Below are 288,358 nucleotides of genomic sequence, written 5' to 3'. Positions count from 1 at the left end.
GTATTGAACCTCATTAGGTTCACATGGGACCAATCTTCAAGCCTGTGCAGTGCCACTGGATGGCTTCCCTTCCTTCTGTCATATCAACATAACGATATGTCAGATCTTGCTTAGAGCTCACCAGATTTGAGCACTTGCTTGTGATTTCTGGTGAGCTGGTATTTTGAGCAGACCCTTCAAAAATTGTTATTGCCGTGGTAAGCTATCTGATTACGAATGTATTTTGTTTTTCTTCTTTTGGTTTTAAGGTGCGGGTGGCTTTTTGCCTGCTATGAAACAGATTGGGAATGTAGCTGCATTGCCTGGAATCGTTCATGTGAGTCATTGTTCTGAAAAGTTGCTTTTTGTTCCTGCTTGTCACTGATCATGGGAATACTGGTGCGAGGTGTTTGGATCAGAGATCTCTAGGACAGTTGGTGTGTTGGGAAACTGGCTCTGAGCGTTTGCAAGGACAGGCTGTGAAATTGTCAGAAAGGGAAGTATCTACTTATTTCATTGACTGTCTTTTGACATGAAGCCTTGCTGGCTTTGCTTTATGCTATTCCAGTTGCTTTAGCCACTATTTTTCCACTGTCTATTGTTCTTTGTTTTTGAATCCTCTCTGCTGACCTGCAATGCATGGAGAAGAGAGAGCAAGCGGTGACGTTATTTGTGTTACTGTTGCTGCCCTAGTGTTGGTAGTGAGCCTTCCACTGAGCCATGCACTCAACAGAGCCATGCACTGTTTTCCCTGGCCCCGTGCATTTTGGAAATGAAGCATCGAATGCAGCGATGCAGGAAGAACATCACTTTTCAAGAAACATTAAGTACAATGTGGAAATGATCTTTTTATGTTCAGTGTTGCTTACATTAATAAGTACCAGAACTGTCTTTTTTTTTTCTTTTTTTTTTTTTTTTCCAATTGTTTCTCATGGTGACTCAGCAAAAGTTTTGAGTTTCTGGCTACGGTGAAAGGCTAACCATCAATTTGCTAAAATGCCTTAGTGACCAACTAAGAAGAAGGTGAGAGAAAATTGAAGCAACCTGTTAAAATAGGAATTATGGCTGATAGTTTGTAGGAGAGTTTGTTATTATTATCTTTCTATTCACATCTTAACTCGTTTTAATAAGATTTCTTGTTGACGGTAAGGGGAGGGAGAAGAAGCATATAAGCCTCTGAAAAACAGTTCTCCCTTTCACGTATAGCAACAGTTTAATACGTTCAGTGGGTTTCAGAAAACAGACAGAATGTTTTGAGTCCTATTTGCAGCGTGTCATAATCTAAATTTGCCATGCCTCAAACTTGTAGAGTTGTGTAGATGCACACTCTTTAATTGGCAGTAACGTGAAAGGTTCAATTAAAAGTAATTCTTTTATGAATTGACTCAGCTCCCAACTTATCTTGTCATGTCAAAAGAATGTCTTTTTCCACCCATAGCATGCAGTTTTAAGTCAATGTTCAGTGACGTAGCTAAGAAAGGAAAGTGCTGACTGTTGTGTAATCTTATTCCACTGCACTGACTTCCTTCTTTGTTAAATTTACTGCATTTAGGTATTGCTGTAGATGGCACCTGACAGCAACAAACTCGTCTTCAGTCTTCTGTCTCTGCTCTGTGCCATTCATAAGTTATTGCCTACAAAGATGCCAGTGCAAAGGCTCTTGAGTCCAGGGATAAACTAGATTTCAGTTTGAGATTACAGTTCTTACACTTGGATGTTTTGTTTTTTCTGTAAGTTTTCTTGGGACCGGGTCAATCTCAGGAGGGGCTGCTCAGCTGACTAGCCTCTACAGCTTGCTTCAGGGTGAGATGAACTGCTCTCTGCTTTCTTTGATGGTTTCTCCTGTAAACTGTAGGCGTTTACTGTCCTGAATTCAGATGTCTACCCCATCAGAACATCCTTTCTCTGTCTGGTGTATTGGTCTGTACATGTGATAACCACTATCACAAGTCAGAGCATAACCAAGATGACTCTTAGTGCAGTACAAAGTTTGCAGAACTTTGACATTTCCTTTGTTTTCCTTCAGAGATCCATAGGTCTCCCAGATGTCCACTCTGGCTATGGCTTTGCCATTGGCAACATGGCAGCCTTTGATATGAATGATCCTGAAGCAGTGGTGTCACCAGGTGAGATTACCTCAAGACTGACTTAATCTGCACTGAGGAAGGTCTGCGTTGGCTTAAAAATACGTGGCAAAATGGCAGATCTGTACAGTACTTTACATGCAGAACAAAGACAAAAGATGACTGAATTACACAGAGTTAAGAGACACTTAAATTTCTGTGCTCAGAATCTTTATTCTTCATATTGTGAATGGTTATTCTGTAAGCATTTAAACAGTACAGAAAAAATTACCATGTTTTTGACTTGGGCTTGTATCCCTCAGTCTTGAAGAGAGAGCACAAGACTTTGGACTTGGTTTCACCATGTTGATAAAGAATTGACTCTTCTCTTTGAGCAAGATTTGAAGCCCCTTTTTAAGAATATTTCTGTATTTTGTTAAAAACATGACCTTTTTATATTTCTGACTTTTTTATATATACCTTGGTCTTTAGTAACTGATGGTCTACAAGCGCTTTTGTGGTTGTTGTACCTGAGATTCATGTGTTAGGCCTTACTTTTTTCAAATTGTGTGTTTCCAATGGACTCAAAATGAAGATCTCCTTGTCTAGCATCCCCACTCGGACACTAGTAAAGGTGGCATGATTGGTCTCTCACACTCAGCCTCTCTCTGTGGTGGTAGTTTATATTAAATGCTGAGAATTAAGCAAAACTAAAATTTCATATTACTTTTAAATCTTCTCTGCTTATTATAATATTTATTCCAGTGAAGATTCAAAAACGATTTGCTTCCAAGGACTTGCTTTTGGGAACTGTGCTAAGATTTTTGTCTGTCACTTTCGTTGTGTCCTGAGGCAGCTGAATGTCCTCTTCAATTTCTGTTCATGTATTTAATTAAAGCGGTATACACTTGCTGGAGCAACTAGCAGATGCATAGAGCATGTGTTTGAGATGGAGAAGCTGTGTGGGGGTTTTTCTAAAGAGTGGTCAGGTTTGTCTTTGCGAAACTATTTGGCTCTCTTGAAATCTATGGCTTCTTGTAAATCCATTAAAATGTAACTTAATACAATTCCCAATATTGTCTTAGAAAGATGTAAGATCACATCATTTGATACGTTCTCCCTGTCAGTAAGGACTTTGATTTAAGATTAATATGAATCTCATCTTTAATATTTCAATGTTAGTGTTTAGCAAACAGCATTAGCACACTACTAACTGTATGGCTCTTCTTGCACTGTTAGGTGGTGTCGGATTCGACATCAACTGCGGTGTCCGCTTACTGCGTACAAATTTGGATGAAAGTGATGTGCAGCCTGTGAAGGAGCAGCTCGCCCAGGCTATGTTTGACCACATTCCTGTCGGTGTTGGTTCAAAGGGTGTCATCCCCATGAACGCCAAGTAAGAGAACAACTTTGTGTGCACGTCACTGCAGTGGTCATCTCTTGTTTTTATGAAAGATTCAAGGGTGGGAGATTTTATGAAAGAGAAAAAAATCAAAGCCTTTCTATACGTGTGCTTCTCCAGGAGGAGAACCATCAAGTTTCTCAGGACCATACCTCGTTAAGTTTTGAATATTTCCAAGAATAGAATGCACATATGTCTTTGCTAATTGCAGGGATTTGGAAGAGGCTCTAGAGATGGGTGTAGACTGGTCTCTCCGGGAAGGCTATGCCTGGGCAGAGGACAAGGAACACTGTGAGGAGTATGGAAGAATGCTGCAGGCTGATCCCAACAAAGTCTCTTCGAGAGCAAAGAAGAGGGGCCTGCCTCAGGTAAAGCTGTGTTTCAAAAGGGTTTTGTAGTGCCTCCAGGGTTCAAAGTGAAAGATAACGGGTGGTTTTCTGACTTTGTCTTTTCTTGAACCTTTGCCTGATGGTTCTTGGCAGGTGGAAAGGTGAGATGGTGGTGCTATTTCTGATTAATTCTTGGCAGAGTTTGAACACAGGGAAACATGATAAATGTTGGGCGTACCCAAAGTCCCTGGGGGCATCAGGTTTTCACCAATTAACACTGGGATTCATGTTTGCTGGCATTTCCCCATCCAGATGTAGTTTTGTTGAAAGACAGGCAAGCTGTTCTGTAACTTTTCTCCTTGTTTGCATAGCAACTTAATAGCAGGGCAAGGAAAGATACCACAATAAATGTGACTAACTCAGAACTTTGAATTACAGTTCAAGGGGTTTCTATGTGTAGTAAGTATATCACTGTGTCGTTGCTCTGGGTGGAATGCTTTTGAGGGACCAGTGATAATGCTTCAATTTCTGAAACTTTATTTTATATGATTTGAGTTTTATGAATTGTGCTGCAAAACATTACAGGATTTTAACCTAAAAATGATGTTAGGTCCTCAATTTTCTCATTTAACCTATCAAACAAGTAATCACCTATTACTAAGTCAGAAAAAAGTGGGTCTTAAAAATGGAATATCTTGCTTTAATCTGCTGAAAAGGCTTAATGACATAGTTAAAAGGATGTTTTAGCTTCCTCATGGGGTTAGAAACAAGTGTAAGGCAATGTCTGGCTTACACTTGTTTGTCTGGCTTGTCTCTATAAACAGGGTGGATTCTCAGTACTCTACTTTTCCTGTCTTTTGACTGGACCTGAGTTGCAAAAAGAGTGGCTGCACAGAGTGTAGATTCTTGTCCTTTTGTTTAATCCCGGTCTTGTTCAAACAGTAGAAGTTGTTATGAATCTGAACAAAGAGGGCTATGATAATGCTACTGTGTTGTGCTTCCTTTTAGTTTACGTTTGTTTGTTTTTCCTGGAAAAACTCCTGGAACTGAAACCTTTGTAGCAATTTGCCCTTTCGCCCATATTCCCATAGCTGCCTTACTAAGAGCTGTCTGATGTTTGTGTTGTGATTGGCAGCTGGGGACCCTGGGAGCAGGAAATCACTATGCTGAGATCCAGGTTGTGGATGACATTTACAATGAATATGCTGCCAGGAAGATGGGCATCGACCACAAAGGACAGGTTTGCGTCATGATCCATAGTGGCAGCAGAGGTTTGGGCCATCAGGTTGCCACAGGTATGGTCCGACTGGCATGGGTACCTGGAGTAAAGCAAACTCTTCAGCATGTTCTTGTAAACTCCAACACCAAAAAGCTTTTCTCACAATTGTCAGTCTATTCTGAGTTACCTTGGCAGGGGTTGTCTCCCTCTGTTTTCCCTTTCCTCAAATGCTGGAAAAGGATGTGTACAGAAGTTGTAGAACCAGCATTCTTGGAGATATTCAGAACTTGACTCAGTCCCTGAGCAGCCTTGTCCAGCTGGCGTTGCGCTGAGCAAGTGATCCCAGAAGTCCCTTCTAAACTCTGTTCTTGTATGATTGAGAGTGGAGGGAGATTTTCACTGAATCCTTTGTCTGGTTCAGAGGCTCTCTTCAAACATATTTGCTTAGGATTGTGAAGTCTTAATATTTGGTGTAACAAAGGCAGACACTCTTGTGGCAGAAAAAAGAAACAACTGAACTGTTGGGTCAAAAAAAGATTTACAGCTGCCTTTATTGTTTTGAATGTAATAAAGTGCTTAGATTATTAGTAGATATCAGCAGGCTGAACTACATTTGTCTGAGCGGAGAATTCTTTCTGGTACACCTCAGACCCTGAACTTTCCTTTCTAAAAATAGTCTTAGGGAATGCTGTTTGTAAACAACAATATTCTGCCACAGAATGACTCTACTGTTTGAGAGGAAGCTGTAGGTTTGACCACTGGACAGATGTGTTCAGTTTTTTGAGTATAACTTGTAGAGACTTGTGTTAATCTTCATTTTGTGAAACAAAATGAAGAAGTCTCTTAGAAATGTGCTTATTTCCTAGATGCATTGGTGGCTATGGAAAAAGCTATGAAACGGGACAAAATCATAGTGAACGATCGCCAGCTAGCGTGTGCCAGGATTGCCTCTGTGGAGGGACAGGATTACTTGAAGGGAATGGCAGCTGCTGGAAACTATGCGTGGGTCAACCGCTCTTCTATGACTTTCTTAACAAGACAGGTATGAGCAGAGTTGCCTGTGGTGTAAATGTTCTGGTGCACATCATGCTTTATCCAAGGCATATGGAATACACAGTAGCTGCATAACAGAATCATAGAATCACCAAGGCTGGAAAAGATTGCCAGGGTCATCCAGTCCAATGTCCATCTGTCACCAATATTTCCTGGAAGAGGAAGGTGCAAGAAGATTCTCCTTTTTAAACTACCAAACCATCTTTTTCAGAGTTGCCAGAATTTGTTTAGCTGATAACAGATTGAATTCTAATGTTAAAGCTGTTGATGGGCAGATAAGTCTAGACAGTCCATTTCTGTCACACTCTGCACTCAATTTCTTCATGCTGAAATTGACTGAGGGTTCTTACCTGCCATGCCAAGTGTTTAGGTCACTGGTTTATCACTGGCTTATCAGTAAGAGACATTTTCATGCAAATCTGTGCCTGGGTGTTTATACCAACTGGGCAAAGAACCCTTTGAGGGCAGCCCTGCAGAGAAGGACTTGAAGGCCCCGGTGGATGAGAAGCTGGACACGAGCCAGCAGTGTGTGCTTGCAGCCTGGAAGGCCAAGGCCAGGCTGGATGTGGCTCTGGGCAGCCTGGTCTGGTGGTTGGCGACCCTGTGCATAGCAGGGGGGTTGAAACTAGGTGATCTTTGAGGTCCTTCTCAACCCAGGCCATTCTGTGATTTTAATTTTTTGAAGTATTTTTTAGCTTCTGCGTGTACACTGCAGTTCTCCTCTTGTATTCCATGTCACGGTTTGTTCTCATTTTAGGCTTTTGCCAAAGTCTTCAACACAACCCCAGATGACCTCGATATGCACGTTATCTACGATGTGTCTCACAACATTGCCAAAGTGGAGCAACACGTAGTGGACGGGAAGGAAAGGACTCTACTGGTGCACAGAAAAGGATCAACCAGAGCCTTCCCTCCTCACCATCCTCTTATTGCTGTTGATTATCAAGTAAGTTTAGCTGTAGGAGAAGGAAAAACGGAATTTTTGGATGAATCAGATAATTTTAGAGTGTTTAACAGAGATCTAAACTCTGTGAGTTCCTTTCTTTGAGGTAATAGCACTGGAATGGCATAATTCTGCTTATGTGTGTATTATTTGATCTTTGGAATACTGAACTCAGTCTTGCACTCTGCAATTGCAGTGGCTGAAAAGTCATGAAGGTTTTATATCTATGGCAGGCTGCAGTCATTTGCTTTGTCTGTCTGTTGGAGCCAAGTCTTTTTGATACACTGGTGTACATCTTTCAGTGCATTTTGGTCTCCAGAATCCTTCATACCAGGCACCTAAGGCAAGTGGGGATGCTCTGAGGGAATGTAAATCTAACCGCTTCTTTTGGAGATGTAACTCCTCTCAGACGTTTATTAATGAGTTGCTTAGGCTTTTGCTTGGTGAATTAAGACTTGTTTGCATCCACAGCTGACTGGACAGCCTGTTCTGATTGGTGGGACTATGGGCACATGTAGCTACGTTCTTACTGGCACAGAGCAAGGCATGACTGAGACGTTCGGAACTACTTGCCACGGAGCTGTAAGTGAAAAAGCATTTCAGGAAGATGTTTGGATGGGAAAATCATCCAGTGAACAGGGTTGTTAAAGGGTCATTCAGTGTCTGATTCATTTGTTGGTGATACAGGGGTTCTTACCACTGTAGTCCAAGAAAATTTAGGGGATGCTCCTTTATATGAAGCAAAGGTTAATATGAGTATGTCAAGAATGATCTCCTTTTTCAAAATCCCGGTATCTGAGCTAACAAGAACAATTCATGATGCTGAGACTGTTTATATAAAATTCCTCAGTAGCTGGAAGAAGATATTTTCTCCTTTTTTAACATTGTGCAACAAGGATGACTGAGGAAAAGAAACAGTTTCTAGTAAAAATAAATTGTGAGCAGAGTCTGACGTGGTTTGAGCAAAAAGGCTAGAGTATTTAAATACAGAACTTTCCTAGCCATAGTACCTGATTATGCAGAAGCTTGTCATCTGAATTTCCCATTTTGTGGCTTACCTTGGTCTGTGTCATCAGCTATTCTGTTTGCTTATAATGTGTACTGATTAGAGATTATGTGCTAGATATAGCACCAGATGTCAAACTTCACCCAATACTATTCCAGGGGGTCTGTCTTAGATGTCTGCTTCCTCATCAGCAGTTACAACCACTTACATTTGTGGTAGTCCTGACAAAAGGTCTTTCATCTTGTTCAACGCAGCTGGAAATGCAGCTTAGTTTTCTTGAGCATATCTGTTGATTTCTTCTTTATGTAGTAAGAAAGAGTGGTGTTTTTCCAAACTACCACAAAAAAACCAGAACTAACTAATCTACTTTCTAGGGTCGTGCACTGTCTCGAGCCAAATCTCGACGTAACTTGGACTTCCAGGATGTACTGGACAAACTGGCTGACATGGGCATTGCCATCCGTGTTGCTTCTCCCAAACTGGTCATGGAAGAAGTGAGTTTAATACTTTGTTATCTGTGAGGGGAGAAGAGAATCTTGCTCCTTGACTGAATGACCCTCTGTCACTTAATTCTTGACAGTGCTGGTTAATCACTACTTGCCTATATGTACAGCTTCTGCAATTTCTGATAGACTTATCCAATTTTCTGGAAAGCAATATGAAGTTTTCCCTGTCCCCAGAGTCCTGCCAGAAGTAGATTATTTGGCAGTTTCAAGGGATATGTTTTTTCCCTCTTTTCCTGCCTGACAATAGAGATAGTAACCATCGACTCTGAAAAATCTTTGTGGGACCATCACAGAAGTTGTTACCTTTTGTGGGCTCTCTTCCTTCTAAATGATATTCTCCCAGTTTTGAATTTAGTGTATACTGTTGTTGTTATGTAAATTCATTGCAGTGCATGAATTTATGTATGCAGTCTGCCTTTTAAGACAAATTCCACTTTCTCCTCAGGAAGAGAACTTTAACTGGCTAGAAAAATTTGATTGTTATGACTTCAGTTATGATTTATTGTGATCACAGCTTCATTTATAATCAATCATTTATAACTGCTTTTATGGGTGTTAGTATTGTACAAACCTGTTTGTCCTGTTAAAATCTCTATTCAAGGGTGGCTTCCTAATAAAATACTGGAGGAAGAGCTCAAGAGTTCATCCCTGTTTCTTGTCACTGAGAGGCAGTGAAGATAAATCCTAAGGGCTGTCTGGAAGGAGGAAGTTGGAGTGACTTCCTGCCAAATGCTGAGTCCCAGCATTACTGCCTGCTAATGTATTGGATTATCTGAGAACATTAGGAGAACTGAACCAAAAGAGCTAGTATCTTATCTGGAATGTGGTAAAAGTTGAATTCTAAAACCAAATATATCTTAGATTTTGAATGTCTAATATGTCTAGATTTTCAGTATGTCCACCTTCTTTTACAACCTCAATGCATATAGTTCAGTTTTTAAGAAGAAAGGAAGAGATATCCAAAGCCTGTATCTAGCTTCCTGTGACTTTGGGCTGTTTACAGTGTTTTCTTTTTCTCTCTTCCCCCTCCAGGCACCTGAGTCTTACAAGAATGTGACAGATGTCGTTAATACCTGCCATGCAGCTGGCATCAGCAAGAAAGCCATTAAGTTGAGACCTATTGCTGTTATAAAAGGCTAGGAACTGACAAGGCAGCAGAAACCCACCAACATCTTTAGGCCTTCTGCAAAACGTCTGCAAAATCATCATCTTCCCATACATTTGGACTCAATAATCTACTCAGATATTACATCACTGTTATGGAAACACAGCAGTTGAGGATGCCCCTATTTTTAACCACATCTAGACATAAATAATGGCTCCAGCTCCTTGTTATGTGGTGTTCTTCTCTTATGGAAAGGGTAAAGAAATCAGTCTTGTTTTGTTTTGTATGCAATTTCTTCCCCCATTTGGATGGTTGTTCCGAAGGCAGAACTTCTGACTTTCCTGAGTTCCACTAATTACTGTGCTGCAAGACCACCACCATCAGCAAAGGTGACATATGAGCCAGACCTCCCATCTCTGCACCTGAGTGCCTGGAGCTCTTTCCATGTGCAGAAGTACCCTGATAGGCAGGGTATAGCACCTCTGGGCAGGGAGAGGTCTCTCTGTTTGCAGATATCTATACTGTTGCATGTTTTCTGGCAGTTGAATAAAAAAAACAGTTGGGAGTGGTCTCCCACTTGAGCTGAGAGGGACTAGCTAGGCTTGAGGCGCAGTCTTCTTCTCTCCCCCCACTCTCTACCATGTACCACAGCACGTGATGTGCTTGGTTGTGTCCAAGTGGGAGTCTGCAGTATTGTGTATATGCTGGTAGAAATGTTATTTTGAAAGGTCTTGTTTGCCCAATAAAATTGCAATTTCACAGCTTAGAGATCCAGTGTTTTGAAAAGTTCTAAGTGTGTGAAAGTTGGGTTGGATGGTGTTATTCACTGTGTCCAGCGACTGATTGAAATGAGTCCAGTTGCAGAGTCAGGCCCAGTAGGACGAGACTGCTTTCAGCTGATGTTTTTTCTTTAATTAAATAAAGCTGGAGTGGGAGCTGACCATCCCCACTAGATCATATTGGATATTATAAATAAAATGGGAAGATGGATACTGCGGTGTCTGTGACGTGTTTATTCTGTGGCTGTTGTCCACTTCTAAGTGCATATACCAGCATGGGACCCAGGACATCGTGTGACTTCATCTGATGGACCTTGCAAAGAAATGTGCAGGTGGCAGATTTTTTTTTTGCAGGATGCAGAGAAGGAAGCCTGTAAGTGTGTATGCAGACACAAGAGGGCAGCAGGAGGAGCATAAAACTAAAAGCAAGAAGGGAGCTATCCCTGCCAGAAATTCGTGTAAAGGAAGCAAATAGTGATGAGTGGACTTGACTGCCTTTTGAGGAAGCATCCCTTTAGGTTTAGGTTGATCTCAGGAGGCGTAACAGCATTTTGTTGCCTTAATCATTATGTTTACCAGTGTCTTAAGTTTCCGTATCATATACAAAGTTCTGCAAGTTCAGAAGCAGTACATGCCTTGATTCCTTTGATTCCATCTTTGGTTTAAAGAGGGTGTCTTGTTTCCAGCTTTCTGAAGTGGAATTGCTCCATCTCTGAGGTTTGAGATGGACTCACCGGGTTTCAAACAAAAATCATTTCACTTGACAATGTGAAATAGAGTTGTGGAGACACTGACTGAAAGACAAATTGTTGGTCACAGTCTTCTGCAGAAGTACATGTTCTGTTCTGCAGTTTCTGTCTAAATACTGCAGACTCTTTGATGTGGAATGCAGGGGAGCTCTTAAAACATTTGTATTTAAAAACAAGGAAGCGTTTCTCAAACACTTCTCCTTTCCTACCATTTTAGATTTACCTACCTTTGCAGCTGAAACAAATTTCAGTTTCTTACTAGCACAAATCCTCTGTATCATGTAGGTGCTCTCTCATATCTATGCCTTAAGCCTCTTCTGATCATCAACATTCATGCATTAGCCTTCAAGAAATCAAAAAGTGGGGGCAATTTTGGTTTCCTGTTGCAAAGCTACTGTTAGTTTTGGTTGTATATTGTGCTGTACAGGGGTGACTGTTGGTTTCCTAACCATCTGAAAAGTAAGTAAAAATGAAAGATGCCTCCCAGTTATGTCACTTGTATTTAAACTTGGATGTTCTGATTAAAGCTGTCTTAAAAAAGGTAAAATACCTTATTTTAAAATACCTACTGAAAAAGGTTGAAACATCTCTGCAACACCAAAGGGCCCACATGGTTATTCAACCAACTCTGCCTCAGTAAAAGGTAACAGGAAGCATCTGTTTATGTGTGATCATATGATATGCCTCCATTCCTTCCCCCAGAAGACTGACAAACCTTCGGTGAACAATTTTGGGCAGTTCTTTTTTTCTTTTTTTCTTCTTTTGTCGGGAAGCGGTAGGTAGGAGATCTGGGTCTGTCTTACACTGCTGGAATTGCCTAACATCAGTCATGCATCCAGTGCCAAACTGGTTGATTCAGTCATCTGTATGATGACCTGCAGCAGAAAAGTTTGCTGGTCCTTGGGGCTCATCTTACAAATGGACTTGCCAAAGCAGTGATACTTCTGCCTCTAGGAAGTGGTAGGTATCATTTCTGGTGACAGCACCTTCCTGCAGTGTGCTTGCAGGGTTCATTGCAGGGCTGTGCAGTATGGGCTGTACAGCTTCCTCCCTTGCCAGGAACTTGCTGCTCATGGTGCACTCAGAGGTCTGTGCAGGTGCTGTTCCTGCACCGTTAGTGCAGCATTAAGCAGCAAATAGAAAACTACTTTGGGTTTTTTCATGTCTGAAAGAGTCTCATACCAAGACCCAACAAGCTGCAGGCTTGTGGTGTGTTTGCTCTGCATCCCACACCAGCTGCTTGGGAACCTGGCATCTAACCAGTGTCACTTTTATCACCACCTTGAGTCTTTGGGGAGGTTTTTCTGCTATCTCCCTCCTCTCTCTGCTTTACACGCTGCTCCTCACACACACTGCTTCTTCCTCCGCCGGTGGTCCTGGGCTGGTGGCCTGGCCCAGGAGGAACAAGTGATCTCTGACACATCTCTGGCACAGGCCTCTCCTCCGCTCTCCTTTGTTCCTCCCAAACATAAACACTCTTAACTGGCCTCTTCTCCTCTCTCTCCCCCCCCCTCAGCCTTCAAAGCAGGCAGAGAAAGCGATATCCCTCCTGCAGCATGTGCCAGCACGCTCCCCTCTCACACAGAGGAGGCTTCAATTACATTCAGGCACTGCCCGGAGCTGGCGTTTGCTTTGCTCTCCTGAGCACTGTCCAAGCTGGAGTGGTTCTGAGTGCCACCGCCTCAGAGATTTTGGGGTTTTGTTGTTTGGTTGGTTGGGTTTTTTTTCATTTGTTTTGTGTTTTTCTTTTCTTTTGCCTGGAGAGGCAGCAGTGGAAGGTTTGGGGCAGATAAGGAGCAGGCTGTGATGCTGAAGGCACCTGCAGCAGGTGCTTTGTCCTCAGTGCTGCAGGAGGCGGTGGGAACCTCCTGGCATCCTCAAAACACTGACAAGTGCTCCTGGAGCTGCTGTTAGCTGAGGTGGTGCTGAGCACACATCCCCTCCCTGCCTGCTCCCTCCCAAAGCCCAGGAGTCTTCTTTGGTTCACGTTGGGTATAAAATTCAGAAACTAATATCATCACTCATCTTAATTGTGTAGACTAGGACCAGGAAAAGGAAATGAAATCTTCTGCCAGCACTTCATCTAGCATTTAGTAACTTAGCAAACAAAGCGTGGAAGTTGATGTGGAGAGACCTAGAGTGGATATCGATTTTATTTCAATATGGTTGTTAAGGCATTGGCACAGATTGCCCAGAGAGGTGGTGGATGCCCTGTCCCTGCAGACACGCAAGGTCAAGCTGGAGGAGCTCTGAGCACCCTAATAGAGCTGTGATATTCCTGTTCATTGCAGGAGAGTAGGACCAGATGGTCTTCAAGGACCTCTCCCAACTTAATTCTGTGATTCTATGTGCCCTTCCTTTCATACAGAGATATATGGGTAGCCTTGCACTGGTGCCTACTCCTAAAAGGAGATGCTGGTGCAGCTGGGGTTGCAGTGCCCCTCCTCCCCTGCTTTCTGCACAGCTTTGCCTGCACAGCTAAGCAGAAGCATTTTCTTCCTTCCTCTCCAGGGAAACTGAAGTCCTGATTCCTTTCTCACACTGCAAACTGTTTTGGGAGCTGATGTAGCAGCCTGGACTCTGCCTCAGCCCGTATATGGGCTGGGATGTCAGCCTGGGCCTCCTGCACTACTCTGGAAGTACAACCTGAGGAACCTGTTCACCTGCCCTGTGCCAGGAGGGGAGGAGGGAATGGACTGAAGGGAGGGCTGCAGCTCCTGCAGATGAGGATTTGGCTGTGGGTGCATGCACAGTATTGCCCAAGCCCTGATGCACAGATCAGCAGCTCATTACCTGAGTCAATGAAGCTGTAGGAAATTATCAAACCTGAGCATGCTCACAGGGAGAAAACCAGGCTGCCAGCAGTTGTGAAGGTACATGCTAGAAGACATGGGGTTTTTGTGATGTCTGAAAGGCAAAGGAGGGAGACTGAAAGCAAGAAAGTGCAGTGTTTGAAATAACCTCACTAAGTTTGCAGATGACACCACGCTGCAGGAAGTGTTAATCTGCCTGAGGATATGAAAGCTCTACAGAGGGATCTGGACAGGCTAGATCAGTGGGCTGAGGCCAGTTGTATGGGCTTCATTAAGACCCAGTGCTGGGTCCTGCAGTGTAATCACAACTACATGCAGCACTGCAGGTTTGGGACAGAGCAGCTGGAAAGATACATGGAGGAAAAGGATCTGGAGTCTTAGCTGGCAGCTAGCTGAACATAAATCAGCAGCGTGTCCAGGTGGCCAAGGCCAGTGGCATCCTGGTTTGTATCAGAAATACTGCAGCCATCAGGAGCAGGGAGGTGTGCTTAGCACTGATGAGGTCATACCTCAAGTGTTCAGTTTTGGACCCCCCACTACTAGAAAGGCTTGGAGGCCCTGGAGTGTGTCCAGAGGAGTGCAGCGGAGCTGTGAGGGGTCTGGAACACAAGTATGATGGGGAGTGGCTGAGGGAATTGGGGTTGTTCAGTCTGGAGGAGTTCAGGGGAGACCTCATTGCTCTCGACAATGACATGAAAGGAGATTGTGACAAGGTAGGGGTTGACATCTTCCCTCAGATAACAGCGATAGGATGAGGGGGAATGGCATCAAGTTGTGCCAAGGGAGTTTCAGGTTGGATATCAGGAAAAAATGTAAGCTCAGAAAGAGTGGTGCTGGCGAGGCACAGGATGCCCAGGGAGGTGGTGCAGTCACCATCCCTGGAGGTATTCCAGAGCCGTGTGGGGCACTGAGGGATGTGGTCAGTGGGCATGGTGGGGATGGGCTGATTGTATGACTAGATGGTTTTAGAGGTCTTTTCCAATCTTAATGATTCTATGATTCTAAAACAGAGGATTCAGATCTCTGAAACCTTCCTTGCCTGGAGTAAATGAAGGATTGCATAAAGCCTGGCCTCAATTCTTCTGTGTTAACACTAGCCCCTGAGCATGCTTCTGTCCCCAGCTGTTGCTCTCTGCCTTTCTTAGTATGTGTATAGTTGCAGGCACAAGGCCATGGGTACCACATTCTGCTCAGAGCAAAGGCAGTGTCAGTGCTGGCTCTTGGCCCAAGGAGCTGCCCTAAATGGGGACTGAGAGCTGTCCCCAGGCAGTGATACAACACAGATCAGAACAACAGAATGGCCCAGGTTGGAAGAGACCTCAAGGATCATGAAGCTCCAACCCCCCCGCACACAGGCAGGGCCACCAACACCAGCCTCCAAAGCCTTTTTAATCTGCATCTTTTCTTCCAACACTCTGAACCAAAGCAGAGATCTCTGGAAACCTGTGGGCAGCTACATCCCTGCTGGGAAGCAATTGGGAGTGCTTTGGGATACAGCACTCAGGTCTTGGAGTACCAGTGCTGAGTACATTTCTCATTCAGTCCCCAGGCAGCAGGCACCATGCTGTACTGCCAGAAATAGTTACATCCCATAACTCTTTATTACCCTTTTTACAGTTTCAGACAGAAGGAAAGGTGGGTTTCCTGGCTGGAAGAACATCTTGCCAATAAATCACTCCATTACCCAGCTTTTAAGAACTGTAACCTGTTTGCACTTTAATCTTTAAAAAGAAAAAAGAAAGAAAGCTGGTTGTTTTAGTTTTGACTAATGCTTATTATTGTAGGGTTATAAATCTGTAGCATTCACAGACAAGTTATCAAGCTTTAAAATCACAGATATTCTGATCAGTTCCTTCACTGTTTTCCTGCCAAATCCTTATCCACTTCTTGGATGAGGAAGAAAAAACATCACTGTAAATTACTTCTTCCCCAGAGGGTATTTATATTGTAGCTGTTGCCAAAGGGATTTTCTACACCCACCTCTCATGGGAGTCTTTTTTTAATCAGGTAGATAGAAAAAGGGCTGGGTTGTGCACTTTCTTCCCCATTTTGAGCCTAGCCCATCAAGAATTTTGTCTGTCCCCTTCCCATCATATGCCTGTGCGTGTCCACTGTGGGACACTGAGCTCTGCAGAGGAGCGGATGCCTCTTTGTCCAGCCAGAGGCCAGGATGTGGGACTGTGCTGACAGAAGGGCACTTTGGGGTGTACTGGGCACCCCCATAGCACAGGAACACTTGGGACACCGGGGTTTGTCCTTCCTGTCCCTGCCTCAGACCAAGGGCCTCCAAAAGGCCTCCAAAATCAGCCTATTTCGGAGAACGCACAGACTTCTGGCCACTTCTCCTGCCAGACCCTGCAAACTCTTCCATTAATGGTCATTGGATGAAGCAAAAATTTTATCTTGATTGAGAAACATGAAGCTCTGTTTGTGAGGCAAATACTTATTTCCTTGTCTCCTGGGCAGGAATTCAGAATATTTGATGATTATCAATAGCAGGCAAGAGCATCATTGCTGTGTTCTTTCCTTTCTGTTCCTCTGGCTGAAAGTTAATCTTCCATCACAGACCAATTCCTGGAGAGGAAATTTTGGTGTAAGGCCGAGGCATTTGGGTACATTTCCAGAGAACAGCTTTTGGTGCTCTGAGCCACCGTGGACTTGTCTAACCCATGCCAAGTAATTTCAATTTCTCATGTCTTGGTGCTCTGTTCAACCAATGGTCTTTTATGGTTCTTTATCATTAAGGAAACAAGCTCTGATTCAGGGACCATTGCCATATACATCTACGGGCACCGCCTAATATGGCAGTACTTCTCTGCAGACCCCAGACCCAGCAGCCCTTGCTCAGCATCAGCATTGCAGTCGTGTGGTGGCCCCAAGAATCTGTTTTCTCCCTAGCTTCTGGCACTGCTGGAAGGACAGCACTGAGACCCCAGAGAGTGTCCAGAGAAGGGCAGTGGAGCTGTGAGGGGTCTGGAGTATAAGCGGCTGATGGAACTGAGGTTGTTCAGTCTTGAGAAGAGGATGCTCAGAGGAGACCTCATCACTCTCAACAATGACCTGAAAGGAGGTTGTGTCAAGGTGAGGGTCGGCCTGTTCTCTCAGGTAACAGCGATAGGATGGGAGGAAATGGCCTCAAGTTGTGGCAGGGGAGGTTCAGGTTGGACATGAGGAAAAAATGTATGCTCAGAAAGAGCAGTGCTGCAGCAGCACAGGCTGTCCAAGGATGTGGTGGAGTCACCGTCCCTGGAGGTGTTCCAGGACCATGTGGATGTGGCACTGAGGACACGGTCATTGGGCATGGTGGGGGTGGGCTGGTGGTCAGACTGGATGAACTTAGTGGTCTTTTCCAACCTTCTGATTCCGCAGTTCTATGAGTTAGCTCTAATACTAATGTCAACCACAGAGGCATGGAAATCTTGTACGAACCTCTTTCGCCACACTTCTATAAGCTTTCCTCAGCAGAGACCAGCATTGTTAAGGAGCAGGATATTTGGGAACTAGGATAATTCAGGAAGATTTTAGTCCTTCTCTCCCCAGATCCTGGACACATTTTGGGTGTAAAACAATATAACAAATGTGTAGGACATCAGTGATGTGCAGTCTGCCAGCAAAGGAACCTGGAGGACTTGTCCTGTATGTCTCTGTGCACAGAGTCTTAAGCAGGAAAGCTTGCATGGTGACCTGTCCCAGCTCTCTCTGGCTATGCCCCCAGCAATGGCCATTTTTCAGGCAAGTTGAGGTGGTGCTCTTGCAGCAGAGCTTTTGCTGATGAAGCCTATTTGACTCAGAATTCTCATCCAGAATCATCTCATCCATGAGGATGCTTTGTCTAGAATGTGAGAAAGGAGAGTGAGGTGGACAAAGGGACAGCACCTGGCTGACATTTTCAGCAGGAAGCTTTCAGCAATGCATTTCAGTGTACGGGGATTTGCTTCAGTTTGTTTCATAGAACTGTGGAATCACAGAATGGCTTAGGTAGGAAGGGACCTTACAGCCCACCCAGTTCCAACCCCGTGCCATGAGCAGGGCTGCCACCCACCAGCTCAGGCTGCCCAGGACCCCATCCAACCTGGCCTTGAACCTCCAGGGGTGGGGTATCACAGCTTCTCTGGGAAGAGAACCTTGTGGAATATTTCAAAAAACCCTGAGATCAATTCAAGACACTTCACATCGCAGGAAGACAGCGCAGGTGAGGCCTTTGATTTGAGAGGGGAAATAAAACACAAACATTTTGCTCAACCAAAAGTGATTTTTCTTCCTCAGCTTCTTGTGTCTGTCTGGATATTGGGCCATGAGGGGTGAAGATGCCACAGGGTGTCCCCCTATTGCACCTAATGGCTGCCCGAGTGCATCAGACATCCTCAGAGATGCTGCAGTGAGGCCCCTTGTGCTGATGCCTCTTTCACTCTGCCCTTGTTGCCCCTCACATAACCGCTTTCATCCCAGCGTGAGGAAGCTCCAGGCTCCAGACCAGGGGTTGAGGGGCTGGATTTGACTTTTTCATGTTCAGTTTGTGTTTCACAACACCAGCTTTTCAACAGACCCACCTCCCCCTCCCTGCCTGTGGTGACTCATCCCAGGAATTTTAATCTCCGTTCTCTGTCTGTAGTTGTAAAATATAATACCAGCAAAGTTGGGCTTATTTATCCCGAAGCCATGAAACTGTTGTCAGAAGAAATTGATATGCACTACTGAGGGGTGAAAAAGGGCTGCTGCTGCTGGGGAGGATTTGACTTGAACAAGGCTTTGAATTCTCAGCACTTCAAATGGAAATTTCCCTTTTTGAAGTGGATCCATTTTCATCTCTATTCCTTTCTTGTTTTTCGGACTACCTGAGCAGGACTTAGAGGGTTTGTTTGTGGGAGCATTACTTCCTGCCACAGCTCTTGTCTGCAAGAGGCTGCCACCACCATGCCATGTCTTATGTGGAGCAGCTGAGGGAACTGGGGTTGTTCAGTCTGGAGGAATTTCAGGGGAGACCCTATCACTCTCTGCAGTGATCTGAAAAGAGGCTGTAGCGAGGTGGGGATTGGCCTCTTCTCCCAGGTAACAGAGATAGGATGAGAGGGAATGGCCTTACGCTGTACCAGGGGAGGTTCTCATTGGATGTTAGGAACAATTTATTCTCAGAAAGAGCGGTGTTGCAGTAGCACATGCTGCCCAGGGAGGTGGTGGAGTCACTGTCCCTGGAGGTTTTCTATGGCATTGCAGAGACCCACCACAGGCCCACTACCGGAATTAACCAATGAGTTGCATCTGACCCTGGTGCACATCTGAGCTGCCCACTGTGCCGTGATTTCTTCTTTTGAGCGTGCTTGTGCACTTCCCCTTGACAGCTCAGCTTGGGATGCCTCTCAACTCCTGCCCTAAGTGAGAAGCCAGCATCTCACCAGCTACAAGTCCAGTGGAAAATGGGATGCAGTGTGTCACCTGAGGTAAGGAAAAACAAGGGTCCTTCCCAGAGTGGAGAGATACTCAATTTTACTTTCTCTCTGGGCTGAGGAAGCAGTTGACCCACTGAGCACATCAGCACTGGTCTTCCAGTTGCACTGCTGGGAAGTTTGCTCTAGGCGTTGCTGCAAGGCTCTGCTGAGAGAACTTTTCCTATAACTATGAGAAGAATTTGTACCTCATCCAGTGAGAAGCCATGTTGGAGTGAATGGCTGTTACCACCACCCTCACTATGCACAGCCTTCTAGAGACACCGCCCAACCATCTTAATGGCTTTTAAAGCCAGGCTGGCCCAGCAGCTGCTGGATTACCATCCTCTGGATGCGTTTCAGCAGCCAAGCTAAGTACATCCCTCTAGGCTCTCAGCACTCTGGACAAAGATTTGCCTATGTTACCATGAGCTCATTCTAGGTGCTCCAGATCAAACCATATCGTCTTCCCCTTCCTTCACAGATATCTAAGGCCTAATGTCTGAAAAAAGAAGCAGATCAAACATGTAGATTTGAACAGGGATTAATTATACACTTGCAACTGAATTAAAAAAAAAAAAAAAAAAAAAAGTTTAGGTTTGTCTGCATTAACTGTGCCCATGGGGATGTTCCTTTGTATGTGATGATGCTCCATGAGATATTAGGTCTAGTTCCACCAGATCTCCTGAAAAGCCTTGAAGGCTTGGGGAAACTCTGCAAATACGTTTCAGCAGGAGGTAGACAATGAGAAGGGAAGTGTCGGCATCTCTTCCTCAGAGCACGGGAGAAGCCTTTGTTGAGTGGCCTGAAGCTAGTTCTCAGCTCCTGGATTTCAAACAGATATAATTATCACTTGGATAAGGTTCAGGACTAGGAGGGAGCTGCCAAATCTTTCATGAAGGAGTGAGAATCTGGGATAAAAAACAAGAAAGAAAGGAGGAATGTGATTTAACAGCGTAGGTGTTGTCTTGCATATATGATGCACTAGGTAGGATATACTCCCAGTGGTGTCCTATAGCCTGTCTTATAAACCCTCTTTTTGTTTGCTTGTTTGTTTTTGCAGCATGTGTGATGTAATTTCATTTAACTGATTATTTATTTATTGCATTTATTCATGGCATTTAAAATCTAGCTGAAACCAAGTGGTACTGTAAATGTCTTTACAATACCTACTGTCCAAAGAGATCTAACCCAAGGAGTTTCAAAAAAAACAAATAGAATAGCTGTATTGATCTTCCAGGGATCCCACTGATTCTCCAAAGCTTTTGAGCTTTTTTACTCAGCCCTATAAACTGCCTTTCCTTAAAGCTTCCCAAGTAAATTCTAAGTCCAATGGATTTCCATTCACACTTTTCATGTTGTCTACATGCCTTAAACCTTCAGATCTGCCTAAGCTGCAAATCCCTTGTGTAATCATTGTGATGAAATCCCTACCAATATTTGAGTATAAGCTTACAGCCTTTGCTCACTGAATTAAAAATCAAGGCCAGCTGGAAGAAAGGAATGCTTTCAGAAAAAAATATAGTAAGATCAGAGAATCACAGAATGGCTTGTGTTGGAAGGGACATGAAAAACCATGTAGTTCCAACCCCCTGCCATTAGCAAGGACACCTTCTACTAGATCAGATTGCCCAGGGCCCCATTCAGCCTGGCCTTGAATGCCTCCAGGAATGGCACATCAAGAGCTTCTCTGCAAAACATACTCCAGTGTCTCAGCACCTTCACTGTAAAGAATTTCTTCCTAATGCCTAAGCTAAATCTGCCTTCTTTTAGTTTCAAGCCATTACCCCTTCTCCTATCATTACACTCCCTGACACAGAGTCTCTCCACAGCTGTCTTGTAGCCCCCTTTAAGTACTGACAAATCAAAGTTGCCTTTGTTTTCCCGACATAGTTTAATACAAATCCATTTCTTACAGTATTTCCTACTGTATTCTTGTATACTCTTTATACCTTCTAGGTATTAAAAACCAAAAAAAAAAAAAATCACCATCCTGATGGTTTCTGGATGTAGGTTGCTGCTGCCATTGTCTCACTCAAGTAGCACTTCATACTGGGTACTTCATCACTGTGCCTAACACTCCAAGCCCCAGTTCCCAGACTGTGGGAGCCTGCTGTAGTACATGCTTAATAGTATTTGCTGCATTCATGTCTGTGCTCATACTTTTATGTCAGGCAATCATTAAACTGCTACTTCATCTCTTGCAATTGAGAAAAAGTGACCTTCCTAGATGTGGTCTTCTTAACTCATGCATCAGCTATGGGAAGTCTGCCCAGAGACCATCCTTTAGGCTTCCTACTCAGGGAAGAAACTTAGAAATGGTGAGTGTGCTCTTAGAGCCCCTTACTGGTAGTCTAAACTCAAGCCCATACGGATGAAACCTTGTACTCCTTTCACAGTATTTTCAGGAGATGCCTTTAACTGTTTAAACTCTTCTAATCATTCTTTGTCCAGCTGCTGTCTGAAAATGCCTGCTCCACAAGATGCTGTGGTGGCTGAGTTGCTCTCTCCTAGGCCTTATTCTACACAACCACCTGCTGCCCAGATGAAATTTCTGATACCCTTCGTTCCACGTACACCATTAGTAGTTTTGTGGCATATATGAGGTGATGGAATGGACCTAAACTGTACCATTTTGCATAAAAGGTTCAAATACAAAACATGTTTTTTAAGACAGTGACCTCAAAACACAACTTTTAACAATCTCAAAGTCATCTCCGAAAATGTTGACTGTTCTTACCACAGAGTAATGCAGTCATTGCACAGGGATTGCTGCTGTTTTTCCTGTTCTTTCAACACGAGCTCCCACATCACGTACAGAGACAACTTGGCACTCTCACCAAACTCACTTAACTAAAAATTGAGCCAGCTGCTAACTGAATGATCTTCTCAGGCAGGGTACTATAAACAACATTTAATATCCTTATGCTTTATGGGCTTGTTAACGTAAATGGAGCTTTTGAAGCTTTGATAGCACTGAAAAATGCAAAGCAATAGAGCATGCAGCATATAAACAGAGGCAAATGCCTTGTGCCAACACACTGCGTGTCTCAGCTTTGATCCATCCAGCAAACCCATTGGGATGAGGAGCCTCTGCAGGGCATCAATGCTCCCATGACACGGGGAGCAGCCTGGGTGATGTTGAAGGCCAGATTTATCTATGCGTTCAGGGGACTCAGGGTGAAATGGCAGAAGGGGAGCCCAGTGATATTTTCTAGCGAGACACAGCATGGTCTGCTGGTGGTCCTAACACCAAGAGGAGGGCTGCACTGGTGCTGAAATGAAAAGGAAACCCAGGACTGAGGTCACCTGGGCTTATTGCTCAGTTTCTCCTGGTGGCAGGTGGGCTGAGCACAGCCTGCTCATGGTGGTTCAGCGCTGTGATAAGGAATGCATACACAGATGCTCAGCAGAGATGGGCAAGAAGAACGAGGAACAGTGGTGGGTAGATAGGGTGGTGTGTCTGAGTTTCAGGCAGACACACCATCATGCAAATGCTGTGGTCTCAGCTATTTTTGCACACATTGTAGTAGTGAAATTGTATTGCTGTTTCTTTGTAGATATTTTTATGTCATTTGGAGAAGCTTCCATTACAACCATCAGAGCCTGCCTAGTCTACAGCTCTGTGGTTCCTCTTTCCAAAGAGTGTATTGCTGTGCTCAGTTGGACATCCATGCTACAGGCATTGCATCTATTCCCTTACCCCCATTCACACAGCCAGCACTTACTTTTTTCCCCATGACATTCAGCTCAATGTCTCCAATTTTTCAGCAGCACTCCTGACTCCTGGCATGGGAAACATAGGTGAAGGAGGAAGAAGAGCAGTACTGTAGAGAAATTCCTCATTTAGGAGAAACACCTCATTTGCTTGGCCTCTGCCCATGCTCTGGGCTCTTTGTTATGGCTCTCATGATGGTGCTAAGTTCTTCATACTTACCCTTTCTCTTTTCCTCCTCCAGGATAATATAGTCCTGTCCCAGCACAACCCACCTCTCATTTCTGCACCCCAAAGGTGTCACATCTAATTTACTCTAATTTTCCCGGTTTTAGCCATGCAGTTAATTTGATATCAAACAGTGTGCCACACTTCAAAACCACTTTTTCTCCTCCCTCCCTCTACCGTCCTTCCTCTTCCTCTTGTGTGCAGACACCACAGCACGCATGCCCGTGTTTGTACATCTGCCTCATTTCATTTATACGTTGCATAGTTTATCATCCATCTTATTCATTAAGCACCAGTGAGCTTTAACACCACTGAGTGTGTGGAAGTACAGATCATCTCTGCATGAGCGTTGCTCTGGGATAAATGCTCTGTAGCTGAGTCTGGGACTTCTTCAGTGCTTCTTAAGTTTAAAGAGCTACATCTAGAAAGCAGCACAGTACAGTGTAACGTAAAGGAAATCCATTGAAAGGCCTGAAAATTGCATCTATCTGGAACTACTTGTTTTCTTTGTGATCTTGGTGCAGATGGAAGAGGTTGGTTAGAATTAAATGCCGGTGGTGAACAGCTCAGGAGCACAAAGATCTGATCCAGAATTGTACAGCATCAAGATTAAGCAAGATATTTTTCCTAATATCTAATACTAATACATCTTTTCATTTCTGACATCTACAAAATCATAATCAATACAAACTGAGGTCCGCACTAATATAGATTTAACTCTTGATGCTCCTCCAAATGCAGGCTCTAACCAAAATGATAAGGTAGGTCCCGTAACAGAGGCTTCAAAGCCAGATGAAAGCACAGTGAAAGGGGTGAGAGGAAATTTAGAGTGAAATATCTTGTGACTGGCAACCCTGCCTACAGCAGGGGGTTGGAACTAAATGACATTTAAGGTCCTTTCCTTTTACTAATCATTCTGTAATTCTATGATTCTATGACCTTGTTGGTTGCTACCTGCATCTGTAACCCACAGTTCTGGGAGTACCGACACTATCAGCCTATAGTATCTACAGACAGTGATGACAGTGAACCAGGATCTTCAACCACCCAGATTCACAGATGGATGTATTGACCTTGGCAAAGCTCCTTGTTTACATAAATACAGCAAGTTATGACTTGGAGGTGGCTAAAAGTAGGAGCGTCACCTGTCTTCTGTGTCTGTTCCAGGGGCTGGGCTATGGGTAGCCTAGGATTTCCAGCTTTTATGCATGAATCTTCTGAGCCTTTCAGGAAAATGGTTCTTTTGTAAGCTAAGACAAATAAAAGGAAACCAATTAAATTTAGCTTTTCTTGTGTTTTTCCTTTGAAGTGCATCCAGTAAACCCAGCCTGGGCACATACCTGTTCTGTTCCTGAACTGTATTTTTGTTGTTATTCACTTATTTTTCAACTCAATTTGCAAACTAAGGAAAGATTTTTCTTGTTTTTTTGGTTTTATTTTGTTTTTTGTTTTTTTCCTTTTTGAGGCTGTACCACATTGCCAAATGAGGCTCTGAGCCTTTACTCTCACCTCAGCACCAGCATGTAGAGGCAAGGATGCACCATTCATGTGCTCTGAGTAGATGTTGTGGTGTTGACTGTACCCTGCACACATGTTGCACAGTTAAGCTGTGAAAAGACAGTTCTGGCCACAAAAGTGATAGCCAAGCAGAGGTGGGCCACCAGCTAACTTTCCCACAGGGCTTTATCCAGCAAGAACAGCTCTTTTGAACTCAGTGAGAGATTTGCTTTGTAAAGCCCTTTGGGAAGTCCCCAGTGGAGCTGAGTACCTTGTTTCTTCTCCCAGCTTCCCAGCCTCTAGCACAGCACAACAGATGACCATGTTGTTCTCTGTTCACTTTCCAGGGTCTTGGCTCAGGGTAGCTGCCATGATTCACTGGAAGAAGTATGGTTGTTTTTGTGTTTTTTTTTCTGAGTTAAATGAATTTTAGTTATAACGTTTTCAGCCAGCTCTGGAGCATCTTCTGTGTGGTGTCACCTTGCCAAACTGCTGTAAATTGCAAACAAATGCTCTTGGATTATCTCTTTAATATCCTAGCCTGATTCCTCTCCATCTTTTATCCTCCACTGACTGTGGAGATCCACTGAGGTAATGGAGAGAGACATCCAACTTTAGAAATGCCTTCAGTCTGGTTTGTTTTTCCAGCATGGCTGGTTTGCCCAGCAAAGAGAAGCTATCCATCACTCTGCCAACAGATGTACTCACAGTGAGATAAAAAAAAATGTGAAAAAATCATGTGGGAAATACATGAGTGAGCATTTATAACTTTTGCCAGCAAGCACTCCTCTGGGTTGTCAGAGAATTCTGGTGGTGGAGTCATCATCCCTGGAGGTGTTGCAGAACTGTGTGGATGTGGCACTGAGGACATGGTTAGTGGGTATGGTGGGAATGGGCTGGCAGTTGGACTACATGATCCTAGTGGTCATTTCAAATTTTAATTATTCTATATGGCCAACTGCAGCAGAGCTCTCCTCTTGGTACCACTTCAAACATTTTGCATCCTTTTTTGCTTCCTTCTGAGTACACTGGCATTAAAGGTTTTCAAAAATTCTTTGCTTTTGTGTGGCTATTCCCTGTTCATTTATTCCAGTGAGATGAATTGGCCCTGATTGCTTTGCTGCCTGAACACAGTTTCTTCATAGTGCCTTCTGGTTTCCCTTGGCCGCTTTACTGACACTGGTAATATAACATGAAAGGAGAGTAGATGGGCTTTCACAAAGAAATCAGCTAAATAGCTATTAGAGGATTAAAAGCAATCCCATGGCCAGGATTACACATCTTTAAAATGCTGATAATATCAGGAACAAATGGATTTGTAATTTAATGGCAGAAGAAAGAAGACAACAGATGTGCACTTTTTCACATTTGATAGAAAGATTAAAGTCTGCATTTGGTGTGCAGGAGTTTGATAAAGCTGTAGCACGGTTGGTTAGGGATATTAGTGCTGACTTTCCTGTAAATGGTGATCGTGCCACACAGAGAGAATTCTTCCAATCACCATTTTTATTAAAACTTTAATTCTCAGGGTGACAAGTTGATCATTGTCTGCCTTCAAAGTCTGAGAATGATAAACTTTAGAAGCTTTGAAGAAAAACTTTGCACAGAAACAGATTAAGAAAGCTTTTGAAATGTAGCATTCACTTGAAACTTTTGCTGACACAAATAAGAAGCACTGACCTACCCTTGGGAGATCTTTAGCTGACTTCTACTTCCTTGTGCTAAAAGTGTGCGAGAGGTTCGCATGCCTGCAGGAACTGTGAGAGATAAAGCATCCAGCTTTCCTGGGAGCTCAATCCATCACATATTTTTTGCACAGAAATCATTTGGTTTTCATCCAGAAATTCACTTTCCTTTAAAATTAAATGGACTCTAGCTTTTGCACCTTCCGAACTGAGGTTGGATCAAGAGGTACTTTAAGGACATCTCCAGAGCTGTTAAAAGGAGTGAAACGTACACTCCAAAATATACATATGTGCATGTTTTTATTAATATGTAGCCTTTTTCATCCATCTCCTTGACTCGAGGTCCAGAGGTATTTCCAGAATGTTATTTCAGAAATACAGACATGGTTCTGAACAGAACAATAAGGACACACAAGAAATAAACCAGCCCCATCTAGATGTGCAGCTGATCAGCCTGCAACTCACATGGGAAGGGTCACCCTACAGCAGTGTGGATCAAGTGCAGGCCCAGGACCACAAAGGGGAGATGCTCTCCTGTGATGAGCCTCTTCTAGAGGCACATCCCAATTGAGATGAAGCTGGCAAGGGGCAGATCCATGGCTCAGTCTGTCCAGCTGATCACTTTACCCGCTCTCCAGCATTTGAAACCACAGGATTACAACTCTTGGACGTGCTGCTGCAGGACTCAAACCTCCGTGAGAAGCATCCGATACAAAAATGTATTAGGGGAGTTATCTGATGCCTCCCATCCAGACAGAAACAGGCATTCTGCTCATTTTGATTTCTAGTGGTTTGGATGCTTACTCTCATTAAATGTGTGTTAAGTGCTTTCTGTCTTCAAAGAGCTTTACAAAGCATCTCACAGAATTTGTCTCAGGTACACTGAATACATGTTTTTCATAGATAAGAGAGATTTGATCTCTGCTTTAAGGGAGAAATGCAACCCAGGCTTACTCACAGAGTTACCACCAGTGCAACTCCATTTCCAAAAACATCTGGAAGCACTGAAGCACAAAGAGTTTGAGTCTATTGTCAGAATCCATACTGATGCATCCAAAAATCAGTGCCTAAGCTCTAGATCCTTAGCAAGAACTTTTCAGGTAACTGTGATTAAACATTTGGGGTTTGGAAAACAGAAACAAACTAAATTAAAATTGTCAGAAAAGAGACCTGGCTACCACTTAAAGAATAAAGGACAAAGCATGTGACTGCCATTAACATCTTTGAATGAATGATCTGTCAGAAGCCACTTGGACAACATATTTAGGCTTTTTTTTTCATATCTGAGTTGAGTGCAATTTGCTTAAGTGTCTGCCTTTCAATATTATTGAGAAACACATATGTGACTTAAGAAGAAATAATTGGGTTTAGAGCTGTAGCAATAGCTCAACCCAAGTACTTCCACTGCAAGTACTTGAAAGCAGGCATTCAGTAGCTAAAAGTGTACAGAGGTCCATAGCAGTGTGCTAGAAATCAGCACAGTAACTTTATATCTAATAAATCTTGTTAGATACCAACACTATAAACCTACTAACCATCCAGATGTAAAAATCTAGGTTAAAAATTTATTTCATAGGTAGCATTTTGTGTGCATTTCCTACACATTTCCCATTTATTATCCACTGGAAAAAACTAAAACAAAACCCACAGCCTGGATGTATTGCATTTTTTATTCAAATGAAATTTATGGACACATCTGAGGTATTTAATCAGTATGCATTCTCATTTACACACAAGTATTTTTTCAGGTGTTCAGTCAGCACACTGCGAAGGAAAGACAAAATGATACAAAACCATTTCGCCAAAGTGAGGCCAAAAAAGCAGAAGTTTGGAAGGTCTTCGTGCCAGACTTATGAGTGAGAAGTTTACCTTGTATTCAGAATGGGATTCAAGCTCATAGCTAAATGTTAATTAAATCTGGCCGTGGAGAAAGGAAGATTTTTGAGCAATTTGAGGTAACATTCTCATTTTAAGCAGATATTGTCCAAAGGAAAGCTATTTCATATACTCTGAGATATCCATTTGAGAAGGTGTATTCTTTGACAAAGCAATGCAATATTCTGATCAAAAGGAGAAACACCTACACCTTCACACAGATGTAAGTTACCCCTTTTGTACATACCACTACATAACTGCTACAGGAACCTATTTCTAAGTTCTCACTGATCAAAAATACTCAGGATTACTTTGCATACAAACTCAGTTTTGAGTAAAGAAAGAAATAGGCCGGCAACATTTTTTTCAGCATCAGAAGTAAAGCTGTGCCTTTTTAGGTGCAGTTTTACAAATCTCTGCTTACCACTTTCTAGAACACTTTAGAGCGAAACTGTCACACTTACTTTTCCTGAAAATCATCCCTCCCATGATCACCAAACAGCCAGAATCCAATGCATGAGTTGCTACTTTTGCTTTAGAAGATGCCATTAAAAAAAAAATCAGCCACAAGTTTGTAAAAATACTGTCCTTTCAGAAACAGGAGCATTTCTGGGAGTGTTCGAACAATTTTAGGGAAGGATGTGTTATCTAAATCTTACCTTTCCCAGTCGAAATGTTTGTAACCCAGGATATTCCAAGTTAGCAAGCAGGAAAATAAAACTTAGAGGAAGTGGGAGAAAGGGAAGGAGGATTTCCTGAAATGGGTTTATCTGGTTTTGTTCTCTTCTTGAGTGAAAAGCAAATGAAAATAGAACAAAAGCTGAATGAGAAGTAGAATGCAAACAGTTGCTTCGGTTTTAACAATCCGAAGTTTAGTAACACATTTGGAACAACAGAAGCAAGGTCTGTGTGCTTACAGATCATCTTTAAGTTCTGTGCAGACAACACAGTTGTCCTTTGAAAGAATGAAAATACCTTTATCTTTTCTCGTAGCTGTTTTCCTTTTTCCTGGTATTCATCTTAATCTGCAGAAAAATCCCAGGGGATTTAGTTCTGGCTTTCAGAAGGTCTTGAAGGCTTCTTTCTCCGGGGGGCCAATTCCTAGCTACCCACCTCCTCGAATTCACTGTAGGGGGATGAGGCTGAGGAAGCTTTCGATTCTCCATCACTGTTGCACTCCCGCAGAGGACCGGGGCTGGGATCATCCAGGAGCTCCTTGGTGGCGAGCGTTTCCTTACTGCTAGACCCCAGGGGATAGCAGTCCAGCAAGCTCTGCAAGTGCTTGATGTAGCTTATGGCTGCTCTCAGGGTCTCCACTTTGCTGAGGCGCTTGTCAGCAAATTCCTTGGGCAGGTGCTCTCTCAGGCGTGTGTAGCCTTCGTTCACGCAGCGCACCCGCTGTCTTTCCCTCTCGTTCCTCTTCCGAATGAAGGCAGGCTCAAAGGAATAGTCATAGACACCCACGTAGCCAGGGAATGGGACGTAGGAGATGCGACCTGCATGCCCACCATAGGCTCGCTCCCAGTACGACGGGTCTAGGTGGATGGGAACCCCAAAGGGTTCTCTCAGGGGAACCCCGTGGGGACGGATGTGGCTGTTAGCCAGGGGCATTGCTCCTGAAAATGCAATCCTGTTCAACAGTCCATCATCATCTTTATTGCTGGCCATTCTTTGTCTCTTCTCACCAGTGCAAAATCAGCTCCCAAATTTGGCTTCCAAATCGTGTATCAATCCAGGCAAGAAGGAAACATTTGTACAGGTACTCTGCCCCAGGGGAGGCAATTTTCTCCTGCAGAATGTAGAAACTCAGATCGCAAAGCACTGCTGATGACTCAGGAGGTCCACTGGTGCCTGGAAATCAGCTCTAAGCTGATTTTATAGATGCAGGATGCCAGCTAATTTATAGACAGGTTTTGAGGACCATCACTCCACACTTTTAAACCTTCCTTTTTCTCTGATCTTCATATTTCAAAAGATAATAAGAGGGTTCCTGTGCATTCCTTTTCTCCCTTCTTGAAATTATGACCATAGGAGTTAACGCCAAACGTAAATAATCTTCCAGGCTCTAAACACTTCTCATGTATTGTAATCCACAATATCATTTGATATAATTGTCTCCAAAAGCGGCGTAATTTGCAAAGTTTACAGGGATCTTCAAAGTTTTGGCAGAACTCCTCCCTTTCAGGAACCGAGGATCTTCTGTCATCTGAAAACTACCCAAAGGCTTTCCACAATGAAATCCAAAAGACAACTGCAAGCTTTGTTGTTTCGGCTGCTCTGGTCTAACTGAAACAGCTCTCAAGCAGTTTGCAAACTTATATGGCACATCTCTACCTTTCTGGAGAAGCAGAGAAATCTTCAAAGGAAAGAGTGCTCTCTTGTGGTTGCAAGTCATGTCAGATCAAGAATGCATACGTGCGAACAATAAGAGGAAAACTGTTCTCTTCACCCAAAGAGAGGCTTTTTCAGGAAATATGAATTTCACAAATTGAACACAAACATCTTCAAGAAAACCTGCAACATTTTGCTCATTTCTACTCATTGCAGAGATGTTCTGGTCATCATTATAATCACCTTCCTCAGGAATGAAATACAGAGGTTATGCCCTGATTGCCCAAGTGTAGTTGTTACCAGATGCTTACATCAATGCTGGCTTTCTAGATGCATCCTCCAGAGTACTTTAACTGGGGAGCTGAAAATCTCTCTCAGCTGTCCCAGAGCTGTGCCACATCTACCAGATCGCCTGCAGCCTGCCAAGGAGAAGAGGTGGGCAGAAAGAAGACAAAGACTTTTGGCAGCACAAGGGCACCATGTGGTCATCCGTGTGCTTCCTCTAAGAAATCTGCTGTGCTAGGAGCATCTTTCCCCATTTTGTTGTTCAAAAGCCCCACAGATATAATTTTTTTTTTCCCCAGAAACACATCTGCACAGTTAACAGAATTGCCTTCTTTTTGCTACCATCTTTTCAGTGAGTTGAACATTTGGCCCAGGAGAGCAGTGAGAAAGGACAAACATGAAAAGGTACAAGCATGTGGGCTCTATTAAAACTGTTCTTTTGCTCAAAGTGAAAGTTTCCACCCTGTTTGGTCTTTCATGCCTAACAGTCTCAGAAGCGTGAGTAACTGAAACAACATCCTTTGCTCTAAGAAACACATCTGTGTCTCTGCTGAGTCAGAAACCAGCAGCAGTGATGCCAGTGCACACTTTCAAGTCAGTATCTGTGCTGGCTTACTCTGCTGCTTCAAAAAACAGTGATACAAGAGGAATCTAGATGGTAATCTTCAAAATATGATGAATGTACAGGGAGACCCTTCCAGACAGATGTAAATGAGAACAATCTTGGCCTCTGATTTATGCCAGCAGCTGGAAAAGCACCAAAATGGCTGAAACTCCAGTATCCATCCACTTTCACCTCCATCACCAGCGTTGCTGGTGATTCAAACTGAAGGTTTTCAGCATTGCCTAACAGTTAGCTGATGCCTTTCATGAGGAGTTGAGTCAAGTCACATCTAAATGCCTTTCTAAAACATCTGTTTCAGATCAAATAATCAAGAACCCTTTCTGTCTTTTTTAAAAGTGTGGAAACCGTAGAACAACATTGGCTTTTCAACATCACTTGCACTAGAAATTTTCCTGTCACAGAGTTCTCCAGTAGAAACTCCAGTAGAAATTTCCAGATCTGAATTCTGAAAATAGCACATTTGCTGTAGCACCAAGGTAGGCAAGGACTTGAAGCTTTCTTGAAGCAAGGAGGATGTTGGCCTCTGAGCAAATACCTGAAGCAGGAAAAGGACATTTGATGCTTGTCATTTTTCTATTTTTCTATTTTTCTTTGTCATAATGAGCACAAGCAAAGACCTTCCCCAGTCTCTACAACCTCTGTAGAAGCATACAAGGAAATGGCAACATACCTCCTGGGGCTCTCAGGTGCCAAAACTTTTCACAGCCCTCCATGACTTCTCCAGAAGTGCAGCTGAGTTCAAAAGGCATGGCTATGTTTCAGTTCTGTCATGCAAATACGCTGCTCTTTGCTGCCTGAGTTCTTGACCATGTTTACTATAAAAGCAAGTCACCTGCACTTCTCAAAGGGTCAGAACCACACCTGTGCTAACTAGTATAGAAAAAATAAAATAAAATTACAACCCACTGTTAGTTCCTTAAAGAAATACACGCGGGAAAAAAACCAATTCATGTAAATGTGCATTGTTAACCTGCGTAACTGAATTCATGTCAGAGTCTGCAGATTGTGTTTCTGAGCAAGAGAAGAAAACACACCACACACGCTTGCTGAATGTTGTATCTTATTGACAAATCTAATGTCATGCTCACAGGCAGGGCTTTGAACACGGGCAGGGAGCCAGCACAAGGCAATACACTCTCATGAGAGCACGAACAGGACAAGGGCACTGCATCGTGCTTGTACCAACCCACGCAGTTGAGCATAGGGACAGCAGCAGGACTGGGGCACCATAGTGTAATGAGTAGATTAAGACTCCGTGGACAATATCCTTCTAAGAAAATCCACTGTTCTTAATTCTGCTGCTGCTTCTCAAATTACTTCCCATGTCCTAAACACAAGACTCTCCAAGCTGAAAGGAAGCAGAGAGCCTGGTTTGCCTTTTGTTGGTAGAAGTCAGATATTATTCAGTGCTTTGTGGGAGAATCATCCTGCTTCAGAGCTGTTGCAAGAGGATGTTCAGGCTCTGAGTTTCTGAAAGCTGTGCTGTTTCTATTTGCAACTTAGTTGTGGTTTTAATTGCATATATCCTAATACTGTCTACAAGAATGTAATCTTTGTACAAAAGAACCCTCAGCCTGTTCACACTCCCACAAGAATCATGAATAACACTACAGAAATCCTTGCGTTACACCGTGATATCTTTGAATTACTCTGAATTACTCAAAGCAAGAGATTCTCCTTGACACCGAATCCCTCTGTGGCTGAAATGAAAGTCATCATTGGCAATACTGTAGAAACTCAAACACCAGCTGAACACGTGCATCTATTTCCCAACAGATGAGGTCTCAAGTATTTTATCTGTGAACATATTACTGAGGAGGAAGAAAACACAGTAGGAGTTGAAAAAGAAGTCCTCACCCCATTACGCATTTCTTACGTTTTATTGTACTGTAATTACACTGAACAAATGCAATTTATTGTATACTTTGTGGTTTGTCTGGGCTGTTGCAGTTTACTAGCGGATAATTTATTAAAAGATGTGAAATTAACAGTTTCTCATATTTGCTACATATCACAGAATTACAGTTATAACTGTAACTTAATAGTTCTGTTCACTGTTAATAGTTGTGTACTTTCACCTGGGTCATCTCTCTAGCTCTCTAGCTGGCAGTGAGTGCTGCATCTGACCTACCAAGGCTGCATACTGGGATTGTCACCAGGATACAGGTGGATCTGCAAAGCACTGGCAAGCCAATAAAGGCTGGAAGGATATCTGGATATTTAATATCAATCAGCCGGCCTGAGCCACTGTTGTCTGTGTGATCCCTGTACAGCGTAATTCTGCTCCCTCTGAGAAGCATCCAAGGGCATGTTAGTATCAGTAGGAGAGAACCAATGGCTATGACATGTGGCACGGTCCAGCGGGGATTTCCACTCCTGGAATTACTAAAGCACGCTAACAGTTTCTTTTTCCCTGTGATTCCATGAGCATCTCTTATTTTTCAGTATGTCTCCAGGGTATTAGTGCAGCTTGAAAAATAGCCATGTCATTTGCTCTCGTGCAGCAAGTACCATGCAAGTCAATAAACTAAGCTCTCAGGGGACATCATGCACCTGTCTTATGGAAACAACTCACATATGTTACAAATGCCATCTCTAAAAAAAATCTTCTTTTTCAGAAGAGACATTTCTGAAATGTATTTTGCTGTAATACTCTGGGCATGCAGAATACATCTCTGTAGACATAGATTAATTTCTCATCTAGTGACACTTCATAGTTTTCCTGGTTTCCTTTGATACTGGTGCATTAAGTTGGTAGTTAAACTATCACTTCTTCAAGGGTGTAAAGAGCCTACAAAAAAACCCTGGAATGTTGGAGGACCCATGCTTATCAGCAAGAGAAAACACTCTTATCTGCCTATGACTACATCCAGTCTGACTCATAGGCTCAAAGTATTACTTTCAGCTCAGATAGCGAGGATTTCAGCACCAGGATGGTCCTCCAGTAGGAATGCATTATCAAAATTGGCATCAAACTTGGGTCTTGGTGTTTCAGGGCAGAATTGAGACATATTGAGAGTAACGGTGAAGTTGTGAGGATGACAAGGGAAAATGTAAGATCTCCAGTCACAGTTTCCCTATGTTTTAGGGAGTTCAGTGTGATGAAAGAGTCTTTTGAGTTGGAGGGGTCATGCTGGAGAGGCTCTGAGCACCTGATCTAGCTGTAGGTATCCCTGTTCATTGGAGAGGAGGTGGACCAGATGGCCCTTAAGGCCATCAAACTCAAGTGATTCTGTGATTTTATGAAGTAGCGTATAAGAGGTGCCCAGCTCTCAAGACTGCTAGAGTCAAATGAGGAGCTGTTTCCACCCCAAAAAGAACTGATGGCTGCGCACAGAACTGGTATGATCTTTCCAGATTGTACATTCAGCCATTTTGGATCAAAAGGCAGCATGAAGACAAATACTTTGTGTTTCCTCCTGTGCGGACTCCCAGTCAAGGCATCTCTCATTGTGTGAGGCAACATTTACCCACGGAATGGAACACCTCCCCTATGAGGATAGGTTGGGACTGTTCAGCTTGGAGATGAGAAGGCTGTGAGGTGACCTGAGAGTGGCCTTTCAGTACGTAAAGGGGAGGTACAGGAAAGAAGGGGACAGAGTTTTCAGCAGGGTCTGTGGTGACAGAACAAGGGGAAATGGTTTCAAGATCAAAGAGGAGAGATTTAGGTTAGATATAAGGAAAAAAACTTTTACAGTGAGGGTGATGAGGCTAGGTTGCTTAGCAATGTGGTTGATGCCCCATCCCTGGAGACTTTCAAGGCAAGGCTGGATCAGGCCTTGGGCAGCCTGGTCTAGCTGTGGTGTCCCTGTTCTTTCCAGGGGAGTTGGGCTAGATGGCCTTCAGAGGTCCCTTCTAACTCTAAGGATTCTACGATTTAGGTGTCAGACACAATCCGATTGCAGAAGCACATCACAGCATTTCAGGAAACAGCTGTTCACCTCTATGCTAAGCAACTTGCTGCCTGATTTGAGCAGCAAATGTGATAAACATGCACGTGCCACAGGTGACTACACGCCAAGACATTCCTTTGTAACGCAGCCTTAGCCAAAACAGTACGTTATTTAGCCACAAATCACAACCAAACAAGGAACGGCAGCTCCGGGCCTGCTTTGTAACCGATTCAAACGCGGCCCGGCCGTTCCGAACGCGCTACCCAGCGCAGCGCCGATCCCCGTCCGCGCTCCTTGGCGGGGCCGCTTCCTGGCTGTGGCGCCCGGCGGCGGAAGCGGCCCCCGGCCCCCTCCCGCCGCCATCACCGCCGCCTCCTCCTCCGCGCTCCCCCGCCAGCGGCCGGCCCCGCGCCGCTCGGGGCCCCGCCCATGAGGCGGCGGCGGCGGCGGTTGCGGCCGGGGCAGGCGGCTGCCCGAGGGGCGGCGGCGGGTCGGGGCTGAGGGCCCCGATGCGGCTGCGGCCGCTCCGCCGCCGGGAGAGGCCCCGCCCCGCCGCCGGGCTCCATGTACCCCAGGTGAGCGGCGCTGGGGCTTAGAGGCCTGGGGAGATGCGCGGGCGGCTCGGGCCTGGCACGGGAGGGAGGAACGGGATGCCGGCCGCGCAGCGCCGCCCCGCCGGGGCCGTGGGGCAGTGGGGCCGTGGGGCCGTGGGACGGAGCGTCGCGCTGGAGCCGAGCTGAAGCGCGACGAACATTGGCAGCCCCGCGTGCGGGGTGGGAGCCGGGGCCTGCGTGAGCTGCGGCTGTTCTTCCCCGCTTCCAGGCCCGCGGTCCATCACGGTCGCGTAGCTGTGCTCGGGCGCGCTGTTCGCTGAGCCCGTGGGCGGGCGGCGGTACCGCGATGGGCAGAGCGAAGGCTCGCGGAGTTGCCCGCAGCTGGAGGCGACCACGGTGTCCCGTCGGTATCATTCGAGGACGGGTTCTGGCCACTCTTGCGGCATCACGCCCAGTGGTGTGCCCTGTGACGGCTGGCTTCTCCGCTGCCTGGGGATTTGGGTTGTTGTGCGGCCCCTGCCCTTTCTGCAGCTCTACAGCTGCATGAGTGGCTCGGGAGGTGCGGCCGCTCGGCCAGAGGTTGTGTCACCTGTGGTGCCAGTTTTCAATAAGGTGAGAACACGAACCAGTTCAGAACTAGGCTGATAAATCTCTGTAAAATGGCTATTCTGCAGACGTGGCTCTTGTCACTGTGGGCCAGGTTTGGAATTGGGGATTTTGTGTCCGTTACCGATTTTAAGCCATCTTCCCCCCTCCCCTCACCTGGTTTTAATCTTCAGATGTGAAGTACAGATGTAATGAAATACAAATTGGGTGATGTTGTCCAAGTAATTGTGACGTTCAGCTTGCAGATTGATCTGCCATTACAATACTTTATTTACAGTGGTTTCGACTGGAAGAAATGAGACTTTGTATTCTGGATCGAAGGCAAAGCGCTATGCTCTGATTTGTCTTTTTGATGTAGCTTTCTACTCTCGGTCACTGCTATCAAACGAGACTAATATATTAAGCTCTTTACAGAGAGAGTGGTGAGGTGCTGGAACAGGCTGCCCAGAGAAGCTGTGGATGCCCCATCCCAGGAGGTGTTCAAGGCCAGGTTGGATGGGGCCCTGGGCAGCCTGGTCTAGTATTGAATGGGGAGGTTGGTGGCTCTGCATGTTCCAGAAGGGTTGGAGATTCATGGTCCTTGAGGTCAATTCCAACCCCGGCCATTCTATGATTTTGTAATATGGCCATGGCATGATCACAGTGTGAGTGGCAGATGTATTTTATGCTTTGCTTTCTAAGACAGACTTTTTATGTGTCAGTACCTGGTTTGAGTTTGTGTTTATTCAGCCCTTCTTCCACACGGTGCAGTCAGTACTCGAGAATGCTCTTGTTTCTGGTTCTCTTTTTTTGACCTCATCTCTCTGTTCCCTGTCCTCTAGAATGAATGAAATGAACTTGAGTCCTGTAGGGATGGACCAGCTGACCTCGTCCTCTGTCGGCAATGCCCTGCCTGTCTCAGGGAGTCACCTGGGATTGGCAGCATCACCCACTCACAACGCCATACCAGCACCAGGTAATGGGAAATGCTCCTATTAAGGGTATTGCAGCTGATACTCTTCATTTTATTGTCTTGTGAAAGTTCATAACTGGGTAAGCAGTGTCATGTCTTTTGCAAGTAATAGAACTGTGAAAAGATAGACCATAACCCAATTGCTTATGTGGGAAGACAAGAGGGATGTGTACTTACTAGGCTTATACCTTAGTGAAGGTCTCATTTAGTTCCAGTGGGGTTTTTTATATTGTGGATGGGTGTGTGACTGCAGAGTCCTTTGAAATATGACCTGTCACTGTCACTGCAAATCTGCCTTCGTTTCAGTCCATCTTTACTCTGATGAAAATATTTTTTCATCCATCAAGCAAAACTATTTTCCTAGGTGTTCATTCAGGGGACTGCACAGACACAAGTCCATTACAATTGCAAAGTAGATTCAAATCTTACTTGGTGTGTTCAAAGGAATATCTAACCACGTGCAGACATATCCCTCAGTGCTGTGATAACTGTGATCCTTTCTTTGAAGCCCGTCACCTTATGCTGACAGCACCATGTTTTACTTCCACAGTGAGCTGAGGAATTAGTAACCCCTTTGTTAACTTGTTTGTCCATAAGCTCCTGTAGTTTCATTGAATTTAAATGGGCATTTTCTTTCACAGGTTTGCCGGTTGCAATTCCAAACTTGGGCCCCTCCTTGAGTTCCTTGCCCTCTGCTCTGTCTCTGATGCTCCCAATGGGTATTGGGGATCGAGGAGTGATGTGTGGTATACCAGAGAGAAACTACACCCTACCTCCACCGCCATACCCTCACCTGGAGAGCAGCTACTTCAGACACATTCTACCTGGTGAGTGGTCTGCTGCTGATGGGTGGAAACAAAGAGAAATTTTTTTTAAGAGCCCCTTGGTTTCTGTTCTGAAGCAACTGAAACATTTTGCAGAACTTAAGTTTTCTTGTGGTCTGATGTGTCGTTTACAGAGCTTCACTTTCAGATCTCTGTTGTTGTATGTGTATACATGTATATGAAGAGAATTGTAGGAGATAAGCTACTCAAACTTATTGATAGATGATATTAGATATAGATATTAGGAGGAAGTTTTTCATACAGAGGGTGGTGAGGCACTGGAACAGGTTGCTCAAGGAGGCTGTGGATGCCCCATCCCTGGAGGCATTCAAGGCCAGGCTGGATGTGGCTCTGGGCAGCCTGGTCTGCTGGTTGGCGACCCTGCACATAGCAGGGGGTTGAAACTAGATGATCATTGTGGTCCTTTTCAACCCAGGCCATTCTATGATTCTAAACTGAATCTCTTACTGCTCCTGCTTTAAGATCAGAATGCAAGGAATACCTTGTTTTGATGTCATATATCTTGGTAGAGTTTGAAAACTGCTGCTGTCTTGTTGTTGCTGTTTTTCTGTAGTCTTAAGTAGCACTTGATATGTGTGTAAAATGGTTACAGTACTTCAGTGCTCAAAAGGAGCAAGCCAGCAGTTAAGGAGTATAGTCTGTTTTCCCCCCCCTTTAGTCCACGGTGTAGTTTTTTCTTCATTTTTGTTCATAGTTGGTTGCCAAATATATTGATATCTATCTTGAATCCCTCTTAGCATGCATACTAGAGTAAAAATGTAGAATTTTATATGTTACTATATCAGGACGTGGAAAACTGAGCTGTAAAATGTAGACCTTGTTTTGTTTTGTAGCTAAGATTGACAGGGTGGCAGGGGTTAGATAAACTTCAAGGTCACCCTGTGGGTGTTGTTGGTTCAGCCTTGCATGAGGAAAAGAAATACAGCAGCCCAGATCTAGTCCAGCTACCTGACAGCTCATGTCTGGATTTGTCAGCTGCTTAGTAGTAACCTTCCCTGCTGCATTTACATGCCTGCCATTTTGTGGGCAAAGAGTAGAGGAGAAGGCAGTGGATCTGAGGGCAAGAGGTATTTGTCATCCTTCTGAGCTGGTAGAATTCATGCAGAAATGTGGGGTTTTTGTTTTTTTTTTTTGTTTTGTTTTTTTTTTCTTTAGCTTTTTTTTTTTTTTCCCCTAGCTTACTTGATGTTTAGTCTGATGTTTTATAGAGCTCTTCTGTCAGTCATCTTACTGCCTTCAAGAATCCTCCTTGTTTGGGCAACAGGGCAGCATCACTTGTAGAAGTGTTTGATGCAGCTGATCAAATTAGCCACCCATTTACCACTAATTTCTTCACTTAGCCATTTCTGGGGGGTTGTGTTGCAGAAAGAGTAACCATAATTTCATGCTTACAATACCGGATGTGTTGGAATGGAAAATTTTTACAGTACAAATGGCTCATAGGGTTCAAGGCCAAAAAGAAGCGTGCTAACTGTGATCTTGCAGAATCTGCAAAATCTTTTTCTGTCTACACTGGAGGCACTGTTTACTTGATTGTGCCAACGAATTTCCTCCAAAGATTTTTTCAGCTCTGACTAACTGAAGAAGTGGATGCTATGTAAATATAGTAATTTCTTCAGTGTTTCTTCGTATCTTAAATCTGGAGGTTATTTGCTGTTTAGGAGCTTTCCTGAACTACCAGAAAAGATGTCAGAGTTTCTAATTTAAATTTAACCAGTCTATCGTTTATAAGGAGAAACAGCATAGTTCCTTTCTAAGGAAAAAGAGAGGGTGATGCAAGATACTTTTGAGAGACATTAGTCTTTCAGAAATGCAGTTGATGAGCTCTGAGATGGAGGGAGGTGTAATTAGTGATAGAGCAAGGAAGTAGTTACTGTTACAGTTTATATACTTGAGCTGAAAAGGATGTATCTTGGGGAACTGTTTCTACTTCTAGCAAAGATGAACCAGGGTTTAATCAAATATTAGATTCCACTGGAAATCCTTCATTGCTTCTGGGCTGGTTCTTAAGAATGAAAAACTATGCCTAAAATGCAAAGAGCCTTTTCTGATTCGATCAGTATGCTGAGGAGTCTAGACTAAATGTTGGCAGAAACGTGGCTCTTTGAACAGCTAGGAGACAAATGACTAGAGTTTAACAGATAAGCAGAGACTTTGTTGAGTGGAAGTTCTGTCTTTTTTTGTTGTCAAAAGATACTCTGGCAAGAAGTGTCAGGCTGGCATACGTTTATGAGGCAGGTTTTTAACTGGGCATAATATAAAGAGTGTGTCTCCTTGTATTGGCAGGAGCTGAGCCAGAACACACTGGTAGGGATTTAGTTTTAATGTACTACACTGCAGTGATGGGGTATTTTTGCTTAAGATTTGAGAACTGATGACGTCTTACCTCTTCTCCCTTCTCTTTCTACCAGGTATCTTATCTTATTTGGCTGACAGACCTCCGCCTCAGTACATCCATCCCAACACTATAAATGTTGATAGCAATCCAGCATTGTCAGTGCCCAGCAATCCCTCAGCCCTGGACCCCTACCAGCCCAGTGGAACCGTGGGGCTGGAACCAGGGATCGTGCCCATGGACTCCCGCGCAGTCAATGCGCACGGTGCTCAAAACATGCATCCTAGCGACAGCCACGAGGTAGCTCTGGATAGTACAATCACTATGGAGAGTGTTTCGAGGGTAACCAGCCCCATCTCTACGGATGGGATGACAGAGGAGCTTACAATGGACGACGTAGCCAGGGATCATTCGCAGATCCCAAATGGCTCCCGGAGCCATGAACCTTTGGCCGTAGACACGGTGGGAAGCAACTTGACGCCAGACGCAGTGGGGCACGGCGGTGTCATCCCCATTCACAGCAGCACTTTGGAACTCCCTGTCCCTGTCGTCATGGAGCCCGACCACATCGCTGGGCGGGTGGCAGGGATGTCGGACAGCACACTAAATGACTCCATTCATACCGTGGCCATGAGCACCAACTCTGTGAGCGTGGCACTCTCTACCTCACACAACCTCGCTTCCCTGGACTCGGTAGCCTTGCACGAAGTGGGCCTCAGCCTCGAGCCAGTGGCGGTGTCTTCCATAAATCAGGAAGTAGCCATGGGGCCGGGTCACGTGGATGTGTCCGCAGACAATCTTGCCTTCGTACCGTCCTCTCTGCAAATGGAAGACTCCAATTCAAACAAGGAGAACATGGCAACCTTGTTTACCATATGTGAGTGTGCATTTGCTGCTTTCTTTGGGCGGGAGTTGTTTTGCAGTTGTCGGGAGGGATAACCTAACTCTTGTCGTCAGTCTTATGGATTTCTGATGCAAGAAATATAGCTGTTTAACAAGTCCTCAGAAATTGGAATATTGACGGGGTAGACTAACCTCCAAACAGTAGACACAGTAGAGTGTTATAGCATTGTTCTCTTTGTATCACTTTCCCCTGCTCCCTTGAGGTTGGAAGTTTAGCTCTTTACGATCATGCCTTTTGTGGGTACGCTGATGCTGTCCTTTGCAAATGATATCTTGTTTTACTCTTGTTTCTCAAAGTCACGTAACAAATGACTCATTTTTCTCTGCTTAAAGAAGAAAACCAACAATACGAGCTGTCCATTTCACCGACTGGTCTAGCTGTTGAGTTTGATGTTGTGTCATTTCATAAAATTATTATTGAACTTCAAACAGTCACTGTGGAATTGTTCTCAACAGGATCTATTGGAAAAAAAGAGCAGGAAGAGGGAGGGAAATTTTTAATATTTCTAATTATTCTCATCAAAGGACCGCAGTACACAAGTTAGTTGCTCTTGTAGGAAAAGAGAAGCAGCGGATGTTGCACTCTCTTACTCCTCTCATAGTTACAGGAGTTGTGTTTGAGAACTGTCAAGTTCTCATTCCTGGGGATGCAGAGTTGAACTTCTACTTGCAACCTACGTGGCTTCCTGCCCCTGAAGTGTAAGGCCAGTGGTGTTTATGTTCAGTTCTGTCAGCTGTGGTAGCATTGCTGACCACCACTTTTGCACATGAACTGGACTTGCAGCTGCTTGTCTTCTGACAAGATTTGCTTGCAGAAAATGTTTAAGGAATTGAAAGAAATAGTGTTTGATCAGCAATGGGAGAGGTGCAGTTTAATGTGTAGTCTCCCGAGTCTAGGCAGGTACTTGAATTAAAATTTTTGTTCTGTGTAATAAGCTCTGACTTAAAATCAGATGGCTCTAGGCCGTAACAAAGCTGCAACTCCTAGATGAGAAGTTCTGCCATTGATGCACTCAGGATTTCCTGCTAATGTCTGTTGCCTGTTGAAGACAAAATGATCAAAATACCGTCATACACAACGTGCTTTTGATGAAGTCACTTATTTACACTGATGAGAATCTTGTTATCACTCCTGAGACCTAAGCTGTTTCCCAGCTGATGTTCCTCATTGATAGGATGTTACAGTGGATACTGCATGCTATGTGATTTATATTTCAAATCACACGAATCTTTGGCTTGGGAAGGTTTGTGTTGTAACTTGTTCTTTTATAGCTTTTCCTAAATAAAACATGGCTTTGTGTCCAGGCAAGTGACAGTAAGGAAGAAGAATTGTATCAGAACCTCTTGATGGTTTTTCATCACTGAGAAGGCAGAAAAAAAAAGTTTTTCCGAAAACTTTTTACACTGTTCCAAAGCAGGAAGAAAAAGGTGTGCATTTGCTACAGTCCAAATTGGTTGTGAAATGAAGAACTTCTTTAAAATCAGAGGTGCTTGGTAGGCAAGGCTTAAGAGCTAGTATTAGAAATAGTATTTCTTGTTACTTGGGTCGGGTGTAGCCGCTGTACTCTTATATGTTGTCTGCATACATGAAGTAATTCTATATAAGCTCTGCTTGATGGTATTCTGAGTGCCTTACTGGCTGTAACTGTATAGTTGCTCAAACTGTACTTTGTACAGAATCAGATTCTGGTATGCTCACATCTCTCTCCAAAAACCTCTTCTGAAGACTTAATAATGGACCTGTTGTTTATGCGTACTGAAGACCACTTCTGTGATAAGGTGTTTTAAACAACTGCCCTTGAGCTGTCAAGGGACTGAAGAAGGTCTTTGTGGAGATCTGACTTTATCAGCTGAGGACCTTTATTTAGAAGATAAGTGATTTATCAGGAGTGTGTTTACTGAGGTTGCTCCATTTGTGGAGAATTAAAGTGACATCCTTTTTTGAGGTGAGAGCATTTTATGATGTGTTTTTGCCCAAAGTTACTGGACTAAGGACTTACAGCGCTTTGCTTTTTGGCACTGTGTGTGCCAGGTGATGGACTGGGAAGGGGGTGATGCTGACTCTTCTTGGACACTTGATTTGTTCCATTCAGTAGCATCTTGTAAAGGTGTACTCTGTGAGTGTATTGCAGTGGATCCTTCAAAAGAAACAGTGCACTGTCTGAATTTAAGCAGCAATAAGGGCGTTTGTGGGTTCAAAAACAGAAAAACAGAAAAAAGAGGAAGAAAACCTTACCGTCCCTGTATATGAATATCCTTGAGGTTCTCCATGCCATAAAATTCTTGTGCTCCTGGTAAATCCAAAAACCATGTTCAGTCAGAAAGCTTGCGGCTTGGCTTTTCCTACCTTCCATTAGAGGTTATGTCACTTGTGATCAGAGTGAATGTGGCTTTTCTCCCATGAGCCTTACTGCCAGCTCTGGGGAAAACACCCTCAGTTTTGCTGTAGTTCGGTGAAGAGGAAGGCAGGTGGGGATCAGCATGTTTGATCTGAATTTGATAGGAACAGTGATATGTATGTTGGTGCCCACCTGACCGTAATAAAATTGCACACACTATTCTGAACAAAAGCTCCCAAAGCTGCTGAGTTAAACAAGATAGAAGCAGCCTTTGGCAGAAGCTGATCTATAACATATTGACAGGGAGCTGGTTGCAGTTCAGTGGCTGTTGCATCCTTTTAATGCCTGCTGTCCTTTCCTCTCTCTGCAGGGTGCACGCTGTGTGACAAGGCGTATCCATCAGACTGCCCTGACCATGGACCTGTCACCTTTGTCCCAGACACCCCAATAGAGAGCCGAGCCAGGCTTTCTCTCCCTAAGCAGCTTGTCCTACGGCAGTCTCTCATGGGAGCTGAAGTGGGTAAGAATCAGATTACTGTGTACTTCTGTGCGGTAGTTTAAAATATGCTCACTGCCTGAAATGCAAAACTGTGGGGATTTGAATGTGGGGAAAAAAACACTGCAAGAGAGAAGTGGTTCCCTCTTCTATAATCACCCTGGCTTCTTTTGTTTTTGAATGTGCAAGAACTTCTTGTGCCTGGTTACTTTTTAGACTTCAGCTGGACTGTAGGGGTGCTGCCACACAGTATTACTGTAACATTTGATAAGGTCAAGTGCCAGCAAGGTATGATGTTTATTTTTATCATGTGCTAAATCTCCTGGGCACAGGGCTGATAAGAAAAAAAACACAGCAATTGCAGCTTGGGGGAAGATAACAGGTAGAAATAATGGAAGATATTTCTGCCTGCTTGTTTATCAGCTTTGTTTGCTACCTTTGGGTCTTCTGGATGCTCTCATTGGAGAATTGATCAAAAGTGCCTCTTCTTTTTTTCCCCCCCCCCGCCTTCCTCCCTTCATCTACATTGGGCACATAGACTGACCTTGTCATTGGATGTGGACCTTGTAACAGTATTACACACCATTGTCTCCTGGAAATCGAAGAATACAGTGTAATACTCTAAGGATCTGAAGGCTAAAGAAGAATGTGATTATTGGCTTGCTTAGTGTTACTGCTTGTTGAGAGTAGATTACATCTGTTGTGGTTTTTTTGTTGTTTTTTTTTTTTTTTAAGCTCCACTAGTTTCCAGTTTATTCCTGAAAGCTGTTCAGTGTATTCATGTAGATCTCTCTCTATATAAATGTTTAATAATAAATAATGTACATGCAGGAATCCCTCTGCCCATGACAGAAATACAGCTGCCTCTGGGGAGAAATGCAGAAGCTGCTTAACAATGCCCAGCAACAATTCTGGAAATTCCTGGGGATTAGGTAGGCGAAATGTAGTTACTGAAACTAGTATTTTCTGCTTCTGCAGAAAGTGCCACGAAAACTTTAATTGGTACAAGTGGCGAGGATCTTAGTTTTGTAGCTTACTAAAAAGTAACTGACTTGCTTTTGGCAAACACATGAAGATTTGCAATTGTAACAAAGCGGCTCCCAGTAGTGTCATGTGGTGGCGGTGGTTCTTGTCTCTGCATTAGGTGTGCTCTACATGTGAAATAGAAGCTTTGATGATCTTATGCCTAGATATTACCCTCGGAGCATTATCTCCTAAATCTCCCACTTTTCTGTTAAGCGTTCTTAGTTGTTTAAATCATTGATTTCTGCAGATGTTGGTCTTCTACTGATAGGTGTGTGGACACGAGAAACCATTCCTGTAAGAACTTGTTTTGGACCTCTGATTGGGCAGCAGAGCCATTCTCTGGAGGTGGCTGACTGGACAGACAAAGCAGCTAGTCACATCTGGAAGGTCAGTGGGTGCCCGACGTGCCTTTCTCTGATGAAAGACACCACATGACACAGCAGCTTGTGCATTATCATCCTTGCCAAAACCTGAAACTGATGCAGTTTGATTGCTTAACACTTAGTATCAGCATATCACAGCTCTGTGTCATGTAGTATTCTGACAACGGAGCTTCTTTTAATGCCTTTGTGGTTTCCCGTATTTATGTGAAGTGCCAACAGAGATTGTACGTTCCTAGGCAGCACTTGTTTGTTTTGTATTGTTGTTTATTGAAAGTTTACACTGGCAATAAATCATTTGTTGTAGGAAAGCTGCTTCAAAGGTTTCTTTCCCACATCATTTCATACTGAGAAAATAAAATTGATCTTTATAAATAAAGCAGGTATTGTTTGCCCAGACAGCATTACTTACAAGATTTGGCTTGTAAGAAAAATAACCAGATGCATTTCTGCTGGGAGCTGAAGGTGATGAGTGAGAAGGATGCTGATAAATAATTTTTCTAGTCTCCTGGATAGCAGAGATGCCAAGATTTCTGTGTGAAGGGGAAATAAGGAATAAAAACAGGGCTGTGGCCTTGACAGCGGCAATAGAGACCTCCTGGCATGCTCTAGGTAAACAATCCTCTCTGAGAGAAAGAAGCTCTTTCACTGTGTTGTTTGCTGTGTTTTATCCTAAGATTGCCTTTGTGTTTTTGTTTTTGTTTTCTGATAGATCTATCACAATGGTGTCCTAGAGTTCTGCATCATTACAACTGATGAAACTGAATGTAACTGGATGATGTTTGTACGCAAAGCCAGGTGAGAGCCATCTCTACCATGCTAAGTGTCTTTGGAATCTGGGCTTATAGGAGGCTGTGCTGGAGATGACTCAGCCTGTCGTGCTGGCTACCCAGATAGGTCATGAACTCAGGATCAGGGGACCCACAGGAAGCATCTGGGCATCTTGGAATGGGTGAAGAACAGTGAAACAAAGTACCCAATGGAGAGTGTTCTGGGGAAGCCAATACATATGCTGTAGTAAAACCTGGTTCTAATGCTTTAAACCAGATTCTTTTCTATATTAGTTTGCTGTGTATTAGCTTGTATTAGTCATCCCATTCCTTTTGGATATATTTGTGAAGGCAGTGATGATTTATTTATTTATTTTCATGGAATCATAGAATGGCTTGGGTTGGAAGGGACCTTAAAGCCCACCCAATTCCAGCCCCCTACCATGGGCAGAGTTGCTACCCACCAGCTCAGGCTGCTCATGGCTCCATCCAGCCTGGCCTGGAACACTTCCTTAGGAATGGCTCCTTGTTTAAGCAACCTGATCCAGTTCTTCACCACTCTCTGAATAAATAGTATCCTCCTAACATCTACTCTACAAATGACTGAAGTAACAGACATTTTGGTTTGTTTGTTTTTGTTTGTTTTGTTTGTTTTTTTAATGTGCTGGCAAGCACTGAGGTTCCCTTATTACTTATTTATAGGAGTTTCCTTTTTATGTATTTTTATTTTTTTTTTCTGAATATCCCTGGAGCACTTTTTTTTTCATAACTCTCCATGTTGCTGTAGGAACCGGGAAGAGCAGAATCTGGTGGCTTATCCTCACGATGGAAAAATTTACTTTTGCACCTCTCGGGACATCCCACCTGAGCACGAGCTTTTCTTTTATTACAGTCGGGATTACGCACGGCAGCTTGGTAAGAAAGAACTCGCCTTCATTGGCTTTGCAGGGACTACCCAGCATGAATTCCTTTTAGTGCCACCTCTGGGTACTGTGACTTGGGAGTGCTTAATGTTCCTTGTCAGCAGTGTGCATTACAGTTTCTATTTCATTACAAAGGGAGTACCATCGCTTAAAAGAAATGTTTAATTATCTAATTCCACTGGTCAGGAGCACAAGATTGGAGCTTTGTAGAAAAAGGGCTGATTTTCTTCTCTTTATCTATCCAATGTTAAGAGTATCTCGTTCACTGAAAGGTTTTCCTGCTCTCCCCCACCTTTAGTTGTGTTAATTTAGATTTAGTGGTGCTCCAACCCATCCAAAACTTGCCCTCTAAAGGAGTGCAAATGGCCTGTATAGAAAAAGCTGGAAAGCAAACATGGGAGCTGGAGTGAAAACCTCTTCAGCTGGTTTTACTACCATGAAGTGCTAATGTGGATCGTGTTCATTGTCCAATTAGGCCTGGCTGTGCCTCACTGAAAGCGATGTTTTTGTGCCCAAAGGTGTCCCTGAACATCCGGACGTGCACATCTGCCACTGTGGAAAGGAATGTGCTTCCTATGCGGACTTCAAGGCCCATTTGAGCAGCCATATTCACAGCCATCTCCCCAGTCAGGGCCACAGCAGCAGCCACGGGCCAGGCCACGGCAAGGAAAGGAAGTGGAAGTGCTCCATGTGCCCCCAGGCTTTTATCTCCCCTTCCAAGCTCCACGTCCACTTCATGGGGCACATGGGCATGAAGCCACACAAGTGCGATTTCTGTAGCAAAGCTTTCAGTGATCCCAGCAACTTACGCACGCACCTCAAGATACACACAGGTGAGGGCTGGAGACTTCAAGGGTATCCTCTGAAGGGGAAACACTGAGGCAAGACCTGTTCTCTGATCTCTGGGTCAGCTCGCAAAGTATGGCTCGTGTCCCTAAAGCCGAGCTCTTGCCCCCTTTCTGTAAGATCAGCAGCATCCTGAGTGTGGGTAGGAATGATCTTTGGTCTGTGCTGAGCCCAGCTAATGGCCAGGCATCACTGAAGAGTGCTGACTGGTGTGGGATAGGACTGAGATGGATTCAGTGCTTGTAGGACGGTATTTAGCCCTGTGTTCTGCCTGATTGTGCCGTGCTTAAAAGAGCATTTGATGAGCTGCAGTACATTACAGTTGGGAAGAACCGTGAGGCTTCGTTTGCAAGACAGAAACTCCTTGTTCCTTCACAGCAGCTCTGCTGTTGGCAGCTATGATAGAACAAGTGTTCCCTTCTGCTTATGAGGAAAAAAGCCAACTGGGTTTAAAAGCTTGTACTGTGGACAGTTGCCCACTTAAATGTGGGGCTGAGATGTTTCCCCTCATTGTTACTCATTTTTCATTGGAAGCAAATGGCACAAGACTGAAATTGGTGACGATGGGGTCAGACTGAAGTGGGTAAGATTCAGCTATTTCACTCATCAAAACTCACCAAGTCTGAACGTGCTGATGGCCTCTGTGTGCATTTGGATATCACTAGGGCCTTTGGATGTAAAGGAAGAATTGCTAGAAGATTAATGAATGAAAAAAGAGAAAAATAAAAAGGGAAATTTTTCAGCTCTGTAGGAAGATGACAGGGAGTAAGAAAGTGTGTTTAACTCAGGGTGAGGAGAGGGGAGAGGATGTAGATAAGTACAGTCCAGCAAGAGGTAGTATGGATATTTTTGCCTGTTTTTTCAGTATGGTTGAAATATCAACTCAAGAGAGAAGTAGAGAAGGGAATGCACTGATGTGCAGTAACTAGGTGGTTGCTATTAAAAAGGAGATACCATTATTTTTGCTCAAGAATTTATGTTGGATAACCCTCCTCTTCTTTGCTGGAAAATTTCCTAGCATATTCATTCAGGCTTTAATGGCTCATCCAGGGAGATGGGGTTGGTGTAGACAAGCAGTGGAAAGAGAGTTCTGCAGGAAAGACTGAATGGGTGCAAGCACTGCAAGAACAGGATTATGTTTAATAGAAGGGACCAAGTGCAGTGCCCCACTCCACATGAAGGGTTCATTGCTTGGAAACAGTAGCATGAAGTGCTGTTTTTGACTTGAGGTGGGAAGTGAAATACAACGGGAATGATGAAGTAAAGTCAGGTGCCTATTTTGCATAGCTAAATAGAGATTGTAACTGGTGAGGTCTGAAAGATGCACAGTCTGAAAGAACTGCAGGAGGGAAAATAAGCTTTGTTCATAAAGAATCTGCCTTTCTTCAGGGTAAAACTTTTGTTCTTCAGGAGTGGTTGGGATTGTTTGCTTACTTCCTCTCGGCACGCTGACTGTGGATATACGTGTGTAATTGTAGGTCAGAAGAATTATCGGTGTACCCTCTGTGACAAATCGTTCACCCAGAAGGCTCACTTGGAATCACACATGGTCATCCACACCGGGGAGAAGAATCTGAAGTGTGATTACTGCGAAAAGCTGTTCATGCGGAGGCAGGACCTCAAGCAGCACGTACTTACCCACACACAGTAAGTGAGCTCTGGGGATGTGCTGGGCTGCAGTCAGTAATGTAGCTTAACGGCCTGAGAATTCAATGTGCAAATATTTTGGCCTAGGGAGCACAGGTTCACCTTCTAAAATAAGGGAGAAGTAAGTCTGGACAAATGCCTTATTACTGGCCTGCTGCTGCTGCTGGACTATTCTGGTGTTTGTTTGCAATTTTTTAATGACAAAGGAAATTCCAGGCATGCATCCTGTCTTGTGAAATAGCATTCTGGAGCGCTCATCACTGCAGCTGATTTATGTTTAGTTCTCTGCTGAGAACTGTTTCCAAGTCACAACATGAGTCCTTACATTTTAGCTAATTCTCTTACTCAGTTTGTACCTGGGGAATGCATCTGTTGCCAGCTGTTTCTCTCCACCCATCATTTCCCCTCTCAACTCTCATTTATGCACTTGTCTCTTCTGTGCAGGGAGATGCCACCCCCAGGCTCTCCTCTGTTTCTCTGGAGGTCTCACCCAGTCTTTCAGCCCTGCCAAGCCGGATCTTTCTCTCTGCTCTGAGCATTTTCTCCATCCTGTTTGGAATTACTTCCAGTCTCGAGTCCCTCCCATAAAGGCTGCTTGCCTAAATCTAATCCCTCTGCTTGTTTCATTTTCAGCATCTGGTTCTTGTATGCACTTGGAATCAGACTGTTGCTGCTTTCCTGCTGCCTAGGAAACAGCATAGTGCAGCAAGCATGAGAGAGATGAAGAGATTTGCTTTTCTTGTTCTTACAGCCAGAGCAAGGAACACTACTGGTGGGAGGCATTTTGCACAGTCATGTGCAATTTGACTGTTGCAGTCTGGTAAGCCTCAGCTTAGTATTTACAGCTGAGGTTTGTTAACACTCAGCAGCTTTGTTCTTTTTATTATTATTTTTTTTCTTTCCTTCCCTTCCTGTTTGTGCAGGGTGAAAAGAAGGGGGGGCTCACCCTTCCACCATGGCAACACCTCTGTCCTGCCAAAACGTGGAGCTTAACCAGAGTTTGGTCTCACTTAAAAGGCAAACAAAAAAACTTAGAGAATTTTTTTTTTTGTCTGATTTATCATCGGGAAAGATAAATGGTTGGTTGCAGGCTAGGAGTTGGTCCTAAAAGTTTGACTTTTGCCAGGGGCACCGGGGGAGCAAAAATACTGCTTTTTGAGAGAAAACAGCATTTACATGTCAGTGTTGTAGTAATGCTGTTATTTCTGCTTCAGATGCATTGGACCCAAGATTTAGGAACAAGACTGACTCTGCCACTTGCACTGTCACCCACCTCCCTATAATTTAATACATCAGCTGCCTTGCTGCAGCAGCAAACTGACTTTTTTCTCTTGCAGAGAACGGCAGATCAAGTGCCCCAAGTGTGACAAGCTGTTTCTGAGGACAAATCATCTGAAGAAGCATCTCAACTCACATGAAGGAAAGAGGGACTATGTCTGTGAAAAATGCACCAAGGCTTATCTAACCAAATATCACCTCACTCGCCACTTAAAAATATGTAAAGGCCCCACATCCAGTCTGTCAGCCCCAGAGGAGGAAGAGGAGGATTCAGAGGAGGAACTGATAGACTCACTGAGGACTGAGGACTGTAGGATTAACAATGGAGTCTACTCAACTGGTGATGCCCTCACGGGACACAAATGAAGAAAAGGGAAATTCTCATGGATGTTAAAACAGGGGAAGGAAGAAACTACAGCTCTCTTCCTTATTTCCCCAGTCAACAGCATATGTCAAATGAGGAGTATTCCTTTCATTCTGGTCTCCCCACTACCACCACTGAATAAACTCCAGCCAAAACACTGAATGAGAATGGATCACGTGCTTCAGACTGAACAGTTGCTTGAAAGGAAATATGAGGAACAGATTTTTCCACACATGCTGTGCATACTCAGATAACCCACTCTGTGCTAGGATACATAACACGCCTTGCATTATCCTTGAGGGAAGAGCCACAACCCAGAGATGTAGTTGAGTAACAGCCATGACCTGTAAGCCATCTTTTCCTTAACTGCCACAGTCCTGATGGCAAGAAAAACAAACAAGACAAAAAAAAAAATGGTGGTAGCAGTTAGTTGTATTTATCTTTTTAATACCTGTTAACTGAAGGATGTGGTTTGGCACAGAGCAAAGAATGTCAATGCTCAGGGCTCCTTCTAAAGAAAATAATGCTTTGGTTTGGAGGCAGTGGAATCAACAGTTGTAGATAAAGCAATTATCCCAGTACAGCAGTGTTCAGAAAACCAAAAAGGGGCTATTTGTTATTACCTTCTCTCACTCTGATTCACGAGAGCATGTTGTGAAGAAGTAAGGACTGTACAGACCAGTAGGGAAGAAGCTTACAGGTGATCAGACAGCGTTTACAGTACATCCTTGTGTGCTGTAAACCTTTTACCACTTAAAACAGATGGGAGGGTTTGCTGCTAATACTATTTATGGAATGAAAATGGATTTCATTCACTTGTTTTCTTTTGGAAAAAAATTAAAAATGTGGCTCTTTTCTAATGTTCTTTTTAAATATTTAAGCATTCTGGAAAAAAAAAACCCAGCACTTTTTTCCCCATCATCTGCCTCTCTCAAGCATTCCTGGCACAAGGCAGGGGCAGCAATGCCTCCACAAAGAGAAGACTAACAACTCGTCTCTAAACCTTGAAGGTTGGTTTTGTGGCTTGTTTGTCTCTGCTGTAAGTGGGGGGACAGTGAGCTGAACTCTTCCCTGACAAGGTGCTTGGTTATCCCTGTTAGATTCTTGCCATAAACAGCCTCATTTCAGTTGTACCTCTCTCTCTGCTCTGTGTTGCCTGGTTTCTTTAAAGTCTGTGTGGTTTGAGCTTGGAAAGCAGCCGTAACAGCTTGTAAACTGTGTGCACTGACCCCACTGTGAGAGCAGTTGTTTTAATAACTAGGGGCTTTGCAGCATTAGTGCTTTAGTAGACACCTTTAATAACCACCTTCCAATAGGTGGCAAGGGAAGCACCTCACATGAGTTAAGAGATTTAACTTCTGGCCTACAGTAAGGCACCTGGTGCTCATTTTAAATGTGAGGAGCCTTAAAGAAGTTCCTGCTCTTATAAAACAACTGAGTGTCAACCTAACCACTGACTTAAAGGGAACCAGGGGAAAGAAACCCTTGGTTATGGTGGGACAGAGCAGAGATGTTTCTGGGTTGATTTTTGGTGATCTCAAGTGATACATTCCAGGATTCTATTCAGGGACTCAGATATACTACCCAAGAAATACTCTTAAAAGATTTAAAAAAAAAACTTAAGCTTTTTCATATTTAAAATCTGTATAAGAATTTTAGTCAATCCAGTCGCAAATTAAGGATAAGTTATCCAGCTATTTACAGCTGCCAATTCTCCCAGCCTCTGTCTGACATTTCAGCCAACAGTTGTGTAGCTTTGTTCCTTAACACCATCAGGAGATATTTACCTTCTTTGCAGTATTTGACAAACCTCTGACAGCAGCAGAATGCTTTTCTGGATACGATTTCGTCTTGTATATCAACTCTACACCCAGCTGCCCCTAATTCAGGGATTGTAAATTCAAGCATATGGAAGAAATTCAGTCTTTTGAAGCTGGTGAGAAAGGCAGAACTCACAACTGCAGATTTGGGAGCTGACCCATGTATCCATGTTTCTTTGAGACAAAGCAGCCTGCAGTTTGAACACGAGTCACTTTCACAAACGCTCTCCAAACAGGGGAATTGGTAGAATACACCTGAGCTGCAGTCCCTTCAGTTACTTTGATTTTGTGAGGTTTGGTCCGTCACGATTCCATCGCCGTCTCTGAACTGTTGCTGCTACTACCAGCCAAGGAGCTGCAAGGCACAGAGTTTGCACCAGCCAGAACAAGTCTCTCTCTGTTTCCAAAAACTTCATTCACTGCAACACAGGTAAGGCATTGCTTCCATGTTACTTTCTCAGAGAGCACTGCAGCAAGTACAGCGAGGCAAATACAGCAGAATGGAAATCCTCACCTGATGCAGTTTCAAAGCCTTCCCCATTACCCAGAGCAGGGAGTTGTAAGCTTACAAGTCAGAACAATCTGTTTCCTCATGTACGATAATTGAATTACAAGTCACGGTATTTCTCCCCCGGAAACTCCCTAGATGTTTCCCTGTGTGTAATTCCCTTACTGAAGCACTGTGAAATGGATGAGTTTTGTACAGCAAAACAGTTTAAATTATTTATTTCTGGTTTTACTCTCTCTGGGTGCCATCAGGCTCTTAAAAGCCTCAAAAAATTCACACCATTTAGCTACATGCAACTGAGACAACTGATCAAAACCAGTCTTCACTTCTGTGCAGTGCTTGTTTACACCAAGAACATTAAGAAAAAAAGGAAGACTGTGAGAAATGAGTATTCTGTTTCAGTTACAAGAAAATAAATTGTGGCAAATACAGCTCTCCAAAATGGAAAAAAAAAAAAGATATTTTTAAGCTGGTAGTGTGAAAACATTCAGTCTTTGGGTACTTCTTTAGAAGTGTCACACTCAGAGCCACGCTGCATTACTGAATATACAGATACACCCTGGGGCAGAGCCTCGAGATCCCAGAAAATGAGAATATTACCTGCAGAAATGCTGCTTATATCCCAGACACGCAGCCCTTCTCGCTCTCCTCCAAAGGCAAAAACAAATGGGAAGTCAGGGCAGCAAGCTGCGCAGAAGAGAACACCCTGGGAAGGAGGGAGAAAAGTTTTGGGTTTTTTTTTCCCTAAATATCATGTTAAAATGATTTCATCATCAGAAAATACTTTTGCTGGGCAAGGTATAACAAATGTAAGCTCTCTGTCTCTTGAAACTTGACTTTGTGTCCTTACAAAATCATTGTAAGAGCTGTTAATTACATTTAACAAATCATGTATTCATCTTGAACCTTAAAAGATGCATGATGGAAAACTGATAGTCCTACTGCAGAATGCTCTATCTGACATTCAGATCCAAGGCTTCAAAGCAGCCTGCCAATTACGTCTTCAACTGAATACTGTGTTATAATGAGGAATGGTTTACCCAGAGTACACGGATGTGGGGTTTTTGCTGTTATTTCTTTAAGGCATTACACAAAACAAGATTTAAATCAGAAAACAGATTCAGCAGTTATACATATGCCTTCTTAGAAGCAAGAAATGTAATCAAAGATTACCATTTTCATATCCCTGGAATGGATTAAACTTGGCTTGCCTCCCAGAATATCCCAAATTTTCACATATTTGTCAGCAGATGATGTCACAAGGCACCCTTTGACCTGACTACTTAGTTGTAGCCCTGGAAGATATGAATGCATCAGTGTAAGAGCATCAATCAATCACTGTTTCAGAGCTGAGGACACATTTAGAGTGAAAGCAGAACAAACCTAATATTCTTCACACACTAAACTCAGTTCCAGCAAAACAAAGCAAAAAGTTAATGACAGTTTTGTGCTCCCACTGCTCCCTACAGTAACAGAAGAACCTTTTGAGAGCAAACTTCATGTACACCTATTTTGTCTCTCAGTGTAATGACAGTAACAGTGCAGAGCTGCTGCTGCTGCTGTGCTTTTCACTTGACATAATCTGGCTTCCCCAGGCAGTTTTCTTCATTCAACTCCATCTCTTTATCTATCTGAGATGATGAGACATACTGACATCTCACCTAATCAGGTACTTCCTTCAAGTTGCTTTTTAGAAGTTTCTACACTGGTCAAATGATTTAAGGAGTCTAAAGCAGACTGTGTGGAAACCTTCCCATGTGCCACATCTAAGTCACCATCAGAGTGAAATGCCAATATAAAATATTATGGATAGAGAAGTTCTGGTTCATAGTGCTGGACCAGACTCCGTAGTTTCTATCTTTTCTCACCCCAAAAAGCAAAAAGAGCATATCCCAGATGAACAAATCTGTTTCAATATGCTTATTATTCATGATATCTACTGAGGCAAGTTCACTGTTGTTAAAATACTTTGCTTACAATGGTTTTAAACGAAAAGAGCAGAGATTTTGATATTAGGAAGTATTTCACTCAGAGGGCAGTGAGGCACTGGCACGGGATACCCAGAGAAGCTGTGGGTGCCCCATCCTTAGAGGCTCAAGGCCAGTTTGGATGGGGCCTTGGGCAGCCTGAGCTGGTGGGTGGCAGTCCTGCCCGTGGCAGGGGTAGCAGTGGGTGGGCTTTAAGGTCCCCTCCAACCCAAGCATTCTGGCATTCTGTGGTTCTCAGCACAGATGGCATCGTGGGCCAGCTACTCACTATTACTATACACTACTTCATTTTTTTGTTAAGCAAGGAATCACCACCATCTCAGTCACATCATCTGAAGACATCTTCCAGACAAGCCTCACCACTGGGGCAAACACAACACACACATAATTTACCTGATACTTCTTCGTCATGAGCCTTCAAAGTAAACAGCGGCTTATCAGAGCGAGCATCCAGGCAGTACACAAAGCCATCCTCTGTGCTTGCCTAAGGAAACCACAATACTTTGAAACAAACATCTGTAGTCATTTGTTTAAAAACATTCTATGCAATAACACCCACTCTCTATTAAACCCCTGTCATCTGAGACAAATTTACACTGCTTCTTAGCAAGACACGTTACCCTGTACACAGTTCTTCACCTCCAAAGTCAGACTTCATACATCTGGAGCTTGAACTATTCTCTGTATATAAACTACATTGCAGTGAATTCTGTGGAAATCTTAATCGTATGCAAATTTAACTGTATTTTGCATTGAATATGGCTGCACTACAGAGCTCAGAACTTATGCTCAGCACTGAAATACTGAGCTTTTTGTCTCTAAACTCAGTGCAAACTTTGGAGCCATCTAACAGCTGCCTCACAGACCTACACAAAGTTAAGCGTAATCATACTGAGAGAAAATACAAAAGCACAGCTTAAGTGAAGCAGCCAACAGGCCAAGAAGAGAGTGTATACTCACTAAGAAATTACAAGGTGAAAAATGATTCCAAGTTACTCTTTCAACCTGACCACTAAACCGCCAGATTCGATGGTTATCTTGTGGGCTTCTGCAATCGTACAGCACAGCTGACCTGTGGGAAAACAGGAAAGGAAAAAAGCAGAATCACAACAGAACTCTGTGAAATTCATTTTACTGCTGGCATCTACAGGTGGTTCTTGGATGCTTTACAGGATGAATCCACAAAGGCAGTCTGCTGGTCTACAGTGTACTGGCATGTAGGTGGCCAGGGGTTCAAAAGGAGAGCTAACAATGGATCAGGATGCTGGTCTGAATGCTTGGAGGTTTTTTCTTATTTTTACAAAAGGAATTTTGGGGAGGAAAATGGGTAGAATCCAGCTCCCAACAACATGGGGTTCTTCTCCAGCATAGCAAGTGCATAACACAAGCCAGACAACATAAAGCCCAACCTAGTCTTACTGTTTGGAAAAGCCCAGAGAAGTTTACAGGGGGATGAGCAGAGGTACATTTCTACTGCAGAAAAGACAAAGACAAATCAAGAAATAAGTTCAGTTTGGAGCAGATGCCTGGCACAGAAAATTTCAGTCCAGATGGTGAAAATATTTGGCAAAGCTGAGAAAGAGGGAAGGAAAGCTGTATTTTGGCCACGTACAAATCTGGCTACCTCACTGGAAAGAAATAAAAACCTTACTCAAATCTGGCACTCTTAAAAGCAAATTAAAAGAAAACCTGAGGCAAATTAATGGCATTAACATTGGGCTAAGTGTAACACTGACAAACGTTACTCTGACATACTTATCGTAAGATCCGGAAATAAGGGTCTGAGTTTCAAAGGGATGAAACTGCAATGTCTGGACCTAGGTGACAGAAGATTTTATGAAAGAATAAGCATTGAGATAGAATCATAGAATCACCAAGGCTGGGAAAGACCTCCAAGATCATCCAGTCCAACTGTCTACCTATCACTATTACCTCCCACTGCCTTTGTCAAAGGCAGCGACTTTGCTAACAGCAAAATAAAGTTATAGCTGAGAATAACTAACTCCCACGTTCTAATTACAAGATTAATTAACTTCCCAAATATCCATCACTATGGAATTTTGGTATCGCTTACTTTAAACCTTTCTTACCTAGAACAAACTATAGGCAACACTCATTGTTTCCTTAAGCAAAGCTCACAGTTGGATCTATGCTCAGAGACCTGTTTTTTGAAGCTTCATAGCAGCACTATTAGATTCCCAACCTCTTGGGCTTTTACACAGAAGGCATTAAAAAACAACAAACCACGAAATTGCTGCAAGCCTCCCACGATTTTCTAATGGATAAGTATTAATTAACACTTTTGAAACCAAATATAGTTGTTGCAAAACCAATTCAGAAATTTAAAGAATTCTGCACAGTTGATTGGAAAACCACAGAGCTGCTGTCGTATGTGTTCAGTACTGAGCAGCTACAAAAAACTGCAGTATTTTTTTCTGTGCTTTACACTGAAATAAACACATTAATTATTACGTACCTTGTCTGTGTGTAGTGTCAGGCTGGCTGCTGGTTTGCCCACAGACATATCCCACAAAATCACAGTACTGTCAGCAGAAGCACTTGCTAAAACATTCCTGATAATAAGCCAAAAGATAAGGTTTAAGAAAATCTTATAGACACAAAACCTAATAATGGTCACAAATCCTGAATACGTGGAGGATCTGATTTGGAGATCAAGTATCACAGAACCATGAAATGGCTGGGGCTGGAAAGGACCTCAAAGCCCACCCAGCCCCACCCCCTGCCATGGGCAGGGCTGCTCCCCATCAGATCAGGCTGCCCAGGGCCCCATCCAACCTGGCCTTGAGCCTCCAGGGATGGGGCACCCACAAGTACACTGGTCTACATAATTAGATCTTCTCCCCACAGCACTTGAAAAATGTAACTTACTGGATGACTTCATGAGCAAAACAAAGCGAGAAAGACTTGAAGCACTTCCCTCCATTTGACATAAAGATGGTATTTTTCAAGCATTAATGCAACTTCAGTCTGTAAGCATACGCTTGCAGCCAAGATCCAGACAAATCTATTTTTAACAAAAAAACTTAGCTCTCCAGTATCTGAGTGTTTATATAACTAACAAAGACCCAACACTGTACAACTTTTATTTCCTGAAAGCTCTATCAGTATCGTGGAGTTCATAACCCAGTGCGTTACTGCGCTGTACATTCCAGACACTTTAGCTCTTGGAGCTGCGATTTTGTGACTTATCTCTGTGCTATCACAAGACAACCAGCTCTAAGTAATATGAAAGTTACGTTTGAGTCAGACTGATGGAATGATACCACATTGTGCACGTGCATAATTTAAGATCAACAGACAACACAGTGGAAGAGCACAACTTCTCCACGTTTATTGAATATCTATGAGCGTGCTTCCTCCTTTGGTGCCCAGACAAGCTCTAAGTAAAGGCTGACACCTGCTGATCAGAGAATGTAGAACTGATTGTGTGCATCTTCAGAGAATTTATGACAGCAGGAAAAAAAAATTAAAAAAGAAAAAAAAAAAAAGATCTATCACAGGGACAGTTTCAAGACTCATCCTAAGAATACTTTAACAGTTGATTCATTACGAACTACCTAAGCAATAACAAGTGGCTTCTTTATTCCAGCCTGCACATCATCCTTAACCTCTCCCTACAGATGTGCCTGCTTTGTGTTCCTTCAACAGCATTACTTGACTGCTAACTCACTCAGGCAACAGGTAATTCCCACAGGTCAGAGTTGTGTCTATAGCGGTGCTATGAGGGCTTTTACAGTCTTTTCACAGCTCTAGGGAAAAGCCAGAGGAAAATAATACACAGCAAGGACTACCTTCTATAAAGATACCTGAAATGCTGTTTTAGGTCACTGGTGGACTGGCCCAGACCTTGTGCTATTCCAGTTAGTTCATCTGGCTTAAATGCAGCTGCTTTATTGAATGGCTTGGAACCACCTTAGCTCTGCCCTCATCTGGACAACTTGGAAATAAAAGCTACCTGCAACAGTATATAAGCATTTATTTTAAAAATAAAAAAGAAATCTGGTCCTAGTTTTGTTCCATTTTGTTTTTTAAAGGGGCAAATATTTTTGAGAACTGGTTCATTTCAAAACTGCTTTCAAGTTCAGCACTACACTTCATTAGGTTTTGAATTAGTGAAAAAAGCATGCCTGATTAACTGTGCCAATGTTGCAAGCATTGTTTTTCAAATGCTCCTTTACCTGCTTTGTTTATTCCACGAGAGATCGAGAACAGCATCAGCATGTCCTTCCATTGTCCCTTCCTGAGGTGAACCCTGCATAGGCAGATACAGCACAGGCAGACTTCAGAACATTACAGCTTCAATGGAAATCAAGCAGCACAACACACTACCATGAACTCCTTGATGCCTTCACAAGCAACTACACTTTTAAAATCATTCTCACTTGCTGCAACAAGGCACCTTCTCTTACCCCAGCTCTCAGACCGCTCCATTCACAGCAAGAGAGCTCACAGAACCAGTTACTCCCTTCAGGCTACAGTAGAAGAAATTTCATTTCCACCACCTAACGTGCAGCTTTTTCAGCTTCTTTCTAAACTCTCCTGGCATTTACTTATTTTCCCCATCAACTGCACTTTTGGTGCTTTAATTACCAGCTCCCATAAATTCTAATTTTAAATGGATGAGTTTTGAAGGATTTTTCTAGGAGAACAACTTGGAAGGTACCCGTAAGTTATCCCACTCTTTCTCTCCTCCTTCCTCCAGGCTTTAACTATCCCTGCACAGAGCAATGAGTGTCTCAAGCTGAAGTAGCATCTACAAATGGTTATCTTTAATAGCAATTCTGATAACTCAGTCACTCTCTGGGTGTGCTCCATGTACACACTCTATATTATCTCAATGACTACTTTAAACATGCTTCACTTTCAGATGAATAAAGCTGACAGAGATGAATCTAAACTAGCTGCATTTTATTAGAGTAAACCTTGTTCCTTATTGCTCAATGCCATTTCAACTCCCTGAGTCACAGGCAAATAGCAGTTTCAGCCCCCTGTATGCAGCCAGGACATAATCTTCTGTAACCTGTCTAGACATCATCCTTCAACACAACAGAGGGAATTAAACCAGACTACCTACAGTTTTATTTTTTCCATTACAGTAAAGTAGTAAGAACATTATCCTCGCTCTAAGTTTCCTCCGTTCAACCAACACTTACTTTCTTCCCTTTCTTTTTCTTCTTTTTCTCTTTCTTGCTCCCAAGAGAAAAGACAGGTTCTAGGCAGTCCACTATATCAAGGTCCCAAACATCAATAACTGGGGTCATGTTACCTACTGCAACATAATTTCCTGCATACACACACACACAAAAAAAACCAAACCAACAACAAATGCAATCACATTTACAGTTACAAAACAGCATATCTGGCAACCCAGCTTCTACATATTTCTTCAAGTAAAATTTCTATTTATGTGCCAGAATTTTCTATTTGAACATTTTTTATTATTATAAATGACGAGTTTAAAACTGCTGAAAGCAGACACTGCCTTCAGCAGTGTGATGTGTGATGTGGTCCTTTAGTACACTTCCCTTTCAGTACACATGGCTGTTCAAACAAGCCCTATTAAAGCACCACACGAAAAATGTTACTAAAAACATGCATACAGGTGAATGTTGCAACAGTGCTGTGCCATAATTCATTTGAAACCTTGCACTTGTAAACGTCAAAAAACAGTTTGCTTTGTTCTGCTAATTAACAATAACTTAACTATTTCTAATTAAGCCAATGTTTTAGTTGCAACACTTGTTATTCCAGCATCACTAAGGTAACTTATCACCAAATGAAAAAAAAAAAAAAAAAAGATTTTCAGTTTTCCCCTCTTAACATCTTGAGTTTATTTAAGTTTCAGTGAAGGAAACTACTTAGTAACAACATTACATTTACATACTTTTCAAGTACAAATACTTTTATTGGACAATTACAGTATCCTTTGTCATTTACCTGATGACTCCTCAGGATTGGGATCAAAATTCAACCACTCCAAACTAAGAGGATAAGCAGGCAAGATGATATCATGATGTACGTAAAATGAGTCTTCCTCGTGATTATAAACTGAAAAAGATGTATGTGACATCAGTGAAGAGGAAAAGCAAGCAGCCAAAATCAGCTTACCTCTGCAGAAAGAAGATATGGCAAACACTACATTACAATTCAAGTTTCCAATATGTTCAGAGCTCCCAAGTAGAAGTCATAGTCTCAAAGTAGTGCTACAGCTCACAGAATCCTACAAAACTAACACTGCCCTGCGTACTTTAGTGACAAAGTGAAAAGTTAGCAAAATTCAGACATCACACAATTTTCTACATGAGGACACACCAACAAAGGTTGAAACATTCATTTCATAGAAACAAGAAAAAGAAATAAAGTCCAGATTCAGTAACATGGGACATTAGGTAACAGATGAACAGTTTTCACTTCAGAGGAAGCTGAAGACTCCAGAAATCAGCCTCATCTACTACACATCCACACGGAAAAAAACCAACAGGTTTCTCTGTAAGGCACAAATCCTACATTACTTACCATGGACCTCCAAACTACAGTAGTCTTTATCGACTCTGCCACAAAGGACAAGATTGTCGTTGGGCTTAATCAAAAAGTCCTCCTGTTCATATTGATCCTGAGCAGTGAAAAGGAGAGGCCAACACATGTTAAGCAAAGAACAGACACACACACACACACACACACAACTGCACAAGTTCCAAAGGCTGAATCTGTAACAGTTTTTAAATGTTACAGAAAACAACCAACACCCTGCAGCCCACCCACCCAAAAGCATCGTATAGCAGGAGATGCAGAAAGGCAGAACCAGTTTCTGTCACGGGAAGGCTGAATGTATCTCTGAAAACTATAGAGATGGCATTAATGTGGATGTAGTTGGATTTAGAGAAATGTTTCATCACCACACATGAAACCATCTTTTGAGCCTACCAAGATGCAACCCATCACTGAAAAGAAAATCACCACCAGGATCCCACATTTGTAGCTTATTTTCCTTTGTCTCTCAGGCCTTGAGCATCTACATCATGTAACGGTCTGCACAATAAGGACACTGAGGCACTGCTCCTCACAAGCAGGCAGCAATTCCCAGAGCATTAAAACATTGTCCACATTCTGGAAAATAGTTCCAGAGAAGTACTGCCTGCAGCTACACTGGCATTCAGCTGCACCAGAACAGATGTAGCCTCCATCCAGTTCTCATTGTTACTAAGGAATGGAAGGCATTCAGGGAATTTTTGTTAGTGCAAAACTAGGAACTGCATATTAAAGACAGTAGCCTTACACAGAATGCCATCCTTCAAATAAACAATGCACAGGAGACCTTTTGGGCACCAACGTTGCAAGCTTTCAATAATTTCTTCTTCACTCACTCAAAGTATTTTTCAATATTTGCATTCTATCAAGTATTGCAATTTTCTGAATTGGTACAAATAATACTGCACAGTACCTAACTCTTCAATAGTGGTGGTAGCAAACACCACCAACAACAAAATGCATGCTGGAGCACCAGAAAGTATCCTTAATAAACACAGATGTATTTCTTCAAGTCACAATGCTGATTTGACATGATTACTTTGCATTTTATTTGTTTTCTAAACTAGCTTGAGTGCATCTGGCTGGAAGGAACATGCAGGAGTCTTGCAGGCTGGAAAGCTGTCTTATTAGGGTCATTAGTGACCTGAGATTTGTTATTTCTTCAAGCATTTTCTGAGTCCTATTAGCTAGCACACAAGGCCCCTCCACATACAGAAGTACATTTCTTAAATTGTGAGTCAATTCACCTCAACATCTAAATTAAACATAAAAAGCACACATAAAGGGGATTGCACAAAGCAATCTTAAAGAATTCTGTCTGAGCACAAATCTGGCAGACTTTCTAAAGGACCGCAAGCACCCTAAGGCAGCTTGGGAGGGAATAAAACCTAAATGAATTCTAAGTTTATGCCGTTTCAGATATTTAACATTTTTACAGTACTTACAGTGTTTTTCAGAGTGATGTAAGGATCCTGATCATTGCTTCCATAAACTGCCAGACCAGCCAAAGTCTCTCCAAGTTTGCTATCACCTACGTGGGAATTTCAAAATATTTCTCATTCGTGTCAATGACCACCCAGTCAGAAACTCCCACACCACTCCATGAACTGTAAAATATCAGGAGTGGGCTACATGAACTTCCAGTTTTCAAACACGAGAACCTCAGCCAGCTCCACCGTTCAGAGCTGCTCTGCTCCAACACAACAGCAGGGGGAGCAACAGCCCCTCCAACACCACCCAGTACTAACACGGCAAGGAGCGGACATGGAGTTATTTCACCCATTCAACCACTTTCTAAACTGAGACAAGCAAAGAATTCAAAACGTGAATTTCCAGCACTTTAAACTAAGCACTAAGTGGTTTTAATATACTTGTGTCCTAAGCATAAAAAGAAGCAAAGTTCTTAAGTTACAACACATATCTGACATTTCAGTTTCTCTCACCTCCGTCTTCCTCTTCATCATACTTGTCTAAATCATACTCGGCCAGTTCATCATCAGTCAGCTTTTCAGCACTTTCCTCCTGCTCTTCATTGTCAGGAGGCGACTCAGCCCTGTCCGCAATGGCAACATCCATGCCATCCGCTGGCTGGCCCTGATCTTCTTCATCGCTGCCATCAGAGCCCTCCCTGTTTAAAGACACATCCCCTGAGAAACTCAGACAGAATGCTTCTGGGAGACTGCTCAGCAGCCTGCTAGCAAGGTTTCAGCACACAGAGTCCTGGCTGTTCACACAGACTGCGTTACAACCTTTATGCCAATCATTTGGAAATCTATCCACTCCTTTCCTACCTCTCCCCAAAATACAAGTCACTGCTCTCTCAGGCTGCCTGAGAATTGCGATAAAATTTTTTTCTCGCATATTTTCCTGATAACTGTTAGCAAGCATGCAGAGGAGGGCTGACAAAGATGGTAAAGGGTCTGGACAGCAAGGTGTATGAGGAGCAGCTGAGGGCCCCGGGTTTGCTCAGCCCAGAGCGGAGGAGCTGAGGGGAGGCCTGATGGTGGCTGCAGCTCCTCACAGGGAGTGGAGGGCAGCGCTGAGCTCTGCTCTGTGTGACAGCGACAGGGCCCGAGGGAACGGCATGGAGCTGTCAGGGGAGGGCAGCTGGGGGTCAGGGACAGGTCTGCACCAGAGGGTGGTGGGCATGGAACAGAACGCCCAGGGCTGTGGGCACGGCCCCGAGATGTCAGAGTTCAAGGAGCTTCCCGGCAGTGCTCTCACACACAGGGTTTGGCTGTTGTGTGGAGCTGTGTGGAGCCAGGATCTGGACTCTGATGATCCTTGTGGTCCCTTCCAACTCAGGATATTCTGTTATGCTGTGACAATGCACGATTTCAAATGAGTTCTACCAAACAAAATTTAAGGGTGTCAAATGATTTATCTTGCCCTCTTTTGAATACAATTTTTCCAACTTCTATTCTGTATGTTTGCAGGTGTCTAATTCCTCCCTTCCCTTTTTTTTGCCCCCCTCCCATAGGCCTTGTCACAGGCAATAACATTTGTATTTCTTCAAGATTTTTAAGACTATGCTTCCTCATACTTCCCATACTTGTAATTAGAAGATAACAAAACATAAAGCTCACTGTGTAGGGGCACGTTGCAGGTCACTCCTTACAGAGCAAAGTTTGTAACATCTCAAGAGCTCTGAACTTTCATGGCAATGGTTCAGTCTGCAGATTAGACATTAGAAACGTGTCTCCTCCAAAAGAGCACGGTGCTGCAGTGGCACAGGGAGGTGGTGCAGTCACCATCTCTGGAGGTGTTCAGGAACCATGTGGATGCGGCACTGAGGGACCTGATCAGTGGGCACGGTGGGGATGGGCTGGCGGTGGAGTTAGGAGGTCTTTTCCAACCTTAACAACTCTGACTCAGAGAAATCAGCACAAGGGAAGCCTCTCCCAAACGCTTAAGATGATTTTGTAACGCTCACCTCCTCCTGCCCCCTCCCCAGCATCCCGGGCTGCCCGCCTCCCAGCCACCAGCCGCCCCCCGTCCAGAGGTCCCCGCTCACCGCAACCTGCCGCGGGCCTCCCCGACGAGTCGCCTCAGCTCTTCCCGGCTGAGCTGCACCTGCGGGCGGACACACAGCACCGTGAAGAGAAGGGGAGACCAAGGATCCCTCAGGGGGTCCCTCAACCCCACTCCACCCCCACCTTATCCGGCGTCTCCTTGGCAACGCCGCGGCGCACCCAGGCGGTGCACGTCACCGGGCAGCTCATGGCGGCGACACGTGCGCAGGGCTGAGGCGCACGACGAGTGACGTCAGAGGGAGGGGCTCCGCCTGCAGAGCCTGAGGGAAGCGGGAAGGGGCGGGGATTTGTTTTTGACGTCATGTCTAAGCGCCGGAAGTGACCGCAATGTCGGGGGAGGGAAGTAGGGAAATGGCAGTAGTGCGTTGGGGGCGGTCCTTTGGGGCCGGGCTTTGGTAGCGCCCCGCTGCCCACTCGGGGCTGTTACGTGTATTGTGCCTTGTGCGGTTTCCCGCTGCGTTTCCCCGTGGTGTTGTGCTTCGGCGCTCAAGTATTCTAGTGGTAATCCCTACCGATAAAGCACCAACACAACAGAAACCCCGAGCTGCAGTGGTTTAGCACAAGGATCTGTGTCTCAGCATCCATACGTGCCCTGAGCTCTGCGCAGCTCGCTGACTGCAAGCTTCCAGCTCGCTGAGTGTTAGGGGGAGTGTGTAGGTTGCTTTGAAAGTAATGCCTCCTGTTTATTTCCATGGGAATTGTAACAGCTACAAAGGGCACAATGACAGTAGTTGATAGAGCAAATTCCCATTTGTTTAGCACTTTTTTTGTAAGAACTGATAGCCAGTGGCATAGTCACCACCAGAGGCTATGCATTTTAGCCAGCAATGAACAAGAGCATGCATGCTGTGCATATAAACGTCTGTGTGGCTGGCTGGAACGTGGCTCATCTTTCATGTGGCTGTTGTCACATCCACTGTTTGGTCTCCATCAATATTCAGCAAGCATCAGTGAATATTAGTGGGTGCCATTTTTCCATATGGAATCAATCATAGAATGGTTAGGGCTGGAAGGGACCTTTAAGATGATGTAGGTCCAAACCCCCAGCCATAGGCAGGGACACCTCCCTCTAGACCAGGCAGCTCAAAGCCCCGTGCAGGCTGGCCTTGAATGCCTCAAGGCTTGAATTCAAGCCTTTGAATTCAAGGCTGTGGGCAATTCAAGCAATTCAAACTTTTGACATCTATCATTCTTCGTAGTTGAGACAGCTTTTTAGGTTCATCCCAAAATTCCTCCAGTGATTGTGTCAGGCTTTCAAGGCTGTGGGCATCCACAAGCTCTGGGCAGCCTGTTCCAGTGTCCAGGTACCCAGGGTTAGGGAATGAGCATTTCTTGTGGTAAGACTCAAGGACTTGGCATCTGCATTTCAACTTGGCAGGTAGAGTGGCCATGTCACCTAATCCATGTCCCTCGACAGCACCACTGTCACATTTTCTTCAGTTTGATTCTTCTGTGGTTCTGGCATGAGAAAAAAATAATCATCAAAATATTGCTGCATGCCTTGGTTCATTTCACCCATTTGCTTTATTTTGTCTTAATGTAGAAGCAAAACATGAAAAGGCAAAAGCTGTATCTGGCTATCAATTCCTTGTAGCATGTCCATCCTCGTCCAGCCTGGAGTCTGTGGTAGGGACTGACAGGTACTTACCAGCCTTGAGTTTTGGTATGCTTTCTTTTTTTTTCTTTTTGCTGTTATTATTTGTTTTGCTTGTCAAGTCTTAACAGTGTTCAAGAAATCTTTCTTGTCCTCCCACACATGGATTGGCTGCAGCTTCACTGTGTTCCTCCAGATTCTGAGGCAAGGTTCACACAAGCCAGTGCTATCCCCAAAGGACAGGCAGAGGGAAGTGCTAAGCAGCCAAAGAAGAAAAGTTACTTTCAGTGGATGTGGCTCCTGGATGTGTTTTTTGCAGATATGTTCATTTACACTGTGCATGGTTGCACAGCAAACCCTCAAGCCAGACCTGTTTTTACCAATGCAATACCCAGAGGGGGCACACATGCTCTGTCTTCCCTCTCAGCACAAACGTAATTACAAAACAGCAATATTCTGTGGTGACACTTAGCAACAGAAGTGTCAGAAAAGAGATCTAAAGATGGAAGTGGAAAGGAAAATAGGTAACAAGTCTGCATATGGATTACAGATATCAAATGTAGAGTTAATAGTAAATAATTTTTCTTATTTGAGAGCCAGTACATAAAAATTCAACGCTTCTGTCCATTATGTGATTACTGGACATGTAGAGCTGGTCCTCTGTCTTCTTAAGAATAAAAAGGCCACTGGGCTGATTTTTGCATGCATCATTGTTCCACAGTGCCCTGGCAATTACAGAGATGGAGTTGAAAGTGTGCTGCCCCAGGCAGGAAGCTCCCTGCAGTCACTTGAGATGGTGACTGAGCTCTAGTGAGATATGGCCCACACACCCCAAAGAAGCAGCCAGGATGTCTCAGGCTGTAAAAATGGTCTTCTTGTTATCTAGTGTCCAAAGATGGCTTGTCCACAGAGGTGTGAGGCTTAAGGGAGAATGCAGATGTTTATTTCTTAAGTTTGGATGGAATTCTGACACAATCTTTGGGGGGAATTTTGGGATGAACCTAAAAAGTTGTCTCAACTACAAAGAATGATAGAAGATGTCAGAAGTTTGCATTGCTGCTGGGTGCAGGAAATGGCCTTGAAGTCTGGTACATACAACAGGAGACAAGGGCTCCAATGGCTGTCCCAGGAAGCGTGCAAGGACCAAGTTCAGGTCCCATGTTAATGAGAACACTTTAACAAGAATGTTCACCAAACATTCCTATGCTACAGTGTGTTCTGGACTGGCCTTTCCTAAACCTGAGCTTCTAAAACTTAAAGGCTTCCCCCTGCATCAGTGATCAATCAGAAATGGCAGTATGTCTCCCCCAGAGCTGGTTTGTCCCTGAAATCTGTTTTAGACCCATTTGTTAACCTTGCATGAGCAGAGCTGAGTTTCATTTTCTCCCGAGGGATCTCTGCAAAGTAAGGTGAGATTTGATACCTATGAGTTTTACTGTCTCAGTTTAGTCACCTCTTCTGCTGTCAGCACCTCCTGCCTGTCTGAAGTGAAAAGCACTAAAGCTCAGTCCCTATTTCTGGATCTGCTTATGGAGAATTTGAGGCATTTGACCCACCCCAACCTTCTGCTTTTCATCTGAGGAGGAAAGTGCCAGATAGTTCTCATCAATAGGAAATGTGTGTGTGTCTTGTTCCAGGTGGCATCAAAAACATTCAGCAAAGTTCAACTGGGTGACAGAACCCAGCTGAGCAGAAGGACCTTTTGTTCTGGCATGGATTTATCAGATCAAGAAAAAAACAGTATCAGACAGGAAAATCAATGGGTTCTCTGAAGGAAAGGGTCAGCCTGTTTTTTGGGGGGACATGTCAAGGAGCCCAGAGAGCTACAGTATTACTCTTCACACTAAGTAAGGGAGGGGGAGAGAAGAGAGCTGGTTGGTGAAGAAGAGATGCAGAAATTACAGGCTTTCCAGGAGTGATTTGAAAAATGCAGAGAGGGTGCTCCAGTGTCCAAGGCTCTGCAAAGGGCTTGAAATACCTTGAGCTGTGAAACTGCTGGAGACACTGTAAGCAGGTCTAATAAGACAGCTGGAAGATGCAATGAAGCCATGAAATGATGCATACTGCAAATCATATAGGCTGAGAGCAAGAAAACAAAGGGAATTTTCTGTGTTTTGAGAAGTTGTGCTGTAGGATTATGGCTGGGGTTCACCTGACCTCTTCAGATGACAAGAGAGTAAAGGGACTTAAACACAAAGCATGCCACCTCACTCAGAAAAAAATCCCTTTTCTCAAATGAGCTGCAAAATACGTGTTGCAGTCCCAGGTATGCTGAACAGCTAAAAGCAAAGTCACAACATCAAAAAATACTCTAACTTAAGACAGACATAAAGAACTACTTACAAGTGGATTTGAAACACCAAGGGTAGCCACAAAAGTCCTCAAGGTTACCTTTTGATTCTCTATTTGCATTCCCTGGGTGTTTCCATGAGATAAAGAGCATGAATTTGGAGGAAACTAAAGGAGTTCAGTTCTCAAAAGGGCAACATCTTGTCAGGGGAGAGAAGTACACTGCTTGCACATAGCAGCATAGCCTGGAGGGAAAAACTCTTGAAGTGATAGCTAGGCATTAAGTTTTCAGGTTGTTGAAACAGAGCTGCTTTGTTGTTGTTGTTGTTGTTTTCATTCACCATCTCCTCAAAATGTTGTCTGGGAAATCACCAACCTCCTCACATTAGAAGATATTCTCCCAAATCTTAGATTTGCTTACTTTTATGAAATACACCAGATCTGTTCCTTATCAATTAACTATGTCTAGAAATAAGTATGATCTCAGCGTGAGCCAGATACACATCAAAGACATTAAATGCCTACTGGAGCAGTAAATATTCTATGTGAGAAGTATTGCTTATGGAGCATCTGCTTTCCCACATTGTGTGCTGAGAGTTTAGATGTAAGAATCCCATAATCCCAGCAATAACTGCTGTAAGATACTGCTGGAGTCAACATGAAGAGAGAAGTGCAGTCAGTGGTCCCTCAGCAAGCTGGAAGTAGGCATGCAGGCTGTGGAGAACAGTCATGTTTGCCATCCAATTGAAAAATGGCTTTAAATATATTGTTAGAAATCCAGTAGGGAGGAAAAGATGAGTGTGGGAGAGAAAGAACGTGAAGGTGGACACAGTGAAGGCATGCCATTCTTGGCCAACTCACAGAGAACGAAGAATGCTGGACGTAAGGATAGAATGATACAACATGCTAAGGATTCGTTAGTAAATGAAAATCAGCAAACATATGGGCATGGGAAAACCCAACTGGCAGTGTTCCAAGTGCTGAGGCTCTGCCAAGTTTTGCAAGTTGTACCCTATAATTGTTCTCACAGACAGTGGGGAGTGGAGCTTGCGTGCCTTTGTTTCAGTGTACATGGGAGCGAGCGCTTGGCAAGGAAGGGGCACGTGAGAGTGTGTCAGGGCAACATCGCATCTCCACAGGCAGATGCACTTGTGAACACACAAAAAGACTCCCACTTCTCCAGCTGTGCTGCACCATGGGAGCAATGGGAGATACAGGACCAGTGTTTGTCTCTGTGGTTGGACACACTACTTCAGCATCTATGCCATTACTGGTTGCTTCACGTACCCATGCTTTCAGGAAGATCCTAGCTCCTTACACAAACCTCTGAGCTTGTAGAGCAAATGGGCCAAGAAGCTCTAGAAGGCAGTGGGGCTGTGCTGTGTACGGCAGCTTCCTGAGCTCCAAAGGTGTGTGCTCATGGGCATCATTTGTCCTGTAGGCCTAGATCTTTGTAACAAAGCTCAGATAGCCAGCCCAAACTTGTATTCTGCAACATCTTCCTTGAAACATGCATTAGAAAAAAATGAAAGTCATTGCAAAAGCTTTCATTAAAGTATAAAGCTCTGTTGACATGAAAAATTTTGGCTGATACTGCCACACACCTGGAAATATGCCTGTACAAGCCACTGTGCAGACTTTTAAAACTGTGTTTTCTGAGTAGTTCAGATGTGACTGTCTGAATGATCTAGCTTAAACTACTTAAACTGAAACATATAATGAATTTTGTTTGTTTGTTTGTTTGTTTTTTTGAAGTTACACAGAGGTCTTTACTGCTGATGCCACTTGTAGGTCTCCATCAGTCTCTTCAGACAGCAGTCTCTTGTTTGGACTATACCTGAGGCTCCTGTCAAGTAACTCCCAGTATTAAGTTCTTTACAGAGAGAGTGGTGAGGTGCTGGCACAGGCTGCCCAGAGAGGTTATGGGTGCCCCATCCCTGGAGGTGTTCAAGACCAGGTTGGATGGGGCCCTGGGCAGCCTGGTCTAGTATTAAATGTGGAAGTTTGTGGCCCTGCATGTGGCAGGGGGTTGGAGAGTCGTGATCCTTGAGGTCCCTTCCAACCCTGGCCATTCTGTGAGTCTGTGATGTAGCAGACAACATGTGGTTTAAGACACTGCTGCCTACTTCTGCCTGGTAGAGGTGGAAACATGGCAGTAGGAAGACAGTCCTAAACCTCGATTCGTTCTGTGAGTGATTGCAAAAGGCCTCTGTCTCTACGCGCTATGATTGCCCACAAACTCTCCAAAAATGTGAACTGACCTTAACAAATACACAGATGAATTTGCAGAGAACCCAGAACAGTGTTATCAGTGGGTACGTCTGAACTTAGCTATTTTCTCAATGAGGAGGGAGTTCAGATGCTCAGAAATATTGAACTGCTCCAGTATCAGTACTCTCCTTAGAAAAGGAAACAGCTCAGTTTGTTCACGCTGAGTTTGTTATACGTATTTGCCACTTACTTGTCTGCTCTTGCAGCAATATTGTGTAACAAAGCCAGCTCCCAGATTTTTGGGTCTTCATGAACTACCATGGCTACCATACCCCTGCAGATGCTCAATTTTAAGTACCACAACACTCCATTATGCAAGCCTTACGTGCATGTTTTTTGACAGATTAGGTCTCAGGCAATTTTTGGCCTCTTTGTCACTTCTTCGCAAGCACTGCAGCCATACTGAGAGCAGTGAGTGGGAGCATCAAATCTTTCAGATGTGAAACACTGAACACAGGCAGTTTCTGGGAGATGTTTCCTTGGGAAAGCCCCCATTCTGCTGTCTGAAGCACACGGAGAAACACCTGAGCAGAAGGAATGACAAAAACACAGCAGCCATCGCCTAGGCTAGAAAACAATGGAATTTTTATTGAACAGAGATGGCTCATTATCACACTCCAGAGAATTCCAACTGCTATTCAGCAATATTTGTCGCCATCTGATAATAACCTATGGGGGTAGCTGTATAAAATAGGAATAAAATACCAAATTGCTATATTCATTAATAAGTTTGCCTTCCAAATACAGAACCATATGTAATTTAAAGTCTGAAAATAGACTACGGTTGTTAGCGTTTAAACCAAACCTTTATGATAACAAATATACAAAAAGGCAGTCAATATATTAAACATTTAATCAACAGCATACATTTCTCAGAGGTAAACATTGAGCAAACAAAGCCACCAATGATGTTCAGAAGGCAGGTAGAAGTTTTAAGGTCAAGCTCCAAATACTGTTGCTTTCCTAAAGCCGTAGTGGAATTACACTTTTATCTAGCCCCTACATTGCAAACTACACAGCATGGACATTTGAAATTATTATAACATTTGCTATCCAACAAGAAATTAGAAGTTTCTTCGGTCCTTATTGTACCTCACTGTATGTATATTAAAGCACCTGCAGAGACAGAGGGCAGTAGGAATTAAGCACTTTGCTTTGCTAGATTGGGGTCTTACTTCTGTTAAAGGTGAGGGCAACAGCATCCTTCTATCGACACAAACTCCAGCACTGACAGAAGAGAAGTACTGGCCTAACAGACAGATTTTATGAATAATCAGCTTTGCAACAGGCATGAAACAGCATGGGATTGCATACTTGCCTATTGACAGTAAGTCTGTGCTGTTTCTACTGCACAGAAAAGTCTCCTTCGGTAGTTGACCTAATGCCTGAGTTTGAAAGCTTGGGATGCGTACATACGCTCAAAAATAATGTGACAAATTTACTATCAATAAAAACATGTTTCAATGCCAACAACTAATAAAAGTTCATATTGCAATACTGCTCACAACATAAATGTACAATTTGCACAAAACATTGCTCTTCAACATGAATATTTTGCAAGCTACTATATATATATAATATGTATAACCTTTTCTTAAAGAATCATATGCTGGAGTGCATGCAAAGAATTTCAAAGCAGTAACACAACAGGAGCAATCACTTGTTTACAGGTTACTGAAACCATTCAATACAGAAACACCGGGATATTAGATAGACAGACAGACAGATAGGTAGATGTATGTACACACTGCTTCTTCGTGGACCTTCCTTTCCGTGTTACACGAGCAGTGTGGGTTCTGTATAAGCCCAGGTCCCTACAAAAGACTGATTCAAACAGGGCTCTGACTGTTCTCTACACCATCTGGAACCATAAATCGCTTCTGCTGGAGATGATGGTGAAGGAAGCACTTGTCCTTTAGCCAGGAGTGGAAGCAAGCAATCTTCTCCATAGCCAACGCCTGTTCCAATCCCAATCCTACGTTCACAAGCAGTGGTGAGCATCTATCCATCCTGTGTTTTGGCTGGTTCCAAGTAGTCTCCTGCAGCCTTTACAGTTGGAAACCCAAGAAGGGAGAACTTGGATCTCCTAAACAGCAGTGCACAGCACTGCCCCTGTTCTAGTCAGGTATGTACAAGGAATGATACGTCTCCTCTGGTTAAAAATTTACATAGAGTATATACAAATAAAGCTATTCTATCAAGGTGCAAGTTTATTATTCTCTGGTGTATTCCAGTGAAGATTTCTTACAAACCTTTATACAAACTCATCAGAAGAGTTTACACAAAGTTGACATTTTGTCACAGCTCACTATGTAGGCTTTGTTCTGCAAGCTTTGGAATGGAAACTCCCCCTACTTTCCCTTGGAGTTCTCCCTGTGCACAAGACCGGATTTGGTAGACTACAGTCACATCTAATATATATTTTTTGTCTTCAATACATTTCAGACGGGATGAATTGGCAACATGTGTTGTTGTTTTTTTTTTCTCTCCAGGAAGTCATCAATCTCTATGAAATGAAGCAGGATGGAAATGAAGAAACTGGACATCACAGGGGTTGCAGTTCATGTGCCCAGTTCAGCTCTCCTTGCTTTAGATGGGACTATTTGTGGCAAGTGAAGCGACCCAGTTTGGCCTTAAGGGTATATTTTTAAGTCCTTGGCACTATTTTACACCAAGCTGATGGCAGGTAATGCCCTCAAAGAAACATTAAAAAAAAAAAAAATCAAATGTAATTTACTGAATGCAAAACAGTAAACATCAGACTGATCCACTAAGCAGATGGATATGGAATGCAAATTGTCTAAAATTAGAATGGTTGATGTTTTCTCAGGCAGGTCTAAATCTGTAAAAATCTTTCCCACCCTACAAAGGCCTCATTCTGCACCATGTAAATATAAGATAAGCCATTGGAAATGCAAAGATTGTGATCAGTGAGCACAAGGAAAGCCTACCCTCTCCCATTTCTGTTCAGCAGAAACCTCAAAATTGTGCAGCTAACGAATGTAACTTAAGTACATGTCTGTGATTCCTGCTGAAGTAGGGCTGTTCTGTGGCAGCAGGATTTGGCCATCAGCCTTTATGGTGTACTAACCACAACTGTGTGGATAACTGGGTGGGAAATTCTATCCACCAGTGCATTAAAAAGCCTTGCAACCTTGCTGTATTCCCACTGACTTCATGAGAGTTGACCAAGTGTGTGTTCAGCACCACTGGAAGTAAGCTTTTCAAAGATCTTTTCCTAACACCATTTTCCTCCATTTTGTAGCTCAGTTTTAACAAGACATTCAAAGCAGAGGTTTTGCACACGTACTCTGAAGCTACAGGGAGCATTTTACACTAGAAGCAAAGATCTGATTAGATTTCCTCTTTTTTCAAAGTAATACAATAATAAAAAAGAGCTTGCTACTTTCATCTGCCTTCCTGCATTTGTACAGCATTAACAAAATGACATTCAGCAATGACAAATGAATCTTAATCTCATTGGAGATTTTAAAAGGATTAGCATCAGACAAAATGGGGTTTAAAAGAACATGAGGTGGACAAAGACACTCCTTCAGAGTCTTTCCAACATTTATGCTGAAGACCATATTACGTGATAGAACATGTAAAGCTTTCTGATCCAGCTGAATGAAGGCATTATACTCGAGGGAAAAACATGTTCATATTGGAATAAAATAAAATTAAAAAATCAAGATAAATAAAATAGCAAAAACAATTTAAACCAACGAGAAAGTTATGGATATGGTGGACAAATCTACCATTTCAAGTTATGGCTGAGCTACTCTGTTTTTATACGTTTCCTCCTGCCTCGTTTCCAAGTGCCCTGTGGTTTCAGTGGAACAGTTTGCTCAGGAGCATTAGTAGTGCCAAGCAGGGGATTTTCAGAATCATCCAGCAGACTTCAGAGACTGACATCTTTGAATGAGCTACAGATGTCTGTCTGTCTTTTTGTGGTGAAATGTTTGGTTCCAGGAACATTTTTCTTAGCTAAACTCTTGGTGTACTGACAAACATCTGCCATCTGACTTCTATCCTCTGACTCTGTGGTGTTTTGGAAGTCAAACATTCCAAGAAGGATACAAAAAGGGGAGGAAAGTTTCACCTGTGCCGTTAGTTGTAGATGACCTCAGGCACGTCTGTGAAGCTACAAGCCAGTGTTCAAGCTGCATTTGTGGGCTGGAGGACAATAGCTTTTTGTTGGCAGTTACTGTTGAGTTGTGTGATCTTTCATTTGTTTCTCAATAAAAAGTGAAGAGAAACCTTCCATAAAACCCCCAGTAATGGATGGAATGGATGGCAGCAAACAAAACTACTCTGCTAAGATTAAAAAGAAAAAAAGCTGCCACAAAACCCAGCAGCACTCATAACAATCGTAACAAATGCAAAACAATCATAACCCTTCCTGGTTTTTATATTACACAAATTAAGAGTCTTCCCAACAGCTGTATATAAAAATAATAATAAATAAATCAAGATTCACTTGACGGTTCTGCACCATTCCAGAAACCGTCTTATTTCTAGCACATCCGTTCCTCTGGCTTTCATCTTTCTCTTCTATCTTTAACATCAAAGACATCTCAGAGACAAGTGGGAGTGGATGTGCAGAGGGATGAAGGAAGCAAAGAGTTGTCACAGGGATGGTACTATTCAGGACTCTTGCACCGGGATTTTCCCACTCAGCTGTTGTTTTCAATGGTAAACATAAAGACACAAAACTAGTCCTCCAGAATTGGACGACAGAGCAGGGACCTCTTCCTCATTTAAGGATCTAATTACAGATATGTATTTGGCTTGGGAAGCATGAGATGCGAGAAGACTTCAAAGGTGACACAGTATGAAAGAGAAATAGAAAACAGACCTAATCCATAGACTAGAAAAAAATCAATGAAAAGGCTTCCAGCAATTTTAATGGGGCAAATTTATCAGACTTTAATGTTTGGTTTGTGAATGAGGTTATAGTAGAATCTTAACTTGTATTTTCCCTAGAACATTCATATATTCTTCATTTAACATGTAAATTACTTTCTGAACCTTGTATCAAATATTTATAAATGCTAAACAAGGTAAAATGTGAAACCCTTTTGGGAAGGTGGAGTGGAGGGAGGTTTAGTTGCACTAATGGATATTGCCATTAATGCTTAGCATCAAGGAAGCCTGACTGCCATTAACAAGAAATCTCATTACAAACATGATTTCACGCCTCATAACGTATCCTGTCGATCTATTTACTGTCCATCTCTCTCTCGAACATACAAACACACGAAGATAACTACGGATGAAAAGTCCAAAATATATTTCATATCCTTAACCTTTTTTTTCCCCACGTAGTCATAACCAAATTAAAATCAAAGCAGCAGAAAATCCACAGCTTGAACAATATAGAACGAATTCCTTTACAGTGCCACAACAAGCAAAGGACAGATGAGTGAACAGTGGGCTAGATTGAAAGCCGGCTGACTGGCAGAGCTGCGAAGGTTATTGTCAGTGGTGCACTATAGCTGGAGGCCTGTAGCTAGCAGTGCTCCCCTGCGGTTGATATGGAGTCCATTCTTGTTCAACTTCATCAGTGACCTGGATGAAGGGATACAGTTCACCCTCAGCAAGTTTGCTGATGAAACAAAGCTGGGAGGAGTGGCTGACACACCAGAAGGCTGTGCTCACAAAAGCCGGCTCCCCAGCTCCCAAAAGAGATCTTCTAGAGAGCCCAGCAAAGGGCCACAGAGATGATGAGGGACCTGGAGCACCTCTGTTATGAGGAAAGGCTAAGAGACACGGGACTGTTCAGCTTTGGATAGGAGAAAGCTGAGAGGGGATATTATCAATGTTTATAAATATCTAATGGAGGGGAGACAAGTGGATAGGGCCAGGCTTGTTTCAGCAGTGCCCAGTGACAGAACAAGGGGAAATGGGCACAAACTGGACCATAGGAAGATCCATACAAGCACGAGCACCTTCTACACTTTGAGGGTGACAGAGCACTGGAATAGGCTGCCTACAGAGGTTGTGGATATCTCCTTCTCTGGAGATATTCAAAACCCACCTAGATGTTTTCTTGTGTAATCTACTGTCTGTAAAGAAACAGCTTTAGCAGAGGGTTGGATTAGATGATCTTCAGAAGTCCTTCCAATCCCTATGATTCTGTCATTCTGTGTGATTCAATGGATAACCATGAATTCACATTTCAAAGAAGGCTGAGAGCTTTACCATGTCACCAAGAGGCTGATCAGTCACTAGTGCAGTAGCCAAAAGCCAAAGGTGATTTCTGAAGCTATTGAACTGACTGTCCCAAACTTGTTTATTGGTAGTTTACCCAGGTTTGATTGGGTGAAGCAAGGTGCCTGATCGGGTGAACACTGACATTAGGGAAGTAGCATGCATTGTGAGGAGACCTTGGGGGCTTCCCACTGCTCCTACCTCCTGCCACCTCAGCCCACAGATGTGCTGTGGGCTCTCCAAAAACCACAAAGCACAGTGAACTGGACTTCTGAAAGTCTCATTTGAAAGCAACTCACACAGAACACCACAAGGCAGTCAATTTGTCCACTGCTGGGAACAGGAAAGGGCAAGGCGGTTTGGCTTAAACCTGCACTTGAACAAGTCCAGATGTTTTGAATCTCAGTAATCCATCCCTGCCAAAATATCAGAGGTGTGAAGGCTGTGACCTTAATTAATTGAAATGACCTCCTAGCAGACTGGCTTTTCTAATATGTCTGTTTTTTTCTTTTTTTCTTTTTTCTTTTTTTTTTTCTTTTTCTTTTTTTTTTTTTTTGTCTGAGCATCTCCCTTTTCTGATGCAGCTTATTTTAAACCATGAATGATTTCTGATTGGGTATTTCAGGGAGTTTTTCTCCCTTTCTTTGTTTGCTTCAGAAAGGCAGTAAGAAAGAAGATTGCTTCTCACTGCGCTAGGCAAAGCCGGGTAATGGAAGTTTTAATGAAAACACAGCAGCAGAGATGATGGGAAGTGGGAAGACCAAAGTTAACCACATACGAAAGAGTTCAGGCAAATTCACTCTTGCAGCTGCAGCGGTGGAGATATTTATAAGGCCAAAAAAAAGCAGTACCAATTGCTAGAGCTCCACAGCCGCATCTGAGCAGTGTGACTGAGCGAACCCTGAGAACTGAAAAGACCAGAGCCAAAGCATTTGGCTGGGAATACTGGGTGAGGGGTGGGAGATGGGGCTGCTTTCCCCTCTCCTCCTGTCCTCTGCTCTCCTCTTTGGCAGCACAGAAATTCTGAGCTGGAAACCAAATGAAGCAGGATGGAGAGAACTCCATACCTTGAAAACTCAAGGCAGAGACCAGGGGTTAGGCATTTAAATTCTGGGATCCCATCCTTTTCCCTTACTAAAGATCTTTTCATTAGTGTGCCATCCAACCCACACAGAAACCTGTGCCTGCTCTAAGCGCACCTACTCACACAGCACCATCACCTCCATGGGACAAGAGGTAAAAAATACATCTATGAGCCCGAAGAAGGAAGAAAAATGCCTCCCAAAGGAAAAAACCCCACCAGAATTGCTGTTCCAGCACATCACGTACAATCAGGTGGATCGATGTAGACAACTAAACAGCACAGCCCGCAAAGCCACAAGATGTTCATAGAAATTAACCTATTGAGCCAATGCAACCCCTCCTGCAAGTTTTTGCCATGTTTCCCAGCTGTTTCAATACCAAGCAACCCTTGCAAAGTACAGAAGCCAATCAAGGCTACATCAACCTGAGAAAAACAAGAGCTGCCACATTTAGAACCTTCTGTGTGAAACAGTGCAAGATAAACCAGGCCATCCATGGCTGATCTATGCAAGAAGTCTCGAACCAAGCTAAAAGCATGACAATTTAAAGGCAACAACAACAAAAATCCAGTCCCCCCATCCAAAGCTTACTTCTCCAGTTTTTAAGCTCACAGAAGACAGCTGACAAATGCTTATTTTCTTCAACACATTTCCAGATTTTTTCCTTCAGCTTTGGGCGCTGTATTTGTAGTGCTTTCAGCAGTGGTCTCACAGCTCATCGCTCTCAGCTCAAGACTCAGATTCACTTTTTGCCCTTGGAGGGCAGTTAGACACTGTAGGTCAGGTGTGAGTCTACTGAAACATGGAAACTGGCTCAGAGCTGGCAGCCCATTTGCACCTACTGAAGACAACAAAACTTGCCTTATAATAAGATGTTAAAGAATAAGCACCATTAGAGATGTTCTCATCGATGGGGTTTCAGATATTATTTGACTGCTGTTTCAAAGCGAACTTTCTGAAAGCTGGTTTATTAAATATTAGGACAAATCCTAAGCAGCCTTTTTTATTATGATTATGTATCTCAACAGATCTGCATCTCTGGGCCAGGGGATGAAAGCAACGTCAGGCACTTCATTTCTGCAAAGCGCTTCCTTCCTCACATGAAAGACACTTTGTCAAACAAACTAACTTCAAGTCTTTGACTTCAGGTAACTGTCGTTCATCAAAAAAAAAGAAATCATCCACTGACTTCAGAGCAGCCCTAGTGAATGTGGGCTCCAGGATGTCACCTTTCTGGAATAGTTTTTAAAAACAGAGCCAGCTCCTGAGAGGCAGCAAATACCTACAGCTGATTTCTAAGAGCTTTGCAGGACCTTTGCTGCTTCTGGGGTCCAGCCCGTGGGCAACAGGATTAGGAACAGCCCTTTTGTTAAGATGGCCGAGTCTTGCCTCAAGCAGGTACGTGTGTGAACTCCAACACCTCTATTTCTTATGAACATTAAAAAACTGAAGCCCTTAAATAGCATCCTGCACACCTGAGTCCCTGTGGGCTTAGCGGCAATCTGCAATAGCAGAACCTTCCCCTGATGTGGGGCAGATCTGGGATGAAGAAGAGGTGCCCATTCTTTCTTCTCACCATACCAACTTACTGCAGTACAAAACAAGGGTTTTTTTTTTCCTTTTAACCTCCACAAGGCAGCACATCACGTCCCCCGAAGCCACCAGCAGACCACACTGCACCCAGAACACATACAAGCACTCGGTACAGAGCTGGAGGCCAGTGGCTATTCAGTACAGGAGGCTCAGTGTCAAAAGCAGCACGTGGACGTTCAGCAGGCAGCTCGCACTGTGCCAACAGCAGGCTGGCTACTAAGCTCCCACACCTCTTTAAGAATGTTTCCTCTGTCTTTTAACAGACGTTTGCACAAATCTACTCGGAAACTGAGTCCAGGCAAGCAAAGCTTTAGCTGGGAAAAAGTCTTTGCCGCTACAAAACTGGCCCTGCTCCAGGATGGAGAGCATCTGGCTGCCAGCTGTGCTAAGAGGACAGCAGGCTTAAGGAACAGAGCAGGGAAAAATTGAGAAAGGAGCAGACAGTGCTGAAATCTGTCCTGAAAAGAATACCAGCCTTTCTCTCTGATGTCCAAAACCTTTGCCCTCATGCATTCCCCATCCTTTTCCCAGCTCTGAAGCTTGCTCTTGGGAAATCGCCCATTCGGGAGAACGCAGCTAGCATCTCTGGGCTTGGGAAGGGGTCCAGTGGGGCTCCAGAGTTACAAATTGGGAAGTCTGGAAGCTGGCAGCACATGAGGCATAGTGGAAATGAGAGGAAGTTCTGGAAGCAAAGGGAGACAGAGGGAAAGATCTGTAGTGAGGCAAGGATAGGATGACTGCAAGCCTCAAAGAATACAGCATGGGGCTTGTATAAAAAAGGCACATGGAAAGAACAAAAGCAGCCCTTCACCCTCTGTAGTCTATGAAATTATTATTAAAAAAAGAAAAGGAAAAAAAAATCACACGTTTTTCTAAGGATTTTGTTGTGTTTTTTTTCCATTTTACCTACAGCAGCTGGAGAAGATTCGAGGCCGTATTTTCCCCTCAAAATTTGGAAATTATAGCAACTTGTGCAAAGACTAAAGAAGCAGAAGGCTGTTTATTTTCTAAAGTGGTGACACCATCTCTCTAAAAATTCCTAATAAAATGCTCTGATGGAAAGAGCCGTACCTGATAGGGATGGTGGTCACAGGCACCCACTGAAACTCACACTGCTTTTTAGATCACATTTGCAATAGAGCCCTTCCCCCAGCCCCAGATTAATGGAATGGGGAATCCATGCATGAAACCACATATCACAAAACCAGGAGATTATGAAACAGGCCGGGAGACGGGATTGGAATTGAAATTGATTTTGATGAACTGGGGAAATTGCCCCAATTAAACCAGAACAAATTTAATAAAGACAAGCTGAAAGTGTTAAAACTTGGGAAGGTGGAGTAAACAAACATGCACCTAAAAAAGGGAGCTCCTGGGACAGCAGCTGTAAGTCACTCAGGAATTGTAATGCAAGGTGGATGAAAATCAGCCACGGGATGTAGAAAATATTCTGGGATATATGCTCTATGTAAAACTCATGAGACAGTTTCTGAGCCTTGCTTGTTGCTGTATAAATCCCCCACAGGAGCAGAATATTCTGGGAAGCTGGGAAGACATGAGGGGAAAGACAGCAAAAATCAGAGGCTTAGAAAATATTACCTGAAAGGACTAAGGAAGACTTGAAGTGAGGGAGGTATGATAATTCCTTTCATACGCAGAATAATTTTGTAAAAAGGCCATGGATCATCTGTTCTTGCTCTTGATTGAGGCTGGAAGAAAAAGCGTTTTGATTTGCAGCAAAGAATTTCTGAACAGTCTGTATCAGAAACCTTTCTGATGATGGGTTTGGTGGAGATGGTGGATCGTGCAACAGCTCTGAATGACAGGTCATTGGGGTCCTTTGCTCCTACTGTGTGCTAAAGATCAGCAAAGCAGATCTGGTGGTGGCAGCGGGTGCCACGCTTTCTGTCAAACCCCAGACTCACAAGAATGCAGAGGAGCACAGGGACACAGCAACACGTGGACCAGCAGTGCTGCACACAGACACTGCAGTGTGAGCCTGGAGATGGGCACTCTGCTGCTACAGGAAAACCTCTTATTTTCCCCTGGAGGACCCAAACATGATGTCCATGAAGTTCATGTATAGGCACCAAAGAACATACTAAGTCCTTCATCTCTGCAATAAAAACCAGTGAATGTTACCACAGATAGTCTCAATTCAACTTATCAGGAGAACAGCTAGCACAGTTATCAGTATTTCCCTCCCACTAAGTCCAAGGCAGGTTCCTAGTCATGCTCAAAAACCATCACCTTCAAGGAGAAGGTATGCACACAGGACTCTATCCCCTTACCAAACACTATGAATATTTGAGAAGGAAACAGAGGCACAACACTTCTGGCTGCCATTATAACATCCAACACCAGACTGCCTATCAAAAGCTAAGGTACACCTATGTGCTTGTTTCCCAGAAAAAGGTACTCTGCCTACGGACGTATGTGTGTGCAACTCTTGATGACTTCATTGGACACTACACATGTACCCAAGGGAAAAAATTTAATATCATGCTTATTGTCTGAAAAACTTTCCTACTTTAAAGCATGAAGCTGCGGGATGAGGTCTGCTCCTGCCTTGCTATCATTAGCACAAGGGATGGCTTTCCTTGGATGAGGAGGCACAGTGAATGACAACAAGCACCCTGCATGTTGTTGCTCCATCAGCCACAGTCATGCTTCTCCACTATCACAACCTTCACAAAAAGCTGTCGTTACCTGAATGTTCTCAACAACATCCTGTGTGAACATTTGCTAGGCAGGAAAACAAAAGGTCTAACTGACTGATATGCCGTGTCTCTAAGACATTAGCATCAGTTCAGACATTTGTGTACTTTCTTGCAGAAACTGTACAGGCATTAAAAGACCAAGCACACGGGACGCTCAACACCTCAAGGCATAAAACAGCTTCCTACCATGTGGATAACTAAAGCTGAATCTGTGTTCTCTGAGCATGCCCAAAACCATCAACAAGGAAGAGCCCCCCACACAGATACTTCCACAGAAGAACAAGAGGCTACCACGCACCATCAAAATAAATTTTCTAGAGTCTATGAGCTGGGCACAGTTTCTGAACAGCATGCTAGAAAATAAATACATTAATGTCACTTTGCCACGGAAAAGGCAATATCTCTGCTTGCATCTTGCTGTGGTCTTCTCTGTGTTTTAAGTCAAAAGATTCGTGAAAAGCATTATTCAAAGACAGAGCATCAGGAATGTTGTGGCACAGAGCAGATCTGTCTTGCTAACAACAGGTTGCAAAACAAATGAAGTTTGGACATTAAATCGCACCCTCCATCCCACCTCACCCAAACCCTGCATTGTAGATAACCTATACATTCTCAGGATACAGTGAGAAATCATTCTATAGTACATATTTAATTATAATTTAAAAAAGTCTAAACTCAGACACAATCTCTGATCAGTAGCAAAGTATCGACACATCACTAGAAGAAAGATCTGTTATTATCCCTTCACTGTAACAAACAGAAATCAGCATCTCGAGAAGGTCTCTGGGGGTATCATATCACAACCAACTGCACTGAGTAAAATAATATGCTGATTTTACAAATGGAGTTTGACAAGAAGTAACATTGCATTTGTCTTGGCAAAACGAAGCACGAACAAAACATTTCACAGGTACAGTCACCATGCAAATGCATGTTGAGTTTGTCATTGCTTTTAACCCCAAATCACAAGAAGCATGCAGTTTTCCTGCCCCCCCCCCAACTACTGTATTAGAGATAGCCTGGGTAATGTACCTCTTTGGTGTAACCATAGCCTGTAGGCAAGATTATACCACTTTAGGAAAGAATACAAGCAAAACTCGATCATATGTGTGTTTACACAATGTACATTTTAACCATTTAAAAAACAAAACATGTTACATAGATTCTCAAACACAACTGTTGAAAATGAAATTTTAAGCTTAAGAAATAGTTTTTAAACTACAAGGCCACCCCATTATTTTTATGAACAATTTAAAAAGTTCCCACCCCTAAAAATCTGCCAGTATGTATATTTCCTCAGTTGTAACAGTCTTACCCACTCTCTTAACACAATCCATCTTTGCTCAACAGCAACAACAGTTCTTACATTTTTTAAGTGTATAATGGACTCCGGGATAGATAATAGTTCTTAAATGAGAAACGATGGAACATTTGCCTTAAATGTGTAATTGGTCAATTCAGGTGTTCCATGGCACCACCGCTCAGGCAGGGGCTGCTGCTGTTCACTGATGTGAGTTCTGGCTTTTGTTGGCATCTAGCTCCACGACTACACTTTTGTGTTCAGAATTTGGGCACAACACCGATGCACTGGACGCTCTGGTAGGCCTGTTGCTCAGATGCATACAGGAGCTATGTTTTCCACATTCCCTCATCCAAATGAGGCGGAAGCCTCAGCGCAGCACCTTTGGCCAACACGGAACTATTTGGATGTGAAGTAGAATCTATTTTGTGTGTATTCATTTAAGCAACTGCAACAGGAGACTTAACTTGCAGGGTCTTTATTAGAGCGTTACCGTCTTCCTCAGCTTTATACAATGGAGCCCTTTGAAGAAGATAAATGGATTGACTGAATCCTTGTGGCCAACGTCCTCTGTAAGTCCTGTAGTACATTCTGACCAGACGTTTCTCCGTTCTTGTCATACAACAGCTGCTTGAAAGCTTCGTTTTCAATGAGGACCATCATATTTTTTAGAAAGTAGCCTTCGCAATAGGAAGATAGTTCTGTGACTCCGAGAAACTACAAGAAGTGAAATTGGAGAAAGATAACCATTCTGATAAAACCTCATCAGCAAGAACAGTGCTAAGATCTGTACATAAACAAACGCACAAGCTGAGCCTTTCACACTGTAAGTTAACACTTACAGATAAGCATGTTGCAGGGGCACAAGTTAATCAAACAGTATTTTATACCAATGATTTTATACCAATGGTTACAAATTCAGTGCTCAGAAGATGAAGCTTTGGTCCCCTAGAAATAGCTATGAGTTTTACCACTGAGTTCACCAGACCCATGATTTCATGCCAGTAGCCACATCCTAAGCCCATAAGTTTAGGAAGAACTACAAGCGACCTTCGAGTTTCGAGAATTCCATCCTTAGCAAGAGTAGGATTCTTGGCTGCAGAAGCCTGTTGTGTAACAGCTTTGGGGGATCTCTGGAGGAGTAATGGAGGCTAAGTGTGAGCAACCCTTGGATGTGTGAGCTCAACTGTGTGAGCAAACCACAATGACCCATACTGGCCATTTGATGGGTGACTCATAGTGGTCATCACCCACTGGTTAGTTCCTGCAGTCACGCAAGCACTACAGCCATGATACATAGGAATTTAAGCTATGTGAGTGTACAGAGCACAGCTCAGCACATCCTCCTGCGCAGGTAAGCTCCTGCTGAGTCTGAGCTCTGAGAAAAGCATGAATCTTTGGCTCTGGGGTGCATCTGTGAGGCCAGGACTGCTGGGAAATTTCATAGCTTTGGGTCCAGACTGTAACAACTGCACAGCACTGTTATCCTACACCACCTTAACGTTACGTTTGGAGCTAAGAGTGGAAACTGTTAAAAATAAGAGAAAGAACATATATTGGGACAAGGTAGGTTCTATCTTCCAGAGGAAATTTCAATTTGAAACCATGCAGGTTTTCAATAAATTATGAGTGCATTACTTTGCACCTGGGTGTGACAACACATGTTTGAATCTCTATTCTTCTCTGAAATGCCATTTATCTCTATTCATTATTTTATTATATCCACAGTATTGAGTAAATGCTGTATTTTTCTTTTCTTTTTTTTTTTTTTGGTCAGGCTTGTTCTGAGGCTCAGCTTGCAAGCTGTGCAAGCACTGAGTGTTTTAGACAAATACTTGACACTCCAATTGATTTTTCTGAGACTTTAAGTAAAAAACAACTGGTTTCGGGTGGTAACTGATCAGTCACCATTATAAGTCCTATTTGCCTGGTGATTACATCTTTTTCTGGAGGTAATGTGTAAATGAAGCCCTGAAAGTGATGCTGATCAAAAAACTGCCTTCGTAGATGTTGCAATACTATGAACAGAAAATCACAGACAATTTAATATTTTCCATTCCATTTTTAAATTGCAAGTGAGACAAAATCCACATTCTCTCACACTTCTAGCAGTACTTCACCTCCTTAACCCAAGGCCCTAAACTCTCATTCCTACATCTCTTCACACTGATAAACACTCCTCTCCTATAACATATGCCCCTACCACAGACAGTGTTCCAAATCTGTTCTCTCTTCATCCTATGCTTCCACCAAATTAGGTCTTAATTGTGATGAGAAAGACTGTGTTCCCTGTGTCCAGGTCACCTTGCTTGCACATTTTCACCTGGAAAAGCAGATCTCAGCATCTCCTGACTTCCTGCAGGTGCATCTGATCTTGCAAAGTAACGAGGACTACAAACTGTACCTATGAAATGGAAAGGCAGACAGTGTGCTGGCAAGTGTGTCTGAACTGTCTGTGAGCTCCCCTGCTTCATGAGGACATCTGGTCTCTTCTGCCATGTGCCATTCACATAAACAAGTAATGAAGCTGCAGTGTGGTGGGAGCATTCTGAGCAGAATGAACTGGGCTCAGCTTAGTAAGCTGCACAACACACAGACCTGAAGCAAAAAGATGGAGTAGTCTACTCTTCAAACAGCACGGAGGAGAAGAATTTGAACTAGCTTTAAATGTGTTAGTTCATGTTCTGAAAACCTTCTAGGTATAGAAGTATGAAGCTTAGCCCTGGTTATTTACTGGAAGCAGGGTCAATTAGAGGAGCTCTGAAGTGATGTAGATTAACCAATTCCAGAAGTCAGGATTTCACTCACAGCTAGCTTAGCTATCTCTGTAATGTGCTACACGTCAATGCAAACATGACCCTGGCCTTAAAAACCTCTCAAGTAAACCATTTGCACTGACTCTACTGAGAGATAAAGGCACAGGAAACTTGCAGGCTGAAGCCCTTATTGGAAAACAGGAACCAGATTTAGCCACTGGAACACTGGATTTCTTCAGTGCCAGCATTGGCAGTGTAGAAGTCCCTCAGACAAGTCTAAAGCTTGGTATAAGAGCATTCTTCAATCAGGATACAACCATATTTCACAACCCAAAGAAAGCATTTTTAAAACAAAATTGTTCCATTTACTTTTGGTAATAGCAATATAAATTGAGAAGTTCCCTCATGACCTTGAAAATAAATGAAGAATTTTTTGAGAGTACTGCACTGGTGATTTTATTTCCTATTACAATAAGTGGTCCTGCAAATACACGTCATTTTTTATTCATTTTAAGTGGAACTTTATGCTATATCCAACACTGATTGCATGGTATCTGTACATCGAGATCTAATGTTACTACTCAACGTAGGAAATAGCTGACTGGAATGGAGGTCAGATTTGCAGAGGCTTGGAGCAATCTGCAGGATTACTCTGTTCAGTCAAACCTCAGTACCACACTACAAACATTTTCATGTAGTCCATGTGAGGAAAATCATTCAAGGATTGTTTTAAAATTATTTATTGCAACTATTTTTGTATCATTTCCATCCTCCAAAACTTACTACTTAGTAAATGAGGGGAAAAACTGAAACTCGTCCACGTGGCTATTCTAGGTCAAAACATGCCACGTTTTTATGCCTGATGGCCTCCACACAAGCTAAGTAAATGATTTAATTCCAGTCCCCTCTCCAAGACATAAAATTCTCACTACTGTGCTTGCATGGCTGTGATACACTACTACACTTTGACAATGTGGCGTTTTCATATATTGAAAAGCTGTCACCAGCACTGTGGGGTTTAGGCAGGAGGCAACAGGAACTTTAATAGGAAAATGCAGCCTGGAAGGTGAAAAAGAGATATCTTATTCAGTTAGGTGATTCCTGTTGAGTAACTTAGCAATTTGGATCGCTGTGGTAAGATACGGACCTGCCAGTAGAGTCTGAACCATTGGAGGATAGTAGGAGGGTGAGAAGTTGCCAAGACATTCTTAGACATGATTAGGGACTGTCACTCTCCCAGTACCTTTTTACAGTCCCAGTACATGAATGACAAATGCTAAATATGCAACAAACATAGTAAGCACATGACATATGCATTACTACTTATACTATGAGCATGAGGGCAGACCAAGTAACATGCATGTGTGGTCATTTTTACCTTGGCATGATTATAAATATCCACGCAGTTTTCTGTATTAATGCTTTTTGCACAAATGATCTCACAGTGTCGTTGTAAAGCTTCAAGCTGGAAAAATTTAGCAGCAGAGAGAAGCTAAAAAAATAGGAAAGAAAGAATAGTCAAAACTGCTGAGCAATACACATTCAGAGCTTGATTCTTTACCGCTTCATTATAGTTTTTCTCTGCCCCTGCTTCAGTCTGAGTTAAAGCACTGACCCCTGGCAGTCAGTCAGAATGAGAGGGTTGCTGTAGTCTCCTCTAGATCCTGCTGTGAGAAGGTGGACATAGAGGGACCACCACAGCCTGTTCAGGTCCATATGCTGGCCTTGGGACAGGGATTTGTGTGTGTGTCAAGAAGAGGCAGATTGGAGGGTCCTTGTCACTCTGCTAATGTGCAAATAGGGATCTGCAGCTACATTCCAGGAAATGAAGGTTTGGATTCAACTGTTCCTCAAGATCTGGCTGAAACTGAACACCTGGGTTTGATGTGAGGATGTCAGCAGAAGGGCCAGGACCGTGAGAATAGAAGAATTCAAACCAGATGACAATAACCACCCTAGGTAGTCTTAAAAACCTAGAGAGGCAATAAACTTCAAACTTCTCACCTCAGAAGGCTCAGGGAAACGGAGTCAGGTCTCCACATGCTCCTTGCTCTGTCTCATCAGCAGCAGTAAGGTTATGTCTAGGCCATGGGTTTGAAATGCTACCTGGCTCCAAATGACTGAGAACCAGCTTGATGTGAGGCCACCACTAACATGAGGGTTGTGCATCCGTAACACTACACTCTTGTGCCATCAGGACTCACACTGACCTTTCTCTTTGGTCCCATGCCCACCCAGGGTAGGCAGCCTGGACTGGCACTGCTCTGGAGATCTCTGCATGGCACAGTGAACATAACCTGAAGCCTGCAGCATGAAAACCTGGCTTAAATTGTGCCTTCTCCAGCTGATTTCCATTGGATTGCCCCTAATGCTCCTTTCCTGTCCTCTTACAGTTGGGGGAGTTAGCTTCATTTTCTGATTTTCTGCAGTCCTCATTGCTTCTGGCTCTCTGCTCTGGTTTAGAAAGCAGACTGAGTTTCTTCACTGCTTTACACCTTGCTCTAACCCAGGAAGGTCCTTTCAGGCTGAGCTGGTCACAGGTTCTGGTGTTTATAAGGGCTTTACCAACACAGACCTCAGGACAGTCTTCTCATGATTCCCAGAATGGCCCTTACACTTCTAGCTCGGAGCGCTGGGGAACAAAACCCTCAAACTACCATAACATTATTCTTACTTCCCCTATGCAGTCCATTCAAGTTCTGCTTTAGTCCCATAAATAAATCCAAGTGCTGGAAATCTGCAGTGCTGATGTGATAGCAGCCAGCTGGCCTCAATTATGAATTGCAGCAAAGATTTCTTTGGAGTATTTCTGGTGCTTCTTGTTATCATATTTGTAATAAGGCAAGTTGCTAAATGCAGTTTTGAAAGATAAAGCTAAATCCTATTCCAGCTGCCTCTGTGGCTCAAGCAGTCACGTGCTGGTTTGTAATTACTTTAAACTGTGAGGAACCGTAGCCAGATCTGTTATCAACAGATCAATCAATCAGCCATACATTCTGGAGTCACAGAAGTTTTGAGATGCAGAAAAGTAGAGCAAGCAGCCAGCTGAACTGCAGCACCAACTTTTTAACAACCTAGGTGATTATGTATGCATCACTACAAAGCCATTGCGCTTTTTAGTCTGAAACTCTCCTTATTTCAGAAAGGGCCAGGAATTTAAGGAGCTGTTTTCAAATTGTGAATGAGAGAATCAGTGACCTTTTCCTGTACAACTCAGAAAGTCAGTGTGGGTCCACCATCTGCAGTGCACAGGGATGATCTCAGTCCTGACCAGTTTCATCCTCTGGTTGCCAGCAAGATTCATATACGGATGTCCCTGCATCCATCATAACTGCTTCGTTTCGGCCACTTTGTACCCCAAAGAAAAACAGTTCCCAATTTACAGTTAGTGGTATTTTGGTAACAGTCAAACCCCACATCAGTGCTCTGGACAGCAGTGTCATAGAGAGCTCTGGGGCTCTTCAGCCTGGAGAAGAAAAGGCTCTGGGGAGACCTTATAGTGGCCATCTACTACCTAAAGGAGACCTACAGGAAAGTTGGGGAGAGACCTTTTGTAGGGCATATAGTGACTGGATGAGGGGAAATAGTTTTAAACTGGAAGAAGGCAGATTTAGACTAGGTATTAGGAAGAAATTCTTTACTGTGAGGGTGGTAAGATACTGGAACAAACTGCCCACCAAGGTTGTGGATACCCCCATCCTTAAGGCATTCAAGACCAGGCTGGATGGGGCTTTGAGCAGCCTGGTCTACTGGGAAGTTTCTCCGCCGACAGTGGGGGGGTTGAACTAGAAGATCTTAAAGGTCCCTTCCAACCCAAACTATTCTATCACTCTATGACAGGGACAGATTAACTCATGTAGGCAATAATAAAAGATCACAGGGGCAGTAGCTCTTATTTTAGCCCTTATTGTCCTGTATCCCTTTTGGCTACCATTAGTTAATTGTCAACAGGAAAGCTCCTGAGTGACTACCACAGATTTGCTCTAATCTATCTTAGTTTCTGTTGAATTGGAATTGTTAAGTGGATCAGAGATGGTAATGACAGCATACAGTATCCGGAAGAGAAGGATCTAACATCCATAGAGGTTATGGACATGTGATTATGCTGAAGTTTCAATCAGTTCCAGAGGGCTTGGTGTGGGTACTGCAAATGGGCACAATGGCAATGGACTTTAACACACAGTAAGAAAGTAGCAAATAATTATCTCAGGAAGAAAGATATGAACACATAAGCCTGGGCTAATAAGCCAAAAGTAAGAGTGTTGTAGAGAAGCTCACTGGCCCAACTCAACAGAGCACCTCACCTACAGGCTGAGAGACAGAAAAGACAGAGTATTATGCTGCTGGGAGCTGTTTCCAGATATGCTGCTGAGAATAGTTTCCAGATACTGGTAACACCTGCTTTGCATTTCCTTGAAAGAGCCTCACAAATCATCTCAGTAGATATTTTTATTTCAGACAAACTATTTTGTTTGGTGATCTTTATTTTTCTACCTGGGCACTCTGGGCACTCAGCGGGAGGCAGTGATGTCTCTCACAGGAGTGCTCATGTCTTGCCCAGTTGTCAGGTACCCTTGGGTAAACCGTAAACAGATCATTTAGCATTGTTCTCCCTGAAATTAACCTAAATGTATCTTACCTCCATAATTTCATTGTTTTTAATCAAGAGTGACTCTGCACCTCCATAATACAGATACTGCATAACCAACTGTAACAAAACAAAGGCAGTGTTTATAAAAAACAGTCAACGACAAAGGAAGAAAGGAATGATGTAGAGATTGCAGATAACACCAGAGGCTCTCCAACATCACTAAGGATACGTAAATAAAACTGGCCAAATCCTCCTAATTTCAACATACATTTGGTTATTCTCTCTCTCTCCCTGCACAGTTCAATAGTTCTTTCTCATGGGTATTCTTAACCCTTGCCAGCCAGGTTGTCCATGCTTTTTCTTGAAGCCTAAACATTGTGCAGAAAGCTGGTTAATTCATTCTGAGTTTTCAATGTCTTTTCCAATGTGTACAGTGCATCATTTATTCAGGATAATAAAGCATATATAACGATTATTCCTTTATTCCCCCCGTGGCAATGGGACCAACACCTCCACTCAGCTGTGTGAGGGCATGCATGGGTGACAATAAATAATTGTGGAGGCTTTGCACTGCAATACGAGACAACTAAGATCTCTCTGCAGTGAGCTTCCAGCAGGTTTAAAGTCACTGTAGTGAGCTGGGAAATATCTTCATCTGTAACAGCTGATACATGGAACTGCCTGGGCTCTGACTCAAGGGAAGTGAAGCATATACAAGTATATGCTACAGAAAATACTCTGTATTTTCGTGGCAAAAAAAAATTGATTGAACAACATTGCTAAAGAAGCAAATGAACTGTGCCTGGAAGCCTGTCCATTAAATACAGAAAAAGTCAGCAAGAGAAAAAAGAACCAAGTACTTCCCGATGACATGCTCTGCTTTATCTGCATACCCTGTGTAAGTGAAATGTATGCTATTGAATCTGGTTGGGCATGACATTTGCTATCAATAGCACTATGCAGCTTAGTGTATGCAAGGAGATGGATTCTGTGCTCATGAAACCACTACTCTGAGCTATATGCTTATCAAACATACTTGTATTAGTTCAGACAGGGGACGTACAATGTTTCTATGTTCCATTCAAATTCAATGTGAGAACTGACTTTACCTGAAAGATGGGGTACTTCACATAGTTGATCTCAATACAAGTACTATCAGTTGAAGGCTTGCTAGACAGCAATGCTTTAAACCTAAATAGAAAGGAGCAAGATTGAAATACCAGCCCAATTATCTATGTGGAAAACTATGGTAGAGTGGAAGGACAGCATCAGCTCTTGCAAAAACAGTACACTGAAATGAATGGATTTGTCACTGAAATGCATCAGGATTCAGACAGTTACACAAAATAAAGTTCAAATTGAAAGGAAGAAGCCTCTCTTTTAGGAGATTTCAATTTGAAATTTTGGAAAAATACTTCTGATACCACAATAGAAAAAATGCATACAGGAGATTCAGATACCGGAAAGATGCATATCACAAAATCAAACTTCTTGTTTTCTTTTCTTTTTTTTTTGCTTGAAGGAAACATGGTTGTTTAGGAAGTTGCAAATTTAAAACTGTGCACTTAGTTTATTTGAAGATCATTTTTAGCCTATTTATATTATGCTGCTGCAAAAATGTTTTGAACAAAACATTAAAACAACTACATTAAGATTACTGCTTCTACACGGGCTTGATACAATTGTATAAGAAGTGGTAAGAGAGAAAACTAGGTATGCTACTTTTTCTGATTATCAAAACCTGAAATTCAGACATAGGTTTCAAGATAAAAACACTCCTAAAGTTAATTATTGCTAGATATTCTCATTTGATTAGAAGGCGAGTGCACCATCAGAAACATCTGCCCTTGTACCCTCTCTTGTCAATAATTCATCTGACCTTCTAGAGGCAGTGCAAAGTTTAGTTTATCTATCAAGACCAGCATTTGCTGGATGATAACCTCTTCCATACTATCACTGCATTTTAATTAAAATATGGATAACAACTGATTTGATCTTATTAGTGACAAACTCTATTTTGAAGGCAATTTAATAAGCTTAGAGCTAAAGTTCGGATTGTGCTTGCACATCTTTAATTATAAAGTTGTGTACAAATACCGTTTGTGATCAATGTAAAAAAGGAATACTCTTGAAGGCTGAGATGAGTGACCCACATCCAGCCTTCTGAGCACGGGGAGGAAAACGTAAGTACTGCCTTTTGATACAGCATGACATGTTTTATATGCATCTAATTTTATTTAAAAAAATGTAAAATCCCCAGTGAATCAAGTGATAGTAACTTGTTTCTCCTAGAGATTGTGTACATGGATGCAAGACAAGATTTAGCTGCTCATGGAATAAATGACTATTAAGAAGCAAACTATTAAGACTGCTCTATGTTTAAGGGCTGAATAAAGTGATGAGCTCCATGCAAATGTGCCTTGGTAGAATGAAGTCAGCTGCATGGCAAGGAGCGTGGAGCATTTACAGGGTGGGAATCTAGTGATGGAAGCACTTGTTATTGCCCTGCAGATCAATCAGAAATAGGCTGCTGAGATTTGCTGCTTAAGAAAAACTTGAAGATTGAGCCATTAACCCTCAAAGAATCTTAACAACACTAACGAAAATACAAGAACAATACAAAATCAATTTCTATTTTTGCTAAGAAAAGGAAACGTCTCTACATCTTACCGTGGTGATGCAGTAAATAGCAGCACTCTATGTGCATAAAATGGTCTTCCTTCCACCAGAAATGTAACATCTGACATCTCTTTGTTGTTAAGAAAATGGGGATCTAGAATTACAGAAAGGAAAAAAAAAGAAACACACCACCAATAAATTTGGTTTGGAAGAGTTCATGAATGTACATAATATTTTCCTGTTTTGACAAAAGAAGACAATGGTGTAAAAGGATATTGTTTATAATGAGTAAAGCCCATCAAGCTATTTTGGACAGTCTGAGACAGGAGACCTACAGTCAGGCATATGGAGTTCAGACTGAGGAAATTCAAAGTTTTGAAATCTGTGTCGATCTTTGCTGAGATGATGGCTAGCCAGTCCTGCCACAGGGAGCTGGCACAGCTTCCCAGCTCTGTTCCCCAAAGCAAACTGCAGAGAAATACCCTCAGACCATATCCTCACCCTCTCCCAGGGCAGGCAAGACTTTGTGCCAAGGGGAAAAGCGTTCTGGAAATTGGCTCACTTCTTCTCTAGGTCACAGTAAACCAACTTGGCCTCTGCCAGCAGGGCTGGGAGTGCCATGCCGCCACAACGTCACCCACAGCCAACCGCAGGGTTTGAGATATGGACAGACATTTGGTTTCGGGCCCTAGGCTGTGATTTCAGCCTCATTAGCAACAGATCTTTGCAGGTTTACAGTCCCACTCCAGTATCTGATGGTCCTACAGATTTCAGTGGGAATTTAGGACAGGCTAAGCTCAGGGCCTCTCATTTTTCTAGTCCTGCCTTCTGAGTCCACATTTTCTCTGACTTGCACGCTCAGCCTGCAATGTGGATTTCCCACAGCTCTCCTTAGAGAACCAAAGAACCATCTTCAGGTCATGCTTACCTAAGCGAGAGGTCTGCTTGCGCTTAATTTCCACAAGCTTTGGAATGGGGTAGGGTCCGTAGCAATGAGTGAAAATGACGGATAGCTGCTGACTTATCACTTCGTTCTAAGCAAAAGGAAACAAACACAAGCAACACAAACTTAGTATTCAAAGGGAGACATTAGATTATTCTCAAGAGCTGTTTGTTTTGAAGCTGAAAAATATGATTGCTGCAACTTTATTAAAAACCAGAAGTTTGGTATTTATTATAAACCACTTGTTTGTTGCATCCCCTACAGGAAGCAGGTAAAATGGAACGTCCTTTCCTTGCACCTTATTTTCCCAACAAACTCAAACGCCACCATCCCTTCCAAATAAGCCATGTTCCTTTGCCATTTCATTTCATTTTCAAACCTACTTCAATGAAAAATACCTTAATGTTGCTCCTTGGAAAATGGTCATTGCTCATGTTTTAGAAACAGCCAGCATACATTTCCAAGCACGACGTCCTCATATACAGCCCCTCCTTTACAGAATGACAGAAGCATCACAGAATGCCAATGAAGCTCCTCATTTAATCCCAGACATGTCATTAATATGATCTTATACCCCTGGCATTGGTTCTCTGAGGAGACCACCAGAACCTCACAGAATCAGATCCCCGGCTCTACCCAGACTAAACTTCAATGACAGTGAAATGAATTTAGTGCTTAACCACCTGAGTCACATCTGATAGCAGGATTCAAAAGTTCTTGCAGATTTTACCCCAATCTCTGCTGGTACTGGAACTCATCAAATTTGATGGAGCCACACAGCTAATTCCTGAAAATGAAGCTACCATGTTGGTTGGCAATTCCCTTCCATACTGGGAAACCATGAAAAAATGAGATGCTTAGATGGTCCAAGACCAAGGAAGTAAGCAAGTAAGGAAGTAAAATTATAACAATATAAACAATAGAGGAGTTTAGATGTTATACTAAAAATATCTTCAGGCTTATTAAGCAGAAATTGAAGTCTTCCTTCTCTGAGCACATTTCAATTCAGTTCTAAAAGTAGAAATTCCTTAAATCCCACAAGGGATGAGGAGAAGTGGCAGAGATACTGTAATAACTCTTGCACCGTATCTAATTAAACAGGGTGGGAAAAGGAAACGAGCTGTGCCTTCATAGGCACACGCTGATGTCAAAGGAAATTACATGCACTCGCCTGCAGGCAGAAGTTGGCTCCCATTACTACATCAGACATAATATTGAAAGAAATATCGGGATAAGAGAGAGATACTAAGAAATACTGATACCAAGAGAGACCACTCAGCACGGCATGGGAGCAGCCACCAGTGAGGGCTCACTGTTGTGGCTCCAGGACAACGTGGATGCAGTGCCCCAGGAGCATCTCTGTTCAGCGTCAGCAAAGCTGGAGCTCTGCAAATCACTTCACAAAGGGAGTGAATCACAGGGAAAAAAGAAAAGGAAGATTTAAAGCCAGATTTACAGAAGGAAGTGACTCAGCCATTGGGAGGGATGCGGGGAAAGCTCTAGACAGACAGGGCAGAAAGAGCAATTGCTTCTCTGCTCGGAAGGGCTGTGCCGAAGCTGTGCTGGCTGAGTCAGCCAGGGAGGAGCATGTCCAGGGGGATGCCGATTACCAGGGTCTGAGCTGGAGGCAGCAGGCACTAAGATGTCAATAAATACAACACAGGATGAGGCTAATACCGTATTTTGGAGTGAAGGGAAGCTTCTGAAGAGGAGAGGTATAAGAGCAGTGCCTACTTACACATACATATACGTCAAAAATACAAAGCATCTCCTCCTCCCTTGGATGCCCGTGGGAACGCACTGATAATAGAACAGATATCAACCTCCCAGGGCCTCATTAGGAGCCAGAGGTCTCACCCACTGCAGACCAGGAAGTCCAGGTGCATTGAGACTGGGAAGGAATGAGCCTGCCACAGCCATGCACGGTTGGGAAGAGGATCCACACTTGTAACTTGAACTGGCATGATGGACGAGTCAAATGCAAACAAGCCTGGGGAACCTGTCAGTCTCCTCAGCACAAAATGGGTGATGAGCCCTGCCACAGCATGTGGACCCCAGCCCATTGTACAGCCATCTCGCCACTGACTGCCCACAACCCCATTGGGAACTGGTCTAGATTAAGCTCTAATTAACTCAGAATAGGATACAATCATATAAAAGAGGCTTTAGAACACTATGGTGCAGAACAAAGATGGAACAAAAGGAAAAATGACAAAGGAAAGGGAGACTAGGATCAATGAGTCAAAGGAAACAGGGCTATCAAGCAGGCAGAGACACTATGCATCATGGACCTTCAGAGCTCTCACACAGGACACTGCTTTCATTTGGCAGACAGGAGGCTGGAGACCTTTGGCTTCTGTTGATAGATTTAAGAAACACGCTCAGATAGAAAGACAAAGCATTTAAAGTCATCACTAACAAAATATAGCAAGTTTTCTTCCAAAAAGACATGGAAAGGAAGAAAGAACAACTGCTCCCCATGCAAATCTGCACACAGCCAAGCCTCCTAGGGCCTTGGCCCTGGCCCTGCTTCCTGCAGCCTACTGGCATCTCCAATAAAGCAGGCAGAAAGAAACAGCAAGGAGGAGAGATAAAAGGGATGCTTCGTGAAGGGTACAGTCTGCAACAGCATTGCTGGGGAAAAAAAAACCTTGCTTTTCCAGAAGCCCAATGTTTTTTTTCTTGGAGCAAGTTGTGGTCGGCTGCCCGTGAAGCAACTGGAAACAACTACAGGAGACAACAACCTGGTACATCAGAATTGCTCCAGCAAAGAAGATGACATTCCACCGTATGTGCACCAATGTCAAGAAGCTCCAAAGCTGTCTTGGTTACTACATCCAACCCACTTAAGATCTGAACATTATTCTTTCCTGCTTATTCATCACCCTACCAGCTGATTGTGTAAGAACAGCTGTAGGAGCTCTCTGCAGCAGTTGTGGGTGGTGATATCAACACCAGAGAAGCAAACCTGTTTGTTTTCTTGCCATGGTTTGAAGTTAGAAAATATTTTGCCTTGATGCTTGATGCTTGATGCTGAGATCCAGATCAAGGCCAGCTTCCTCTCAGATATGAGCATGCATTTGCAGTCAAAGGGAGCTCCATGTGCATCTGCTTTTATGGGAGGGGGAAGAAAGCTTGGCATAAGATACAATGAAAATATTTACCTAGCCACAGGGTAGTTTACAAATAGGCTAAAGGGAACAGGGAACAACAGTGAATCTTCTTAAGGAGACAATGCTTCCAGCAGAGAGTTGGTTGGTGAGCAAGCAACTTTGCTTTGTAGATACATGCGGCCTCCTGACTTAAAAGCATTCTTCAGAGGAGATCTAACGGAATTCCCCACACTTGAACTGTGAAAGGAATTCATAAATTCTTTTGAAGCAAAGCTGAAGTTTTTCAAATTGCCAGAGCAGAGACAACTGAATGATCTGAGAGGAGGTAAAGAACTGGGTGGGGTATCTTTTCCTGAACGCCCTTCTGATGATGAAGATCTGGCAGCACAACTCAAGAAAGGCTCCTCAAGACTTAGGCACAACCCATGGAAGAGTCTGCTTCATTTCTTCTGACTGGGTTCAAGCTGGCCTAGACATTCTGAAATGTCCTACAAGGTACTGGACATAGCTAGGACATACCAAGTAGTTTTCTCCAGTACCTGCAGAAGATAAGTGTCATCTTGGTGACTCGTGCTACAAAATCTCAAGAAGCAAAACCTAGGCTGGATTCAGAAGTCAGGCTAAGGATTTCCCTTTGCTTTTCCAGCAAGATCACACTTTCCTTTAGTTGCCTCTTCTTCATGGGTTTCCCCAGATTCTCCCTGGGTCGCTCAAATCCCAGGCTAGGAATCCTGACTGGTCTAAGATACCCTGCCACCTCCACCTCAGTGCCTTCTACAGTGGTAACAATTTAGGCTGCTCTTCTTTGCCAACTTAGCCCGAAAATACCAGGCCCTTGAATTCCTCTACCACAAAGCCACAAAAACAAACACGTTGTTAAGCTGAAAAATAACACTCTCATTCTGGGCTCAGTGTTTGTCATTTAATACATATCTGCCCTGTAAGCAGAGAAAGCATGCTGCTCAGGGCACAGGGGTGCTGGCAAAAGTAACTTTTCTCTTGCTGGTCCTGAGGATGCTGGGAGAACCCAGCTCTCTGCTAAACACAGAGAAGCAGAAGTGCTGCTTCCAGTCACCTGTTCTACATGTGGTCCCCAGACACTGTTCGAGCAGTGAAGTCTCAAGATGCCTCAGATCCACTGAGGGGTCATGCATGAACTTCCTTCCATAACAGGCTGGGATGCCTTTGAATTATTCCTCTACTTACCCTCCCTTCTTCCCATAAAGAGTCAATAAGTGCTAAGGCAATAGAAAGGGCTTTTCATAGACCTCCCAAGCTCAAGCACTCAAACTCTGCTACGAGACTTTGTTTGCCATCTCTCTGAATCTTTGTCATCCTTCCCTGGGTGCTTCCGCTACAGTCCTCAAGCATAATTCATTTTTTTACCAGCTGCATCCAAACTGATTAAATTCCGCTTTAGAGGGTCACTCCTAGATGATTAAACAGCACACACATAATTCATATTAGTCAACAGTTGCAAAGGTAGGGAAGCCCCAGAGGTTGAAGACACAGTTAGAGGCAGTGAACTGCATAACAAAATGGGTTTTGTTAGTGCCGGGCTCAAGTCATTCCACTGCAAATACAAACGGAAAGGAATTAATCACAGGTAAGGCACAAATGGACCCTTCAGCTAGCTCTGGGAAAGCTGCCAAGTCTTCCTTTCAAAAGACTCTTTATATCACAGCTGTGCATTGTATGTAAAAAGCTGAGATCCCTGGGCACAGTCTAATCCCTGGGTGAGAGCCCATAACAGGGCAGGTGTCACATCCATGGCAGTTATTTATTGTCAATGAAGAAACGGCTCCTGCCTCTGGCAGGGAAACATTTTAGAAGGCAGACGGAGAGTAGGAAAAAAATAAATCAAACCTGTGTTAGTATGAAACTGAATTTGTGTTATGAAAACACAATACAGGGTTAATAGTTGGTTATTAAAATGCCACTTGGTACCTGGCGTTCACATCTCACACGGAGAATGCATGATGTACACGTGTGGATAACTTGCGTCCTGGTTATTCTGAACTGTTTAGACACAGAAGTACTACAAATGACAATGGGCAACATTACAGACCACTGCAATTTTTCAGTGAAACTTGCTTCAAGAAATTAAGGTCTCAGCCAATAGATCAATCAGTGAGCTCAGGCTGAGCATTAGCTAACACACGGGAGGGTATCAGCCACTCCATGAAACCTGCAAGCGGGCGTTTTAGGATCATGGAGGTCTTCAGGGCTATTTCTATTACTGGTTTTGGTGCGTCTGTCTCCTACGTGTAAAGTCTACATTTTTCTTCACTTAAAATATTCCAACTGTTGACCAAAATATTCAATTTCCAGGTTTTTATTTTTTCAAGAAAAGTGAAATACTACCTGGAGAACAAACAGGGTACCTCTCCCCTATAACCTAAGCCCTTCCTGCAGAAGAGGACAGTCTGGCTTTGTATAGCAAAACCAATTTCATTAAGCCCACCTTTCTTAATAGTCATTTCAACCCACTGTGATGCAAGAATCATGAAGGAGAATTTTTTAACTCCTTCATTTTCCAATGCTATGTTACAGGTCACGTACAGCCTTTAGGGAAAGATGTTGTCTGCTGACCACTGTGCCTGGACTTTGTAGAACACAAAAGCAGAAACTGAGTTTGTTGGCATTACTCTGAGAAACTTTTTCTGATTTTTATTTTAGAGGAATTAAAACTAGAAAGACCACAGCAATAAACAGAACACCCACCCGAAGCTTCAGGCTCTAAACATTGCTGTAACAGAGCAGGCAGGTGTTGTAGGCTTTCCTACTGCTTTTTGTTGCTGGAGCCATCAACATTTTTTTCCAGTAGTTAATGCACTTGTGACAGAGTCTACATGTTACTATTTCTGAAAGGATATATTAAATACTTAACTTTCTAGGAGATTTTGTATTACGTACAACAAAGTCACTGGTTAGAGATTGCTTTGGCTTTTAAATTAAATAGGCCAAAGTTTCTCAAGATACCTACATGCCTGAATTCTTACAGAATTTTTAAAAACTGGCTACTGTTTTAAATTGTTCTTTATTCTAAATAACTGTCAACATGGTATTGATGGCTGTTTTTCAAACAGCTCAACTTTCCAAATAACTGTGCATTCCTGCGGGTTTCTTCAGCTGCCTACAGATGCATATGGAGTGTGTGTGAAGCTCAGCAGGAATTTTAAATTCTGAGGAAACACCTTTGCAAACAGTTTCCTGCATCTTTCATCAAGTCTTAATGCACAGTGTAATCAACACCTCACTAATGAGCTATTTTTTGAAAATAAACTACTAACAGAACCTGATGGGAAGGCTAAACGCTACAGAGAAAGGGCAGTGAAGGACCTACCACGATTTTTCAAGTCGTTTTTGCCCTGGGCGATACACTAGCAGCAATGCTTGTAGTACGAAGCCAAGGTTTCCTGGTATAAAGCTCTTCCAGAGCCAGGCGGGGCTTCATAGAACATTTCAGCATGTGCACTTTATGTACAGTTAACAAACTTTGCCAATACGTTCCCCCAGAGTATTCAAAGAAGTGGCAAATAGCAGCTCCATGCCCATAGCAGGGGTGGGAGGGAGAAGGCTGTGCAAGAGTTTACTTGAAATTGAAAGATTATTTTCTTTCTCCAAGAACTAGGCCATAGACAATCTGATCTAAGTTGCTGCATACAGAAAAAGCAGTGGACAAAACTGGCTCACCACCCAGTACTGCTGTTGACGGAGCTGGCCCATCTGCATGGATGAAGCTGGCTGATTTAATTACAATGTAAACTCACACTGAGCCTCAGAGTGGACATCTAGAACCAACCTATTCCAAATGCTGATGGTTAGACTAGATGATCTGAGAAGCCTTTTCCAATCTTAGCTATTCAGTGATTCTATATGCATGTGGACGTGCAGGACAGCCGCAGGTTTTCTTCCCTTTGGTTGCTGCCCACCATCTTACAAGAATGGCTGTTAGCTGTTATTACATGCAGTTAGCCTACTCTGTGCCCGAGGGTAAGGCCTGAGATCCCTGTGCCTGCCTGTGACTGACCTGCCAGCCGCACCTCAAGCACTACACGTCCATAAATCTGAGTGCTTCCTCCACCAGACTCTTCTTATATTCTCATTTGAGGGGCCCAAACTCAGTGCTGCCACCAGCCCACAATTACAGTCACTAGTCAAGCAGATATGGGGCACTATGACATGGGGCAGGATGTCAATTCAGCTCAGAGACAAGCTCAGGCAGTGCAAACATCAGCCTTGGCTACAGGCAAACAAGAGGGCCCTGTAAGAAGTTTGGAGGGATTCCTCAGGCCATGAAGAATGTGACACAGATACTGACAGGCAGCAAATCAATTGCACCTTCTTTTACAAGATCTCCAATGTCATCTTAGCTTTGAGGGACTTAATTCTGCCCTCTACAGCAGCCCAAGTTTAGCTCAGGGCTACTTGCTCCCAGAAAAGTCTCTCCAGCTTTTGTCACATGCAGCTCTGTCCAAACTAATTTAAGCAGACTGTCCATGAGCTCATCTCCCTCAGAGAGCCAGTCAGTCCCAAAATAAGAGAGCCTTTCCTCCTCATCCAGTGGCCCAAATCCCCTTAGTGAACTACACAGCTTCACTGGAAGTTTTAAATCAGAATTTTGCCTTCTCTTAGGGAAGTGCCCCAAACAGGGCTCTCCAAGTCCCTTCCATCACTGCTGCCTCCCCCGGAACACCTTGCCTGGTCTTTGGTTTGGCAAGGATCCGGGCTGATTGCAGGACAGCAGAGGGGGCAAAGCCATCTGCCTGTTCTTGTAGCTTTTCCTCAGCTGCATGGAAATACTTCATTCCTCCACTCTCAAATCAATTCTGAGCAGAGCAGCTGATAAAAACATTTAAAGGCATGAAAGGAAATGAAAGTGCTCAGTCCTACTGGCCGCCACCAGGAGGCTGGGTACCAAATCCTCATTTGTGCCTTTGGAAGTCTTTCCCCAGGGCTTCAGTGCAGTGGTGATTGACCAAAATGCAATTTATTAACTGTTCTTCCCCTCCTATTTCACAGCTTTAGGAGAGGCAGTAACTCTAGGAACTACAGCTCAGGCAGTTTTGCCTGACTTGCTAATTCTTGTTACCGCTCTGTGTTCCAGCACCAGAGCTTCAGAAAATATTATTTTTGTTTTTCTTTACATCATCCTGTCATATAAATGCCAACCTACTGGGCTCCAGGACATTCCCATCAGTGGTGGTGGCAGAGATCCCATCCAAGCTCTCACATTTGGACCCTAAGACCCTCTAGGTGTGGGTATTAAAAAAAAATAATCTGTAAGACAAAAGGCATTCCTTTTAGCTGGTCATGTCCTTGTAAATAGTACTTTTTCCTTAGTCTTTTCATTTTTACAATATCTGCCCTTTCTTCATATCCTGTGAACCAGTAAGAACATTCTGTCCTACACTGCAAGTGGAAGCTGGGATAGAAGACCCATTTCCTATTCAGAGATATTATCTACGTTTCTGTGCAATTTCTGGAGAGTCTCTCAAGCCAATTACTCAAATTATAAACTGATGTCTGGCTTAGCCAGGTTGTCACAGCTTCTGAGGCTGAGATTGCAACTCTGTAAGGCATTGAAAATCTGCCTGTTTAATTACCTTTGTTTCCTTGTTCAGAAAAGGAGGCTAAGATCTTCTTCCATATCTCAACTCATTAATATTTGTAAATTGTTCTGAGACTGCAGGATAGTTGGGACTACTTATAGGACTGTGAAATGCCATTTCAATTAGGTACGAGCTGTCATGCAATTAAAATATACTGAGCATCACAATGTGTAGCAAATGGGACATCTTGTTTTACATCAGCCAGAGAGCACTAAGTGGCTTTGTGCTTTCTAGTTGCCTATTACATACTTTTTGCCCTGAAAAGCTCATTAAGGAAATGTGTTGGGACATACTGTGATGTCTAGCAACAGTTGTAATCTCAAAGTTCCCGGCCCACAGGAAAAAGGATGCCCACATGGACAAATCAAAATCCTCTCCTGACAACTCCACACAATGCAAAACTTTATAATTCACTGCAGAAAGAGAGGGCCATGAACCACAGCTACAGCCCTTCTGTACCTCTTCAAGGAGATTTCTCTTCTGTGGGTATATACAAAGAACACTATCTGCTCTCAGCATTCCCAGAGGAGCGGATCCTTTGAATCTGTTTTCCTTGTCTGACTTACGTGGAGTGACCAGGGAGAACTTTTATTGTCTCCTTCTCCTGCAAATGAATTTATTTTGATTCCTTCTAGAGAGCTGCTCAGAGTCTGCCCTCATTTATGTCTCTAAGAGCTTTGTGGGAGATCGTTTAGGCAAGACTATGGCAAGAATTCAAGCCATTTGCAGACAATCTGTAAGCCCTTACAGCATCCCCGAATGATTCATTATTTTTCTAAGAATATGAAGCACTGTAAGCACATGTGGTTGTGAATATGCATGCTCACGAAGAGTGAAGATGGGCAGCTCCTTTAGGTCCAGAGGCAGGAACGAAGATCAGCACCGACTTTTTTTATCATACTTTTTCTGTGTGTGTGATGTATCCGTTGCTTTACTCCTCTTCATGTTAGCTTTTAAGTGAACCCAAAGCAGAAGGTAGCAGTCTCATTGGCTGCCATGTCTCCAGAGGACACTCCAGATGACCCAGACTAACCATCTCCAAAAGGTACAATCCTATGTAAATAACTTATTCTACTGACAATCATCTATAAACCAATTGGCTTTGGCTTCAGCCACACAGGAGAACTGCAGCTCAAGCCATCCCTCATCCTAGATTATAGGGCCCAAACTTAATCTCCATTAAGTTTTCCAATACAATTAGTTTTATATTAGCTTTCAAAACAAACAGCACCTTGCTGTCAGTTATTGGATGAACGTGTATCCGAGGATTTGGAATGATTTTCTGAAAGATATCTCTAAATATTCTCCATAAATACCCATGCAATACAAACCAACCTCAAACTATCCCCAAAGGAAAAATTCATGGGAGCAGAAATCAGAACAATTGGTGGGATAAATGTTCAGCACTTGCTCAGGACTGTACTCCAAGCCCGCATCTGCATCAGTATACAACAAATCCATGTAGGCTCTCACTAACTATACTGTGCCTGGAATCCTTTAACATTGAGAGTCTGTACCAGAGCTCTCTTCTTTTCACATTATTTAGGTTATTGCTGTAGGTGCTAAAAATACTTGCTCCTTGCTGTTGCGTGTGGATTTTGGATGAGAAATGTTACTTTCCAGTTTAACAAATAGGAAACTGTACCAACATGTACTCTACCACTAAGAAAAAAACCAACCTTCACTCTCCTTCCTGCTCAATGATCGTCTCTTCTTTGCTGTTTTACTCACATACCTAACAGTACCTTCCTCCCTCAAAAGGTTTTATTAGTCTGACGTATCATTCTGCATGTGTTCTCATGGAAACCCATCTCCTCATAAGTTTAGAAGCCATAATCTCACATGAAGAGAAGAGAAAATAATGTGAGAGGTTAAATAAATCCAAAGCAAAAGTGAGCATTAGCTTTGTTGCATGGTGCTGTAAAACAAGCTGGGTAAAGTTAGTCTCTGGGTTGGTTTGGCTATCAGCAGCTCTTGTGCTGCAGTAACCCTTGTGATTTTAATTTCACCACTATGCATTAGCTCCTGCTGTCTCCTCAGTTCATTGTTAGCATCAGTATTAAGCTGTTGTAGTGGGAGATGTAATTAGCTTGCGTGTTTTTAACCCATGATTCCACAGTAAAGATAAATGAGATACACAGTACAAAAATAATAATCCTATAGAGCTCTAAACAAGCTTTGGGACCACAGTGCAAAAACATTATTGCAGTTTCTGTTGTACAGGATCAGAATGAGGCTGATTTCTTTAGAATACATAATTTATCCTACCTTGCTGGCTTTTAGTATCTCAAACATCAGAGGCAACCCCTGTGTGATGAGCTCTTCTGTGTACTCTTCCTCTTGAATGGACTTGAATTCCTTCAGTAAGCACTGGATGAGGGGTCGTCTGTGCTGCTGGAATGATGTTCGCAAGGACTCCAGCCATGTGTGCAGTGTCCAGGGAACACCTATAGACAGAGGACAGAGCTTACTCCCAGCTCCAGAGTAAGATGTGCTCTTCTACTATTTCTATCTTCACTTGTGTTAATCTTCAGATTTTAAGCAAAAACTGCCAAATAACCCTAGAAATAAAATTCCTATTTACCACAGCTGAGAAGGCGGGTGGTTATCAAGATGTCCCAGACCTAATACACAGAGACTCTCCTCCAAGTGCTAAGGGAAGATTGTGGTCTCTTTGCTCATCTAGCCCTCAGCTTCTCTGCTGAGACTGCCAATTTGAGGTAATTGTTGTGGTGCTCTGCGACACAAAAACCTTTTGGAAACTAGATTTACATGAGCTCATTTCTTCAAATGTGGCCCTGGAGAGCCATTGACTGGAAAAAAAAGATTTTGGTCACTACCTACCTGTATTCAAACTGGTGGTCTTCAGATTACAATTTTCTGTAAGCCCTATCCCATGTCCTCTACTGCTCATTGCTATTTCCCCTAAACAGCACTGGGTGAGTTAAGGAGATTAGCCTTTTCAAGTAGCTGTTTGTCACAGCAGAACCACTCTCTAGGAACTTAAAGGGAAATGTTTCCCTGCACTGAATGAGAAAACACACAAAGTTAATATAGTACTCCAAACATTAGGCTGGATGTGACCTAGTTTCTGTTCTTGCAGAACAGAGTGGGAGGAAACACAAGCCCGGGGCTTGGCATCAGAACTACTTTCCTTCCATTTCAGCAAATGCCCGGCACTTTGAGAGCAGCTCTGGTTCTCTCCTCTCACTCAGCACCTAGAGCTTTGCCTGCCCAGTTTGCACCTGGCAAACCAAGAATGCACACCCTGACCCATGCACAGGGCTGGAGTGCTGCACTGCATGGAGGCACAGGAGGCATGCTGCCTTCTCTCTGGGGGAAGATTAATGGAGATCGGGCACAGAATAATGGACAAACACATTCCAGATTTATTTCCTCCCCTGTTCCTGACCACTCTTGTCATGAGAAGAAGCAGACTCCAAACAGGCTGCTATAATGCTCAAGCCCCATACTAGCACAGTTAGCACACAGAGAAGCCATTCACTGCTCTTCCCTTCAAAGGCTCATAAACCTTGGAAAAGAAAGATGTTTAAACTGTGGACTGCACTATGGCAGAGTGCAAAAGAGAAGCTGTTGGAAGCAGCAGACAAACACTGCCCTAGAGACTTAGCTAACGCTCTGCCAAGCAGGAGTGAAGATGGCTGCTGGTAAAAACTATGCTGCCCTGCAGCGCAGGATATGCTGTGGAGCCAAAATGGCCCCGGAACCTGCAGGATCCCCTATCACGTTCCAGATGAAGGATGGAAAATAAGGGACTGCTCTTACAGTGTGTTTAGCACACACGATTTGACATAAAAAGCAGCTGCCCTATTTTGCAGTTGCTTAGGCAGCAACAATCTTAACTGGCTTCAGAGAAGCTCTGAGAGCCTTGGCTTTAGGCCTGGGCTGGCTTGAACTTACCTTCCCCATCCTCACCCACAAACCTGCTGGGAAACCCCCTGCAAATTACCACCTCCACAGAAGTTCAGGAGGCGCAGCTGCGGTCAGTTTAAGCAGCAGCACATGAAAGACACATTTCTTACAGTGGTATCTCTGATGAGGCAGAGAAGCAAGGGCACCTGCACTGACCTATACTCCGTATGTCAATGGTCACATCCACATATCCATGCTCAGCACTGTGGTACATGGCCTCCTTCAGGGCTTTCAGTTTGGCCTTGCTGTTGCGGCTGGCACAAAGCGGAGCTGCTGCAGAGTCAGGTAAGTCTGTCCCCTCGGCCAGTATCTCCTCCAGCGACAGGATATCACTCTTCTCCTTCTCTGGCTGAGCAAGTAGCTTACGGAAGACATTCCTGGCAATTAAGCATGACAAAGAGAGGGAGACAGGGAAAGAGAGAGCAGGAGAGTAGTTAGTGGTGATGATACTTGGTGCGGGACACTTATCCAGCAGGCAGGTCAGAAATTACTCCAATTAACTGAATAGTTTACAGCAGTCCTAGAGCAAGCACCACTCCTGATAGCCCACCTGTTAACCCACCAGACCACGAGTGCAAGACGCTGCTGTAATGACAGCAACTATACAGATGTCAAACAAATGGCAGGAACTTTGTGGGAACACAAACCCATGAGCTAAACGTGACTCTCACGTGTCTCATGACTTCTGGAACCTGCCCCACCATCAGGTTAAGGTTGAACTGCCTTAGGACAAGCTCTCAAGGCTTTCACCAAGGAAGGAGAAGAAGGCCACTTGACAAGGGAGCTGTCTGGAGCTACTGAAAGCACCACCACTCAATTAACACTCAAAGCAGTTTGGGAAAGCTAGAGCAACTAGACATTTCAACAAGGCCAGCCAGGGCAGGTTCAAGCACATCAGGGACTGCTCTGGCTGGGTGATCAAATCCGGGCCATGACACACCAAAGACCAAATTCAGCCAAACACTTGGTACCTTCAGGTTCATAGCAGCATAAACTCATCAATCTCAAAGGAGTTGCTCTTGGTTTCCACAACTATAAGAAAAGCCAAGCTGGCCACCATCCCACCTCCATCATACTCCGACATCCTCCCCACAACTGCTTGGAACCTGGCATGGGGTGGTAGCAGGCCATGGGGCGTATCAAACAAATGCTGGTTTGGGGAGAGAGGGAAGGAGAAGGGAGCCAGTGTGGGTAGTGAAGAAGTTGGAGTTTAAGAGCCAGTTCTTAGAAATAAGTTGTGGGTCTGTGACGTGAACAGGCAGCAGCCAAGCCTTGGAGAGCCTCAAGTTCTCCTCAGGCACGTGGCTCCCACTCAGAGGAGCTGGCACCAAGGCCTGAGCAATAAATGTAAAAATTGTCCTGCCTGTCCTCCCAGATATCCCTTGCAGGCTCCAGATGGGCAGTGTTGTTTGAACCCACCCTGACATGCCATGAGCATGTTGTTACACTGGCAGCTCTTCTCTAAGCAAATAGACGGTAGGTACTGTCTCTAACCTGTATCTATGTTCCTCTGGATGGCTACAATCAGAAAAGCAGGAACGTGAAGATCATAATACTAATCCATTACACTGCAGTAAACTCCTGAACATTGCAAGATCATGCATGCCAGGTGCTCATTTCATTACTTCCTTTAAAAAAAATTGCAGCATACAGACAACATTAAAGCACACAGGACTTTACAGTAAACACAGATGCAGAAACTCTGTTCGATGACAACAAAGGCTGCAGCAGTACAATCACAATTCAACCCAAACCTCAGAAATATGTCAAGAAATTCAGAAGGAATGTCTTTGGCATTCCCACCATCACATCAGCTACTATTTAACAAACATCACATTGCAACACACCACAAGGAGTATCCTTCCTCTTTTTTCAATCAGATACAAAAGAGCAGGTTGTACCACCAACTGGTTAAATTCACATGCTAGCAAAAAGCCTTACATCTCTGCTCAGTTGGTGGCTTGTTTGATTGTTCATGCAGAACTTTCACCCATCTGCTCAAACCAGACTCCCAGGAAAAAAAACAACCATGTGAGGGATGCCACTAGACTTGTTCCCACTCTACCTGTGTCCATGCGCAGCAGCCTGACTGAAAGAGTTCATGTCACCTTGTGGAGTCATGGAAATGCCATTCCTGTACATTGTTCCTATCATAGGGTCAGCTCCTCGCTCCAACAGCAAACTGACCAGTTCAAAATTTCCTGCAATTCAAGAGAGGCACTTTTACTTCTTTTAAAACCCACTGCTTACTCATCTAAACCACAGATCTCAACTGAAGAATTTATAACAGAGGGAGGAGAAAGTCCTTACCGGCAGCTGCTGCTAACTGTAAAGGAGTTTCAGAGTAGTTTTCCTCTCCGTGCTCCAAGGAACCTTCTACTTTTGCTCCAGCATCCAACAACAACTAGAAAGAAAATTCACCATTTAGAGCAACTGGGGGAGCCACAGTGTTCAAGAGTTCATGAACAGTGACGAATGAGAGTCTAATGCTTCTCATTATCTGCAAACCAGATACAATGGAGACAAGTGACATGCAAGTTCTGCCCATTATTTTACAGAGGCAAATTGATTCCTTTTTTCGCTCATTTTACATTGCCAGACACCAGGAGCACTGGTGTCCAAGCTCAGAGCCAAAAAAGTGTAACCAAGTGTTTTTGAATGGGAAATGCAAATAAGGTCGGTGTTAGGAAGTAATGCACTGAAGATGGAAATACTGAATATCAGCCCAACAAGCATCCTTCCTTTGTGGTCTTCTAGAAGCCGAGGACCAACTTAAAATGGAACAGATTTCAATTGCCTCCATCTTTTTTATAAAGACATGGCCAAAGAAAGGCAATCATTAAGAACAAATCGCAGCAATGAATCCAAAAGCTGTGGTTTCCATCGGGTACACATCCACATGAATAGTGACAACGCTGAGAACAAAAGTGGCCAAGGAGAGCAGGATAGAGCCTGCCCTCTAGCCGCTCTTGGCCATTTATATCTTTAGGCTTTCAAAGTTTTAACAAAGCTTCGTTACATGTGCCACAGACACAGCTGTTTTGAAGAATAAACCTTCTTGACTTTAAGATGCCAAAGCAGAGAACTAGCATATCCCACGCAACGCCTTGCTCGGGTAAGGAGACTGAGAGCTTCTCCCCCTTTGGGACAGAGCGATGGCTGTGGCTGTCTGCCTCTCCCCACCAAGGCAGCTGTCTGGTATTTGTTAAGAGTATTAGAGAGTAAGAAAGTGTAATGAATGAATAGACAAACACACAAAACAAGTGGTCAGGAAGGAGCACAAGGAGTTGTCAGACTTTCTTTGGTGCAAGTTTGCTTTAAAATTGTCCTATTTAAACCTCATATTGGTTAAGGTTTGAACACCGTATTTGTTATATAATAGGTCTATTATATATCAGTACACTCTCGAAGAAGCAGAAGTAACCAATATGAGTATGACAAGAGGATACTGGTTTGAGATGGGTGTAATTGGAACTAAAGAGGAGAAAAAAAAGAATGAGATGCAGGTAGGGAAATACAATAATACCTGAACTACAGGAATATGTCCATGCAACACAGCAAATGTCAGAGCTGTCCAATGGCGGGTCTCAGGGTGGACGGATGGGTATTTATGAGCAGTACTGACAACCTACAAACAAATTAAAGTTATTTTTTAAAAAGTGTAATAAAATCAACCTGCCTGAAAGCCAGGCACGTGAGGGAGTAAGTGAAATAGAAAACCTGGGAAAGGTGCTTTAGAAAATGATTGTTTTCATTTTTTTTCCAGCAAAAAAATTTCTTAATACTAAAACTGTTCATGCTGGTTTGACAGCTTGAATAGCGTTATACCAAATGAAGTCTTTTTACCAACTACTGTAGCTCCATCTAAACCACTGGCCACCACTTTTGCACAAGGTCAAAACATCCACAGTTGTTTACAGCAGCACACGCTAGGGGAGCAGGGATGAATCAGGATGCTTATGGCTAAGGACCACTCCCACTGACTTCTGCAGACTGTGTATCCACAGCCCCAGCTCTTGGAATTGCTTCAGGCCCAAAGGAATTCTCTCCACATAAACTGGTATGACTTCTGTCATTGACATCAAGGAAGACAAATCACAGTCCCTGCCCTGGAGTTTTCCAGAAGTGCTTCCAGGCTCCTCCTCTTCCACTGGAGGGCAAATGACAGCTGAGAACTGATGGGGCAGTGACATTTCACAGATATTTTAAGAAAAGTCTTTTTTATTGCTTTCTCCTGTCTGAATTGAGTTAGAACAGAGCAGGGTGGCTTCAGATAAAAGAGATGCAAACTGTATTCTCAGAAAAAGTGGTATTTTTTTACATTGCTTCTTCCATTTTCTAAGGTTTTGTTCCTGCTTCCTCTAATGCAGTAATGTAGGAAAGATGAATAACCACTCTCTGCTTCAGTTTCCCTGTCTTAAAGATGGGGATATTAATATTGATGAGGTTCACAGAGATGGAAATATCTAATGAACATTTGCAATCTGAGCTTACACACTCAGATGGAGTATGATACTAAAATTCAAAATCTTGTTATTCATCTTAGAATGGGGACTAAAATCAAGAGTAAAAGATGCTTCACCTCTGTCTTATCAGCCAACTATGCTTTCACTAACTTGTCTGACATACTTTTATCCATGTAGGGGAGCAAAGCTAGTTATTAAATGCTTAGTTGCATGAGCAAATCACATTTCCAAGCACCACATGCAGCATTTTGTTAGAAGCATCAAACCAAGCCCTTGATCCTGAGAACAAGGGATGAGAACAAAATCTGGAGTCTGTACAGATCCCACAATTAAAGTGGATCTGCACCAAAGCCTGGTTGCATCACTCAGATTTGCCAAAGAGAGGGGGTAGAAGTGCCCTTCTCTCTTCTACAGTTCAGTAGAGACCAGCACATTGCAACCCTGGTGGAAGTGGAGAAGCCTGCTGGTGTCTGAGCAAAGGTGCAGGGATTCTTCAGGTCTGGGTTTGCTCAGGAGGAAGAGGATCAAGCATTTTGAGCCTAAGGATTTAGGCTGGGGGATAAGAGCAGCAGGGGAAGGTAAGTGTCCAGCATCTCCTCCTCCAGCATGAATTCCCACTGCTGTCTGGGCAGCCTGTGGCAAGCGGCAAAGAAAATGAAGTCATTTTAACTCCTTTGCTCCTTTTGATTGCAAGTCTCTTCAGTTGACATGATGTTTGCAAAAGACCTGTGGGTGGTAGAGCTTTTAAAACCTCAACTGAGATTTGCTGTGCATCTACAGGTCCCACTGACTCCAAAGTGGATTGCAGCTTCTCAGCACATCTGGAGATGAGTCCATTTTTGATAAACATGGGCAATCAAAAATGGAGGCACCCAGCATTTGAGGCTACTTTTGGAAATATATATATATATATAACTGATTTGCAAAGTGAAATAAGAAAAATGATGCAGGCACCTGATAGGGTATTTATTTTTGTTCATGGTTGATTTGCCTTTTTTTGCCGTAATTGCCCAATTTGCACAGTTGGTTGTGGTGTGCACAAATCATCTTCTAATTGCACACCATAATTACTCATAGTTCTTGTCCCAAAGTGTTTTCATTTGATTTGAGAGCAAACACTCTACAGAAATGAATCAGGGAGGTTCAAATTTCTCACTGGAGCTGTTCTTTCAGATGTCAGCAGTTTCAGGAAGACAAAACTGTTTAAATTTACATTTGGTTCAAGTCTGGAAGATTACTGGCCCAATTGGAAGGGCCAGGATTTCTGCTCCTAGTGATAACTAAATAATGCTCTGAGCTGTAGGATCAAAGCAGCAGGAGAGATCAGCCCATGCTCATCCATTCTTTGGTCTGTCTGTCTACAGTGCAAACAAGGGTTCAAATGCTCAGTTATCGCTGGATCCGAGGGCAGCTCACTTCAATTGTGGAAAGGAAGAGGTGAGAGTGGACTCCATGAGGAATCATCAGCTGATTTCACACAAGACACCAAAGAGCAATAAGATAGTAACAGCTATCAGTCACGTACAGGTGACATCTATTTCTGCTTTTAAATTCAATGTTTTAGAAGTGCAAAATGTCTGGCTGAAAGCAGCACCTACAATTTATCAGCTCATTCAAATCCAAACAGAACAGATGGAACACAGATAAGTGAAGCAGACAGCTTAATTTACTCATGACCTCCACAAATTGAAACTGGAACCATTAACAAATAATTCTCTTGTGGATTTTCAAACAGCTTTTTAAAAAATGTACATACCTGCATTGCATTGAGTCGGACCACAATCTGTTTGGTGGACAGATTGTAAGTTTTTGATGTGCATTCATCAAAGAGACATTAATATTCTGGAAGCTTCAAGCTCCTCAGTTTTCAGACCAAAGCATTTCATAAAACAAAGCAGGGGACACTGCACTTGTGTGCTGGGGATGCTTAGAAGGAACATCCCAAGACATACAAACGCACAAGCTGTACCAGGCTATCAGACAGACATTTCTATTACCCTCTTCATTTTTCCTCAGCTGAGATTCAGGGATGTCTTCCATTACTATCAGAGCTGTGCTCTGTGCTAATGCTAATGCCCATTTTCATTTGCAGTATGTAAATACAACTATCTAATTACCTGTGGGGTAAGTCCGATGACTTGACCCTTTCTGAAAAGTGAATCCAAATGTTAACCTAATGCAGTCTGATTTCACACATTTCAGATGGTGTTGTCTAGGAAAAGATAATTTTATCTCTATTTCTTGGGATTTTCCCTCTGCTACTGTTTCAGGGGGTAGTTTAAGATGTCAACAAACAACAGAACAAAGATACAACCAACAAAAAGTCCTCACCTCAGCATTCAGATCTGCTCCAGCATCTAGCAGCATCTGCACCATAGCCTCATCACCCCTGACACAAGCATACATCAGTGGAGTCATGCCCTAGTCATTTTTTGGAGTTAAAAAACAAAGGAATTGACAAATTTAACACAGAACTCTTCTGATTTTTTAAAAATAATTAGTTAAGTATGTATCATTAAAACTAACAGTATGTATTTAATGAAATCCATTACCTCTGTTACAGTCATGCCCCTCAGACTAACAAAAGCAAACCATTTTGTAAAATCTCCATTTTCATTGTCACTTTGGCTGCTTTGTTTCCCCGTTACCCTTGACATTCTCAATATAGCCACTGAAATAGCATCTGTAAGCCTCACCTCCATGTTTATGTACAAAACTCAGCATCTTTGCCTTTTCTGTGGGACCCCACGGAGAAATGTTCTTATCAAAACAACCATACACCCACTGATAGTTTTAAAAAATGATGATCTTGATCAGTTATCTATGATCACTGTTTCTTAAAATCTAACTTTTCAATTACTGACAGAGCCTTTAAAAACATACAAAGCTCCTCTTATGACAAAGTAAATTTGGGCAAGTTTTTTCCATATGGATACCATAAGAGGCTGGAGATGCAAATGCTTTGTATTGCACTCTCTGGTAAACAAAGACTTAACTTTAAATGAAATGCTAAACAGTTGCTGTCTCTAGGAAGGCATGTCCCTGTTTGGAGGAGAACTAGATTAACTGACCCCTCACAATAGAACACAATTTGTGTTAGTCTAAAATACCTGCAGCACCTGGTCACCGTCTCCCTTGAGATAAGTATTATTATGGTTGTGGTAATGCATCTAGATGAAACGATGAAAAAATCATTAAATCTACCATAAATTATAATAGAAAAGGCTGCTTATTAAATACAGTAGGTGATGCTGACCAACAGCCACCAGTTGTTTTGCACTACATTTACTGCAGCATGTGGCTACCTCTGATGTGTGTTTATAGCCTCCCTCAAGGTTCTCTGGTAAAATTCCAGTCAGCTGGCAGCAGGTTCACTGTTTAATCTGAGTGCTGCCACAAAGTGAAATTATTTTCAGAGGCACAGGAGGTGCCCAGCATGGCCAGACACAGAGCCATGCCACTGCTCTTCCTGTCCAGAGCCCAATACCATTGCTTTTGCTGAACTACCCATTTTTCCTGCTTGCACACTGGGTTGAAGGTAGCAGGCACTTGCATGTGGAAGGACTGTAGAGAAAATAAAACTTATGGTTTGTTTCTGCAAGGTAGACACAGTTCCCTTTAAATGCAAGGAGCAGAACGCTTTTGGAGATACAGCAAAAGGGAACAAGAAATTTGAGCCTCCTTCTGTTATTAAGAAACAACTTCATCCCAGGCAAGGACAGGTATGGGTGACTTGAAGTTATTTGCAAGGAGAATTTGAAACAACTTCAGCTACAATCAGTGGCAGAATACTTCTTTTGGTAGTTAATAAACAGTACCAGAGAACATGAGTCCACCAGAGCTACAAAAAAAACTGCTTGAGCCTTGAAACACAGTGACTGGTTGGTGGATTAAAATTAAGGTGACTTAAATTATTATTTCAAATTCTCTAAATGGTCTCAGTCAATGATCAAATCAAGCATTTAGCACACAACTTTGAAAACCTGCATGACCCAGCATTTGCACAGCCAGGAGCCCCATGGCAACTCCTGTGTGTCACATATGGCTTCTGGACCCACTGAAACTGATGAGACTTACCGTTGACAAAAAGGGGCCCTGAATGTCATGCTGTGGTATCAGGGTTTTACAGTGTTTCCAAACTCCACTCCTCTTGCACTGCTGTCCCTCCTGCCTATCTCCAGCCTTGATCTGCAGCTCAGCCTTTCAGCATCCCTCAAACCACTCTCTTTGCACATGGGAGGAATGGGATTTTAATGAGCCCACCATTACCACTCTGTGCACACAGGGACATGGTAACAACATGAAAAATCAACACTAGGGCACATTAGGGTTTTGGCAAAATAAAAATGACTCTTTTTCTTTCAGCCTTGTATAACTTCCGGCTCTGTCCTGCAAGATGTGGGATATCTGGTTCAGGGAGGGATATAAGAAAACTTTCACTCAAATGGGATGTAAGCATGTGTTCAGAGTTAAGCATGTGATTAAGAACTTTGATTCATCAAGGCAGAATGTTTCCAGCTTTCAGCCTGGAGGACAGAGGAAATATGCTGCAAAAAGTTTCCAGATTCAGACTAAGTTAAAATAATAATGATTTTTTTAAAGTATAATGTTTGAACATTAGAATGGGCTCTCTAACACAATATTTTTTGCAGAGAGCACTGCCCTCTTCTAAAGCTTCTCTCAAACAAATCCACAATACTGACCCAAACTGAAGCTCCTGAACTCTGGAGCAGCTTTCTTTTCAGAGGAACTAAACCAACTCACAACCCTACCATGACTTTCATCTGGGGGCATCAGAAGATTCACGGAAATTCCCTTCAAAAGGAAACCATAATATCTGTGTCCATTGTTGCCCTCACGGGAATGGGGAATGACCTCCCCAGCATCACAGTCCAACAGACTGCTGCCAGCAGGCAATTGCAGAGGCAGGTTTATCCCTCAACACAACCACTGGCCTCATGGAGAAGTAACTCCAGAGAAATCTAGGTTCTTCTGTAGGTGGATATTGGCCTAAGACTAATGGAGAGGTAACGTTGCAGAGAGGCTTTCACATCTAGAAGACCAGTTCAAACAGGGCTCAACTCAGAGTGCCAGCGATTAACCTTCTCCTGCTGGGGTGGTGTATGTGAAGTGTGTTGAAAATCCCAGGGCAGTTTCTCTTGGAAGATGTCCACCTCACAAAGCTCTGTCCCACATTAAAACCGCTTTAAGTATTCAGAGCAAGACTAAGCTCTCTTCTGATCTCCTGGCTTCAACTGATTCACTTTCCTGTTAAGAAGATTCCAGGAGACATTCACCCTCACTCTGAGTTACCTAAATTCTAAATAATCACTATGACCTGATATGACCAAACTTAGTTTAGTTGTTCACCTAGTGAGGCTTTAGCTCACTTTTGCAAAATAATTTTGCAAATTTAACTCACTATTTTGCAAAATAACGCAGGGAAAGCATTAAGGTCCTACCTACATTTAGTTGACATTTGGGTTCATTTGCTTTGATAAACAGAAAAAAACTCTCATGTTTCATTTCTTCTTTGCATTTCTGTCTTGTTACCTGTTCACTCATGCTGTTAATCCCATCCGGCCCTAGCAAGGCTATGGCCTGTTTCACCAGATCCGTTCGGCCACAGTTGAGCATCCGGAAGCCCAGGTCCTGCTTGAACTTCGCTTCAGTGGCAACTGCATCCAGTTTCCGAGATGCACAAAAACAGTCGTCGATCCTGTGAACGTGAGAAATAAAGTCCCTCAGAGGACAGTCAGAGGACAGACCTTGCTGCCCTTAGGAAAATAATACTCTGCCCTATCTTTGAAGGATGTAGGTCATGCACACCATTCATTCTCCTTTGACCTCTATGCCCAAGGAAAGTGCTGAATGGGAAATGCTAATGCATGCTAATGGAGACTGCCCTTGGTCTATCTTTCATGGGACAAATTACATATTTTCTTTTTTTTTTGTTGGGAAAAAAAAAGAGCGCTTTCACTTGATTTTTTTCCCCTCTGGAATTAACACACAGCACGTTCTCACTGCAAGTTCTCCCTCTGCATGGTGAGGTGATCCAGTCCCCTCAGTTACTGAAAAGTTTCAGTGGCTTCAGTTAGCTTTGAACTAACATCAAATGGATGTATCATCATTGACAATACAACAAAGAGAAAACAACATCATTCCAAACACCTTCAAGTGTCTTACAAGCACAGCCCCAGAAACAGAGGTGCCTCTGCAGAGCAGAAAACGCAAGTCCTGCAGACAAGTAGGGCACCGTGTGATCAGGAAAGAGAAAAGCATTTTTGCCAGGTAACTGTGGCAAAATATCATGCATCCCCACTGGCTGTGCATAACAAACGAGATATCACTCTTTTCAGATCTTATTCAAAAGATCCACAAGCTGTAAGCTGCTCAAGATCTCCATTTCAAATGGATGAAGGGCTAGGAGTTATTTAGCCAAGATGTGAATCTACAGCTCCAGAGAGAGCAGGCAATTCAAATCTGATGTTTACTTAACTCGGTTTCATCTTATTAAAAGACAGATTTGCTTTTCTTTCATGCTGAAGAGTGTCTGGGTACAGGGTGGAGTCCAAATCCACAGTGCTTTTGGTGTGAAGTTGGATAAAGAACTGGAAAAACAACACTTTGATTCTTCAGTGACACCAGGTCAGAAAACAAGGGGCTACTTATGAATGAAAAACAAAATCAAGATCAAAAGTGAAAACTGCAGATAGACAGCAAGCACTTGTTTTCTATTTCACATGAAAAAAAATGGAGAGAATAAAAAAGTATATAAACAGAACATCATTATCATTTAATTTTCTTCTTCAAAGTACTGTATCGGTGCTTTATAAAATATATAAGACTGCTTAATATTTAACAGCAATATGCAAATAATACTCTATATAGAAGCAGTGGTATGTATTAACAGGTACTGTTCTTCTTTCAGCAGAGGAAAGAAAATTAAACTGGAAATACAAAGTATTTTGATCAAAGCTTCTGCAGGGCTAAGAACTGAAGCTGGCATCTGGGCCTGAGCTTGCTCTTTGCCTTGCTGGGCTGTGACTGGATTGGAAGCCAGTGGATATTTTGGTGCTGTTCACTTTACACGCTCAGTTTTGGCTTTATCTGCTGAAAAGTCGATGTCCTACAAAAGCAAATGAAGCAAGCTTGGAGTACCATTATTTGGGGGGAAAAAACAGAATGACACTTCATCACAACAGCATGCCATACAACACACAACCACAATAATACCACTGTAACAACAGCAACCAGATCTGCAGAAGTAATATGCCTACAAAGGAGATGAACAAAGAAAACCATAACAGTGCTGTTTGTTGCACAGATGTTTTTTGAGCAATTTTTAAGGAAAAAGAAAAGCCAGTACAGATATGCAGGGCTGAGCTCGATAACACAGCGATCCACAGGAGCAATTGCTGCTTCTACATGTTCACGCTGTATGGCACATTTCTGGCACAAGAGCTACACAGCATTTGGTACTTGCTACCCCCATAGTACAGGATACTAGAGATATCTGTGCTCTCCTTTAACCTACAACTAAGACAAAGCATGCTCACAAGTAGGTGTTGGGATTTACAGTGCCCAGAGGGAATGCCTGAACCTCCCAGCTCCAGCTGGCCATTTCCGGATGACTGTGGGCTGAAAACAAGGTGGTTCCTCAGTGAAGCATGCCTCTGGAAAGATCTAAACATCCTCTGAGGACTGCAGAGATGTCTGCCACTATGAATCACTGATTGTGTCAAGCCACTGCTTCATCATTTGTACCAAGATATATAACATACACTGAATAAAATGGGTCAAAATCAGTGCTAGCAGAAACAGGCAGAGCTTCACTGACGTCAACCAGACTTGGTGCACGCAGAATGCCAGCTGATGATCTTCTCTTCCCCAGAAATATGACTTTGACCTGAGTTACACACCCACACAAGAAAGGAAGAAGGAACAAGGGCCTACCTTATTTATTTCGTATGGGCTGCCCAGAGTTCTGCTCTGGTATGAATTCAGGCAGCATCTACTGCTCTGTAAGTGACTCCTCTGAAAGCTGGAACTGATACCCTAGGAGCACACCAGTTCACCTGCTCAGAGCCTATAAAGGGGGATTTTTTAACACTCATACTGTGTATCAGCCAATTAGTACTCCTCAATCAGCTATGGGGAATAAGTTTTGGTTCAAGGCTATAGCTTTGTGAGCAGCTGTGTAAACACTGCAACAATCCGCATTCAGAGCAGTGTCTGAGTTGCAAGGCTGCTGGATAACACTGAAGACATGCCATCCAGACCATGTACTACAAAGCAAGAAGCCACAACTTAGTACCATTACCGGTTGTCAGTACCCCCAAAAGGGTCCATCACAAGTGGGTTATAGTTCTGATTTATGGAACAGTGGCAAGACTGGACCCAGATCATTGCTGCTCCCACCATTATCATATATTGACTAATAAAATGACTAAACTGGGGTGTTCAATAAAACAAGAACATGACATAAGGGAATGGAATGGAGAATGTTTCAGAACAGAAAGCATAGCAGCAACAAAAAATGCCAGAGAGATGAGTGAGTTAAGGAAAGGAGATTTAACATGTACAGATATAAAGCAGTGAAGAGACGGATCAAAAATGATCAGGAACTACAAGTACAGAATAGGAGAATACAGCATCATTTTTAACACTGGAAAAAGCCAACTGGGAAGATGGTACAGCAGACAGAGCAAGCAGCCACACTGCAGAATGAAAATGAAAGAAAGTGAAAAAAAAACCCAAAGCCATCAAAAATGAGCCCTAAGACAACCCAGCACTGCATTTGCTCCCAGGTCCTTTTTCTTACCAGAAACTGTGCAGTGCTAATTCCAACAGTGAAGTACGAGTGCGGGTCTCTGCTCCATATTACAGTAATGGATGTTCTCCCATCACAGACAACACAGAGACTCACAAACATTAAAGAATGCAAGATAAAAGAAGGAGGAGAGCAGGCACCAAAGCTTGATGCATTCAGACTTCCCATCTTTGTAATGTAATGAATATACTGACAAGCAATGAAGAGGGAGGGAAGGGATGGGAAAGAAGTTTGAAAGATCAGGTTGACTAAGGTCAGCTAAACATACAGAGTCACTCTTCAGAGTTGTGAAGCTGTGCCTACAAAGAAATGGAACTGGAAACGTCCCCAGCTGCACAGTCAGTTTGCAGCCCTTTTGCCAAGAAGTATTTGTGATCTTTCCAGTCGCACAGGATGCTGACACCGGCTTGACAGCTGGATGTCCCCTCCAAGGCCACCTCAGTTTGTTGCCAGATCTGCCGGCTGCCAGTGCTCACAGTTTGTCCTTTTTCAAGTCCTCACCTGGCTTCTTTATCATCTGGGACAGCTATGAGAGGAGCAGATCGCAGGGGCAGTGCTCTCCCCCTCTTCTTGCTGAAGACAGTTCTGGGATGGCAGGATCCATCCAGGGCTGCCAGCTTCAAGGGCTCTGGCAGATGATGTAGTCCCCATAATTCAGGGCTTCAGTAACACAGCCTACAAGCTCACTATCCTACATCAAGCAAATTACTCTTATATTCAGTAAAAGAAAAACTAGAAGGCAAAATTTTCTTGATTTTATTTTTATTGCTAAGCCTCAACCACGTTTTGGAATTTTTTTTTTTTAAAGAGGTTTGCTCCCAAATTTCTTTTAATTCCTCACCAATATTTCTTCTACAGCAGTTACCTTCAAGATCGCTACCGTGTTGCCACTGCATATACAATTAACTTCACTATGGCATCATATGGGCAATGCCATGGTAACGTTAATTATTTGTGACTGGCCACTGTCAAATTCTGCACGGTGCCCATGACATTCTATCCTAATCCAAAATACTCACACTTCTGACAGGAGCCAAAGGTAATCTTCCTCATTTATAATGGCTCCCAGCAGCAGAGCAAATTATTTTTGTCTTTTCCCAAACTCACATTAGGGCGATGGAATGCAGCATTTCTACGGCAGCTGTTACAAATGTAAAGTTTTGTCATTTTCATTTGGAGTGGCTAAGAAAGGGTCTGTGCTGATCTTTAATAAGTTACGGATTGAATACATTTGGGGAAACAGATGATTCAAAGTGTTTCCATCGTAACTGGTAGACACAGCAGTTCTCTTATTACATTGCTTTTTAATTATTTGTTCTCTTGGAGGGGATTATTGCCATAGTCAGTAGTGGACAATTAAAAAATGCAATGCTCTGTAAATGTCATAAAAAGGAGGAAAAAAAAAAGAAAGAAAAAAAAAAGAAGATCCTAATTATGTTCTAAGCTATACGTGCCAGCATCACGAGCTAATAGTTAATTTAAAAGAAAAGGAAAGCTGAATGTGATGAGCAGCAGCACAAATGCTTCCCTCTGGTAAAAGGAACAAATCATCATCGTGATATCCAAGCACCAAAACCTTGTTTGTCCACTTGGGACCAAATCACCAGCTCTTTCAATTAAAAGAATGATAATCTATTAATTAAGTCCATCTCTTCAGCTCTGTTGAGTTTATTCACTATGCCTCTGTCCTAAATATGAATGAGGTCTCATGTCAGAAATTACAGTTCAGCTGGTTGCAAGTCTGGAAGGTGTCATATTTTAGCTAGCAATATGCATGCATTTGCAATGCTTAATTTCTTGGGGTCAAGGATCACCGTTTTGATCTGGGTATGCACAGCCCATAGCACAAAAGGGTCCTGTTCCTTGCCTGGGGCTCTTCAGTGAGACTACAGACACAACAGCAGCAGGAGGAATGATAGACGGTTTGATTTAAATTTGTGAGCAGTTTTTTTTTTTTTTTCAAAGACAGGCCTTAGAAGGGAATACACAGCTGATATTAATAGGACTGCAATATAAATACTAAATTGAGACAATCATTTGCATTTGCAGTTTGGAGAAAGTGAAACATAAGCACGAACATGTTGATCAAAGTGATGAAGAACACTGCTTTTTAACATGGACAACAAGTATCTCTGTTTACTTTAATCAGGAACCAAATTAGACAAGAAAATAAAACTCCTCTGGATATTTATTAACCAATCTCTTGTTCTCGTCAAAGGCTTGAAAATAGATTTGTTACAGATACTGGAAAACAGACTTAAAAAGTGATGCAACTATAAAATCAAGATCAAAATCTATATTTCAAAGCACTTTTAGTATTACAGTCCCACGTACATAAGGCCAGAAGCCATACTCAAAATTGAATCTGACTTCAGATTTTGAATAAGGTCAATGGAGGAGAGGAAAGATTGGGTACAAATTAATCTTTCATACAAACAGACAACACAAGTCCTCCCTGGTTAGTGCAAGGCAATATGTTATCTGTATCCTGATGAATGTATTCAGGAACATAGATAGAAAAGAAGTATATGAAACACTGCTGAGCTTACTTGCAATGGAAAAAAACAAAACAAAACAAAAAACAACTCCTACAAAAAAGACTCTATTCTTAAGCCTATAAAAATACAAGTGTGTTCTACTGTGGAAGTGAAGGAGAACACAAGGAGAAGGTCCTCCTGATCAATACATATTTTTTTCATTACTGTCGCCTTCCAACAGCCGGTTGGCAGCACAGGTTGAGATTCACCTCAAGAAACCCATGCCCAATCTTTTAAGTAATAAAATCTCCTTCATCCACCGACACCATCTGCCCCAAGGGACTGCTGGATTTTGTCAAGCAGCTTGTTTGCAACCTCTTGCTCGTTTGGCATTTTTGCACCTAATTATGGCGATAGACATGGCTGGTGTTAAAGGATTAGTGAAAATTTGTGGGAGAACAAGGACATTCAAGGAGGTAGGCAAACACCAACCGTTCCTACTTAACCGTGGCTGTATCTAATTAAATAGTGGATTTTCTTAGCAATTTTCTACTCTCTCTCCACAGAACCTCAGCCCCTTACTCTGCATTTTAAGAGAGAGCAAAGAGTGGTAGAAATATATTTTTGTGCTTCCATATCTCTATTTATTAAGTCTATTTATATTTTCACGCTCTGGTACAAGTACAGGATTTCCATAAATAAATTATTAAATGCAACTCTTACTATTTCACCTCTAAGTAAGGAGAGCACATGCACAGTATAGTATTTAGATGACATGGCAAATGGCAGAGACTGCTCTGAAAGAAGAAAACAGCAGATCTTGCCTTTACATTGTGTCTTTCCCTTTCCATGGTACTCAGAAAACTCTCTACAGTGAGCTAAGGATGCCCTCACACTAAATGAGCTTCATTCCTGAGTTTGATAATCCTATTTTCCTAGAGAACCTTCATTAAGAAGGATGGTCCCAGACAGAAAAGCAGACTTTGTGTTCTTGGTTCAAGGCACACTGGAAATTAGGAATGATTTTCAATTAAAAACAGATTTTCAAAGGCATTCAGATACTAAAACAGCCCAGAGACCTTTCTGGATCAGAGCTGCAAAGGCAGAGCAGGGTGAGGCTGGGATGGGGTAGCCACTACAGAAGCATACAAGACTGAAGTGTTAATAATCCGTCTCTTTCTGCAGCGAGGCTTGAACCCATCTGCACTTTCAGCTTAAACTTGCTCACAACCTGCTAATATCCACACAGTTCAGTGTCCAGCATGTCCTTTAAACAGAGTGTTTACACACACCCTTCTGTGGTGTTTACTCCTGACATACTTGTAGAAGATAGCCACACGTTCCCTCAGCAGTCACCTTGCTCAGCTACATGAGACCCATTCTTCCAGCCTTTCTCTAAAACAACATTTTGACAGAACCCAAAACCCATTCTCTCTGCCAGGTCCAGTGTGAATATTATCTCCACACGGACATAGTATTTGCTATTCCATATCACTTCCTACCAGTTACACCCACAGAACCATCAGTGTTTTGCAGCCTGTACTGCCCTTTGTGCATCCTCAAATTGCACTGTTTTGTTTTTTGGATGTTTTTTTTTCCACAGCTAAGGAAAAAGTCACCTGCATGGTTCACGATCATTCTGTGATTGAATACTACAGTGTTCACTGACTCCATTCAAATACTCAGCTCTCAATACAGATTATACCACAGTGTATATGCAATGTATAAGTATACCATTGTATGTATTATTCTTTAACTAAGCTGTATGTGTTTGCCTCACAGTTGTGGAAAACTGCATTTCATCCCATTGCTGTTGTCCCAGCCCTGAAGGTCATCCACTTTTTCCTGGATGATTCCCCAAACTTCCTCTATTTGGACAATGCCTCTCAACACCACGGCATCAGCAAATTTTAACATCATGAGCACACTGCTAATATTTATGCCAAAGTCCTTTATGGGAATTAAAAAAGGAGCAGCTCTTACATCGGAGAGCTGAATAGCTCTGGCTGTAGCCTCACTGCAACCGATCCATCCCTTGTCACCTCTCTCTAAGCCAGCCTCTGCTCACCTCCTGGTTCCTTCACTAATCCTGAGCATCTATCTGCCTTAACTGAAAGCTCCCTGCATGGACTGCATCAAATAGCTCACTCGAGTCCAAAAAGATGAAATCTACCAAATTTCCTTGGGGCAGAAAATCACTTATGGAGAAGTTATTAGATTAGTCTGGCAAGCTCTATCTTTAGAAAATCTGTGTCACATTTTATCCCATTTTCCCCTCAACAACCTCTTTAATTAGTCTTTGCTTCTAAAACCATCCTAAAGCTTTGCATATTATTGACATTACACTAAGGGGCTGGAATTTTCCTTGGATCCCTTTTCATCCTTTTCAAATATTGGGCACTGCTATTATTAATCCTTAGAGTTATGGTACCACTCTGAGCTTTGTAAAAAGTATTTCCCTCTGACCTTCTGATTTCATGAGGCAGCTCTTTCTCATCTCTGGGATAGAGATGAGTGCATAATTTTGAGTGCATTAAGCTGCCTAGTTCACTCCCTTTTTGATGGCTGTTTTTCCATTTTCATAACCTTGTTGTTATTATTTAGTTTTCTTTCCCCATCAAGATTTTCTTCCTGAAAACAAAATATTGGGTCTTTGGTGATGGCATCTGTTAGCACTGCTGCACACCTTTCCCAGGTGCCTTCTCAAGGCTGGGACATAAATATACCAGTTTCCTCTCTGCGCTGCAGGAAAAGAGGAGAAAAATGCATATATCCGTGGTCAGCAGCAGAGACAGGACCCAGATTCTCAGCCAGCCAGAGCAGAAAGGAGTATTTACTGCCATCACTGGAAGCAAGCCCAGCAACCTGAGAGAACAGCATTGAGACTAGCAGCAGTGATGTTGTCACCTCCAATGACATTTGACTACACATATGGGGAGCTCCGTGCTCTGCACATCAAGATAGGATAGGGCATTAAGAAACTCTTTTGGAACTCACCCATGATGGCAAAAATGCCACTGCCCACCTTTGTCATCTGAATCAGAGAATCACAGAATATCCTGAATTGGAAGAGATCCAACCCCTGGCTCCACACAGCACTACCAAAAAATCAGACCATACGTCTGAGAGCATTATCCAGATGCCTCATGAACAATGGTAGCCTGGGGTCATGCCCTGAGATGGCTGTACCAAGCCCACCACCCTCTAATGAAGAACTTTTTCCTAACACTCAAACTGACCCTCCTCTGATGCAGCTCCATGCCATTTCCTCTGGTTCTATCATTTGCCACCAGGAAAGTATTGCTTGGTTGGTTAAAATCATCCAAATGGAGTTCAGTTCTGCTTAAAGAACCTTCCTGTGATCCTCTTGCCAAGACATGCCTACGCTGAAGCAGCTGTGACCTGTGCTAGACAGTCATAAATGTTGCAGAAAATGTTGCTTCTCTAGTGTTCAAGACAGGAGCCTTTTCATCTAGGGACAGGTAGAAACCATTCACCAAAGATACTGAACTCTGCTTCTCTCCTAGAGGCCAGCTCATAGCGTTGCAGCCTTCCAGTGACCTGGGCAAGGGGACAGGGCACTGACAAATGTGACAGGCCTTCTAGATACTGCCGCAGCCACAGAGAAACGCCTAGCCTGGCAAAGAATTGAATTCTTATTGCTTCTGGACATCAGAATGAACATACAAACCCTCATATGCACTTGCACCCCATCGCTTTCTTTTAACTTCTGACTGTCCAGAAAATAGAGCAATTCAGTCATATGCAAGACTGGCTGTGTAACAGTCTCTTGCATGACACTGCCACCTCTCTCCAGTCAATTTGTTCCAGCATCTTTGCGTCCTGCAGGATTGCCATAATATATTGCGAGCAGAAATAAAACTACTGATAAAAGAGACGGCAGCCTTTGTGCTGAACAATACTGGATGTTCCTCCTTCGCTGTTTCCCTGCCTTCAGCCTTCAGACCCCATATGCAGTCATCCATTAGGAATTCTCCCCATCACATCCAACACATTGGGTTTTTTGTCTTTTTTTTTTAATAACTGTCCTACAGAGTGGAGGAAGGAAAGAGATGTGTTTAGAGCTGCTTGTATTCAGGTTGAGCAAGGGGAAGCTACACTTTGCTGATGGAATGAAGAGGAGCAGCTAAAGGCAGGCATCTGTTCACAACCAGACAGACCTAGAGAAGTTTGAGAACAACTTGCAGTACAGGAGCAAGTCCAACACAAATGACACCACCACACTCTTTTGACAGCAAATTTCCTTCACCCCTGATGCCTTCACTAACCAAAAGCCTAGTGGTGGGGGCAGAGCACCCACCTTCACCAGATTTATGCCAGCAGAGAGCTGCTTGGCATGTGACTCTCTACTGGCTACATCCAGCTGCTTTGGGTGGCACAACATGGCCTGGGACCAGGTAGGATGTAATTTAGGTCTGGTCTCCCACTATGACAAAGAATGTCTTTGGCACAACTTATGTGCTTCAGTCTCAGCTAGCTGTTGTACATCCAGCAGTCAACCCATCTGGTAGGTAGGTGAAACATACCTCCTTGCAAGCGGTGGAGACAACTCTATTTAAAGCTCCCACTCCTGGGAGAAGGTTGAACATTTATATCCTTGTTCATCTCCCAAAGCTGGGAAAGGGTAAAAACTTTCTGGCATGTCTGGTGCTGTAAAATCAAGAGACTGGGAAGGAGACAGACAGCTTCTGCCTGATTCCGACCTCCCTCAGTCCTATGCACACAGCAAAAGCAGCTCCTCTTTCAGGAGATTAAGGGAAAGAAATTAAGGGGATGGATTTTTAAAGATCAGAAGAGGGAAGAAAGAGAGGAAGTACTGGAGTGAAAGGCAGGAAGAGAGCAGAGATGATTTACAAACACATATCAGGAACCTCACTGTTGGAGTATGTGATTGTGCTGGGAGGTGTCACATGGCTCCACTGGGATACCATGCTGTAGTCCAGATAAGACACTGAACATTTGTTTTTTATCTGAACTTCATAGCCTTTGAGATTCTGCCAGACCTCTCCCTCTCTCCGCAAGTGCATTTTTCCAGTGTGGAAGTTGATTTTGCCTTATGTGTTAGCAATGACAGGTTGTGAATCAACACTAGGGAATGATGCAGCTGCACACAGCACAGGACATGGGCCATGGGATGTAACACACGGTGAGTTTCTGTATTTAAGGGACGAAAGAAGAATGCTAAGAAAAGTCTAGAATTTGAATGGGCCTCAAGGTTCTACTTATTAAGACATCTTCATAAAAGTCACAAAAATATATCAAGCTCACTGCATTTAAAATCCTTCAGCTGCCATCCGTCACACAGCTTATTTATAAAGCAATCCCCTGCAAAGCTGCTGTGTCCTCTCCCAGTGTTACATTTATGGCATCAGTGCTTGCTGAGGAAAGGACATTTGGGAACACTCCCTCCCTCACAGGGAGGCACAGAAGGCTGGCACTTGGCTTGATGGCAATAAGAAGCAGAGAGGATCTGTACCAAATACAAATAAAAACCAGCAAGTGCAAGATTTCCAATCAATATCCCGATGCTTGGCATTATTGTTCAGAATAGCAGAGGCCTCCTCTGCATCTCACAATTACAAGCACGCAGGGCCTAAGCCCCCACTGCACAACCAACCTCCACCACGGATGGACCTTGACACAAACATGAGTGCCCCAAAACTCATCCGTAGACCTCTGCCTGTGCAGTGGGGAGAGATTCTCACTTTGAGACATCAGCGGTTGGATCAGGCCCCTAGAGTCAAACAAGGGCACACTGCAGTGTTTGGTCTCTGTGAACTCCAGAGCTTGTCCCCAGAATGATTTAATTTTTCATTCCCACCTGATTAATTCTGGGCTGCGCTCTTCAGGCTCATTCCTGCCTGTGAGACAGGCAGGACAACAGCTACTGCTTCCATTCATTAGGAAATGAATTCTGGATGGCAGCTTTAAACTAAACGCTGATTTGTTCCTCATCACCAATAAGTTTTCCTTGGGCACAATGCAACTCTCCTCAACTTCAAGTGATTTTGAAACTTCTGGAAAATCATCTAACAAGTTATTCAGGGAATCACAGAATGGTTGGGTTGGAAGGGACCTTAAAGCCTATCGAGTTTCAACCCCTTGCTGTAGGCAGGGCTACCACCCACCAGATCAGCTGCCCGTGGCTCCATCCAATCCAGCCTCTATATCTACACAAAAATACATACACACACACATTTGAAGAACAGAACACAGCATTTTTTTAAGTGCACAAATACTTAACTATGTCTACCTCCCTTTTTAAGACAGAATATTTATGGAGCAAACATTACTGCCTTATTTGCAATCCTACCTAAAAATCAAAGCAGGAATTGAATTTATGGTGCCTTTTAGAAACCAAGCACAAGGTCCTCAGAAAGTGCACTGTGCCTGTAAGTCTTGACACTTCAGTAGGGATGCAGAATGCTGCACTTCTGGAAATGAGGGTCAAGATTTTCACACTGAAGGGAAGCAATTACAGTCAGTATCTGAAATATGCAACGCTCCAGATCTAGCTTTTGAAATTCAACATATTTCTTCAATTAAATATTCAATGGCTTCAACTATAAAAATCTTGTGCAGATCACAAAGTAAAGTATTATGGTCTCTGGTGAAAGAGCATGTCAAGGCAAGGGTCAGCATAGCCCAGCTGCTCTGATGCAGGTTGTCACAGCTAATCATGTAGCTCGTTGCTCTGCTTTCTGCGTTGCAGGGAGGAATGCACCTAGTGCTATAGCAGAGGCAGACTGCTGAAAAATGTGGTTTTTTAAACATACAAATACATAAAGTAGTTATCAGTGAGTAATTTCTCCTTTGGCAGATTCATAATGCCTTTTCATACAAAAATCAAAACCAACTATGTTCTCAACTACAGCACAGCCCTACATCATGCCTTTATACATGTACATAACAATGAAGCAAAACAGACACTAAAAACGTTCTGGCAATAAATACTTTAGGACTTCATTAGAAAACCAAAAGGTCGCATCTGATACATGAAAAAGTCAAATTATCCAGGCTGACATTTACAACTAATTTGAACTGACATTAGCATGGAAAATACAATTTTACCATGAGAAGTAGTCTTACCTATAAGTTTAAATCTGCCCTTTAACCATTAATGCTGAAAACAAAGCACTGAAAATATCTGCAGCCTCGCCAGTTGTATCTCAGTATTCTAGGGCGAAGCAATGCAAAGCAGACAATTAGCAGAAAATTTCAGCCTCTCATTACCAAGCAGAACCTAACAGTAAGGGAAAAAAGCCAGGCGAGCAGATTACGGGCTCGGTCCAGCTGTGAGATATTCAGGCACCCATTACCGTGCAACCGGCTTATCCACGGATGTGAGCAAATCCCAGAGCTGATTTCGCAGCGCACGCAGCGACGAGCCCGAGCATCCGTGCACCTCTCGGGGAAATGAGAGAGCCCTCTGCCTGCCTGCTAATTCGCCGTCACTGAGAGAGAGAGAGAGACACGTTTTGCACAAAGCATCCGATCTTTCTGTGGACTTACTTGAGCTGTCGAGGTTCACAGTCAACTCCTGGCAGCAGAAGCCTGGCTGCCTGCCGTACGTCATCACTGTCCACCGAGAAGCTGCGACGGTGCCCCGCGTGAGCGACGGCGACCCGAATCCACTCCATCAGGGGCGGCAGCACGATGAACGGCCTGGGGAAGCACACAGACATCAGTGCCATGGTACAGACAGCAAAACAACGGCTGTAGGTTGATAGCTTGTGGAGGTGAGTGCATGGATGCGTTTGCAATGTACAGAAAGGATGTAGAATACAGGGAGGGAGAAGGAAAGACACAAAATGAAACTGTAGAAGAGCAAACTAGCTCAGCAATTTCTTGCAGGTCTAAATCAAGAGCCCTGTCTCTGGAGCAGGATTAGTCAAAATGTCAGATTTATAAGCCATGCTCATTTATGGGGCCCCTGTGAGATCGGTGCACCTGCACCCAAAGTCCTCCCCCACCTCTGCACCATGCGTCCCAAAAGAGGGCAGGAGACAGCATAGGATGGCATCCTGTTCTGGATGATGCACTGGGGCTGGCACACTCCTTGTTGCTCCACGAGGGTGGAGAGAGGGGATCCTGACCCTAAGTGCTCGGCACGCGGAGGCAACGTGCAAGGACATCTCCAGCATCTCCACTGATGCAATGTGCACCCTGCTGCAAAGCGGGACCTCAACAGCTGCTCCCACTGCATTGTTGAGCAGCATCAGCAATCAGACTGGATCATCTCACTTTTATACCTACTGTATCAAGTTGCTCTGCCTTTGGGTAGTGGCTGTTCTGCCACGTGAGCAAAACCACTGTCCCCAAAGGGCACAGTGGGACTTGGTCACAGCCCCACTCTGTCACTGCCAGCATGTGGCCACTGCCAGAGACACAGCCCTTCGCTCCACAGCACCTGGGCAGCCCCATGTTCTGGCAGGAGCAGCACATGCCTTACAAGAAGCACACAGTACACTGCTTGACCACATGTAAACTCAAGAACTGTAACTCCAAGTCCAAGTTTAGGGTTTAAAAAAACTAAAGAAGATCTGCAGCTGAACATCTTGGAACGTAACTGCCTGGGAGATCACAGTGAACAAAACCTAGAGAGCAATGCAAGTCACAGCAGTAGCCTTCCAACCCCCAAATGGTTTTTGTGGACATCCCAGCGCTGATGGCATCCTCCATGGTGCATAAGAAAGCAAAGTCTGAGTGGAGAAGGGCTGAGGTAGGGTAGAAGATTAGTATAAAATTCTAAAATCATGAAATAATAATTAAAAAAAAAAAATCTGCCCAAAAGCTACACGTCAACTATGCTGAAAGTTCTGTACTTAGATAGGACTGCTGAAAACTACGTAGACATAGCAAGACCATTCTGTCCAAACTGCAAAGAAAATACCATGGCTAAGGGATGCTAACAAGATTGTTTTAATATTATAATATAAACAAAAAAAAAAAAGAAAGGAAGAAAGAGAAAGAGAGATGAAGCTTGTAAATGACTGCTAAAGGAACATCTGCTATTAACATGCTTCTACCTTCTCCTCCTGAACCCTATACCTTTTATCATCATCTTTGCCCTGGAAAAAAGGCAATCATTTTTTCTTTCCTTAATGGCTCCCTTTCTCCTTCTTAGCCATACATTCTATGTTTATTAACTCAGTATCTCATTTTGTTAGTAGCATCATCCCCTACTTGTGCTTCCTTCCCTTCTCCTGCTCCTTTTTATCTCATATTGCTTTGCCTGACTTGTCTTGCCTTCCATAGTCCCTTCCAACAGAGAGGAAAAAAAAAAAAGACTGGATTAGGTACCCTGTAGGCAAAAACTTTGCATTTTAAATACCTAACTTTACCCAAAAATAATCTACCCTGAGAAAAATGATTTAATCAAATGTTGATTCTGGAATATCTTTTTCCTATTTATAGCTTTTTATGCCATTTATTTTTTTCTTTTTAAGAACCAACTTTACAGAGCTCTGATATTAATATCCTTAAGGAAGGATGAGATATTTCAAAAGTGCTGAAGGATGCAGAAGCCCTAAGGCCACTGACTTTCCCTAGGACACCAGGTTCCCAATTCGCACGGGAACGTAAACGAATAACCTCCTTCTGAAATATGACAACTTTTGCTGACTTGACACTTCCATTATTATTCCATTCCATTGCATTTCCATCACCTTGAGACCAGGCTGCATTTGTTTCCCAGCTTTCCCTTTCTCCAGACCTGCCACTGCCATGGAAAGAGAATGATAAAAAGAGAACAAACTCCCACAACCACTGTGATCAGATTTCCAGAGCCTAGCAGGATCACAGTGATGGCAGTGGTCGGAGGATGGAGAGGGTACACTATTTCACTCTAAGGGGAATAGGGGACAAAAGAACAGGGAATTCTGCTGCATGCTGCTCCAGAAGGCTGGTGGCAAAGGGCTTGGCAAGGCAGCTCCCTGCAGCCAGGACTGCTGGGAACAACTGATCGGTGGGAGTTGCTTTCATCACTCACCGAGCAAACAGGGAAGCAGTGCAAATCATGATGGAAGTGTAAAAATGTATATAATTACACACAGACCTTGGTGCACTGGAAACAGTTAACAGGAAGCTAAATTCTAGGCCATAGTTCACTCTCCTACAAAACAAGCAACTCGGGGGCTCATTTATTCTCCCCTCTTGTGCAGGGCAGAAGCTCACCCAGCAGATTTGCCCCACTGCAGTACTGAGCAGGGCAAATAAAATTATTTACAGGAACTGAATCAACTCTGCTGCAAGATGTCATGTTTTCTCTCCTGATCTTGCAAGCTTCAGCAGAGAAATAGAAATGAATTTATTTGGTGCAATAAATCCTGAAAGGGAAAAGAAGCAGTGTTATAGGGAAGCTGCAGGATTTTCTCAAAAGACCAGTTTTACTCTGCATGGGAGGATGTGGGATTCAATCAGAATACATTACATTCTTTTTTCCAGGGCAGAAAGCCCCGCCACTGCCTATCTGAGCATGTCAAGGAATTTGTGTTTTGAGAGGAGAACCAAATATGGTTGAGAGCAATAGGTTAAAAATACCCTTCAGGAGTCCATGCATCATGTGAAGTTGGTTGGGTTTTTTTGAATGCTATTTGTGTGCCAAAGGAGAAAGAGGATTACAAAGTTATAGGAAGGCGGCAATCCACACGATAGCATGACATCAGCAAGGTATGTATCACTTTCCAAATGACACTCTGCAAAAACAGATCAAGTGAATGCATCACATCATTATAGCACTCACAGCTGATTTATCTCTGCCGTACAAAGGCAGGCAGCAACCAGGAGATCCAGAGCAGAGAAGCAGAAAAGTCACTGACCTCCTCCTTCGGCCCCTCTGCACCTGCGCTTAGCAGTAAGGGCACACACCAGGCAACTTCCATGCACTGCTGGGAAGCTAAACATGATCTTAAGTCATATTCCGAAAATGAATGGATTTTGGCACAAGCTTTGACGTTTTCCTGAACTAAAGGAAGTACCGTCCCAGATGGGGATGCAAAGAGAGGTCTCTGTGCTGAGGCAGCCCTGGTGCCATGCAGAAGAGCTGCAGGGGGAGGAGGATGAAGAGCTCCCAAGAGGCCAGACTCTTCTCAGCACTGTCCCCAGCCCTTGGCAAGGGGACAACCAGATCATCCTCAAGCATGCCCTCACTGCTTAAACTGAAGAGAATTATCAGGGCTGTTCTCACCACATTAAGACACCTATTCCTACAGGAGCAGCATCTCAGGCCTCCTTCCTCTTCCACACCTATTTGAGGCTCATGGGATACACTGGGGAGGTGACAGCACATACTCAGCTACAGCTGTAAAGGCCAAACCCTGACCTCGCTGGCATTCCCTACTTCCCTGCTGCAGCCCCACACCCTGCACTTCTCTCACAGCTATTTTGGGACAGTTCAGGACTCATGAGCTCGTCTGCCTTGCAAACATCTGCAGGCATAACTGTCCTAACTGGATCTCAGATGTTTCTTGCTGTCCCCCTCTCAATTTCAGTAGATAGAAAGTGGGCACAGCTGTACAGACCTGACCTTGCTTTACCTTAACATACAGGTCATTGCTGGCATTTACAATTTTAAAAGCAACAGTGAGAGTGAGCAGTATTTCTGACAACAGTCACAGAACATTCCCGAGTTAGAAGAGAGCACAAGGATCACAGAGCCCAACCCCTGGCTCCACAAAGCACCACCCGGAAATCAGATTATCCATCTGACAGCAGTGTCCCCATGCACCTTGAACTCCAGTAGCTTGGGGCCGTGATCACTGTCTGCTGCAGACCCTGTCCCTAACCCCCAGCTGCCCTCCCCTGACAGCTCCATGCCGTTCCCTCAGGCCCTGTCGCTGTCACACAGAGCAGAGCTCAGCGCTGCCCTCCACTCCCTGTGCGGAGCTGCAGCCACCATCAGGCTTCCCCTCAGCTCCTCTGCTCTGCGCTGAGCAAACACTGGGCCCTCAGCTGCTCCTCATACAACTTGCCCTCCAGCAGAGAAGGGAAGGCCGTACCTTTACAAGAAAAGCACAGGTGGATTCAGACAAAGGTGGAGAGATGTTTCTGCTTGCAGATATGAGTCAGCAAATTTAAAATGATGCAAAGATCATTTCATTTGGTTGTCTTCTGTGTTTATATTTTCATGGGTGTTGTTGAAAGAAAATCCTAATATGCAGGTTGCAAAGTATTCTTGACTCTTACAATCTTCTTTTAGAAAACACAATAAAACCACATGTATAATGCTAGCCCATCGTTAGCACTACTGGAGACCAGAAAAGTACACTTTCTCCAGTCCTTAGCAGACATTTTGAATGGGTGCATTTTATATTTAAACCACAAACTCCTTGTCTTCCTTGAGAGCCAACGCTTCCCACTGCACTCCTGAGGTACTGCACCGGGAGCCGGCTGCTCAACCCCTCTGTGACTCCAGAAACCTTGCTAAGCATGGCCCAAGACTCTGACAAAGGCAGTTCTACATTTTAATCAGGCTGAAGGATCTGCCTAAGCAGAGAGACCGTTCACCCATATGCTCTATGCACCTAGCCTGCAACGCTCGGGTCTGCACCAGAGATCTGCAAGTCACGGGCCTTCAGCTCACAGCCAGGGGTTACGCACGCAGTCCCTGTTGCCTCTCCTGCATGAAAGCAGTTCTGGGCAAGACCTGAAACACAATCAAGTCAGAGCGATGACTTGTCCGGCAGCGACAGCAGGGAGATGTTTCCCAGGCTGTTCCGACATCAAATGTGACACACCTGGCTGCGACAGAAATCCCTGGAAAGCAGCCAGCCGCAGGAGCGCTGTCAGGAACGCGGCACAGAGCAGCCCTGGTGCTACGTTCCTCCCAACGCTGCACACGGTTTTCTCTATTTAACAAACCCTATAGAGATCACACGGACAGCTTAAGCCTCGCTTGATAAATTAGGTTTAGAATACAGCCCCAGCACTGCAAGGATACGGTGCCTGACAGCAGAGCTACAAATGCTGTCTGTGCTGCTTCGTGTGCCGTGCGCAATCCAGTGTGCAGGCAGCTGCCAATACCAATTCTGAAGCAATTTTTAACAAGTGGGAAGTTTGATACTTAGGATGCGAATGCAGAGGATGAGTGAGGATGAATTTGAGATTCCCTCTCAGTGGCTCCCAGAGAAATAAGCAATGGTGATAACTCCTGAGTTCAGCGAGGCCATGGTTTTACCATGGGTTTAATACAAGATTATGCCATACTAGCACACCAAACGTGTAATGTCTTCTGCAAACACGCTGCAGGATAAACCAGCTTCATAGCAGGACTTTCCCATTCTAATTTCTTCCAGAGGTGCAATGCTTGTGCTTTCTCCGCTCTCAGCAGCACTCTGAGGGGTCGCTCTGCTTTCTGCTGGCCTTTGCTGGAGTCTGCACCACAGAATGACTTAAAGCAGGGCCACATCTTCCTGGCGCATTCTTAGTGAAATGGTTTTATAACTATTTTATGCACACAGCCGTACCAAGTGCTGAAGGAACTGAGGAATTGATGGGGAAGGTGCTTTGCTGCCTTGTGAGCAGAATTAATGGGTGGCCCTGGACTGGCTGAATGCTGAGCCACTGCTTCTCAATGAGTTGTTAATGGGGAACATGGAGAGTTAGGAAGTCATGAGGACTTTGTCAATACAGCTGTGGGTAAAAGTGGGTAAGGAACCACTTAAGAAAAAGCATCAAACAAATCTGCAGCTACAGATTCTGTGCTTTCCGGTGCTTAAGAAATTACTTGCAATAATTTTGGAAGCCTAGAAGCAAAACACAACCACAGGACAGATCCTTTTATTAAACTAGAAGCAGCAAGCTAGAAAGAAATCTTGGCAACAGCCGTCTAATTGACAAATTCTTCCTTTTTCAATTCCCAGGAAAGCAGAAGAATGAACAAACCTAAATGATCTGCAGCCACCTGCACGTGAGGGCACCAGAGGAATGATGGTTTCACAGACAACATCTGGCACAAGACAAACGTCTCCATTGCATCCTGGCTGTCAGGAACAGTGGCCTCACAAACAGATCCAAATCCCCTCCTGCACTTTCACACCTGCCAAAATAGCCATCTACATGGTACCCAGGGCCATGAAATAATCTATCCCAGCAGGACTGGCTTGTGGTAGTGCCAACAACACAGCCAAAAGGCACAGGGTTTGTTCAAATCTGATCAGATTGAAAGAAGCGTATGAATGTGGAGGTTGGGTTTGCTGGAGCTTGAGAAGAAGGGAGTATTTTCCAGAATTTCTGAGAAATCCTCGCCACTTTCCTACTCTCCCAGCCTCATTATTGCATAATATTTTTTCCCTTTCATTTTATGTGAAGACAACCACTATTATAAATAGACTGCATTCTTATTTCTTTACCCCCGTGAAGAACACAGAGAAACACTCCCTAGAAAATACTCCCTAGAAGCAAAGTGTTGGATTTATTCAAAGGTAAACATCCGATTTTATGCATCCCATGAGACTTCACATGAGGTGTTGCTTTTTATGCTAGGAAGTGCTAACCCAGGCAGGACTGCAACTATACTGGTTGCAGGGATTAGGCTCCAGCTTCCCTTCCACACCCAGCTGCTGCAGAAGAACAAGCAGAGCCTTTGCGGTTTTGTAACTCAACCCAATTCAACTGTGGTTGAGAGCCCAAGCCCGAGTGGAATAGAGATGGTTGAGAAGGAGGAGAAGCTAACATTGGGCCATTGAGCCCTGTGAGAACTTGGGGAGTTCTCTGGCCACATCTCATAACCCACTCCCTATCCTGGGCATGCATGATCAGGAAAGAGGGCCAAAATAGTAGCCAGGTTGTCTTCAAATGAGCCAAGTACAACCCTTGTTCCAAGAAAATACTGTTTGTGGCCAGATCCACTCATTTTCTGGCTTCTCTGCACCAGCCGGGACCCAGAGAGGCCAGGGAAGGGGGAAATTGCCTGGATCTCCTTCCTTCTCTCTGTGTTTCTTCCAACATAAAAGTCATTGTCACAGCCGAAGGAAAAGAGAGGGAATAAGGAACAGAGATAAGGCATCAAGCCTGCAAATATTCTGCATATAAAAATGTCATGTTTAACAAACCCACTTCCTCATAATGCATAAAAACCCACCACGAAAACTGAAAACACCAGAAATAAGTCACGGACCATAAAGCATGCCTGCATAGAAAGAACAGCACTGATAAGTCTTTGACTGGAAATATGAAGGGAGGCTTCTCAGAGCACTAAACAGAAATCAGCTGAACTGGATTACTTGCTGGGCAGCCCAAGATACTTCCATCCAGCTGGTGCTGGTGAGGCATGCTACACAGCACATGCAGTGGAAATATCTGGGCACGTGCTTACCCCTGCATCACTTCCACTTGTGTTTTCCAGCACAAAGTACAAACGCATGTTTGATTAGGCAATAGAAGGAGTATCTGTTCCTTCCAAAATTGACCACAAACTCTTGGCAATAACACTGAGTACTTACTTTGGCCCTAACCACACACCACAGTTGTTAAACCGGTCTTCCAAAGGAAGACATTTTGCCAAACTGAATACTCGTAATATAGCAAAGAAGAGAAATTGCATCTGGCTTTATATAATCAGCATTTCAATTGCTCTAACAAAGAGAAGATATATTAAGACTACCTCAGGAAAAGGAAAACCTATTAAAGCAAATGCTAAATGAGATTCTACAAATATTCCTGCCCCTCTCACCTTCCACAGGAAAGTCTTTAGAAATTTTACAAACCCAGAGCCTCATTGTTACTAACCTTTATAGTTCCACTGGTCCCAAGGGCATTAACTCCCACAGATGGTGACTACAGATCAGGTGAGAATATCTTCTAATTTCAGTCACCGCTTTTAGCACAGTACTAACCACGAGAACTCTTGCTCATGAGGTAGGCCTTCTGCAAGAGCCAGGTTGGCTAACAATTCACAAAATAAAACTGATTTAGAAAGATATTAAAATTCCAGGTTCTTTTAACTAGCCTTTCTGTTTCTTTCACACATGGGAGTCAATAGAGCAAAAACCAAAGACCATGCTAACTGAGTGACCCAAACTTGGAAAAAAACAAAATGCCACCCAAAGAAAAATGGCAAAGTTCCCAGTAGAATCACTAATGCTAGAGTTTCGTCTTCTGATTTTCTACGAGTCAATTTAAAAATAATTCAATGAAAATATCATATTATATACCACTTAAGTTTACCTATATAATGACATTCTCAAACACTGCTTTTGAGATGCAAACTTCATACTAAAGCAGTAACCAAGCCCCATACATGCAAATGTCAGTGCATGTATCAGTTTGGCTCACACATACAGCATGATACAGCAGGACATGAATGTGGAGTTCAGCTGGCATTTGCACCATCATGATACACCATCTTAAACATGTATATGCATCTCTTTTCAAGCACTGGTCATTCCTCTCATCTCAGCGGCAACCCCTGGTTCAGGGAAGTGAAATAGCAAAACATACGTCAGACCACAAGTGGAGGCAGAGCTTGGCTCTTGTTACTAGAGAGGCTGCTGCATTTTTGACAAGATGGCTTTATCTACATCTCCTTTCTTTACAGAAGATTCTGAGCAGGACTGAGTCTTGAACTCGCTTCTTCTGCCCTGGTTGATACTAAAGGGTGGAGGAAGGCAACAGAGCTGGATGCAGCCACATCCCAAGCAGCACACCCCAGAGGCTGGGCAGGAGCTCACAGCCCCCAGGTTCCTCTTGTGCTGAGTACATAACCTACCCTGGTACCTCGCACAACTGGGGCACTGTGTCTTTAACAACCCCTCCTTGCTAAACACTACTCTACTCATTTTCCACTTCCCAAATCACAGCTGTCAAACCCTATTAATGTGTAGAAAGACACATTTAAACCTAGACCTGCTATGCCAGAAATAGAAGTTCTCATTTTCTTTTCCAAAACATAGAATAGCTGAGCAACAAAGAAAGAAAACGGAAATCTCTACCAAGTGCACATCTGGAACCAATTTGCTGAATGTAGCCACTGGGTGTCACTTTTGATATATATTGGGTCAGCCATGGAGCACTTCAGTAAGAGAAACGGGATTTCAGAAAGGTGATCCCAAGCCAAAACAGACTGCTCTGCAGCCTCCTATGCACAAGCTGTAATTAGCAATTAGCCAGCAACACTGATTTATCAGCAGAATGTCTTCACAAAGATATGAGACATACTCGAAGGTGGCTCTTACCTCTCAGTCTGCAGCGTGACTTTTGATGGCTCCACGTTCGGGTTTTCCCACTCCATCTGCGGGCAGTGCATGAAGTAGCAGAGGGTGTACAAAGCCTCCGGCTCCCAGTAGAGTGATCCCTGCTTCTGGTGCATTGGTGTGCCATTCCCGTGCTGCTTGGCATTCAGTGGCTGGAGGTGGTGCATGGCTCGGGATACGAGGTCACCTGGAAAGCAAGACCTGGGTGAAGGCTGCGCTTTTATCTCTCTCTCTTTTCCTTGTGCTACTATATTTCCCCCAAGTTCTGGAACCAAAGAATGCACCAGGTTGTCTTCCCTGGCCATTTAATTTTGGAGAACCTAAACAGTAAAATGTAGAATCTGTGCAATATTAATCACCAGGCTGGGCTGTGTGGTGACATATCTGGGCTGCAGACAAGCCCCTGAAGGGATGTGTGAATACAGTGTGCTCAGTGACCCTCAGCAGTGTCAGGCTGGCCCATCTCAGCACTGCCACAAGAGCCAGTCCACTGGGGCCAGGGTCACAGCCACCTACAGCCCTTGGAGAATGCCAGATTCCTAGTTCCAAAAGTTACAGAATTACAGAATGTCTGACACTCAAAGGGACCTCTGGATCCATCTGTTCCAATCCCAGCTCAAGTAGGGACACCCACAGGCCCTGGCATGCTCGGTCACTATCACACTATCACAGCGTTTCCTGATCTCCTGTGCTTCTTTGTGCCCGCCGCCTCTTCTGCCAACCCTGCAAAGCGTCCTCTTTGCATCCTCCCTTCAGGTATTTGCACACAGTGATGAGATCCCCCTGAACCTTCTCTTCTCCAGCCTGAACAACTCCTCCTCTCTCAGCCTCTCCTTATAGGAGAGGACTTAATGGGACTCTCTCCAAGTTTCGTATCTCTTCTGTACTAGATAGCCCACAACTGACCCCAACATTCCAGGTGTGAACTCTGCAGGGCTAAGGAGAGAGGAAGGATCACCTCCTCCACCCCCTGGCAATATTTTTCTTAATGCTGCCCAGGATACCATTAGCCTTCTCTAGCTAGCAAGGGCACATTGCTAGCTTCAACTTGGTGTCCACTGGTGACCCCCTTTTCGTACTAAGCTGCTTTCCAGCAGTGTGCTCTTGCTTTTTGAACTTCCACTTGTTGAACAACATGAGGTTCCTGTCAGCCCACCTCTCCAGCCTGTCTATGGATGGCAGCATGGCCTTTGGAACATCAGACACTCCTCCCAGTTTTCTTATAAACAAGTCTGCAAACTTGCTGTGGGTACACTGCCTGGAATCCAGATCATTAAGGAAGATGTTGAAAAGGACTGGACCTAGCACCAGGCCCCAGAGGACATCGCTTGTGAATGGCCTCCCTTTGGACATTGTGCCATCTTCAACACAGTCCCTTACCCCTCAGGGGTGGTTGCTGCCCAGAAAACAAGGAGGGCTTATATCTATGGACCTGTGTGCAGAGTCAACTCCACGGCTCTGGAAAACAAGGCTTAAGACAGTATCATCAGAAATGTGCAAGTGAATTAACTATTTCTAAGTCCAAGTAGGACTGGGAAACTTCATGTTTGTTGAACAGGAAATCTGAGAATTGGGCTCACCTGAGCTATTTAGGAGTCCAGAGAATGGAAAATGACTGATTAGAAAGATGCTCGTTGTCTCCCTCTATGATTATGCGATTCTGAAAGTTTCCTTGCATTACAGGTATGGGAAATAAGCCACGATATGCTAACCTATGATTATGTTAGCAGGCAAACATACAGGCAGGAGCATTGAATCCCTAAGCACTGTACTGATTGTAACTAATTAACTAAGGCATCTCCCTCTGAGGCAGTGGATTTTATGATATTAGCTATCTAGTGACCACTATGTAAAAGACAGCAAAACAATTTTGGTTGTAAACTGCCTGTTTTTACATCTTCAGATCATTCAGAAAGTTCTTTGGGGGGAAATAATGTTCTCTGATCAAATCAAATGGTTCGTTTTAAATGAAAATCTGAGCAAAAGCCCTTTGGGTCATCCTTGAGCTATGCAAAAGCAAGTGACGGGGAAAAGAGGGCATAATTTCTTGGTGCTAAGAGAAAGAAACACAGGTTTTCTCTTTTTTTGGTTTTCCTAAATGACCACAGAGAAGCTGGAAACGTGCACAGATGTAGGAACATAACACAAAATCTGAAAACAAACAAACAGCTGAATAATGAACTTGGGGGCAAACTTGAAGCACTATTTTGATTGTGTGCAAGGCAAATCACGAGGTTTTTTTTGTTTTCTTCTGTTTTCTTTTGCAAAGCCCCACCCCTGTTAGCACATCACAGTGCATTGCCTCTCCTCTGCCTGCCTTGCACAGGGAATGCTGCTGCTGAGATAATGCGCACCAGGAAGAATAGACATATCTCACCAAAAAACACTCAGCCCAATTCTCCAAAAACACAGTCTTAAAACCATAAAAAGAAGAAAACCGCTGGCATGAGAAAACTGCCGAGTCCATGATTTCAGGGTTTTGACACAAATTTTGCTGCACTCTGCAATATTCTTCTGATTCAAAGCTTTCATTTAAAAATAGTTTCTGCCTTTTCCCACTGCCAGGAAATAGTCATGATAGGACCAGTCTTGCAGCCCTGCATATACATAATTTCCAGGAGAAGCTGTGCATGTGGAATGCCTGCAGAATCAGGCCCACCAGTGTAACAGATGTGCCTGAAGTCAGGACTGAGGACTGTGTCAGTCCTGCTCAAAATTATCTGCAGACAAACAGTGGCAAACTTTGGGACACCCTTCACTCACCCCAGCCTCTCACAGCAGATGTGCACTGCCAAGCCTCACATGGGGACACTAGCAACATCTCTGAGAGCAGAGGCAAATTCTTCTTCTCCAAAAGGAAAAAATAAAAAGATGATGTAGATATACTAAGTGCAACATCCAGGTTTAGCAATGATAGCAGGAGCAGAAAAAAGAGTTGCACTAAATGCAGTCTTTTCAGACCCAAGCCACCAAGGCATTGCAGCATGTAGTTATGGCTAGACACATGAACAATCACAGTTAAATGGATTGAGACGGCATGCATCAGAGAACTCCTCTGGTTTCTGTACCAAAAGATAAATAAAAATCAGGATACTGTTTAGGCCAAGATTCAGTCAGCAACATTACTTCACCCACATTCCTCATCAAGTCCCAGGGCGATGTGACTTGTATGACACATCCAGCACTGGAGGGAATGGCACGCTGAGTAAGGAGAAGCAGCAGCAGAAGGAATGACGAGTGCAGGGCAGCCAGCTCAGCATCACTGCTGATGCAAGGCTGGAGAAACTCGAGCCTCATTGGGATTGATGGCAAAACTCCAATCAATTTCAACATGACCAGGAGTTCATCCTTTTATTCTGTATTTCGTCAATTGCTTCTTAAGAAACCTAAACCAATTCAAGCCATTAAAGCTGAATTAATGCTTCTTACGTATAAAGTATCATTTAATTACATTATACCAAGAATTGATTGGCTTAGATCTTGCTTTATCCTCTGCTATGTTATCTCTGGCTAAACTTGAAATAAATGCTGTACTAACAATTATTATAACATTCCTCTATCAGGCACAACTCAGGGCTTAAGTAATCAATACCTATAAAGCACTGAGCTTCACAGAGGGCAGTAAGCAAGCATAAAAAGCCACATTATAAGCTTGCTATCTAGTGGGTCAAACACTGGAGGCAGGACAAGAATCTCTGGTTTCAGTTTTATTCCGCTGTGTAACCTTGGAGCAGCCACCACACCCCCAGTGCCCTTCTCTATTCCAGCCACATTGAGTTACAGTGCCAAATCTTCAGGGCAGAGACAGTGTCTGAGCACATCAGGGCTGAGGAGGGAGCTGACAGCCGTGCACACTGTACAGCAGTACTTAATGCGTACTCTGTAAAATGTGGTGTAGTGTAACATCTGGTTTGGGATGCACGTGCACTCTTTCAGTCTCTGCCACATTTTGCTTTGTTCTTCCTCACTAAGATGCTGCTGCTTCTCTATTTGCTTCCAACAAAGAATGTATCGAGTTCAGTTGCTTTACTCACTGACCTTGAAACTCTTCTTGACTCTGGCCCACATAGCTTACGCACAGGCAGCTCCTTGATAGGACTCCCTGCTCTGGCCTTCAGCAGTCGCACAGCCTGCTCAAGACTCAATGCAGAGCCCAGACTCACCTCCATGCTGAAGTCAACTCTCCTTGCCAGCTGTAAGAGCCGCAGTCTACTTGAACATCACGGGCAATCTTGAATTTGAGGCTCTGCTCTTCAGAGCTACAGCAATGCTCTGCAAGGTGAACTCTCACCTGCTCACAGCATTGCTGGCTCTTGTGTGCTTGTGCAGTTTGCAGTTTTGCATGCTTTTCTTTCACTCCTGATGGGTACGTTTGAGAATCCCAGCTTCTGGCTCTCAAAATACATCTCAAACATACGAGCTGAGTGCATCCAAAAGACCAATAAATCCCTGAGTGCAACATCACCAAAAAAACTAAAATAAATCCCAGATTGGAGTTGCTCTTGTAAGCTGCTGATGCTGCTCCTGATGGTTGCAGTGTCATGATGCAGGGGACTGGGCAGAGATCCACACCCCAGATCCCCTGCACTCCCTCCTGCCCCTGTGCCACGGCCTGCAACCCATCTGCAGAGCAGACTGTGAAACTGAGCTGCCTTATGAAAAACCTCGCCAACATGACTTTGTTTTTAATTTAAACCAAATAAACACTTCCACAATTTATGCAACACGAGCCAAATGAGCCGCCACACCAACTGTTGTGCTGGCAGAACTGGGGAAAGGAAGACATCACATCGTGTGGGACAGACAAGAAACGAGCAGCGAGGCGGTGGGACGTGCAGGCGTGCTTGTGTTGTGAATCTAGGAAGCCAGAATTGGAGGGAAGGCTCCTGGAGCACAGCAAAGGCTGTGGCAGTCCCAGGATGAGCTTGGCAGCCTTGAGGAGAAGCCCAAGCTGGGCCTGTCTGCCAGCAAAGGGACGAAGAAAGCAGGGCTGCATCCACCAGCACTACAGCCTTCCCATGACTACAAGAAGAAGGGCACCTCAGCGCTTTTTATGAACTCAAGACCCACATGCATACGTTTAATTTAAAGATTCAGAACATTATGTAACATGCATACTGTAACACGGGCCTGGTTTAAGGCCATACTGAATATTTAAGGAATAGCTTCACTGACTGCAAGTCGGAGATGTGATGTGACAGGGAAGGTTAGGCTGCATGGGGGTGCTACGTTCAGCAACCCGCAGCACGCAACTGGAATGCTCCAGTCCTCTCAACAGTGACCAGCTAAACATTTTTTTGACAGTGAGTGCCTTCAGTAAAACCTGTTACCATCGCTGTTTTTATTTTAGACCCCAGTGCTTACAAAGTAATGTCTGTTTTGCATTGTTTAACAGGGAATGGGGAAAAAAGCAGAAAAACAACAAGAGGAAGAAGGAGGAAATGAAAGATGTCTAATATCCCTCTTCTGACAAGCGTCCTGCAGGATTTTATGGTCTGGCACAATGGACTTGATCTTCCAATTCCACCTGCTCAGGAGCAGGCTCGGGGATAAAGATGTGCAGCCTAAAATGTTCAGCTGTGTGCTTGCACAGCCATGCCTAAGTGGTGAATGATGCTGGGCTGATCCTTGCTGAGCCACTCCCAGTGACACCAGTCGCTAATTCTTCTTGTTCCAAGAACAACTTAGAAATAATATTTCTACACACAGTTGTTTGACCTATGTCATTCTTTCAAAGCTCAGGGGAGGGAGGAGAATCTCTGGTGCCAGTACAGATCTCTTCAGGTGTGACACTAGGGCTTTAAGCTGTAGGCCATATTTATGGAGAACATGTAAGAACATATTGCAAACAGAACACACTGGTTCAGTAACAGCGGTCCGACCACCCCTCCAGCTCTTCATGACTCCACTGTGTGTGTTGGCCTGCTCTGGAGAGTCATGCCCTGCAGTGGGGCTTATGGACAGTAAGCATTGCTGCTTCACAGTGTTCCCTGGGTGAACACATTCTCCTTAAAGAATGGGACAGAGCCACAAGCTGCAGTTCTGTCCATCCTTCAGACTGTCCACATGATCAGGAGAAGTTTGGGCTAGAGAGCTGCACTTCAGACACCAAATTCCATAGCACGGCCAGCAGTTTCCAAAGTTTGCCCCCTTACAGCACTGTATAATCAATGGATATCAAGATGTTACAATCACAAAATAAACAAGAGAGTTAGGTGAAGTAGACTATGACAACAAGAGAGAATAAATGGAAGGCTTACCCTTATGCTGGGCTCACCACAAAACACCAGAAAGAGGGATCTCCAGATGAGATCCTTTCCCACTGGTAGCCAGCTCTTAAATAGGTCCAGGAGGGGTGCAGCCAGGCTCCACTCCTTCTGGCAGCACAGGTGAATTGCCTTCAGCTGTGCTCCTCTGGCTGACTCATGGCTCACCTCAGGTGATCAATCAGAGGTTCAGGCCGTGACTCAGCAGTTCCCAAACACAGCACACAACTCAGGTTCAAATTCCTTTTCTTGATATGGATTCATCTCACAGCTCAGCGTTAAGGCTTTGCATCTACAGCTTTTGCTCAGGGCCAGCTCTAGAGAGACTGTGTTGAAAACATGAATTATAACCCTGATAAAAAAATCGAAACCTATCCAGTTAGATTGCTATCTGGTAGCCATGGCATCCTGCATCCTCCCTATACTATAAGCGAAGTCTCTCTCCCTTCCTGCCTGCCTGTTGCATCTGGTTTCTGCATCAAAGTGATGTATTGCTACAGCTCACCCAGGCGTATGCCTGTGAGCGCATGAATGCAGGTGAACACAAGCAGTTCAACAGTGCCTCTTGTATGACAGCAGAGTGCCCGCAGTCATCTGCTCAGTCATCTGCCCAAAGCATCCACACGTTTATGATTCCAGCTACACTGCTCCTACATGTTTGCTCTGCCTCTGGAAGTCCATCCATCTGTATGTCTCGAAAGTCAGCTAAGCAAGAACTGCTTAAGCAAAACTTTCCCTGAGATCATTTACTGGAGGTCTTTATTATTAACTTCCATCTGTACTAGGAAAGGAGTCAGCTAGGGTGGGGGCACAGAAGAAAGTCTATCACATACCCTACTGTGTGCATGCACATGTATATTCAGACATGGAGCTATGCTGTTCTTGGCACACAGCACACTCCAAACCCAAGAGCCAGCTGCCTGGGGCTATGGGTGCACTTGGGGTGTCATAACACCCAGTCACTGGAATACCCCGCCAGCTGCAGAATCATCATCAAGCTCACCCTGCAATAATCTCCCCATTTCTGTCTGCTTGTCTGCAGTGCCAGCATTGCGCCCCTGTGTGAAATTGCTCCCTGCTACCCCAGCCAATTTTTTGTTTTCCCAACAGTAACTTCTCTCTCCTACAGAAAAGCAGAGGAAGGAGCTGTGGTCCCAAGCTCTGAATTTGGTACCAAAAGAAGGACCAGTACACAAGCAGTGTCAGCTCCACTGTGCCTCCCAGCAGATCATTTAACCTTTTATCTTGTCTTATCCTCCTATCACAAGAAGGTTCTATTTATATGACAGAGTTCGTGTTTGTGTGCAATTTAGTGTTTGTAAAGCCTTTGAAGATAGAAAAAGGAATGAATATATCCCATTAAAATGCCACAATAATAATTAAGCCTTTTCAACTTCACATACCTATTATAATAATATTCTTATTTTCAAAATCTCCTATCCAATGAGGCAAGCATAATGTTTACATTTGACTCCCCTCATACAATGTCAGCTCCAAACAAAACAGCCTTTGACTCAGAAGTTCATCTCCTAACCTAAGGCAGAGCCCTTCATTCTGCCTTTTTGGACCACCATAATTGGATTTTTCTCTGGCCTGACATGAACCAGAATTAAGAGCCCCATGTGCCTGAGGAAGCCAGGCCAAGCATATTCACTCTGCCCCAGCTGACTGCCTCTGGTCTGCCTGTGGATGATAGCAAACCTGAGGAAAGGAAAATGCTGTTTTAACAGTCTGTACCTCAAAGCTGATTTATGCAGGGGAGTCCTGAGCTGATTTGTTGGGTTACTGGGGAGAGTGGTGGAGGGCTGGAGCTCCAGAAACCTCCATCCACCAAGGTGATGACTGTACTGTCAGCAGTGACAGCTGTATTGCCACATACAGGAAGTACCCACTGAAGCTGTCAGCTCTATGGTCAAACTCTGCACTGAAGGGAGCACTGCTATATGAATTGCAGGACTCAGCCAGTATCTCTGCTTAGCTGTGCACTGCACTGAGTGAAAAGAACTGCTAATCAAGAAAAGGCTCTGGTCTTTCTCTACAGTGCTGCTTAGTCTAAGGAAAATATTTGACAAACAGTGCTTTTCTTCTGGCAGTAAATAAGCACTGCACTTACAACAATTCTCCTTCAGATGCCACCCTTCCAGCAATCACCTTTATCCCAATATTTGCTTAAGCCTGGACTTTACTCTTATTTACAATATAGGAATCAATATGTATGGCTCCTGCAGCCCTCCTCCCTGTTAGTTGTACAGGATTGAGACTAGATGAAAAGGGCAGGGGAAGGGATGCTGACTTTCATCATCTCCTTGGCTGGGGCTGAGAGCAGAAATGAAAAACAGTGTTGGTATGTACAAGCACATTTCTACTAACACTTGAGCAGTAAAGCTTCCTTTCATCCCTAAAGTGTGCCAAGATCTAGTGGGAGTCTGTTATTTTGGAAATGCATACATTCAGCACTGTGGAGGCACGGAGAGGACGATGGGGAAGAGCAGCATTTTTCCAATGGTGAAAAGGAAAACCTCACTGAGATCCGAGTGGTGATGTGGAGGAAATACCAGCTTGAACATCAAAGTTGGAATCTGTTTAAGTTAAACATCATTCAAAGGCTATGAAGTGCTGAGATCAGCAGTGTTTAGTTACATATTTATCTTCAGACTACCCCATTTTAAAATCAAAACACCTACTCATCCCAGTTAACACTCAAGAGCAATACCTCCCCATTACCAGTCACCATGGTTTGCACAAGACTGGACAGCCAACTTCTCACCGAGGAAGGTCAGAGCAACCTGGCCATCCCTGGACAAAGCAGGCCTCAAGCAAAGATCTGCTTCTGTCTAAATAGGAAGGAGATTAAAGGGAAAAACTGGAAATCCAGAAGAATTCTCATAGTCTGGAAATATTTTCTCTAAGAACAAACAGTGAAATACTGTCAAACTGCTCTTTTAAATCCTATTATTTCAGCTGTGCTTCAGTTCTTCCCAATGTTCTCTATATAATAAGCGTTTCAAATGAAATGACATTATTTTAAAACACACTGTAGTAGGCAATTACAATTCCTGAATACTAAAATGGCAATATAACATAAGCAAAATTTACTGTTGTTCCTTAACTTTCTGCCATGTTCATTATATTTTAATGAATAAGGTTTCACATTAATTTTTCAAGCCTTTTCTTCAGAATCACATATTACCTCAGTAATTGTGTTACAGAATTAGGTCTCTATTTACATTCTCCTCTTGAATCCTAGAGACAAAACCTTGCTTTGATTTTCCATAGGTCAGCAGTATTACTTCTTATTTTCAGTAGAGCACCACAGAGCTAGCAGCACTGCTCTGCCATGCTAGGACATCCCAGAGACAATCAGTGCCCAGGCCATTGTGTACAACCTGCTGACTCTGTGAGAAGATAGCAAGAGGCAATGCCACACAGTAGTGGCAAGTGGGATCTGTGGGCACCAGAGCAGTGTCTGTAAGTCTGGATACACCTGAGGACACTTCACTGAAGGTCAGGCTTCTCCTCTACAGTTGACTGTGTTAGCGTTCCTCTACTGTTGTGCTCACCAGCTCACCATTTTCCACATTCTCTCTTACCTCTGTCACTCTTGAGGAGGCACAGTTCACCTAAACAGCCTTTTCTAATGTGCTAACAGCAAAAAAAAGAACAAATGCTAATATCACAGTCCAGATGACCACGAATTTCACCCACAGGTATCACCAATGAAGGATACTGAAGTTTCCAGGCAAGGACAGGAAGAAAAGGAAATTTTGGACACCTCCCACCCATCCTGCATCCCCCCTGGTGGATGACCATGCCCAGTGGGATGGGCACACTGCAGCACAGGGATCCTGTCAGCATGCTCTGCAGATCTGGGGCTGAAAGGCTGCTGGTTGATACCACCAGAAGATCCTGACAAATGGAACCAATCGAGGTGTGCCAGTTTCAGGAAACATGAAGCTGGCAGAGAGATAAAGAAGTTCAGTTGTCCCCAAAAATGTCCTCAAAAGCCCTTACCACAGTATTCTAAGAAGCAGTTCCTCATTGGCATGACAGTAGATACAGCACTCGTCTGCCACAGCAGACAATTTCTGCATTACTTAAAGGAATGACACAGCCAAACCAAGTAGCTTAAACTGCTGTAAGTGACACTAGTAATTCATTTCATGCTGCAGCCAAAAGGTGAACGTTTTCCCCCAGAAAATCTTCAGCCCTCCCCTGCATAACCAGCTGTCAACTCTTGACAGAAAAGAAAGAGGAAAGAAAAAGGGAGTAAGACGATAGGCAAGAGACAACATGAAGGTAGCAGACCAGAAGGTGCCACACATAGGAGAAGGTGGGGATGTCACACAATGCAGTGATTTTCACTTATGATAAGTAACTCTACTTTCCACCTGGGACAAAGACTGGGAAGAAACTGAGAAGTCCTGAGCAGAAATACAGATGCTGGCCAATAAGCAGGCCCTGCTTGCCATCTATCATAGATTTTATTTCCTGTTCTCCTTGTCTCCAGCAGCTGGTCACACTGCTACGTGTGAGCATGCTGGGCAGAACCAAGATTCAGGGATGTCTTTCCTCCAATGAAATGCACATGTGTTAAATCTAGTTATTCTATATGCTCTCAGTGCTTTAATTATTAATGTTGATTAACTACAGGAAATCTCATTCAATTAGAATCTTTTTTTTTTCCTCATCTCTGAGATAGAAGTATGTTTCTCTATTGAAAGATCACTCTGCCCTTGTTCCTTGTGCAGTTATGGAGAACACAAATTAAATCCTAACTCCTGGGACACTGCAAGCCATGAGATGTTACAGGCATATACTTGGGTTCTACTGTTCTGTTACTACAGCAGGTCAAGCTTTCATCCTTGCCATTCATCCCTGGTTTCATCCTATTCCTCTCTTCACAGCTACTATACTCTTAATTCCCTTCTGTTTCAAAGTTGTGCCCATTCACTTCATACATCCCCACAACAGCAGGGGCTTTTTCATAGGTAACGCTTCCCTCCCATCCCACTTTCTCCATGCCAGAACTTGCTATATTCCCTTCTCTCCACAGCACCAATTCTAAGGCTCTACAACGCCTACCCCACACCGTGACAATCAGATATCCTCCTCCACTTCCCCAGTTGATGCACTACGATGCCCAGATGTTCCCTATGGCTCTGCCCTGCTGCTGCTTCCCCAGTCTCCCTCCATAGCCATGGCTCGCTGTAACCTGCAGATCACAGCCAGCACTGATTCCAGAGGCAGACACATAAGTGCTGAACAGGCAGGCAGCAGTATCCCTTACATCCTCACACTTTCCTCTGTTTAATGATTTTCCCTTAAATCCACCACATTTTGCTCACTGACACCCAGCACCTCTCTCGATGCTTCAGCATTGAGTTTTGAACTCTGCACCAGCATCGCTCCACAACACAGATTTCTATCCGCTTGAACAGAAAGCCTTGCAAGCTTTGCCAGCTACCACTACTCCTACAATTTCTTCCATGGCATGCATCTGCTTGCAGAGGATGGGGAGGTGCCCTCATTGCTGTCCAGAGGGCTTTCTGGAGTGCTGTCAGCCTGCTGCGTGCCAAGCTCTCTCTGACAGCTGCATCTAACTCCCACTGAGGCGCTGTGTTCTTCAAGTTGGCCACCCTGAAGAGTGTTTTGCCTGTGTTTGGAGTCAACAGACACATACAGAGCAAACCCTATTCACTAGGGGTGAGGGGGTCCTAAAGATCCTGGGTGTTCTGTTGTGTATAGAGGTACAAAATAGCCCAAGATGGGAAAAAAAAACAATCTCTGAAATATCCACAGATCACATACTTACTAAAATATAACCACACGTACTTTGAGAGAGGGAGAAATATCATGAATAATTTACTTGGCACATGAAAAGCACTGTTGTGTATTTCATATGTGTGAAATAAATAAGCAGAAATTACTTAATTTGAATAACACTGAACACCTGATTCCAGAGACTGAGCAACACTTCACGCTAAGGCATGTAAGAGCTCTTGGCTTGTTGACATTTCACCAGAACAGAGGAAAATTAGCAAGTTGAAAACAAATTTCTATTGCTGCTTGCAGATAAATATTCACAGTGTATCCACTAGGCTCCTAAACAGCACCTAAACTGAGCCTTGACATTATGAAATGGCTGCATTTCATTGCTCATGTTGTTACAGAAAAGGCTGAGAAATTGCACCTGAGATGACAATGTTGTTGTTTAGTGTCAATCATGCAGAATCCAACATTGAGAACAGTAAGTTGAGCTGTGTGTGTTTCTACATTTGACTCTACAGTTTCTCCCCAGAATTTTGAAGTAGAGCTCAGGAAAACAAAAAAAAACTCTTTTTTTTTTGAGCATCTGTTTTCCCACCCATAACTTTGTCTGTCTATACAGTAAATGAGACTGGAAGGCTCCTTTACTTATAAAAAATCCCAGTGAGGCTCTTCTGCTAACTGTAAACTCCATGCTGTACGAGGATTTACATGGCATTTGCCTCCTGCCATCAGAGCAGCCAGGTAGTATTCAGAAAACCATAAATAATTTATCTGTGCTGTAATCGAAGCTTTCAGATATAATAATCAGGCACATTTCTCCAGAAATGTTTTGATGAATAACAAAGTATTTATCTTCCAGATGCTAATTGGTCTGATTTGGGTTTGAGCAGTGGTTTTTTTTCCTCTGCTAAAACTGGAAAAGCAAGGGACCTCTCCTGTAACATAGATGGATGTAGCTCTGCTTCAGTCTGTGACTATTATGTCACATCTACCTTTTCTTTAAACACTTCTAGGATCTCTCACCTTTAAAAACAGAAGCAGTGTGTGCAAAGAATCTGCAGTCATTGCTGAGACTTCTTTCCTCCTGTGGCTCCAGCTTCAAGTTTCAATGCCAGCCACATAAACACGGGAGCATAAACACGGCTAATGTCTGCTCCACTGTCTCCTTCAGTGTTGTATGTGTGCTCCTGTCTTCCCACTGCACAGCCAGGCAATGCAGGTGGCTTTGTTTCACTCTGAGGAAAGAAACCCAAGCGCTATGAACAAGCTCGTACTTACTGAGCTCGGCAATGCTCCCCACACGTGTAGCCAGTAAAGACTGCTCGATGGTCCTTAGCTCGGACTGGCTGAACATCTGCACTTCTCCAGGCTTGTTTGACCGTTGCTGGTCTTTGTGAAGGTTCAAGCTGTCCGGCAAGCAGAGAACACCTACAGTGAATAAAAAAAGAAAAAGAAGTTCCATGTAATTTCAGTCACTACTGCTGTCACCACCTCGTATTCATGGAACATTTTAAGGCTCATGTGAGTAGAGCCCAAAGACAATAAGTATTTGTAACTCAATGTCACAGATGACTCATGTTCTCAGAAGTGGCCCTCATTAACTATTCTGAATGTCCTCGAGTCACTCATGATGTCACCAAGGGATAATGTTTACAGAAAACCCCATGTATTTGCCCATGGTGGAGTCAAGAAGGTTCCAGAGAAGCCTTCTGGAATCTACTTCAAAACCATGATATCTCAGCAACAGAATCCTTCAGGATTGACTTTAATATTATACGTAAGAAGGTTGATACATTTACAGGATTTTCCTGTATGGGGAATTCCACTGACAGTTGCCAAAATAATAGGCAGCATCAAGATGCCTGCTGTGTCATTGATGAGTTTATTGGATTTCTTTTGTAAATACAGCTCCTGACAACTGAACTGCATAGATTTCAAAAGCCCATCATGCAGAAGCCCTAAAAGCAGCGAACTTTGATGGGGAGGCAAAAGCAAGGCTGCTGACATTAAAAAAAATTACAGTACACATCCATGAAGGCACAAAAGTCAATTTCTGCCATGATATCTAAACCCTCGGGGGCAGACAGGGGGCATGTGTTTGTTAGTCAAAATCACTGTCATGCTACAAAACATGTAGCAAATGCTTCATTGCCAACCTTGAGTAACAGATACATGGAAGCCCAGCCTGGACAGTAAGCTCTCCTCCAGTCCTGAGCTCTGGGAACAAGCAACTATGGCCATGCTTACCCACAGTACTGCCTTCCAAATCCTTCTGGGACCACACAAGTGGACACCCCTGGGAGGTAGTGGGGTTGTACCTCTTCATGGCAATTAAATTCTATCTTATCTCTGATTGTGGAATTTGCAACAATTTGCTTTGAAAATAAGACAAAGTAGGAAATGTTGGTTTTTTTTAATTAGCTTGTATTCTTTGTTCCATTTAAGCACAGGGGAGAAATCCCCCTCAAGGACCAAGAAAGCACTTTACAAAAGGCTTTAAGAAAAAGGTATGTATCTCATATCTTCAGAAAGGAGAACTCAGGAAGTAACCGGTGACTAAATCTATTAATCAGTAATTCTGTTAGTATCATAGAATCATAGAATGGCTTAGACTGGAAGGGACCTCAAAGGCCACCCAGTTCCAACCTCGTGCCACAGGCAGGGCTGCCACCCACCAGATGAAGCTGCCCAGGGCTCCATTTGGCCTGGCCTTGAATGGCTCCATGGCTGGGTCATCCACAACTTCTCAGGGTAACCAGTACGTACACATTTTAAGTCCCTTGCTGAATGGCTGCCTTAACCCCTTCTTTATTTTGGTAACAACCCACCAAACATCACTGCTTTGGAGCACTGCAAGGCCAGGCAATCAATGCTCCTGGAAAATGATGTTTCTCAGACACTTTTTTAGCTCTGCCAGCTTCACATACATTCCCCTCTCTGATTGCAAACAGTCTGGTCTAAGTTCTCTTGCAGCACGGACCTAAAAACACCCATCTTGAGAGAAGAGAGGTGGTGAAGGCTCAGTGAGCACGTCCTGCATGAAAAGCAGGGGGCACACATTGGAAAAAACAAGACCAAAGTCCTCACATCCCACAGCTGTAGATAGCAGACTGAACCTGACCCCATTCCCACACAACAGCAAGACCGGGTCAAACGTCTCAACAGCCTGTTTGAGCACTGGGGATAGAAGAGCAGTGGCAGCCATTAATTCCAGTCCTGATTGCAGGGCCAGGGTTGTGGCCACTGCATTCAAACAACATGAGTATTGAGGGGAGCTGTGGGCAGGGATACAAGGCATCTGACACAGCAACAGGGACTGAAGGATTCAAAGCACTGAGGTAAGGGGGCAAAAAGGGGCAGCAATGAAAAAATATTAAACAAGTAATCAAAAATTACCAAACAAGCTTTCCAAATTCACTTCTGATCACTCAGTGTTTGCCTTGAATCAACACTTAGCATGATATTTATATTCTGTAGATGTGCAGATCTTGAAATGTTCAACACCTGGATTTAGAATGCAGACTTGCCTGCATATTTTAATAAGTATTCTCTCTCGGAAATGTTTCTCATTTATTTAGATTACTCTTCATAATTTTAATGGATAGAAATTAAGACAAAATTGGAAGAGTCTTCCCTGAAGAAAACAGATGTGTAACATCAAATACTCTAAAAGACTTCTAAAAACAAGAAATAGTACAAACAACTTTATGTCATCTTCAAAAGAAAAAGAATACCCAACAAGAAACTAATTAGTGAAAATACATGTTGAAGTGGGGGGGGGGGGGGGAAACCAACACAACTGTTTTAAGGTACCTTTATGAACAGGATTGAAATGGTTTAAAATCCTAAGATGCACAGGAAAGCTGTCTCAGAGTGATGAGTGGTGGCACACAGATATTTTATTCTCAATTTAGTCTCTGCCTGTACCCACAGCCGCGCCTCCCCTTACAAACAGCCCTGATGATTAATTACTCTGTTCTGTAGCGAGGGGAGTGTATTCTTAGGTTTTCAGATGAAAAGTGCAAATGAAATGCAAAATGTACCATTGTTAAAAAACTTAGCAAATTATAGGATATGTCACGCCAAAGGGTTTTTTCACTTGAGTGTGACATGATTAAAGCCATGCAATAGCCAAACATCTGATGCTTACACGCCAGCTTCACAACTATAATTGACCACAGCGGGTGACCAGTGGTGTGCTGGAAGATTTTTTTATAACTCTCATCATTTTGCTGGAGAGCATTTCCTTTTTTTGCCAGAATGGAGAGAGGGAATTCTATGCTCGAGCACACAGCTCTGCCACTTTCCTAGCTTCAACTGTTTTCCCCAAAAACAATTAAAGAAAAGTTACCGAAATGCTTTTTGGCAGAAAAACTTGCTCTATTTTATCAGTGTTTCATGTACAGCTCAAACTTGCTGATGAATGACTATGGAAGGAAATTGCTCCCTAGCAAGAAGGGAGCATGCTGAATTGAAGATGAATGCAAAAAAAAAAGGTAAAATCTTTGTGATTATAAATGTCTTCTTCATATAAATAGAAACATTTAAATAGTCATCACCTGCTTTCACTGGCTTGGCTACAGTTCAACCTCCTCACGTTAATTCCCTGCTGACTGGCGTTATTCACTTGCTTTGTCAGCCACAACTTCAGCCTCACTGCGTTATACTTGATGCACAGGTAAGGATCTCGTGTTTCCAGCAGCCTGAAAGACGGGGCATTTTCCCTTGCTTTTTTTGCTCTTTTGACTGTTGCTGTCATTCCAAGCCAAAGATTTCTGTGCAGTATCTTCAGAAATAACTACGATATCTGTCTTTTCTCTCTCCTGGCATTGCTAAATGTCCTTCCTTTCTGCATGGTTACTCAGCCCTGTGCTCTTCTTTGCCCGTTACTTTATTCCTCATCTTCCTTCCAATTCACTAGAGTAGAAATCAAGCTGTCTGTTCTAGCAGGATGAATGTGGGGCCAAACGCGACATGCCCCTGGCTGCTCCATGTCCATGGTGATGTACGGCAGCCATACGTCGCATTTATGACTGCTATGAATCACTGGAGCAATGAGAAATAACCAAAGCATTCCTGTGTGTTTGGCTTTTGTCACATCTTGTCATGCTTGGCTGTAAGATTCTTGGGGCAGGTATCTGTCTAAAACATCCAGAATGGATCAAACCCAAACTTTGCTTTATAAGCTGCTGTTTTTTATTTGCCCTTGGCCTCAGCTTGCCTTGCAGTCTGTAGGTAAAAGACTGCAGAGAAACAATAAAAATACTTCAAAATCAGCAGCATGCCAAAAAAACTCCCAGTGACAAGCTCTTAGTGCTCTCCTCCCAAATCTTCAGGGAGAAAAATACGGCCATCATAGGGAAGATCCAATGAACAATTAATACACTCTGCATTTTTCCTGCCCTCTGGGCTCAGTGGAAACATAAGCCAGAGCTCCCCAAAGACCTAAAAATCTCAAACCAAAGAAGTATTGCACAGAATGACATTGAAGACGCCTGAACTTGAGGAAGCAACAAGTTTTTCAAAACCTCATGCAATGTCTTCTGAAGCCAGAGGTACCTGGTAGCTCCATTCTGGTTTCCCCATGCAAATTCCCACTTGTGCTGGGAAGGCAGATTCTGGCACAAATACATGGATATTCTTGCACGGAGCTGTGGGTACAGCCCTTGCAGCATGGCACAGGTGTGTGCATATCCCACTAACATCCCACATGCAGTGCTGCACAGCAGCCCTTGGCAGAAATTGTCCCAGCATCTCAAAGATCTGAGGTCCCAGAGCAGATCTAACACTGGACACAACAGCAGCTGGGAAACCTCCTCGGCTCTCAGGGCAGGAGAAGCATGGGCTTGGGTAGCCCAAATTTCACCTAAACACAGACAAGGCATCAAAAAAATATAAGCCTCCTCCACTGTTCCGCTATTTAGACAAGTATCTGCATTTATTTCTCTGCCAGCTGTTGCAACTGTTGCAAAACAGTTGATTCCTGGAGTGCTGGCACCTATAGCGCCCATATGCCAGAACTGGCAATAGGGTTTTACATCCACTGCAACATTGGAACCTGGAGGCTTCCCACGGTCTGCTGTTGTGACTACCCAGCTATTTTCACTGGGCAAAAGCAGATCAAAGGGCACAATGGTAAAAAATGGATATGTACAGTCTTCTGTACACACTCACTACATCACCACGAATGGCCACACAATGGGAGAAGTAATAAAATGGCAAGTCTGTTTATTTGGAATGGGAAGCAATGTTTTGGGCAAAGCCATGTTACATCCTTAAATGTTTTGTAGTTCGGTTCCAAACCTGCTTCCTCAGCTAAAGAAACAGTTCAAGCACTGAGTCCATCTCAGAATAATGAGAGACTGAGAGATTTAGATCAGATATAAAGATTTTTAATAAAGGTGGTGAGGCACTGAAACAGATCGCTCAGAGAGGTGGTGCTTTCAGTTCGGAAAGCAAATGGTATCCTGGGCTCCATCAGAGGAGGGGTGGCCAGCAGGGACAGGGAGGTGATTGTCCCCCTCTGCTCTGCTCTTGTGAGGCCCCACCTGCAGTACTGTGTCCAGGTCTGGAGCTCACAGTACAAGAGAGACAGGGAGCTGTTGGAGAGGGTCCAGAGGAGAGCCACCAAGATGATCAGGGGACTGCAGCACCTCCCCTATGAAGACAGGCTGAGGGAGCTGGGCTTGTTCAGCTTGGAGAAAAGAAGGCTGCGGGTTGACCTCATTACAGCCTTTCAGTACCTAAAGGGAGCCTACAAACAGGAGGGGAATTGACTCTTTGAAAGGGTAGATAACAGCAGGACAAGGGGAAATGGTTTCAAGCTTAAGGAGAGAAGATTTAGATTGAATGTTGAGGGAAGTTCTTTACAGAGAGAGTGGTGAGGTGCTGGAACAGGCTGCCCAGAGAGATTGTAGGTGCCCCGTCCCTGGAGGTGTTCAAGGCCAGGTTGGATGGGGCCCTGGGCAGCCTGATCTGATATTAAATGGGGAGGTTGGTGGCAGGGGGGTTGGAGATTCATGATCCTTGAGCTGTCTTCCAACCCTGGCCATTGTATGATTCTGTGAAGTCAGGCAGAAGCATTGCAGCTTGGTGGGTGAGGTAGTGATTGGAAAGTATAGCGGGGCTGTTAGCTCTGCGCTTCTCTGAAGGCATAGCATGCATGCATGCTTATAAGGTGAGACATCAGAGGCTGAACCCCGAGGATGAAAACTGAGCTGTAATCCTGTTTGCACTTGTTTGCTCTTGTTTGAGAATCCTCCTCCTTGAGGTCCCTTCCAGCCCAGGCCGTTCTGTGATTCTTTGGTGGGTGCCCTGTTCTTGGAGACATCCAAGATCAGGCTGGAGGGGCTCTGAACACCCTGGTCTAGCTGTGAGTGTCCCTGTTCATTGCAGAGGGGTTGGATTAGATGGCCTTTAAGGATCCCTTTCAATTGAAACCATTCTATGATTCTGTACAGAACCTAAACGTGCAGTTCTAGTTACTGCAAGCCTGAAGTTTCTGTTCAGTCCCTCCTATTCTTACCAGTCACCGCAAGCTCCTTTCTGAAGGTCACAGTTATATTTCACGAGTCCAGAGGCATTTGATCAAGCTATTACTTGAGCACACAGAAAATCAACTGTGTATGATCATAAGATCATGCAGGTACCACTGAATTCCATTTGCTATATATACATATACACAAAGAGGCAAACCAAAGGTTGCTTGCATTTCAAATTCTTTGTCTTCTCTCTCCTTCAAATCCTATGTTTAAAACAAAACAAACTTCCAATGACACTAAACTAATATAAGTGCTCACTAGACAATGTGATTCAAATGATCCATGCAGAGGCATCTAACAGGAACCCAACACATATTTGTTAGTTTTGACTAAAAATATAAGCATTGTAAAGACTGTAAAACGGTTTTTTGCACATTGTTATTCTTTTCCTTTGAGAATACTGCTATATGTGAATCTACAGTCGAGACAGAAGATGGAAGGTTTTGCTGCTGTTTTTTTCTTTAATTAAGGGCTCCCACTTTTAGCAGAAAATAATTCAAAGCACCTTTGATATCTCTATCTATCTCTTACATCTTAAGCAAACATACATATCTGGAAAACTTCTTATACTCCCACTTCATGGATTCTTCCATGAGTTTACAGAGATTAAGAGTGCTGGGATAGTATTGGGCAAATCACTCTGTAAAATGAGCCTGAAAATGGTAGTTAATCTGGAACTGTTCCCAAAACTGCTCACTGCTCCAGTGAATGCCAACCCTGCCCAGGAGGACTAAATTCAGGGGTTGGAATTCCATCAAATTACTTTAACCATTTGACTTTTTAGACCAGAAAGTTTTTAAGTTCTATCACCTGCTCTCATAAAATCTCATAAGAACTTCAAGAGTTCACAAAACATCCAATCCGAAAATCCCTTTTATTCCACAAGTACCAAAATATTTCCCAGCACCAGGGAGCAACCTTGTAATCTACAGCATAAAGGCCTACTGGAAAGTGAAAAAAGGACAAAAGCGCAGCCAACTACCTTTACAACAGCAATACACTTCAGCGAGTGTAAACCCCATATAGTTGATATTCTCACACACAAAATCTCTCTCCTGAGCCCACGCTTGGCTGTTGTGGCAGCCACAAGTACGTTAGGAAGATGCACTATGCCACAGATTTTGAAGCATGCCATGGAACATCGATGCAGAGAATACAGAACTGTAGAATATCTTCAGCTGGAAAGGACCCAATAAGGTTGCCCAGAGAGGATGTGGATGCCCCATCCCTGGAGGCATTCAAGGCAAGGTTGGACGTGGCTCTGGGTAGCCTGGTCTAGTGGCTGAAATTACATGATCCTTCAGGTCCTTTTCAACCCAGGCCGTTCTATGATTCTATAATTCAGTAAGGATCACCAAGTCCAACTCCATAAGATGGTGAATTCTAACTCATTCCAACTATGCCGAAGCTTCCTCCAACTTGGGTTGCCAACAGCAGGCAACCTGCACCACGACTCCTAAGCTCAGTCTGTCGAACTGACAGGCAAGACAGATGGAAAACATCTTGACTTCTCCTTACATAAATGAGACTGCGGGGAAAAACTTAGTGCTTGTTATCAACCAGTGCTTTCAGTTAACTGAAGGCCTGGAAAGTATTCAAGGCCAGGAGTGCAAAGTGTCTTCTTTCCACGCATTCCAGCCTGGTTAAATAACAGGGAGTGGCTTTGCGTGGAGAAAATGCAAAGCACTTGGGAAAGCTAGAAGGTGATAAAAAGTTTCCAGAATCAAAGTCACAGGGGAGGCAAAGCAGCCCAAATGAGGAAACGTGGGACAGGCGCAGCGATCAGATGCACGTCAAGAAGGTAACCTTGCTTTTGTGCGTCTTTACCACCTACTAACCAAAGCCATTAAGAAGCATTACCAGCTCTCCACTTAGCCTCCAGGCACTGGTGCTAAGCAGCTAAGACAATATGCGCGTCCAATTTATATGTGAAATGAAGGTAAAGCACTGCAGAGCTTAGCAGCTAATTCAAGGTGAAAGAAGAAATGTCAGAGAAAAACAGGAAGAGGGCATAAGGCCTCTAGTTATGCTGTTTAACCACAAGAGATCACCCTTTCTCTCCTGGAAAAATCAGTAGAAGAGCAAACGGAAAATTAAAAAAGAGAAGAACGGGGATCCTAATAAATCTGCCACAAAGTGATCAACAGCAGCGACCACAGATAAACGACCATCAGAAGTTGCGCAAACCGTAGGGGCTGGGATCCTACCACAACAACTGCAATCATCTGAGCTGTGCGAGTGCAGCTTCGTTATTTCATCCGGCCAAGTGTGGAGGTTTCGTCTGAGCAATTTTGTCTCTGGCTCCTTGCAATTGGAAATTTCAGCAACTGTTTGCATATCTGGAGAGCAGTTTCTTCCAAAGCTGTGTGATCGCTTTCAGGGCAGTACCCCAGCTGGGCTGGATCTGATTTCATCAGAAGCCAGAATGGATGATCGTTATCCCAAGCAGAATACCTCTGTGAGTTATTAGAACAGATGTTATAGGAAGATGAGATAATAGAATTATATTGCTACACACGGCTGTGACATCTTTTCTTGTAAGGAGTTTGTTAGCACAACACATTCTACTTAATTGGGACGTTCTCCTTATTAGGAGCCTTCTAAAGCAATTGCTTTAGCCTAATGATAATGAGTGGCAATCACCGCTGCTTTAAGTGGCATTGAAGTAACAACAATTCAACTAAATTAGGATATATTCTGCTGGTACCAAGCAGTTAAGTGGTGCACAACCAAGTGGAACACAGGATGGATTTGACCGTTTAGGTTATAAATTACAAAAGAAAGAAGAATCAAGAGATTAGATCCTGCTAAACATAGAAACGAAACTCCCAGATCAGCAGCAACAGCTTTACATTTATTTTTATTAAGAAATAAAGAAAGCAAAACCTTGGTCCCATCAAAACCAATTGCAAAACTTCTAAATCCTCAAAACGACCACTGAAAGAAAAGAAGTGGGAACACAAAGCAAGCCTATCCATAAACAAGAGAAGTAATGGAGATCCATCTCCTCATGCTTTTCCCCAGGTCTCTACCAGGTCTGAAGAATGGCCCTTGAGATCCTCTGTTGGGCATGAGACAGCCCTCATGGGCCTCTGTTGGGCATGAAGCAGCCAATGCTGCTGAGTTGTGTATCCATGGCTAAACAGCCAGCACCTGCTGATGGCACTGCGAGCAGCACCCAATGTGAAGCCACAATCCTTCCTTTTCTACAGCAAGGAGACTGATGTGTCTTTACCTACCCGTGATTTTCAACACCTCTCTCCCTGTTGACCATAAAGTGGCATTTCATGGACTTCACAACAGGAAACTGCTCAGCAGCACGCTGTGATCAGCCAGCCTATTCTATTGTCACAGTAATCATAAAAGTTCCAGTGCAAGCTGGGATTATTCTGGCATGGAGACGTTTGAGCTGACACAGTGCATTTATTTCACACAGAGCATCCATCGGCTTGAGATCACCCGGATCTGAGCTATGCTGCCCTGGAAATAGCAATGTGGAGGAGAAAGGCTTTCTATTACGCTCTTCGACAGGAGACACTGAGGTAAATAAATAATAATAATAAAAAATACCGCTGCCATCTTTCTTCTCTGCTACATGCAAATAAATACAGCATGTGCTGCCCTCAGTGTCTCAATACTAGCGAGAAGTTGGTAGATTGTGGGAAATTTGCAGGCAGAAAAGAGAACGATGAATGTGTTGGCAATACTGGCTGGGGTGGAAACTTAGTGATGAATCTGGATTTTGCAGCACGCAGCCTGACCACAAGATGCCTCTTCCAGATCCAGCCAGCACTCAAGGTGCCAGGCACACACAGGAGGGAAAGGATGCTTGGGAATGCACTGCAGTACTAACTCATGCAAGGATGCGTCTGTCTAAAAACAGGCAAAATCCCCCATTAGGCTGACAGTTCGTAGAAGGTCTAAGCTTTTGAGTCACTGAAAATGACCAAGAATGCATTAGCAGTTTTTTATTTCCCAGAAAAAGACCCATCACCTGATAGCAGCAGAACAAGAGGGTTCAGTGATTCATAGCGTAATACGCTTTCCTAGAGCCCGTAATTTCCACCACTCATTACCACCAGCCTCCCGAAATGCCCAGCCACGACGGACGACTTCCTGCTCAGCGACCAGAATGCACACACGGCACAGAAGCCCAGCTGTGTTGATAAGGCATCTTTCCTAGCCCAGCCGGGGCTCATCCATTATGTGATAAACAAAACACCAGCAACTCATTAGGTATTATCACATAAGTCTGTGTCCAAGTCTGTTTTTTTAGCAGCTTTACAAGTTACTCGTAACCATGCTGTGGCACAGTGGACCTCTTGAGAACAGAGGCTGACTATTTCAATTATGAATGAATAACTCCATGCAAGCACATAATCCCCCATTTTTGTGAGACCTACTATCCAAACAAACTCCTACACCAGGTTCTGCACTACAGAATGGCAATACAAAATGCTTGATGCAACAGAGCATTTTTTTTTCTATTACTTTCTCTGTGTACCTCCATTCATTTGGCATAGGCACCAAGCATCGGATCCCTTCAAGGCTTGGCCCCATCATTTCAAAAAGCCCGATGTGCTTCCAATTTCTGAGTAGTTCCACTGAGTACTATACAATACACTTGGCAAGAATATTTAGAATACCTTAAAAAAATACCTCCCCCATTTGCCTCAATATTTGTAAAGATCAGTATGCCTTTTACAGAAGGGACTGTTTGCCAGAATTCCTCCCTCTGCCTCAAAACATCATCAGCTTGTACAAAAGCCATGAATAATACATAATGGCAAAGACATTCAGTGCTCAGAATGAATACGGGGCATTCCCATACCAGCTACCAACCAAATCCTTTACACTTTCACAAGTGGGCATGGTGTCAGCAGCCAGTAACGGGACACAGGAGAGTGTGGTCTGCATGCAGTCACTGCTCTACAATTGCATTTACATCCTTATGGAATACATACATTCAAAGCATCTGCCCTTACCAGGCTGGGGTAGAGGGCTGACTGGAAGGTGACACACACTTCTGTGGAGCTGGGCCTTTCCTGGAGAACACTCAGGTATTAACAAGAAGTAGTGCAACGATGATCATACTTCAATCAGGGGGATAAATCATCAGCCCTCAGCATTTCCAGGAGGGTACAAGAACATGTGATTGAGTACAGTAATAAATGAGCAAAATCCACAGTCATTAGGGCACAGAGCTGCGCTTTGGGGGAAACTCAGGCAGCTCGGGCAAAACTCACTGACTTTGTCAAAGGTTGGGTTTTATCCCTGAGTAACGAGTTCTGGGTAAACTGGAGCGTGCGGAGCCCACAGCAAAGGCTGAGTAATTAGAATTTCCTTTCCACCGCTTTGTGCAGATGACTATCAGATCAGCTCCTCCACCCTCCCCAGGAAAGCCCACGCTTAATGAAAGCAGAGATGTTTAAGAAACACGCACAGCTATGTACTGGCTCTAGGGCAGAATCCCATCACTCTGAGCACTGACCACGCACCAGCCCAGCCAGCGAAGGGAGGCGCTGAGCAAACGGAATGAAAACCGCCTGCTCCTGAAGGCAGGGAGCACAGGACCGCAGCCATCTCATTAGCAGCCATAACTTCAGGGCAGGACGTGCCCTGCAACCCCCCTAACTGCCCCCAGCCCAGGTCGGCTGCGTGATTTGTGAGATTTCTAGCAATTGAGCTCCCTGAGCTCAACCAGGGATGGCTGTGAGCCGTGTGGGTCTGGGGTGCCCCCCCCAGCCTCACTAAAAGAATAAGACTCTGCCTTCGGTACATGCTTCAAGGGGTTTTCACCATGTATTTAAAGCCAAGAATTTGTCTAAAAACTTCACTGACTGGAAAGCCTGGATGCTGGCCAGGGGACAGTCCTTTCTAAAAGTAACCTTTACGTTCTTCAAAAATTCCACTTGGCTTACTGTGTAGACACGGCTTGTCATTAGCACATGTTTTGCCATCCAGACCTTTGATATAGATACCTACAGCAATAAATCAGTTCTGACCAGTAAAGGTTACCCTAGATGTATATATATATATGGTAAAATCATTACAGACGATGAATAAAATTTACGAGAAGAGACATTAGACTACGTCTCTGGCAGACTTTTAGGACTGGTTGCCCCACTGATTGGCTGGCTGACCCCATTTCAAATAATTCCAATTTTACAGAGCTGACAGACGCCTTCTTTCCCTACCCTCCCCACCCCATTACAATAAAGCTGTGTTCAGGTGCATGAACTCATTACAGGGCTACCAGATTAACTGAACAAAGACTTCTAATAATTATTTAACAGGAGTTTTTTTTTTATTATTTTTTTGTTTTGATCCCCACAGGCTATCAATTTGTACATTCTGAATTTTATGACATCAAGATATACAGTCTTACTCCTAAAATACCTATTTTGCTTTTTTGAAAATAATGCCCTCTATTACTTTTCCCAGACAGAGAAAGCTGTGCATTTATTCTCAGAGCAGTTAAAGGTCAAACTCTGCTCTCTCTTTATGCATAATCTTCAGATTTGAACCTCTGCATTATTCATTTTCTCCACTTCTTCACCCAGACGTTCACATACAAATTCACAAACACCAAAAATCCTATAGTAAAGGAATATGAGCGTTTCCCTGTCAGACTCTTCTGCAGTGCACTGATTAGCCAGTAGATAAGGAATAAACAGATATTTATATAAAATCCTTCCGGTTCAGTGCAGTCTGAGCACATCTCATTCATCCTCTCTTTGAGCAAAGCACAATGCCATTCCTAATAGGCTCACCTCTTCCCATTCTGCCCTCAGAGGGACAGAGCTGCAGCATCCATGGCAGTGCCTGGGCTGCTCCTTGGAGCTGCCTTCGAGGCCTTCTGTAGCACAACAGCACTACAGCTAAAAGAGAGAACAAACTGTGGGGCAGTGAGGGTCCTGCTCCTGCCCCCATTGCATCCGTCTTGGAAATGGCTGAGGTAACTGCTGAAATGGCTCCAAACAGATATATATTTAAATCAGTTGTGAGGGAGACATCTGCCCTATAAAATGGAAAAGGCAGTTGGAACATATTACAGCAACCTAAATCAGGGGCATGTAATGATAATCAGCAGGTAGCTGTAACAGCAGGCCATGCTAACTGCCTCACCTCTTACATCTCATCCCTTGGCTTTATTCAGCCTTTTCTCTTCTAAGCAGACTGAAAGAATCCAACTGATATTTTGAAACTTCCAGACTTGGCTGCAGTGGGCTGCATTACTTAACAGGCAGGCTGACTAAGGAGCAGCACGTGCTCTAAAGGACACTGGAACTGAGGATAAAGCCAGTCTAAATAAACTTACTCCAACCACATTCTTAAGAGCACTGATATGTTGCACTTTCAAGTGTTGCACTTATTCCAGTCTCAGAGGACAGCAGAGCACAACACTCCCTGGTTTGTATCTTCTAATGTTAACAGTGATATAAACCACGGGGAATTATGTAAGTTAGGGAATTATGAAGATCATAATAACCAAACTAGACATGGATTCAGAGAGAACTGTGATTTCGTAGTGCAGAAACACACCACAAAACATTAACTGCACTGCAAAACCTACAGGAATTACAAGCAAGTTTTAATTGCCTCAGCTGCACATCGTAGCAAAAATAGATTCCACATCTGGTTCCAAAATAATGTTATAATTAGTTATTTTAATTCCATTCTAGTGAAAAGGCTGAGCTCCCAGTTTAAATCATTTGTGTATTCATGGCCTACAGCCACGAGTGGACTACACACTGCCACTGACCTTAGCCACAGAGTATGCCAAGAGAGCTATGAGCTTCATTAAGGAATTACAGTTCATGTATATATATATATCTAAACATACAGGGACAAAAATACACCTTATTTCTATCTACAGACTATTTGTAGGCACAGTTAACTGTTCATTTAAATGGGGAAAGGTATCATTTCCCTTGCATCATTATATATACAGACACAGTACTTGAAATACATTGCATATGGGTCATCTTTTCTGACATGATGTTTGCCTAAAGAACACAGACAGTTCTTCTGGCCTGAACTCCTCATGTTAATCATGTCTGTAGGTGGCTAATGACGGGTTTAGAGGATGCTCAAAATGGTTGGTTGAGTAAAAACATTTCTCAAAGACCTGGAACCAATCTCCCTGCTCCCCACCTCCTACAGTGGAAGGGAATATTACCACTACAGTAATGGCAAACAGCAAAACAGGCATGTTAACCACAAACACAACTGCAGTAGGCAAAGCCTTCTGTATGAGAACTAAAAGATCACATCTAATGAAGGGGAATTTTGACAAAAAGAAACGAGTCATTTTGGCGATTTTTTTGTTGGGTTTTGGGTTTGGGTTGGTTTTTATTTTATTTTATTTTTTCTGCATGTGGAAATTATTATTCTTGATATTTCTAGAAAACAGCAAAATGTTGAAACTTTTTTATTTAATATAACTCTAAGTGCTCTCCTCAGGCAGTTTCATCTTTGTTCGGCACTCGAGTGGTATTCTTTGCACACTACCCAGAGCTAGGTAATTTGACACGTTTGCCCTGATCATGAAATGGAAGAATTGACTGGAAATGTTGAGACAGGCTTTTCTTATTTCACACGGAGTTTGGAAGAGGAACTGGAAACTGTCCTTCAGGTCGATAATGAACTGATCGTACGGCTGCCACTTGTAAAGTCCACCCAATGGAGTTTTTAAGCAAGAAGTGTTTCAGAAGCGATCTGATTCAGAAACAGCAAGTCCAGCAGCGTGGCTTTCCCCAGCATGCTCTGTGATAATGAAATGGATGCAGATGCAAACGCTCTACTGAAGCACCCAGAATTCGGCTTTTAGAATCCACAGCCTTCATCTTTTGAAAAATTCAACAAGGATTGTTCCTAGAAGCTAAAATATGTTTCAATGTCTGCAAATCCCGGGAGAACAAAGGAAAAATATGACTGCTAGACAGTACTTGTAACTCTAAGGAGAAAAGTTTTTGGGATTACTTCAGAATCATGGGAAATATGCAGGATGAAGCAATGGCTTTCATGTGCAAGTGGAACTGTGATTATAACATCCTTAGGTGCATAACTCAAGAGTCAGTAAAGAGGAGTGTGATGTAGAAAAGAGAGTGAAAGAGCTTGTGAACTGTGGTCTATCAGTATGACACACAAGATTAATGCAAGCACCTACAGAGAGGAAAAACAATAAAAACATAAATGATGGAAAGTAATCCTCACACTTGGCCACTGTGCATGCTTTTGAGCAAAGATATGACAGCTAAATGTGCAATAATATTTGTGCGCACTGCCACCCTCCTACTTGTTACAAGCTAATAGTAACAAGTCGCTATGCATAGCAGTAACATATGAGAACGGCTTTGTAGAAGCAAATGCCAGTTTGCACCTAATTTTAACTATATTGAAAACATTAATTTTAGTGCTTTAAAAACAGACTGATCAAGAAACGAATTTGAAGCAAACCAAGGAGAGACATTCAAAATATGTAATACTGATGCAGAGAAAGATCTTGGTGACAACAAGAATGCACCACTCTTCAGCAAGAGCAAACACTGTCCAAGGCAAGATCTTCTCAAAAGAAATGTATTATTACAGATGAATCTAGTCTAGGTGGAAGGAGATAGACTCCTGCTGTCTATCAGCTGGACAACAGCAGTTCCTGCTCGCAAAGCATTCATGCCCTGGCAAACCCTGGCTCATGACAGAGTGCTGCAGACACACAGGCTCCTGCAAGCTGCTAAGCCATCACTTCCTCAGACCTAAAGCTCCATGGCATTCCACTGCCCTGCAGTCCACACACAAGGCACGTTTACTGAGTTAGCATCCCATCTGGATATCAAATGGTGCAGGACACCCATGCACATTGCTTTCATTTTACTTGTTTCAGGTCAGAACAACCCCAGCAGCCAGAAAGCTGACGATTTAGCTTTAAAAAGCTGCAGGTGGGCCAGCGGAACAGGCTGGAAACGTGCTGCAGCACAGAGTGGGCACATTTGGATGTGAAAGGTGACTTCCATAGGCAAGTGAAATGCCTGCTGTGCTGGGGCTTGGCTAGTGGAAAATCCTAGTGAGCTGGCCGCCTGTGGAAATCCTGTTCCATCGCTGGCTCCCCGTTGGGATGTGTGTATGTTTGCCAACACCCGCTCTTACTTGATTCTCTCCGTTGGTTTATTTTGGCTACTAACCAAATGCTGTGAACTACAAATTGGAGTGTGAGTGCGGCAAAGAAGAGCCTGGTGGCCAACGGCACCACTATGGGGTAATGGGGCCAAACGGACCAAAAGCACAGGGAAACCAGTGCTGCCACCACTGTGCTAGGACAGCTCCCCCAAGCTCTGGCACAGCAACAGGGGACAACCCTGCAGCCATGCAGGCTCTGCAGAGCTCACGAGAAGGGACCAGCCTCTTGTGCAGAGCTGTGGGAGGCTGCGGGGATGTACGTGACATTTCAGGTGCTGTGGTTTGCAGGCTGTGGTCAGCAGCATATGCAGAAGGAGGCCCAAGCGCCTACCAGGGCTCGTGCTTTGCAGCGTGTGGGCAATGCCTGCTCCAGTGTGCTCACCAGAGAGCATCCGCTGGCTTTGTGTGGTCACGAGCGCACACCAAACCCTCACCAGCACTGCTCCGGAAGGCATGTTTATTAACGTCAGCTAAATGCTGTGCAGATGACTGTGATAACGTGAGACACATTGTTGTAATAAAGGAAACAATATTTACCAAGGTACTTAGAAGTTATTTTCGATATATATCTTCAAAGCAATTAACACATATTAGGGCATTAATTTTTTTGCATGCGAGTAAGGTTAGGGCTGCATTATTGGCACATTTAATACACAGTGCTTCTGCTGCCTTGAGTGTGAGCAGATATATCTGCACCCCTGACAAAATCAGGGTTGGGAAGTCTGAACCAACAGCCTGAGCCTCCTTTCTCTGTAGTAGATGAATGAATGGGAAGCAGGATGTGAATCCAGTACTTGAAGGGAGCCTACAAGCAGGATGGGGGTGGACTTTTTGTGCTATCTAGTAGCGACAGGACAGCAACAGGGAATGGCTTTGAACTAAAAGAGGGGAAACTTAGGTTAGATGTTGGGAGGAAATTCTTCACTCAGTGGGCAGTGAGGTGCTGGCACAGCTGCCCAGAGAAGTTGAGGGTGCCCATCTCTGGAGGCACTGGAGGCCAGGTTGGATGGGGCCCTGGGCACCCTGAGCAGGTGGGGGGCAGCCCTGCCCACGGCATGGGGTGGGACTAAGTGGGCTCTGAAGTCCCTTCCAATCCAAGCCATTTTGTGATTTTATGAGTCCATGAGCCAGGAATGGTTCATTAAAAACAACGACAACAACAACAAAAGACACTGCATCCTGACTTCACACAGTGCGGCCTCACCCCATTGTACATATGCAGGTACTGCTCCTTTCATACACTGCATACACAGCTCCAACTTCTAGCCTAAAACACTATTTACCACACAGAAACAGGGAAATCCAGAGGAGCACACTGCATAGGAACAGAGTGGAGGAAGAGGAGCATCTCTTCCAATGCATCCCCCCTATCCATGCCTCATCAGAGCCTACCACCCTGCCATGGCACTGCAGGGCCTCCAACCAGCCACACCATACTCCTTTTAGCCTGGTAATGGTTGGGCACCTTGCTTGGCTAAAAATGCCCTGTGGGATGTGCTGTGCTACACAGCTGGCTCCCCGGGAGGTTTCTTAATGAACTAATTTTCCAAAGGAGCAGTGAATATAGAAAATGGAACGTTGTGATGATGTATTTAAACAGCCGGAGAGGATGCGGCCCCGCAAACACAAATGGGTGAGCTTCAGTGCCAGCTCTGCTACGTGGAGGTGAAAACAAAGTACACTTATATAAAAATTTACATCCCTCATCCAACGCAGTGGACTTTAATAAATCCAGATGTCTAAGGTTTCAATTCTTAAAACTGTGCCTTGTAAAAAAAGAAGAAAAAAAAAAAGGTCAAAAGAAAAATGCAAGGAGGAGAGCACGAGAGCACATTTTATATCCATTAAATCCTGCACAGCCTACCTGGGAGAGTCGACAGAAAGGAAAAAAAAAATGCCAAGTACAGACGTTTCAAATCAAACAGAACAAATATTCAAGGGCAGTGAAATATTATGAAGTAGCTTAGCAGAACTGTTTAACAGTTACTTTTAAACATTTCATTATCAGGAAATCCAAATGTCAAAAAAGTCCTGAAACTGGCTTAAAAATAAATACATTTACATGAGCTGAACTGCTGTCTTTTCATTTGCTGCTTTATTTTCACAGCTTTCAGCATATGCTCAGCTCCAGTCATGTTGTCAAACTTATCTCTTCCAGTAAGAAAAATAGAAATTACATTTTTCTGCATGTCAGAAGAAAAATGCTCACAAAACCACAGTGTCCCAAGAACTGGGGCTTTAGGAAAGCCATCGAAAGCAGAGACTTGTACTGACCAGCTCATCCATGCTTCTTAACGGGATCCTCACTGGTATCTCAGTCCTTCAGTGAGAGATTTTAAGCAGCAATTTTCATTGATTTACAGGCAATAAATCTATCACAGCCTTCTATTTTTCTTTCATCTTTTGTGGAAAAAAATAAGGAAAAAAAAAAAGGATAAAAAAGAATATTAAAAAAAAAAAAAAAAAAACAATTTATGCAATTTGCCACAGAAAGAGGAGAAAGAGAAGACAGTAAAAATAATTCAGTGTATGAAAAAGAGCCCATATTGATAAAAACATAAAATAGTCCAAATACAACGCAACAGTCCCAGGACAGAAGATCACTTCTGTAAGCTGTCATTCTGACCTTATATTTCTTTCCTAAATCATCCCAGCAGTTTGAGCTCTGCTGAGACTAACACTGAGCTCAGCCTGACCTGTGGGTTTGAGGCCACAGCAACAGCACCAGGGCTGGACTGCAGAATGAAATGCCCCTATCTAGATCACTCTTTGAATGCAAATACGAGGAATGAACATCCGAGTGAAACATGGCCATTTCACAATTAAAACACGGCGTCCCAATGTGAACTTTGGGGCTTTGGTTGTCAGCATTTCTTTGGTTTCCATTTTTTTCTAAACATGACACCCTTTTACAGTAGAAGACCTGTCCTATCATTCTTAAGAGAAAGTTTAATGAAAATGAAAAGGGACAATGATAAATGACTTCAACTCAGCCAGGGATTTAGAATAATATTCTTAGCCAGACAAAGCCCATAAGAAACAGGTTTGAGACAAGGCAAAACTCACACTGATTTCATTGTGAGTGTGTGAAGATCAAAGATGGCACGACTATTTTATCTGCCTGCTCATCTGCTTTTTGTTTTTTAAACCCACCATGAATATAATGGACCCGATCAAGCTCTCCATCACTGCAGTGAAAAACAAGGAGCAATGACAACACAGTCACTGAGGCTGCCACCGAGCAAAATGCTCCAAAACAGAGATCAGTCCTCCCTCTCTTTCTGTTTTGGGTGGAAGTAGACCTCACCAGGAGGTTACTAACTGCCTACTTCCCAACCCAGAGGAAAATCACAGATGGTAACGGAGCCGGCTGGCAGGCGTGCAGCCCACAAAAACAGGACCTCTTGCTCTCCAGCAGAACACACTTATCTCTGCAAAGCCTTTGTTTAAAAATCCCAGCTGAAAACACATGTGGGTGACAAGCATTTACAAGTAATTTAACCTGAAATTCATCACAGAGTTTGTTAGTGTTTGCTGGAAGCAATGATTGGCACCCACCCTGAGCCCCTGCAGCCTTCAGCAATGGGCACTCCCAGTAACACCATGCAGAGCCTGGCAACAAGGTACACGGCATGCTTTAATGCATTTAGGACATCATTTCTCCTAAGGTGTTTTTCTCTCTCATTTTATGAGAAACTTGGGTTTACTGAACTCAAGGAAATAATGTCAGCACTAATTTAAAAAGAAAAAAAAAAAAAAAAAAGGAAAAATAGCCATGGCAATCAAGAAGAAAAACAGTGAACACTATGACCCAAAAGCTCATGTGTTGACCAGATTTTCACTCTAAGACTAATCACCACTGAAAGCACAGAATGGCAAAATTCACTCATCATAAACTTCAGAGATTTCAAGAAAGTACTTGACAGACTCCATCACTGCTCACGCTGGAACATCTTGAAGCATTAAGCTTGCCAACAAAAATAATTACATCATCAAGTCTTTATACCAAGCTGCAGATTGAATACCTAAAGCAAATGCAGATTTAATGCATGGTTCAACATAAAGGCTGGTGTCAGATCAGCGAAAATTTGCTCACTGCTGTAGCTGGGCACTGCAGTGATTCTACTGGGAAAACAACTGAAAATGGTAACAATCATAGAATCATAGAATGGCCCGGGTTGAAAAGGACTTCAAAGATCATCTAGTTTCAACCCCCTACCACAGGCAGTGTCACCAACCACCAGGCTTCCCAGAGCCACATATATATGTGTGGCACACAATATATGGTTTAACAGAAAGCATGGCATTCCCAAAGTCCCCAAGTCTTCCAGGTGTAACTTAGCCAACACACAGACCTGACAAAGGACAACTGACCCCAGAGGAAGAACTGTAATTAAAACACAATTTCCACCTCACAGGAAGAGATGCAGTTTGTAGAATAATTGGCTGTAACTCACAGCCAACTGGGATAATGTCACCAACTGAAAAGATGGCATTTATGCTTTGAATAGGATTCAGCCCTTAAAAAATTTATCTACAGCTCAAACTCTTACAAACTACAAGTCTTCAACTCAAAATGTTATTCTTGCTGTGATGTACAGACAAGAAAGCAGTACATCGTTAAAGGATACCTATAGGCAAATGCTGTTAGAAGCAAGTGTATAAGAAGAAAGCATAAAATGAACAGAAATGCAAGCTTTTACTCCAAGGCTGTCTCTTGTCTATAGGACAACTCAGAAAATGGGGTGGAAACATCTGGCAAGTATGGTAGGGATGCAACTAGAGCAGAAGATGGGGTAAAAAAAACTTGGGAAAGGTGGAAGTAAAACCAGATGTTTTGCAAGCCCAGGTGCATTTTTTGGAGTAGTTTCTGCTCACCTTCAGCTGATGCGAGTCTATAAAACACTGTGCCATTAAAACCTGGCTGAAGCAATACAGCTACTGAAAACAGTCATTTTGCTGGGTTCTGGGCTTTTGCTGGCAGGGCTGTGGCAGCCACAGCAGGAGACTCTGCCTACCCGATGCTAGCTGGGCTCAGCAGCAGGAACACAGCTGCAGCCGCAGCTCCTGCACAAGCAAATGCAGCCCAACCTTGCGCCATATGTACAGCAAAACTGCCATGAGCAAGCTCTTGGGGAATGGCCATAAATCTGTCCCTCTGTATAGCTCCAATCTTCATTGATGTAAATGTTTTATACGCTGTGCTAGAAAATGAGGCATTCAAAAGGACCACAAAAGCGATCCAATGGATGGAATACATTTCCTATGAGGACAGGCTGAGGGTTGGGGCTGTTCAGCCTGGAGAAAAGAAGGATCTGAGGGGACCTGAGAGTGGCCTGAGAGAGTATCTAAAGGGGGAGTTGGAAGAAGGGGACAGACTCTTTAGCAGGTCTGTCGGGATAGGACAAGGAGAAATGGTTTCAAACTACAAGAGTATTTAGATTGGATATAAGAAAGAAGTTCTTTACAGTAAGAGTGGTGAGGCACTGGAGGAGGTTGCCCAGAGAGGCGGTGTACGCTCCATCCAAGGACAGGCTGGAAGGGCTCTGAGCACCGTGATCGAGCTGGGTGTTCCTGTTCATTGCAGGAGAGTCGGATCAGATGGCCTTTATGAGTCACTTCCAACTCAACAATTCTATGATATTTAAAAGTCATTGCTTAAGAGAAGAGGACATTGGCAGCTGGAAATGAGATGTTACATGAAGGAATTCCTACATTCCATTCTTACATTTTTAATGTTTCTATAAATGTTTTACATACACACGATGCCTTTCTTCATTGTAAGTTTGTAAACTATGAAGGCTGATTTTAGAAAAGGGTGGCTGTGTAAAGCAATATCAACCCTCCCAATCCCCAGTTGGCAAATGCAATCGCTTCTCAACTAACATACATCCTATAACACACTGGATCTGCTAGCAATCCACTAACATTTTGGTGACCAGTGTGTGCATGACCTTGACTAAAATTAGACCTCAAGGCCTAATATTACAGTTGACAAAACCTACATGTATTTTAATGTAAGCACTAAATAAATACCTATGAACCATCAAAAGAAACATGCAGGAAAAGAACAACTAGATGCATGCAAAAATATGGTTGCACTCATCAATATACAGATATCAAAATATAGAGATAAATAAATACCTCTGAGTTGATGGTTTTTAAGTTAGAGTATATTCTTCACATGATGTAATCAGAAAATGTAATGTTTTTGAACAACTTGGTTGACTGTGTGCCCAAACCACACTAAAGGGAAGTTAAGGTCACAAAGTCAAGCATTCTAAAATTAGGAAATGCCAGATTAAATTTACTAGTGCAGTAATTTTATTCTCTTATGCATGTGCACTACCACACATGATTTTATCCCATGATTGCATATGATTTTTTTCAGAAAACTGACAGGAGACCAGCAAAAACTACAGCAGAGCTGGAAGGAAAGCAGAAATAACAGGAGATTACAGTGATTAGTCCATGATTCTAGGGAAAAATAGTAACAAAGAAAGAAAAAGATAACCCAAACTCCCACTGCGCGACCTTGCCCTTGTGTCACTGAGACGGAGGGCTGAAAATCTACATGCTAGGTTTCCCAACATAGCCAGCCACTTTCTCACTGCCTGAACATTTACAGAGTGGTAACTTCCATTGGGAGAAAAAAAAAAATACAGATTTCCCATCTGTAACAGGTAATATTCCAGGGAATATAGAAACATGGCACCGATCTGATTACGTGAAATACTACTCAGCAATGCCAGAGTTTCATTCATCTTAAATAGGACGGTCGAATACCCAGTAAAACTCAGAAAGGAAGCATCTGAAACTAGATCTCACCCTTTATTTGCTCGGCTTTAGAAACGATAACCTCTCATTAGAGGAACATCTCATTAAATGGCCCATCTGGGTCACCGTGCAGGATCTCCGCTTGAACAGGCAGCACAAAACCCCAGAGAATTGGGGGACTGTTGATGTCCAAGAGCCTTTTTTTTTTTTTTTGTCTGCACTGAGCAAAGATTTGCCTGGTGTCTCTAAGGACCCTGACGGCAAGGGTGGAAGCCTTCAGTTTGTTCTCTGTATCATTAAATCTCCAATGGTAAGCGCAGTCTTTCATTATTCCAATCATTATCACTCCCTGCCCACTATCAATTCGGGCCCTTCAATCACCTGTCTCAGCTGTACTGCTGAAATCCTTCTGACTTCTGCAAATTCCAGGTAAAAACGCTTGCATTATAATGAGTTATTTAACAGAAACTTCATGAAGCACAAAAAGCACACGTTTCAAGGGTGAGGTTCACTAACAGCATGGAGTGGTGAGCACTGTAGCACTGCTGCAGTCAGCTTTCAAACACCGAATGGACTGCATGCAGGTCCACATAGCCCAAATCTCATACCATTTATTTGATGTCACAAATGGGGAGTAATAAGAGTGCACCATTATTTGTATCCTCAGTGGCATCTATCCCTGCACAACGATCCTCTCTGAAATAACAGATGGATGAATCAAGAAAAAAACAGAGAATGTGCAGGACAAGAAACAAAGTCTTCCAAATGATTTTCTTGAATGCCACAAACACACAGTCTGTGCAGAGAACGGGGTCCCATTTTTGGTCCCAGAAGGCAACAGATACTAAACTGCACTTCTGATCATCATCCATGTGTCACACATATTTGCAAGCTCAGATAACACTGAAAATAAGCCAAGTGAAAAGTGATACAGGCTTCATAACCTTAGGACAGTAAATGCTTCAGGACCAAAACCAGGTGTGCTCATACTGCTCCCGGCACAACAGACCTTTATGGATGTTACCTGAGCTGGTGTATAGCAAACAAAACAGCCCAAGCACCTGAAAAAACTGTTGATATGAGGCAAGAAATACAAAGAGTGAGCAGTTTCTAGGAGGAACACCAGCAGGCTGCTGCTATCGTGCTGGCACACTTGATTTGGGATATCAAAAAGCCAGAGCTGACACCCAGAGCTTTGAAAGCAGGAACAAAGCAACACCTTGCTTAAGTAGGCAAGGAAGTGGAACTTAAATTCCAGCTTGAAACTCAAAGCATCTTAATAAGGCAGTGCCCACACACTAAAAAGCAGAATGTTTTAAGCCTTTATAGGAAGTGCCCCTTTGAAAACAGTGTTTTGCTTACAAGAAGATGCACTTTGACTCTCGTGTTTCATGCCACTTTACTTCCATTTGCTGTTTTCTCATTCATTCAAAGCAAACAGAAAGGAATTTAGGCAGCACAGATAGGGAGAAAACCACCACATCATTGGTATTTTAGCACATCCGAGGGAATGCAAGTCCTCTTGTAACTCCAGCTGTTTTCCCTAAAATCTCACCCACACCAACCTGCCCAGTGGAGTCACCCAGCCACCAAAACGGCTGCGCTCTGTTAACTGAACAGCCTGGGGATGAGACCAACAGCTCTGTAGGGCCTGTGGCACCCAGCAAGGTGCTGTGGCAGCACCAGGATCTCAGCCAAGGGCTTGACCCTGCTGGTGGATGACAGTCACACCTGGCTGCGCATGGACTCGGGCAGACCTTGTCTCCTGCATACATGCAGCAGAACGCTGGGCTGCAGTTGGCCTGCAGTAAGTGTGCCTCATTAACATCCAAAGCAAGAGCTATCCAGAAACACTAAGTGCTGCTGTCAGGCAAAATCCTCCAACCATTTTTCTCCTCTCACAGGAACGGAGGAGACCATTCATTAGCTGCAGTCCGCACCCATTAGCTTTGAAATCTGCAAAGGCGATATACTGCTGAATACTCACATTAGCAAGAAGTCTTAATGAGGGTAAATGCAAGGAGCATGCCTCTAGAAAACAAATGTCCTCGCTTAAGTTGGACAAGGTGAACTTTATGAGAAGGTACTTCAGCCATGCTTACTTTGCTGTCCGAACTGATGGCAGACAGAGGTTGCTGTTTCCATCCTTGGGCCCCTCTGCTAGCAGCAGCCGCTCCTGAGGTCTCACCCTTTCTGCTGCTCATCGGTCCTTTAAACAGTGGTTGGGAAAAAAAATGAGGGTATCCCAAGGCACACCCAGCGCTCTCCTAGGCAGATGTGCAAGCAGCTTACAGAAGTCAGCTCTCCCTAATGGTTAGGACAACTGCAATTCACTTAAGAGCAATTCTACTTCTTTCCTTTTCCTTCTCACCTCAAGCAAAACCTGATGATAGACATCATTTGCCTTTTTATCTGCACCTATGCATGGGGCTACTGCTGGGGTTTATCCAGCCACTACAAGACATGAAGGTGAAAGATATGGCAATTTTAGCATAAAATGCAGGCACTGCAAGCCAGAATGAAGTCACAGAATCATTAAGGTTGGAAAAGACCACTGAAATCATCAAGTCCAACTGCTAAGCCATCCCCACTGACCATGTTGCTCAGTGCCACATCCACACGGTTCTGGAACACCTCCAGGGAAGGTGACTCCATCACCTCCTTGGGCAGCCTGTGCCACTGCATATTATTTAAGGAATATGGTCCTGAATATCCAAGTCTCCCCATCACAAACTGTTCTACTGCCCTTCCTTTCTCCTTTATGTACTGAAACAACTTACACTTAGTATTCTGGCTATCAACAAGCATGGACTGTATTCTCGACCCGAATAAACCCCAAACTTGCAAAAAACGACCTCAGGAGGAACATACAGGCTTCAGTCCTGCAAATGTATGCATGTGTACATCTTTCCTTAATTGAACCGTTACTCATACATATAGATGTTTGCTGAGCAGGGGCCTCCACCTCTTTGTGTTTGAGCTGCTCGAAAAGTAAAATGCAAATCAGGCAATGTGCTGCAAATGCAAATTATGCATTATTGATAAAAAGTTGCAATTCAACACAGATGATTTAAAGAGAAATTTTTGAGGCCTATATTGAAGGAAAGGAGTAGAAAAATGGGAAACATACTAAAGAGAAAGCAGGTTGTTTCATTTTTCAAAGGAGTATGTTTTACATTTCCTATTTATTCTATTTATTTCTACCCGTTAAACACTTTTTTTTTTCTTTTGTATTTATTATCCCTCAAAGTGGGGCACCTTGCCTTGTCTGCCAACTTCAAACTGCATACAGATGCCGAGACAGACCCGGAGAAGAAACCGAGACACAATTCTGCCTATCAAGATGCAGGTTTCGCTGCTTTAAAGAATTCCCACAGCCGGCACCAAAACAGGGCGATAGCGAGGAGGTGAGAGGCAAGAGAGATGGCTGCACTGAAAAGCTCTGTTGTGTTCAGTCACATATTTTTCTCATTTGTTTAGTCTGAAATTCCTCCTTCACTGACTCTGGATTTGTTACCTTTTCGGAAGGCACCGGGAACATCTGGGCTCCATATGGCTCATGCCTCTTCTGTGCCAAATGAAGCTATGCTCTGTTTCTATACCTTTTATTTCTCCGAGCATCACCACTGACGAGGTTTTAAATATCTCCACACTGGACTAAAGCGTAACCTTAGAATCACTCAGTTTGTTGACACAAAGTTTATAGCAGTGCACTGATGTGGCTGGATTAGCCAGCGTTTTTTGCCTTGTCCTCTTCCTTTTTCTTCATTCTTTCTGTTTGTTTTTTTTAAGATTAGGGCAGTGCAAATAGAAAGGCGCATATGCTGAGAAAGCAGTCAGCAATCTCACCTGTGCTCTAGGAGGCCAGCCTTGCCCTCCCATCGGCAACATGCAAAAAGGAAACCAGTTATTCTGATGGTTCATGTCCAGAGAATTCCCCTTCTAGGTACTAACATTTTCCTTTGTTCTCCAAATTTCCTACCTCTTGGTATCTCCAAGGATCTACGCTGAGTTTTCCTCCAAGAGGGGAAGGATAGCTCAAATACTGGTGGGTAAATGGCATAACCTTGTTAAAAGTTTTCCCTCTCCCTTCACTACAGAAGAAATACTGCTCTTATCTGCTCCCCACCAGATGTTTCTGTGCTGTTCTGTGCTGGGTCTCTGCTGTTACAACCACTACTGTGCATCTCTCCTATGAAGAAAGGCTGAGTGATCTGGGTCTGTTCAGCCTTGAGAAAAGAAAACTGAGAGGGGACCTGATCCAGGTCTATAAATATCTAAGGTGTGGGGGGCAGAATGGCGAGGCCAGACTGTTTTCAGTGGTGAGTGGAGACAGGACAAGGGGAAATGGCCGGAAACTGCAGCATAGGAAGTTCCACACAAATGTGCGCAAGAACTTCTTTACAGTGAGGTGACGGAGCACTGGAACAGGCTGCCCAGGGAGGTGGTGGAGTCTCCTTCTCTGGAGATGTTCAAGACCTGCCTGGATGCCTACCTGTGCGACCTGCTGTAGGGAACCTGCTTTGGCAGGGGGGTTGGACTCGATGATCTCTGGAGGTCCCTTCCAACCCCTACAATTCTGTGATTCTGTGGTCTGCGCCCACCAGAGAGACCCACGGGCTGCACTGCGATTTCTGCCACCTGAACCCACTCTTGCAAAGATTTGTTCCACCAGAATCTCGACAGAGCACTGATTTGCTGTTTCTCTCTCTGCAGGAGGGAAGCAAAGACCCAGAAGCACTCCACTGATTATCTGGATGCCGCTACCAAACCCAAAGAGGATTTGAAATGTTGCCTCCATGCTAGGATAATTTACAAGCAGCAATCTGTGTATTTTTTCCTGCTGTACACCAGGTTGATTCGCAGGTATTAATCTTACCAGGGAACATGCTGGGGTTCTTTACACTCAATAAAATATCGAGCCATGGCTCCCAACAACCATTACTTTGCACCTGTCAGCATCGCAGACACCATGCTTTTTCCTGAGTCATTCTTTTTCACTTGGCCATTAATAATGGCAATCTCAGTGTTCAGCACTGCACTGAAACAAGGAAGACAAGGCTTCATTTCTGCAGACTCATAATGGGGCCCTAGATGAGGCACCTGTGTAAACCTCCCATCTCCAGCCTACTCCCTTTGCCCACAGGACACTGGGCTCACAGGGAGAGAAGCTACCTCATTCCCAATGCAAAATAAATGAATAAATGAATAAAAATGCATCTGTCACAATGCAGAGCTTCTGGATAACATTACAATAAATAACATTTGATGTCAGGGACTTTTTTCACTGAGAGGGTAGCGAGGCACTAGCAAAGACTGCCCAGAAGAGCTGTGGGTGTCCCATACCTGGAGGTTCAAGGGCAGGTTGGATGGGACCCTGGGCAGCCTGAGCTGGTGGGGAGCAGCCCTGCCCACAGCACAGGGATGGAACCAGGTGGACTTCGAGGTCTCTTCCAACCCAGGTCATTCTATAATTTGTGATTCTATGAAAAATCAGTGATAGGCCATGATAACACGTTGGTTCAGTCAGCTGTTTTTCAGTGTTATTCCCCAGGAACAGGTCAAAACCGTAACAGTTCATCTCAGCATCCCAAAGGTAGATGGTTCAACTGAGTGCTACTGTTGTGATTTGCTACAGTGTATCTTACTCTTTCCACACACAGTCCTGTCACCAAGGTTGTATCTAAATTCTGCAGTAACCTGCGCAGGAATCATAGAATGACTTAGGTTGGAAGGGACCTTAAAGATTATTAGTTCCAACCCCAACACTGACCAAGGCACAGAAGACGGCACCTCCCTTTTCTTTCAGGCCAAGCACCTGCAGTGCTATTAACCTCCCTGCCCATTAAAGACCTCTGCTGCAAGTGCTGAGTAATCAGGCTCTTTGCCAGGATAATGCTCAAGGCGCTTCCTTGGATTCTTTGCATCTGTTTGCATCTTTAAAGGCTTTGCCAGAGCAATGTGCAACTCTGAAACCAGATATCCTTCCATAGCATGGTCCCCACAAAAACAAGTAACGTGCCCTTGCCTCTTGCTCATGCATACACACCCCCTCCCATCCCCTCCAGAGCACACAGCAGAACGAAGATCTCCCCGCATGCAAACATCCCCAAGAGGAGGAACCACATGTGGCAGATGCTGCTGCATCACTTAATGCATCATTTAAAGCCTTTCGGGGACTGTACCGCGCTGATGAGTAATTTGGCTGGAATATTGTCCACAGACAACGCTGCGTGGATTAGGGCACTTTGAAGGTCACCAGCTGGGTCAGAAGCAAGAAAGCAGTGCTTAAAACAGAGCTTTCCATCAACATATGTCCTGAGAAGAGAAAAAGAGCAGAAAAAGGCCCTACAGAGCCAAAACATTTCTTGCTTTTACTGCTAAATCACCTTTTAACAGTTTCTATATGAAATAAGCAGCAGAACTGTCTGTCTGAAAGCAGAATATGGCAGCACATCACTTGTAGTGGTGCCTGAAATCAAGACCCAGCCCTAAACATCTAAGCCAGCGGTCTGTGTACTAATTGAGAGGCTACAACTGGACGATCCTTGAGGTGCTTTCCAACCCAACCCATTCTATGAGTCTTCAATTTCAATACACGAGCAAGCAGATACAGACACTTCGCCACCAGCCCCTTTTCAGTCCCTGTGGTAGTGGAATCATCAAATCTGACAATGAGATGAGACAGTCTTTCCTGTCTTGAACAAAGACTTTCAGGTCACCAGGGACTGCAACGGCCAAAGTGCTTTCTGGATTTACACAGCTGCAAACTCCGGCCACAGATGAAGCCACGCAGAAAGGCAAGTTCATGAATTATGAACAAATATTGTGTGCCAAAACACATCAATCATTATCTGTCATGAACAAGCCAAGCGCCATCAATTCATAACGTCGACATTTGCACAAAACTTACACAAAACAATCAATAGAATTGCATGGATCACTGAAAAAGGAGATGTTGTTTTTATATAATTTAACACTAGGCTTTTCACTGAATACAAAATGCTGAAAGGCCTCAAAATAAAACTGATGGAGAGCTAGTGGTCTAATGAAAAGGCAGATAAACAGCTTCTGCCCACTTCAGATGTCTCACTCATGCCTGAAAGAGAAAAGAGATGGATTTACCTGTTCATCTCTTCAGAAAGGAAAGTAAAGACAGCAGACAGCTAAACAAGTGAAAAGCTGTAAAGTCTTTTTACCCAGCAGAAAATGGACACTATTCTGCCTGGAGCGCAATATAAAAAGGCCAAGATTGCCAGACTTTTCAACAAGGTAAAGCATGCTTTAACATAACACAACAAAGTTATGATAGTTGGACTCCGTGATTCAGGATATTTTGTGGCTGTACAAACAAAACAAGGAATCAGAAGTGGCAAGCTGGCTAAAAAGTAGCAGGACTGACAGTACTTCAGGTTTTTCAGAAGTCTTTCAGAAAAGAACTTGCTTACTGGAGTGTCATCTTTAAATTACTATTGACAGCTACTCAACATTATTTAGCCTCTTAATTTCCTTTATTTTAGGACTGGATTATTCTAGTAGTGGCCTGTAAAATTACCCAGTGTCACAATTTTTGTATTGGAGTACATAAACGAAGAGCAAAGCATCATGGCTGTGCACTGCAGAGCTTCCAGCGCTCTTGTTTCCAAGGCAGGAACAAGTACTTCCTGCAAATATGCTCTGGGCAGAGTGCACTGAAAGAAGAGGAAACTTCTGTGGTTTTCTTTCTTAACTGCCACATGAAAAAGGACTTCCTTGTGTTTGAAACAAAAGGGAGCACATACCTTCCAGACATGAGACCAGCCCTTGCTATAAGCACAAGGTGAATGCAATTCTTGTTCTAGAGGCTGGACAGTGAGCGATAACAGTTTTTCTTGGAGGGTTTGTTGTTCGTTGGCTGGAATGCTTTTTCTTGCTCTTCCCTCACACCTGTCACTGCAGCACACATTGCCCTTTACGTCTCTTGCAGGACACAAAAGCTGAAAAAAGACACTTTGCTGCTGGTACACTCAGCCAGGCCTTCTACAGCAAGTGTACCCACACTGGTGCAGCTACATGGGTGTAAAGCCTTACCCTGATGAGACATGAGAGCATCTGCAGGATCTACCCTTCAGCTGGTACTCCCCTCCCCTTCCCACACATACTTCAGACACCAGGTGTCGATTCAGCCAAGCAAGAAGGCAAGCACTTATAATCAGTGTTTGCCACCTGAAATTTAAGTCACACTATAATTATGATTGCTGCTGTTAAGGGTATGCACAGGATTGACTGCAGCGCTTTGCTGAATCAATGTCTTGATCTTGTTTTACTTTTATCTAACTCTACATCTAAGCCAGGCCACAAGCTCTTGAGCACAGAGAGATAAAGCACCGTTCTACACCTCGAAAGGATGACAAGCATGACAGGCACATGACATAAGACTACTTATGTAACATGGGGTGCAATCTTGGGTTTCACTTCACACTTGAACAAGGTTCAGAGCAACTCCAAAGAAAAGAAAACAACTCTACAACTTAAAACCATCAGAAATTCTACCTCTGTCTGCAGGCATGGGGGTGAGGGACATCCATGCTGGCCGGAGCTGCACAGCGCTGTGGTTTATCAGAGATCAGGACAAGCCCCTGGCAGGCTCCCAATTTTCCAGCCCAATCTCACTCACTGCTGCCCAGCCCCAGCTCTTGGCTCCCCACGGGACCCTGCTGTCAGCGCTGCGCCTACATGCATCTTGGTTCAAGCATCCCGCTTTGTCTCTCAGCTGGCATTTTTGCACGACAAACAGAAGACACAAATTTCAGCTGACAGCGTGTCTGAGGCTTTCATTTTCCTCCAGGACACGGGACTTCTGTGTGTGAACATCTGTTAGAGCAGAGCCCATCCTTCCTCCATCATGGTGCAGAATACTGAATCACAGAATGGCCGGGGTTGAAAAGGACCACAATGATCACCTAGTTTCAACCCCCCTGCTATATGCAGGGTCACCAGCCACCAGACCGGGCTGCCCAGAGCCACATCCAGCCTGGCCTTGAATGCCTCCAGGGATGGGGCATCCACAGCCTCCTTGGGCAACCTGTTCCAGTGCGTCACCACTCTCTGAGTGAAAAACTTCCTCTTAGTATCTAACCTAAACCTCCCCTGCCTCAGTTTAAATCCATTCCCCTTTACTGAACAAACCGTTTCAGAATCAGCGTGGTTCAAAATGTTATCTGATGGGCAGGAAAGCAATGCTGCCTGTTCGAGCAGTGAAACCACAGGAGGAGAGCACTGGGCAGGGGGAAGGCTGCAGCAGCCCTGCCAAATATGGAGGGTGGCCCCTTGCTGCCCCGTGCACCAGGCTGTATGCTGCAAGTAATTAGTGCGTTTCAAGATCGATGCACCAAGATTGATTTTCTTCTCATTTATCAATGTAAACTGGGAATAATTCCATCACATTTGGTGTAAACATTAGAAAAAAATTGGTTTTACTGAGAAAAGCACTGGGTCGACCGTATTACTATATTGGAAGGCCAGGCTGAAAAGAACATTCTTTGCTTCTTTGTAACTATGTCTACATCAGTAAAGTTTTCATGATTACCTTTACTCATTCTAATGCTGCTGCTCATACAAAATGCTTTCAAGTCAAGTCCCAAGGCCGCCGAAATCCACAAGCACCTTTTTGCACCACCCCAAAGCAGGAGAAGAATTCACTAAAAAGATGAAATCTCCCTGCTGTATTCAATCAGGAGACAGCCACTTTTCCTGCCTGCTGCTGAGCAGAGCCAGAGCATCCCTGCTGCTCGCTGCCCTGTGTATCCCAAGCAGCATCCATGCCTCGGATGTGTCCTCCTAGGAATATACCCCAAGGTGCTGCTGTGAAAAGCTGTAGGTTGAGCCCACAGCTGCAATCATTAAGAGATTTGTTCTCCAAAGGCTTCTAAAGCTAGCTGTTATTTTATCTGAGATTATAGACATTAGATTATTATTAAGTAAATCTGTTCAATGCCAGTCCTGAAGAAATCAGAAAGCAACACTTGAGCTCTCTATCTGGGTCAAGTTTGTCTCGATTTAACAAAGTACATAAAAGCCTAACAATGCTATCAAATACAGATATGAAGCTTAGCAAACTTTGAGATTCTCAGATCAATTATTATCTCCCTGTAAGCTGACATCCATGGGATCACTTCTAGGCCTTTTAATTTACCATGTCTTCTAATTAAAAAAGATTAGGTATACTTCAAACAACTGTTCTTCCTTTCTCTGTCAGACTCAGACCTCTGCCTTCCTGCTAGTCCATGTAGGAGGGTGGGCTACCAGGAAAACACATCTGCTCCAGCCCTTCTCCCACCTAACGCCTGAACTCCTTGCTCCTTGTGAAGCTGGAGGTTGGAAATTCAATTCCTGCTTCCAAAGCTCTGGTCAGGTTCCTGAACTTAAATGGGATGCATTCTGGCACTGGTGCCTGAAACCACTCAGGCAGCTGGGCCTCAAGCCACAACCATCTACTAACCTCCACCCCACCGCCCCAAGCCCAGGGCCCTGCTCATGCTGGGAGCCTCTTCAGTGCCCCTGACCCCCAGCTCAGCTTCCACCAAGGTATTTCAGCCACCCAGCTCCCACTGTCGGCAGCAGCACCTACCTGTGTTCAGGGCCTGAACAACAGGTAAAAAGCCTGTCTGCTAAGAACTGGTCCTAATACCCATGAAACCAGCTGTGCTGGCAGGGGGTCTGCAGACCACACACACAAATAACCACTCAAGGGTAATCATGAGGTCCCTATGCTCAAAACAGAGATAGGAAAAGTATCCTTTAACCTTATCAATCTTGCTGAGGGAAGGAATATGGTATTAAGCAAGGCTCCGGTGCAGCAAGGAAGAGCCATCCCTCCTATGGCCCTGGCAGAAATGCCATTCCTACTAATTTACTCTGGCACTGGATTTCCACCCCTTCCCCAGCACACTGTCCCTCAAATAAAGCTTCTGGGGACAGCTGGAGCTAACAGCAACCACCCCAGAAAGGGTCTGCTGAAAGTCCCACCTGCAATCCCATTGGTATATGTAGCAGGAAAAGGATAAAACATTTTCTCCCCACAAAGAGTAAATATTTGAAACTTCCCTGATTGCCAGTGTATCTCTTATAGATGGAGTATACAGGGAGAGAAGACCTGCTGCACTTCAGGAACTATGCTTTCTTGTCAAACACAAAGATGAAAGATAACCCGTCTGTACATAGACATTGCACTGTGCATTTGCTGCACATGTTTTTATGTCATGCTTGGGAAAGGTTTACAGGATGCTATTCTACCTTCTGCCAGCACTCAGACTCATCTGCCATGTTTATGAGTATGTTTAAGGGAAATTCAGAGACTAGGCCAAGACTCCTTAAGACAAGAGCTCTCAATGCAGTAGCCTGAAGCCGAGCCCTGGACGCATCTGGTCTCTCCACTCTGCAGCCCTTTGCATATCAGCCTCCACACCTGGGCATGCTGTCTGCTTTGCTGCTCCTGATACTTGCTGCTTTTTCCCCCATGCTATCAAAGTGCTGTGAGCACATCTTGCTAGGTCCTGCCAGCACACATGCATCTTTCTGACAGGCTTCTGTCCCACTCAGCTCTTCTATGAGGCTGCTCCCCATTCATGGGGAGATTTACTTCCTCTTCAGGAAGCACAAAGAGCTGGGGAGGATGCAGCAAAGAAGAGTTTGGGAAATCTAATGAAACAAGGAGCTGGAGCTGTGAAGCAGCTGCGTGCCCTAACCAGATGTTCATACCCATATGTGGTGTGAATGCAGCAGCTAAACAAGCTGCTCTAAGCACTACGTTAGCAGGCTTGCTCCTAGCCCTGACATGCTGCATTGTAACCTACATGAAAATGTGCAAGTTGGCCTCAATTCACGGCAGTGCAAGGTCCCAGCAACGGCACCTGCTGGCACCACCACACTTTGGGGACACCAGGGCTCCCTTGGGCCCTAAGGGGCTCTAAGGGACAGGTGTAAACCAGTCACAGAATGTCCTGAGTAGGAAGGAGCCCAACTCTGCATGGCTTTCTGAAAACAATAATAAGCCAAAATCAAAGCATATTCATAATTCTTTGTTCATACATCTAACCACTGGAACAGTCCAGGAACAATAATTTTCCCAGTAGAAGGAACTTCAGCGTATCAGTCCACACTGTGTTGTGTCAGGTTTGGTAGACAAAACAATAGCTAACAGTGCTCAAAGAAACAGACCAAAGACTTATTCTCATTAAAACTCATCAAAATAAACAATGTGCCCATTTTGTGCATTCAAAAAAATTTGATACTGGACAATTTTTTAATTTCTCAGGCAAATAAACTCTCATCCACTCCCTCTCTTTCAAAATCAGAGAACAGCTTTATTACACACCTCTCCTGCAGATTGGTTTTGCAGAAAACAGAGAGGGTGCACATAAGATCTGCTACAGATATACTTGCTTGTTGTGGCTCTCCATTAAATGCTACCTTTTCCCTGTCATCCATCAGCTTTCTTCCTTCCCATTTAAAATTACAGTGTTTGCTACGGTGACATCATGTCATGACTACAAGGAGCAAATGTGGTGTGACATACATAACTCCTGGGCAATGCAAATCCTAAGTCATAGCAATAACAAAGGCGGGCAGTGAATCACCCCTGTCCTGTGTGAAACAAGGCTGCATTTCTCCCTTTTATTCTTCTCCACCCATCACTGTAAAAACAACAATCCCCAAGAGCGCATGCGAGGCTAAGCAGCTCTGGCGCTGGCATGGCCAGTCCTCAAACACGATTAAACTTTGCTCAAGATTATATCCTGCAAAAGAAAAGTTTCTTCACAAGACTCCAAAATTTGCCTTTCTGAGCAGTCTCACGGCAAAGTTGAAGCATGAGCCTTCTACACGTGGGAAAACAGCACTGCTTGCATGCAGATAGCTACTAACTATGGCATTTTAATTAAGGGCTGAGTCATGTTCCAGCTTGTGTAGTAACAGCGTGTGAAATAATCCCATTAAAGAACCGCTTGAGGAACTCACACCAGCGTAGCAATGTGATGGGGCCTGCTGCCATCATCCCATGCTGAGAACAGGCAGAAAGCCACTACGGTCCCACACCTACTGTCAGTGCTACCTTCCTCCTCTGCTGTGTCTCCATCACATGGACACATCTTTGGGCCAGCACATGGTCTTGAGCCCCAAGGACAGAGACCAAAAGATGGGGTGTTTGCACTGCTCAGAGACGTGGCTTGCAGGAAAAGAGAAACCTTATGATGAAATGGTGACTTGAGCTGGTCAACGCTACTCAGCTTCATGCCCCACAAAGGTTGATACAGCAGATAATCCTGAAGCACAGCTCCTTCACTTTCTTGGTGTTTCTCCTTGCAGTGCATGCTTTATCACAGCCTCCTCTGAGCAGCTGTAGAAAAGGGATGTATTTGACTGTGTGCATCTCCATAAAGACCAAAATCTGTGACTGCACTGACTTTCCGCTTCCTTCGGGGCTGAGAATCAAGGGCACAGCAGCTGCGCTTGTGGCCCAGGGCTTGTCATGAAGATGGCCATTAAGGCTGAAGCATAAAAGAAATGACAGCTCGGAGCGATGCATAGCTTAGTCAGAGGCCGGAGGGGAAGCTGGGGAGCACCGGGAAAGGCAGAGGGATGGGAAGAGATAGGAAAGAGAGAAGAAGGGCATCCAAGGACAAAGAAGGTAGGAGAATTACATGAAGAGCAACTGAAAGTCTATTTGCTCTGACTTGCTCTCTCCAGCACTCACCCCATATGGCATCACTGCATGGAGAGGAGGAACCTCTACCTATTCTTTTACTTTGACCACATCCTTCACTGTTGCACAGCCCTGCCTTGCTCTCTGTAGGAAGGGTGCAGCCAGGATGCTCCCACCTGCTGCTGGTGGCTTAAGCAGCATATGGGAGTGCCTGACAGCTTGGCATGCTATCTTTGTAACAGCACCCCACTCTTCAGGGACAGGGAAATCTCATTTAAAATACAGTGCTCTCATTGTGCAATGCCAGATGTGAAGATGACATTTAACATTGAGGAAATCTGAGATTGTTAAAAGTGAAAAGATACTATTCTACCTACAGGCACAGGTCTAGAAAGAGCAGGCAAGCCAGCTCTAGCCAAAGCAGAGTAAGTGTGACGACCAGCATCATCACCTGCAGTCACGCTGGCCAATCTTCAGCTCAGTCTCTTGGATATTTCTTAAAGGAGGGAAAAAAAGAAGACTTGTCTTACCTTGCAACTACATGCAGCAAGTGCCTGTGCTACAGAACTTGGGGCCCCTGTCACCCACGTGTTTAAAGTTGATGAATTCACATCTACAGGGCAATTTTCACCTTCCTACCAGAACTCTGCTGTGAGCAGAATGACTTCTCTACCCCTCAGCAACTCCTATTCTCCAAGGCCTGATGCAACCTGATCTTCTTTTATACAGGTTTTGGAAGCTTGGACTAAAAGAACAAAGGAAACAGCCGACAGAATTGAAAATAGAAACATGGAACCTTGTTAATCAATACCAAGAGTTCTCAAACATGAAGAAACCTTGACAAGAGAACTTTTAGAAACTCCAGTACACAGTCTCCAACACTATATACATATATACATACCTGTGTTGTGGCACTGACCAGGATAAGGCGCGGGGACCCCCCATCAACTACTGCATATTTCTCTTCACCGTCTCTTTTTTTCTACCTATTCTAACACATAGGCCCAGGGGAAAATGACAGATTATAAAGCTTTACAGTGGAAATCCATCCCTGAATCACAGTAATCTCTCAATGCTCTGCTTTACTTGTTCTTACTTGTTCCAAGACCAAAACACTGCCAAATAAAGATCTAAAATCCTAAAGCGGGACAAGGGCAAAGGCCCCAGCAAAGGCTTCTGCAAACCTCATCTAAACACAGCCTTTTGTTCTGCATTGCACATGGCCTTGTCATCCATCCAGCAGCTGAGAACGACGCCGCTGCTTTCCTCAGAAACTTGCCCCAGACTGTAAAATTGCAAAATCCTTTCTGTTCTGAATCTAACTGAATCCAGCTAAGTTCCACCATGAGGTTCAATCCATTAGCTGATTAAAAGCTATAGATCACGCTGCCTTCAACACGTTCAGGCCATTATGAATAAGTCCTGTCAAAAAAGCTTCCAGCACAACCAGCATCTTTGAAATTGCTATGGCTACAGTTAATAAAACTTCTCATTCAATCTTTCTTCAAGTCTGCAATACACCAACAGGCAAGAAAAAAAAAAATGGTATTCTTTGAAATTACATACTTAAAAGTGAGTTACAGGTACAGCATCATTAATTCCCAAACCAAAAAAAAAAAATCCCAAAAGAATAGCCAATGTTATTGCATGCCAGTGTTTGCTTATGAAAATTGCACAAAAAATAGCCCTGATGGCTTTCAGCTCCAGTTTGCAGATTAGCTTTCTACAGACTAAACAGACCTTTGAAGTTTCTCTATAGAGAACTTTCTTCATACCCATCTGTTTGCTCCCATTCCTTCTGAAAACCAGCAAACAAAGCACCCTCTGAGCAACACATCCAACTATTATCGATTACTATTGAAAGCCATCCAGTCCCCAACACTAGGATTCAAAATTTAAAAAAAAAAAAACAACACTGAGATATTTTTCAAGGCTTGTAACTGAGCTGAGCAATTAAATTATGAGAAATGTGATGGGATTATTGAACTTCCTCAGCTTTTCTTGAGTACCACCTCTAACACGAATTCTGCCTTGACAGGAAAAAGAACAACTCAGGTCTCCTCTGCCCTCTCATTTCTGTCAGCTGAAAACTCAGTCCTTATAAATGAGCCCTATAATGTTTCCTGGATGTGCCACTGCCTTTTTATTAGCGTCACTGCGAGACCCCTATTACAGGTGATTCATAATGCTTCACAGAGGCTCAGCAAACGTTCCCAGTCTTTAAAACTCTGTACAATAAATAAGTCAGGATTTTTCATTTAAATATCATTACAATCATATTTAAGCCCTTGCCTTTCAGAACAGTAGAAACTAAATCTTGTCAAATTGCTATTTGTGCATTATTTATCTAAATAATTTATCTTTATATGCTTCAAATGATCTTCAAGGAGGCTGTAAAAGCTTCCAGTGTGTTCAGCATTCACACCTATGAAACAAATAGCTTATGCAAATATGTTCAGCTCGCCGTTCATTTGGCAGCTAGTTACCATGTCCCCATCCCAAGCTCACTGAAGGCAAAGAAGAGACTCTGTAATTATCATTCACCTGCTATTCTGCAGGAACGGTTACCTGTGACTATTTGCAAATGTTCTATGACCCCATGAATTATTTGATTGTATGATTAAAGAAAGCAACCTTTCAAAGTGCCAGGGAGTCATTTACAGCCTACGTTAGTTTCACTAGCTGCTTACACATGGTCTTACTGAAATACATTTGTTCTTCTTGTCCTACAAAATATTCTTGGACTTCCTACTGCATTTAATGAACAGGCAACAATAATGGTGGCCAGATCTTAATCTTTCTGAGCATCAAGAACTTAAATATTCAGTTATTCTCCTTGACAGATGAAATCAAATATGGTTTTTCTGCTGAAGAATGAAGAAAGCACTCCTACAGGAAAGGGACTTAGAGCTGAGTGACAGAGTATGAATAGCATTTATTTGCTTTAGAAAAGGGAGGGTCTCTTGGGCAGCAGGAGGAGTGGTTTTAACCCTTTTTCACTGTGCAACTCCTAAAGCTTTCTAGTGAAACCACAGACGCACGTTTCAGTTGCGTGACAACCAGCTTGCTTTTCTCAGTTGTGTTTTTGCAGACAGCTCAAAGCTAATGCATTGTAAACTGCCAAACATATCTGAAAACTATGGAGCTAGGAAGTAAAACTGCCATAGAAACAAAACTTTCAGGGTAGGGGTCAAGTAGTTCCTTGCAAACACTACCACAAACATTAAAGTACGACCCAGATTTTACTGGTTTGTGCAATTTCTGACATTGAGATTTTTCCCCCATACCTGTGATTTTTATGTATTTCACTGTGTTATGTCCTTGCTGGTCACCTGCAGCCATCTGAAATTGGAAAGACAACATACCATTTATCTCAAAGGGAAACAAAAGAGAGCACTAGTACTCCTCGAGGTTTCACCCTTCGAAAATAAACACTAGATTTAGTGTAGCAAGACTGAAATAAGGACATAAGAAATTACCAGAATAGCAACTAGACTGATGGTACCAAGTCTACAAAGGAAAGTTTTCAAGGCTCATGAGCTCCCTTGGTCAACCAATCACGCTCCTTCACTGCACTTGTGTATCTATCTGCGCCATCCGTACTTGGAATAGAAAAACTGAGTGGCTGAAGGAAACGCTTTGAGTAGGATAAAAATAATCAAAAGACTGTACCTGCAAGAAGAGATTGAAGAGAACAGAATTGTTCAGAGATCTGCAAATTCATAAACGTTGGTGCAAATAGCAATGAACTGATTCGTTCTCCGCAATGACAGTGACCAGAACAAGAACTCACGGATTGAAAGTACAGCAAGGAAGATTTAATTCAGGCACTGGGGAGAGATTTTTCCAGAGGTAAAGATAACCTTGGAGAAGTTTGTTGGGGGATACTGTAAATTTCCCATAGTGAAGACACTTACCTAAGCCAATAGGCAAATTCTGCCAAAAAATGGCAAAGATATATCAGCAAGGGCAAGAGGATAGACTTCCAAAATAATTTCCAAAACTATTCTTATGAGTAAGTGATAGATGCCTGATTCTCCTGAGAGATAGTAAATGCCATTATTACAGGCACAAAATAAGAGCTCCTTACGCTTGTGGGCAAGGACAGAGCTGGCATTCCTGCTTTACGCAGAGAGCTGACTTGGTTTTTGCAGGCAGTCAGAATGGTGACAGAAGGTATGGACACACCAGGCAAAGCATTCACAATCCTCTCACCCTGAGACTTCCAGCTGATGTAAATCCATTGACTTCTCAATGACTATCTAAGGGCACTGCACATCTTCCCCAAATTGATATACAGCTGGGGGATTGATAAGTAACTCACTGGGAAAAAAAAAACAGGTATGAAAGCATCTGACAAAGACCCAAATTTCTATTGCTAATCCTAAAATTACAAGTGTGCTTCCAGCTGAAAGGAATGACAGTGCAGTTACCTTTGATGCAGCATCTGTTCCAAGCACTCACTCAAGTCTGCCATCCCTATAAGAAAGACGGTGCTGTTCCAGTGCAAACAGGGGTTTGAGAAAGGAGATATCAGCCCAAGCCATCATTCCTCATGCTCACTAAAGTGCCAGTACACATTTGATAAATGAACTATTGAGACTCCAACAGTGGTAAAAAGAGAAATTTATTCAGTGAGTTTCATTTCCAAGGTTATGAAATATGTTAGACTAAAATCACTTGTTGCACACCGGGAGCTTCAGAAGAAGACCTTTTGGGATCCAGTGCCCCAAACAGCCAGGGTCATTCACTGTCAGCTGTGGCTCTGCAAAGGCAGCAAGGCACAAGCCTCCTCAGCAGCAGCTTCATTTCAATGGTGCAGAGGAAACCGCACCAACATATTCAGTTTCTCAAAGTGACAGAGACTTAGCAGCACACAATGCAGAGCCTGTGCAGCAGTGCTCGGCTCCCGGCTGGCTGGAGGATATTACTTTGCTCACACAGGGCATCTGCCACGTGACATCAAGTGCTCAGCAGCCAGTCCCCCCAGGGCCCCATGCGTGGCCACATCCTGGCTTCTAGGGGCCACCTTCCTGAGCGCAGCCCATCAGCTGCAGGAGGAGGGTTCTCAAACAAGAGCAGATTACAGCTCAGTTTTCATCCTCGGGGTTCAGCCTCTGATGTCTCACCTTATAAGCATGCATGCATGCTATGCCTTCAGAGAAGCGCAGAGCTAACAGCCCCGCTATACTTTCCAATCACTACCTCACCCACCAAGCTGCAATGCTTCTGCCTGACTTCACAGAATCATAGAATGGCCAGGGTTGGAAGGCAGCTCAAGGATCATGAATCTCCAACCCCCCTGCCACCAACCTCCCCATTTAATATCAGACCAGGCTGCCCAGGGCCCCATCCAACCTGGCCTTGAACACCTCCAGGTACGGGGCATCCACAACCTCTCTGGGCAGCCTGTTCCAGCACCTCCCCACTCTCTCTGTAAGGAACTTCCCTCAACATCCAGTCTAAATCTTCCCTCCTTAAGCTTGAAACCATTTCCCCTTGTCCTGCTCTTTCAGCTGCTGGAGTAATCTTACAACATATTTTATCTACAACCTCCTCTGGGCTAGGAAGGGCTTCACTGCGAGCTGCGTTCAATACAGCCATGAAACATGGATTTCCCTTAGATGTTAACGTCAGATCTTCTGACCTAGAGGATCGCTCCTGCCATCATGGGAAAAGACATTCTCCTGTCAGCCTCTACATATGCAGACTTCAATGCTATCCTTCAGGACAGGCCCCCAGGAAAGCCCAAGAACAGAGCAGCTGCTCTATAGAGATGTTTTTTTTTTTTCCCCAGGATAAAACACTTTTTCTAGCTAAGAATTATATTTAATTTACCTTTCTGGAATTTCCTCTGTGTCTAATAAGCTGGAAGCTTTACAGACTCAATTAACAACAGAGAAACTCAGCAGGAACATGACAGCACGAACAGGTCAGATTTTCTATTTCCCTCCCCTTTCCCTTCCTTGCTCAACCCAATCCTACCCCTCTCCTACCACCTCCCTGGGAGTGATGGAGGCGGTGGTATATGTGAAGTTCAGCTTGGATCTCAGAATCTTCCAGCTAATAAGAAATCAAAACATCTCTACAAAATGGCTCAGTTTCAGCCAAACAGCATCGTTTATAATTCACAGGAAAAGTGCCAAAAATATCTCAATTAGATTCAGTCCTATTATCCTCTTGCAGCTGTCTTTGTTGGGGAACTTCCAGAGCTTTTTACCTTGCGTACCTGAGCTCTTACAACTTTTCTAAAGGAAAAGAAGTAATAAAAACTACCCGAGTGTCTGTCTGAAAACTGCTGCTTTGGGCCACTTTGCTTCACTTTGAGCCCATTGGCCTAATGCTTCCTTTCACCTCAGTGTATACTGAATCCAAGGCATTTCTGTACAAGTTTGTGTTTTCCATCATTCTTGCTCACCTTCCCAAGGATGCTACTGTTATATGTGATAATTTCGAGCATCAGTTCGATATTTAAAAACAGTATACTGATAAATAATTTTGTTCAAGTTTTCAAAATGCAAACTGATAAATGATGGATGGGACCAGGTCTCCAAGTCTGACTTACATTATGGGTTGTGGTGCACCTTAAACCTACTCCTACACCCACAAAAGCCACGTTATAATCATGACAACATTAATACCAAACCCACTGCTACCTATTGAAACCTAAGGGCACTACCAATGACGAAAGCATCTATGAACTATGAGACAATATATAATCATCTTTGGCATTTGCCTAAATAGTTAAACTACCTCTGTTGTAGAGAGCAATAAAGATTAGGTGAGAAACAGTTAAACTTTTTACGTATTTACAGATAATTAATCGTCATACTAAATGATAATAGATAAAATGATGGGCCGTGTGAATGCCTCTTTTCAACTGCCTTCATGGCACTGCACCTTGCCTTTTACTAACCTAATAAAACATCACTGAATGCACACGCAACCATTTGCTTATTCTGAATGCAATAAAAACTATGATGATATCTGACCATTCATGTTAAACATCCATTTGAAGATCCCTTCTACCACACCTCTAGATCTGAAGTAGGTCACGTGAAGTATGGACTAGAGCCACACTGCACCCATTTCTCAAGGGTTCAGCTCACCCATTCTCCTGACTATCCTCTCAAAACCAAAAAACAAACCAAACAAACAAACAAAAAAAACCCCACCCAACTGGACAAGAATATTTCAGTCTCTACCAAGTCGTAACTGCGCAAAATGTTTTACATCAAGTAGCTACAAATCCAGAAGCAGGCTAAAAAGGAATCATTTCTGTCTTGTACTAAATTGACAGCATAAGGTAGGTGAAGCACATCTGAGTTTTATGCCTGTGCTGCACCTGGTAGAACAACCAGCGTTCCTTTGACATTCGGAGAAACCCAACCAGCACTGTCACCAGCAAGAGACTGGTAATGCACCCCAGAGAACATCCTACAACATCCATGGTCTGAAAAATATTATCCGTCCTCAAAACATTTTACTAATGGGAAATATTGCCAGGCACCTCACTAGCAGCTACTTTCCTGGAAAGCACAGCTAACAGCACCATCCCATAAAGCTCTTCCTATAGGGCATCAGCTATTTATACACAGACATCAGTTCCGGAAAGAGAACTACAAGCTTCTATTTGCTGGTGGGGAAAAGGATGAGTAGAAAGCATACACATTTGAAACCCTGTATTTTCCTATCTTAGCAAGAGAAACCGGAGGAGGAAATTCATTTCTCTATTCAGCTCTCCTCGCCCCATATTCAGAACCTTCCTACCCATGTTCCCACTATCTAGCTGCTGTACCACTCTGCAGAGATGAGGTCAGCTGCTCCCAGCTGCCTTCCTCTCCTCTGGTCCCAGCCTATCAATTGCCCCTTGTGAGAAAATGCCTTTCCAAGCTCCTCCTGCTCAGAAGGGATGGGTTCTTTGGCTACAGACAACAGCAGCTCCCCTTTGTACCTCCACCCCACCATGTGCACTAGAAAAGCTGTCCCCACAGACTCATTAATAAGAACAAGCAATAACTCACTGAATTAAAGCACCCTTAGTCCTAGTGGCTGCATGTTTAGCACAGAACTGCAGAGCTTTTTGCTGAGCTTCAGCGTGCCCTTGATTTTCACCCAGCCTTGCAGACAAGCAGAGCTCCAAGGACAGAGGCATTGCCCCTGGACTCAGGTCTGTGCCACGGTGCTCAGCTGTTCTGTTCCTCCAGGCTAACACTGCCATTTCCTCATCACACCAGAATCCCCTCTGCGGCCACTTCCCCAGCAAATTTGATTAGAGTTACACATGTCCTCATATCCTCTAAATAAAGAGAGGCTTATTCATACCACAGTTGCTCTTCTATATATTCGTTTACTCAACTATTTACATTGGCAAGTGGTCACCCTTGTAACTATTACAGACTGTTTGCAAGACCGAAACAGCACACAGTCCTGAGAACGGTCTGCTGGTAGCCCTGCAATAACTGGCTTTTTGCACACTCTCATTTAGGCTGTCATTTCTTCTCCCCAGCAGTTTCATTAACCCAGCCATTAGCAAGCAAGCCCATCTCCCCTTGAGAAAAAGCCTGGCTCCTTGACTGCTTCTCTTCTTTGTCCAGCTCTGACCAGGCAAGCATTCAGCCTCCCTGAGGTCACACAAACCCTACCAGTGGTGTAGGCTCTGTGCTGACAGATCCCCACCAGCACAGGACAGCTGCAGGGTTGAATGGGGTGTACAGGACTGCAGGAGTGGGGTGTGAGGAGAGCTTTGGGCAACCCAATCCAAATCATCTGATGATACTATGATTCTAATGGTCCTGCCCCATCCAAGTGCTGCACTGTTCACAGCGTACAGAGATGAACAGAGGGCAGGTAAGTCAACACGAGAGAAGCCTTGGGGATGAACTCCAAAGAAAAACCCCGGAAGCGACACTGCTAGCCTTTACTGTCTTAGAAGAATGGGAATAGTATGTACATGTGTTTTTATATACTTATACACGTCAACCTCATCATCACCCCTGACTGTTCCTGTGCCTGAATTTCCTGGACTAAATCTAAGGGGCTTTAATGAGCACCCACTCTACTCCAGTAATGAAATTACTGAGGTGCTCTTCCTGAGAAACATTTTACCTGTCTTGCTTGAGCACTGCTCCAATCAGTTGAGAAATCAACAGAGACAGTTTTTGGATCAAAGAATTACTTAGGCAAACAGAAATGAAAAAAAAAGACCTGAGATTCAACCTTAATCGCTCTTCTCATTCTGTGATGATAAGGGGCTTATTATTTGTACCTTAGAAGGCTGAGCTCTTCCCATCCCTTTTCAGAAACAAAGCAGAAGCAGTGAAACAAAGAGTGTCAAAACCAGGTAGGAAATGTCACCACAAAAACATAAAACAGTTATGTGCAGATAAGCCAAAGGAAAATACAGCAATAACAGATGTGTGGTGGGGAGGGGACCACTTTGTTAGCACTGCCAAGAAAAGCAATTAAAACCATCCAATATCCCAACCACTTTCCAAGGGCTGTTCTGCCTGATTATTTTTTTGAAACCCTGACAGGCTGAAATGCATCCTGCCCATGTTCCAAACAAGTTTTTGCCACGCTCACAGCACTTTCCCAGTGGTGAGGGACAGCAGGTCGCTCTGTGTTGCATTCTCCTACCACCTAGAGATGAGGTGCAGCACACAGATTTCCCCTAGACAATCTGAGGCTTCTTGGGGAAGCCCATGCATTATTCACTGAAGATTTTAACACTCGTTAAATTATTGCTAAAGGTCAACATTTAATACTTCCCGTGAGAAGGGATTTGTTTTGTTGCCCTTTAGAATAAATGTTTACAGTAGTGTTTCTCTGAGCACCAGTTTCTCCCAAAGATGAACAAAGAGCAGGGGGAGTGAGGACCAGCCCCTTCTACTATTTATTATTTAATTGCAATGTTTTAACCCAGAGATCAGCATCTGTGGTTGTAAAGCAAGCCTTCAAAATGACAGCAGTAGCGTGACTCAATGGGCACTCTTGGTTTACTTTCCTCAGAAGAGAAGGTTGACACCTTTGAGATGTCAAAGAATGGTTGGAGACACAAGTTTTTATAGTCCATATTACCAAACAGAACAGTCACTCCCCAATTTCTGAACTGCCATCATAGGGTCTAGACCAGCAATGGCACTGATTTCACATACAATAAAGACAAGTGCACCTGGGTTGGTCTCTCCTGAAGGTATTTCACTGCTCCTCTTCTGGAAGCACCAGGAGGGAGGCCCCAGGGTGGCAGCAGGGTAAGGCACATTTGAAGGGTCACGTCAAAGCCTCCTAAGCACTCCTCCAGCCCAGCTCAGCCCCACCTCTGCAGCTCTCACTGGGCACCAAGACAGCAAGCAGGCAGTGGGGCAGGTACGCGCTGGGGGATGAGCCAGAATTTCTCCTTTTCCATTGCTTTTTTTTCCAAAATTTTTTCCCAAAGCTCTCTTGATATCTGCAATTTACACAGGGAGGAGGCAGCCTCCAGGCTGCGCTCATATATTTTTTAATGGGGACAGCTTGCATTTCCACATACAAATCCCTCCTACAGACCCCTGAGAAGCACTTGCCACCCCTGGGTGCTGATAACAGATGGATGGGTACCCTGGGCTGCTGGGCAAGGCCAGCTGTAGAGAGATGCCTGTGCCACATCTTCAGGCAACACCAAGCACATGAAGCTACAAGCAGCCTCTGTTTGAAGTCCCACCCCTGCATGCTGTATTATCCCTTACAGGCCAGGCTTGTGCAACTGCAGCCTTTTAGGTGAGGGCCTCAAGTTGTGCCAGGGGAGGTTCAAGTTAGATATTAGGAAAAAATTCACAGGAAGAGTGGTGCTGCAGTGGCACAGGCTGCCCAGGGAGGTGGTGGATTCACCATCCCTGGAGGTGTTCCAGAACTGTGTGGATGTGGCACTGAAGAACATGGTTTAGTGGCTTAGTGGTGATAGGCTGACAGTTGGATTTGATGATCTTTTTCAACCTCAATAATTCCCTGAAAACACCTGAGAGTGCAGTGAGCCCAGAAGGGATAGTTCTGCACAGAACTTCCCTCACTCCAATTTTCATTCTGAACTGGAGACTTCTCAGCTACATGGTTCATCTCAGGATCTGTTTTGTTGTTGTTGTTGTTTTTTCCCCACTCAGCGGAGGGCACTGCAGAGATTTAACATCCTTGCCCCAAGCACTCCTTCTGAAGGAGCGGCAGAAGAAATACCTGTGTCTCCCAGGGGAAGAAATTAAATTAGTCTCTCACTACCAGCACCCTTCAAGGTGATGCTGACAGCAGTGTCTGCTGTTATTGCGGCTGCGAGAGCTTATGTATCAGTGTGGGCCTCCAGTTGGAAACGTTCAGAAGCATCGATCCCATACGCCCCAACAGTGGCATCAAAATTGATGGCCAGGCTGCATCTCAGTCATCAGCATCCATACGTTGCCCACCTGAGACATGAGTATTTGCTGTCACTCCCTTCTCATTTATTCTTGTGCCTGCAAAAGCAGTTCATCAAGAGTCAGTGGGATCTATGCAGCAAATTTTCAGTATCTACTTCTCCCTGTTGGTAATGTCTATAAATTACTTGAAGAAACCAGCTGTAAAATTGCTAAATTGCTGATGACATGAAACTGAAGGGAGTAGTAAATACAAAGCAACCACAAGAGAGATCCATAGGGATTCAGATCACTTATGTAACTAGGCCAGTACACTGAAAATTAAATTTACTGTGGAGCAAAAGTAAACTATTGCTCAGTTATTGGAAAACTACACAATAAAAAAAAAACCACCCTAAAAGAGAAAAGGAGCATGAAATAGCAGCAGACACCTATCAAAAACTCTCTTGAAGGGAGAAAATTAATCCAGCAAAGCCACCGCAGTGATGGGACCAGCAGGAGCCAGGATTGGCAGGGCCTTGTGCAATTTGCTGATCAGACTCTGCTCTCTCTCTCAGTAACAGGACACAAGCCTCCATCAAAATAATTTTCCAAGACTTAAACTGTTCAGACACATTCTGTACAGCACTCAGCCTGTTTTCATCACTGCAAGATCTGTCAGCGCTACGCAGTGTTCTGATTTGCCTTACGCTACCTTCTTGCCCTCCTCTTCTTCCCCGTGCACCTTTTGTTTCAGCCCCTGTCCACCCTTCTCCCACCCTCCCCTCTCCTCGGGCACCATCTGTGCTCAGGTAGAAGTACTGGGAATAAGCAGCGATGCCAAGAACCAGTCTGTCCCCAATCTCAAATAAGGCTGCAGTCTGGAGGATTGCACATGTATCCTGAAAACCATGATTTAAAAAAAAGAACACAACAGAAAATATAGGGCAGGTGCTAGAGCAGACTCACAGGCACGCACAGGAAACGTTACAAGAGAAGGCTGCAAAAAGACACCGCAGTTTCTTAACAGGCATGGCTGTGGTTGCAAGCCCTGATGAGGGTGAGGGTTGCTTGCTGCTCAGGGCTGTGCCTGCAGTGGCTGGAAGGCACCCTGCACACCTGAGCTCATTAAAATCTGAACTGAGAAAGGACACTGAGATGTGACACTACATGAACAGGCTTTGGATATAAAGAACAGCTCTCCAGATTATCTAAATATGGACTAAATTGCCTCAAAAATGCATGCAAAATCCCCTGGGTGTTACTTTATTCACCTACTAAAACCCATGGCATGCAGAAGGCTGGAGCTGAGGGAGTAGGAGCGCAATGCAGAAGGCTGTTCATCCTATCTCAGCTCAGCTGTCACTGCATCACCCCACAGCTAACACCATGCACAGCATTATGCCAGCAAGGGCTCCTCCAACGGGGATGGCAACACCACAGCAAAGAAGATGCTTCATCCTTGGAGATATTCAAGGTCAGGCTGGAGGGGCTCTGAGCAACCCAATCTAGGTGCAGGTGTCCCTGTTCATTGCAGGAGGTGAACAAGAGGGCCTTTAAGGGTCTCGTCCAACTCAAACGATTCTGTGTTGATGCAGGGAGAAGGCAGCAGCCACCTGCTCTCTCCTGGGCGTGACATCTTCCACAATTCTGCACTTCTCCTAAATGTGCAGGTCCTCATGAGAACATGCCTGGCACAGTGCAGCTCCTCTGCTGGACCACAATCCTCCGCTCCCAGAATATCTCACGTAGGCCATACAGCGTATTTCCCCCTAATATCGCTTTCAGAAACATCTGAACTATTTTGGCAGAAACTCCCACCCACTCCAAAATTAGAATATACAAACACATTGCTTTTGTTGACCTTCTTGGGAAATCTCAGCCCAGTGATTTACAGTTTGGCATGGTTGTGAGCAGAAGTCCCAGAGTACAAGCCAGTCAAGCACCTTGATTTACAGAGCTGCTACCTGCATTGCCTCTTACTTTGGCTCTTAGAGAAGCAGAGATGGAGTCCCCTATTGCAAAATAGGGAAGGGCTGCATCAGATATGCAGAAGCATATGCGTCACTTGAATGCAAAGCTCAGCGGGTCAGGAAGTTTGATATTCTTGCCTCCAGCAGTGAGCAAGCCTTGGTGCTCCAGTAGAAGGTGAAAGCCTGAGGCTTCAATGCTGCAAGACCCTGACCAGTGTTGCCAGGTGCTGGGGCCCCCACCTGCAGAGCATGCTGGCCACCATGGGACCACAGTCTGGCAGCTGTGCAATGCGGCAAACCATCTCTCCAGATCTCCAGAGAAGCAGCTATAACCTGAAGCATGAAATTTGTTTAGCTCTATTTTCATATGCATAACTGAGTATTTGACATAAAATTATATAATCCCTAAAAAAATAAAAAAAATAAAATAAAATTATCTGTTTTGATATTTGACTCAACAGCACCTAACAGGCATGAGAGAAGAGAGGAAACGTAAAGAAAAGATTAATTTTTAAGAGGAAAACACAGAATGGCCTCAAAAAGTAAAACCATTATGATAACGAACAATACTGAAAAGGTAATTAAATAAGTTATTATACATAATTTCAGGAGAACAGAAAATGAAAAATAATCAGCATCAATAAGCCAAATCTCCCATTCTTAGATGTTCTTTCACACATGAAATTTCATCGTTTATAAATCTGTATTATGCTTTGCAATACAGGACAGAAAGCTCTGAAGTTGTTTTTTTTTGATTTTCCATTTTCTTGGCAGCAGACGTAATAGGATTATAGCTGGCTGTTAGCTCCATCACTGCCTTTCCATCCAAAGAGTAGCCTCGCAGACATCCTTGCCCTCCCCTCCAGGGCAGGGAGGCTCACTCAGCCTGCTGAGGCCTCTCCGGCTGCCTCTACACTCACTGGCTGCTCTCACATCTACCTGACAGAGGGAGCAAGGTTCCCAAAATGTGAAGTCTCTGTGCCACAAATGAAAACTGATAAGCAAGGTGGGCAGGCATAGCACAGTGAGGAGGATGGGAAAGGACTGGCAGGGGCCTAGAGATGTGGGGACAGATGGGGCACTGGAAGCTCGCATGGAGATTTGGGATTCTTGTGGCTGGGTGACACAAATCCACCAAGAAGGCTGCTTTTAATAGCTCCTTCTTAATAGTTATTTAATCACAAGTAACTCGCTTCACATCTGAGGCTGTGCTGTTTTTCTCCTTCCGTCTGATTTTAGCTCCCAGTTCCACAGTGCACTAAAGCTTCTGCTCTAGGACCCTGCTGAATCACATTTCTAAATAAGGCAGTCTCCCAAAACGCTTTTTGCCTTGCAGTGTCTGTTGCGGGATTTCTACCCACAGCACCAAGCGGAGATAAACAACCCAGCACACAAATAAAGAAACAAATGCGCTTTCTAAATGAGATTTCAAAACAGGCATCACTTCATGAATTAAAAAAAAAAAAAAAAAGGGTTGTTTTGGTTTTTTGTTTCTAAGATAATGAAGTATTGTGAATTTCTAGTGCCAAAGAAAATAGGTACAGAAGAAAAGGCATGAAAGCAGAGTGGATGCTAGAATGGAAATTTTCCTGAGCTCCATTGCCTCTAGGCTACAACTGCATCTCCTATGTGTTTGCAGAGGGAACGCCTGCGTCCCCCTGAGTGTCCATGTGCGTAACTAATTCATACCAAAGTCAGTGGGACAAAGTCACATGCTTAAGTGTTTTGCTAAATTTGAACACTTCAGACCCTTAAGGACTGTAACACAGTCTTAGGCCTCCTTTCAGAGCACCCAGATCCTCTTTATTTCACAGGGATGCTGCATATGAGCTGCAGACTGACAGGAGCTTGAAGGACAAGCCGGGCAGGAGTAGCTTGCTGCATGCCACATTCCTCACCCTATTCTCAGCCAATGGGTGGGAAAGGGGGACTCACAACTCCCCTGGACCCCAGGGATGATTTCAGCTCTGCAGAAAGCCGTTGGCTGATGGCACTGGGCACAAGCTCCCTCAGCTGGCCATACTCTCATCTGCCCTGGCTGGGTGTGTGCCCCTCTTCTAAATCCCACTGCTGAGCTCAGTGCAACAGAGGCTTCACGCCTACCCAAGTCCCATTCTGCCAAAGCTGGAGTGCATCAAAATTAAATCAAAGCACAATCATAAGACCATGAAATCTCCTACATAGATGCAGCAGCTGACTGGAATTTAAAGGATCTGCAGGGAAGGAACAAAAAGATGGCAGGAGAGGGTTAACACTTGTAGAAAGGCTTGAAATGTGACAACCAGAATAACTGCATTTGGATGAGAAATGCTAAAGATTACAGGCTCGGACTCCTACAAGGGTGTTTGCTTTGTGTGCAATGCATGTAATTGAGTCTCAGTTCCTTGTAGCCTACAACGAAATGAATAAAAGGTGATATAGACGGTAATTACCACAGGTAAAATGACTAGTGTGGCTGTGAATGTGGTGAGTCAACACTGATAAACACACTAACCTACATGGTTTCTGACATGATGCTCTCTACTCATGCGTTTGCTGAGGATGGATGACTACCACCTCTCAGACATTTGTGTGTTCTCCGCCTAGAAGCAGCAGCACAGAGGGATGCTTTCTGAACACTTCAGGTTTGTGCAAACATATGTGGCCAAGCATCCATGTTCAGAACACATGGGCACCTGAATGCAAGCTCTTCACTCTTGCAGAGCTCCAAATCCACTCCGTGGCACAGTAAACACAACTTCTCCAATAAACTTTGCTTTTCAAACCTGATGTCTGCTCAAACCGTCCTTACCAAAACCTGCCTGTACCAGCCCTGAATGCATACATCTTCAAGAGAAGCCAATGCCTGTCTCACTGAGTCTGATGCAACTCCAGTTTGGTAGCATTAAAGGCATCTGTGTTTTCCCAATGAAGAGGAAAGTGCCTTGTGGGAAGAGAGGTGGCCAGGTTTCTGAGGAAGCAACACCGATTTCTATAAGCAGACTGTGCTTCCAAAAAAATAACACCCAAAAAATTGTGCGTATTTGTGCTGAGCATGGCTCCTACCTATAAACATCTCTTTAAAATGATGGCATATCTGTGGGAGCCAGCTCACAGAAGCAAAAAGTCTCAAACGGTATAAATGGAACCATTAATTTTTTTCCATCACTAGCATTATGCTCACCACCAACCAAATCAACATCCTGTTAACTCTTCATTTACACTCTCAGCACACAAAGGATTCATTCCAGAGTAACGAGTAACTTTCACCCCATTGCAAACTATTCCTGTTCCTCCACTGACTAACATGTCAGTCCAGCTTGAGGGTCTGCAAAGACACCTCCTCAGGTGGAACTAACAGCCTGCATTATAGCTTTAGTAACCACTGAAAAATGCTTTCTTAAGTGCTCTGGACTACATTTAAAAAATCACAACCACTGGGGCCGTGACTCAGGAAAACACACCTAACATACTGCTGAAACCATCATGCCTCAAAGCAAGTGTATGCCCAAGCTCTTTCTCAATACTGAGGCCTGGGCTGAAAATAGTTTCCCATAGCTCTCTTTGTCCTCCTACAGCATCCACTCGTCTATATTCGGTCCCTACCAGCAGCAGGGTGCTCAGTAAAGCACCAGGTTTCATTGGGGTGGGTTTTGCCATTCCCTTCAGGGCTGCCGCAGCCACCTGCAGGGCAGTGGGCCCTCATGGGCCCAGCCACATGGATAGCACAGCTCCCAGGGCCTTTACTGAAGCGGTCTTCATCCTCTTCCCATCTATTCTGCCGTTTCTTCTCTCTGCTGCAGTCTAAATTCATCCCTATTTACGTCCCAGCTGCCTGCAGAGAATTGATCCCTGCCCGCTTTGAAACTGTTCTGTATGTATTTATAGATATTGGGCCTCTCCATCTCCTTTCTGCATGGGGCTAACCCTAAGCCTTTTCTGTTACAAGTCTTCTGCTTCCAAATCTCTTCTTGCTGTTGTTGATCCACTTTGACTACACAATTTAAACTGACAGTGGTACCCCAAACTAAATACAGCAGATAAAGCAGTAATGGCAGCAAGCAGTAAACTTCCCCAGTTGGCACCTGAAGTCTCTGCTGCTGGTGGCCAAAGGACTCAGTAACAAGTGACTTTGGGTACCAGTTCTGAGAGAAATTAGGGAAGACTTGGCTTTTGAAAGCACGACACATCTCCTCTTTGAAGTTCAAGGTGGTGCTTTTTTTTGTCAGAAGTACCCAGTATCAAGAATCGCTCTGAAAAAAAACAGCTGGATATTTTTAACAGACCTCACAGCTGTAGCAGCAGGTTCAAACCTCAGTCCAGCCTGTGCCCTGGCTGAGCACTGCCCCAGGGAAATGCCCACACAACGCCCTTGACTCTTTTCTGGGATGCTGGCTCCACACATAACGTGCCCTTATATTTGGTGTGTTTAAATATTCCTTCCTGCCTGAATCACACTGCACATGCGCTCAATCTCCTCCACAAGCTTTGAGCCATTTGTTCAATCATTCTGTACCAGATTTCATTTCAAACAAAAACAACGGCTGGCATGTCCACTGTCCACAAACAAGCAGTACACAACGTGCACATATGCTGTATGGATCCAATGTAACTTATGTGCTGTGCTGGCATGGTCTCAAGAACATCAAGAGATGGTCTTGATGGTCATCAAGAGATGTCTCCAAGCATCAGGATATGCCCAGGAGTGGAAGCTGCATTTCCACTTCTCATACTCTGAATGAATACAGAAAAAAAAAAAAAAAAAGGGCCACATTTGGGAAAATCTGAAATTAAAGTGGACTTTCTCTAACATTAATAAAAGAATGCCACAGCAAGATGGGAATCAAATAGCCTTCCAAAATGACAGAATGGATAAAACCTTTTCTCTGTAGCCATGAGTCAAAGAGAAAAATACATGCCTGTTAAGAAGCACCAGTGCACTCCCAGAATGGCAATACAGACTGAATATAGACTTCCAATGTAGAAGGCATCACATCAATGACAACGTTCTCTTAGAAAGCAGCAGATGCTCGATACAAGTATCACACAGACTTGCTACAGCAGGGAGGCTGTGGAGGACCTCAGCACAACACAAAACGCTGAAGGAACCAAGCCTAGGGTACCCTGCTCTAAGCCAATGACCTCTCTGTCCACCCAGACAAGATCCTATCAATGGGTACTATGCACAGTTATATCCAGAAAGCCACATTCACCCCATCCATCCCAAACCAGCATCACTGTATCTACTTCCAGTCAACTGATTCCAAGAAGTGGTCCTTCTTTCAATTTTCCATCTCTTCTAATCTTCCCCTTTTTAATGCTGTGTTTGAACTACACTTTTCTATAGAACCTTCATAGCTCAAACACATTTGATCTGTATCTTTCTATATTTTTAGTATTCATGACAGATAGAAATTGCTTACTTCTCTTGGCAGACTCATCTTGACATTTTTACCACCAAGAGCCCTGTTTGTTTTTAAGGACAAGCCCCAGGTAAAAGCACTTAATTATAGAGCTGAATGGGATTCTAGCACCTTGCACAATTCTTGTATTCACAGACTCAGTTCCTACAGTAGGTTGGTCCAGATAATAAATGCATTTTATACCTTCGATTACTAGGTACTACTGCTTCTTACTTCATAAGAACTAGCAGGAAAAAGTAGTCAATGACAAATGCACCCACTGACACCAAGAACATCAAGCTGTGTTTTGACATTTCCAATACAATTTAAGTAGTACATAAATCCTTCTGTCAGTTGTCTCAGCAAGCATGAATGTAGCAGTAGTGAATGTGGGAGGTGATGGGGAATCAAGTCTTCAGGTGTTGTGGACACAGAAAGCTTCTGCACAGTCCTGGACCCACTGAAGACAGACATATCTTGATGGCCTCTCCAACCTAAGATTAACCACCCAAAACCTGCTCAGCAGTCACTGCCAATTCCCTTAGTATATTTTCTCAACAATCTGCAAGACCCACTTGGGTAAACCAGATGATGTTCCAGTATGCCTTTGATCAGTTAATCCCTAAGAAAGCTTACGTTGTAGGGGCAAGAGTGGCAAAAGCATCAGGATGCTAAGGCTAATTATTTAAGTAGAAAAACATTTCAACTCTATTTATAGCAAACTGTAAAGTTCATGTTAATACATTATTTAACACCTTTTCAAACGTGCTGTACTTGCTTGTCTAGACAGAGTTCCTGTGACACAAATAAGCAGTACATGGGGTAAAGTGCTCAGACCAGTCAACCACAAATATTTGAAATTCATCTGTCTGCTGCCCTATTCCCCCCTAATGTGACTCTTTAAAAGCCCAACGTATATGTTTTCAAACCATAATTCTTTTTATTTGCTGTCAAGCTGCTGAGCCTCTGGAGTATATGTGCTGCATATTTTCAAGCCTCTTTGTGCAGCCACAGCATGAACAAACTGACTTGGTGTGGTGGGTGTGGATTTGGAGGGAAGGAAGAAGGCTAAATGAACGCAGCAATTCTTCTGAGGTCTTCTTGCAGTGGATGGGGCTTTAAAGAGAATAAGGAAACAGTCCCTGAAATACAAGTAGTAAAATCACAGAAGCTAACAGTAGCATTTAGATTAGATATCAGGAAGATGTTCTTTACTGTAAGAGTGGTGAGACACTGGAACAGGCTGCCCAGAGAGGTTGTGGATGCCCTCTCCCTGGAAGAATTCAAGGCCAGGCTGGATGGTGCTTTGAGCAACCTGGTCTAGAGGGAGGTGTTCCTGCCTATAGCAGGGGGGTTAGAACTACATGATCTTACAGGTCCCTTCCAACGCAAACCATTCTGTGATTGTATTCACGATGTACAACAGCATCAGCACCCAGACCTCAGTAGACTTCAGTTTACTTTTTGGCAAAGAAAAGCAAGTTTGAAACCCACAGTCAAATATGGACTTTGTGGTCACCTTTTAAATCACACTGCTTCTGTCGCAAACACCATCTGAGCTGATATGAACCAGAACACTGTTAATCTCTTCTATTTGTCATGCCATTGCTTCTTACTCCAAACTGCCAAACTCTCCCTGGAGAGGCCAGGAATACCCAGTTAATCAAAAACACCCTATGGTTTGGGAGAAAACAAAGCTAACAGCAAATTTTTTTATGCATCTAGAATTCCTATTTGCAGTCCACAATAACCGCAGCTCACTTACATGACAGTATCACCCTGCTCTGGGTGGATGAAAAATTCCTAATTTCCTTTTTACATTGACATTATCAGCTGATATTCCAGAAATAATAATAAAGTATTTAAATGCTCCCTACCCTATTACTTTAAAATACTGCTGTATTAAGTTGCAGTACTAATCAAGCAGTTCCCATGGCTTAACTAATAAATACTCTCCATTGAAAAATCGTGTTTTTGTTGTTTTGGAAGACAAACATTCAACTAACAGCTCTTTGGCTTAATGCTGTTTTTGAGAAAAGTTGTTTTGAGTAATCAGATTAATATGGTTGCAAATGTTTAACTTACAATTTTCATGAGAAAATAATTTGCATATATCCATTGTTGAAGACTGATGGCAGATATGAAACTATTTCTCTTTTAGAGCTGCTGAATATGCAGGAGTTGATTATGTGTCTATTTATATTTATGCAAAACTTAATATGAATGTATCTTTGCCTTAAAGGCAATAATCTATTCCCTACATACATACTTCTATTCTGTTACTATCTTCCATAAAGAATATCTGGCTTGCAATAATTAATTTTTGTAATAGCGTTCTGGAAAATTCTCAGGCCATTTTTAACCAGAGAAATTAGCCCTTACATACCATGTGCTGGCACATGCAAAAGTTGTGAAGTAAACTTCAACCGTTCAAATAACTGCAAAACACTTGGTAAAACATTTCATTGGCTAATGTCTTGCCTACCCCTCTCAGCAACATATTTCAGTACTTCCACAACTTTCACGCAAAGAAGAAAGCTGACAATTCATTCAGGAAGAAAAATGGGGAATTTTATACCCAGTTCTCCTTACCTTAAAGAGTCTCCACCCATTTAACTCCAGGAAAAGCTCATTACTGAAGATAATATGATTTCTCCTTTGATAAAGGACCTTTCTGAAAACATTGTAAGAAAATCCTGAAGGACTGTTTTTGAGGAAGAGCAAGAACAGAGTATTCAAAGTCAGTAGCTTCACACACAGAGCACACGTTGATTTCGTTAGGTTACAACCCAAGGAAAATTCCTGTGTTGGCAATGAACCCAATGAGACACAAGTGCTACTGGCAGCCAGATGTGCAATAGGTAATTTTTGGAAAAGAACAGATCCTCCAGAAGTAAAGGCATGGAAAATAAAGTGTGGGAAATCTGTTGACTCAGGAAAATAATAAAAATATAAATAAATAAGATGACAGCTGTAAACTCCAAACAAAACTTTTATAAGGGGTGGTTTTTTTTTAACATAAACAAAATACATAGTAAGAAAACACTGAGTACAAACCAGATTTTTTTAAGAAGGTAACAAAAGATGATTTTTATGATTTAAAAAAAAAAAAAAAAAAACTTAAACAAGAATTTCCCCGCGAGATACAAGAAGCCTCCCACTTATTTTCAAGATCCCTCATTTTACTGGCCTTTCTCCCTCCTCATCAGGCCATGGTTTTCCTTCTACCTACTTGCTTGAGATGCACCTTACAGAGATAACATGTAAGTAGCAGCTAAGACCCTTCCACATGGATTTATGCATAAATGAGCATGAACACATTTGCTCTTGAACTACGATTCCTTCTTCTATTTTTCTCTTTTCTTTAGTTTGCCTTCTTGCCTCCCTTCCCTGTGCTCCAATCTCCTTTGAGTTGCTCTCACCATATCGATAGCCACTCATTGAAATTCAGTCACAGCATTTGGACAGTTAACATCCAAACAGAACAAGCAGTTGCTCTGAGAAAGCAAACCTGCAGTCCTCTGCCCTCTCAGCGGTTAAGCGGAAAACGGGGATGAGCACAGCAGGCAATAACAGAGATGCATTAATTTCCAGCACTGCCCAGCTGTAGGTTTCCCAGGCAATACCCAAGGCTACTTAGTGCCCAGGTGCTGCATCTGTACAGCACATTATGAAGAGCTACCTACTTCAAAAGGTTGTTACACAGCTGAGACTAACACCTTTGGTGATGAAAGGCACCAAGTGTTTTATAAAGGTCAATAACACCACAGTGCCTGGGGTGAAATGAGCTGTTTGCATGGACTTTCTCCCGTGCACCATCCACATAGAGCTGGCTGGCTTTCTGGGGTACTGCGTGAGTGACAGGCGATTTAGGAAGTGTATGTTTAACTGTGCGGTTTCCTTTTCTGGGCTCACAAACAAGATGGACTGCCTGTTCTCCTGTGAAGTATATCTACTTCTGAAAGCAGAAAGCCATTACAGGCAGAGAAGTGAGTGATGTAGAAAGAGTTCTGCTGAGCGATCTCACATGAGGAGCACTGTCCTACGGGCTATAATTTAAAATGAATTAGCCTCCCTCTGGAAACCTGTTCTGGTCACAGACACCTAACTTCACTGGAAACTCTACTACATGTCTTGAAAAGCAAAAATTCCAGCTGAAAGGATGCACTTGCTTTTGAGCTGCATTTGCATCTGTGTCTGCAGTGCTGGCAGCAGGTGTGGAAACTGGGGCATACGCTTATTTTAAAGCAGCACAGGCTGCCCTGTACACACTACAACATTTTTAGGGGCTGTACTTTCAGCCAGGGATGTCTCAAGCCACCCTGAATGTCCTCCAAGTGAATCCCAACTGCCACATTGCAATGCCACCAGCATTCATGTCCATCTCCAAAGTGTTTTCCAAATGCTTACCCAGCTTCCTCCAAAAAGGAGATACCTGTGTTATCCCCAAATTACTGAAGCCAAAGAAGAGAGTTTGAATAATCAAGGATACCAGAAGGCATTGAGGGAGGCACTGAGCTGTCCTCAATTCTCTGGTCCCAAAAACCAGTGGCTCTGAAGTTTCTGAAGGGCCATCACGCAGCCGGAGCCAGCCAGCACGTAGCACCAGCATGCGCATGGGTGAAATAAAGCATCCAGTCAGCCCTCAACATGTAATTCCCACCACACTTTTGGCATTCCCCTAGGTTCCCTGGGAAATTGCAGCACTGGAGATGGCATTGTGAGGATACAAGGAAGGTAATGTCCAAAGCTCTGCACTGTCACATGTGAAAAATACCACAGAGCTGGCCTCCATGGGACAGGCATAGGGCAGGGATCAAACAGCCAGGCAAGCATCTTTACGAACTCATACCAATAAATATTCTCATAGGTTGCACTTCTCCAGGATTTTAACAAAAGCGAGACTGTGAAAGTAATTCCCATAGCATGAACAATTCGCACAGACTAACCAAAAGAAGTGGATTATAAATGTATTTGCTGAGCAGAAACACAGGTTCTTTTTCTTGTTATTTCTGCTTACCACCCTCAACTGGTCAGCCCTTGAGCGACGTGACCTAAATTTGAAGTTGGTTTTTCCTCGAGCCAGGTGTTAGACGAGCTGCTTTCCATCAGCCTGCTCCAAGCTCAACTCCACTGTGACTGTAATGCTACTGCATTGTGACACTTTTGCCACAGGTGAGGACTGAAACACTATGGATCATGCATCAGTTCGTAGCCCACTCTTCCCTTCACAATTCTTTCTGGTCATGCACTGCTGAGCCTAGTATTCCCCTTGCAGCTGCTGTAGGGAGCCGCTCATTCAGGTGACTGCAGTGAGGGGACTGCATCTGAAGTTAATCTAGGCATTCCAACGGCTCTCATAATTAAATTGCTGCTTGGTGACAAGCTACTAAAAGGATGTGTTTTACATGCTAACCAAAGCATATGTGCACGCAAACTGAAGGAGCTGGCATCATGTCAGAAAATGTGGACACACAAGCAGACCGACTGACAGCATACAGCCAGCAGGAAGGAAAAAGCAGCCAGTGCAGAGGAGGAAGGAAAATATGGGGGCAAAAGAGAGAAAAGAGAATGAAGCAAGACGCAGAGAAGAGAGGAACAAGCCAGATGCCAGCTGGTGCAGTCTGATCAGGCTCATCTCTATCTAACGAACTGTCCATGCTGGGGTTGAAACACAAACATTGGCGAGTAGAGAGAAACAGCTTGAGCAGTTGGTGTTTTGCCAGGACGTGGACACAGATGCTGACAAAGCTGTTTATGGAGTATCCAAGTAGCATCTTTTCCCATTATTGTTTGAAGTGCTTCTACAAATATTTAAACTCTCGCACCCAGCACTCAGAAGGCCTGGCAATGAGCACAATATATTACAAGTTTCTACAGCAAAGAAAGGAAAAACAAATGATATCAATGGTCCTCTTCACTCTAACCTCTTCCTCACACTGTGCTCAGTGCTGCTAGCATGTCCAAATTCAGCACACGTGGAAGATTTACAGCAACAAGTTTTCTCTTGTCCTGCGCTAGCTACTTCCAAGCAGCCTCTGAGCCTGGTGACAAATAAGAGTTCTAATACTCTCCTGTAACAGATAATGCCGTGGGAAGACACCAACACACTTAAATACAGACAGTGTGGAACAATTACTACTCTGTACAACATTATAAAAGAAGAACTACTCAAGTCTTTTGGTACAACTCCATAAAAGACGCTGCTCTTTCTGCCTTCATACACTAATTGCACTGAAATTGCATCCAATGAGTCCATAAATTTTTAATCAGGTCTGGGGCTCCTACACACACGGCTATTGCATGTGGTGGTATCAGCCAGAACCATCAATTATTCAGTTTGCCAACTAAACTTCTGCTAAACAATTTCGGGTTGGCGGCACACTGTTTGACTGAGGTGAAGCTTGCTTTGTGTATCCCTTTATCATTAATATTCTTCCCAGCTTTCCTGCAGCACCGAAGTGCCAGAAAGGGTCACAGCTCGGTTCGAGATGATGTCCCCAGGGAGGATGTGCTGCCTCAGACAGACTGTATTATATGCTACTGCTTAATTTTTTCCTTAGAAAATGCTTCCTCTTGGGTCATGTCTAATCTCATCGCTAATTATACCTTTTTGTTAAGGCCAAAGAACATATCTGGTAGTCATCTTTATTAGGCAAAGATTAATAAACAGACAGCATCTTGCTTTTCAGTCTTCCAAGTAATATGAAAAGCACAGCTAAGTGCTAAGGAAAAGCATAGGGAATAGAATGAGAAGCAAGTTCAGCCCTTCTGTCCACTAAATGAATCTGTGTTGCCACAGAGCTCCACTCATTAAACAAAACAAGCTGTGACAGACCCACTTTGCTCCAGGTACCTCTCACCATGCTATCAGCAGACCATCACCAGCAGTGCATATCACGCAGGAGCAGCAGAACCCAGTGCACACAGGCTGGGATATTGAGGCATCATGTGCCTGTCGTGGGGTCAGGCTTTAGATTACAAACTTTCCACATCTGTGGTCACCTCCTGATTTGCTCTGCTTTGCAGAGAGCATAACAAATCTCTGCTGATGCTTACAATAGATACGATAAAGCAAATACATTTAATAGGATACCTGACAAGCAGTCATGTGCAAGTAGGAGAGGTACTATCCACAAGTTACTGCACAAATGATGAGGACCAATCATGAAGCTCCCCCTTCCAGCTTCCTCACACTTTTCATTAGAGACCAGCGAAGTTAAGTGGTCAACTCCATGGATTGAACTCTTTCCGGCTGCTTCAGGATTTATTCCAGGCCAGTCTGCAACTACATGCATTCTGAGATTCTTGGAATAAACACATTGCAGAAATGCAAACTATCATTAATGATTACTAATGCCATTAATAATCACTTTATTATTATTCATTAGCATGAAATTCTCCCCATGCTAGGTGCAAAATATGCATCTTCAGCTGTCAGCCTGCACTGCACTTTATGGAGCTGAGCGTGGCAGGCATCTACTTCCCAGGGACTTTTCCTGCCAGTGAGGCACTATTACAGTGCGGCTCTCACACTTAGAATTACAGAGCAGTAGACCTTGGAGAGAAAAATGGAAATTATGAACCTAGGAGCATGGTATAGATTGTATGCAGACCAATGTTTGCTAAGATGCCATTTATAGAGTAAAGCTGTATACATGACAGCTGAATGTTGCTGTTACTCCCACATCCAGGCAATCCCACTGGCCTTGGTGGGACCCCGCACAGAAGCCCCACCAGCCCAACTCAGAATGCCAGAAGTCCCATGCATGGTGTCTCATGAGCCGCTGCCACACAAACACTCTCCACCCCAAGATCACAATGGAGGCTGACACTCGTTGAACTCCATCACTCGGGGTGCCCACAGCCCTGGGCGTTCTGTTCCATGCCCACCACCCTGTGCTGCAGACCCTGTCCCTGACCCCCAGCTGCCCTCCCCTGACAGCTCCATGCCGTTCCCTCAGGCCCTGTCGCTGTCACACAGAGCAGAGCTCAGCGCTGCCCTCGGCTCCCTGTGAGGAGCTGCAGCCACCACCAGGCCTCCCCTCAGCTCCTCTGCTCTGCGCTGAGCAAACCCAGGGGGTGGAAGAAGAGAAAGATCTGAAACAATCACAAGCAAGAAGCGTGAAAAGTGAGCTGGGGCAACTGAAGTACAATTGGTTTCATTTTCATATACAATCTCCCAGTCACGGAGTCTCCCACCTAGGGAATTTGGTGAAAAGTGACTCTGAATCTGTTCATGTGGTTTATGAGGTCACCAGAATCCCCAGCATAATTACATCCTTCTTTCAAAGCTACTCATTATTTTAACACACCACATTTGCCTTTCTTTTGGCTCATAACTATTTTAAAAGGTCCAGAACTATGCTGCTACTTTGACAGCTTTTGAGAAAGCAAAAAAAGAAAGGAAAAAAAAAAAAGGAGAGAAGGATGCTCATCCACCCAACAGACTTATCTCCACAATACACACTGCAACATAAGACCCAGTTTCTGTCCTGACACATGACGATATTCTCACACTGACTTCTCTGGAGCATCATGACATAAAAGAGGAGACGATTTACCTCACTTTGTTAAGCTCCATATGGGTGCTTTCCTCATTCCATTTTTTGAAGAGGAAGAACTGTTGCTTCTGTAGCCACAGTTCTGTATTCCACTATATCTGAAATAAAGGCATTGCACACATATATAACATTGGGTACTCTAGAGTGGCACCAAGAAGAGACCTTCATGGTCATATATAAGAGAGCAGTCAGAATCAAATTAAAAGCCTTCACAATGTAAACAAGAAAACTCTGTAGAGGTAAGAATGAAAACTTGGTTCAAAGCATGAGCACTGTTTTAAAGAGAAGGGCTGAACTCAAATACACAGTGAGCTCATCCTGCAAAAGCCTTACCCTGAGGATTTTGTTCAGGCAAATGCTTATGGATTTTATCTAAGTGCAAACTTCATGATCTGGCCAAAACACAGCTTATGAAGAGATTACAAGGTTTGATTTGAGAGTGTAACAGCAACAGCATGGCTCGAGCTTGCTTAATTTAGGAAAACAAGAACGAGTTTACCCCCACAAGACTGAAAGCCTGGAAAGGTTGAAACACAAAACCTACATAGGAAAATGTATTGCAACTGGAACAGACAGGAAGAAGATGGAGAAATCATTTATGGTTACTTCAGATACGTGCAACTATTTTCCACTATTGCCAAAGGGCTGTGAAACCACAGGAGGGGGAAGTTCAGCTGGATAGGTGGGGCAAAACCATGCTCCAAAGAGCATGCATGTGCACCGTGCAAGCTGCAGAACAACATGTCTCCTAAGCTGCTAAACACAGTACAGTAAAATCTGGGTTCCTCCAGAAGAGGAAGGGGTAGATTGGGAGGACGGGATGGAAGAACAGAGAGGTGGATTGTTTTATTACAGCTGAGAAAGGGGCAAAGGGAAGCTGTATTGGCAGTGACAACCAAATGCTGCACAAAAATAGACAAATAGCTACTTTAAAAAAAAAAAAAGTTGATGTGCTTTGCTCGTGGCCACAAAATCCACTGCACTCAGCATATTTATGGCCTGTGTGTTAGTTTTCCACATTAAGATGACTGTCAGTGCCTTCCAGGGCTCTGAAAACTTAGAATTCTTGCTGGAACCCAACTTCTGCTAATCTATGTTTGCATCATCTACCTCTGTGAACACACACTGGTATCAGTGACTGAACTGCTCTGCGAAAGCATGAGCAATATATGTAAATATTGGACTTGCTTACCAGAGCAGTAGAGCCAAAAAAAAGCCAGTCCTTCTTTCAAAGAGCTGGAACTAGAAATAGCATTATAAAAAAAAAAAAAAAAAAAAAAAAAAAGAAGCAGCTTTTCAGTTAAGATCACAATTTGCTAAATATGCATGTTCACAGGGATACAAATAAAATATGTATTTCCTGTATCTTTACATGAGAACATTAGGGATGCTTATATCTACATGTACTGCCTTCTTAGAACTCTTGCAACACCCCAGTCACCTCATGCAAAATCCAACTGGTGCCAAAAAGAGAAGGAAAAATAAGGCAAACTAAGTCACAATAGTGTTGTCTTTCAGTGTCCAAAAAAAACATGTTGATTTGCTTCAGATTTTACGCACACTTCTCTGTTTAATACAAGCCTGTGTAAAATCTGTTATTTGGAAGTCAATTACTATTTGCTCCTGCCTAGCCCCAGCCAATCTGTGCTCCCAAAACAACACCTCATGAACCCCAAGGAGCTGCTAGCAGTGCCACAGCACTCTACACACGGCTCAATCTCCCTCCTTGGGCCCTTCTCTCCTGACTTCTAACTGACTTTTCCAATGGGACATGGCTGAGATCATCTCCAGCATCATCACATTTCACATTGGATGGAGGGAAGCAGTTGGCCACGCGGTATCTTCTGCTCCTGCGCTATTTTGGTAGCCTTTCTGTCAAATGGGAAAGGCACTATATATGGCAGTATCTACCAATGCATTAAAGTCTTCCAGCCCATAAGAAGCAATCTGATCTCACCCCACGGCACCAGAAGACAGTAAATGCAACTCCTGTTACAACAGCTGACAGACTAAAGCAGAAATAACAGCACACCAGGCAACGGGATCCCCGGCAGGTGCTCTCCTCCGCCAGCTGTTGCAGGAAGGGTAGGAATGTTTCCCTGGCCCCAAGGCACTGCTGGTGAGAAAATACTTCCTGTCACCCTAAGGAATTAAAAGTGCAACATAGTTTGGGACATCAAGCTAAAATAATTTGTTTCAGCATGAAAATTACGTCCCATCTCTCCCCGCAGGCAAGCAACCCCCACAGAGTTTCAAAGTGCAGGTCCAAAGAAGTCTCCAGGAGCTTCTCCAGTGACACACTCAGGAGCTGGCCTTGACCATAAGAGACCAGGAACACTGTCCTGAAAGGCTGCAGGAGTAGGATGACCATTCAGTTTGTCAGCTGTGCACATCCAAGAACCAAGCATTAACTCAGTACACAGAGACAGCCTTCCACAAGCAGGCAAAACGTGCTCAGCGTATTCATTTTGACCACTACACTTTGGTTTCAGTTACTGCTAAGAGGCAGGTAAAATGTAATACAGCATATTAAGTAAAAATAAAACAATCTTTCCTTCAGATGCCCGCTTAGTAAAATTTTCCTGTAAAGTGGAAGGAAGCTAATTTTCCCACTTCATGTGGGAATTATAAAGACATGTAGATTAACCCTTCTACTCTGTTTTTTCACAAAAGCTGCCATTTCTCTAAAGCTGCATTAAACCCTGGGCTCTGAATTTTAGAAGACAGTGCTGCTTGCCACTGCGAAAACAGTAAGATGTGAGTATAGCCATGCAGCATCCACTGCCCTGCTGGAGCTAAGCAAATTATAACCTTCATTTCTTCCAGCGGAACGGTCCCAGCTGCAGAGAAAAGATTCTTTCAAATGACAATATAAAATGATACAGTCAAGCTGCCTGATCTTATTCCCTGAAAAGAGATTTTCTCTTGGGATGCAATCTGGTTCGAGTGGAGAGAGTTAATCTGAACACTACATCAGGAATATAGAGGATATAGATGTTAGCAGTGGGTTGAACCTCTTGCAGAGAGCATTCCTCAATATACGTAGAAACACACACACAGTAACTGAAAAGAAACCAAATCACCCTAAATGCTGTTCTGTGTCCAGATGGGCTCCCTGGGTTCACTCATTGAGTTTCTGCTGCTGTCACTGCAGTAAGCTCCATGGGCAGGACCTAGACTCAACACAACCCCACTTTCAGCAGACAGTATTTGAGCCCTGAGCAATTCAAGGTGATTGCTCCATCACCACAATGTCCTTGAAGGTGTGGTCCCCCAGCCCTGCCTCTATGGCTTAAACCACAGAAAGTGCTCTGCAAGTGAGTCAGGCCTTTGTTATCATAGGGAAGTACTCACATTTGGAAGACAGAAACATTTCCATACAGCTGGGATGCCACATCCTGGGCTTGCCTTGAATATGAGATCAAGGAACTCAGAAAAATGACAGCAGGTAAGAAGCATTCATGGCAACTAGAGAAAATGCTTGGGAAGCAAAGCAGTGCAGAAACTATGGGTGGAGGAGCACAGAGCCCAGCACAAGGCTAACCTGAACAAGTTTACAGGTGCTGGACAAAAGCTGCCTAGCAACAAAATCCATCTTGCAGTGAACAAATACATAAATCACGTTATTTGAAGAAGTTTTGCTGCTGCTGTTATTCTGATTTGCCCCAGCAGCACAGCCTCACCAGGCAGCCCAGCACACAGCAAGCAAGGGCAGATGTCAAGTGGATGCATTTGGTAGGCTGCTATGAGCACACCACAGCCTAGCTGGAGCACTTGGCTTAGGAGGCACACAGAAAGGGATACAGCACATCTGCCTCAGACAAGTGGAGCGTTATGCTGGATCAAGAGTACAACTGGGGAGAAAGCAATGCTATCCCCTTCCCCTATTAAATTCCAGAGTGTTACAGCCCACAGACTAACTAGTGCTCAGAGAGCAGTGCTGGTGGGACAGGCTGATCACAGAGAACTCAAGGCACATTGCTGAGCATGGCTCACCTGTCGCTATGCATGTATGCACACGCATTAGACAACAGCGTTGAGAATAAAGAAGCTCCTTCCAGTTTGCTCTCTCAAAAGCATAAGGATAATTGCAGAACAACAACACAGCAGTGTCACAGTCATTTACTAATACCTCTGCTGACATTCACATAAAACGTTTTGCAATATCAAAGGGGAAAGGGAAAAAAAGCAACAACACACAATCAGCCTTCATTCATGAGAGTCTCTGAGAAGCAAGGCTGACTTCCAGTTACCAACACAGGATCTGAACCAGAACTCCAGGGGACTGGGCTACAGCACAGCGTGACTGAAATGAGGGTAAACTTACCTGTTCAGCAAGCATGAGAAAATAAACACTACCAAATCAGAAGCCTACAGATTCTGTTAACCCATGGTTAGCTGTAACTATCCTGCTGGAAACGACAGACTAGGCAAACTCTTCTCTAAAAAGAACACATTCATCACGTCACCATCAATTCTCACCAGCTGAGAGCTCACAGAGATGGGGATATGAGCTTCATAGGATACAAGCAGAGAGGAATGACTAAAGAAGCACAGATAGACAGAAATTACCAGGAAATACACCTGCCATTGAAGGTAGTTTGAAAAGCAAACAGCACATCGTTGCTGGCATCCTGGCCACAACCCTCTAACACCACACCTTCAATTCTTAACAGTCTCTTAATGCTGTCCACCAGCAGATTAAAAGGCCTTTTGAGTTTTTTTGCCATGTGATCACAGCGATGAAACAGAAGTACAGCTACCCTCCTTGGCCAGCCAGGCAGTGCAAGCAGTGAGAATTAACCCATTACAGCTGTGCTAATGGGTTGAGAATGGCCCACTTAAGGTTGGGAGCATGCCCACCACCAAAGCAATGGATCAGTAGGCTGCTCCTTCAGCCGAGAGACAAGTGATCTCCAGTATTTCCTCCTGCACTTTCCCAGAACCTTTGAAAAATGGTATTAAATGAAGAAAAATACCACTGCCAAAGTGATTTCAGTTTTAAGCTGCCTGCATGACAGACAAATGTACAATGCATTTAAGCGTGACTTCCAGCCACGGCTAGTTCCTGCTGGCAGATCCCACCATCAAGAAAGAAATTGAGGGCCCTTCTTATTCCCCCCAGTACAAACCAGCTTATGCTACGCCAGCTCACAGGAATGCTAAGTAGGTACACTTAAGAATGCATTATTTGCTCTTGGACATACTCTCTTGTAGTCCTGGAAGGCGAATAACATTTGCTTTCTGCAACACATCAAACTGAATACTCACATGCGATTAGAGAGTTATGTGAGGTATCCTCAGGCCTCCCCTGCTCCTCTGCATTTTAATAATCTCCTTCCAATTTCTAGCTGATAGTATTTTCACCCCAAGTGTATTAGTGTTTCCACACACCTATGCTAATTCCAGTGCCACGAGCAGCTGCCCATTTGTCTTAGCCCTCTGCTGCTGCTGTGAAAAGCATGCCCAGCATGCTCTCTCCATGTAACTGGATATACTGGGTATTGCACAGCTTACCTCTGCTTCAGCCAGGCTGCTTGTAATGCACAGCAAACTTTGTGGAGACAGCATCTGTACTCGTTCACACCGCACAGCCTCGTTGCAAGACACTGTCCATAGCTTGAGCATAGATCTGCTCAAACCAATCCATTAGAGCCATATGAAAACTGATTTTTTTAATCTTTTTTTTCTTCAGAATGAAAATATCACGTTAAACTGGAAATAAAATCATGATTTGTAGTTTAATTTTTTAAGTCTGTGAGCATTTTTCCAGATTTTGCTTTAAGCCCCCGCTGGGGCCTGCAGCTCCTTGAAGCATTCTTATACATCACCGTATGAAAATAAACTGCATTTATCCCCCACAGAGTCAATCTGTGCTCCAATAATAAACACCCTGAGCCTGCCTCTTTTAATACATGAAACACTGACCCCAGATGTATACGTAAGGTTGCCACCAGCTTTAATGAAGACAGAAAAGTACATTTAAGGGCAAAACTTGGAAAACAGCCTGGTTTTCCTCAGTATTCCGTATAACCGCTCCATCAGATTCCTCAGGGCCTTTTTACCCAGGCCTCTGTAAAGTGCTTTTGTGAGCTACACCTCTCAGTCAGTAAACCCCTATTCCCCTTGACTTGAAATTTCAGAAACCTTAATTTAATTCGGAATATAAACAGAAACTCCAGAGAGCATTTCTAATCATATGTATTCTTCTGACACTGCTTCATAGTGCACCACTCTCACATAGAGCTGGCTCGTATGCTTGCTGCAGCATGCCGAAAACAACCCCAGTGGGGCAAGAGGCTCTCTGTGGAGTAGTCACATAGGAAAGGCAAAGGGTTTGAGATTTTAGAAGAAGACTTAGGAACCTTCAGCTCCTATGGAGAACAGGGCAGCTCGCCACCTCGCCAGGCCTGCTCACTGCATGGGGCTCACCTAATGGATAAGCATCACTCCTGAATTTTGCCACCAGCAAGCAGGTGTTGGTTGGTATAGTTCTTAATGTATGGAAATTAATTCACAGGTGCCAGATTTGGAAAGGAAATTAAAAAAAAAGCAAACAAACCAAAATATTTGGAGCGTTATTAAGTGGTGTCACTTTCCAAGAGGCTTCTCCGGAAGCAGCGCTGCTAGATTTACATTCTTTCATAAACCAAATCCACTTTAAACTTTACTGGGTCTAATTCCACCACTGTGCTGAATGATCCATTTAAAAACTAAGCCTGAGCACAAACCATAGATAACGAAAACAACGTGGAGTTTCCTCTCGAAGGCATTAGCTCAGGTTCAGCCCGTGCGCAGGGAGAGCAGAGTTCCTGGCTGTGGGGAGGCAGCCCCTCTTTGGGTCCCCTCTGCTTGTAATGCAGAGATAACTGCATTTCACCAGCTTGCAGGGCGATGGCAAGAAGGCCTTTCAGTCCACCCAGCAGTAGGGACTGATGAAAGCCCCCGGCCTCGTCCCACACACCGGGCACAGACAGCAACGTGCTGCTTCAGCTCCCAGGCTCAGGGGCAGCAGAGGGATTTCAGGTTTTGCACATGCCTGCTGCTGAGAAAGCATTTCTATTGTGCAGAGGGGTGGGACAATGAGTAAGAGCCCTTCATCACCCCAGCACAGCTTTGCACTGCCTCCCTGCTTTCTGGGTTGAAGGCTATCTAGATGCACACTAGGTTTCGTGACACTGTAAATTACAATAGTGAAGTCATGGGAAAATAAATGTTTTTTGTTTCTTCCAGCTCCCCACGCTTTCCATAAGGCACATAAAAATTCAGACAGAACGAGCATTTTCAATTCAAATGCTTCTGCTCTGCCCTCACCAGGACAATTCTCCCCGGGTATCTGTGACTGATAATGACAGAGCAAACACCACATCGCTAACCCCCCTTCAAGCGTTCAGCCAGATAGATGGTTACCTGAAAATAAAAAGCAAACAACATGCAAAATTCCACCATCTTTTCCCTAGACACTTGCAACCTCTGCATCTGACTTGGTATGCTTTGAAATATGGACATTCCCAGAATGGTTGCAAGTGTGCAGGTTATCTCTGGCGCCGGTTGCAGGGGTTAAAAATAGCAGCTGATAACATGATACAACACTTCTGCTCAGCAGCCAAAAACCAGAAGTGACAGACAAGGTGAGAGAAGATGAGGAAAGTGCACGAGGTACAACATGGGTTTTCACATCTTGTTAGGAAGACCAAGTCCAAACCTACATTCAAATATATACCACTCAAAGCTATATTCAAATATATGCAAGGGGAAACGATTTTAAGTTAAAGAAAGGAAGAGGTAGGTTAGATATCAGGAGGAAGTTCTTTACTATGAGTGAGAGTGGTGAAGAGCTGGAACACACTGCCTGGAGGGATTGTGGTTGCCCAGTCCCCGGAGATATTCAAGGCCAGATTGGATGGGGCCCTGGGCAGCCTGGTCTGGTATTAAATGGGAAGGTTGGTGGCCCTGCATGTGGCAGGGGGGTTGGAGATTCATGATCACTGAGGTCCCTTGCAACCCAAGCCATTGTATGATTCTATGATTCCATGATTCAAATCCTAGGAACCACCTGAAGGGTGAAGTGCCATCACAGCCCTGGGGGCACTGCCCACTGACTCCAATACTGACATGGCTTCTGTGAGAGCTGTGAGACTCCATCCTGAGCAGCTGCACTGTTCAGGTAGGAATATGTTCATGCCCAGCCCAGGCTGGTGATGTCTACATTGAGTCCATTATTAAGATGGCAGAAAAAGTCACTCAGGCTGATAAACAACTCACTGCTGAACTACTTCTCCATTTTTTCAGCATTTTCAGAAGCAGCCACAGTGATGATATTTGAACTTGAACCAACACCAGCCGCATGGGAACCAAGCACCCTGCCCTGAAACCTGGTGGAGGTCCAGGGTGCAGCTATAGAACAAACTTACTTGCTTTCATCACCAAAAATGTAGACTGAAAATAAACTTCCAGTGCCAAATATCTCTTCTTGCTTGAGGATGGTGACAAAGAAGGATGGGTTATAAAAATAGCAGTTTAACTCTCTCAAATGAGCACACCAATTCTCCCAAGGGGGACAACACAAAACCATACAAAATCTGCAAACCTGCTGGGTTTTAGGAGAGGTCTCACCTGGCATTTGGCAGCCTGCTGAACTGAACAGCAGCAGTGCCAGGATGACAGTGGGATCTTGAACCTCATCCACCTTTCAACAGTGACCTCTCATGCCAGCCTCTGCCTCATCGTTTAGACTGCTTTCCTGAGCTTTTCCATCTATAAAATGGGAATAATCACATTTAATTTCTTTGCAGAGCTGTTATTAGGGTTAATTAGCTAATGTTTGTACACTGCTTTGAAAAATGTAGGAGTGCTCTCCTTCTCTCTCTCACTCTCCCTGTATAAATATATGATGTCCTATTATCATAACCATCTGTGCCAGTGGGAAGTTTTAATTGCTGAGCCAGCTCTTGGGAAAGACCTGACATTCTATAATATATAGGTCAGAGGACCTTGTGAACTGTGAAGGTAATGATAACACGTTTCAACAGGGAATGCAATGAGACATGAGGTAATGCTAAATCTGGTGCTAACTGGGAGGCATTTACTAAAAACCTAGAAGAGAAATCTTGGTGCCCCTTCTGCATGAACTGAGTACTAAGAAAGGTATTTTCCATCTCTCTTCAGGGAAACAACCTTATCTTCAATTAAAAAGACTGAGAAAACAGCATTTCAAAATACACTGAATAGTACGTCCTAAAGGCTAACCTGGAGGAAATACATGGAAAATAATTCCAGTGCTAAAGAGAAACAAGTGGGTCAAAAAAAGTGGCTCCTCTGGCTCTTGGCATGAAGTGAGCTCATTTCTTAAGTGAGACCAAAAAAAATGAGAGAGGAAACAAAAAAGTTACAAAGTCTGAGTATGTGCTGGAGGTAAAATATTATAAGGTATAAAGTTAAGGAAACAAACAGTAAGGTTTTTGTTTTGCTTTTAGCTTGAAAGAGTAATGGGAAACAAGTATATGTTTTTATAAACATAACCAAAGAAAATACAGGGGAGAGAATGGGTCTATTGTTGAGCCAGGCAGGGGATCACATAACAAGAATCCAGACGGATAAAGCACTCAGTAGTTATTTCTCTATGTGTTCTGTACAAAGCACACAGAAATAATTAGGCAGGAGATAAAATTCATGATCTAGATAAGCCTCAAAAACAAAAACAAAAACAAACAAAAAAAAGAAATGTGGAAGGATAACCATTTAATCAATGCACCAAACTCTTTATACAGCAAACATCCACTGAAGTTAGCTGAATTAAACAAGGGATAAATTTAGCATACATTTTATAACTCAGTAAGACCAAATGAGATGCACAGAAGGGATCTAAAGAAACCATATATACACACAGACCATAAAATGCCGTTGAGCAGTCTTGAAGCTCATATGGAACTGGCAAGACACCAGCAGTGCGGAGAAAAACAGTTTGTAGAAAATAGGTACAACATCAGGATGGGGTAAGAGGTAACATTAGGAAATTCCAATCAATTGTTTTATTAGAGGAAGTAAAATACATGCCATAAAACAGCATGATGACAAAAAGAGGTTCAATAAAGAATGATTCTGCCCGGAGAAATCGCACTGCTTTCCAAACATACAACTCTTGATAGAATTCATTCTAGATTAATTAAGCAGTCTTTACTGTAGCATTACGAACATCCATGAAAGAGCATGATCGCCCCACAAAACCAGAGAAGAATGGGCATGTCCCAGGTCATAGTCTGAGCTCATCTCCCCTGGTAAGAATTTGGAGAACAGTCATTGACCGCCACAGATTGAGCTTAGCACAGCTGGAAGCCAAGCCTTGGACCCTATCCCTGCACAGTGCGAACTAACGCTCTTAGGAAAGGTGCTAACGTAGCATACAGGGATAATGACCTTCTCAGCTTGTCTTGGAAAGCAAAGCTGTACAGTGTGCCCTGCACACTAGTTCTCATGCTGGAGGAAGGCAGCTGGTCGGAGGAGCCAGTGGGAGGATTGATTTGGATGAACTCAGCACAGAATGCCGAGTGCCGACTCTCTCTGCTGGAGATCAGCATGACTAATGGGAACGTGCCCAGAGACATTCGCTCAGCTACACGAACCATCCAGCCCCATCTTCTGCTGGTGTGGCCACTGTGAGCTTAATGAACCCACTTATATCGACAACGGAAGTAAACTAGGCAATTGGCTCTCTTTAAAAAATGTATGTGTACACATACACAATTTTTTAATTTTTAATTGAAATTTTTTCCTGCAGAACCTCTGTATCTCCCACTGTTACAAATGCTACAAATGCTCATGTTACAAATGCTATATCACTGTTTTTACCAAAAGGTCTTGAAGACCAGAAGCAGCACGTAAATATCTTGATCACATTTACAAATGGCACCGACCAGTATTTGATCACAGGAAGAGGGCTGATATGCATCTGCTTCAGCCCTCTCCACTTAGGGCCTAATAAGAAAATGCATTTTGCTTTGATGAGTGCTGAGGATGTTACCAGGCAGATGAGCATGACCATGACCAGCACAGTGGAAGATTGAGAGCAACCACGTAGCAACCTTGCAGCCCAGTGGCAACACGCACACTCAGGAAGAAGCCTTCATTTGGACAAAATGTACAGCAATAGAGGTGAAACTCATACGCAGCAGAAACACAAAGCAGCCCTCCCTTAAGGATCCAAAACACAAAAGGGGCAATTGCAAGGGGCTTGCGGGGCTCTGCAGCTGCAAGACAGGGGCTCTGGCAGTAGCTCCCTACAGCTGCCTGCTGAGTGCTTGCTGTCGGAGTGGTCCTGCCTGCCTGAGGCATGGGGAGGTCACAGAGGCACCCGGGGGAGAGACACAGCTGGAGAGGCTGCCAAAATGATCTGCAGATCGAGGAGGCTTGAAGGCTTTGAGGAAATTAGTTCAGGGAAGGAAGAGGAAGTGGAGACAATTTACATGTAATTGAAAAATAGCCGTATGCGGCAGTGAGGATGGATAGAGTGCAAAAGATGGAAACTTGTGAGCAGCTCAGAAGAAAGGCTTGCGCAGGTGGCTGTAAGCCAGCAGCAGACCGCTCGGGCCATGGGGGCTTCTTGCCTCCTACCCAAACAGCTCTGCCCCAGCATTATGCTGCAGAACCACTGTTTATTGCACATCCCTTGTAATGTCCAGTACTCTGTACTTCTGCCCCTCACAAGGAAGGAGCAAGCAGCAGATCTGGCACTGAAACGATGTACCCACTCTGGGGAAAAACTCTGCTCCACAGCTAACATGTGTGGCCTGGAACGCATCCCAGCACCATCCTGATCCTATTCTATGAATGGGTGTGAGTGCCAGGCCTTACCATAGGACGTCACAGGGCGTTTAAACACCCAGCCAGGCCTGCTGCCACAGCTGTAGATCAAAAGGCCCACAGCACGGTGATTCCTGCTTCTTGGAACAGATGCTGGGAGTTTCTCTTGCGTGCTTTGTGTTTTTGGAGTCAGTTCACCTTGTCGAGACAGGAACAGAAGAACAAGTTTATTCAGGCTCACTCAGCCTGTCTGGAGTTCATGGCCCTCGTGAAAATACCATTTTTTTCTTTTGCTCTCACCACTCAGAGGTGACAGGCATTTCCAGACAGGATTTCCAGGATATCTGCATTTAACCTGACTTTCAATTTGTGTCTCTCCTGAAACTACGTATGGTGCAGGAACAGCACTGTCATGAAGGCTTATTGTGGTGCTGGCACAAGCTGACCAATGAAATGCAGGGTTTGTACATTTTTGAGAAACTCTCCCAGTGATCCGTTCTCAGTGACAGGTTTGTCACCAAAAAATAAACAGCATTTCAAGAGCTTTTATCATCCCTGTTTGGCCTGTGCCAGAATTGGCCACTTTTTGGCTGCCAACACAAATTTGCCCCCCATCTGCCAGGCCTCCCTGCAGCACCCGTGCCCCAGTGACTCCCCTCCAGCAGTACACAGCCAGAGCGACTTGGGAAGACCTGCAGAAAGGCAACTGATTTCCAACTGCTGTATCAGCAACTTGGAGGATAAGCCTGGTGCCAGGTGGCTTAGCCAGAGATTATCACAAGTTGTACAGCTTCCCACATCTCTCTTAAACTACCTTTCTCTTTCCTTGCTGAGCCTCCTTCTCCAGAAGCAGAGGTTGAGTGTCCTTTCCTGGAAAGCCAGGCTTGGACATTGATGCCAGACTTCTCACCAGAAGACGCTGGACACAGCACAGGCTTCTGCAGGACTTCACTGAACAACGCCACCAAAAGCCCAGTCCTTTAGTGGCAGTAAGGGTAAGCCTTGCCACTGGCCATGCCACCAGCAGTGCACCATAGGAGCCTTCACACCTCACCATGACTCAGTATTTTGTAGTTTCCCTGTGCACCAGGCTGCCGGTGGGTCTTGTACGTCACTGAACTGGGAAAGCAGAGTGCTGAGAGGAAGGGAAAGACTTTGGAAATACTGTTTTAAGAGCTTCAGGCCTGTATCAGTATCTTCTAGTGACAGTACATGGACTTAGTCAAGATGATTGCTGTAGATTTCCCTTAATATTCTCTTAGTCATCTGCATGGTTCGATTATGTTTGGAACTAATTTGGTAAACAATACATCTTTGGCAACCACAAAGCACAGAATTAAGTTGAGGAGACCAAAATGCAAATCCTGGGCTGTTTGCATCTTGCATCTCCTCCACTAGCAACACAGTGGTAATTTCCTTCATCTCTTAATCCCCTGTGCAAGTAGGATGTTAAGACATGTTAACAGTTTAAATCTAACTGACATAGCCAAGCTCAGCAGATCTAGCTCACTTGATTAAGTTTTGTAGTACCCATTAGGAAAGAAATTTGGTGGCTCCTCTGCTGATCCCAGCACAACATGAATTTCAGCCCAGCTGGAACTTGAGATAGAGCAGCTCCCAAGAGAAAACTGAGCCAACTTGGCCATCAGAAGCCGAATTGTGAAAGCGAAAAGCTGCAAAACGCTACAGACAAATTTCATGCCATCCTAAAGTGGCAGAACCGATAGCATTTAAGAAGCCAACTATTTCCAGCATCACTGATAGGAACACAGAAATTAAAATACCAGCTCCATCCACTTGGTTGGCTTACCCACATGGCCAAGGCAATTATCTACACTCATTTCACCTCTCTGCTCAACGGAAAAAGGACAGATTTGGAAGGAAAGATGGAAAATTCTGCTTACAAAAGAACAACACTTCTTCCACAATGTTTAAAAATGTTTATGTTATCCCAAGAGGGTATAAGAGAGTATGATCATAGGCCATACTAAACTGTTCCACCTCGTAATAGAAAATCACCACAGCACAGAACCAGTACAGGGTATATCAATCGCTCAGTGGGATACCGGAGACATCAGAGTGTTCTGAGGCATCATGGCACACTGGGGACAGGCTGCTGCAGCAATTTCAGAAAACTTCAGAGGTTTAAAAGAAAAAGTATGTGACTAAATGCTCCCTTTCCTATTGCTGTTTGCATATTGCTAAAGGGACAGTTCAATTTTTAAAGCACTTTGCAGGTCGCCTTTAGGAATTCATCATGTATTCCCACACTTGCTTCCTATTTCCTAGCTATCCTTTCAAGCTAAATAGGATTGTACTGCACGGCCTGGTGTTCCCAGCTTTTCTTTGCATTGGGTTATGAATGACAGCAAGATCATTTATCCCTAATTCTCCGTATCTCGCATTTTTAAAGCTGGGGAAGCTTGTAACATTGGGAAAAATAGTAAAGAAGAGATGGATGTTCACATCTAATTCAAAATAACCACCATCCTCTGGCAGATGCCTACCCTACAGACAATACAGATGGAGCACCAGAGCCCACCAGCAGCATGACTATTCCTAATTAGCAACAAACAGAAATGAGAATGCATGGAATGGGGCTGCCTGCGCCTGTACGCAGTAATTAGTAACATGCTACATCATATGTGGTATGTGACATTAAGGGAGGAGGGAGATTACGCCTCCTGACAAAACACAGAGATTAAGCCGTTAATTCCAAGGATGCCTCATAATGCTAATCGAAGAACGACAAAGCTGGATATCGTATCTGAGGCAAAAACCCCAAAGCAACCCCATTACTGCCAGCAGACTGTATTTTAAATGAAACCTCACAGTTCTGATTTAGAAGTAAAGCAGAACTCTCACAAAGAAGCCTCTCCCTAGGGGTGCTGCTTTGTACTTTTGTTATGAAGGTATCAAGCACAGATGCGGGCAGAAGGCCTTGTTGCAGCATGCCTTTGAGAAGCACCAGCAGAAGGGACACTGCTAAGGGTGTGCTAGGAAACAAGCTGCTGGTATTGCTGCCAGTCAGAGGCACTGCAGAGCTCCCTTCATTGCAAAACAATGGAGAGCACTTCTATATCCCATCTTCACCTGGCGTAACTTGGTCTTTGCTGTCGCCTCCGTTACTTAAATGTTGAAGAAAGAGACTGGTGATGGGAAGAGCATTCACTCAGAGCTGTCTGCCTCTGAGAACCCATCTTTCTTATTTTTGTGTAGCATGTGCATGGGTAAAAATAGGCAAATGACCTTGATAGCAGATGAAATACTCAAACGCTGAGCAGATTTCTGCAGTCTTCCTGGGCACTGTGTAAATAGGATCCTTCCCTCTAGGCACCTATAACAGGAGTGGGAGGAGAGCAATGGTTCTAACTATGGTGCTTTAGGGTGATCACATCACAGAATCATAGAATCGCTTGAGTTGGAAGAGACCCTTAAAGGCCACCTAGTCCAACTCCCTTGCAATGAATGGGAATGCTTACAGCTCAACCAGGCCGCTCAGAGCCTCATCCATTATAAATGAGAGGAAGAGTCCATCCTCCTTCTGTGTTTCAGTCTTAAAATCCACCTAGACATTAGTTTACTGATAAGAACAGGAGGAGTGAACGAGGTTGGCTTCCTTCACAGGAAGGGCAGAATAGATCAATCGCCCAGTGGAGTTCCCTATCATGTACTGAATTGCAGCTGCAGACACTTCTAGTCGGCCCGACATCATCACAGTAAGAAATATGGAACGATGAGACTTGAGGTTTGACCACTACTCGAAGAGGAGTGAGACAGAGAGGAAAGCTTTGCTTTCCAGCCTTGCTACAGCACATGCCCGCTGGGCTCAGTCAGTGCTGGGTCACAGATGAGATCTAAAAGTGGCATCAGAGCTCACTCTATGAATTCAGCAAGCGCTGCTGTCTCAGGTATATTATTTGCTCTTCTCTGCTTCCTTTTCTTTACAGATAACAAAAGCAATGGACATCTATGATAATTAAAAAAGCAATTACAGACACATCACTGAAATGCCACAGTTACTCCAGACTCCAGACTCATAGCAGACCCTAACCACTTGCTGATGATTGCTTTTCCTACAGTCTTGGCTCTCCCTGTTCCTGCTGAATCTGTTACAGAGCACATCCTGCAAGGTGCTGGAGGGGCACAGTGCCTCAGGTACCACCAACGCCTTGTGAACCATGCAGGCAGATGCTGAGCCAGGTTTCCAAACGTGGGCAGCCCAGACAGAGCCAGACTTGTACAGCTAACCACCACACACATTTCTTTGAAGCGTATCAACAGCTGGCCATGCTGAAGGCATGATGTGTGACATTTCCTTCCTGCATTTTGAGGGGATTCTGGAAGCTGCTTGCTGTGTTGTTCCTGAGCAGTCAGAACTAAAACTGAATTTGGCTGGTCACTCAGTTCTCCGAGTTCTCACAGCGCTCCTGGTTAGATGCATTTTCTCTTCCTTAGGCATGTGCAATTCCAGCTGCTTTGCCTCACAGCAGACAGCAATCAAACAAATGCGGTCATTTAAATCTCAGGCAAATTCAGATCGATACAGTGCAAACACACACACTCTTTACAGACATATGCTCTTTCCAGCAACTTTTATGACTCTCTGGAGGGGAAGAATCATTTTTTGGTTTTGCTTCTTTCTGAAGCAACAAACAAACAGGCACTGATCCTGATGCCCAAATGATGTCTTCTCAGGAGAGCTAAGTTATTCGTGTAGCTGTCTTTCTTCTGAATATATCTTCGCCAGCAGTGTTGAATAGACCTCGGAAATTCAATGTATGCATGCAGAAACAGAGCAGGCAATGTCCCGTGTTCCCACAGCAATGCAATCACTACTCCTGTGGGGATCTGTCCTTCTTTGCCACTTCCTTTAAGCATTTCCTCCTCTCTAGAAGCTGCTCAGGTAGGTGCAACACAGCATACAAACGCTTCCCCCATTTCCAGCAAGTTTACACATTTACTTCTCACAAGTCAGAGAACATTTCTGGCTTTTTACTGTTTTTATTTAAGAGCCTGGAGAACAACATAAATCCCTCCTTCCTTTTCTGGAGGAGCCAACAGCACTCGTTAAGCCTTCTCGTTCCCTCTGCTGCCATAAAAAGGTGCGGAGTTTCTGAGTGTGATCAGCTGCTGCGCAGAGGCTCTGCTGTGGTCCTGGCAACAATTCAGCACTCAAGAACCTCCGGGGGAGCCTCCAGGGCTGCTGAGCCAAGGTGGGAGCCAGCAGTGGCTCCGAAGGTCACCCTGAGAAGCTGCCAGAGCCCCTCTGCTTTGGCTCCGGTTCTTTGGAAATTGCGAGGCTTTGTAGCCGACTGGTTCACAGTGCACGGGTTGGAAAGGAGCAGTCTGTCTCTGCAAGGAGGATCAAGGAGACAAAGCTCTTAAGACTTTGCACTCTGCGAACGCTCCCCTCGAATGCTTTAAAGCTGAGCATCCTGCTAACAAAGATAGAAATGAGGCACCAACAGGGGCAACCCAGCTGGGGAAAGAGGAATTTCCAGCCACAGAGCTGCCTGAAGTTGGGCACTGCTTCCAGGTACATCAGGCCCCCACCTAAGGAAAGAGCAGCAAGCAGATCACAGCTATACAGATACTGCACACCTTCCACCTGGCAGGGACCAGGGGTGGAGCAGGGGCACGGAGCCAGGCTGGGCATGCCAGGAGATGTGGCATTTCCATATGTGAAGGCAGCACCCACTCCTGCTTTACATCCCTTTCAGCTCAGTCTGAGGCACAGCTGCAATGCACCGGTTCCAGTGAGCACAGCCTGGGTTTTCCCATCCCTTCCAGCTTCCCAAGAGTCAGCGAAAAGAGCTCCCAAACTCAGGCAGTTGAAGCGACACTAGAATGCAGGCATCATATGTGTTAGTGCCACAACTGCCTACAGCTGCACCTACCTCAGAGTGCTCTCTTGCTTTAAGCAAGGTGACTGCAAACCTCAATATCCTCAGAATACAATATACGCTACAAGTACAGGGTTCATTTGTGTGTGCTCAAGGGAGCTGGTTCTTCCCAACGCTGCATTTACGCATGTAAAACAGAGACAAGCTCTGGGCTAGCTGACAGCTTACCCAGTACCCCCAGGCAGCAGGGCTGCCAGGAACCACTCCGTGTCAGAGAATCACGTGCATCAGACAACCAGACGGCAACAGGCTATGGCATATCTGCTAGATCTGGATCGCATCCTTGAAGCTGCCTTCACAAGCGGGTAGCATGCCAAAGCTGTGGCATAATAAGCACTAACATCTCATGTCAGACACTCATTTTGTGGTGGCTGGAGTGTGTGCCTTCCGAGGGCTGCCTCCATTAGCAACGGCGCTTGAAACATAAAGACCTGTATCGCTGAAAATTGTTTAAGAGGAGGGAAGTGCTACATGAAAGCTCAAATATAAAAAGATGGGTTTTTGGCCAAAAAGCGTGCTCCAGTAGTAGAAACCGCAGTAAAACACTGTGATTTACAGAAGGATGGATGGATGTTTTCTAGGTCAACACTCCACAACTGGTGGAGATACCAGCTCACAGACTCATTCGTTGCGTTGGTTTTTTTTGTTTGTTCGTTTCACTGACTTCAGAAGAACTTTTCCATTCCCAAAGCACCAGAAGACCCAGCTGATAGTACATCTGACCTAAATGGAACCAAAGTAGCTCTCCTTTACAATAACGAGGAAGATCATTGGATATGAGGAAGCAGAAGTTTAAGGAAAGACTTGAGGCCACGAAACCAAATTATGATTTCATTACAAACTGCTGAGTTTTAAGCTTGGACCAACAGCTTGAAATCTATAGACTGGGGAAGGGAGAAATCAAGTATTTCCACGCTCCTCTGTAATTTGAAACCACTGAGACATATCTCAGGGTATAAATCATACAGCTCTAAAAATAACATAAATTCTGTTTTTGTACTCTTTGGAAGAAAGCTGCCATCAAATTAATGTAGCAAATGCAAGAAAAAATAAGCACGGCTTGTTCCGATGGCCAAGCACATCAGAAGCTCTCCCTTGTCCCAAGGGAGGAAAGTGCCACCAGTTGGCTATGCCTTTTGGGTCTCATGGTACAGGTAGCCTATAATAAGCCAAATGTCTGTCTGTGTCTTCAGGTAATGAGGGAAATGTTTATTCACAGAAAGTGCCACCAGCAAAGTTCCAAAGAACTCTCACTTAATTACACGGGAAATCTTCCCAGAAAGTCCCAATCCCACGTTCTCATCACACGGACATCTCTGACTGCCTCTCTGTGCTACATAAAAGGAAACAAAGTGTCCTACTTTTAAATTCACACTGTCACTTCTGTGAACTGAAGTTATGACCTCTCTCTGACACAGTCTTTTTAAAACAAAGCTGCTACATACATGTGAAAAAGCAGATAAAACAGCTACCACAAAATACCTAGTTTTGTATAAATAAGTTATCCACTGCGGCAAAAAGATCAGATAAACAGTGTTGAAAGTAAGTGGTTATGAAATGACTGAATGTATCATTTCAGCTCTTTTGAAACAAACTAAAAGACAAAACTGAATAATTCTTTCATTTTATAATCGGAGAAAGGAAACAACTTCTAGCAGACAACTGTCACTTAAAATCTCATCAGAAACATACTGTTCAGTTTCAAAGCGGGGACAAGGGTACACTATAAAGTGCTTTAAGAAATGTATTCCCTCCTATTCTGTATCTCCTCTTTCAATAGTACACAGCAAAGAAATCAGGACACATCTCTGAGCCCGCTGATACAAAAACAGTGCAAGCTGTGCCTGCCAAACGTACCGAGATCCTTAGGGGTGCTTTCAACCACTGCTTGGAGCCAGAGCTGCAGCTGTAATTCTCCATCTTCTGTATGTGAAGCATGACCGTTAAGTAAGTTTACAAGAAACATGAATGAGCACATGAAGACCATTTCTCAAAAACCTTGCAAAATGGGAAGTTGCATTTCTTACCTAGTTTTTAAGAAAATGAGATTTCTGCAGTTCTTTGTGCCTGCCAGTCCCTCCGCCAGCAGCCTTCCATATTATTCACAGGCAGCTTTCATCCAATTCTTTGCAAGCACGATGACCCAAAAGATGGGCCACCGATAACCGTGTTTCTGCAAAGAGTATGAAAACCAAAGATCCAGAAGAGACCATGACATTTCCTCCCATAGAGCATAATGCTGACAGCCAGCCGAAGCTTCATCAAGGATCAGAGAAGCGACACAAAGATGACTGAAAGATGGGTAAAATCTTTCATCGGTGTAACCCAGATGCAGAGATCTCTTTGCCCCTCCACCTCTGGGTTTTGGCCACAACAGCAAATTACTCACAGAACAAAGCCAAGTTTACCCACAGTCTCAAAACGGCCACTGTGATCTAGTGAAGAGATGCTGTCTCACTTCTCACAGGACACAGCATTTGGGCAGGCACCAGCTAGCAGTGCTGGTGGAGGTCCGTCACCTTCCTGCCAAGACTTCCCACAACCCCCACAGTCCCAACTGGGGAAAAAAATAAAAAAATAAAAAAATAAATAAAGGTAAAAAGGTGAAAATACTTGAACTGTAAAATCACTGAGATTGGAAAGACCTCTAAGATCAGCTAGTCCAGCTATCAGCCCATCCTCACCATGCCCACTGACCACGTCCCTCAGTGCCACATCCACACAGTTCTGCAACACCTCCAGGGACGGTGACTTTCCCAGGCAGCTTGTGCCACTGCAGCACCACTCTTTCTGAGAAGAAATGTTTCCTAATATCCAACCTGAGCCTCCCTGGCACAACTGGAGGCCTAATGAAGTTTGCAGGAAGGCACAGTGCAGAGGCCTGAGCACCAACCAACCTCTAACATGCCACTAACCCAATGAACAGAGAAACCCACTCCCATCATTTTCAATTAATGAGCCTTTTTTTTTTTAATTTTTCTGCAGATGGTCCCAACAGTACAGGGAAAAGGCACGAGCTTCCTTGTTAGATTGGTTAAGCTCAAATGCCCTGCATCCACATTTAACAGAAACTGTTTGCAGCACTAAATTCCAAGAAAGCCACAATTAATTGTGCTCCAGCATCAGTGAACACACTAGTTACACCATTAGAGCCCATTATTTTTCCTCTAAGACATTACAGTGCTGCATTATTGATGCAACAGTCTGGTGTAATGAAGCAGCACTCTGTGTGCCTCCCACTGATCACTGAGCTCACTGTGCTGCAGCGCTGGTGCCAGATTTAGGGAGGGTTTTTTTTCCAGTAGGTTAAAAATTTCAGAAACAGCACAAAAACAGCTGCACAGAGGTGAAACACCTATCCCTAATCAAACGCAAATGCTTGGGTTTCTATTTGATATAACTCAAAATTGCATTTATTTCTAAGTTCTGTTTCTACAACATCATTTGGACAGACTATTTTCAGAAAGACATTCTAGAGAGATGAAGCTGGAATGCAGTAGATTATCAAGATGCATAAATAGATAATTCTGTGATTTAAGGAAAAAAAACTATATCTAGAGGGTCGACAACAGATAGTTGTAACACAGAGATCACATATGAAAGCCAGTGTCCAAACTGAAGAAGAAAGCCTACAGAAGCTGTTGGACAGATGTAACAAGCCCAGAAAGGTAGATCATCCAATTTTGCATCCCTTACTCATTCATGGAACTATTGAAATGAATGAAGTCGTAGCTGTGAGTCTGTTTGCAGAGTGCCTAGTCAGCAGTGAATGGTAACACAGCATAGAGGAAGGCCAGGAACGCCTGCCATGTGTTGTGCAATGCCTGGGAAGGCCGTCCAAGTGAAGCCTGGGCTAAAACATGAAATAGTACTTCCTCTGCAATATGAGATATTAATATCTTTAGAAATATCCTCCTTCACTTGCATAATCCCAGTCAATTGTTTCCTAGTCCCTTCCTGCAGTACTCAGTTCCTCAAAGCCCCAGTATGTTGCTGAAAGGAGAAGGCTCTTTATAGTTATTTCAAATTTACTCTCAGTTTCATTTAATCTTCTCGCATTCTGCCTCTCTGCAAAATATTAAGCTGGTGATCTGCTTCCCCTCTGCCACTCACTCTTTGCATGGTTCAATCACAGCTTCTCCTAGGAGCCTTCTTTCTGCACCAAATAATGCCACTCCAGTTGACTATCACCGTACTGAAACACTCCCTTTAGGCCCCCAAGGCTTCCATTATCTTTTCTGCTGCTTCTCTATTCTTTTCCTTTCTGGAAATGAGGCTACTGAAACTGAACTAATTACTCCAGGCTCAGAGGATGTTTTATGCAGGTGCTCAACTGTTCCCATTTTTCCTCATGCCAGAGCCAATATTCCTGTACTTACTTCAGTATCTACAACTATTTCATAGTATATCAGTGTAATACCAGCAATGATGCAAACCTTTGCTGGGAACACTGGAACCCATCCACACGACTGCTCCTCAAGCCATGATCAACACCAGAAAAACTACTAATTCCTCATTTTCTCAACTCTTTTTCTTTACATTGCTGTCTTTACCCCAAAAATGTATGTTTCCATTGAATCACAAAATCATTAAGCTTGGAAGAGACCCAAAGATCACCCAGTCCAACCGCCAACCCACCCCCACCATGCTCACTAACCACGTCCCTCAGTCCATGCGGTTCTTGGACAGACCTCCAGGGATGGCGACTCCACCACCTCCCTGGGCAGCCTGTGCCACTGCAGCACCACTCTTTCTGTGAAGAAATGGTTCCTAATATCCAACTTGAACCTCCCCTGGTGCAGTCTCTGGACATACTCCAGGGCCTCGATGTCTTTCTTGTAGTGAAGGGCCCAAAACTGAACACAGTAACTGAGGTGTGGCCTCACCAGTGCCAAGTACAGAGGGCCTCCCTAGTCCTGCTGACCATGCTATTTCCATCCACCTCGGAGCCTGTCAGACCAAAAAAAGGCATAAATCCCAATCCTAGAGACTCCATGCCATCATCACCTTATCATTCCAGCCAAGGGACGTCTCATCACCACTGCTGGGAGTTGCAACACACGTTGCACAAGGTGTTCATGCAGCTCCTTCCCATGTTATAGCAGCCAGATTTACAGCCAGATTTGCAGTTTGGGTGTTGCTGCGCTGTTTGCATGAGAAGCAACTATTAAGCAGGCAGCAGCGCTCCAGTGAAACTCCAAGGAGTCTCAGAGCATAGCCCTAGGTTGGGCAAATCGGTGTCATCTAATTTCAAGGTGACAGTGGTGAGGGTAATGGCAGCAGGGCCTCTCCCGAAGAGAAGCTCACCATGGCTCCACTTCTCCAGATTACCTGCAATAATGGCCGGAGCCTGAGCATTCAGGGCCAGCCAAAACCTTAGAAAACACTTTATGACTCACCAGCTCCTGTATCACACAGGCACAATCTGTAATTAAAGGTGCCTCTGTAGGACAACACACACCCATCTGATAACGTCCCTCCAGGACCACATGCCCAGCCACTGGTGGTTCCATCCCAGGCCTGTCTTTCCTGTGACCCAGTCAGCAGAGAGGGGCAGGGCCAGCAGACATCGACCTTCCCACCACCGCAGCTCTCCTTGCAGAACCCACCAATTATCCCATGCACACTCAGAATCAATGAACTAAAGAGAGGTGACAGCCTACATCCTTCCTGAAAATCAACGTGACTGTCTGTATGCTTAAGAAGGGTATGCTTTGGTGAGGGTATTTTCTCTTGTTGAATTTAATCCTACTGTGGAATCATTCGGCCCCCACAGCTAACTGCTGATGTATGCCAGGCAGGCAGCATCACCTACTTATCAACACCAGCTCCCAGCTGATGGCTGCAGAAGTTCATTGTCCTTTGCATGAGATGGTTGTTTATCCAAATTGAAACCTGTAAAATGTTTTGAAATTACTCCTGCTTCTTTTAACTCATTCACTCAGCCTGCAAGACTTTGCATTGCTCAGAGCTATCTGATGCACAGGACAACTATTTTAGTGAGCACAGTGGTGTAAGAAAGAAGTGGTTAAAAGGAAAAACTCAACAGCAAAGTAACAGCATGTCCCAGCTACTCAGAGGCAAGTTGTTTATGTCCCTTTTTTCCATGTTAAGGGCACGGGGTATTTTGAAAACCCTTCTCCTCACTGAGAGCCTGCCAGATAATTAAACTGAAGCTCTTATTTTTAAAATCTAATTTAGTTTTGAAAACATATGCTGCTGGAACTATTTTTAGGACATTTCCTATGTGGGCCAGCAGAAATAGGCTACAGCCAGTGAGCACGGCGGGCTGCAGGCTGCTCCTGGCAGAGCTCGCTTCGCAGCCTTCAAGCTGAGCACAATGAACTAGTAAAACAATGACAAAAATTTCTCCTTTCAAGTTAAGAATAAATACCTACAGTCAGATACTGAAACTGATCTTCAGTTTTGAAAAAGCTTATTTTTAGCAGAACTAAATCTGGGCCTACAGCTTTGACGCAAGAGTTCCTTTAATTTGTCACCAAATCACTGGAGCTGGCATCAACGGGAGCTTTGCCCAGGAGAGTGCTACAGGATTGGGTTTGGGACTTCATCTGGGGCATCTTACATCCTGTTTTGCTCCACACCAAACATGACCTACAGAAGTGAAAAACCTGTAGCACAAGGATAACTTTTCTGAAGTACTGAGTTTTGTAATTGCTGTTTTATATGCATCAAGCAGCCGAGGCTCCAGACTTTATCCCTAGCATCTTTGTTCACTACACTGCAACAATGCACTGTGAAATAATCTATGTACAAAGCCTTCACCCAGCATCGTTCATTCTGAAGACTGAATGAAACTCATTTCTGTGATATGCTGGCATGCTACAACATAGAATCATGGAATCATTAAGGTTGGGAAGACCATTAGGATCACCTAGTCCAACCACCAGCCCATCCCCACCACGCTCACTGACCATGTCCTTCAGTGCCACACATGCTCCCGTATGACAGAAATCTTCCCTGTGACCTCCTTTTGGTGGGCACCCATTGAGAGAGGCTCGCAGGGTCCTCTTCAGCTCCCTGCAGGGAAGTCCATCCTTCCCCTCCCTGTGCTCCTTGCTCACTCCCCTTCATCTCTGGGCTCTGCAGCCCCAACATTCCCCATGCAGCCAAGCACAATGTATTAGTGAAAGCACTGCAGCCCAGCAGTGTTTATTCAAGATTACCACAGGGCCAGTGAAACTGGAAGACACTGCGGGATGCAAAATTTCCTCCAATTATTTGACCATCTTGAAAATGCAAATGCATTCTCCATACCTCCACTGCAACTCCACCTGGGAGCAGTATTTCATAGCACTGCAATTTAAAAGCAGGGTGGTTTTTATTAATTTTAAAGCCTCAGATTCTCACAGGTCCAGGTGCTACCCCACAGCTCTTGAAGACAGAAATCCGCTCCTTGAAGAGGCCTCTTTTTGTCATCTCCTCGGGCGTTCCTGCTTACGGGACTCACTCATGAGACCTTTGTGGCTGCCTGGAGTCAATGTGCTGCTCGCATGCGTGGCCCCAGCAGTGTAGGGGCAGGGGATCAGACTACGTGCATGAGCTGACCCAGAGGTACTGCCTGTCCCTCCAGCTTAGCTGAACACAGCGTGGGCTCCTATCTGCTGGTGAGCATCCCGCCTCCCACACGGCTGCAGCTCACACCCTCCTCATACTTTCGCTTTCAGCTGCCTTACAACACCCAGGGAACAAAGCTTCTGTCTCTTATGCTTCTACATCTGGGGATCTTTCAACCCTTCTCCCCCGGTTTACTGGAAATGTTCATTACTGCCTTAAGCACAACTGTAGGACAAGCTCAGTCCTGGAGTGTTACATCAGCAGAATTCCCAGCCATCAAGCCCATGGCCCACCAGTAACAGCCACGTACCACCAAGCAGATCTATACAAGGTGTTCTAAAGAGCCACTGGGACCAGGAGTTGGCTCCAGCATACTGTACAAATAGGGCACCATTGAACAGCATGGACCCAACCCAACAACGCCTTTCCCACCCTGCCCACCATCAGTTCAGCAGAGTTTCATCACCTGTTCCAATGCCCACTGTTTGTATGAGTGGTATAATTTTCTCACCGCTCCTTACTACCAATCCAGCATTATTTAACTCTAAATCAACTGTCAAAGACTTCCCCCCCTCACACACAAGGGATGGGTCAAGACAAAAGGGTCACATCTTCTTTAAGCTCAATTCTGACCACAGGCAAGAGAAGAGAAAGACTATATGAATCCATCAGGCGCTACACCTGAGGATGTTTGCCCCAACAGAACTTCTCTCTGCATTTTTTAGATTGGAAGATGGAAGCCCCTCTAGCTGCCTCAGCAGAAACCAACCGTAAGCCACACTGTGAAACTTCTGCAGCACCCACAAACCACTACAGGAAGGGATGTGACAATTCAAAGGCACCAGCGCAGTATTAGGGATTAAATTAATTAATCAAGACAAGTCTCTGCAGCCCTTGCAAGGCATCTGTACAAGTGAGTGCAACCTGTCCGTTCTGCTGAATGGATAAACACCAGCAGTGGCTCTTAGGTCTTGCAGTACTCTCAGAAACACGTCCCTCATCCCTGCTACCAAAAGAAGACCGTGTCACGGAATCATAGAACCAATAAGGTTGCAAAGACCTCTAAGATCAGCTAGTCCAACCATCAGCCCACTCCCACCATGCCCACTGCCCACATCCCTCAGTGCCACATCCACACGGTTCTGGAACACCTCCAGGGACGGTGACTCCACCACCTCCCTGGGCAGCCTGTGTCACTGCAGCACCGCTCTGAGAATTTTTTCCTAATATCTGTTGATTCATTTCCCTTCAACAGAGGTCATGTCTCTTCTGCTTTTAAAGAAGAAAGATTTCTCTTCACGGAAAGGAAAATGAGCAACTGACCACAAGACTCTCTTCACAGCCTACTACAGAAGGATTGCTTTATCACCTTCTGGGAAAATAGGAAGCTTGTTCATTGACAGAGAAACGTGGCCACACTGAGCTCACTGCTGGAAACTTTTTGTTGTAGGTAGTTCTGGAAGCAAGGACAGATTGAGAGCTGTGAGTGAAACTTCAGCTGGCACATAAAAGGAGGCTATAAGAAATAAAGGGACAAACTCTTTAGCAGGGTCTGCTGGGATAGGAGAAATGGAAGTGGTTTCAAACTACAAGACTGGAGATTTAGATTGGATTTCAGGAAAAAGTTTTTTACGATAAAGGTAGTGAGGCACTGGCAAAGGCTGCCCAGAGATGAAGTGAGTGCCCCATCTCCAGAGACCCACCCTACATCACATCCAAGGTCAGTGTGGAGGGGCTCTAAGCACCCTGTTAGAGCTGTAGGTGTCCCCGTTCATTGCACGGGGGTTGGCCTTTAAGGGTCCCTTCCATCTCAAATGATTCTATGATTCTAAATTCCTCTGCAGTGTCTGCACTTTTCAGACTGCCCAATTGCACACCTCTTGCAAAGCAGCTGACTGCACAAACTCTGGGGTACTTTTGACTCCACCTGTATGTACATCTTTAAAAATCTTTAAAAGACTCACCAGGTGCATAAAAATTGTAATTACAGATTGACACAGAGATAGTACAGTGTATTGTTTTCACTCAGGAAGAAAACGAGGTGAAGAGCAAAAGAAGAAGAAAGCCCTTACCGGTTCTTCTCCCCTTCTGAATTCTCCTGCATCCAGGAGGAAGGAAAACAGCCTGCAGACAGGCCCATGAAGAAACACTGATACAGAGGGGCTGGTGCACAGCACTGGTGCCAGGGAAGGATGTGGCAGTGGCATGGTCCCACCAGGGAGACAGAGAGAGAGCAGAGGATGCTGAAACTGAGAGGGCAATGGGAAGGTGGCCAAGCACTGATGCAAGCCTCAAGGATCATATGGGAGTTTCAGAGGGAGGTAACATTGAAAGAATCTTGCCCAGGTGCCTTGCTAACAGTAGCAGTGTTGCAGCAAAATGGCACATCCTGGTGACAGGCATGCCCTCCTCCATCACCTCCTCACTGTTCTCTTCACCCTCACTACACCAGCAACAGCTATTTTATGTGGAAGCTGCTGATCTCAGGGAGCAGTTTGAAGGAAGCTCCCCATCTACCTCCAGTGCCCTGTATTTTTCTGCTGCAGGCTGGAGGAAATCACTCCCAGCAGAGTTAATTCTTAGCACCCATGTTTAGGGAACTGGCTCTCTTCCTGTGTGACCCAGTGGAGCACAACTTTGCCCTTTCCCACTGCCACTGGGAGTAAAGCGTGGGGAAAGCCATAAAGCTTTCCAGAAAAGAGAACCATTTCCCCTTCCAGGGTGAGGGAGAAAAGGCGGAGGCATGCTGCCCCTCAGACAGAAAGTCAGGAAACCACTGGGCTGCTCATGGGACACTGTTATTCCCCTACCTTGGTTCTGCATCACAGCCCTGAAGTCTCATTTACATCAGAGGCAAAGTGCTATAGCCGCAGCACTAAAACTCCCTGCTGCCAAGGTACTTTCCAATACGATAAAGGGAATAATTACATCGTCATACATCATCTTTATGCTTTAGCACTAAGGTGTTTCTAGTAGAATCATTTCTGTTGTGGGTTGGGTTTTTTTTGCTTTTTTTTTTTTTTCTTCAAGCTGCTCTCATTACCGAAACAAATTACATGAATAAAAATGTCCAGAGGGAAACAGCCCTTCATTAGGCAGTCAGTCAGCAGCCCCCTGCCAGGCCTCCACCTCCAGTCCCAGCCCCGCTCCTCCCACGGCCATGCAAGGCTGCACAGGAGGCTGTCAGTTAAGTAAAACCACATCTCATGCGTTGCACCGCTACCAATGTCAGCACCTGAAATCAGTTTTAGATGGATTTTTGTATCACCCCCAGAGCCATGATAGCATCTCACCACTCACACGGTTCGATTACAACAGAAAGAAGTAACCGACTGACACGGTGCGCTCGCCAGTAAGCGAAGGGAACAGCCCCTGTACACACGTGTGTGTATCGGAAGTTATAAGCATTAACTGGCTTGGTTAAGCCGTGCTAATACATCAGTCTGTCTCATTTGCTTGCAGTCCTGCTAGCTTCCCTGGATGAGGAGAGGCTGAGGTTAAACTGAGGTTAGCTGGCACATGTCAGCCAAGCCTGACCTAATCCTTGGTTTATTCCAACTTGTTGCGACTTTCTCTACAAATAATAATAAGAATAGGATGAAACCACAGCGCTACAGTTGTGTTCCAAATAACTATTTTTATGAGCTGTACACAAACAGATGAAGGCTAGCTATGCACGCTGGCTGCTCCACAAAACCCTGCTCACCTTTCCTCAGCCCTCCCATCCCATCCAAAGCATGTGCACAGATATTCCACACCAACCTCAACCTGAGCACCTCCTTCAGATGCTGAAGTGGGAAGACATGCTCAATAACATCTTTGCAGCAAATAATGAGACTCCCCAAGACTTGGACAGAAACAGTCTGTTTGCTAAACCCCTGCCCACGGCGGGGTGGTAGAGCTAGTGATCTTTGAGGTCCCTCCAACCCAAGCCATTCTATGACTGTGAATTTAGACTTTGCCTAATAGCTTTATCAGACAGATAACTTCAGCCAGTTGGACTGCCCCTCCAAGCTTTCCCATGGACATACTCCTGTTCTTTGTGCTGGATTCAAGAGCTGAGGAAACCTCCCCCCAAAGCAGCTCTGAGATCTGGCATAAAAGTAGGGGTTTCAGAAGCAATAGAGAAAAAAATAATAATGCAGCTTAAGCCACAGAGGTGCTACTTTTTACTCCTTTTATTGAGTATACAATATTTTATTCCCCCTATTTCAAGGAAAATAACACTCCATGTGATTGCTATGGGATGTAAATGTGTACTCCACTGTTCAGACAGAGCTCATAACTGAAACATTTGAGAGCCAATGAAATCCCAAGCGTAAAGTTTTTAATTTTCATTCAAGCGTGGCATTAAAATTCTGGTTGTGCAGGAAAAAGAAAATACTACCTCAGAGTGCTTTTGAGGTCTATTCCTTCTGATATAGTAACTAGGATAACTCAGCGGAGATGCCTGAAGCCTGTTCCTGGTGCTACTACTAATCCTCTTTTCCCATTCCTACTCCTGTATCACAGAAGATGCCAAAAGGCTTGTGAAGGAGATGGGGATTTGGACCACAAAGCATTAATCAAATCCATCACCTCCACAGAATCACAGAATGGCCCAGGTTGGAAGGGACCTCAAGGATCTCGAATCTCCAAACCCCTGCCACATGCAGGGCCACCAACCTCCCCATTTAATACCAGACCAGGCTGCCCAGGGCCCCATCCAATCTGGCCTTGAACACTTCCAGGGATGGGGCAGCCACAATCTCTCCGGGCAGCCTGTGCCAGCACCTCACCACTCTCTGTGCAAAGAACTTAATCCCTGTACCTTCATCCATGAACCTCCAGCCCTGCATGAGAACCCATGACCACGGTGCATGAGAGCATGGCTCATGCCAAGGCAGCTGCAGGATCTCCACAGATATATACCCATGACAAACGCAGTGGGCTGACGCACTTACCAGAACAACATCCTCATCTGAAGGCGCATGACCATCGTTTATGGGAAGAAGAGGGTTATCTTGCAATACCGATCTTATTCAGCAGCTTCCAAGATGACTGGGTATGATACAAGAGTAAAAAGCCTCAGCTGTAACCACTAAGTGCTCAGCACAGCTGACAGGGAAACCCTGTAATAGGCTGAATAGTTGTGCCTTTCAGATCCTCAGACCACGGGCCCCAACACCCGCACTCACAGCCTGTATTCAAGCAGCCTCTGACTGCTTCATGCTCCAATCATGTGCTTCTCATACTTGTATCCTGTGATCTTCATGGGCTGCCCATTTCACAGTCCCGTCAGAATTCAAGATGTTGAATTTAACCTAGAAATGTTTTTGTGGTTTGACATTTGCCTGGCAAAGATGGCACCACCTCTCCCTACCAAAACTGTGAGTGGAACAATAATTGCTTGGGGGTCTGCTTTTGCCCTGTTTTCCTTTTATGCCCACTCAAAAAATATTGGCTATGGTACCTTTGGAAAAGACTCAACTTGTGATTGTCATCCATCCAACGGACCAAGTCAATCCAATCCAATGTTTGCATGCCCACACACTACCCAATTCACCAACCCTTCAGGGCACCAGGACCTGCCTCTTTCCCTGGAACAGTCCACGGAGACGTCAGGAGAAGCCTGCTACATGCTGTTTCATAGAGTCATGTATCAGTAAGTTTGGAGAAGATCTCAAAGACCATCTAGTTCAACCATCAACCCATCCCCTCTGTGCCCATAACCACGTCCCTAAGTGTCATATCCACACAGTTTTGGAGCACCTCCAGGGATGGTGACCCCACCACCACCCTGGGCAGCCTGTTCGTTGCAGTCTTTCGAGCACTGAGCATAGAGGAAGGATGAACAGCTTGTGGTTATGCCATCACATGGAGACGTGGCTTCCAGCTCTTCTAGCAACCTATCACGGATTTCCCAAGAGTTCTGAGCAGGTCAGATAATTCTCCCATCAGACTTTCCCCCCTTTCAAGTGCTTGGAAAGGAAACATTCACAAGCAACCGCTGAACACTCAGACATCAGCATGGTGAGGGCTCGATAACCAGATGCCTTTCTCCCCGATGAAGGAGCAGCACAATGACTATAAAGACTTATGTCTGCTTTAGCTCCATGGAAATACTTGGGTTATGAAGCACAGAATGTAAACAGCAATAAAAAATGGCTTTTTTTATAAGAAGGCCTGAATCTTTTTTTTCACCTGTAACTCCAAACACACATAAGAGAACATCAAATCGCATTTCATAAGGAGCTAAAACAGCATTACAGTCATACTGCATGGGAAACATAATGACACCAGGAGAGACAAAACAAAATGGACAACTTGCTGGGGTCCGGCTCAAACACCTTCAAAAAATGCCATTTGCTCACGTCAGGGCTGAGATTTGTGCCAGGTAAAGCTGCAACAAAATGGAGACGAAAAGTCTGAATCATGTCCCCGGAGGGAAACGGATGAGGGCAGGCTGAAGTTCACGTCAATCCCCCAGGCTGATACAGAGGGTGTCACAACTCCGCAAACCAAAATGAACGGCTCAGCGGGAGCCGCTCCGCGATAGGAACTGCCTCGATAGGAGCCGGTGCTGCAACGCCAGAGTGGCAACGCCTGAAACCTGCGGGCAGAGCACCGGGACGGGAGGACAAGGGGCGTTCGGAGAAGGCTGCCCGCCTGCCTGTGGCCATACCACCAAAGCACCGGGGGATCCTGCGGCGAGCGCGTCCCGACGGGACGCTGGGCAGGGCCCTGGGGAGGACACCCTGGGGCAAACGCTGCGGGGACACCGCTATTTAGACCGGGGAGGGGGAGGAAGGAGTGGATTCGCCCCTTTACTTGCAGTCAGCATCCTCCCCCTGGGTCTCTGTGGGGAAGGAAGACAATGGCTATGGGCCGCGCTCCGCTGGCACCCCGGCAGGGTTAACCTGCTCTGCGCTTCCAGTTCTCCTCGTTTTCCCGGTTTCTTTTGCTCTGACATTTGCATCTCGGCTTGACAGCTGTTTTGTATGGGAGCCGATGTGCCCGTGCATGCTGATACGTAGGAGAACAACACCAGCTCCGACCGCGGCTCCCGAGCCGGCTGCTGGCTGCCGCCGCGCTCCCCCCTCACTGAGCAGCATGAGGAACGTCAACTTTGGAGTCGTGCTTTACCGAACGGCGCTCCTTCGAGGCATCACCCCCCAACCACCCTCTCGCTCGGGAACGAAGATAAACAACACAGAAACCCCCGCGAAGTCGGTGCACCGCCGTGTCAAGCGCCGGATAAACAAGCAGCAACACGCCGGAGATGCGTGCAGAAAGCCTGCGTGCCAGCGCGCAGCGCCCGGCCAAACCGCTGCCTGCCGGGGGAGCAAAGTTTGCTCGCTCCGACCGCTCCGCTGCGCTGCTGCCGTTTCTCCCGTGGAAAACTCCGGGCGCCCAACGCCGCCCGGCACGGACTCGGCGCGGGGCGGCACGGTGCCGCGGAGCGGATGCAGACTGGGGCGATGCGGCGGCGGCCCCTCCCGGCCCCGCTCCCCCCGCCGCTACCCGGCGCAGCAGGTGGCCGCTCGCTCTCACTCACCGCTGGCGTTCTTCCCGCAGATGAGGTGCTGGTAGGGCTGCAGCAGCCCCCACAGCTCGGGGTCGTTGTTGACCGTCTGCTCCAGAGCCTCCAGCGTGAAGCGCGGCCCCTCGGCGCCCTCCTTCTCCCTCTCGGCCGGGCCGGCGGCCGCAGCGGGGGTGGTACGGCCGGGCGGCGGCAGCGGGGCGGAGGGCCCGGTCCCGGCCAGCACCCGAGCGTGGATGTCGCGGAAGAGGCTCTCGGTGCCGGCCGTCAGGTAGATGGCGGCGTGCTCGTGGATGCGCAGGGCCACGCGGCTGTCCACCATCCAGCGGTAGAACTTGCCGACGGAGAAGGCCAGCCCGCAGCGCGCCGACTTGCCGCGGCTGAAGCGGTCCCCTCCGCTGCCGCTCATGTTGTAGAGCGAGAGGGCTCCGAGAGCGGCCGCCGTGCAGCGGGCGGCCAGCGTCCAGCCCAGCACGATCTCCATGGCGCTGCGCACCTCGTGCTTGGTGCACTTGGCGAAGCGCAGGCTGAGGCGCTGAGCCTCGCGGGCGATGCGCACCAGAGCGCGGCTCACCAGCGTGGACAGCCGCGCCGCCGCATCCCGCCCCGCCGCGCCGCCGCCGCCGCCCGGCGCCCGCGGATCCCGGCGCGGCTGCGGCGGCTGCAGCAGCGCCTCCACCTCCTCCAGGCTCCAGGGGACCTCCTCAAGGTCGGGCAGGAGCCGGGAGCAGTGCTGCCCCGCGCAGTCCAGCACCTCGGAATCTTCCGCTAGGACGGTGTTGACGGTGTCGAAGCTGTTGTGGCGACTGTGCATGGAGTCAGTTAGGTGCGGCCGGCAGCTTCCTCCATAGGGGTACGCGGGGTGCGAATCCGAGCAGCACAGCGACAAGTTGGAGGAGCGCACCGAGTCCGCCGCTCCACCATAGCCGGAGTCCAGCGTCAGGTCTTCCAGCGTCCGCGCCGCCGTCTTACCCCGCCGTGCCATCATCGCCGCGCTTCATGCTGCACCCGCGGGACCCGGGCGGGGTGCGGCGGCCGGCGGGGACGAGGCGGAGCGTCGAGTCCTGTGGGGCAGCCCGCTGTCGTGCTCCCAGCGCCGCCAGCCCGCAGAGTGCTGCTGCTGCTGCTGCTGCTGCTGCTCCCGGTGCTGCCCGCACACCGCTGCCGGCCCGGCTCCTGCACTGCGCCGCCGGCCCGACCCGCACCGCAGCGCAGCGCCGGGCGGCGCGGGGGGGGAGGCTGGGTGGGTACATGCAAAGCGCCGCCGGCCCTCGACCAATAGGACGGCGTGGAGGGCGGGGGCATGGAAAGCCCCCGCACTCCGCAGCCAATGGGGCGGCGCCTCCGGCCTCCAAGGCCCCGCCCCTCAACTCTACCCCTCGCCTCCGAGGGGTGCGGAGCCGCAGCGCGGTGCGGGGATGGGGTGCTGCTCACGGGACGGAGGCGCGGCCGCCGGCGGCGTTCCTCTGGGACGAGGCGGGACCCCCCCGCGCTCCGCTCTGCTGGTTTGCAGGTTGTGCTGTGAACGCGCTAACGGCAGCACGCGGACGCAGCCGAAGTGGTCGAACTGTCTCGGGCACCGGTGCCGTAGCGTGACTCCTCTGCAGGACGGCACGGCGGGGATGGCGGTGGCGCGGGCCGGGAGGCCCCGCCGTGAGCAAAGCCCTGCGAACGGAGCAGCGGCACCTCGGGACTGGCATCGCGAGCGCCCTGCAGCAGAGCCCTCTGCTGTCCGCAGCCCCGCAGAGCACTCCGCTCGGCCTCCAGCTGCTCCAACAGTGCTGTTCGCCTGAGCGTGCCCGTACGCTTCTGCACAGCGCTGTGCCCTCGTGCTCAGCCGGGACCCCAACTCCTGGCTCCACACAGCACCACCCAAAAATCAGACCTGTGTGAGAGCGGTTTCCAAAGCTTCTTGAACCCCGGCACTCGGGGCCGTGCCCACAGCCCTGGGCGTTCTGTTCCATGCCCACCACCCTCTGCTGCAGACCCTGTCCCTGACCCCCAGCTGCCCTCCCCTGACAGCTCACTGCCGTTCCCTCGGGCCCTGTCGCTGTCACACAGAGCAGAGCTCAGCGCTGCCCTCCGCTCCCTGTGAGGAGCTGCAGCCACCACCAGGCCTCCCATCGGCTCTTCTGCTCTGGGCTGAGCACACCCGGGGCCCTCAGCCGCTCCCCACGGCCTGGGAGTAGGCATTTGCCTACCAGACACATCCACCACAGAGAACGGTTCCTTACATGCCGGCTAGGGGGTGGTGATTTCCCACTAGTTGGGGCCATGGGCATCATTTCTCCATGGACAGAGCAAAGAGCTCAGGCAGGAGCTGATGAAGTACCCGCAGGGGATGATAAGTGCCAGCATGAGCTCTGAAAGAAGTAAATTGAAGCACGGTTTAGGAAGGTGCTCAGGGCAAATGGAAGCGAACAGGAATGAGATGGTGTGGGGAGAGCAGTGAGGGGCGCAGCGCTTTCTCTCGCCTTCCCCAGCCCATGAGCTGCCTGCAGGCTGCACTGCAGTGGGAGCTGGGGGAGCAGCCCCAGAGCAGGCCATCCTGTGCCACCATCGTGTGCCAGATTCCTTCATTTTTTGTTGGAAACCAAAAGCTGAAGTGAATTGAGGGAGAGCTGACACGTTCCTGCTGGCTAAGACCACTGGTGACTATTAAACACAATGATGCACACGCGATCTTCAGCTTTCTGGCTTCTCAACAGCTGTTTGCCAGAAGTGGGGAGATGATGCCAGGGGAAAGAGTACTCTGTGGTCACTCAGTGCCTTGTGGCTCTGCAGCTGGCGGCTGCGAGAGCAGAAACAGTGCTGGGGATGGAGTGAAGGCCCACGAGGCAGCCCCTTGGTTCAAGCCTCTGGTTCTCAGCAAGGCTCAGCCATGATCTCTACACCCATCCTGACAGATTTCAGTCTCCCCTCCTGCTGAACCCATGCATGATGAAGTATTTACAGCTTCCTGCATGGTCTGTTTAAGAGTCCACTGCTGCCAGGAACAGCCCTCCCAGCACCTGGCCTAAGCTTTTCTTTGCTGCAAATGTAGAGGGTAAAAAGATGCTCCCAACTTTTGTTAGTGGCCTGGACCAACATCACTTCCTCTTAGGCAGCACTGAAAGCAAGCAGAGCCAAGTAGGATACACAGAGCTCTCCTGCAGCCAGTGGCTCTGGTTGCTTCTCACGATTCTCTACACCCCTCCCATACAGCGTAACAGCGTTTGCATGCTTTATGTGCAGTCAGTTCATACATACATGCTATGTTTTGATCAGAACCAAAGGAAACAGGAATAGCAGGCTTCCCTGAGCACAGAGACAGGGAACGGCAGTGCTCTGCCACTGGGAATTTCCATTCCCACCCAGACACACCAAGACTGCAACAGGGACAAATGTACGGGTAAGCAAGAAAACAATTTCAAGATGAAACACAAAGCAACATACATGCTGGAGATCAGCAGTGACTGCTGCATTGATCTGCGGTAGGGAGGACAGAAATAGTTTAACTCACTCTGCATTTTAAGTGATTGTTTCTCCCCATCTGTCCATCAGCACCTCTTAATATGTGGCAGTTCAGGACTGACAGAGAGGGGGAAAGCAGCCCCCAGGAGGTTACCTCGTGGGCAGGGGCTCCTTCTGGTTCTGGAGGGCCTCTGGAGCCCCCAGCTGCACAGAGCCATTGAGATGAGAGGCAGATGCCATGCCCTAGTACTAAGGGGAACTTGCTGTCTTGCAGGCAAACTGCAGGAGAAGCACACAAAGAAGTCATTTTAATACAAAGAGGGTTTTTTTTTGTTCCAACAACTCATCCCTTAAATAAAGAAAACAAAAACCAGGCATGTTTGGCGTAAGATAAGGTTTAAGGAACTGAGCAATATTGTACCATTCTATTTTCATTGTCCCTAATGCTTGCAACTCCTTTTGCATGTTTTCCTCACAGTTCACTTAAAAACCAGATTACATCTTTTTTTTTTTTTTTTTTTTTTTTAACATTACAGCATTCTGTTCGTTCCTTGAGCAACCAAAAGCACTGCTGAAATGACTGCAAATAAATCAGCCAACAACAACAAAAGCCTCAAAATTAATAAGAACTGTCCCCAGCAAAGCTCATTTTGCTGTCAGTGCTCTTCCTTGCAGAGCACTTACATTCCTGTAGCGCACCATCAGGCTCAACAACAAACCATGCCTGGACACATGGGATGGATGAGGGGGTGTTAAAAATGTGTAGATATTCAAATGGTAAATATGACAATCTATTATAGAAACCTCTTTTTGTTTTTGAAGACTTTTTCTTGGATTTTTTTTATTATTATTTTTTTTAAGCTAGCGGTAGGGAGCACCATGCATTAAGACGTGACATTGCCCAGCTCTGCAAAGCTTGTGTCTCATCACCCATTCCATTGCACCACAGGCCCTGACGTGCCATGGGATGGCCGTGTGGGAGCTCCATGAAGGAGCAGACTTCTAACACAAACCCACTGCAGTTTCCAAACAGAACCAGTGTGCTTTCAGCAGTCATACAGTCATTCATAGAATCACAGAATCACAGAATGGCCTGGGTTGAAAAGAACCGCAATGATCATCTTGTTTTTCAACCCCCCTGTTATGTGCAGGGTCACCAAGCACCAGACCAGGCTGCCCAGAGCCACATCCAGCCTGGCCTTGAATGCCTCCAGGGATGGGGCATCCACAGCCTCCTTGGGCAACCTGTTCCAGTGCTTCACCACCCTCTGGGTGAAAAACTTCTTCCTAAAATCTAACCTAAACCTCCCCTGTCTCAGTTTAAGACCATTCCCCCTTGTTCTATCCCTATCAACCTACGTAAACAGCCGTTCCCCTCCTGTTCATACACTCCCTTCAAGCACTGGAAGGCCACAATGAGGTCTCCCTGCAGCCTTCTCTTCTCCAAGCTAAACAAGCCCAGTTCCCTCAACCTTTCTTTATAGGAGAGGTGCTCCAGCCTTTTGATCATCTTAGTGGCCCTCCTCACTGCTAACCCCTGGCTTCACATACAGCGAAGGTGCGAGCAAAGCATCAAATATCTGTGGGAAATTACAGCCCCAGTCATCATGAAATCCCGTCTCCCTCTTTCCCTCCTATTGCTGGCAACAGACAAAATATTTATGGCCTGCACAGGGATTACATTTTATACACCTTGCCCAGCCAGTGACCTACTGGAATTTCATGTACTGTAAGAAATATGAGCCACCAAACTGCCTCTTCAATTTTTATAATTTCAAGTATTTCTTACATTTTCAGCTGCCTAAAGGCTCTGCGAGTGCAGGAGGGCCAGAAACGGTGGTTACTTCACCTCACATCTCTCTGATGGCCTGTATTTCACTTTAAAACCTGCCAAAACACCTTTCCCAACAAGCTTGCCTGCTGGATTCCTTGCTGTGCCTTGTGTGGGGCCAGGTGGAAGGGGGTCAATGTCAGTACCTCCAGCACAGAAGGCAGGGCTGAGACAGATTCCAGGAGCCCATCCAGTCCTATACATACACAGGTTTACGGAGACAAGACACCTGAGAGGCCCCAGGCAAGTCTCGGTGGTGGGATTTGCCAAAATGGAAGGCAGCCAAGGGAGGGATGGCGTAGGAGCTTCCCTTTTGTACACACTGCTCTGTGGCTCTTGGCCAAGCAACTGGGTTTGGAGACAAAGTGCTCCCCATGGTGTGGACTTGGGGCTGCAGCAGCATCACATGTCCCTGGAGGCACCCTGCTGTCACAGGACTCCTCACAGCCCTGTCCCATGGCAAGCAGCATCTATCAGGGCCCTGTGCTGTGCAGTGGGATCCTCCTCCCAGCCCCATGGCTGCTATGGGGCTCATGGAGGTCGCAGAGCACTTTGGGTCTCCTCACTTCTGTTTTCCAGCTGCAAAATGGCAGTAATTATGTTGGCCTGCTCTATAAAATGCCTTGCACACGCAATGCAACAGCTAAGTACTATCATGACTATGTGTAAAATAATCCATTGCAGCCTCTGGATGCTGGAGAAGGAATGAATGGTGGCTGGAGTCCACATAAACACTGTGCTAGATCAATGCAGGCAATATGACAGTGTTGATCTGGTCTCCTAGTGCATGTTCTCACAAACCCACATGGGGTTGAAAAATCCAAACATATCTCTTGGCTGACAACGGACTAAAGCTACGTCACAGGGAGGAAGAAAACCTAATGCCATTGCACAAACCAAATTATATTTCCTGCTTTGATCACAAAAGGAAGAAAGTTTTTTTGGCCAATCTTTCTGCATATGAAGAGAACTGTTTTCGGTTCGTTTTGGGGGTTATTTTTGCAGATCAGATATCTGAGTTTGATACGAAGGAGGCACCCTACCAGATCATGTCAATATTTAACACTCTGTCGAAGTGAGGCACTTATCAGCTTTAAAAATTAAAAACTGCCTGGGAACAAACGTACTGTCCTTTTTGCTGACAATGGGAAACAAACCCCCTGACCTAACCTCCATGCAAGCTCAGGCCAACATCTCTGTACTCCAGCTACCAGGCAAACCTAAGAACTAACTTAAGGTTCTTCTACGAAAGCTCCAGAAGGAACTAGTTTAATTTCACTCTGCACTAAAAGCCAGCCTGAAGGCACTTAGCACTTTGTGGTCAAGGAACTGCCTGCTTCCAGCTCCCTCTTGACACCTTGCTCATCACCCAGCACTATTGACTAAATCATCAGAAGAGCTGACCACAGCAGCAAAACTCACTTAGCACACTCAGACCAAAACATGCGGATTTCATAGACTCACAGAATCACTAAGGTTGGAAAAGACCACTAAGATCACCTAGTCCACCACCAGCCCATGCCCACTGACCATGTCCTCAGTGCCACATCCACATGGTTCTGGAACACCTCCAGGGCTGCTGACTGCATCATCTTCCAGGGCAGCCTGCGCCACTGCTGCACCACTCCTTCTGAGAAGAAATTTTCTCTAATGTTCAACCTTTCTTTCCTGCAATGCCACAACCTGTACATTTTTATAATGAGGACAAGCAACAGAGATGCTTCTCTCACTCACAAGTGCACACAAAGCTGTGTGCACTGGGCACCAGCCTCTGCCCATCTCCCATCTACAGACACAGAGCTGCAGGGACAGTAAGTGCTACCTTGCCTTTTTCAAAGTCATACAGACAAGAAGGAGGGGAATAGGCTTATACAGAGATGTTTTTCTATAGAAACTACTGGAGAAGCTGGCTCCACAGCCCCCATGGCTGCAGGATGCTGTGTCCCCTGCGCTGTGCTGCTGGCAGGGGCATCGAGACAAACATGGAATAGATGGACCCTACAGGGCCATGGTACCTCAGCAGTAGTGCTGCCCAGGGCATCTCAGTGTCTGTGAGACTTCTCCAGAGTGGAAGCTTTCCCTGGAGGTGTTCAAGAACCATGCGGATGTGACACAGAGGGATACAGTTAGTGGGCATGGTGGGGATGGGTTGATGGTTGGACTTAGTGTTCTTTTCCTACCTTAATAATTCTATGATCTTATGATTCTGCTCTGAGTGGCAGAGAACAGCACCTAATTTATCTCCTAATTAGAAACAGAAACTTCATTTTAACACAATACCTTCCTTCCTTGTACACTAAATATGAAGCCACATGACATATCCCTTGAGGACATCTTCCTGGTACATTCACATTTTTCAATGGAAAAATACTCCAGCAACACACTAGCAAGTGAAAAAGCTTTAAACAAGGCTTGAGACTGCAATAAGCCACCGCCTCATATAGAACAGGTACAGCCTGATCATCCTCCTAAACAACGGGGGAGGTGAGATAAAAATCAAGATTCAAATTTACAATGGTGTGACCCAAAACCACCTGAGATTTTGTAGATATTTCTTCTCCTCTCGGGTCTGGGTATTCACATATTCCCCTTGATCTCTGCCTTAAGAATCCAGTTCCTCCAAGGGGCAGAGAAAGGTGCACAGCATTGGGCAGTTGGAGTCTGCTGTGTAGCTGAGCAGCTCTGCATAACAAACACGCTCAGCTCTTGCTCAGGATGTGCAGAGCTCATTTATAAATCTTTTGCCAGACTCCAAGTTGCTTGTTTGAAAAAGAGATGGCATTTATTCAGTTGGTAAAATAATCCACCAGCACATAAAGTGTCCCTTTCAGTGCTTCTGAAAGAAAGCCCAAGATACGCATTCTCACTGCTATAAAATCTTTGCAGCAGTCACTGGCAAAAGCATTTGGAAAGGATTTCAGAACACCGGTATCAGCAGGATGCAAATGCAAGGGTTTTGTTTACATGGCCCAGACTGTGCAGGGCAGCAGTCGCATAAAGGAGTGGTGAAAGGGCCATTGGTTACATGATGGAAAACAAATGTGTGAGCAGCAGTGCCAGAGACAGTGCTGCACGTGCACGTGGCCTGGGAGAAGGGCAGGGAAGCACCCACTGAAGGCACAAACCTGTCCTGTTGTCAAACACATCATGCAAAGTTGGATGTGCTATGGAGGAGGATTTCATTTCAAGGCTGGTTGTGGTTCAGTATGTTTGTGAGCAGATAGAATAAACAGTGTAATTGCACATCTGTTTCATTATGCGATGGCCTGGACCTCACATTTCCAAAATTTAAATGCCTAGCACTCACCTTGAGTCAACAAAGAAGAGCTGAATTTTCAGTTTCCTCAGCATCTTTTGGCTGGTTCCTCTGAAAATCACTTCATAGAATAGTTAAGGTTGGAAGAGACCTCTAAAATCCAACCGCCAGCCCATCCCCACCATGCCCATAACCACGTCCCTCAGTGCCACATCCACACGGTTCTGGAACACCTCCAGGGACGGTGACTGCACCACCTTCCTGGGCAGCCTGTGCCACTGCAGCACCACTCTTTCTGGGAGGAAATTCTTCCAAACATCCAACCCGACCTTCCCTTGGTGAAACTTGAGGCCATTACTTCTCATGCTATCTCTGTGATCTAAGAGAAGAGGCCAACTCCCACTTGCCACAACCTCCTTTCAGGTTGTTGTAGAGAGCAATGAGGTCTCCACTGAGAATCCTCCAAAAGGAATGCACGTAGAAGCCCAGAAGCAAGCAGTCTAACAAATTCAAAAAATGGCTAAGTGACTTCCCCCAGCCTGGTAATGCTACAGGATCACTCCTATTTTTGTGAGGTTTACAGGAATATTGTTAAGTCTCATCCTTCGCTGAGGTTTTGCCCTCGTCCAATTTGTACTGAGGCAAGGAGCGCTCAGCAAGGCTTTCTTCCCCATCCACCATTTGGTACTTGCCTCAGGTCTGGATTTCACATACTGACTGCCATCTTCTACCAAAGTCTACAACACATTTTGCCTGCTATACAAATATATATATATTCCCCATTTTTCCATTGTCCTTTTCATGAGGAAACCAAACCAAATGCCATGTTCAAAGCAGCACTGATCTTCTCCGTAGTTCCATCCTGCACTGCAACCAAGGGCCTTGTGCACTTTTCCCTTCAGTACAGCGTCCCATCACCAACACTCCTACCTTCTGCCCAGGAGGCTGCAGCTAATTCCCAACGCATCCACACAAGACAGCAGCAAATATTGCTCCTGACAGGGTTATTACTTTGTACTTTGGATGCCGAAACACTGAGAAAAATTGTTCTAATTTCAGAGTTTATTCAGATGGTACAACACCACTGTTCATCTTTAGTTACTCTGCTTCCACAAGCAATGCGGCGTTCTGCCATTAATCTGCTGTGACAGGGCTGCTCTGCTGCCCACGTTGAGAGCATCTGTATGAGAGGAGGAACAGATGATCAAACCACACACATAAACTGACTCCAGGACTAAAATTCAGAGTAGTTCTTCCAATGAAACTTGAAAAGTTTGGAAATAGTTGACGCTTTTATAATGTGCAAATGATAAGACAAAAATCCCACAAAAGCTTCTCGGTGCAAGAGTACATGGAGGAATGCTACAAGTCGTCATACACTGCCCTTATAGAGCATCCATAAAGGGTCCAGCTGCTGAGAGCCGAAGCAGAGACAGAGAACTTTTTCTCCCTAAATACTTTTCAGTTTAGCAAACGCTGTCTCCAGCTTATCCAGATGCTGTAGACAACCAGAGCAGGGCAAAAAATAGATCTTCAACTTGATGCCAGTTCTAAAATAATAATAAAAAAGAAGAGAATGAGTAGAGGATGGAGCAAACATTTTGCTCGGTTGCAACATTTTGGCTTTGAGCCTTTTAAAACTTTCAAAATGAACCTGAAGCCTTTCAAAACAAAGTTGTGGCAAATCAGATGTCGAAAGGAGTGTATTTTCTGCTTTGAAGTTTGGGTGCTTCTTTTCTCCATTCCTTTTTGCATATGAACAACTTCACTAAACTGACATTTCAGTTTCACAAAGTGACATTTTCTTTCCAAGAAAACTTTTGGCCAAAAAAATGTCATCTCTCTGTGCAGCAAGCAGATACAAAGAGAAAGCTCTCTAATTGACATCTCTTAGAGCAGCTCCAGCACATCGCCAAAAGAAAAAAATGAGACATGAAACCTCAAAACCATAACTTTGGTCAATGTTAAGCACATGCAGTTCATGTGAAGTAATGCAGACAGCTTTGGGAGCTTGTAGGAGCTTCTGACTGCCGGCACCCTCTTGCTGAGCTGGAGTGGATAACCACCATGCTGCAGAAGGTGAATTCAAAACAAAGAGACGTGAAGATGAGTTTGTACAGCTCCTCCCTTTTGAGAAAGAAGCTTCTTGTTGGAACACCTCAGCAAAGAGATCTGACATCCAGATGGACACGACAGCTCCAGGGGTGAAGTCTATCCCCAGCCCTTCTCACCTGCCCTGCCCTCTGAGCCTGGCAGATCTGGGATAGGCTCACATGGCTGCACCTCACCTAATGGGAAAAGCCAGGGATATCCCCACCAAGGAGAGCACCAAAGTCCAGGTAATGGCAGGCCCTAGGTGTGGGCAGGGATCTGGTCCAGCCCATGTGATGGTCCCAGGGCTGCCACAGTGTTCTGGTGACATGCTCTGCAATGTCTGTCTCCAATGTAACAGCCCTGAAAGCAGCCATGCCACTCTGTTTGAAACTAAAGAGGAAACAGCAAGTCTTTGAAGTCAGAAGGTATATAATGAATTCGACAAAACTTTGTATTTCAAAGCCTGTTCTATTTGCAGAAGCCATCTGCCCTGAGAAAAGCTCGAACATGCACCTCTGACAGGAGTCAAAAGAGTGGAAGGAAACAGATCTCGCTGAGGATGCTTCACATCACCTGTTCTCACAGCATCCAAAATGCCACTTTGTAGTGCAGCAGCTTCCATCCTTATATCAATTACAAAGTTCACTTCCAGCTCCTGGAGGTCACTGGCATTTGAAGCCACTGTCCAGTTCAGTAGCTCCCAGCACTTTCTAATGAGATATGCCAAGACATCGCTGCTTGTCCCTCCTAATGATAACTACAAGCTCTCTAGATCTTCCCCGAAGCCACTGCCTTTTTTATCCCCTTATTGAGGTTTATTGGTCTCCCTCTCTCCCTTTCCCTGCACTCAATTTCTAAACTATGTGCTGAACCACTGCCCCAGAGATAGCTCCATCCAGGGGGACAAGACACAGGACAGCATGCAGGGAGGAGCAGAGCCCAGGAGCCAGGTTATTAAAGAGAGTAGTGAATGCATCCCCCCTGTGGGGCACAGCCACCCACCCCTCACCGGGACACCCAGCAGCCATGCCCGCTCTGTGGCGTGCAGCATGGACTTGTGCTTCTGCAGCAAGGTGAAGAAAGAGGCCTCGTGAAAAGCTCAGAACAACTCTGTTTAAGAATTCCCTCTGATTTTACTTGCCTTTCGTACGGCTCATAAGAGCCATTAAAATTCTGTCTGATGACTGCTTCCTGAGAGACGGGAGCTGGACCATACCACAGCAGTGCCAGGCTCTACCAATAGTCCTCCTGGCATAAAACACACCATTAAATAATAAGCCTGGTTTTATTAGAAATCAGCTTAAAAGCAGTTTCCTCTTATTCCTGAAATCTTGTCTCTCTTGTATGAGATATAGACCATGGTGAATGTATATGGATCTCACTGCTCCAGCATTTCACTGCATAGTAATATTTAATGTTCGCAGCAGCTTTAAAACATTTCTGCCAAAGAGTTCTTCATCCATGTTTGCTCAAGCAGTATTAGCTCTTGCCTGCATGGGCTTCGTGTTCCAGCTTTGCCTGTGCAGCAGCACTGGATGGGGAAGCAGCCTCCTGCCCTGAAGCAGCACAGAAGGAGCCCTGCTAGGAAAGGCTTTGTGGCACACAGAAGGGAAGTGCAATATATTTTCCTGTTGGCCTTGAAACAGCAGCTTTTGGCCCACCTTTTTACACCACCATGTCAGTGCAAAAGGCTGTTTTGCTGTGTGCATGGACGCAGGTCCTCCTGGCTGCAACTCAGGGATGCTTCGGAGCCCCGGGCCACACAGACACATGCCAAGGTCCCAGACACATTTATAACCCTGCAACAGAAATGAGATTGCTGGCGTTGGAACACAGCCCCATCTCTGATCTTACAAAGCTAATAATTAAAAGAAAAGAAACCAATGTCTGCGCACAGAAAGAAGTTCAGACTGGATCCTTCCTGCATTAACACAGGAGCCCAGGCTTCACCTGAGCCACATAGCACCCTCTCCAGCCAGCGTGTGCCACGGTAATTGTGCATACCGAGGCTCAGCAGCTCCCCACAGCCACACAGCCTGCATGCCCATCAGGCCGGAGCACCTGCTGGGGGGTGTAGACAACATGCTCTATTGCTGATGACACCCACCACTCATACTGCAGCCAGAAGAGGCTGCTTAATGTGGTGTCAACCCATCCTTTTCAACTTCAAATCTTTGGACGGTGCAATCTTTTTCTTCTTGTTGTTATTTTTTGGGGCTAATTTACAATCTGGATGTCTTCCCACAGCAGGTTACCTCCTGCCCGCGTCCAGCCCAGCTGCTGCCTTCAGAGGCACCATGCAGCAGATGGACAGACACAGGCACACGTCTGTGTACCAGCACCACTCCTTGTGAAGGGTAAGAGAAGGATATGGCCAATAGCAGTGGCTGGGTTTTTCCACATTTTCTCTTTCAAATGGCAATATTATGCAATATTCCAAACTGAGCAGTTTTTGTTCTTTTCCTTCTCAGAACCAGACGGAAGAGGCTGGCGGAACAAGCTGCTGCCTAAGCTGTCATTGCTTAGGTGAGTGGATTGCTAAGTTTCAATGCACTGAGTTTGGCACTAGACCTGAAAAGAGATGCTATCTGACCCCCAAAACATAAATGGCAGGATGGAAGAGGGAATAGGAGCTGGAAGTTGGAACGATGTTCAGGCTTTGTGCAGCAACCCTGCTGCTGAATACAGCAGCAACCTGGGGCTCGATACTCTGAGCCCAGCCTGTGGCTGCAAGGGACACAGGGAGAAGGTGCCTCACCATGACGCAGCCCGAATTGTTGGATCTGGCACCCAGGGTGAAACAACAGCCAAATTATTTGCATTCCAGCAGCCTACAACCGGTGCATTAATATCTACCAGCAGTGCCTATGCATCAGCTTTTTGAAACTCTGACCATTTCTCTATCACACCGAGAGGAGGAGGTCAGCAGAGACAAACTCACTCGGTCCAGGCTTGGCAGTGAAGTGAGGGCTATTGCAGAGCTCAGTTCTTCCTTGCTCCAGGAGGTCTGGGGAAGCAGGAGCAGAGCTCTGCTCCAGCACAATCTGGCATTTAAATGGCACTGTACTTTAGAAGTGCCTGTGATAAAACAGCACCTTCTTGCTGAGAAGATGCACTCCCAGCAAGGATCAGGGTTGCATCTGCTGATTTTAATGACAGAAAATGAGCTTGTGACATATTACTGGTGCTATCATTGTAGCACTAATGTAGCCAAGAGATAATTAATGGAAGATGTGTGGTTGAGTCCCTCGTGCCTCTCTCAAAGTCTCAAGCTGTAATTGGTACATTGGCTCTTGCAAAACAAACTGCACTCCTGATACAGCTCAGAAATTGAAACACAGCACTCTGAAAGAGATGCTTTACTTTAGGAAGTGGCCTTCTAATAAAGTGATTTGAAAATGAAGAGCATTCTCTGTGCCTGGTTGCTGATGCTGCTCCTCTCTTCAGTGCTGTGCTATATGCCCCCCAGTTTCCCTGCCATGGCTTGGTGTTATGCAGCTAGTGACTTCTGATGACACATTTTGATGCATTCAACCCAACCACACACCAGCATGAACCAGAGATCACCATATTTCTGGCTGTAGAACCAGAGTAAATGTGGCCCTGTGCCCAGACAGTGTTGGCAGTGGCTGGAAAGCCAAGACTACATGTCTAACAAGAAACTGAGAAAAATCTGTTCCACTGAAGGCGTGGGGCAGGAGCCCTCTGCCACCACTAAGGGCATTCCCATACCACCTTTTTGGTGTCAGGAGCAGGCACTGTTCTTCCCCTTCCCTGTCTCTGTCTTATTCCTCACAGCCATTCGGGAGCCATGTCTGTTTCCCAGCTATGCACAAGTACGTAGCAGAACTGATAAGGAATGAGGACGGTTGGTCTGATAGCTGCATGGCTCTGCTGCAGGCTCCCTGTGTGGCCTCATCAAGCCACATCTCAGTTTCTCCCCAGAAAATGACTAATAAAAGTTCCTTACTTCCCAAGGGGATTAGAGGATAAAAACAGCAACAACCACAATGTGCAAAGCTATTACAGACGTCAGTCCAGGCAGACTGTCAGCTTCAGCACATAACATGCTATCATATCTGGTTCTGATCATGTCCACCCTCTTGGGTGGGACCGTGGAGCATGGTCCTCCAGAGAAGGTGCCTCTGGTCTCAGGGTTGGATCACATACTGACCATTTCCTGCCCTGGGAGAGAGAGTAATCTCTTTTAACACATTTCTCTTTTTCCTTCAGGAAAAAGTGGCAGAGGACATCTTGGAAATGGAACACCGGCTCATGCCCTGCTGTGTGGCTGTCCCCTGATGGGGACTAAGAAACCATACTTGGAGTCTCCATTCCTCTGTCCCTGACAAAAGCAAAAACTAAGGTGTGGAGAGATGCTGTCAAACCCTGCACCACATCAGCTCTTGCCACAAGTGCTCCCTTGCCTCAAAGCAATCTAGGAGGAAGCGCAGCATAAAAAGTCTGGTAAGATCTGCTCCAGACGCCTGCTGTGGCACATCAGGAGACTAACATATTAACTCTGAAAAAACCACTAATTTTAAGGAGAACTCTGTACTTAAGGTGGAAGATGTTTTGCAGAGATCAGCAGAGTTTGTCTGGTGCTGAGAAACCAGGGAAACCTGTTAACAGCAGACTCTGTGGATAATTGAGAAAATTAGTCAACGCCGCTTTTAAAGGACTTTTGATTACAATATTGCATGGGTTGGTAATACTTTGCTCTTAATCTTTTCAAATATACACTTGCAATGGTTTGTTTATCCCTTGCTTTTGACTTGCAGTCATAAAGGGGCTCTGCTTCTTCTGGGGCTCCAGTTGAGCAAGCCAAGTCACTATACAAAAAAACATTGGACAACACATCCATAGTCCACACATAGTACAGCAGTTGAACTATCACTTGATAAAAACAACAGCTCCCAATTATACAAGCTAAGGGTATCATAAGGGTGACAGAGCACTGGAACAGGCTGCCCATGGAGGTTGTGGAGTCTCCTTCAATGGGGATATTCAAGACTCATCTGGATGCCTACCTCTGTGATCTACATAGGGCACCTGCTGCAGCAGGGGGGTTGAAATCAGTGATCTCTTGAGGTCAACCTACAATTCTTTGAAAGGACCTAAGACCAAGACACCTGCCCATGGGCCAGCATGCAGTGAAGGTGGGAAATGAGTGCCATAGGGTACCTATCATGATGGAAGAGACAAATGTGCCAGAAGAAAGGGGACTGGCCCAAGATGCCCACCCTGGAGCTCGGCAGACTTCCTGAAGCCAGCTTTATTTATTTTGTTGGCAATACTCCATGCAAAAACAGCTTGGGGAAGGCAGCCTGGTGCCCCAGTTTTGTCCCATCCCTCTCTTTCACCCTTATTTCACGAGGAAGATGCATATTCCATTTCACATAAGCCCAGACGTATGCAAGTGATTTCATGTGCCCAGCTACATATAATTATCCTAGATGTAGGCCTATAAATGATTCATTAAGATCTGTATCAGCTGGTTATTTAATGTGTCCTGCTAATTAAAACTTTGTGATAAAGACAACTACAAGCTTTCTGTAATTATGCCTCTGGACAGCAGAACGTGTTTCCAACCAGTATTTGCAGTTCCTGGGTATACATTGACACCTAAAGTAGGGTAGAAAAATATAGGTTAACAGGCTGCTCTTAATTGCTCTTTGTTAATAAGGTTATTGTAGAATTTCATTGTACAACAGCTTGGGACTCTTCTGCGTAGTACCGCTTACAGCACCGTTAGGTGATGATGCACATCCACTGCATTACCACTTTGTACATATGAAGAGTGTGGTTAAAAAAAAAGCAAAAAAAAAAAAACAAGAGACCATTTCATCTACAAGAAATGTAGAAATGTGTCTGGCTCTGGACACTGCTCATTTGGGAAAAAATATAATAAAATAAAAATGTGGACCAAAGTCATGTTTGAGGAAACACAGCATGTTTCTCCCTACAGGATCAAATGTGGAATTTCCTGCTCAAACCAGAGATCCTGTTTGGCTCAGTGTGAGCTTCTCTCCAATACAGCCCACAGACCTGAGATGACCATCAGTTGCATATATCAATGCCAGCAGGAAAAAACACAGTGACTTGGGAAGCACATCAGACAATGCTTTAGTGCTCTAAAAAATAATTATGCTAAGTTTATATCAGTATAACAAAGTAGGTCTAACATAGCTTATCACCAGTCTTGTACTCTCAAAATATGTTTGGTTTCAAAGAGAATATGCCTATGTATAAATCAGGTACGAAGTGTTTTCTTGGGATGGCTATCAATGTAATAAAATGTCAATAACAAATGATAAATGCTAAGTAAAAGAAGCTTTTCCTAAGCAGCTTATGCTAAGAATATAAATCTTCCCCTGCTACCAAAAGACTACATTAAGTGTAGTCCTTCTAATCTCATTGGCAGACTGCTATCACTGCCGGATAAGAATAAGATCGATCGTCTCGATGGCTCTTCCAAGCAGGCTCTGCCTGGTTAATCACAATGGGAGATGACTGCCCTTCTGTTGACATTTGGCATCTCCTGTCATCACTGGAGCAGGGCACGTTCCACCCAGAGGGATGACTCAGGCAAAACTTGTTGGCTCTCGTTAGCCACAGAGCATTGCCTAAACCCTGAAGTCTGCATCCCGTGTGAGCAGTGCACTAATCTGTTTTAATCTGTGGTTAATTCTACCAACATCAATTGGAGAGAAGACACAATGAAAGCTATAGAACAGCCTCTCAAATGAATTTGAGTCCGTCACAGGTGTCCTCCACCACTGTGGCCAGCACCAGCAACTCACCAGTGTTGGCAAAGTAAACTCCATGCCATGCCTGTCCTTTCTCTTTCCAGCTTCCCATGTTCGCATGGTGTCACATCCTCCAAATGTGGTGCAAGACAGAGCTAGAATGCAGTAGGTAAAGAAAGCCTTTACCACATGTTAACATTTTACAGACAAATTGACCTCGTAATAGCACAGAAATATTATCTGAAGTAAAGTTTTTAAAGTATCTAGAAATCTTGGCCATATCAGAGAGACTCCTTCTTGTACAAGAAAACAGACCAGTTTCCTACAGATCTAAGTCTCACATCGTTTTATAGTAGCTCCTCTATTTCCTCTCAACTACTCTCATGATAAAGTAGAAGTAATTACTCTGTAGTCACTCCTGTCTTAACTCTTTCTCAGTGTGAGAGGTCTTGCTTTCAAGTAAAGCTCCTCAGTGCCCCACGATAACAGCCATGGCCCTGAGCAGACTCCCTGATGGTTCCTCAGCGGCACACCCAGCACAGCCTTCTCAACAGGAACATTTCACAGGGTTTCTCTACCCAGTGATCTACTTTAATTAAACTGATAGGAACGTAACTATGTTTGAAATTCCTGCTTAGAGTTTATCAAAAGTGATTCAGACTGGTCAGCCTCAAATAAGGAGGCACAGACCAAATGTGTATTACATTCTCAAATCTCTCATGGGACAAAGAAGTTTATGAAGCAAGACTGGGCATGCCAGCTCCAGCCTGTGATGGCTGAGGTGGCACCAGCACGTTGTTATTAGCTTGCTACTGTCTGTGAGCAATGTGGAATGCAGCAGTAAAATGGCCAGATTTGAAACTGAATTTAAGCAGCATTGTAGGGCAGGTTGCAGACGAGGCTTGGTGTTAACAAGATATGGCTGTAAAGACATGGCAGTGCAGGCATGGAGCCTGAGCAGGGTGTGCTGTACCTAGACCCAGCAAGCATCCTTTTGACATGAAACTGGGACAAAAGCAGCATGAACCCTTGAAGCCTGAACAGACTGGGAGGAGAAAAAGCTTCCTACTGGCTCACACAGACCTCAAAGTAGCATTGGAGTCATGTGCAACAGGGACAGGCCAGAAGGATAATTCCCATTGAAAAAGCAATTTCACTGAATAGCAGAAGTGCTTGAGCAGAGGAAACACAGCTTCCCACTGCAGCTATAACAGTTTGCTGTGGCCTTTGGGTGGCACCATCCTGGTATCCCCCCTCTACAGACACTGACTGATAGTAAGAAATAAATCCCTGAAAAGATACAGGAATGGAACAGGATTAGATGTTTTACTTAAGGGCTGGAAGGAGAAAGGGGGTCAAATGCACAATTAGAGGGAAGATGCTCAAACAACAGGCTCTGAACTCTGGGTTTGTATGCTGCTTGGCACAGTGTGGCCACGATCCTGCTGAGGTCCCCAGGCAGCATGGCAGTATGCATCAGCACCAGTTTCTAATCCCAGTCAAAAGCCAAACCCAGTAGGCACCGCCTGGATCACAGAAAGGATTAGCCAGCACACTGTAAACAATAGTTGCAGGAGTCACTGTGCCTGTTGTGCAAGCATTTTGTGCTGAGTGTACAGAAATTCCTGAGAAAATGGGGATGTTTTGATGAGAACGTAACTGAGATTTTCAAACAGAAGTAATGGGGTATTCTCAGTCTTTAGCCACAGGGATAATCCATCAATATCACTGCATACCATCCCTAGCTCTGCATCAACCAGATTAGCAAGGACTGCAACTCATATGTGTACTATGAAGCAATAAAGACAAGCTACTTACACGACGATCCTTTGAAGCATTCAGGCTACCTACCTTTTCCCATGAATAGGCCTTACTTTCTTTCATCACAAAAGCGCTTCTAACATAAGGCAGAATGTGTGGGAGAGCCAGTGGGTCCACGGGAAAAATCAGCAGAAATTAGAAAAATTAACATTTCTTTAGAATGAAAAAAAAAAATTGGAGATGCTATAGATGTTTTTTCTATTAAAACATACACTCTTAGCCTAGACTCTAATTCCAGGAATAGCTGAGGGCTGGCATCTAGGATAAAGTCAGAATTGCTTGAGTTACCGTAACTCAAGAGGAGCTCATTTGAGGACAATCAGCTTGGTTCCAGCACCAGCAGCCACATCACAGACCACACTCAGTCTAAACACAGCAGCTTCGCTGAGCTTGGGCTTCACCATTCACCTCCCAGCAGAGATGTTTAAACCGTTCCCAGCTCAAGCTAGAGGAGGACAGAGAGAAGCCCACCGTGAACAGTCTTCAGGTCAGGCTTCAAGTTAGTGAAGACAATAAAAAGGGTGGATTCTTAATAATTAATTTGGTATTCATCCTTTTATAACTTGTGATGTCTTTATGTAATATGCCTCTAATTTCACCACCGTTTCCTTAAGAAAAATGAGATACACTCTAATAAGTCAGACCTAAAGCTTGCCAGTCTGGATGCATTGGTAGGGGAGACAAAACAATCCCTCACAAAGACGGGTTATTGCTAACCTTGTCAGCAGGCATAAAGCAAACCGAGGGGAGTTATGTGCACTAATTGTGTTATCTTTCTGAGCTTTGTGATCTCAAAAACCCTCGGGGATTTTTTGAGATGCTCCCTCTCTGTCAGGTGCAAATAGGAAGCGTGCTTAGAGTGTGTTCCTCAGATACACGGCAATAACAGTGAAATCACAATTATGATAAATGATGAACAGTAATGAAATAATGTCAGAAGGAGCACGAGGTCCCACTTGTCCACCTGCCTTCTGTGCACTACAATGGGCACCTGTCTACCCTGGCAGGACCAAATCCTCTTTTTGGTCCAGAAAAGCACATGCTCAGACACAGCGGAAGTCAAAAGACATTTGCTGCTAAATTCCTAAATGAAAGAGATTTCAGTGTGAGGGGCTGGGCCATGTCAAAGAGCCTTTTAAGCTTTGTGCTCTGGTGGAGCTGGTGGCAGCAAAGAGCACTTTGTTGGTCACGTATGCAGCTGGGGCTATGGCCTTGCACAAGCCTCCTCAGCAGCCTCTAATCTAGGAAAAACTTGTGAACAACGAGGATATTAAGCCACATGAGCACTGTCTCATCTGGTTTAATGCCAAGGCATTAGAGGGAAAGGAGGACATCTGTGTCTTCTCTGTGAAAACTCCCTCATCAGCCCTTGAAGCAAACCAATTTAACTAATGGGATGAGATATGGAATTGCAAATGCTGTTCACAGCTACAATGTGTTGAAGTGAATATCCCTTTTGGAGGAAGAATTCAACTTAGTCTTCTCTTTGAGGTCTAGTTTCCAGCTTGCCTCCATGTTCACAAGACAGACTTCATGTAGATATCTAGTCTTGGTGTTTTTCTAATCATAGAGGTTGAATATGAGAGAGGTATATGTCAAGTTAGGGCCTATTATTTGTAATTAACTTAGCTTCTGCAGAACAGACAAAACAATTGGAGAAACTGGAAACTGGAGATCAAGTAGTTGTTGTTGGATCCAGTTACTGGCTTTACTTGACCCGAGGCAAAGCCCACTCCCTGAGTCCAATGCAAACTCTCCCATCAGCTTCAAGTATGACCAATTATTTGCCAAAAGAACACCAAAAAAAAAAAACCAAAAAAAAAACCACCTTGGGGCTGTTTATAAAGATCTAGAACCAATGTGCCTGAAATAAGAAGAGTAAGTATGCATAAAAATTCATCACACTATATAGACTGTTTTCATAAGTGTAACAGGAGTAAAAGAATTAAAGCATGTTGTCATTAACTGTGAGATCAGGAATTTTGTTCACCTTATTCTAGGCCTGGCAATGATCTAGCTACATATAGAAGCAAAGAGGTTGCTGCTTAGGTGTAGTGCTGCAACTGACACAACGCATGCTTTGATTGTGATCTTGAACACAATCCACTGATCTTGTAGGAGTGGACCAGGAGGCTGTAGGTGGTTGAGCAGCTAGTTATTCTCATAATCCTCTTCCTTTCCCTGCATCTCATTTCTAGTGGACAAAAATCTAGATCATTTTTTGTGATTACTAGAGTAAATCAAACCAAACCATACCTGAAAAAAGCAGAGGAAATCTTCAGAAACAAAACAGGGCCCATAGAGGGGACAAGGCTAACGTTCAGCTCTGATCACAAGGCTGCAGAAAGAGAAAAAAAACTGAAATAGAATTCCAAGACAGTCCTTGAGCAATACACAAGAACAAAACAAACCCAAAGGCTTTGCCAACTCACCACATGAGGAAATTCCTTCCTATCCTAAGCATAGCCAGGGATTCTGCAATGTATCCAGGAGCAAATATTGTTAGGGCTGATCTAGGGCTGATTGCTTTTGTCCAGGCGTGATATTGGCACTCAAAAGATGATGCTGGTTTTTCATCTTGCTTTTTAATAATTACTTAAGGAATCTCCCACAGCAAAAAAAAAAATTCTAAATACTGGTTAATCTTTTAGAGCAAAAGCCAGACTTTCCAAGTGTTTGATCTAAATTCAGTTATTTTTTAATTTCCAGGAGTGGTGTTTTGTCTTCCTGTCCTGAAGATCTCTCGAAGACACGTCATGTCAAATCCCACACAGAAATCTATGGCCCACTAGGGGTTAATGCATTTAAGCTGTGAAAACATGTTTCTGTAAGTAAGTGGCAGCACAGCTATGTAGAAATCTTGAATCTGCAGAAATTTCACATACGAGGAATGTCCTGTGGTTCTCAATGGCGTCAAGTTGCCCTTGTACTTTCCACCCCCAGGGTGGTGGTGGCTGCTGGCTGGGAGGGCAGGCAGCATGGGGCTCTACTTGAGGCACCTCGTGGGAAGGCACCGAGCACGGTGGTTCTGAGGAGCACAACTGGTGTTGAATATATTCAGCACTACAAAGGATCTGGCCTTTAAAATGTTCCTTGCTGCTGCAGGCCAAAATAATTAAAACATCAGGGCATTAAATGTTTATGTACCAATGTCTTCCATGTCCACGCGCTTTATTCTAAGTCCTCATAACGGCCATATAAACTCTTAGTCTGATTTGGCAAGTCAGCCCAATGATTCCTGGTTCTGATAAACAGTTTTGGCTTCTCTTGTGGAATCCCTTCTCCAGTTAAGCCTTGGTGCTGGAGCTGTGAACAGCGAGCCCAAGGGCTTGCTTGTAGACACCAAGCCTGGCCATCCAGTGGCGCATGGCACAGAGACACTCGAGCAGCAGCAGCTCTTTGGTAGCTCATGCTGCAGCCTGGCAGGGCTGTTGTGCGTAGAGTAGCTTTTTTTGGAGGGAGATGGTCCAAAACTGCATTCTGAGATAAAACACAACAGAGGTTGCAGTTACCTCAAAAAGTAAACATAAGATGTTCAGAATGAAAGATGCACTGAGAAAAAAATGCAAGCTTGGCTGAGCATGGAAGTAACTCTCACCGCAGTCAAAGCAACTTACTTGCCTTCTCTTTAAGAGGATTCAATATCACAACCATAAAACTAAAATAAAAGTACAAGCAAGTGTGGTAAGACTGCTATAGTCTGGTTATCTTACAACAATTTAAGGCTGAAGTTGTAAAAATGATAAATGCAGAATCTGAATGTGAGCCAGTAAAACAAAATCACGTAACCCTACAATATCTTTGCAATGTGCATAGACAAGCCTTCTTCCTCCTCTGTGGCCTGAGATAGTATACAAATATTTTTCCAGATAAAGAATAAGAACCTGGAGCAAGGTGGTCACAGAATGGCTTGGGTTGGAAGGGACCTTAAAGCCCACCCATTTCCAGCCCCCTGCCATGGCTGCCCAGGGCTCCATCCAACCTGGCCTTGAGCCTGCAAGGATGGGGCAGCCACAGCTTCACTGGGCAGCTCTGCCAGTGCCTCACCATCCTTAAGGATTAAGGAGATAAAAAAAAGAGACAGGTGAAAGAGCAAGTCTGCTTCCTTGTAACTTTTATTCTATTTTTGATGCTAAATTCAAGATCACAAACATTTTATAGGTATCAGATCCCTCATCATCTGAGCTAACTAAAAATCGTGATAGGTGAAAAGCAGAGAACAAGACAGAGCCTCTGTATCTTATTTTAGGTGTAAAAAACAGCGAGAGTTTTTGTGTGTTTGCAGTGGGTATCACACCTGCCAGAGCTGGCAGCAAGGAGGACAAAAAGCTGACCACGCATCTGTAACACCATGGTTCACATTGGTGATGCTGAATTTTCCTGCTGCATGTTCACTTTGCTTCCCACAAGTCCTCCATGTCATATTTAGATCATTAGCTAATTTCAGCTTAGCTTCTTTGTTTTCATTTTGAAAAGCAGTGAAATCAAAGATCTGGAGGTACAGCAGAGCTAACACACTGCAAAGAGCCTTCAGCATCTTTCTGCATTGCTATGGCCCTGGAGCTCAGCCAGGACATGGCCAGCTCACAGGACAAATCCTCCCTCGCCTATGGGAATCATTTTTCCCAGTTCTGAGAGGGAAACACACAGAGCTGAGTGTTTCACCTGAACTTACATGCCGAAACATAAGGGCAGTGTTGTGACCCTGTACATAATCTGGATCTTTCAGACATATTTCCAGCACCATCTGGAGCAGCACCTTCAGCCTCTCCAGAATGCAAAGCCCTCAGGTGTTTTCATGAAGCTTAACTACATAGGAGGCACCAGGAGGACAGTAAGCACTTTTAAACTCTTCCTAAACAAACTTTTCTGCTCACAGATTCCATCAAGGAGGTACGCAGCCATGGAGAGTGGACACCTGAGTGCGTCTCTGTTCCCCCTGCCCCAGGTACACGTGCTGCCAGCTGTAGGGAATCTGCCTTCCTTATATAGAATGAGCATCGAACAAGTTGTACCTTACTGCCTTGGGCTTTAAAATCTTCGTTCTTCTAAACTGAGACAACAGCACAGCTTTCCATGTGTCCTGTGTAAGAGCAGCTCCTGATCAAAGATGGATCCCCATCAGGCTCCCCCTGTTCCTGCTGTGGTTGCCCAGCTGGGAAGCATTCACAGAGTGCAGGCACTGCAAACACCAAGCTCTGGAAAAGCTTTGCAAAGGGGAAGTAAGTCTCCTGTTTATAATGTGAGCCAGTATTTTGTGTAAGCTGTGATGTTATGAAGTCAGGCACCCACAGTACGATAAAGACATTTCTCCTTGCCCCTTTGTACATAGCCTGACAGAAACAAGACAGTGTTTGTGGCAGATGCTGATGAAATGAGTGATCTGGTTACGAGGCTGAAATATTTGGAAAGGACACAAGCTAGATCAGAATCTATTGCCTTTGTGGAAAGGAGATTTAATTTCTGAACTATCCACACGTGGCAACAAACAACCTTGTCTCTGCCCTCTGGTGACAGCCAGCAGGCACCATGCAATTATGATTAAAGCCTTTCATTGTTTTTGTCCCAGATTAGATTAAGTTGGTATTTAAAGATACAATTTTCTCATTGCTTTGTCACGCCAGGATAGAGACACGGCTGTCTGTGCACTCACAGTGGGCAGCAAAAGGAAATCTGAACACTTAGAGGTGAGTACAGCTGGCAAAACTTCTGGTTTCCAGGAAGACTTGGAGAAATCATCACAATACTGCTGGATTGTTTCTACTGATAATCTGTTCTATAGAGTATTTCTATTTCTATTAATATGGGACCACTGAGCTCAGTGCGATCACTGAGTTACGCACTCTTCATCACATAGAATCACAGAATCATTAAGGTTGAAAGAGACCTCTAAGATCATTCAGTCCAACTGTCCACCTATGACCAGAAGTGCCCACTGACCATGTCCTCAGTGCCACATCCACACGGTTGTGGAATACCTCCAGGGATGGCGACTGCACCACCTCCCTGGGCAGCCTGTGCCACTGCAGCACCACTCTTTTAAAGAGCTTTTTCCTAATATCCAACCTCAGCCTCCCCTGGCACAACTTAAGGCCATTACCTCTTATTCTGTTACAGTTACCTGGAAGAAGAGGCTGACACCCACCTTGACAAATTATTGTAGATAGTGATAAGGTCACCCCTGAGTCTTCTTCAGATAGAACCCTCAGTTCCTCGGGACTTGTGCTGCAGACCCCTCACAGCTCCACTGCCCTTCTCTGCACAACTCCAAGGCTTCCATGTCTTTCTTGTAGTGAGGGGCCCAAAACAAACACAGCACTTGAGGTGCAGCCTCACCAATGCTAAGTACAGAGGGACTATCACGTAAAACAACATGCCAACTCTTACTGTTAATTTCGTAATGATTTTACACCAACGGTGGCTCACTCAATACAAGGACAATACATGCAGACACACAAGCCATGGTAGCTCAGTGGCACTGTAAGAAAGTGGCCCACTGACACAAAGCAACCACCTTGCTGGCCAGCAGCAACGACAGTGTGACCTCGTGCCTAGGCATCACCAAACAGGCCCTCATTTATCTTATGATGCTTTTAGCCAGTCAACACTGGTCTCTGTCAAAACCTGCTTTCTTGCTGCTGGCTCCAACCCATCACTTGAAAGGTCAACATTAATTTATCTTACAAACCAATTTCACTAATCCCTTTACATTTTATATCAATCACTTCAGAGCAATGGTTTGCACATTTGTCTCTGGCAGCCATCAGGGAAGGCCGTGCAGGCTTCTCTCTGGGGCCAGTGCCTTTCCCCTTCCCCCAGCACTGCTGTCCCTCGCTGGAATCACCAGCTGAAGCAATGGAGCAGCAGAGCCACCTCGTGCAATCTGCTGTGCAGTCCTGGCTGCTTCCCCTTGTTACGGCCATAAAGGAAGGCCTGAGGCAGGCGACTTCAGTTTTGACATCACAAATGACCTCACTTCAGATTTACCTTAGCTATGGGCTTGACCCTATTTTAACTCACTATAGTTATAGCAATTAAGTGCAATTGTTAACCATAAGGATGTTTTTGACCTAATATTTCCCAGTGTCACCTGGGCCCACAGTCTCATTTTTATTACGTGGAGAACATGATACCTGCACTACTCTGCTGTCAAGTTCTCATTATAAGAGATTTGACACACAATAATTTTCTTCAAGGGACAAACACACAGGGCAGTGAGGTGCTGGCACAGCAGCCCAGAGAAGTTGTAGATGCCCCATCCCTGGTGGTGCTCCTGGCTAGGTTGGATGGGGCTCTGGGTAGGTGAAAGGATGAAAAGAAACAATGCACAAGCACTTGCCTGTATCTAACACTCCCAGCTTTAAGAAAAAAAGACCAAAGGTGACATGCAATTGTTTTTGAAGATGCCTATGCACCTTCAAAAATGTGGGTATGAAAGCAAGGAAAAACAAATGGGTAAGGAGGGTGAGACAGCAAGACAAAGAGCACCAGCCTGGAACTGAAAGTGAAAAGGAGACATTTAATGAGCCCCATTTAAATCCTCCTTTGGATCCAGAGAGGCAATAAATGGCTCCTAAGGATTTCTCCAGCCTACTGGTTATTAAGAAAGGCCCAGGGGATCCTGCTTTCTGTCTTACAGCAGGTACACCATGGGACTCTGTAAACCTGGCATGGTAGGAAGACTCCCAATTTAGCTCACTAGGTATGGCTAGCCAGCCCCCAGACTATTTTTTTCTGCATAGCTCCAGAAAGATGCCTGGAGAACTGAAAATCCCAGCTTTTTACCATGAAAGCACATAGAAGAAAGGCAGAATCCAGTCTCAGTGTGGCATTTATCAAAGCCAATGAGAGCTTTGTCAGCAGTCACAATGGTATCACATAGCAAGGCCAGCACAAGGCACGCACCAAATGAGAGACCAGAAGAATAGAGGAACCATGAGCTTGCTGCATACGGGACAAAAGGCAGCAAAATATATTGTACTAAACTGCTTTTTTTTTTTTTTTTGGCAAGGTCGGGGTGGAGGAGTTTCCCCTGGAAATGATGTTTTTGATACATGGCAGTGGAATAGTGCTCCCAGCAGGGCCCAGTTTAATACAGAGCCCACAGGTGCTGAGGCACAAGCTGACACCAATGGTACCAATCCAGTTTGCACTGCAGTCTACATAGATGCAATAGGCCACATTCTCAGGAGCAGGGCATGTTTACTTGTTTGAAATAAATAAACATTTAATTGATCCCCTGTAACAACACATCTGGAACTCTGGTTTAGGAAGCAGGTTTGTGACATTTTTAAACAGCAGAAATACTTGAGCTGCTCAAGAGATGCTGAGAGTGTTATAACATATGCAGAAAATATTTCAAGTCCCCATAGAGGGGATGGGTAGACGTGGCTTTATGGGTATGTTTTTTTTTTAACGCAGTGGAGAGAATGAGGCTTCGTAACAGGCATAGCTGAGAATCTGCAGTTCTCACAAAATGGAGTGGAAATGTGACTACAATCAGCAATCTCAGAAGAGCCTCTCTGACACATTTAGGAAATAAAGCCAACACAGCCTCTTCAGAGTAATCCCCTGAAAAATCTAGCTGAAGAGATGCATTTTACATAGAGGCAGAACATGCAGATGCTCTCCCTTTCTGGGCCCTAGAGGTGTTTTCTTTAACTTGCCTGAGTTTTCCCCACCTATGTGCAGACTGATTCACGTAGTTTGCCTCTCTGAGCTCTGGCTGAGGCCCTCTAATTATTCTTTAACAATCTAACCAAATACCTGATAGCAAAAGAAGTGACTTCTGAATAGGAGCATCCAGAGACGTAGTGCACCTCAGCATATTAATTTCATGGCCTTAGTGGCATTGTTCTAAGAACCACAAGCATCCTGGCAGTGACTACGCTTCCTCATCCTCACACCCTCATTTACAAAGCCACAAGATTAAAGGAGCCTGTTTTTCTACAGATTTGCATCTTCTGCTCCCCAGTCCTCAGCAATACCCAGCCACAACCTTGTTCTTCTGGTGGCACAAGCACGTGCAAGATGCTGGACAAGCAATGGCTGCTCTGAGCCACAAATGCGGTCTGCTTGGTGGACCCCTATCAGGGCCCACTTCTTTGAGTCAGTGAGCCTCTGTGTAAAATGAGCTTAGGGACTCCAGGTTCTGAGACATTCAGCCACTGGGATGAACAGGGACCCCATTGAGGTGTTATTCCCAGCTCTCCTCTCCCATCTTCTCCCAGCCTATTTTTTATTCTCTTGACTTAATTGGGTGCACTCCAGATGGCACACACCTGCACAGATCCCCACTAATTACACTGCACAAATAAATGCCTCATGCAGAGAAAATAAAGGAGGAAGAAATGAACTAATCGCCCTCCCTGGCTGTACTGCCGAGGTGTTTTACAAACATGCAGTGCACTCTATAAACCAACATCACACATTTACATCTGTTACCTTCCCTTCCTGCCCTCTCTTGGCAGATACTACACCAGGAACCTCCAGTCCTGGTACACACACCCTAAAGTGCTTGGGATGCTCCAGCAAAACCCTCCTCCTCTTCTTCCTCAGCTTCATCTAGAGTAGCTTCCTCCATGATAAGACAGTCTCACTGTTATCCAGGATGAGGAAGACTGTGTGTCAAGGCCAGCCCTTGAATGACCTCCACACTTCACAGGCTGTCATGGATGTCTTACGGTGAGAAAACTGGGGTTGTTCACTCTGGAGGAGGCTCAGTGGAGGCCTTATCAGTCTCTACAATGATCTGAAAGTTGGTGGGGGTTGGCCTCTTCTCCTAGATGATCAGAGATGAGAAGTAATGGCCTCAAGTTGCACCAGGGAAGGATGAAGTTGGATGTTTGGAAGAATTTCCTCCCAGAAAGAGCAGTGCTGCAGTGGCACAGGCTGCCCAGGGAGGTGGTGGAGTTGCCATCCCTGGAGGTGTTCCAGAACCATGTGGATGTGGCACTGAGGTTTAAAGGGCAATACTGGTGGTAGACAGAAATCTGGAATAGATGATCTTAGTGGTCTTTTCCAACTTCAATCATTCAATGTTTCAGTATTTAAGAGAAACCTGGCAAAGATGCTTGTAGTTCACTACCCAAGGCAGCAGCTCAGGCAGGGCGCGTGCGGCACAGGGCACATGTCACAAACCTGTTTGTGCTGAAAAACCAGGACGGTGATGCTGGCATAAGCTCAGACATTTCTCCTTTCCAAGGGCACCTACTCTCCTAGCAGTGTCCAGTCCAGAGATGAAACAGCAGCAAAAGCAAGGGGGAAAAAAGAAAAAACAGTCCTGGCAGGTTTAGAGGCAAAGCATGATTATGCACACTTTAATTAGTTCATGCTCTGAAAGTGGGGAAAGACCACACACTCAAGAAGAAAACTTGCTTTAAAAAAACTGAAGTGGTATTTATTGTAAGGGTTTTTTTTCTCCTATATTTCAAGGATGATCTTTAAAGATGCCAGTGCTGCAAGACAGCCTCTGACTTTTCTGTCCCTCACTGTCCTTGCCTTCCACAGCTGGGAGAAAAATCGAAGGGAGTTTAGATGTGATAGCCAAAAGAAAAGGCTTTGAAAGTAAGCACTGAAGGAACATTCTATGTTTGAACTCCACAAAGAAAATTAAAATCAAGGGAAAGTACAGCTGAAACAGTAATACTCCAATTTTTTACATGTATGCATATATATATTTCAATCATTAGATTCAGTGTCTGACTGCTTTCAATGGGACTTTTGTTCTTGTAAAGAGGGAAGAACAGAGCTCTGTTTTACCACGGCTCTGTGCTCTGTCTGCTGTCTCCAGTCCCCAAATTCTGCTCTGGACAGGGACAGGATGCAAACCCCTCAGAAGGGGAGTGACAAGAGAGGACAGAAGGGTTGCAGCACCCTTCTGCTCCCCCCATGCCCCACAAATGGCCCCAATTCAGCAGGAAACAGCAGGCATGCTCTGCAGGTATTGGCATATCTACTGCTCCTTCTATCTGCCCAGAGCCTTAAAGCATGGCCCATGGCTGTATATTTGGGCATGAGAGGGCATGTGGGGCACGCTGCAGCCCTTGTGACGCAGCCCCCTGTGGCATCAAGTAAAATAATTGACAGGCAGCAAGGCTGGGTCATGATTCAAAGGAATAGATGAAGCTTCCTATTAACTCAAAGGCAGAAGAGGCCAGTTCTTGCCCCTTTTACTACTGTGGTTTCTAGGGGCAGCAAGGAACATCATAGAATCAGCATAGAATAACTCTGTGTTGGAAGCAACCTTCAAGATCATCAGGTCCAACCACCAAGCTGACTACAGATCCCCATCACTAAACCATGGCCAGGATGAGTGGCATGAGTTTGTTTAAATACACTTACCAGCTGGAGAGGGGACAAAATTGCCAGTGCTTCAGCCAGGGCCCAATGGCTTCCTTGATGCTGGCCTCCAGGGACAGAGCCATGGTTGTGCAATCACAAGATGTGCTTTCTTCTCTTCCCATTTCTGTTCCAGAACTACTCCAGCCTTGGACAAACCTCTCAAGGGCCTCTGTGCCTGAGCTTTCCTGTCTGGAAATGGGGATAAGCACAGCTGCCCACCTCCATTGAGCTATATCTCTGCTCACCAGTACATTGTAGGTATGCAGTAAGCTCGAGTACTTTTTTATCCCTCTCCTTTTGTGAACTCTCCAGAATAAAAGCTAAGTGGGAGGGAGGGAGGCAGGCAGAGTGGGTAACTGTGCACACAGATGTGAGACCCTGTTTGCTAACGCTGACAGACCACAGGGTGAGAGGAACAGCAGAAATATCCAGGCAAACATTTAACTCAGCAGGTTTACAAGAAGTGATGTGCACAGAGGTGTTGTGTGCACGCCTGATCTTACTGAGATGGGTTTTTAGGGGACTCTTTCCCAGTGCATTTTTTTTGTCAGAAGAAGTTCAGGGAAACTGGGCAAGTGTGAAGGATACATCATACTCATGATGAGCAATTTTTCTTCCTTTTAACAACTAGTTTGTTTCACTTCTTACAAGGATCAATACAGAGGAAGGTACTTCTGATGCTTAGATGCAGCTTCTGAATTTCTCCACACGTGTTCAGATCTCACCTGGTGCAAGCCAGCATGTTTATGCAGAGGGAAAGCAAACTGGTGGTGCTGTTCTGTTGTTTTTTTTTTGTGTCTTAGTGGTTGGGCTTCTTTGAGATAGCAAGATGTAAATGCAGAAAGCTTTATCTGTTCTTGGGTTAAAAATGCACAGTTACAGGGAGACTGCATCTCTGAGTATTCACATTTTATATCTTATCTCTGGCCACTGAGGGGCTTATTGGGAACACCAAAAGAGGTCCTGAAAGATAGAATCCTAGAATATGTTGGGTTGGAAAGGATCATAAAGATCAAGCTCCAACCCCCTGTCATAGGCAGAGCTGCTCCCTACCAGATTAGGCTGCCCAGAGCCCCATCCAACCTGGCCTTGAACATCTTCAGGAATGGGATACTCACAGCTTCTCTGGGCAGCCGTGCCAGTGCCTCAACACCCTCTGAGTAAAAAAATTCTTCCTAACATGTAACTTAAATCTCACCTCCTGTAGTTTAAAGCCATTTCCCCTTGTCCTGTCACTGCTAGATCACGTAAAATGTCAGTCCTCCTCCTGCTTTTAAGCTCCCTTTTCAAGTACTGGGAGGCCATGATTAAGGCTTCCCAGAGGATTCTCTTCTCCAAGCTAAACAAACCCAACTCCCTTAATCCTTCTTCATAGGTGCTCCAGCCCTCTGGTCATCTTCATGGCCGTCCTCTGGACCCACCTCATCCTTCCTGCACTGGGGGCCCCAGGCCTGGACGCAGTCCTGCAGATGGGGCCTCACAAGGGCAGAGCAGATGGGGACAATCTCCTCCCTTGCCCTGCTGCCACTCCTCTTTTGATGCAGCTCAGGATACTGTTGGCTGTGAGCACACATTACTGGCTCATGGCAAGCTTTTTGTACACCAAAGTCCTTCTCAGCAATGCTGCTTCTTGTGCTGCTTCAATGACTTCTTCTCACAGTCTGTGCTCATATCTAGGATTGCCCTGACCCAAGCACAATGCTTTGCAGTTGGCCTTGTTGAACTGCATTAGGTTCTCATGGACCCACTCAATAAGCCTGTCCAGGTCCCTCTGAATGGAATCCCTTCCTCCTGTTATATCAGCTGCACCACTCAGCTTGACATCATCACAGGAGGTTCACTGCATCAGATTGGGCATTGCTGTGAATTGAAGTGAAATCTGAAGGATGTCAGCAAGTTTAGTCTCTGCTTTAAGTAATGAAAACGTTTTTTCTGTGTATCTATTTTGCACTAGGAATGTAAACCTCAGTGCAAACAGCCCCCTCAGCATGCTCTCTCCTGCTAATGTTACAGCACTGCATTAAAAGATGCAAAAGGGAGCCTTAAATGAGCTAGAAGAAAATAGAACTTTCACTTTTCTCAACATATATGAAATCTCAATTAAATAATTAGCACCATGACTGAGAAGCAGAGCATGATCCAAAACCAAAACTACCTCAGCATCACTACATTAGACCTCGCTTACACAAGAACACTCTGGCAGCCCCCAGGCTGGGAGCCTCCAAGCAGGTACAAAACACAGCAGCACCCTCACGATTCCAGGAGCTGCTGCTGCAAGAAGGAAAGCACCAGCACACGCACACACAAACACACACACACACAAAAACACAGAGCTTGTGAGATCATCATGTGCAGTGCTGTCTCTACTGGCCATGTTGCAATTAATGGCAAGGCCGTCCAGCTTCATCTGCTGAGCTTGGCAGCAGGTGATTTCCAAAGGCATGGATTCCAATCGTATTAAAGGAAAAAAATCTTCTAAAAATAAAATAAAAATACCCAACCAACACACTGTTCTTTCATTTAGCTCAAAATTAACACATAGATCATGTGAAAACTGACATGGCAAAGCAGAGAAACTGGCCTTCCTTCCACTCCTGGATGAAGCTGGAAACTCATTCCATATTATATTTTAAAATACCATTTTAAAAAAGCATTTGATACCTTAGTTGGAGGACCCTGGGGGATGGATGGGTCCTTCTTTCCCTGCAAAAAGCCTCTGTTTCCTCTCCTAGGCCACTAGTGTAAATACCAAAATACATCACTCTGAATTGGCCTGTTAACAATGATTTATTTAATAGCTAACCGCAGTGTCTGAGGCTACTGATAGACAATTTAAATATGTCACACAAACACAGCACTTTGTTTTCAACTCATTCCCCACACACTTCAATAAATTGAGCATGGGAAAATAATAAGGCAAGCAAGGCCTTGGTTATCAGTTCTGACAGGGTTCACAGTCCTTCTAAATGAGTCTTTAAGTCATTTCATCTCACATTTGAGCATAATGCTCCTGACAGCCATGGCTCAAACTGAGCTTTTTAAAAGTCAACACAGCTTGAAAATAAATACTGGAAGCTGTTTGCTGGAAGCTGAAGCAAGGCCTAGGTCCAGTGCTGCAACCATCATGGCTCCCTCAGCAGCACGGCGCCAGCAGGCTGGGGGTGCTCAAGATCTCCTTAAGAACCAGGCTGAAGAGACCACTGCATGGAAGACAGCCCCAGCCTTGACATTTGGTTTCTGGCATCCCCATATGGGGCTGGGCCATAGGTGTGGATTTGGGGCTTGTTGGCTCCCTGCACAGACATGAATGCCCATGCTGACCCTCCCAGCTACAGAGAAATCCTTAGAAGTGATGAAATGGGAGGTGGTGGAGTCACTGTCCCTGGAGGTGTTCCAGAGCCACGTGGATGTGGCACTGAGGGACGTGGTCAGTGGACATGGTGGAGATGGGCTGGCGGTTGGAATGGATGATCTTAGTGGCCTCCTCCAACATTCATGGTTCTATGATTGTATGTGACCTGAGGGCCTTCAGGATCATTGCTATGGCATCTGTTCTGCATGCTTTCTGTACCCATATTGAAGCTCATATTACTCTCATTTACACTTTCCTATTAGAGCCATTCCACATCACAATTAAAAACTACTCCAGCATGCAGTATTTAATGCACTTTAACACTTAAGGATACAGTATCTTGCTGGAGGAAGTCAGATCTTCAATGAAATTTGGTCTGCTTTGATTAATAATTGATGACATTTTTGCATAGGAAAGTAAAAAAAAAAAGTGACACACTTTCTATTGATCAGAGAGCCTCAAGTAAATGAAACACATTGCCTACATCTGTTAACTATTGATATGACTGCAATACAGAACAGAGGCTATTTCACAATCTGTACAGATTTAAGGGTGAAAATAGAGAAAAACTTAACCTGCATGATGTTCAGTTTCTTTGAAAATGTAATTTGACGTTGACCAGTCAGAGAACCTGTGTATACAGACAATACAAGGTTACACCTACCTTCTCTGAACACTGCAGTGTTAACAGGAAGTAGTGGAGATTGAGCAGATACTTGAATAACTGAAAGAGCTTTAAAGAGTTTAGGTAGGATCTTAAGCTGGGGAAGAAACCATTTTGAAAGTATAGATCATTAGTCTGACCTCTGTTATATACAAAGCTTTAAAACGGGTATTGAAGAAGATAATAATAAAGATGCAGAAACAAATGGAGATGAAATGCAACGTGATTTTAGGAAAGACAGCTTGCATCTGACTAAACTTGTCTGAATAATGCCTTGTCTTGATTAGGGAAAAGTGGTATACCTTATCTACATGGACTTCCCTAACATTTGAGTTGGACTCACATGAGTGAAGCTGGAGAAGCCATGTGGTTTGGTTTTGTTTTCCTTTTGTTTCTTCCATGAATGCCACTGTATCAGATCAACCCAACTGACCATGGGTCTTCTCCCAACTTGAGCCACCTGCACTAAGCCTGCAGGGAGAATCTGAGCACTAACAAGGAAAGAGTCCCTTCCCAGCCGTGGTTTCCCTTGATTGATAGCAGACTTGGGAACCTTAGTGGGACCTGATGCCCAGCTCCATAGGGGCACAATGTTACCCTGAGCCCAGGGGAGCTGTGGAGAGGCTTGCCTGGGTGAGGAGCAGCGCTTTGCTGCACTTGATCTGCAGGAGACACTTCACAGCCAATGGGAGAGGATTATAACTAACCAGCAAGGACACACTAGGAGATCATTTCCAAGAAAAGAATATTTAACCAGAAGAGCTGAAAGGCAGAGAAAATTCATAAAAGATGACTGATGAGTTGTTAGCTGTCACTCTGTGCCTTTCTATGCATCAATATTTCTGTTGGAAGTAGGCAAAATTAAAAGTATTAATAGGTCACGTTTGGCCCCAGAATTTTTTTGGGGAAAAAAAAAAAAAAAGAATGGCAGAAATATTTCCATGAGATCATTTTCTCTTCCAACACATTTAACTGATGGCAAGTACTTTTGTTCTCCAATGTTTCTGGCCTTCTTGCATTTTCCAGAGTCCCAGCTCCCCTTAGAGGCTGAATGATGACTTAGTGCACGTGTACATTTATAAACACATCCTCCTAAAGATGTGTGCCTTTCATGGCACGCATCTCCCTAGAGGCAACACAAAAAAGGAGTGACGGGCATTGGGTACTGCTGGTGTGAGGGAACATCAGAGCCCCCAAGGTGATGAGCAGTAACAACTGAAACTAGCCAGAACTATCCATCTCTTTGGGGCATTTGTTTTATTATATTTCCATCTCACACTTACACCAACTGCAATTTATCAGTAGTAGAACACTGTGAGTGCTGCTGGGCTGGGCACTGGTTTTCTGGAATTTGTTGAGTCCATACCTAGTGATTTCCCATATGATTATAGTGGAGGAAATCAAACTAGACTGTGTCCATACTGGGACTGGTATAATCTGGGCATGCTTCACAGTCCTTGCCTCCCTGCAAATGGAGGTACAACTAATGAGTTAATCTGGAACCACTGAAATCCAACAACACTGTGCACTGACTTCAGTACAGACATAACCAGACTGTACTATCCTACCTTACAAGAGCCTACCTTACAACCTACCTTACAAGATCAAGGGTAAAGGAAAAAAATAAATCAGTGACAAAAAGCCTATCGGCAAGCCTATGGTATGAAAAGCCAGCAGGATGCTTCCTGGCTAGGAAGGGCAAAACAGAATTGT

General features: G+C 44.4%; 5 protein-coding genes and 3 long non-coding RNA genes across 11 annotated transcripts in view; 3 read left to right on the top strand and 5 right to left on the bottom strand.

The window, feature by feature from the left end:
* RTCB (RNA 2',3'-cyclic phosphate and 5'-OH ligase) overlaps nucleotides 1-10,597 on the top strand; it is an 11,383-nt gene extending 786 nt beyond the window's left edge. Inside the window, exons 3-12 of the mRNA XM_052669018.1 lie at nucleotides 249-316; nucleotides 2,006-2,105; nucleotides 3,282-3,438; nucleotides 3,656-3,812; nucleotides 4,909-5,068; nucleotides 5,859-6,034; nucleotides 6,803-6,991; nucleotides 7,460-7,570; nucleotides 8,369-8,488; nucleotides 9,533-10,597. Of these exons, the coding sequence (XP_052524978.1) occupies nucleotides 249-316; nucleotides 2,006-2,105; nucleotides 3,282-3,438; nucleotides 3,656-3,812; nucleotides 4,909-5,068; nucleotides 5,859-6,034; nucleotides 6,803-6,991; nucleotides 7,460-7,570; nucleotides 8,369-8,488; nucleotides 9,533-9,640 (1,346 nt within the window). The 3' untranslated portion in view covers nucleotides 9,641-10,597. The remainder of the gene's footprint in view (nucleotides 1-248; nucleotides 317-2,005; nucleotides 2,106-3,281; nucleotides 3,439-3,655; nucleotides 3,813-4,908; nucleotides 5,069-5,858; nucleotides 6,035-6,802; nucleotides 6,992-7,459; nucleotides 7,571-8,368; nucleotides 8,489-9,532) is intronic.
* A 17,566-nt stretch (nucleotides 10,598-28,163) lies between these two features.
* On the bottom strand, nucleotides 28,164-32,386 carry ASCL4 (achaete-scute family bHLH transcription factor 4). Its single transcript, XM_052669023.1, has 2 exons — nucleotides 32,281-32,386; nucleotides 28,164-32,145 (listed from the first exon to the last, which is right to left on the bottom strand). Exon 2 carries the CDS (start codon nucleotides 30,035-30,037, stop codon nucleotides 29,471-29,473), a length of 567 nt encoding a protein of 188 aa, XP_052524983.1. The 5' UTR covers nucleotides 30,038-32,145; nucleotides 32,281-32,386; the 3' UTR covers nucleotides 28,164-29,470.
* Nucleotides 32,387-35,962: 3,576 nt separating this feature from the next.
* Nucleotides 35,963-52,900, top strand: PRDM4 (PR/SET domain 4). 2 transcript variants are annotated; one of them, XM_052669015.1, is made up of 11 exons: nucleotides 35,963-36,078; nucleotides 37,485-37,618; nucleotides 38,257-38,442; nucleotides 40,872-41,672; nucleotides 44,408-44,557; nucleotides 45,828-45,946; nucleotides 46,652-46,737; nucleotides 47,497-47,624; nucleotides 48,151-48,465; nucleotides 49,957-50,125; nucleotides 51,463-52,900. In XM_052669015.1, the coding sequence occupies exons 1-11, from the start codon at nucleotides 36,068-36,070 to the stop codon at nucleotides 51,767-51,769; spliced, it is 2,406 nt and encodes an 801-aa protein (XP_052524975.1). In that variant the 5' UTR covers nucleotides 35,963-36,067; the 3' UTR covers nucleotides 51,770-52,900. The 2 variants fall into 2 exon arrangements, with proteins under 2 accessions (XP_052524975.1, XP_052524974.1); XM_052669014.1 differs by having other exon boundaries at nucleotides 45,807-45,946.
* PWP1 (PWP1 homolog, endonuclein) lies at nucleotides 52,182-66,422 on the bottom strand. The gene is made up of 15 exons (XM_052669019.1): nucleotides 66,289-66,422; nucleotides 66,147-66,205; nucleotides 64,576-64,760; nucleotides 64,078-64,163; nucleotides 62,621-62,717; nucleotides 62,042-62,152; nucleotides 61,258-61,388; nucleotides 60,283-60,356; nucleotides 58,560-58,656; nucleotides 57,839-57,900; nucleotides 57,044-57,155; nucleotides 56,477-56,567; nucleotides 55,269-55,390; nucleotides 54,696-54,801; nucleotides 52,182-54,006 (listed from the first exon to the last, which is right to left on the bottom strand). Exons 1-15 carry the CDS (start codon nucleotides 66,352-66,354, stop codon nucleotides 53,891-53,893), a joined length of 1,515 nt encoding a protein of 504 aa, XP_052524979.1. The 5' UTR covers nucleotides 66,355-66,422; the 3' UTR covers nucleotides 52,182-53,890.
* Nucleotides 53,909-60,112, top strand: LOC128073826 (uncharacterized). The gene is made up of 2 exons (XR_008202900.1): nucleotides 53,909-54,017; nucleotides 59,852-60,112. It is a non-coding gene; the product is annotated as an uncharacterized LOC128073826 (long non-coding RNA).
* Nucleotides 66,423-72,882: 6,460 nt separating the features above from the next.
* Nucleotides 72,883-253,293, bottom strand: ABTB3 (ankyrin repeat and BTB domain containing 3). 3 transcript variants are annotated; one of them, XM_052669011.1, is made up of 17 exons: nucleotides 252,098-253,292; nucleotides 155,100-155,249; nucleotides 141,769-141,973; nucleotides 132,107-132,259; nucleotides 118,817-118,982; nucleotides 115,595-115,684; nucleotides 112,324-112,425; nucleotides 111,108-111,201; nucleotides 110,863-110,998; nucleotides 108,954-109,174; nucleotides 107,133-107,311; nucleotides 96,122-96,227; nucleotides 95,245-95,347; nucleotides 93,684-93,765; nucleotides 92,623-92,691; nucleotides 89,362-89,475; nucleotides 72,883-85,944 (listed from the first exon to the last, which is right to left on the bottom strand). In XM_052669011.1, the coding sequence occupies exons 1-17, from the start codon at nucleotides 253,068-253,070 to the stop codon at nucleotides 85,735-85,737; spliced, it is 3,153 nt and encodes a 1,050-aa protein (XP_052524971.1). In that variant the 5' UTR covers nucleotides 253,071-253,292; the 3' UTR covers nucleotides 72,883-85,734. The 3 variants fall into 3 exon arrangements, with proteins under 3 accessions (XP_052524971.1, XP_052524972.1, XP_052524973.1); XM_052669012.1 differs by lacking the exon at nucleotides 115,595-115,684 and having other exon boundaries at nucleotides 252,098-253,293; XM_052669013.1 differs by lacking the exons at nucleotides 155,100-155,249; nucleotides 252,098-253,292 and adding an exon at nucleotides 148,047-148,266.
* On the bottom strand, nucleotides 233,200-251,820 carry LOC128073827 (uncharacterized). Its single transcript, XR_008202901.1, has 2 exons — nucleotides 249,504-251,820; nucleotides 233,200-237,705 (listed from the first exon to the last, which is right to left on the bottom strand). It is a non-coding gene; the product is annotated as an uncharacterized LOC128073827 (long non-coding RNA).
* Nucleotides 253,294-266,324: 13,031 nt separating the features above from the next.
* On the bottom strand, nucleotides 266,325-277,338 carry LOC128073742 (uncharacterized). The gene is made up of 5 exons (XR_008202867.1): nucleotides 276,302-277,338; nucleotides 273,719-274,766; nucleotides 271,317-273,624; nucleotides 269,520-269,620; nucleotides 266,325-268,341 (listed from the first exon to the last, which is right to left on the bottom strand). It is a non-coding gene; the product is annotated as an uncharacterized LOC128073742 (long non-coding RNA).
* Nucleotides 277,339-288,358: the final 11,020 nt, after the last annotated feature.

This window comes from Tympanuchus pallidicinctus, unplaced genomic scaffold (genome assembly GCF_026119805.1).
Source record: "Tympanuchus pallidicinctus isolate F22 unplaced genomic scaffold, pur_lepc_1.0 scaffold8, whole genome shotgun sequence".
Classification (NCBI taxonomy): Eukaryota; Metazoa; Chordata; class Aves; order Galliformes; family Phasianidae; genus Tympanuchus; species Tympanuchus pallidicinctus.
Note: the sequence above shows the minus strand (reverse complement) of the source record. Positions and strands in the feature narration are given on the sequence as shown.

Coding starts and splice junctions, on each gene's coding strand:
- ASCL4 (XM_052669023.1), bottom strand. CDS start 30,037: ATGGCCAGCAATAAAGATGATGATGGACTGTTGAACAGGATTGCATTT.
- PRDM4 (XM_052669014.1), top strand. Junction 41,673..44,407: donor GGCAACCTTGTTTACCATAT/GTGAGTGTGCAT, acceptor CTCTCTCTGCAG/GGTGCACGCTGTGTGACAAG. Junction 45,947..46,651: donor CAGCTAGTCACATCTGGAAG/GTCAGTGGGTGC, acceptor GTTTTCTGATAG/ATCTATCACAATGGTGTCCT.
- PWP1 (XM_052669019.1), bottom strand. CDS start 66,354: ATGAGCTGCCCGGTGACGTGCACCGCCTGGGTGCGCCGCGGCGTTGCC. Junction 62,153..62,620: donor CTGTAGTTTGGAGGTCCATG/GTAAGTAATGTA, acceptor CATCTTTTTCAG/TTTATAATCACGAGGAAGAC. Junction 60,357..61,257: donor AGAAAAAGAAAGGGAAGAAA/GTAAGTGTTGGT, acceptor CTGCCTATGCAG/GGTTCACCTCAGGAAGGGAC.
- ABTB3 (XM_052669011.1), bottom strand. CDS start 253,070: ATGATGGCACGGCGGGGTAAGACGGCGGCGCGGACGCTGGAAGACCTG. Junction 155,250..252,097: donor CTGCGGGAAGAACGCCAGCG/GTGAGTGAGAGC, acceptor TATTCACTGTAG/GTGTTCTCTGCTTGCCGGAC. Junction 85,945..89,361: donor ATATTTATAATCATGCCAAG/GTAAAAATGACC, acceptor CACTTCTTGTAG/TTTCTCGGAGTCACAGAACT.